The sequence below is a fragment of the Vidua macroura genome, chromosome 1 (genome assembly GCF_024509145.1).
Source record: "Vidua macroura isolate BioBank_ID:100142 chromosome 1, ASM2450914v1, whole genome shotgun sequence".
NCBI classification, from domain to species: domain Eukaryota; kingdom Metazoa; phylum Chordata; class Aves; order Passeriformes; family Viduidae; genus Vidua; species Vidua macroura.
This window is the reverse complement of record NC_071571.1, coordinates 151,751,995-152,005,832: the sequence shown is the minus strand read 5'-3', so window position 1 is coordinate 152,005,832 and position 253,838 is coordinate 151,751,995. Positions and strand designations below refer to the sequence as shown.

General features: G+C 46.8%; 1 protein-coding gene and 1 long non-coding RNA gene across 5 annotated transcripts; one reads left to right on the top strand and one right to left on the bottom strand.

The window, feature by feature from the left end:
• Nucleotides 1–10,763: 10,763 nt before the first annotated feature.
• ADGRB1 (adhesion G protein-coupled receptor B1) lies at nt 10,764–151,080 on the bottom strand. 4 transcript variants are annotated; one of them, XM_053981688.1, is made up of 26 exons: nt 150,934–151,080; nt 148,612–148,776; nt 145,126–145,227; nt 143,332–143,438; nt 142,378–142,572; nt 141,255–141,323; nt 137,882–137,990; nt 136,880–137,023; nt 134,325–134,400; nt 130,379–130,481; nt 129,334–129,377; nt 98,120–98,261; nt 78,371–78,474; nt 77,143–77,238; nt 70,878–70,980; nt 66,452–66,602; nt 61,942–62,011; nt 54,860–54,926; nt 51,223–51,308; nt 37,331–37,502; nt 36,103–36,198; nt 33,423–33,477; nt 29,150–29,826; nt 28,471–28,506; nt 27,755–27,859; nt 10,764–13,277 (listed from the first exon to the last, which is right to left on the bottom strand). In XM_053981688.1, exons 4-26 carry the CDS (start codon nt 143,335–143,337, stop codon nt 13,080–13,082), a joined length of 2,904 nt encoding a protein of 967 aa, XP_053837663.1. In that variant the 5' UTR covers nt 143,338–143,438; nt 145,126–145,227; nt 148,612–148,776; nt 150,934–151,080; the 3' UTR covers nt 10,764–13,079. The 4 variants fall into 4 exon arrangements, with proteins under 4 accessions (XP_053837663.1, XP_053837670.1, XP_053837679.1 ...); XM_053981695.1 differs by having other exon boundaries at nt 33,438–33,477; XM_053981704.1 differs by lacking the exon at nt 77,143–77,238.
• Nucleotides 151,081–182,403: 31,323 nt separating this feature from the next.
• On the top strand, nt 182,404–183,131 carry LOC128809608 (uncharacterized). The gene is made up of 2 exons (XR_008437791.1): nt 182,404–182,643; nt 182,912–183,131. It is a non-coding gene; the product is annotated as an uncharacterized LOC128809608 (long non-coding RNA).
• The last annotated feature ends 70,707 nt before the right edge of the window (nt 183,132–253,838 follow it).

Below are 253,838 nucleotides of genomic sequence, written 5' to 3'. Positions count from 1 at the left end.
TCATTTTGATTGAACCAGAATAGAGATTTGAGCAACCCTGGGATATTTTTATTGTGTGTGCCCTTTAGTGAATTAGAAAACCAGATCTTTTAGTAGATTTTGGGGTCACTGCAGTCAACAGCTTCTTTGTGCTTTCTCTGTTAATCTGGCTCCTAAAAAAAAGGGACTGATCCTTTTGTTTATAAAATCCAAGCAGGCACCACTTGTCTGTCTCCAGGACTAGACACAGGGAGTTGGACCCATTTGATAAAGCAAGGGAAAAGCATCTTTGCCAATAGTCTTGCCAATGTGGAAAAGATGGCTTTAAATCAGGTATTGCAGAGGGTGGTGGTATCAGCTGCTGGTTAATTCAGGGAGCTGGATATTATGGTGGGAAGTACTTAAGGGAAAGCTGAGATAAAGGCCCAGGAAGGATGAAAATAGGGGAGAAAATTATTCTTTTTCCCACGTTTGTGCTCAAATATCTGGAAAAAAAGAGAGAGATCTGCTGCACAGAATTCCTGGAAATGATGGAGATAAAGTGAGACAGAGGTGTGCAATGAATGAAAAGGCAGATAGGTTAGACCAATCTTCCACTTGTTCAGGAATCTGTTTTTCTAGTCAAGAAATTGCTGCTAGGGAGGATTTTTCTCATCCTACTTTGCAGGGTCAAGGAAAGCACCCTTAGAATAGTTTGTTTCAGGGGAGAGTGAGTGTGGAATGTGCATTTTTAGAGTAATTTCCAAGCACAGACAAAGGAATATGACTGGAACTGCACAGGAGAACCAACAATTCCTGCTGTTACTGGAGGTTTTCTTGTTTTCTCATGAGAAAGAGAAAAGAAAGAGGAAGAAAGAGAGAGAGGTGCAGCGGGAAAACAAACAAAAAGACACGGTGTAAAAAAAATTGAGGTCAAGAAAAAAAGGATAAAAGGGGGTGGGACACAAAGACAAAACATCCAGGAAAAAGGAGGAGGAAGATGTGGACTGGTTTTGCCAAATGAGAAATAACCAGGATCTGCAGTGCTGGCTGGGTGTGCAAGAACCTGTCTGCGAGCAAGGGAGAGAAAGGGTGACAGGAAAAGAGAGGGGGGGGGGGTAGAAATTAAAGCAGCAGCAAGCGAAAAATAATCAAAGATAAATAAAGCCGACACAAAAAACGACTTTCATTTTCTCTCGCTGACACTCCAAAGTGAGCCTTAGCAGCAGAGACTTTAATTTGCCTCCTCCCCACAGTCTCAGCCCCGCTGCTTCATCCAAGCCGGGGAGGCTGCGCTGCTCCAAACCTCCAGTACCAATTTATATGCTAATGGCTTTCGTTTGTAAATCAAGGCAGGCTTCGGCAGTGCCTCTCCCCACCCCAAACTCACTGGTGCGAAATGCTGTCCATCTCCACACACAGGGATGGGAATTGCCCGACTCGGAGACACAAAAGACATCAAATCCTAAATAATTGGATCATTGATGGAGCTCATCCCCATGGATTAAGTTGCTGTTTCATCTCAGCCCCTCACCTGCTCAGGAGGAGCCTTTCTAAGAAGTTTTATAATTAGTCAAGCCTGGGAGAGGAAAATAAAGTTCCATTCTTGTTTTCCTCTCTGGCATTCCCTAATTTCCTACTTCAGAGCTCTTCTTGAAAAGACAAGGAAATGGCATCACTTACATTTTCACTTTTGAAAGAGTCTGTGAGCACCTGAACAGGGCAAATTTGCTATGAGCCTGCCCATATCCAGGATGGAATCAAATGGAATTATGAAGGTCCTGGATTTTTCCTGTCTCCTGCTGGAAGACTCCTGAGGGACCAAAGAAAAAAAATCCTGATCTCCCAAAGGAAAAATGCCTCTGAAAGCTTTGAAAGACCAAGAAGCCCGTATTCTAAGCAGAATTAGAATTGTGCTTAATTCAATGCCAGGTTAAAATAAGATATTTTGATCCTTTCTGTTCCCAGGGACAGAATCCCAGGATTATGAATTCAGATAGGCAGAAGGAACATGAATTTGGGTCTTCTCCTCTGGCTGGATTCTCTGCAGAGGACACAAAGGCTCAGTTATTTGAACAGAAAGTCTCTCCCTTGCCAAACAACCTCTGACAATCACTGGCTTCCCACAGGCCAGTGAAAACAGCTTAGTTTGGTACGCCGAGGTTGTTATTTGGAGTAATTAACACCAGTCCTTAACACTCCAGGATTCCTAGACAAATTTCCAGCAATCAATACCAAAAAAAGGGGAAGTCACAGAGCAGTCATGCACTTCTAACTTTAAAGGCAGCCCCAGCTTTAGGGAAGGTTCTTTTTTTTTTTTTTTTCCCCATATATTTTTGCCTAGGATTCTTTCTTGCTGCCGGCTTTTGTGGTTTATGGCATTCAAAGTATTCCCCAGTACGAACTACAGACAGAAGAAACACACTGCTGAGTCCAGGCTGGGCCCACAGGTTCTAAAGATGTCCTTTGGGTGAATTTTCCTCTTTTGAACACAGAAACTTTTAGAAATCCTGCATTAACAGCAATGGATATCAATAACCGAAGACATTCACATTTCCCAGGCTGTAGGTCAGGGCTGCCATGGTCCAGCCCTGCCTCTGATGCCACAGTGTCCTGTCCCTTTATGGGAAGTCATTCCTAATGATTTTCCATGCTGATTTGCATTATTATCTCTATCTTGAGCCTGTGTTAATGCATTTTGCTGCAAATGAGGCTGGCTGGGAGCAGGGTGGGAGATCTGGGGTCACCTGCTAGACCGGGGCCACCATCCTCAGGAGCTCAAGGATCCTGATGCCAAAATGGGGGCAGCTGCTGGATGTACCATGCCCAGCTCCTGGAGAGCCACATTTTGGGTGTGAATATTCCTATTGTTTCAATTCTGGCTGGCTGTGAAGAAGAGGATGGAGCCATCCGTGCTGTGCATGGCTAAGTGAGTGCCGTGTGTGTTGAGGGGGTGTCACGATCCGCTTGTTGTGGGGTGTCGTGATGGTTCTTTTCACCGATCCCGAAAATGCAAAAAGGCAAGCAACAAAGGAGTATCAGTTAATCACAATATAGGCACCTTTATTAGGGGCCAAAACAGTAAATGCGATAGTGGGGATCAGAAATGAGATAAAAGGAGAGAGAGAGAGAGAGAGGGAAGAGGGGGATGGGAATAGCTACCAACACAGGTGAGATCCTCAGTGGTCTGGACGATGGGGATCCGTCCATCATGTCAGGGAAGTCTTCGAAGTTCCGGTCAACTCGGGGGTCCAGTTATAGTCCACAGAGGAAAGAGGGGGGAACATGCAGGACAATGAGAGTCTATTGTGATTGCTGCGGGGGAACAGGTGAGTCCACTGAAACCACCAAGGCAGAACGAACACAATGAAGAATAAGTCCACTGGAATTACTGAAGAAGAACAGGTCATGTCATTGGTGGTTTCCCCTCTCCAGGGGTCTCAGTCTCGATCCTTGGGAAGAGAGTTCTCGATCTCCTTCTGTCACGGTGGTAACGAGGCAGATGAGGGGTCTTCAGTAAGAGACCACTAGAGTCACCCCAAAATTTCACTGGGCTTAAAGGGTGGAGAGTGAGCAAATATGCAGTAGGCCGTTCCTTGCTGGGTCCATGCCAGTTCTTTGCCGATTCCTTGCCAAGTCCTTGCCAACTCCTTGCCAAGTTCTTGCCAGGCCTTGTTCGGAATAGCTAATGTGACAGTACAGCAGTTGCACCTGCACTGTTGTCTTCTCCAAGCCGGAACTGCAGTGGGGGAAGGAGTTTCTCCTTGTGGCAATCAAAAGGCAAAAGGAGAATGAGGGGGGCTTTCAGATGGCCTCTTACAGGGTGCTGCTAAAGGCTCTGCTCTCCAGGCAGTCCATGTCTGTATATTCCTGCTGGCAATACATGATCCCCCCCACTGATTTCCAGACTTGGGAACATGGATCTGGGACAGGAGGAACACCATCAGTGTGGCTGTCTCTACCACCCTTCTATTGAACCAACAAATTCTCCAGATTTTCTCTTGAGCCAACCATGTTTTTGTTTCCCCAGTTCTCCCTCAGATCGGGATTAACACACTTCCAGTTAGGAATCGCATCCTGACTCCCAGTCTTGATTTTTTTCATTTCTATCTTTATAATCAGGCACTCTTTCACCATCAGCATACTTCAGGTTAAAGGATTCAGCCAAGAACCTCTTGACGTGCTTTAAAATTACTAAAGGAGCCAGACTCTCTAAGCCTCACCACGGGGTCTTGGTTCCAAATATTCCTTCCCAGTTGGAATCCCTCTTTTCTGTCCATACTTGTGCTGGTCTCACCATCAAGGAGACATCAGGACTTTAGGCAAACACAGGACTCCTCAGTTCCTGGGGAGCACTCAGTGTTCCAAATGAATTTCACCATGTCCTTGCAAAATATCATCTCCTCTCCTTTGCTGCTACTGGAAAGGCCTTTCCTGGTACACCCCAAGCTTGACATTTTATTTTTCCGTGGTTGGGGATTGCCCTGGATGCATCCAAGCCTCTCTCCCTTGTCGCTCCCATCTGTTGAGCCTCCCAGGCTGCAGCAGCAGCTCCATGCATTTGGTTCTGTGGAATTCTGATCTGTTCCTCTCCCTGCCCTCACCAGGAATCTGCTTCTCCTTGGTGATGTCTCAATCCTTCTCTGTATTGACAGTGTCCTTCAAAGTTTTGCCTCCAAATCTTTTACTGACAAGCAACTTTTTTTTTTTTTATTCCAAGGTTTCATATAAAAAATAAAAATATCAAATAAATCTTCAGCTTAACAGAGACACATTTATATTGATTTGTGTCCTACTCCTATCATAGTTTTTACCGCCTCAGCACTTTTGCTTTATCCACCACGCACATGAATTCCCATTTTCTCCACTAACACCACAACGTTTTGCTGAAAATAGACAAAATATTCTGATTGCAGATCTAATCTCAGGGAAATCAGCTACTTTATTTAGTGAAGATAATTAAATACTAAGGACTCTTTGACTATCTGCGCTGTGTGATCCATTTTCCATTTCCTTTTGTTTTTACTAATTCTTACAATGGGCCCAAAGCCTTGTCTGACACTTAACAGAGATGAGCCTTTGTACACCAAGCTGATTTGCAGTGAGAGCATCAACGAGGCCAATCTTTTAAATAATTTCTTTCTGATAACTAACAATAGGCGCCAGCCCTGAAATCCAACCTTTCCCCATCTCAGGAATCCCTGTCCATGGCAGGGGGAGTTAGATGATCTTTGAGGTCTCTTCCAGCCCAGGCCATTTTTGATTCTATAATTCTCCAATCTTAGGTCAGAAGGGAGTTTAATCTATGGGCAGCAACTGAGACCCAGCAATTCCTTCCTTGCCTTCATCCTTTTCCAGAAAATTTCAGCAGAAGTGGCTGAGAGGATTTTACACCTCAAGGGTAGCAGGGCTTGGCCTGGAGGAGTTTCTGTGGAGGAAGCAGATGGTCAGCATTTAGTCCTTCCCTCCAAGGCTGAATTTTCTGTGTTCAAGTCAAGCTCCTCTGCCTTTCCTCTGTGCTCCCATATTTCCAGCAGGTTGCCAACTCTTTGAAGAGGACATGGCCTCTTATTCCCCATGGAAATGCAAAACACCGACCAGTGATGGAAGCCTGTGTTGGCTGAAGCCTCAAAGCTTCAGTTGCAATGTGAATAATGGCTACACACATGAGATAATGTGAAAAATCTGCCAATTATTTCAGACAATTGATCAAAGCCAAAAAACTCCTGGTATCCATTAAGCAACTCTTTGATTGTCCATCCCCTGAAAACCCTCAGCCCACACAGAGCAGGAGAGGACAACTTCTCTTTTCATTTACTTATTTCTCCTGAAGAGAAACTCCCCTGCACTTCCTTCACTTCCTGCAGAATTTGCCTCCTTCTTTCTCTCCTGCTTTCAAATCACTCCCAATATTTGCATAATTTTCTTTGGTCGTTGCCACACCTTTGCAGAGGTCACTTGTCAAAGTGCTGCTGCGAAGTGTTGTATTTTAATTTTGAATTTCTGTGCCTTTGAAGCTCACATTTTCCATTAGAGAGGAGAAAAAATAGCAGCCTCCATCCTGCTGTGTACTGCATAAATCATAAATCATCACTGAATCATGGAATGGTTTGTGTTGGAACGGACCTTAAAAATCATCTCCTTCCAACCCTCTTCCATGGGCAGGGACATCTTCCACTATCACAGATCCAAACCCTATCCAACCTGGCCTTGGACACTTTAAGGGATGGGGCATCTGCAAATTCTCTGCATAACCTGTGCCAGGGCCTCACTATTCTCATGGGGCGAAATTTCTTCCCAATATCCCATCTAGCTCTGCCCTTCTTCAGTTTAAAACCATTCCCTCATGTCCTGTCACTCCAGGCCCTTGTCTAAATTCCCTCTCCAGCTCTCGGAGCCCCTTTAGGCACTGGAAGGTCTCTCTGACCATCCAGAGCTGACCATCAGGACCATCTGTCCTCTCTTCTCCTCCAAAATCCAACATCTGGCCTTTCTCTCCCAATTTAGAAGTTCAAAGGACTCTCTCAACCTCCTGAGGAGCCAAGAAACATGGCTTTTCAAAGAAACAAACATCTGTGAAGCAGCTGGATGGTGGGGACTTCATTCAGGAGTGTGCTCTTGGGACTTTATCTGCTAAGTAGCCACAGCTCCTGTGGCCCTTGTGGAGGCTGATGGCCTCTTCAGAAGCCATGCTATTCCTTCCTAATCTGCCAAATCTCTTTTTTGTTTGTGCTTTCTGGGACACAGGAGATGAGCAAGGCCCACATCACTGCCCTGGGACTTTTTTGGAAACGATTGAAAATAGATCTCAGTGAACAAGCACCTGGAGATGTTTTCCACAGGGATCCCTTGATGACTCTGACTTCTTCCTGCTACGAGTGGTTTGGGGAAACTGTGAAGGGAAAAAAACAACAACAGTCTTCTTTCTTTATTTCTCTGTTTAGATCTTGTCCCAATAGGAGCTCAGGAAGAGATATTCACCTTAGGCCCTGATTCATCTGGGACACAGACAGGAGCATAGTGAGCCCAAGCACTCCTTGAGTCACAAAAAAGAGAGACTGGAGAGAAAAACCTCCTGTGCTGGTCCTAAATCTCCCTGGAATGTTTTCTTGCTCCACATGGGCCTTTTCCTACATGGGCAGCTGTAGTGAAGGGGTGATTTAGATCACTGAGAGGACCACTGTAAAAAGTATCAGCAAAAGTGGGGTTAATGTGATGTTGTAAAAGCAAGGTTTGCTGTTATTTAATAAATGGAAGAAATGTACAAAGGAAAATTGAGTTGGACTCAAACTAGAAGGATTTACAGAGAGATGTGAGACACAAAAGGGTAAAGGAGACCCTCCCATTGAGTCACAAATTTCAGAGTGCTGTATAAATTCCTGATACAGCCAAGGTGCAGTTAGGTCCAGTCTTAGTCTCAGATTTGGGCAATGGTTTATGTAAAATGGAATTATCCACACAAAGTTTATAATTATTAATGCCAAGTACATGGGTTGGCAATATTACATCATTATTAATTCAGCTTGATATCAGCAACTCACTGAGGATCTGCCACGAGTAAAGATCTCTCCACCTTGGCCAAGGAAGGATCTCTTAGTTAAGGAATCTCAAATGTTGAGGGATGTCCCTGCTCCAGGGGAGACTCTCGTGGCACACAGTCCAGCTGGAATTCAGGGACAACTCAAATGGGACTCATCCAAAGACCCAATACTGGGAAAAGGTCTCTCTACCTTGAGGAGCAACCTTGAGAGGTGTCCCAGCTCCAGGGGAGGAGGTCACTTCCATGGTAGATCACAGAAGGCTCACTTAGGCTGTCCTATTTATGGACCAAAGTGGTGGGCTCAGAGTCAAATTGCATCAAATCGAAATGTATGAATGCAGCTCCTTGTACCCACGAGTTTCTCTGTTCCCTGATAAATGAGCCTTGGAAAAGGCACCTGTTACTCATGCTTTGATCAGTGTTCCAAGCCCACGTGCATCGATGCTCACTATGTCACTCTGCTCCTCTGTGGTTTTCCTGGAGGAGCTCTTGGCTCAGGCTTTGCCTCCTCTGGGTTTTGGGCCAAACTACTGCTGGTTTGGTTAAGGGGTCGAGTGAATCCATCAGAGCAGCCCAGGCAACAGACTTTGCATTTTCTTCCATTTTCAGACTCTTCACAATTTTCCAGCACAGCTGTGTTTTCCCAGTTTAGCAATCAGGACATACAAATTCTTGTGTGTGCAATGTACAATTTATCCACTTCCACAGCATTGCTGTGCTTCATCCATGTGAGATGATGGTGAATTTAGAGAATAGGTTGGGTTGGAAGGGACCTTTGGGATCGTCTCATTCCACCCCCCTGCCATGGCACACCTTCCACTATCCCAGGTTGCTCTAAGCCCCATCCAATCTTTGAACACTTCCAGGGATGGGCCAGCCACAGCTTCTCTGCGTGTCAGGGACTCACCACCCTCACAGAGAAGAATTTCTTCCCAATATTTCCTCTTAATCTCACCTCTTTTAGTTTAAAACCAGTCCCTTTGTCCTTTCATCACCTTTTTACCCATGTAAAAAGTCCTTCTCCCTCATTTTTATAACCATCCTTTAAGTACTGGGAGGCTGCAATGAGGTGTCCCCAGGTGTTCTCTCTTTGCCTCAGGACTAGAGCCTGGGATGGCTGCAAGGCAGGATCACAGGGACACAGGACAGTTCATGGGGACCTCAGGAGTACCTTTCCAAGCTAAACTATTCAGTGACCCTCCCTTGCAGCCCCACCAGTGCAAACCAAAACCACTCTGACCTCCTACACCCACCACCTCTGGCAGTGCTTTCATTTGCAGTCCCACAGTGAGAAGCGCCCCCTCCTTCCAGCCTCCTTTGGTGGGAAGCAGCAGGACCTCCTGAGAGAGCTCTAGGCTAGTGATCCAAGGTTTGGATTCTCCTACTCTCCCAGCCCATCACCTCATGAAGTGCCATGCCCTTCCCTAATGTGACACAATCACTGAATTTTTCAGTTTGGGAAAGATTTTTAAAATCACCAAGTCCAACCCAGCACTGCCAAATCCACGAAGGATCGTGGAATGGCAGATGTAGGATGAGAAACACCTCCATAGGAAGGATGAAGACCTGGGACTCACCATTGAATGCTGCTGTTTGAAGAAATGTTGGATAATGGCTCAGGGAAGGGGGATTGGGCTAAGAGCCTCCAGGCAGCCACACGGCTCTGCAGTCATTCCAGATTTGTCAGGACGTCCACATTATTTCAGCCAGGCCAAGATAAATCATTACATCTGAGGACCTACTGGGCTGTGATGGCTTTGGATGAAGGCTCTGGAGAGCAGCAGTCCTGGAGCCCATTTTCCCAAGATTTAGGCTTCCTGTAGTCCTGGCTATAATCCTAAAATCTAACAGGTGGTGAAGCAGAGTCAGGGAGATAAAGACACAATTTTTTTTTTTTTTTTCTGGAAGATTTCAGCCATTCGAGGATAAGCACCAAGGAAGTGAATAATTTGTTTCTCAATTAATTTTTTTGTCACATTTTGCAAGTGATATCCTCAAACCCCTGTGCACTGAGCCGAGCTCCTGCTCAGACTGTGTCTGGTCCTGCAGGAGGTGCCAGGGAAATCCAGGTGAGGTTGAGTCTTCCAGTACCTGATGGGGGACAACAAAAAACAAAAAAAGAAAAAGAAAAAAAAAAAAAAAAAAAAAAAAAAAAAAAAAAAAAAGGAGAGGTACTTCTTACAAGGGTACTGAGGGATTGGACAAGGGGAATGGCTTTAAGCTGAAGCAGGGTAGAACTAGATTTAGATTAAATATTGGGAAGAAATTCTTCCCTGTGAGGGAAGTGAGGCCCTGGCACAGGTCGTCCAGAGAAGCTGCTCCATCTCTGGAAGTGTTCAAGGCCAGGTTGGACAGGGCTTGGAGCAACCTGGGATAGTGGAAGGTGTCCCTGCCCATGGCAGAGGGGTTGGTACAAGATGATCGTTAAGGTCCCTTCCAACCCAAACCATTCTGGAATTCTGTGATTGGCTTTGCAGGGATGTGGGCAGAGTGGCATCAGAATTACCATGGCCCTGCTGGAAACTTTAACCCCACACTCCTGTCCTGTGGCAGAAATGCTGCAAGATCTGTGTTAAATCTCAGCCCTTCACATACTACGATATTGGGAAGGAGGCATCAGGCTGTGGGTTTGAGAAACCTAAATAAAAGCAAGCTGCACTGCACAGAAAAGGGGATTCCTCATGTCCTGTGAATGTACTTTATAGAGACATGTCTTTTTATAGGAGTGAGAGGATACAAAGCTGAAATTTGGATAAATTCAGCCCTGTGTTGTGACTCTTCCACATTAGAGAGCCCAGGTGGCAGCTGTGGGGCCAGAAGAGGTTTCCCAGCCCCCAGGAGAGATGCAAAGCACACATGGAATGCAGGCAGGAGCACTTTTAAAAAGCAGACAGGGCTGGAGTTTCCACCTCTTTTATTAGAAATAAGACACATTCATTTTGTGCTCTGAAAACTGTACAGAAAAAAAAAAAAAAGTGTTGACGAACAGAGAGAGGAAGGAGGGGAAGGCATGGAAGGAGGGCAGGACGTGGGAAAAACAGGATTAACCGGAGGAGCTGAGCAGAGAAAGTCGAGTATCAACAGTTCTTAAACAAACATTTATCTCTGTAATTACATAACATCGTTAATGTCCTGCACAGGCGGCTGCAGTGAATGGGTGAGCGGGGAAGGTTGGAGTGAAGAGGGCAGGCTTGAGTGGGCAGAAGGGAAGGGAAGAAAAAAAAAAAAAAGAGAAAATAATCAAAACACAGTAGAAAGATACCTGTATGCTAAAATTCATCATGTGTAATTATAATAATTACAATATCATACAACCCAGCATCTGAGGGAGTCCTTTGTGCTTTCCTGTTTCATGAATAAGCTAAAAATTGAACAATAGTATCACAGTTTTATGAGTAACCACTTTCTCTATTTTTTAACTATTTGGATTTATTTAAGTTTTCCTTTCCATCCTTCATATCCTTTGGTTAAGGGCAAGGTAAATGCCACTGTCCTTGGAGATCACCCAGGTGGCCCAAAGGGAAGTCAAGGCAGAGATTTTTCACATCAAGCAACATCTCCCCATGGGGGAAGCACAGCTGGGGGCAGCAATTGCTTGGCATCTTGTACCCATTGGTCATTTTTCCCTAAAAATGTGAGGTTTGGTATTTTTTAATTAAAAGGAGACCCAAGCACAGTAATAATTCAGACCCTGATCAAGCTTTGCTGCTATCTGGTACAATCTGGCCACTCACAACCAGAGATTTGTCTCCATCCACCTCCAAAACTGGGAGAACTGGTCCCAACATCAGACAGACAGTGCTGGGAATGACAAAAATAATAATAATAAAATAAAGTCTGTGTCTAATGCCTCTGGCACATTTTTTAATGATAAAAATATTGCACAACACTTTTTGGGGTGAAATGTAGACACCTCATTTTTTTTGTAAATGACCTTGAGAAATGTTAAATGAAAAAAAATTAAATAGCTTTTTTTTTTTTTTTCATAGTGAAATGAAAATACTGCATTTATATGAGGAGGATTGTCTTGCTGTCCTGATCAGCTCCACCTCTTCCTTCCTGTAGGACCATGAACCTGCTGCTGGCTCTGGGCAGCGGGGTGGGCAGAGAAGAGCCAGCGAGGGGAAAATAACCAAAACCCAAACCGAATAAAGCAAAACAGAACATTGCAAGCCAGCGGTGAAGAGGCTGTATATTCCCACCATCCCAAAATTTCCACGGAGCAACTTGCCTTCCACCTTCAGCAGGTGGCATCCTCACCCCATGCCTGAGCAGTCCTATGGCACAGAAAGGCATTCGAAATGACAAGAGCCAAAGAAAAGAAAGGTCTCGGGTTTCAAGTTCTCTTTTTATTGAAGAAAAGAAAAGAAGAAGGAAAAAAATAGATTATTTTGTTTGTTTTTTTTGTCTGTTTGTTTCCAAGTGGACGTTATTCATGTTGTCAGTTTGTCTCAATGTCCTAAGGCAATGTCTCTGTTTACCAATATCTCCAGGTACAGCGGCAGATCTGTCTTTCCCTTTTTCTCTCTCTGCCTTCCAGGGAGGGGCAGCTTGGAATAGATTTGAGTCCGAAAGCAAGGACAAATAACAGAACAACAAAAAAAAAAAAACAACAAAACAAAAACAAAAACAAAAAAAACAAAAACAAAAAACAAACACAAAAAAAAAAAAAAAAGGATGAGGCCAAGAGGACCTTTGCAAGGCCCATGCTGAGTTTATCTATTTAACAGTCAATGACATGACCTACATTCTTCTTGTTGGTCTTGTTGTCTACCACCTTCCACCCTCTCCCTGGAGACGGGGCGAGCAGGATTTGGAGATTTGGAGCTGGTCCTTTCCTCCGCCGGGGAGGGATGAGAGGAGGAAGCCCCACCTCTCCTTTCCCCCCGAGCCGCGGGTGACGCCACCACGTCCCCCTCCGCGGGGACCCGCTGTGACCGTGGGCCAATGCCAGGTCGTGGCGTGGCACCCAGGAGTGGCAATGTCCTTGTGGCCACTTCTTGGCGCGTCCCATCTCCTTCCTTCTTGGATGAGCTGGCGAGGGAGAGGCGGGGGAGCGAGGGATGTCCCTCCAGGCTGGGTCTGCCCCAGCCAGGCCACATCCCAGCGAGGCTCCTGCAGGTGTCCCCTCTCGGTGTCCCCAGACAATCCTGATCTTCTGGGCCCTCTGTGGTGGCTGCTGGGCATCCTTCCACACCTCCCCATGGCAGAGCAGGAGGGCTCCTGGTGTGCGGCAGCGACCCGAGAGCATCTTGGCAGGGCTTGTCCCCTGCAGCCCCGCCCCACCCTCCTCCTCCTCCTCCTCTTCCTCGCTCTCTTCCAGGCTCACTCCTCCAGTCCTGCCTGGGAAAGCTCGTGTTGTCCTGAACCTACAGCTACTATACTCTATAAAGTAATATTCCCCCTCTCTGCTGAGAACAATACAAAAGTTACTCCATCTTACCAAAGGTTTCAAAAGAAACCAAACACTTTTCTCACTCGGTTCCGATTTAATTTAATCATTTCTTTAAAACGTGGTTTTGTTTTGTTTGTTTCGTTTGTTTTCCGGAAAAAAAAAAAGTCCTTTTTCTTCCCTTTCTGCTCAGACCTCTGTCTGAAGGTCAATAATGTCTTGTCCCACCAAAGGTATGGTGGCCCCTGTTTTCTCCCACTCTACAGTTTTTAGTTCTAGGGGAGACTGTGCCACAGGTTCGATGTCCTTTTTAACCCATGATGGCGGGGACTGGACTTTCCTGATGCCTTCCCAGGGTCTCTTGTTTGGTGTCTGCTGTTTTTCTTGCTGCAGGAGGAGGAAAGTGTGAGAAAGGAGAGAGAAAAAGAAAGAAAAGTTAGTGCAAAATGCAAGAAATACCATGATTTTGCCTCCTCTTTTATCTACAAATTGTTTTTTCCATGCAGCTTCCCATCCAAAATAAAGTGGGATATCAATGAAAATGACACTTAGCGTACAAACTGTCTATTTTCAAGAAGAAAATGTTGCTTTTCTTTCCAATGCCACCTCCATCACTTCATGACTGGATATTTCAGCCTTCAGCTGAGGATTTTGCTACTGAAAAACTGAGTGTGGTTTTGAGAGCATCAGATCTTTTTCAACTTCCACAGATGTAGTGACAAGGCAAGGGGTGATGGCTTTAAGATGAAAGAGGGTAGATTTAGATCGAATATTGGGAAGAAATTCTTCCCTGTGAGGGTGCTGAGGCCCTGGAATGGAATTCCTAGAGAAGCTGAGGCTGCCCCATCCTTGGAAGTGTCCAAGACCAGGTTGGATAGTGCTTGGAGCAACCTGGGATGGTGGAAGGTGTCTCTGCCCATGGCAGGGAGTGGAACTATAGGATCTTTAAGGTCTCTTCCAACCCAGCCCATGCATGAAACCCAGATTACAATGAGGTCCTCCTGAACACCCACTGAATTTGATGCACAGCTGTTTGTAGACTCTTTAATTGCAGCAAAACCTGCTCCCTGCTCCACCAGGGAACCAAATCTGTGCTGCTTGAGGAGCTGGAGCTCAGCTCGGAGGCTGAAAACATTTCCACCAACTCCACACCAAGCCCTGGAGGCTTTGTTAACCCAGTCTCCCCGCAGCACCCCACCATGGATATTGATCCAGAAAATCTTTCCATGTTTTTGCTGACATGCACCGAGACAAGGCTCTGGGGAGGGCTGAGGGGCTGGAAAATGAGTGTATTCCTCAGTGGGTAGAGAAAGGAAAGGTTTTTAATTAGTTACTCCACTCAGATTCTCCCCTCCAAACACCAGTGCTGCTTTTCACAGTTCATTATCTCCACAAAAACACTCCAGCACTGGGCAGGGAAAGGCTTCCCTGGATGTGACAGAACCCTTTTGAGCCACCTGCCAAAGGAGAAGTGGGAAGGACGGGAGGAAAGCGGCTCATGGAGGATGACAACAAGGAGGGAAAACCCTGGAGAGAAGATGAGGAGCCAGATGTGCAGGGGACACGCCACCAGGACGTGGCAAGGCTCGAGGCTGTCACCAAAATCTAATGACTGAGGGGAGATGAAGCCACAAAAGGCTGTGGGGTGACTCCAGGATGCTGCTGAGAGCGTTGTAGCTCCACAGGAAACTTCCATCCCCATCTGCTGCAGGCTCATCCAGCAGCCTCAGCTCCTCAGTTTGTCCTTCCCTAAGACGTTTTTGCCAGGCTCTTGTTTGTCCCAGCTCCACACTGGAGTGCTGACAGGAAAGCTGCTGTGGAATTATCCCTGCAGGGGCAGCTTTCATTGGATCACCCAAGCCAGGAATTCTGCTTGTCCAAACTTTAATGTAAAAATAAGGTGTGCTTGAAGTTGGTCCTGCACCCCACTGCTCCCAGGAGGAAGGCTCTGGTTGAGAGTTTTTGGTGGTTAGAAGGTGGGGAATGCACAAATCAGGTAAATATCTCAAAGTGAAGTGAAAGAAAGCATCCTGAAATTATTTTCATTCAAAGGGAGAAAAAAAAAATAAGTATTTTTAAAGAAAATTGGTTTTGTGGTGTTTTTTTTTTTTTTTTTTTTTTTTTTAATCAGGTTGTAAAAATATTGCTCATATGTAAAACACTCAGTTCTCAATTTCTTGAAATCTGCAGCTGGAGTTTTCATTAAACTCTACAATACAGATCTTTCCTTATGCTGCTGGTGTTATTCTTACTTTATTCCAACCTATAACATGACAGTGAATAATACTCACATGACAGAAGAAGTGATCAAATTCGTGATTTGTTACATTATCTTTTCTGGAACTTATTTTAGAATCACTGCAATTAAAAAGTGGAACCTATTTAACTCTTGTGTGTGCCTTGATGAGACAAGCTGGAAGTTTCCTGAAGGGAAATTGCCACCTACAGTGTTTTTTGGAGACTATCAGTCTGCCTGAAAAGACACAGCAGGGAGGAACACAGAGAAAAAAGCACAAATGGGAACAAAAATTGGAATGAATTTAAGTTTCCCAAAAGGTGAAGAAAAACAGGTCAAGACAGATTTTTTTCAGTGGAAAAAAATATTTTTCTCCCACCACTGCTGCAATGCCACAAGTTTTCAAAGCTGCTGATGTCCACAGCTGTATTAGAGAGCAGCACAAGTGATTTTATGCATGAAGTTCATAAATAATTCGGTTTTTCCCCTCAAACAAGAGACCTTTTTTGATGGCATTATTTATGGCCACCTTCAGCATCAGGTTCTGTTTGCAGCCAATCCCTGTTTTAGCAGTCTCTCTCCATCTGCCACACTCCTGACCTTCATCCTCTCCTTCATGCTGGGAGGATGCTCCCGGATCTGATCATGCACCCTGAACGTGATCAGCAACCCTCAGAGCCCTCCCTGTCATGGGCTAGTGAGCAAGAGGAGCTGCAAAGCCAGGGAGGGAACAGAAACTGAGGGAGGGAAAAAAAAACCAAAAACTGACAAAATGAAAAAATTATGAGCTCACATCTACAGCAGTGGCCTCAGATCAGCCCTGTCACTGGGGAACACCACCTAAGGGTGACAAAATTTATTCAAACCCCAGACATTAAATGTTGTGAGTTGTTGAGAAGAGAAGAATTAAGAAAGGAAGAGAAAACAAAACAGGAAATATTATTCTGGCAGTGAACAGCTCCATTCTGCACCTGCATCTTGAATATTCTGGGCACTCCATGGGCTTCCTGAGAGGAAGATAAAGGGAAAATGATAAATGTGGCCGGTTTCCAGCCATGGATAAAGTTATAGAGAATGTCCTGTGGGAGGAAAGATTGCAAACTCCAACCTTCAGGCCTTAGAAGAGATTATGGTTGGATGTAAAAGAGGTCTGTGAAGCTCTGAGAGTTTGTGGATGACAGGAATGGACCACTGGTGGTGGGGATTGGGATAATCTCTTCCAACAAAGGAACTCCAGAGCACCAAGGAGTGAACCCTGGGAGCTGGGCCTGCCCACAGTGTCCAGCCAACCTCCAGGCCACCTTTCCACAGCTCTCTGTCCATCCTGAAAACTTCTAAACTCATGAAAAGTACACGGAAACACTCACAAAACCAGCATCTATTCGGAGCTATCCAGGGAAGTGACAGCTCTCTGCATCAAGGGGTCTCTGAGCACAAATTCCTGGAGTTTTGGGGATCTTTTTGAAGATGCACCACCACAGGCTGGCCCTTTTATTTCTCCAGGCTCCTTTTCACTCTGCCATGGAGAGGAGGCAGAAACTGCCCTTGGGTCTGACCCCACATGGTGATTTCCATCCTCCTTATCAGTGTGATATCGACCTGTGACTGTGGTGAGCTTAGTGACTCCAAAGGTTTTTATTCACAGTTAGAAGATGAAAAAGAGCTATGGAAAAATGACAAAATGAAGAAGGGAGACTTGCTTTTAGTTCTCCATTTCTCAGGAAGGGATCAGGCTTCTCTGGTGAGGCTGTGAGGGAAGTGCTGGCTCAGGGGTGGCTGCAGGAGGACTCGGTGCCCACGGGGATCTCTGAGCAGGTTAATCAGCCTGGCAGAGCTCTGTGAAGGATGCTGGGAGACAAAAGAAAATCTCCTCTTGGCACAAACCACCCTGGGAATTGGTAGCAGGATGCTGGGAACAGCTCCCCTTTTCTTTCCCTCCATATGGGAAAAAGTTTTTATGGGGTATTGACCACTTGAGCAGCACAGAGAAACAGGCACTGGGCTCATGCTCCAACCCTGGCATTTCCCTCCAGCTTCACTGTGGGGTCTTTGCAATCCTTGCAGACAGGAGGGAAAACTGAGCTATGCATAGAAAAGAAAGAAATCCTGGAGAGAGGGATGTGTAATCTGGCTGGAAAAGACACTGGGGCTGGCCTGGTGCCTCCGAGACAGCCAGGGCTGGCCCCAGACAGGGGCTGAAAGCACCAGGAGCTGCTCTGCCAGGGACAGAGCCATCACTCTGGCCTGACACAGTCCAGGAGCTTCTGGGAAGGAGGAAAATGTTTATCAGTCCCTGTCTGGTGCCAGCATTGTGGAGAAAAAAAAGGGGTGGGAAAGGAGGGAGCACCCACACTCAGAGCTGGGGTAAAACCAACTCCAGACTCGAGGTGTTCATCATCCTGGTGGCACTCGGAGTCTCCTTCATTCAGCCCCGACTTTTGTTTTAGCTGCAGATTTTTAAGGTGGAGGGAGGGGATTTGGGATAAAAGGTGTTTAGGGTGCAGTGCCAACAAAACCCCCCAGCTCTCTGACAAAGACAGAGGTGAAGTGCATTGAGATAATCCACACATCCTTCTGCTGGAGCTGGTCCTGGCAGACTGCAGAGTCACCTGTGCTGGACTCGTGGTGGGTATGGAAAGGTGATGGTGGTGGGTCCTTACCCTTGGTCTTCAGGGAATCATCACAAAATCACAGAATGGTTTGCTTTGGAAGGAACCTTAAAAACCATCTAATTCCAACCCCTGCCCTGGGCAGGGACACCTTCCACTCTCCCAGGTTCCAGTCCCAAACTGGCCTTGGACACTTCCAGGGATGAGGCAGCCACAGCTTCTCTGGGTAACCTGTGCCAAGGCCTCAGCATACTCACGGGAAAGAATTAATTCCCAATATCCCATCTAACCCTGACCTCTGTCAATTTAAAGCCCTTCCCTCTTGTCCTGGCACTCCATCCCTGTTCCCAAGTCCCTCTCCACCTCTCTTGCAGCCCCTTCAGGCACTGGAAGGGGCTCTAAGGTTTCTCTGGAGCCTTCTCTTCCCCAGGCTGGAGAATCCCAATTTTCTCAGCTTTTCCTCACAGCAGAGTTGCTCCACCCCTCTGATCATCTTGGTGCTCCACATCCTTCGTGTGCTGAGACCCCAGAACTGGACAAAAGATTCCAGGTGGAGTTTGACCAGAGCAGATTTGAGGGACAGAATCCCCTCCCTCACCCTCCACACTTTCCTGTGCTGCCTCCAGAAGTCCAGGCTGACTTCATGCCGAGCTCTTTTCCTTAGGAACAACATCCCTGCAGTGCATAAACACAGCCCAAGAGTCTGCTCTGAGGCACAGCTTGGATTTCCCACTTCAGCCAAAGCCCATGAACCGCTCGGGCTGCTCGAGCTGCACCTCCCTGTGTTTGTTTTGTGGGGGTTTTGATTGTTTTTCGTTGGTTTTCATTTTTTAACAGCCAGTTTTTATGGTTACCCTGAATAACTGAGGAGCAACTCAGGGCCTTCTGCTGAGCACTCAGTGATAACTCCCCTGGAACTCCCTCCCATGCTGTTTTCCTTGCCTCTGGTGTCAACTTGAAGGATATTTCATGACCCAAATGGTCTCTCCCCACGACATTGATGACTGCAGGACCAGAATGAAGTTATTCAGGGCATAGAGCAGGGGATTTGAAGGATAAATGTGGCTCACGCTCATCTAATCCATCTTCAGATCAATGTCGATGAAATGTGATTAGAAAATGGGAAAGCTGTCTTGTTTCTTTAGAGAATGATAAATTTTCCTTTCCTTCTCAGAAAGAAGTAGCTGCAGTTCTTTTATTTTATGCTACTGAACTACAAAGATTATGCTTTTTCCTTTTTTTTTTTTCCCTTTTCATTTAGGAGAAAAGCAAAATAAAAGGAAGTGGCGGGCTTTGTTCAGAATTTCATTAAATTAAATTGGGGGAAAAAAATTGTGGTTTTAACTTGGAGATCAGTTAAGAAACTTGAAATACCCAGCATTTGCTGGGCTATAAAAATTTGTCTTCTGCTTCTGAATTCCCTGAAGTTCATCCATCCTGAAGGGGTGGCTGTGAGACAAATTCTAGTGAGGCCAAACAGCTGAAAGTGAACAGGCTCTTGATCAAGGAAGTCTTTTATTGACTCCAGAAAAGCCTAAAAGCTGCACAGAACACCTGTGGTCCCACCAGCATGAGGAACAGGCTGCTTTCCAGAGCATCCTTGCTGTTAATCCAGCTGGGCCAATCCCAACCTTTTTTGGGACAATGCTTATGGTCTGTGAAGAGCCCACCTGGAGGACTAAATTCCCTAAAATGCTGAAAACTCTCAAAGCTGCCTCACGGGGGCAACTGAGGATCCAGGAGGGGACCAAGAGTACTCAAAGCATGATTTTTCATAGAGTCTTCTATTTAGACTCTATAAAGAATTATTCATACTTCAGAGTATAAAAAACCAGGAGTTTCCATGTGCTGGTGGCACTGCCCGGTGCTGGAGCAGAGGATACAGGGAACAGGTTTCTCTGGGATAAATTTTGTCCCCTAAGTGTTGGGACAAAAGGTGCTGGATGATCTGCAGGAGGAGGTGAACTTCTGATTGATGATGTATTTTGACACCTGGGAGCTGGCAGATGGTTTATGGCTGACTGAATTAAGATTTGACGTCATTTTCATAACAGAATTTATTGCGGTAATTATCAGACTTTATGCAGAGCTCCTCCCTATGAAAGCTTCACTAATTGGTCTGTTAAAATTTGCCTTTAAGCAGTGCAGAGAGGATTAAAGTTGTGACACAAAGACACTCTTCCCAAAAGTGGAGCTTCCCTTGCAGAGGGACACCCAGCCAGCAGATTCCCAATGTTCCAATTCCTGCAGCAGGGCACATCAGGGAGACACAGCTCTGCCTGGGGATGAGCTGCAATATCCATCAATATCCATAAAATCATAGAATTATAGAATCAGGGAATGGCCTGGGTTGGAAGGAACATTAAGATCATCTCATCCCACCCCCCAGCCATGGGCAGGGACAGCTTTCACCATCCCAGGTTGCTCCAAGCTCTATCCAAGCTGGCCTTGGACTATTCCAGGGATGGGGCAGCCACAGCTTCCCTGGGCAACCTATGCCAGGGCCTCAGCACCCTCACAGGGAAGAATTTCTTCCTAATATTCAATCTAAACCTGCCCTCTGTCATCTTAAAACCCTTTGACCTTTTGCTGTGACTCCATGGTCCTTTTTTCTCAAAACTCCATTAGGTTGCCAAAGCCAGTGCTGGTGGAATGGGTAAATCTCCAGATGTCCAGAGAGGAAAGCTAAGAAAAATCTCATTGTGAGAAAAGAAAGTGAGGAATCAAGACAGAAACACTGTCCAGAAGGAAATAGGGAAAAGTTAGGCAGAAAAAAACCTTATAGCTTTTTAAAACAGGATTTGGAGCAGGCACTTTTTAGGATCAGTGGAAATTTGGGATGGGATTTGAGAGTTGCATTTTTTCCCAGAGAAGCTGTGGCTGCTCCATCCCTGGAAGTGTCCAAGGCCATGTTGGACAGGGCTTGGAACAACCTGGGATAGTGGAAGGTGTCCCTGCCCATGGCAGTGGAGTGGGATGAGATGATCTTTAACATACTTTCCAATCCAAACCATTCTGTGATTCTATGAATTATAAACAGTCCAGATCCTGCATGTGAGCTGCAGGACAGGAGCCAAAGCAAAAGCCATTCCAGCTGCAGGGAGCTGAATGTGGCAGGGAGCTCATCAACAAGAAGGAGAAAATCCACGGAATTTGCAGAGCTCTGTCCAGCGCTGACCTCGGCACAAGCAAAGAGCTGCTGTTTAAAATGAATGCCAAGCCAGATGCTGGCAGGAAAAGAGGGATATGGATGCGATTCCAGCTTCTCTAATGGAGCTGCATCAAAGGACTCCTGCTGAGGGGGAAGGCAGGAGGGGCACTTCCACTGCTATCAAAGCGTAGGAGAAGCAAAACCTTGGCTTTTTTAAAAGCCTACAAAACCACAGACACCTCTCAATGTCCAGCCCAAACCCTGGAATTTCTTTGGCAATTAACTCCCAGGGAGCAGCAGCGTTGGAGATGTTAAACCCTGAGAACAGAGATCTGCAGAGGAAAAATATTTCCTGTGTAGTACAAAGCAGCTTGAAAATAACCACTACTCTGCTTTAATGTGAAGAGCTCTCAGCTACAAGAATTCAGAGCTGGGTAACTCTGTGTATTTAGGAGGAAAAAGGGGAAGAAATTGCATGGTGGAGCCTGCAGTGTGCCAGTCAAAGGTCAGGCTTTGAAAGGGAGAAACAAACTTGCAGCAAGGCTTTCCAACAATGGGATTTTTTTATTTTTTTGGTAGCAATTGGGGAGGTAAAGAAGGAGTCAAAGTGATGGGAGTGATTAGGAAGGAAGAACTCTGCTGTCTGAGTCAGTCCCAAGCTAACACTCCAATATACATCAAAAATCTCCCTTATAGAACGAGAGATTTATAATCCACGTGGAAGCCACTCACTGCTTATTGCAGCCTTAAAAATGAGGGTTTGGTGCATCCCAGACACCAAGAGAGCTTTAAATTTTCATCAGGATGCCTGGTGGGGGTGGCTGGGTATTTTGATGCAAATCCTGCTGTGGTTGTCTCCAAGTCTTTGGTTACTTTGATGCTTCCTGGTTGCAAATAAGCTGTCAGGGGGATAAATATTCCACACACACAGAGCTCATTCAGTTTTCCTCTCAGGGGCTACATCAGCTTCCAGTTTGGTCTGGGATAAAATGGAAGGGCAACAGTGTGAAACCTCCACAGGTTTGGGAAGAGGGTGAGCACAGCAAACCAGCTGTTCCTGAGGTGCTATTTTTAGATTCTTCCATCTCTTCAGGTGTTCAGAGAACATCTGTCCCAAATTCCAGCAAAACATGAGCAAAGAATTCCTGCCTACAACCCCAAAACTTCCTTCTGAGTTAGGAAAAAAGTCAACTCCACCTCACCTGAAGTTGAAGGCTGCAAGGGAGAAAAAATTTGCCACAGAATATCCAGAGTGGGAAGGGACCTGCCAGGATCATGGTAAGGTCATACAGAGATCCATCAGTGCATTAAAAACCTGACTTTTCAACTTGGATGTCATCAGATCTTGCTGGATGTCATCCTGCTCCAATCTTAATTCCCTAGTATGGAAAAATTAACTCTGGGAAATAGTGATTTAGTGAATAGACATCCCTGATCAGTCCATACAGTCACAAATCACAGAATCCCCGAATGGTTTGGGTTGGAAGGGATCTCAAAGACTGCCTCATTCCACCCCCTGCCATGGGCAGGGACACCTTCCACTATCCCAAGTTGTTCCAAACCCTGCCCAACCTGGCCTTGGACACTTCCAGGGATGAGACATCCCTGGTTGCTCCTCTGGACAACCTGTGTCAGGGCCTCACAGGGATGAAATTTTTCCCAATATCCCATCTAAATGTCCCTCCTTCAGCTCAAAGCTGTTTTGAGTGTGACCACGTTTTTCTGCTGTATGGATGAGGTGGCCAAGGCTTGAACACCACCTGGATGTGTAGTCCTGTGTGCTCTGAACGTGGATCCTGCTGGAAAATGTGATTTTAATCAGGAATAGTTGAGGGTGCTTCCAGTGGGAGCGTTTTAGAGTTGAGGTAAAGACAACAGAAACTATGTGTCACATGGAAGAAATTTTATGCAATACACTGGAAAAGAAAATATGGAAAAATCCATGTTTATTCCCCAAGGAGGGCATTTCTTAATTACTGTACTCTGAGACTCAACTTAGTTCATCATTAGGAATATGCTTTGGTTTCCAGCAAAATAACTGCAGTGAAACAATAACTGTGGCCAGTGCCACATTCCTGGGAATGCCTGGAGTATGAGCAAGATTCAGACCTGACTGGCATTCCAGGAACTATCCTGCTTCCCATAATTCTGACAGATTCTCATTAGGAAGCTGATGGCAGTGGGGACACCCCAATCCCAGTGGGATGTGGATTAGGACTCCTCAACTGCAGCTTGATGGAAAAGCAGAATTCATCCCCAAACCCGTCTCCATTTAAAATTCCTACAATTCAGTCTCTCTTCCCAAGGAATTGGACAAGAGGAAATGCCCTCAAGTTGTGCCAGGGGAGGTTTAGGCTGGATATTAGCAAAAATTTCTTCACTGAGAGGGTGGTCAAGAGAGATGGGATACTGAATATTGGAACAGGTGCCCAGGGAAGTGGTGGAGTCACATACTGGGAGGAATTTTTAGTTGTTGCCCTTCGGAACACAGTTTAGTGGTTTGACTTGATGACTTTAGAGGTCTTTTTCAACCTTTATGATTCTGTGAGTCCCTGATTATGTTCCAGCTCTGCCAGTTACTTCTCTGGGACAGAGAGCAAAGGTACACTTTATCGAGTGTACATGCCACTAACATTTATCCCAAGTTTCCATCTATCAGGATACCTAAAAAGGAGGAATGCATGTGCTTGTATAAACCTTTGTGTCATGGCTGAAAACCCCTCAAAAAGGGGTTCTAAAAATATTTTACTCTTGAAGCTGGAGAAATTCTCAACAATAAATAAAATGTGATGGTTGAATTTTCCACCATTTTTCCTAAGGAGATTGAAAATCTGTTCCTTCATCCCATTCTTCTCTTGGTGTTTCCTTAAAATCTGATAATTTAGGAGTTCATGTGAAAGGAGCTTGTGGTTAGTGTGATATGGTAAGTGCACTGGAGTACTGTGTGGATGGCAATTTACAATAAAATCCCTAAAAAATTGATCCCTAAAAATGGCCAGCACCATTCCTAGGAATCCACAGGATGCCTGTCCTGTACAGACATTTATTTCCAGTTTAATCAGCATTTTTCTGACCTTGGCGTTGAGGGAGGAACAGCAAGATCAGGACAAGCATTGTATCCTGGAAAGGGCTGAGGACAGTGGGACATGCTGCCAGGAGAGTTTGGGAAAATGCCAAGCTTGGAGAGAGACTTGGGAGCTTGACTTTGTGGTTGTTTATTTAAAAGGGAAATCAGAGAGAACAGCAATGCAGGCAGATGGAGCAGACCCAGGAAATATCCCTTCTGCTCTGGGATGAGGAAGGGTTCAGGGGTACTCCAGGATCCTGATGACCTTGCTCATGCCAAGGCACGGAGCTTTCTGCCGGTTAAGGAATGTTTGGATTCATGTCTGTCTTAGGTTGAAATATTTAGCTGAGGGTGTGTATTCTATTGCAATCTGTTAGAGGTGGGGCAGTTATCTTCTGTTCATTGGGCAGTTTTTCTTTATCTCTTCCACAAACCAATCCTCCCTCCAGGAGATCTCTTCTGTTCATGGCCAGTGAGTGTCCCTGCATGGCTGATAAAATTCCGTCATCCCACTGGGAGATGCTCCGCCCAGGGGGAGGAGCCAAGCATTCCTACCTGGATATAATCTGACTTTTTGAACACCACTGCAGCCTTTTCCCACTGGATTCCCAGAGGAGCAGCTTTTTTCTCCACTGCATTCCCAGAAGAAGACCAGGCTCATCTCCAGCACCCCTGGAGCTTCAGAGGAAAACTCCACCCTTCTATAGGATCCCTGCTCCAGCAGAAGCACAGCTGGCACTGCAGGAGGGCTGAGCCACCATGGAATGGGACTGCTGCCACCACCCTGACCCACAGGGTGTCAGGTCGTGTTCTGACTTTGTCAAGGTTTTTTTTTTTGTTGTTGTTTGTACTATTGCATTTGTATTTTTAATTTTCCTAATAAAGAACTGTAATTCCTACTCCCATATCTTTGCCTGAGAGCCCCTTCATTTCAAAATTATAATAATTTGGAGGGATGGGGTTTGCAATTTCCATTTCATGGAAGCCTCCTGCCTTCCTTAGCAGACACCTGTCTTTCAAACCAAGACAATGTCATGGAAGGGGTTGGGATAGGTCCACGATGCTCTGCAGTGCCAATGAAAGCCAGACTTACACTAAGGTTTGTTTTATCACTGCCACCAGAAGAAGAACTCCAACATTTTATAACCTAAACATGCATGAAAGAGAAAACATTCTTTTGTTGTTCCTTTAATCCCTGTTATCTGGTCTTTGCCTTCTCAGGGTGAGCTGAAGATGAGGCCTGAGTTCCAATGGGGTCCTCAGCAGCAAAAGGTAGAAAAAGGGCTGGGGAAAAACCGGTTTATTTTACTTTGTATTGCTTTGGATGCTTTTTAAACCAATACCCTCTCCTGACTTGCCAATCCTGCTCTTCACAAGCTCCCCCTCTCCTGTTACATCCAAGAGAAAATTCCCAGCGTGAAAAAGATACAGTCAATATGCAAAAGCCACCTTCAGAACCTCCTTCAGCAGCTCAAAGCTCTTTGATGCTGACAGCGGCAACTTTAATTCTACATAGATGCATCTCTGAAATGCTAAAACCTTCCCAATCTATAAACCCCTCCTGCAAATAGACCAGAGATTAGCTTTTACACTGGATTTAAGAATTTTTTGGGTTTACAGCTGCGTCATACTAAAATAACAGAAAAAAAAAAAAAAAAAAAACCCTGGAGAGGTGACACTGAGTGAGAAGCATTTGGATTATAGGCCTGGCAGGATTCTTTGATCTGAACCTGTAGACCCACTGCCTCTCACTCTGTGACACTGGGCAGCCCATAATGACACCTTGCCACATGCAATGAAAGCAGGATTTGCTGGGGTAACATCTCTGGAGCTCAGCACAGCAATGCGGGGTCAGAAGACAGACCAAAGGCTCTGTAGTGCTCTGCTTCCCTCCAAAAAAACCCAAACCTCTTGTTCCATCACCCTCTGAGCTCTGCTCTTGCCTCCAAGGGAGTCCCATCAAAATAAGCCCCACCAGTGCCACATCTGCCCCACTGCAGGGGGGTGCTACATCCTGGATCTGTCTCAGGTCATGGAATCATTGAGGTTGGAAAAGACCTCCAAGATCACTGATCCAACTGTCGATCCAGCACTGCCAAGGCCACTACTAGACCGTGTCCCCAGGTGCCACATCTACACGGTTTCTGAACACTTCCAGGGATGGCGATTCCACCACTTCTCTGGGGCAGCCTCCTCCAATGCTTGGCCACCCTTTCACTGCAGAAATTTTTACAAATATCCAACCTGAACTTCCCCTGGTGCAACTGGAGCTGGTTCATCCTGTTCTATCACTTTTTACCTGGGAGAGAAGACTCCCACCTGACTCCAACCTCCTGTCAGGGAGTTCTAGAGAGTAGAAGGTCCCCCCTGGACCTCCTTTTCTCCAGGCTGAGTCCCCTCAGCTCCCTCAAGTGCTCCTCATCAGACCTGTGCTCCAGACCCTTCTCCATCTTTGTTGCCCTTCTCTCCCCAGCCCCTCAATGTCTTTCTTGTCCTGAGGGCCTTTGATTACAAATCACCAAGGATTGTTATAATTAGCCCACCTTGCCTCTCTCCTGAGTGCAGGAAATTTAATTTCTTACTGTCAGCCTGGCTCTGCTGCTTGTTTTTCTCTTCAGCTGGAGCTGTAAGAATTCCTTGCAGCCTTTCAGTCCTTGCCCAGCTGGCTGAGACACGTGGAAGGTGCCATCTGCCTGCTCTTCCTTATTTTATTATTTACAACAAAAATTATTACAAAGGCTCCTGATAATTTTTTCCAGTCCCAGACCTCTGCCCCTAAGAAAGGCTGAAAGGCCTTTCCCTAAGTCTGTCTCCTTTAAAGGTATCCCCTTTTCCCTTGAACTTTGCTCCTGTAAAGGCAAAACATGGATATCACAGGATCACAGAATGATTTGGGTTAGAAAAGGCTATAAAAATCATCTCATTCCAATCCCCTGCCATGGGCAGGGACACCTCCCACCATCCTAGGTTGCTCCAAGTCCCATCCAACCTGGCCTTGGACACTTCCAGAGATGGAGCAGCCACAGCTTCTCTGGGCAACTTGTGACAGAGCTTCAGCACCCCCAGAGGGAAGAATTTCTTCCTAATATCCCATCTAACTCTACTCACTTTCAGGTTAAAGCCCTTGCCCCTTGCTGGTTGTCACAGTCTTGTCACTACCTGACCTTGCCGAAGTCTCTCTCCAGCTCCTGTGGGGACTGAAAGGCCACAATAAGCTCATCTAGGAGTCTTCTCTTCTACAGGCTGAACAATCCAAATTTTCTCAGCCTTTCCCCATAGAAATGCTCCAGCCCTTGGAGAACCTTCCTGGCCTTGTCTGGACCTGCTCATTTCCACATCCTCATATCACAGGTGATCAGCTGTCACAAATAACCTACATTTAATAGTTTCCAGTCCCCAAAATGTGATCCCAACATCCCACCTTAAATCCCACTGCTGTGGCCCTCCTAAATATCCCATGACTGCCACCTTGGCCTCTGCCTCAGCCCCACAAGGGAAGGGAGATGCTTCCCCTCTTTCTGCCCTCTCTACTTTCCACCTAGATTTCCTCATGGTCAACCCAATTTCCAGTTCCTACCCAGGAGTGGATGAATAGGGCACAAAGGGATGACCTGAAAGGGGATGCCAAGGACACACACAGGGAAGACAACACCACAGACAGACACAGGGACAGACATCCTCCTCCTGGGCTGCTGTGTGGTGCATGTGTGTTTTCTGCAAGATGCATGGTAGAAAACCAATTTCCTGCTGGTTCCCATGGTCCTGCTCGTACCAGAGGGCTTCTGGAAGTGTCCGACTAACCTTGCTGTCCGTTGTTGGAGACTCCTTCTCCTTCTCTGCGTGCTGGAGTTTTCTGTTCAGGTCCTGGAACATGTCTTGGTGACGTTTCCTCGTGTGCATGATTTTCTGGAGCAAACACAAAGGGCCACAGGTCAGCAAACCCCATCAGGAACATGTCCTCCCACCAGAGTTGCATCATTTAACCCCAGCTCTATCTCTCTGCAGGTGCCTGAAATACCTTCAGCATTTACTGAGGGCCCACTGCAGCACTGCCTTTATTTTCAAGGTGAGATGGTAGGAGAAAGTGGAAAATACTAATTTTTGACCTAAAAAAAAACCCTTAACATGCAACCATCAAATTTTTATGCTGCAGAATTTGAGCTTGACTGTCAATGTCCTAAGGAAGGTATTCTTTAACTGATATCTGTCCCCATGACCAGCCTTTCCTCAGTTTGTCATCTCTGTAAATGTGTTCAGAGCCCACCCAAACATGTAGAATTGGGGTAATTTCATTAGAAAATATTCTACAATCTCATTTTCTTTTTAATTCGACCTGTCTGCATTTCACTTCTACCTTCTGCTGCTCAGAAGGAGAGGCAGAGCAATTTCTAGAAGGATTTCCCTTTCCAGGTATGAGCAGGCTGAACATGGATTTCCTGTGCTCTGGCAAGAGTGAGATAATTGGAGAGGGTGGCTCAAAAACTTTGGGACCAACATTTAGAAAGGGATGTACTCACCTCAAAATCTAACTCTGCATACCGGGATTTTCGCCTCTGGGTATTCAGGAGAGAAAAAGATGGGTAAAGGTTAGTAAGAGAATAAAACAGGAAAAGTCCTTCTCCTTTCCCTTTTTCTACACCTTTAGCGTGTTTTTCTGGCTCTTCATGATGGGAAGTGCCAAATATTTTGAGTTATTGAATCATTTATGTTGGAAGGGATCTTAAAATCAACCAGTTCCAACCTCCTGCCATGGGCACAGACACTTTCCACTATCCCAGGTTGCTCCAAACCCCATCCATCCTGGATCACTGGGGTGTTCTCATCTGTATCATGCCTGAAACCATCAAAATGGGAAATAGGGTAGAGGATATAAAGGGGAAAATATAAGGCAGGCCATGTGCCTGGCATTAAAATGAATAGTCTTTGATAAATTAACTTTTTTTTTTTTTTTTTTACTTTGTAGCACCTGTAGGGCTAAAAATAGTTGATACAGCAATGGAATGTGCTCTGGAAGTTGTGACATCACTTTCCAAAATATGACCACATGCCAGTGGTCCCTCAGGGTAATATGACACTGGCATTGCATCCTGGGCTACATTTTCCCTAAAGTTCTTCTTTTCAACCCCCTGGAGTGGCCGGGATTGAGGGCAGAACACCACCCTGGGCTGAGAACGACACTGCCATTTCCACGCTCACCTCCAAGGAGCTCATGGAGAGGGTGGAGACGGTCTCGCTCTTGGACACCACACCCGAGTTCCCTGAGTCACCCGCGTCACACAGGCTGTTGGGAATCTGTGACTCGTTGGAGATGTTCTGTGGAGCCAGCTGCTGCTGCTGCTGGATCATGGAGGAACCCTGCACCTCACTGCACGCCACGGTCACCGGCTCCCGCGGGGGACTCTTGACCACGAAGCCGGGGTCGGTGGCCATGCTGAGGTGGATGAGCCGCGTCTGAGGCATCTGGTCGATGTTGATGCTGTATTTGCTCTCATCTTTGGGTTTGGCCCTCAAGGTGGACGTGTTGGTGGGCAGGATCACGTAGCTGGTGTCCAGGGTCTGCTCTTGCGCCCGCGAGAGCTCCGAGTCCAACTTCTTGAAGATGTCCCCGTCGCAGATGTAGATGGATTTCGGCGGCTGGTTCTTGTCCTTCTTCAGGGTGAGGGAGTGGTTGCTGAACTCGTTCAGGTTGATGGCCCCCAGGTAGTGTGGGGAGCCCTGAAGGTGCATCTTGGAGACGTTGGCTGGAAGACTGTTGAAGTTGGATGAGCCTTTCTGGTGGTTGAGTTTCAGTTTCTCCTCGTCGGGCAGCGATGGGCGCTTCAGGGTCCCCGTGATGGTCGAGGTTCTGCACGTGGTGATGTCTTTGTTCAGCACTGGGGAGACAGAGAAGCGTCCTCAGCACCTCACCTGGCGTCTTGTTGACACATCAAGACACCTCCCACAGTCACTTCCCACCAGCACCTCTCCCAAAGAGGCACAACAGTGTTTAACATGATTTATATTTTTAAAATCCAGGATACCAAAGGCAAAATTAAAGCTAGGGAAGAAAAAAACTTTGTTATTTTGGGAGAATTCTCTGTGATGTGAGTTTTCCAACACAATCGTGGCCAGAACTCCCATCTAGGCCGACATATTGATAGCAATACCCTGAAAACCAAAGAGATTTTTAGATATTTAGTATATCTAGTATGTGCATGTATATATGAAATCTATACATTATTAGCCTGTGGAGTAGAATTCTTGAAAATAAAAGGTTGCTTTCGTGTAAAAAAAAATATTTTGATTCAGGAAATAGCTGAAATGCAACATTATCAATTATTCATACAACTATAAAAACATCAAATGGCCTGGGCTGGAAGAGAACTTTTAAGTTCAACGAGTTCCAGCCCCCCTTCAAATTTTAATTTTTATATTAATTCACTAAAATACTTCAGGTTGCTCTTTTCCCTTAATAGTCCCAGTGTTAATAAATTGTTATTTTGAAACACCGTATTTTGTTATGAATTTCAAACTGCTCTCCAAAAAATCTTACATTCCAGTAATCATGGTTAGCCTTTGTGAGAGCTCATTATTTAGGAATTTTCAATTTCCCTTCAGGAAAGCAAGTGGTGACAGGAATATTCCTTAAAAAGAGAGGAAAACTTAAAACTGAGTAGGAAGTGATCATGTCATAAAGGACATTTGGACACATTCCCATGCAACAATGGCCACAAAATAAATATTTTGCTCCTTTTCCAGGCATAATAATCTATTGCTCAGTTGATTTCAGGCTGCAACAAAGATCTTGGGAAAATAATGATGTCAACCTTGATGTCTCCATCAGGTGGAAAATCAGAAAATCATGGAAATCAGACTGTGGGGCAAAGTGTTGTGGGCTACTTACCTAGAATTTCAGCACAGCAAAAGAGAAAGAAATTTATGTTCCCCTTTCACCCATCTCAAGGAGGAAATAAAAATAGGTAAATGGATCTTTTTTAGGACCAGGGAGAAGGATTTTTGGGGTGAGCTGACATTATTCAGCTGCTCCATGTGGGACAGAGGTGGAACGGGCATCCCATGGCACTGAGGACACACTGATTTTCCTACCAGCTCTGAGTGGGAGTGAGGGAAGATCAAAGATCCCTCCCCAAGACTACAGAGCAGGCAAGGCAGGATGAGCAAGGCACAAAGGAGAATAAAAAGCGCTTGTAAAGAGCTTTTAAAGCTGAAAACTCTGGCAGCCATGAGCATCTTGGCATCTCTGGGATAAATCAGAGCAAGTCGAACCCTTCCCTTGGGAGTCCCAGCAAGGTTTATTGATCCAGGCTCTTCTCCATGCTCACATCAGCTGCAGAAAATAGGTTTGGAGAGGTTTCCACTTGGCAATGTCCAAGCAAGGAGCGGACTGAACCTTCAACACCGAGCCCTGGAGCAAATCCTACCAGGGGATCAATGTGAGGGGGTTCTGAGTGGTCTCAGCCACATCTCCAATCCATCACAAGAGGGCAGATGGTGCCTTCAGGAGAAATGATGGCCAGAAACCATTGGACAGGCTCCTGGTTTTTATTATTCAATAAGCAGAATGCATGGGATGATGCACCACTCCAAAAGGTCTCTGAAATGAGGTTTATTATTAACTACTTATCTTGGCACAATCTAATAGCACTTTATGAGAGGAGGAGAATCTCCAGGCAGACAAATACAAATTCTAGAGCTGGATGCTGGCAAAGGAGAGGAAGCTTAGGCTGTTGGCAAGCTGCTGATCCAGGGGCTCCTGCCATGAAATCATGTGAAACAAACAGCTTCTTCCCTTCCTCTGGAAAACTCAATTTGGGATGAAGAGGTGTGGTGGCAGATCCAGAAAGGCTCCTCTAGAGGAGGAATCTGGGGTCTGCAGTGGTTTACACCTGACTCTGTGCCTGGTGAATGTTCCCTGAGCATCCCCTTGATTCAGACATAGCCCCACATATGTTTTTCACACGTGATTTTTTGGGACTGAGATATTTGGTGTCAAAAGAGAAGGAGGGAGGCAAATGAGAAGAGTCTGACAGCTAGAAATTAGATTAGAAAGTGTGAGACAGAAAAACAGAAAGAAAAAACAAATGGAGAGACCCTGAAAAGAGATAAATGGACAGAAAGAGACCATGAAATAAGATATCACAGGGGTAAGTGAGATAAATATACTGTGACTGTGATAAGCACAGGGAGAGGGAGTGAGGCAGAGAGATGGACAGGAAAAGATAAATAAGATATAGATAGATATTAGACAGATAAATGATAGTGACAGTGACAGACAATACACAGAAACACAGTGACAGGGACAAATGTTGACAGACAGAAATACATAAATAACAGGTACAGCAAGACAGAGAGCTGAGGACAGAGATAAATAAGTGATTGCGAGACAGAACGAAAGAGATGAATTATAGATAAATACATTAGAAGCAGATAAATAAATGATAGACGAGATAAAGAAAAGGATAAATGAAAAGGACAGGTAGATGTTTATATACAGAGAGAGAGGAGGGGAGGAAGAAAAAAGGCAGGGCAGGGAAAGGAGAGAAAGAGAGAAGGAAAGAAGACAAGAAAAAAGGAAAGCAAGAAAGAAAGAGTAATAAAAAGAAAGAGAGAGACGCTTTGCCGTAGTGGTGACTGAACACAGAGTGTGCTGTCTTGGGAAGATCCTGGTTTGGAAGATATGAATTATGCAATTTCCAAGCAAGCTGGTATTTCTCTTGCTTGGCAGAGGGGAAAAGTCTGGGAGGGCAAATGAAAGCCTCAGTATCTACAAAGGCTAAGAAAAATAACCTCAGCCAAAAGGTCAGTCATGCCAGGACCAGGAGAGGATGAGACCTTCGGAGAGGAACAGGGAGCCAGGGAGAATCCAGGCAGCACAGACACCCCTGGGATTATTGGGAAAAAGGGCTGTCAACTCATGCATATCCTCAGGATCCAAAGGAACCTGTGTGATGAACACACAGCAGAAAGGAGCAGGCAGAGGAGGAGAGATCCAACCACTTCCAGGTGCACAGAAGAGCCTGGAGCCAGGTGGAGTGGTGGGAAGGCTCTCCAGATTCCAGACTTTCTACAAAGACACCCTTCATGAGCACAGAGCTGCCTGAGGTTGGCATGACCCCAGCAGGGGCTGCTGGAACAAAGAAGAATCACAGTAGGAAGAGATGGATCCCATCTCTTCTTCCTTGATGCTCTTCTCTGCCACTGTGTTACAGGGCAAAAAAACAATCCCTCAGATGCAAGGCTTGATCTCAGTTAAAAGGCCAAAAGAGGTACAGGAAAACAGGAAAAGCAGGGAGAATTGAATAGGAAAATAGGGAAATAGGGAGAATTGAGGGTGTTGCTTTCTTTTGGCCGGGGTTGAAAGGAAGGGCAACTCATGCAAGGCACCAAGACACACACAAAGGAAACAGAAAGGAAAGAAAAAAAAATGGCCTAGTTCAATCCCCAAACCAGGTCACTTGCTGATTCTCACCTGTGATGTGCTCACCTGATCTACAAGCCATGTCCACGTCCTTCTCGAAATCGGTCTGAAAGACAGAGAACACAGAGGATGTGGTCAAAATGGGGTGGTGAAGGACAGGAAAACTTGGAAAAATGTAAAACTCCAACTTTATTAGTGAGGTGGGCACAGCCTTTGCCAGGAGAGTGGAGGGGAGAGGTTTGGCTTGGATTTTCAAACATGGTAAACACACCATGTTTTTCCACCTGTTGGCTTTTGAATTTTATCACTGATAAAATTCAATAGCTGGAACGTCGCTTTTCAACTGGGGTTCATCTGCTCATCCATTCACTTATCCCTGGGCTGCAGATTAAAATATCTTGCTGGAACACATTTATGCACACTCCTAAAAAAACAGGGAACAAGTTCCTGGCCCAAACTGTTTTGAATGTATCACTCCACACATAAATTTAAGTGGATTCCCCACCCTTTATTAAAGAGATCTGGGGATCCTGCTGGGAATGCTCCACCCCCACTGGGCTTTTTTGTGATCTGTCACCAAGTCACATGAAGTGGGAACAAGTCTCCGCTTCTGAAACTCTTAACATATAAAATCAATGTCTCCCACAGGCACAAAGGCTGAATAACTTTTTCAAGTGGTCTGCGCAGCCAAAGGGAACTCCTTTCTTCTCCCAGGAGGAGTTAATCCTTTTTCTGAAGCTTTGAGCAGATAACATTTCAAAGAACTGGATAAACTGAGTCACAGCGGGCCATGAGCTTTCATGGAGTAATGGGGAAGCTGCAGACTGGCAGCAGGTAGAAGAGTTCACTGATTATTTCTGGTATCATTTCAGAAAGACACTTAACATAATTGTATTAATGTGATGAAATGAAATCCATTTGAACACTGAGAAGAATGTGGGAAAAATCCCCATCCCTGTGGGATAAACACTTAAATATTAGCAGGTGGAGAGCCAAGAGTGTTTGAACTATCTCAGCCTTCCTGATGTTAATTTCTCAGTAAATTCTTTGGGATATCAAACAAATCTGAGAAGAACAGAAGAGAAATACGACTGAACTAGCATTCAAATGGGCAAATGGGATGACACAGAAAAATATAATCTCATTTTCATGATAGGAGTTCCAGAAAAATGCAGCTGAACAGCCTACACTAGTTCTGCTGATAAATAAATGAAAGACAGTTTTATATTTAATACCAGTCAACAAAATCTTGTGGGGAAAACAGTTCTACTCAGCTAAATTCCTTTTCACTAGCTGGGCAGATTTGGAGATAAACAGAAAAGGTAACGGCAAAAATGTCATCCTGCAAAAGCTTTTGATTCCTTAGGTGATTTTACAACAAAGTAACATTGTACCCCTCTAAAAATACCCAGTGAGGAGTCATCACTCACAGCTAGATTCCGCAGCTTTTTGTACTGGAATGTGAGGAAAGTGATTGTAAGCTCCCTGCTCCTCCTCACACTCATCAGAAGCACAGGAGGAAATGCAACATTGCTAAAAAACTCGCAGCTGACACAGAATTTCCCAAGGTGGCTGATAATGAATGGAAATGTGGAGTTGTACAGAGATGCAAAACCCTGAAATTGGGATGGTGACAGCAGACTGACAATCACAGGATCCACCTTTTTTTCAGGATGCTGAGAACCTGAAGGGGGTTATATAAATAATTTGAGGGCACGTGATTTACACAGGGAGAATAAGAAAACTCTGGGTGTTAACTTAGGGAAAAGAAGATTGAGACTGGGTGTGATTATGGTGTCTATTACTGAAGAAGCTGAAGCACCAGGCATGCAAGGGGCCCTCTAATTACCCACAATTAGGCAGAGCGAGAACCTGTCTGAAAATGAGAAGACTCCACATTTAAATGAGAAATGAGGCACCTGTTTTTAGTAAACACCACCGAGGTGTGGTGGAATTAAAGCTCTGCTGATGTCCTGGCTACAAGGTTGTGCTGTTTGAAATGAGGCCTCATAGCCTGGCAAAAACTGCTCAGCACAGGAGTGATTGGGAAAAAACATCACTGGATTGTGCTGTAGCTCTAATATTAACCAGGAGCTTTTGGAAGTTGCTCAGATCCTCTGATTCTCCTGATATCTTTATCTTAACCTCAGAAATTAAATGTTTCTTGCATCAACTACATCATGACAGTGGAACAGATGCAGGGCAAAGCCCCACAGACAATTCCTTTACTCTTTGCAAAGGATTTACACAACAGGACCACAATTTACAGAGCTTAAACAATTCCCAGTGAAGCAAAGTGTGCTTTTGAGAGAAAAAAAATCCCTCTGAGACAGCATTTTTCATGGTAGTAACCTAAGAGACTGTGATTAAAACAGTATTAAACTACTACTTCCTAGCTCCAGCCAGGACCAGGCAGCTTGATGGGGATGAAAAGGTCTGGAAGACATAGGAGTTGTATTTTGGTTCTTTATTTTTCTGGGAAAGAAAGGATCTCACCAAGATGTCTGCAAAACCTGATGTGCAAGCTTGAGAACCTTGAAATTACAATGCAACGCCCCAGATTTGTGTGAAAAAGTCCATTTTAAGGGCTGTGTTTGCTCAAGCCAAAGTTTAAAGGAAATAAGAATGGTGAATTAATGATCTGTGGTGGACAGAGCCCTCTACTTATCAGTTATGAGTTAAAAAATCCCCATAAACCCCCTACTAAAGGGGAAGTGGGAGATTTCCCTACCATTAGCTGAGCGTGTCCGTTCTGAAATGACCCCCCTGAGTCTCCATTCCCTTCCTCCTGACGATCCACAACCCGGCACTTCACAGCATCCTGGACCTGCAGGAACAGATTGGCAAAGGTCAGAGTCAGACTGACCAAACCAGGTTAAATTCTGCTGAAATCCAACATAAAAATAGCCCTTGTTAGACCAAAAGGACACGGACCCTGCTTTAGCAGCATCCAGGCAGTTCTTTCACATGGTTTATGTGTTACATATTTCACACACTGAAGAGTAACTCAGAGGTTTTCCAGCAACCCTGGGTCACTGCCTAGGTCACTTCCATTTGCTTGATTTATACAGCCAGGAATAAAAATGTCCTTTATTTTGCAGCTTGCAGTATGTTTAAAATGGATGCTCCTGCATTAATCATTGCATTGGTGTCTACAAAGTCTGATTAGGATCCTGTAATATAAATCTGATCCCAAACTCACTGAAATAATTTGGAAAAAAAAAATCCCGGTGACTGCAATGGGAGTTAAATGCAGACTTATATTTATAATGCAATTAGTGGAAGGAGTCTCAGCCAAGCCAGTGGTGTAATTCCATTGATTTCATTGGCCTGACATAAGAAATTAATCTGTTTTACTGAATTTAAAGGAACTGTAAGAAGATAAAATTAATATTGAAAAAAAAGCCCCTTCCTGTCTCTGTTATTAATAGTCTCTCCACTCTGTAGGATGAAAAGAATAAAAGAAACATAAAAGATTCGTCCTTTTCTTCCTTGATACAATTCACCATTTTAAATCTCCACAGGGAGGCTGAAGAGAATTTCCTCAATTTCCTTGTCTGATTATTGCTGGCTGCACCTCCTAGCTGGAATATCAAGGTGTTAATGCCAGCACAGATTTCATCCTGCAAATCTCAGTGCATCTCGCCTCTCCTGAAATCACACAAATGACTTCTTTAATGTGGCATTTTTGGAGGTGGGGTGTGAACATTCTGGAAATGAGAATTTTGCTGGTCAACAAGCAAAGACTGACATGTTATCCCATCTCACCAAACTCCACCCTGATTCACCCCTCCTTCCCTCTGACCGAAAATGCCAGGGTCATTTTTGGGGTCATGATCTCCCCCCAAAGTGAAATTTGTAGGGTTGGAGAAGTTACCACGCTGGCTGGGCACTTTTCCAGGTGGTTTTTATGGGAAATAACATTAATTATGTAACAGATAACGACTCCTCCCTCTCACCTCCCGCCTGAGGATGCAGTGGACCATGACGATGACAAATCCCTCCAAGGAGTCGAAGACGGCGAAAAGGATCTGGAAAAGCGCCGAGCGCCGGTCGGTGATGGCCAGGACTGCCGACATCCAGGTGAGAGCCAGCAGGGGCAGCACCACACAGGAGCTCCAGAGGGATGCCCTGTCGAGGGAGAGGGAGAGAGAGCTCAGCTCCACCTCACCCACTTCCAGGTGGGGTTCTAATTCAGCCTCCCGATCCCACCGGGCTGCAGAGGATTTCTCCGTGACGGAGACCTTTCCTGAGCCCCTCTCCCAGGAAGGCAGGAAGAGGCTCTGCACACTCATGCCACCCAAACAGGGGGGACAACTTCCCAACTGTGCAGACATGCATAAAACTGGAGGTGGGGAGGAAGGATGCGGATCCCTCCCTCCGCCTTCCACGCCCTTCCCACTCTGCCCCTAATCCACCACCATGGCTTTTCCCAAGGGAAGGAGACAAAATACAATCACTGCAGGTTGCCAAGGGGGAGGGGAACAGTTGCAGCAGAGACTGGTCTGTCACGATGGCTGTCGGTACTCGGGTCACAGACACTTGGACTTCCACAGCACATGGAAGACACCAACACTGGGACGTGTCACGCTTTCGAGTGACTCAAACGGACAGGCAGAGAGCTGATGTGCAGACTGGAATATTTGCATTTCTCCTTTTAATCTACAGGTGATGGTACCCACGACACTGGGGACTAAAATCTGACCTCATTTCCCCATAGTCAGAAAATTTTCAGCTTTCCTGTGAGATCTCCCCAGCTGATGCTTTGGGGGGGAAAAAAGGCTTTTTGTTCCATGTTTGACAATTCTTGTAAGTTTATTCCTGTGTGGACATTAACTTGAGATTCAAGCCACATCTCCATTCACAGGACAGAAAACTGGACAAAACAAGTTTTCTGTGATGCTGCCCCAGGAAACTCCACTTTAGCTGTGCATGGTGGCCCTGCAAATGGGAAAGCAGCTCTTTTCCCAAGGATTCTTTAGGTGTCCATCTCTCCAACAAAAAAAAAAAAAAGATCCCAAACAACTTTAACAGCTGACTAGGGAGATTTTAAGCTGTCACTCATCCCATCTATTTGGCATCAAGAATATGAGGAGAATTTCTCTGTGGCCTTTTAGCTAACAAACCAGAGAAGGCCTCAAATAACAAGAGGAGCTACAAGAAAACCTCCAAATACAAACAAATACAGGCAAGACAAGAAATTACAGGACAAATACCATGAAACACGTTCAGCAGTACTTACATGGGACTTGCTCACCATTTCCTGATCTATGACCAAGGGTTTAATATTTACTTGCTGGTTAGCTCACAGACCTCAGTGAGAGTTTTGCCTGAACAAAGCTGGAGCTTGGATACAGGTTTGGACATCAGGATAGAACGCCCTGGCTTCATTAAGGGTTTTTCAAGGATTGTCACATCAGTTCTGCAATGACCACACACTAAAGTGACAGTTTATTTTTACAGTCAGGATGAGGCCCTGTTTGCAAATATCCCTATGGCCTGTCCACACACGGATCTGTTCATTAATGGTATTATTAAGGAATTTAATTGACCTAAGGGAGCAGGGAAATGAAATTATTTTTCTTTTTAATTAGAACAAGCGTTATGAGACCTCTTTGTAAGGCAAAGGCCATGACATAATCTGATACCTTGTAATTTTATCTTGGATGGCAAATGTTGTCCTTTAATGCCCAAGATGAACTATGATTTCAAAGTATTATTAAAAAATACACAAAAAACCAGCCTGCAACCAAACATCTCCTAAGGAGAAATAACTTATTCCAATTCTCTGAAATCTGCCTCATTACACTAAAATCTCTCTTTGCTGTCATTTGTGGTAGTGCCTTCATAAAGCTGGCTAAGCATCAGGTGCATGAAAGAAAACATCAGAGAGGCAGAAATGCTAAATGGAAAGATAAGATTTAGTTGATAAGGAATCTTTCTAGATGTGTCTTCCATGCAAGTATCAGTCAACACAACATGGCTAAGTAGATGAAATAATTCCAGCAGCAAGGGGAAACCATAAAGTTTACTAAAAGCTGCTGGAAAATGTCTCTAAGAGACAACTCTGCTTCCTGGAATTATCTGGTTTTCCATAACATTCCTGGTACACGCATTCTGTGGATGTCACTGCCACCAGTGAGAAACAGGAAACCTAGCAATGGATCTGACCCAGGTCTGAACCAAATAACTGAATCTGGGTGGGTTTTCCATTCCTGAAAAGAACTGCAGGCTCATAATGACAATGATCTGGATCTGGATCCAAGACTTAGATGTGGATCTGGGTTGTAAAGGATGCTGCTGAGAAGGTAAATTATATGTAAATTATGTTTCTCTTCAGCAAATGGTCAGATTTGAACCCACTGGCTTCAAAACCTGCTTTAAGAATGAATTGTTTGAGTCAATTTGCTCTGCCCTTCCAACCAGATGATGAAAACATCATCTGCCCTTCCAGCTCAGCTGATGACCACATATTCAGCTGGATCAAATCAGGATTTTCCCAAGTTGTGCTGATTTACATCAGTTCAGAGTCCTGGTCTCTCTGTGATTCACCTTCCAGATGCCTTCTCAGCAGCATTCATCCCTTACAAAATTGATGGAAATTCTGCTTGCTACTTAAATGCATCATCTTTATTCTCAGGCAGCAGGTGGCAACAGGTCACAGGAAACAAATCTCACTCTAATTTCACTTGCAGGGCTCTGCTTAGATTTTTGAAATATTAAACTCCAAATTAAAAGCTCCATTAAAGAAATCTGGTACAGGCTGAAATTTCAGGTGAAAACTCACAGGAAGACAAGTGGGTTTTCTGTGAGCCTGCCCTTAATTCTACTTGCTATGAGCTGAATTCGTAGCAGGACTCACACTTCAACCACCTTCCCAGCTGTCCCTTTTTTTAGGAGGCACAGTGAAGCCTTAAAAGATCCCAGAATGACTTATAGGACCTAAGAAATATCACATTAGGGTGCTTATCACGAGATGTGATATGAAATGATCAATTGTTCTACAAAGACATTGTGACCACCTAATGGCTTCTCATGGATTAACCACGATCAATAAATCCATTACTTTTATTGCTTGGGACAAAGGAATTAGCTGGCAGATGCTCTTATTTATCCCATTTATGACAGCCCTCAGGACAAGTGACAGCAGCATCCCATCTGAGGTTGGAAAAGACCTCTAAGATCAAGTCCAAATCTTTTCCCAGCACTGCAAAACCCAGCACTAAACCATGTCCCCAAGTGACACATTTACACAGCTTTTAAATCCTTCTGGGATGGGGACAGTCTGTGACAATGCTTGATGATCCTTTCAGTGAGGTTTTCCCCAATATCCAACCTGAACCTCCCCTGGTGCAACCTGAGGCCATTTCCCTCCATTCTGTCACTTGATAGGAGAAGAGACCAACCCCAGACTGGCTCCAACCTCCCTTCAAGGAGTGATAAGGTCCTCCCAGTCCTCCTTTTCTCCAGGATAAACCTTCCCAGCTCCCTCAGCCACTCCTAATGTGCTCTAAATGTGGGATCTACCATGGGAAACACTCAGCCTTATGAAAGCACACACCAGACCCTGCCCTGGCAGCAAGGATTTGACCAAAATGACAAAATCTATCTTTGTGGTTTTGTCCTTTTCGTAGCTGGAGGCATGGAGAGTCTTTGTCTTTGCAAAAGAAGCAGAATAAATGGATTACACTTAGAGGAAAGCAATGGAAAGAGCAAAAAGAATGGGTTTGGAGATAAAGATCTACATGAAGAAAGATGAAGAGTCCTGCACCCTGAGAAAAGGCAAGTGCAGAGGGACACACAGGACATGCCAATAAAGATGTAAAGGGCCATTAGAAAGGGTAAAGCGATCAATTATTTTCATTACTCAACCCTGACAGAGCAGCAGCAACTTAAGTTAAAGAAGCAGCAGATGAAAAAAAAATCACTTTATAATTCAAAAGCAGCTCCTGGAGAGGAGCTCTGAAAAGGGAATTGGTCGCTGGACTCTACAAATAATGGATGGCTCCTTACACACCAGCAGTTCTGCTGCTGGAAAATCACAGTAAAGGGATGTGCTTTATTTATTCTCTCATGCTTCTCTGCTCTTCTGACCTCTATTCACAGAATTACAGAATCATGGAATGGTTTGGGCTGGAAGGGACCTTAAAAATCATCTAATTCCACCCCACTGCCATGAGCAGGGACACTTTTCACTAGACCAGGCTGCTCACAGCTCCATCCAACCTGGCTTTAAACACTTTTTAAACATTTAAAAACTGCTCCTCCTAAAAGCCAGAGTGTTGTCCCAATTTCAGGGACACTTTCAGAGCAAATCCCTGTAACTCAGTGCCCATATAACCAAGATAGGAAACCTGTAATCAAAAAAGAGGGGAAACTCTGCTTGCTCTTCCCCATGCACAGGTAAAAAAGAAACACCTACTGTCATTTCTGTTCTCCCCTAAAAGATGATTCTACTCCCAGTAGCTGCAATATAAATATTAAAATTAGGGCAACAGGAAATCAAATGCCTCTAAACTGCCCTGAGCAGCCTGGTCTGGTGGAAGGTGTTCATAGTGCGGGGTCTGGAATGAGATGAACTTTAGGGTCCCTCCCAACCCAAACCATTCTGTGATGATTTTATGACACATGAGACAGGCAGGTGATGATGCAGCTGTGACCAGACTGCCTCATCATTCACCTTTAATTAAGGAAGGTGTTCTCTCTGAGAGTCCAAGAAGGACTTGCAGGATCCAGGTATTATCCCCAGGTAAGGATAGGATTTCAAATTCCTTGAACCACGAGGACAACACTCTCCTGAGGAACAGTCTCCTTCCTAGACCAGCCATGCATGGAAGCACTGACTCACATTTATCCTGGAATTACAATACAGGCAGAAAATTTGACATCCAAGACCCCCTAAAAGGATATTGAGCCAAGAAAAAGGGCAAAACCCTTAGATGGGAGATTTGACATGTGAATTCCTAAGGATTTAAGAGGAATGATGATGATAAGGGTCACGAGGAACCCCTGACATTGGCTCTTGGGTGGGGTGCCCGGAAAAATACAATGTTTTAGTGTATTTTAGGGTTTTATTTGGGCCAGTCTCTTCCCACTGGTCAGAGCCTGAGAGTCCAGATTCCAATGAGCTGCTTGGCAAGGATTCATAAAATCATGGAATGGTTTGGGTTGGAAGGGTCCTTAAAGATCATTTAATTTCAACCCCTTGCCACAGGCAGGGACACCTTCCACTATCCTAGGTTGCTCAGAGCTCTGTGCAACCTGGCCTTGGACACTTCCAGGGATGGGATATCAACTTCCATCCATCCATCCATCCATCCATCCATCCATCCATCCATCCATCCATCCATTCCTCAGCACTCCCTGGTATCTGCAGTGGATTCCCTTGTTCACAGCAAGTACCAAGAAAAGTCAAGCCCCTGAGACACGTTTTCCATCTCAGCTAAAATAATTTTCACAGGTAGCAAAGACAAATTAATTCCAAGGCACCGTTTCACAGGCTGAGGGTGCCCTACAGGCAGCGATAAATGGGAGGAAATGTGGCAACAGAAGTCTTCCAATGGCAAAACCTGCCCAAGACCTTCTTCAGCGCAGCCTAAAGGGAAAGATTTATTTAACCCACACCTGTCAAGTCCAGCTAAACCCTAACAGGTCACAGACATCCAATGATTTCCATTTATCATTCCCCACGTTAAGAAATCACACAATTTCCAGTACTTATTTTTCCACTTCTGTCACTTTTCTCTCCCATCACTTCCCTCTGTTTTCCCTCCTTTACACATCCCCTTCTCCGACCACAGATCTCACCACAAAGATTTCCAAAAGCCAAGAGAAATGGTCTAAAGGATCTATTTCTCACTCCATGCTATCCCAGAAATAAACCTCTGGAAGCTATGGGAGGGAAGCTGGGGAGGGACGATCAACCCCAGCAGGAACAAGGCAGGAACAACCTTGATGTGCTCTGCACTAAAAAATTATGGCTCGTTCCAGGTCAGGGAGGAGCTGGGAATCCTCATGGCATTTAATCCACATTCCAAGACTCCAAAACTGAGCCACAAAGCTGCTGCAAGGTCTGGGAGGAGGGAACCCAGCAGAAGGGTGGCAGTGGTGTGAAGAATAATCAGAGTTTTGCATTTTTGGCAACCTCATTTACAAGAAATTTGGAGAAGGAAACAGTAACAGTTCAGCTGCAGGATGAAGTGGATCACAAGGGGAAATGAGTGAAGTTATTTGTGTATTCCTCAGTGTTCCCTTTGCAAGGATAAGAGCACGGGACACTTGAGGACAAACAACAAAATTGATACTGGACACTGTCATCTAAGGTACCCAATCTGCTGGGAAACAAAACAGTAAAAAATCCTCTTACAAGAGCCCTCCAATTTCTGTCAATCCACTTAAATTAGAGAAGCAGGATGAATAGATCTGGCTTTCATATCCCTTTTTTCTCCTGATTTGGAGATGAATCAGAATTTGTGATTTATCACAGACCAATGTCAGACACTATTGGAGAGGGACTTGAGACTGTTTAACTTTTAAAATTAATTTACTATGAACAGAAAGCCTCTCCTATTTAAGAGTCTAATTTATTAATAGTAAATCTACCACTGGTTTAACATTGCTCTGCAGTTACAGGAATCCAAAAAGCAGCGAGTGGCTCACTCCAGACTTGTGGTACACGTGTCTGGACCAATTCCATCTCACCATCTCAGCTGGGCACTGCTGCAAAAGGTGAGTAAACGACCTTAGCAGTGAAAAATAAATCAAGTTTTGTTCAGTTCTTCATTTCACTGAGAAAACCACAGAATCATAAAACGGTTTGGGTAAGAAGAGGCCTTAAAGAACATCTCATTCCAACCCCCTGCCATGAGCAGGGACACCTTCCAGGTGCTCTTGAGTTGATTTTCTTTTATCTTTCTACATCTTGAGATCTGGAAATTTGTTGCCTCTTTTAGTTTAGATTAATTAAAGGTAAGAATTTTCAAACTGCAAATGATCTGAGACTGTTTCCCTCACATGTTTTGCATGCACTAATTTAGACATCAAAACCAAAGTGTAGCATCACTTGGATGTGATACAGATAATAAAATTTCCAAAAGGGAAGGAAGAAAGAAAAACCTTCCCTCATCACTCTCCCTCCAACCTTAACCTTTAGGAAAAAAGCCAACCACATAAATAGCAACAATTTCTCCAGCAGAAAAAAGCTCTGGAATTATTTTTCTTTTTTTTTTTTTTTTTTTAAGCTAACTCCAGATGAATCTAAGAAGAGATTTAACAGCATTTGACTTTTGTGACTCAGAGCTATGAAACGCTTTAAGATTTTGAGAATTAATTCCAAGTGCTTTCAGGGGTCCAAAAGAGGCAGTCAACACTTATCAAATCAGACCTGCAGGCCTACGAGGTATTAAACTTCAGCATAAGAGGAGAAAAAGCCCACTTAGAAGTGATTCACCAACTCACTTAAACCACACTCAGTGCTCTGCAGCCTCTGGAGTTAAACACTCAAGCAGGTGCTCAAGTGGTTGACAAAGCTGGATTTTGGAGTCCTTGTCTACCACCAGAATTACTGGGAATCACAGCTTTAAGTCTGGAACTCCAAGAATGGATCATTAAACAAATTAAACAAATTAAACACAGCTTGCAACAAATGCAGAGTCCCTTTGTCTTCCATGGGCTGGTCACATGCTTAAATCTTAAATCTAGGCATGTCAAAAAAGTGCTTTTCAGGATCCAGCCCATCAGCTCCAGGGGTGTTGCAGGAGCCCTGCTCTACTCATGGCCCACAGAACGAGGTTGGGGAGAGCTGGGGGATGTCAGGGAGGTGGGCAGGGATGTGGGGAGAGGAAACAAACACGGGCTGGTGAGTGCAGGGAAATGGAAGAGGGAAATAAAAAAAGGAACTGAAAAGTGAAAATCAAAGCGAAAAGAAAAAAAAAAAAAAAACAAAAACAAACAAACAAAAAAAGAAGTGGAAAGAAAGAAAGAAAGAAAAGAAGTTGAAATTAGAGGAACTAACATGGCGTTACTGGTGGCTGTGGCCGAAACTTCAGCAGAAGAAACTACTCCACACTTGGAACATTTGAGCGTCATGCCGTAAAGGGGCACTGCCATCTGACTGCAATTAAAACCAAAAGACTGAAACAAAACAAAACACTTCGCTCATGAGCACAAACGTCGAAAGGAAAGGGAAAGAGAAGCCAAAAAGAAAGGAAGGAGAAAAGGGAGCCAACCAACCATACCCAGTTTGGGAAGAGAAATGAAAAGACAGGCAGGAATTAAAACTCTCCCATCTGTACCACTCCAGATGCGGGGAACGGGGGGAAATGGACAACTCAGATTTGTTGGTGCTGCTGGAGAGGGTGGAACTGTGTTGGTGAGAGTCTTGCCAGATTCAGGGTGTCTCTCTCTGGCACCCACGGAAGAGAAAGCAGTACTGCTCTCCCAGTCTCTACCTCCTTCTTTTCATTTGGGATTTTTGGTTTTTTGGGTTTTTTTTTTTTGGGGTTTTTTTTTGAGAAATTGCTCTTTTCCCTCCTGGCCTTTTTGCTCCAAAACAAAAAAGGTGGCAGGGTTGTGCAGTAGAAGGCAAGAAGTACGGCTGTGGGGGCTGTGCCTGCTTATCTTCTGTCCTAGAAGCAATGCAAGGGATAAGTCACTTATTTTCACTGAGTGGGACCTGGTGAGACCAGAGGCCACTCTTTGGTTTTTGGTCAGAGGCCACTTTTTGGTTTTTGGTTCCCTCCCTGATGAAGGATGGGACTCTTTTATGTCCTGAAGTTAATCCTGAGCTTGGGTGTTTCCTCAGCCCCCTAAGCTGCCCTGAAAGGAACCCGACTGGCTGACTGCTTCTGAGACATTCCTTCTCTCACATCCTTTTCTGGAGCCAAAAACATCTTCGGGATGAACCCCGAGAATTATTCCCACCTGCTGCTCCCACTTTGTCTGGATGGGACCAACCACAGGAACAGCCCACTGAGGGCTGCTGGTATGAGGGGATCTGCTAAAGCACATCCTTGGGATTTTTAGCAGCTGATGTGTGGGAACCACCCCCCTCCATTCAGCTCCTCTTCAGGAGCCCAGAAGCCACGTTAGCTTGGCACTGGCCCTGTTTCTTCCCAGAATTTACTGGTTGTGTGCTCTCCCTGGTCTGCACAGATCCACACCCACGTCAGATCTGGTTGGAAAATGGGAAGAAGTCTGCAAAACATCCCCCAGACCTTCCTGCTGTGCCTGGCATCAGAGAAGACATGAAATCACTGCCAGAGGACTGCACAGGGTCTGTCATCCCTGGGTGCGGTGGGGATGCTGCTGAGAGGGGTTTGCCCCAACCTAGGAGGGGTTTTAGGGCCCTGCCCTGCCTGGGAGCGAGATCAGGTGACTCCACAGAGCATTTCTTAGCTTTGGTGGCTCTCTGTTCAGTCTCACTGCAAAAAGACATCCTGATGAGCACCAACACAGCAGCAGCAGTGGGCCCAGTGGCCCCCTTTCAAGTGGCTATTGATTGGTCTTTTCATTAATTACAGTGACATAAATCATCATTCCCATCCAGAATAATGACTAAGGCATCCCACAGAAGCTTTCAGACACAGAGGAAATTAGCTCCTGTGTCCACAGATAAATATCTTCCAGGAAGGATGGTGTCAATCCTGTGAGGACAATGGCTGAATCAAAGATAAAGTGGGTCTGGAGAGGCATTAGGTGCACGACCCTTAAACAATTAAAAAAAAAAAAAATACGACAGCTTATCCCCAAATCTATAAGCCACAAAGAACAGATAAGCAGAGAGACAGAGAGAGGCAGAGATAGGCAGCAAAAAGAAAAAAAGTAGATTGACTTGAGGAATTTGATGGGAAACTGTACCAGAAAAAAGATGAATGACACTGAATCACAGACAACTGGCCAAAAGACCACTGTAAACACACAGCTGTAGCTGCTGTTGGGTGTGTTTATGCAGAAAGTTGCAAGCAGTGGGCACAGATGTGGGTACATTTATCTCCTAATTCCTTCTGGTTGGGGGCATGAGGTTGTTAATAAACTGAATTTCCGTAGCAGGTTTAGATTGGCGCCTGTGCATATGAAAGGGAAGCTAATTAAATAATCACAGTGAATAATGCCTTCATTTAATTTAGCTTCTTCTGCTTCCTAAACACCCACAAACAGCTCATGGGCTCATCTGGTGTGTTCACTGGAGCCTGGACTTTGCTACCTTTTATTGAGCAGGGCTTTCCACCATCCACAGCCCGAAGAGCAGGAGCACTGCTTCCAACAGGAACCATTCCCAGAGAAAGGGCAATCCCAACCCCTTCCTGCCTCAGTGGAGTTATCACCTTCCTACTCACTCTCTCCCCTCTGTGCTCTGACAGCCCAGCTCTGTTCCACCCCATCAGGACACCTGCACAGAGATTGTTTCACACCAGGTTTCGGGGCAAACTCCTCTTGGGTGGTTTCTGTGATCAATAGAGATAAAAGAAGAGATTCTCTAAGGGGGGACAGGAGGTTCTCCTGTCTCTCCTCAGGACTGGCAGAGGAAGCCCAGAGAGATTAAACTCAGCTAAAATTAGCCCTGGTGAATATCCCCGATGGTTTCATTCTTCCTCCCTGCCTGGGTGAGCAAACAAATGTGGAATAAATGCTGGCTGAATACATTTGAAATTAATTTTAAAGGCTCCTGACATGAAAACATTCATTTGTTGGTAGTAATCCCTTCAAGAGAGCTCAAACACTGGTGGTGGAGTTGGCCAACAAGAGACTGTTTTCTGGGATGATTTTCTCCATTCCCAGAAAGATTTTGGCTTTTCTCCAGCTCTCCAGGTATTCACACCCCCTTCTCTACAGCATGGTTTTGTGATCCACCTATAAAATCACTGGCACTAGAAAATCTGCATTTTCTGACAGATGTGACAACAATAATCACAGCTACTTCCACTGCTAAGTACAGGGCAGATTTCTTGTGTCTCAGGTATTGTGAATTTGTGACAACCAATCTGTGGAGTGTGTGCTGGGCTCCTCTTAACATCCAACAGCTCTTTTTTTTCCCTATTTTTGGGGGAATTTTTTTCCTCCACCCTTTTTAAAATTTGTTTTTGCAACACTGAACCATACTTCTTGCCTCTGCTAAAGGAAACACAACGTTTCTTTAGACCATCTCCTCAGGTCCAAACATCTCCAAGGCCATTACTCGTTCTGATTTTCTTCAGATCTACCTTCCAACACGGTTCCCAAGCCCAGGCCAGAAGCACAGAACTAAAGGGAAAGGGGCACCAGGGCTCTCAAAAGTGCTCCCACACTCTCAGCAGGGGCACTTGGGAAGGGAGAACAAAACCACTGAGCACAGATAAGGCTAAAAAGTGCTGCACACACACACACGGACACGAAAGAAGGGGGGGAAAAGAGAAAAGAAAGAAAAAACAAAGAACATCAGAAAAATGACTTTTTTGGTTTTGTTTTTGGTTTTTTTGTTTTGTTTTTTTTTGTTTTGTTGCCTCACAGGTTTTGTTTTTAAAGCCCAACTCTGAGTGTGATCAATAACCAGCTGCTGTGTATTAAATAAGGTCACTCCGTGTGCAGTTTGGATTAGAGAGGGAGGGACTGAGAGGCAGCAACTCGCTGCTTTGCTAATCCAATAAACCATTTATTGCAGCGCTGACTTTCAAGTGCAATTACCCTGCTCCAGACCCTGCCTTGCAGCCTGGGTGGTTTTTTTGAGTTCTCTCTTTGTCACGAAGGCATCATGCAAAATGAAGCACTTGCTTGTTAGCAGTTGCTTGAAGCAATGAACCAAGGTAACTTCTTCACGTATTTTTCAACCCAGCAGCAGCTGGTATCTCTGATCACCCAAAACTCCTCTTGTTTTATGGCCATGGCACTGCTCAGGCACCGAAATTCCCCTTTGCTGCACCCAGGGAGCCCAAGGTTTGGTTTTGTCAACGCTGCTGGTAAACCCTGAGCCTAAACAGGTCCCTGTGTTTTTTTCAAGATCATTAAGGTTGGAAAAGACCTCCAAGATTGAGTCCAACCTTTGACCAAACCCCTCCATGGCCATTAAACTCTATCACAAAGTCCCAGGTCCACTCGTTTCTGGAGCACTTCCCAGGGATGGTGACTCCACCACTTCCCTGGGCAGCCTGTTCCAAAGCCTGATCATCCTTTCAGGGATGAAATTTTTCCAGATATCCAACCTGGACCTCCCCTGGTGCAGCTGGAGACCATTTCCCTTTGTCCTGTCACTTGTTACCTGGGAGTAGATTCCAGCCCTCACCACACCACTCCCTATTTCAGGGAGCTGTAGAGAGTGATGAGGTCTCACCTGAGCCTCCTTTTCTCCAGGCTAAGCATCCTCAGCTGCCTCAGCTGCTCCTGGTGCTCCAGACCCTTCCCCAGCTCTGTTCCCTTCTCTGGACATGCTCCAGCCCCTCAAGGTCTTTCCTGGAGTGAAGGGCCCAAAACCAAACACAGGATTTGAGGTGCTGGATAAGATTTTGCCTCTACCCTGGGTTTTGCTTCCACCACTCAATTAAAAACCACTCAATTAAAAACCACTTTCACCCCAACTACTCAATAGAGCAGTGTAAGAAATACTGAACCTCATCCATATTATCTACCCCTGCCCTCTGAGACTCAGTGGAGACCCTTTCTCCCTCCACTTTGACAGGCAGGATATATCCATGCATCCTGTGTTTTCTCCACCAGCCTCCAAAGGTTTCAAACTCTGCCTCCATGCAGAGGAACCAGAACAGCTTTTGCTCTCCTCATTTCTTTGTGAACAGCTTCTTCCTTCCAGAACACAGCTGTTACCCACAGTGATAAATCAAATTCCTGCAGTGGACAATTGGGAGCACAGATCCCTGCCTTTCCCAGCAGCAGGTAAGGACAGAGCTTCTCTGTCTGCAACACAAAGCCAAAAAGGCAGGGGAAAGTAACACACATCTGACCTGGGCATCTGAGGACACTCAGCCTGCCATTTCTGTCCCTTGCTCAGAGTAGAGCACAGCTCAGGGATAAAACCTGAGCAAACTGCAGGCTCGTTCCTAGAAATGGAGAGGAGAGGGGCTCTCATCCTGCTGGGGGTGTTGGCAATGTCAAAATAGCCACTGCCAAAAGTTTGGGAGTAACCCAAGAGAGAGCTGTACCCGGGAGCTGCTGCCCAGGGCAAAGCCCTGGGAGACACCAGGGTGGGGAGAAATGTGGAGTCAACTCTTGGATTTACACTCCAAAGGAAACCAGGTAACACAAACCCTCTGGATTCAGGAATGGAGGCTGTGGAGAAGATAAAAGAACCTCAGGAGGCAGCAGAACTTTTTCTCGCAGCAGAGGTTCTTAACTCACCTCTCCTGCTGCATCCATCTGCTGCTCTGTTCTCTGCCAGGCCTCCAGAACCCATTCCCTTCCATCACACACCTCTGCTCTTCCTGAGACACCTGCCAGCCTTCAGACACGACCCCTCTGTCACCCAGCTCGTGCCACGTGCCACACTCGGCAGTGCTGAGTCTCTCTCTGCTGTCTCCAGGAGTTAGTGACAAAAGCCACCTTGCTCTCCCTCATTTCTGGGAGGATGTACCAGCCTTGGCTGAAGCCATTTTAACAAAGAGATGAACTTTTATCCTTCCTCCACAGCAACACAGGGCTGTTTCTTGGATTTCTGTGTCCTGCTGCACTGAATGACAGTGCAAAGACATTAAATCAAATGTGTTTTTTTCTTTCCTTTTGTTTAAATCTGTTTTTTTTTTTTTTTTTTTTTTTTTTTTTTTGCATCCACAGTCTCTTTTTTCACCCCTTGCCTGGTTATTGATCACAACCTTGGGTATTTTTGGGTTTTATTTTCACTCTTTTACTTAGATGTATTGATAAGGCATACCCTGCCCGTTCCTTCAGTTTCTTATCTGTTATTCCATCTTTGGATACAAGTTTGTTAAAAACCAGAATGCCAATAACCATGTTCACCTGTCAAAAGAGAAACAACACACAAGTTTTTTTTCTCAAGGGGGTCAGGTCAAGCTCAGTAACACAGAAGGGTTTCTCCCAAAGCCAAGTCACACTTCTGCAGGCCACGACCCCTTGTGTCCCCTGTCCCCCACTGTCCCACCTCCCCTGGCCGTGCATCAGTGAGCTCAGGGCAGTAGAATGCAGCTGGCAGCAGATTGAGGAGGTTGGAGAATTATTAAGATTGGAAAAGACCCCCAAGATCATCAAGTCCAACCCTCAACCAGGGTTGAAGCAGGAGAGACTGGGAATTTCCCAGATTGCTGCAGGGCTGTTTGAACCCCAACACTGCCTGAGGTTCATCAAGGCAAACTCCAGGCACAGCAACAAATTTTTGGGCTAATCTGGAGTCAGAAGCAGCATTAAGAGAATGCAGACAACGTGCCACAGTTCTTTCCTGGTGAAATACCACTACTGCTCTCAAAATAAGAGGTGGAGGGGCACTGGAGCAAGTAGAAACATCATCTGCTCTGGTGGGATGTCTTGGGAGATACTGCAGATGGCAGAGCACAGAGAATTCCCCCAAAATCAGCGGGCAATACAATTCCATGCAGTCCGTTTTCCTCAGGGTGAGAGCAGGGATGCCTGTGTCCATCAGACACAAAAATGCACAGTGAAACACAGGCTGGACAGAGCTGAGATCCTGCAGAGTGACCCCAAACTCCTCGCTGTGCCTTTCCAACTGCATCCACTGCTGCCAGCTGCATCCGCTTTACAAACCCCATCCGAACCTCGGCAACACGTTAGTGACACGCCAGCCCCACCCCTGCGTGGAGGTCATGATGGTGGAAAAAGGAGACATTCTCCTGGCTTTGCTGTCAGTGGAACAGCTGCTGGTGGTAGAAACATGTGGTCGATGCTGTTTTTTTGCATGTGGGGCTTTCAGGGAAATATTTTAAGGCCAAAATCAGAGATAATTTCACGTGGCTTTACATGTTTGTGACTTTAAGAGATCCCAAGAGTCACCTGACCCAAAGGAAAGGACCAAGCCTCTGCCTAATTGCCTAAATCATCCTCAAAACAATGATCAATCTTTCTGCTGGTTTCACCAGCTCACTGATGTGGAGCCCACAGCTGGGAATCCACGGAAAATCTCAGAAATTGCAGGTTTTTTTGTTTGCATCAGCTGCTGCATCAGAGGAGAGCTGAGACCATTTCGAGAGTTCACCATGGTATTGATTTAGAGAAACAACACTGGCAAGCCAGGCACAGTGACACCGCCAAGGATCAGCAGGAAATCAATGCCTGCTTATAAGCCTGGAAAGAGAGGGAGAGCTTTGAAATCACTGATCCTTCACTGTGGAGGATCCAAAAAGGTTTTTCCTTAAGGTGCAGCCAGGCAGGAGGAAAGGTGGGGTTGAAGTGTGGCTGGATCTCTCCTAGGGCTGGCCAAAGTGTGCATCCTCACTCCTAAGGAGCAGGGGAGACAACAAAGAGCAGTTCTGCACTGATTTTAATCAATCAATCAATCAATCAATCAATCAATCCAGTACATTGATCACCACGATCAACGTCCTGCTCTGATCCTGGCTCCACTTCTTTCCTAAGTCAGGGATACAACATGGATATTCTTCCAATAACATGCAGAGTAGTATACTTCTTTGTCTTTGAGGCAACTTCCAGAAGCAAAGCCCCACGTCTGAGATTCCTGGAGATAACCACGACCTGACCACTGCTGACCCTGTCCTCACTTCATTCCATGAGCCTCCCCCTGCCTTCAGCCTGCACACAGCTACCCCCAGGCTGCTCCACGTGAGCTGGGTGAGCAAAACTGCTTCCAACAGCTCTGTGTTTAAGGTAGATCAGGATTTTTAAGAGTAAAGGTCAAGCCTTTATCCTTCAAACCTGCAGCTGTTCAGTGTCAGTGGCCTGACTGTGAGTTATGAACATTGCTGAAGCTGCAAGCCAACCACCTTCAGAGTATTATCAACTTTTAGAGCTCATCTCTTTGCAGGTACACATTTATAAAAAGGCTTTCCATGCTTCTCCCTCTCCAAGCTCTTTGGTGTCTCCACCAGGGCAATATTCATTTGTCACTTTGGCCAGGAATGAGTCAGGGAGTCTAAACGAGGCGTGTGGCCTCTCTCTTGGTGATGATCAGGGCCAGACACCCCCAGAGATGATTCACCACTGCCAAATATCAGCTGTAGGAACCACCACTTGCCTGTGCTGACCCCTCTGTGGGGACATCTCATTTCCTCTGCTTGATGGTGAGGGAAATCTGAGCTGCCAAATGGAAGCAGGCTCCTGTGTTCTCCTCACATTTTAAAAGAGGAAAAAGAGAAAGATCACCTCCCTTGCTGTTGGCACAACAAAAGCGAGGTGGTTTGAGGCAGCAGAGTGACTCTGGGCACTACCAAAGCTTCCTCCCTCTGAATCACTGTGTCACAACCCCACAAAAAAGACCTCAACTCATACCAGTTTTGATTTCTTGCAGAGGAGGGGCCACTGCTGGCTTTTCTCTTTGTCACCGTGATGAAACGATGGCACCAAGGTGGTTTGATGTGCAGTGACAGCGCTGAGAATAGAGGCAGCCCGAGCTTTTGTGGAGTTATTCTCCTGTAAGCTCCTGCTGCGGGGCATTTCATCCCCCAGGCACTGCACGAAACAAAAGCCTGAACTGAAAAAGGAATTGTGAGTGTCAACAACCCCACTCCTGCGGGACTCTCCAGAGCCTCAGAGGGCATAAAGCTCCTCCACTGGATAAAACAGTGGGCTGGAGAAAAACTGCAGAAAGATGTGGGGGCTCAAATGTGGCTTTAAACCCATCTGAAATTGGTGAAGGAGGGATTTCCTGGAGGAGAAGCCATTCTCAGATTCTTTCAGCCCTAAGGTTTCTCATGGACAGTGAGGCCTCAGCAGCAGGGAAGGAATGTCACCTCGAGTGGCACCTTAAACTCAGATAATATCTGGGCAATGTTGGTGTTGGGGCTGTGCTGGAGCCAGGGGTGATGGGACAGAACAGACTCCCCATGCAGGAGCTGGAGTTTAGGAATGCCCACTTTAACCCTGCCATCTCTTTGAATTCAAAGCAAACGTGACATTTTTAGAGTCAGAAGGGATCCCCTCAGCATTGATTTGAATATTTCAATTTCACCTGCAAACAAGGAAATCTGCTCACACGCACTGGGCTGGGATGGACCAGGAATGAAAGCTGGGTGTGAGGGCACAGCCTGGTCTGAAAACCACCAGGAACAGCATTTTCTGAAGGAGACAATGTCAGAGTTTTCCACCATCATCCTGCACTTCCATCCAGATACAGCAAAACCAAGGTAAAGCATTAATCAGATGTTAGGGGGCTCCAGTGAGGAAGAGGGGGAAGGCTGAGCAACATTACATTTCAGAATCAACCCCATCCCAAACTGTTGGCTTTGCTCGTTATTCCTGAAGGAGGAAGCTTTTCAAAACACAAGTGGAAATAAAGAGGGGCATCCTTGGATTGAAAGAACAAGGAAATTGCTATAAGATATAGAGGAGAAAAAAAAAAAAATCTTTCAGACAAGCTTAAATACCAAAACGACAGCAGCCGCCGGTCCCACGAAGGCATAGAGGAGTCCTCCCTCTAATGACAGCCAGCAGCTGGAAAATGAAGAGAGAAGAGAAAGTGACCCAGTGGCAAATGTCCCCAACAGGCACATCTTGGCTTCTTCCCTTTGCCTGCCAGAGTTCAGCCTGGGAGGTGACACCCCACGGCAAAAAGTAGAAACAAAAAAAAAAAAAAATTCTCAGACTTTAAATCAAGCTAGTTTTGTTTCCCATCTCTCCTGAACTTGCATAAAGGCTCCTCTGCCTGGGGACCTGCCCGCAGGATGACATTTGACAGGGGAATTCATGCTCTGTTTCAGACCTGGTCCTGGAAGCAGCTGCAGCATTTGGCTGGCAAGATGATGCTCTTGTCCTGCTTACATGGGAGAAAGAGTGGAAATTTTCCTCTGCTCATTTGCTGGCTTGTGTGTCTTCCAGGGGTGCAGGACATTTCTTCCCTCCCTTTGAGACTGCCTCCATGGGGAAATTCAACAAGAAAGCAGCAAGGTGGGAATTCACAGCATTCCCTGAGTGGAATTTCTTATGGAATAAGCTGAATGTGAGGTGTGTGGTGCCTCTTCTGGAAACCAGCTCATCCCTTCTCCCTCACACCCACATAACCTGAGAGGGACATCTCCCTTCTGCACTGACCAGATGTGGAATTTGGGCTCCTGAACTGCCTGGTGCCTTCTCAAACAGAGGGAGATCTTGTTTCAGACCTGTTGGTTGAGGACCTGGAAGTGTGCAAGGCCAGGTTGGACGGGGCTTGGAGCAACCTGGGACAGTGGAAGGTGTCCCTGCCCATGGCAGGGAGTTGGAATGAGATGACCTTGAAGGTCCCTTCCAACCCAAATCATTTTCTGAGTTTCTGTTTTTCATGTTTGACCGTAAAGTCAGGAAGGAAACTCTTTTTCCCCCGTGAGTGACTGAGCCCTGTCAAAGGATGAGCAGAGCACTCGTGAAATCTCCATCCTTGGAGACATTCAAAAGCCACCTGGGCACAGCCCTGGGTCACCTGGAGGTGACCCTGCTTGAGCAGGTGACCATCCAACCTGGAGGTGACCCTGCTTGAGCAGGGGCTTGGACAAAAAAAACTCCTCAGGGTCTGTGACAGCCATGAACATTCACAACACCACTGGAGCTGAAATTCCCTTTTTTTTTTTTTTTTTTTTTTTTTTTTCTTGTGGGGAATCCAGCAATTCAGGGCATGGACACACAAATTAAGTGCTCCAGGGAAGGAGAGGATGGGAATTTAGAGTGTGTCAGCAGCCCTTGGGAAAGTTTGCACACTTTAACAGGGCAGAACCCTGGAGAAAATGTGGGATGGAGTAATCCTGTTTCAGCAGGAAACGACCGTGCACTCACCACTGGAGAAGAGCAGGAAACCACAATGGAGAGGGAACTTTCTCCAAGCTCTTAACTCAGCTCACCCTGCAGTAATTCACTTGCCCTGCCCTCAGCAAGATGCTTTCATCCTGCATCAGGAGCAAATTGATGTTCCCAGGGAAAAAAAAAGTCTTCCTGGAAACATTTCAGCTTTGTTGATCAGCTTCATATTTTTTTACATTAAATCTAAGTTGCAAAAAATGCCAATTTTTTTTTTCACCCCAAAACAAGGAACATTTCTGAAAAGGCAGCCTGAAAAATGGAAGTATTTCAAACTGAGAATTAAAAGTAGGATATTCTGGTTTTCTCCAAGGTCTGAATCTTGTTTATGTCTAAATTAAATCTGTAATGTGCTAATTTAATCAATTCTGATTTCTTCCTGATAGCAAGTTGCTCTGTCACAAGCTGTCTGAGCAACTGTAAAAATAAAATGCGTATCAGCTGAGGAGGGGGGGGAGTAAAAATGAAGCTCTGGAGCTCTGTAATGACTGGAGGTCTCCAAAATGCAAGAGGAGGGCTCCCAAATCCCAGTCCTTGTCCAAAGCTTTTCATCCAAAGCTCCATCCTGGTTTTTGAGATGTTTTTTCTCAGTGTCTCTTCCAACTGGTGGATCAGATGAAGAAATGTGACAGTCCTGCACTGCAATTAGTGATGAGGACTTGGTGCAAAGAGGGTTCTCATTCCTGCCGGGTCCCTGGCAGCCCCTGGTCCCCCGGGAGCATCAGGAATTTGTGAAGGTGAGTTCACACATCACCAAGCACCAGCCCTGATCCCTTCTGACTGCCTGACCTCCCTGCCACAGCACTTCATCAAAGCATTTCTGAGGCTGTCAGAGGTGCTGGCTGCCAGCAAGGGAAAGGAAAGGGTGAAGGGATATCCGAGAGACAGAACTGACAGCAAACCCCAGCCTAGTGGAGATGCTTTTAGCCTCGTGCCTATGAGGCACAGAAATATTTGCATTTTGCTAAGAGGTTCCCTCATACTTTCCAAATGATCTCTTCAGTGATTTTTAAAATAAAATTATCACTGGAAGGGAGGAAGTGAATGGTTTAACAATTCCTAAGCAGCGTTTCCTTGACTGACAGCAGCTCTTGTGTTCAGCACAAAAAAAAAAAACAAACCCTTTTTTGCAAACCATCTGATCTTTTTGTGACTCTTTTTGTGGCACAGATGGGAGGGAGGTGGTGGCTTTTGTCCTGGTCCTGGGAAGGGCTGGCTTCCACTGAGCCCTTTTTCACACTGTCCAGCCCAGCTCTCACCTCAATCCTGTGTAAGATTAGGCAGCACCAACAGAACATTTTGTAAAACTGAGATTACAGTCAGGAATCAGAGCTGGCCCACCAGTGTTTATCCAGAGATTAACCCAGGAGCTGCTGAGACACCTGTGGGTCACAAAAGCCCTGATGCAGTGACACTCCAGGACCCTGAGAAATTTGCTGTGTGCAGGCTGTGTTCTCAGAAAACTTCTGATGAGCTCTCTTGTGGGGAAGGATGTGAGTTCCCAGCGCCAGTGGCACAACCTCAATTATTCACTTCAAGCTTTAGGAGCTTGTTTGTGAAGCTTTAGAGGTCCAGAGGCAGTCCCTGGAGCACCAGCTAAAAGCAGAGTTATTATTCAGGCACTCAGCCTAATCTAAGGAGGTGATCAGTCCTTTAGACCTCTGGTACCCCTCAGACTTTCTTTGAGACTGGAAGAGGAGCCTCTACCCTGCCCCAGCATGCTCCAAACAACAGCAAAATGTCCTTTCCAATGCAGTTCAGACAAGAGAAAGGAAAAATCCCCTTGTTGGAATGTCCTGAGTAATAAAGGTTGAGAGAACGGCTGCTGGGAATCACCACTTACAGAACAACAGACACACTCCAAATCCTGCAGCACATATTCAATTTTTAATCTGAACCTCTCTCTCCCTCCTCAGCTCATGACTCAGTGCAGTCTGGCCAGCCAAACGGTAAATATTAAACATACTAAAAGCTCCCTAAACTTACCACAGGCTCTGATCTCTCTGCATTAGAGCTTGGAGACGCTGCCAAGCCTTTGATGGGACAATTCTTGGTGGGACAGACCCCGACAACTGCTGCTCACTCGTGTTTTCATTGTTAGAGAAAAGCTTCATCCCATGTACAATAAAAAAACCAGGACCAAACTGAGTGATATCCTCCTAAGGAGTCCTGGTGGAGTTTGTTCCAGTGTGGTTGGGCCACCTTTGGCACATCCTGAAGATCCAGCTGGACTGGCAGATCCAGCCTCAAGACACATCACACATTTCACACCCTGCCCCTTCCACCAGCTTTGCCCTGAGAGTCTTTAACATCAAGATTAATTCTGCAGTGCCTTCAACACTTGCAGCTGTCCCCAAAATGCCCTCATGACCATGTCCTGTAGTTGGATGTCAGGTTTTTTTTTTTTTTTTTTACCACTGTGTCATGGAAAAAACAAAAAAACCTGCTGTTGAGTGTTAAATTCTATGCTCACCTAATTATCAGAGCCCTGCTTTGACTTCATGTCCACCACAGGAGCTCATGCACTGCTCTTGGGACCAGAAATTGTGGGGTTGGAAGATGCTTTAAAAGGCTCTGTGTGGTTTTTAAAAGTCCCTTGTGGTTTATCTTGTCAGCTCTTGTCCCCTCCTTCTCAGGGAGGAATGTGCTGTGATCAAAGCTTTTCATTTCCTTCTGCAAGCTGGAAATATTGGGCCTTGAAAGTCTGCAGTGCCCACCTGAAATGCCCCATGAGTGCCCACTGGAGACAAAACTGGGCTGAAAGGACCTTCAAGATCACCTGGTTCCAACCCCCTGCCACGGACAGGGACACCTTCCACTATCCCAGGTTGCTCCAAACCCTGTCCAAGCTGGCCTTGGACACTTCCAGGGATGGGGCAGCCACAGCTTCTCCAGGCACCCTCCCTCTCAGGGTGGGTTCCAGGGCCTCCCCCCCCTCACAGGGAACAATTTCTTCCCAATATCCAAGCTAAACCTCAAGTTTTGGGGTTCAGCTCTGAAATTGCTGCTGTGCAGTGCTGACTTTGCTCTGGAGGAGAGGAAAAACCAAGGGCCTCCCCACACAGCAGTGCAACAGAGCTTTTAAGCCTTTTTGAGCGGGAAGAGAGGGCGAAGTGTGAATGCACTCCAGTCTGTCGGGGCGCCTTGCCCGGCTGGGCCCACAGCAATATTTGTTCCGTGTTTTAAAATGCACAAAAGTGTGAATGCAACTCTCATGACAGAGATGCTCCATTTTATTCAGCATCAGGGCTCGTGAACCCACCGCTCAGTGCAAGAGAGCTCTGTTTAACTCTGGCTCTTGGTAAAGCCGATTCCAGCAGGAATTCAGAGAACCATGGAGTGGTTTGGGTTGGAAGAGACCTCAAAGATTGTCTTGTCCAATCTCCCTGTCATGGGCAGGGACATCTTCCACTATCCCAGGTTGCTCCAGGCTCTCTCCAAGCTGGCCTTGGACACTTCCAGGGTTGGGGCAGCCACAGTTTCTCTGGGCAACCTGTGCCAGGGCCTCAGCACCCTCAGAGGGAAGAATTTCTTCCCAATATCCAATCTAAATCTATCCTCCTTCAGCTCAAAGCCATTTTCCCTTGTTCTGTCACTACATGCCCTTGGAAAAAGTCCCTCTCCAGCCTCCTTGTATGTCTTTTAGGTACTGGAAGGTACCAAAGTGTGGAATTACAACAGGATGGCAGCGTTGGGGATGTCTGATGGGATCTCTGAGCTTGAGAGGAACTGTTGTTCTTCTCATGACTTCGGTGGGACTCACCAGCTTCACCCCGCATTGGGAAATGTGGAAAGGAGGCACAGGAGGGACCACAGAACCATGGAATACCCCAGAAAAGGACCCACAAGGATCATTGAAAGCAAACTCATCAAACTGGACTTGCTGGGGTGTGAAAGCTCCACCACCACAATTCTGGTGACAAACATCCTGACAGCAGAGCTGGGAGCACGGGATCCCCTTCCATCCCCTGGCTGGATATCCAGCCCTTGGATGCAAGGAGTGACAGAGTCTTTAGGGCTGAAAGGAGTCAGAGCATTGGCAGCAAAAGGAGGAGAGCTGGAGTGACCAGGCAACCCCTGGGAACGCTGGAGAGTCAGCACAGCCTCTTGGACACCTCACCCTGTGCCAACAGGAGAGCAAAGCAGGAGCCCAGCAGGTTTTGTCTCATGCTGACACCCTCCTGGCTGCAGTTTGCAGGGTGGGAGATGCTGGCACAGTGGTCCAGCACAGAAAACAGGGAGTGCTTTCCTGCACATTCCTGCCTTCCCTGCCCAGGCACTTTGTGTGGTCAACGTTGACCAAAAAACCCTTTAACATTTTTGACAGAGCCACAAAGCTCGTTGCACCAATTCCCACCAGCCCATAAACAAAAAAAAAGAGAAGCAGAAATATCCAGGACCTCCCTCCCATCTCCCCCAGGCTTGTTCATTATTAATTATTCTCACGGATGTGCCTGGAGCAAAGTGCCAGAAGCAGCTGACCCAGGGAAAATCCAAAGGGAATTAATTTGGGATATTGGTGATGTTTCTGCAGAACAGGCCGTGTTTTGTCCTCTTCTGAGTCAGACAACAACCACTGGGTCCCTCTCCACCAGAACACATTGAAGGTGGGATGGCCAATGCATCCCGATGCCAGCACAGACTTCAGGAATTCTGTCTATGGATTTGTACTTGAGAAATCCACAATCCTGAGCCCTCTGCCTTACACGAATTCAGGTTGCAAAGCAAACAGAAAGCGCTGCTGTGCTGCTTTAATACTCCCCTGCAATTAAAATGCAAACCCTGGACCATTTGGCCGTGGGTGTGCAGGATGTGGTGGGAATTGAGGGAGAGCAGGAGGTTCCACATGACATTTCCTCAGTGGGACGAGCGGAGCCTCATCTGCTGCCGGCCACATCAACAGCTCCAGTCCCAAACATTGCCCGTGTGGGCTGCAAATCCCTGCCCAGGAAGACTCTGGAAAATGATGGGATGAAGTAGGGAAGAGCCTGACTTGTTGTTACATAAAATATTATCCCTGAACTGTCACTATCCATGAAATTTCTAAGGTTTTTCACAACAGAGGGAGAAAATATTTTCTCTTTTTTCCTTTTTCATTTAAAGTCGTACCAATGCTCAGCTCTGAGTGATGCATTTTTTACCTCTTTCATTGTTTCTTTTCTGTTTTCCTTCCCCCATTATGAGCACATAAATGCTTCCTAAAGACAAAATCTGTCAAATTTGCAAAAGAGGCAAACACAGGCTGCTGTCAAAATCTTGGTTTGCACAAGTCAGGCTCATTCTGAAGCCTAAAACTGAGCTGAGCGATTTTGAAAATGTGGGGCCAATCAAGCACAAAAATGGATTTAGAAAAAAAGCTGGTTTTAATTTTTAAACATCCTAAACTTTAAATATTCCACATTTTTCCCCTTAAAAAATACATTAAAAAGCTCTAAGTAAAAGGTATTTAGATCAAAGTGATGTCACAAATACAACAGTTAAAACTAATTAGTTCCTATGAACTTGTTCTTAAAGGAACAAGCTTTGTCAGCTTGGTCAGATGATGGATTGAGGAGGCAGGGATGCAGGAATTGTCCTGCATGTGGAAATTTAGCTTCCAGACTGCCTCCCGTGGGTCAGTGGCTGGGTTTTGACAAAAAGGATGGAGGATAAAACAAGGGGAAAAAATGAATCCTTTACTCACTAGTTCACGGTGCCGTATCCCTTGGCTTTAGTAAATCCCACAGAAATGGCAACCACCAAGGCAGGGAGTCCTGTGGAAATGAAACAGGAGGAAATCAGTAATTTCATCACATGTGCAGCCCTTCTCCCACTCAATATTCCCCATTTTCCCCAGAGTTATTCCAGCACCATCCATTTCAGCCTGGCTCTGGGGCAGAGACTGAGCTCAGGACCCTCAGAACTAAAAGCAAGAACTTTAATTACCTCTGTTATTTAAATAAATACCATGAGCTGCAATCAGCTCCTGCCCTGCTGTGGTCTCAACAGTTGGGGGGGGGGGGGGGGATTTCAGTAGATTCAGATGCATAAAATTGATTTATTTTATTCTTAGGGTCTTCATGGTGTCTCTGAAGTTGGAATATTCAGCCACAACCCAACTCCAACAGCCCAAAGATTAAGAACTTTGCACTCAGTGTAGGATGCACAACCTAGGTTCAAACGTGCCCCAAATGAGACAGAAAAGGAAATTAAAACAGAGTTTCCCTATCCCAAACAGGTCCCCCAAGATCTGTAATGGAGCAGATTTCTCTGAACAACAATGAGAAAGAGTTTCAGGTCTCTTCCAGGATCTATGAAGGTTCAAAGTCCAGCTCTCCCCTTTCCCTAAAGAAATGTCTGGAGATCAGCTCATAACATCGGGTTCTTCAGCCCTGGAGGTCTCCACGTGGCTTTTTATAGCCCTCCTCCCTGTGGCAGGAGGAATTAAGCTGTCTCAACACTAAAGATGGGAAAATCCCATTAAGAATCAGCAGGATCAGTGGCCAGCTGGGATTAGTGCCCCTTGACAAGGCCCTAATTCGTGAGCTGTGGAGGTCACGGCAGGTGACTGCAGGAGATCCAAGGAATGTGCAGGCACAGCTTCCAAACAACATTCCTCTGGGAAGGGGGTCCCTCAGCAACACAAATCATTCCAAGGCTGATTAACAGTGAGGCTCTGCAGCAGCTGGGAGCCACAGGGCCAAGCTGGCTGGAATATGGAGCACCCTGAGGGTTTTCCTGAAGGGAAGTGCTTCTCTTCCCATGTGAGATCTCCAGGCACAGGTCACGTTTCAACAGTCCAAACCCAACATGCAGTGGTTTAAAACGTGTCTCTTTTAATATTCATTTTCCTTTCCTTTCCTTTCCTTTCCTTTCCTTTCCTTTCCTTTCCTTTCCTTTCCTTTCCTTTCCTTTCCTTTCCTTTCCTTTCCTTTCCTTTCCTTTCCTTTCCTTTCCTTTCCTTTCCTTTCCTTTCCTTTCCTTTCCTTTCCTTTCCTTTCCATTCCTCTTTTTCTCATTTTTTTCCTCACCAACTCTCCCTTAGCCTCCTTCACACCTTATCTGGATAAATCCTGGCTGCTGCATTTCCTACTGTGCCATCAATACAGCATCCCATGGGAAGAAGCCACACAGGAAAGGACATTTTCAGGAACACAGTTTGGTGCAGGAAACCCTGGGAAAGAGGGAATTTGGCAAAGACTCCGCCAAAAATAGCAACTTGTTCTTCGCAAAGTGCTTCTCTCTGACGTGGTAATTATGCAGAAATCCAGAGTGGGGCTGTGAACTTGGCAGCTCCAGGGACTGGCTCATTCCAGAAGCCTCAGTTTGGGCTGGGAATGGGTCTGGACAAGGAACAGCTACTACAGGTGGCAGCTATGTCGTGGAAGTTAATCCAAAGAGCATCATAATGACAGGTGCAGCCCTGGGAGAGTTGTCAGTGGTCTAAGCAAAGTTAGATGGGATTAGATTGAAAAAATCCCCACCAAAAAACAGGTTTTAATCTAATTTTTTTTTATTATTATTATCAAGACATTTATTCCTAATCGGCCTGTTCCATACACCTGGTGTGGTACAGGCAGTGCCAGCAAGGCTTTTGGGGGCTTTCTGCACAAAGGGAATTTAACACTCACAATTCCAAGTAAAGCCATTCAAAACCTCTTTCAAAGAATTTTGTACTTCCAGGTCACAGGAGAATCAGGCCATGTGTTAATCATGTTCCACTACAGAAGATGTTTGCTAATAATTCCCAAGAGCCATTCTTGTTATAAACAGCCGAAGACCCACTCAGAGGCTGAGCTATGGCAGCATTAAAAATCCAGCTGTGGAAACTATAACAGGGTCATAAAAATCCTGACAAAAAATATTTCTTCTTTATTGGGGCTAAATATGATGACTGAGTTGTTCCCAGGGAACAATTTATCTGTCTGCTCTAAATCAAAGAATATCCTGAATTGGAAGGATCCACAAGGATCATCAAGTCCAGCTCCTGACCCTGCACAGGATCACCCAAAGAGTCACATCATGAACTTGGGAGCATTGTCCAAGCATGGACAAGAATCATTAATAATATTTATTACTAAGAATAATTTAAAAATTGAATTGCAAAGTTGCACATCCAAGAGGAGACAAAAGAAATATAAAATAATCCTCCCTGCTACTGACATTCTCTGCAGCTTCAATGAGCTACAGCTGAGAGCAGCTGAGAACTTGGCAAAGATGTCTCCAACGACGGCTTAGAGAAATGCAAATGTGCAAAGAGGGGAAAGGGGGGAGAACCAGCCCATGACAAAGTGAATTGCGCTAATTATTTCAGATTATGCTCTTTAAAACATATTTTCGGCTTCTTTCCTCTTACAAGTGCCATTAATCCCAGCTCTACAGCTGAAGTCTAGCAGGATGCTAAATATCCAAAATTCCCTTGCCGCCTTAATAGGCAAGAGTGTTCTTCATTTCTTGTCCTAACCTACTCCAAATGGTTATTATGCATCATTTATCAGCAGTGCATCCTAGCTCAGAGCTGACTACATTTTACTAGTGGTGCAAATTATGCTTCTACACATGTAGGGGGACTTTTTTTTTTGTTGTTTTTTTTTTTTTTTTTAATCTGCACAGACTACAAATGTGAATGTTGCTCATCCAAAATTCCCTTGGCTAACACGCCCATCTGTCCCAGCTTTTACAAATCGGGGGGGGGGGGGGGGAATCTCTTTTTATTACCTAGGAAAGCTATTAGTCTGTTACATTTGATATCCCTGATGTTGCTGGAGTCACCAAGGAGGTATAAACATATGCATGAGCACACCCAGGCTCCTGCAGCCTGTACGCTGCAGGTACTGTGGTTCTGCTCCTGCTAACATGCAAACCCTGGATTTTAATAACACAATTTATTCTCTATTGTAAGCAAAAGCTTAGGAGGGAAAACTTAAAGGGATGAAGGCGCTGCAATGAGGATGGCTCTTGATGTGCCAGAATAAATCACATCAGGGTGCTTGGTAAGCACCAGAAATCTCTTGCCTGGGGTGAATTGTGAGACTTCAGTAGTAAAATGAGGCATTAATAGAGCTCAGCCACACTCCTTTCTTTCCTTTGCCTCCTCACTTCTCAGCAACTTTTTGTGCCGCTGCTCCTTTCAAACACACCCTTGTTATCGCTTTGAAAGCCCAGGTTTATGGGTTTGTATTTGTTTTCTACTACAGAATGCATCATTTAAGGCTAATAAATTAAACATACGGCAGAGGCAGAGGGAGAAAAATTAGTTACAAGCATCTGCAGCAGTCTCGCAGTTTATTTGTCTCCAAAAGGCGCTGCTGCCATGGAGACAGGATTTCAGAGTTTGCTTCACACCAGGTTGCTCTGCAGAATCTTAGAACCATAAAATCATTAAGGTTGAAAAGACCTCGAGTCCAACCAGGTCCACTACTGAAGCATGACCCTAAATGTCACTTTCTTCATGGGTTTTTGAGTGCTTCCAGGGATGGTGATTCCACCACTTCCCTGGGAAGCCTGTTCCAGTGCTTCGCCATCCTTTCAGTGATGAAATTTTCCCTCATATACCATATAAATGTCCCCTGGTGCAACTGAAGCTGCTTCCTCTTGCTCTATTACTTTTACCTAGGAGCAGAGCCTCGCCCCCTCTGGCTGCACCCTCCTGTCAGGGAGCTGTGCAGAGTCAGAAGGTCCCTTCTGAGCCTCCTTTTCTCCAGGCTGAGCCCCTGCAGCTCCCTCAACCACCCCTGGTGCTCCAGACCCTTCCCCAGCTCCACTGCCATCTCTGGACACTTCCCAGCACCTCAATGTTTTTCTTGTAGGAAGGAGTCCAAAACAGACCCCACAACTGGAGGTGTGGCCTCAGCAGTGCCCAGCACAGAGGGACAATCCCTGCCCTGGTCCTGCTGATCCAGGCCAGGATTCCCCTGGCTGGTATCATGTCCCAACAGAACACATCCAACACGGAGGGAGACAGAGAGAGAAAAGTAGAAAGCAAGAAACAGACTCAACCCCAGGAGAAACCACTCCCGGAGCACCCTCTGAAACTTGAATTCGACTCCTCTATTTTCAGGTGCACCGGACAGGAGGTTCAACTTATGGATCTCTATTTTTAACCATTTCAGCCCTTCTTGAAACCCCTGGAAGGGTTCCAAGCACCCTCTGCCAAGCCTCCTGAGGAGCACCAGCCTCTCCTGCAGCCTGCTCCGCAGCCCCCGGATCCTCACCCCATCCGAGACACAAGAAGCGCTTGCGGATGATGCGGTTCCGTAACCGGCCCGTCACGGCCATGTAGGACTGCCAGGCCTCGGTCAGCACCCAGCAGAAAGAGGAGAGGAAGAAGAAGTGCAAGAAAGCCGCCACCAGTGTGCAGATCACCTGGAGAGAGGAGGAAAGGAGGACATGTGAGAGGAGCGGCAGGCGGAGAGAGCAGCAGGGAGCAGAGAGGAGGAAGGTGCGGGGAGACGCTTCCAAACCAGGCTCTGGAAGGAAAAGTCATGGAGATCAGGACATGGAAATACCGTTTAAGAGGGGGAAGGCTCCTCCACAAGCTTTGACTTAGCAAAGACCAAAGCTTTAAATTGAGGTACTACGTGGAAATCATCTGCTCTTAAGCATGTGCTTTAGGACAAGGCCATGGTTAACACTTTAGAAGAATTGTGGAATTATAGAATTGTTTGAATGGGGAGGGATCTTAAAGATCATTTAATTACAACCTCCCCAAAACAGGCAAGGACACCTTCCACTAGAAGTCTGAGCACACATCCCATCCTGGTGCTTTCCTGGCTTCAGCAGGATATATTTAATTTCCAAAACATCCAAACTATTGCCATGATCCTTACAAGGCAGAGGGGGATGGAGTAGTTAGTAAATAGTGCAGGTTTGCAAAGCACCACACCCCTGGCAGCCCAGGCATGGAAATGAAATCCGAGGAAGGTAATTTGGATGGTGCCCCTGCCAGAAAACCAGGGCTGAGTGAAAGAGTTAAGTCGTGAGATCTGGGTGAAACCACGGCTGCCAGGGGCTGGGAAAGGACTGCAAACATGAAGGCACAGTTGTCCAAGAGCACATAACTACCAGCAGACAGGAGGAAAAAAAAAAAAAAAACCAAAAAAACAAAACCCTAGATTAGAAAGAATTTCATAATGGCGAGCTCTACTACTTGGTGGGGAAGTCTCACAAGGGAAATGCAGGCAGCTTAAGCCATTTAAAATTAAACTGGGGAAAGAACTGGCAAATGCATTATGAAGAACAATCCTGGGGTGCCAGGGAGATGGACTGGAAAGCTGACAAGCTCGTCTTTGTTTTAACTCAGCAAGGCCAAATCTTTCACTGGTGCAAATTGGTGCCGCTCTGTTTCACTCAGCCAGTTTTCCCCCCATCTGGGGCCTGAAAACTGTGAATCAATGTACTTGAGAAGAAAGTGATGGGAAGAAACTCCAGTGGCTCCTGAGGAGAAGGGAGAGCAAATAGATCTTAAAAGTGACTACGGATGGAAAAAAAAAAAAGCTTCAGGCATTTGGGGGAGGGGGAGGTTTATAATCAAGAATTTCTTTTCTTTGAGTTATATGGGGAAATGTGGACTTGGCTTTACGGTCAATGAACCTTTCTCTTTTTTCTCTTTTTTTCAAACCACCAGCATCTTTCAAGCCAGAGCTCTCATGCACAGAGTGGCTTTTATCATGATTTTATCGGATTGCTCTCGATTCATCCACTGGCACCACCCGACGTTATCAGAGGCTGTGAATAAAAGCAAGACCGTGTGTTCTCTGAGATAGGAACTGTCTTTTTTTGTTCCAGATTTGCATTTGACACCAAATCCCTCCGTATTCTGTTTAAAAGTGGATTTGGGATGTCAGTTCAGTATAAATAACACAGCTCAATATGATAATGTCCAGTAATTTTCACATTTTACAAGAATCCTAAAAAAAGATGGTTCCTATTCATCAGCTTACAAACCCTATTTGAAACAGCTATAAACAGAGGATGCTTTCTGGAATGGATTTTAAGAGATTGCTATTTTATAACCCTTTTATTTTTTTGACTGGCATCAGGTACAACACTGCTCACATTGCCTTTTTGTTTCAAACTAACACAGTTCTTCCTTGTAACGGGAAGAGAAAAGCTTTGCTTTACAATTTTACACCACAATTTTACAAACATTTGGGTTTGGTTTTTTTGTGTGTTTTGTTTTTTTTTTTTTTTTTTTTTTTTTTGTTTTTGTTTTTTTTTTTTTTTTTTTTTTTTCCAATGAGTAGCTTTGACAGAAAGGGCAGAAGAGGGGAGGGGAAGACAAGAGAAATATGCACATCTCAGCTGGACCAGGATGAACTCATCGCCTCAAATGAACTTGGCCAACTGATAGGCAGGCAAATATTTGCTTCTGCAACCTCTGCTGCATGTTTTCCCTTCCTTGTGGGGAAAACCAAACATCCCCATGAAGGGCTAAGCACAGGGATATGATGTCCCAAGATCCAGCAGAGCCTGTCAGTCTGTCAAGGCCATTAGCCCTTGTTTTCTTTTAAGAAGAGAAATCTGTTCCCTTCCAGCACAAGCCTCGGAGACATGGCCTCTTCCTGCAGCATCCCTTTCTTTTGTATCCCTGGATTGCTGACTGTAATTTTTTTTTAGCCTTTTCCCAGGCCTTTCATCTTCAAAAAGCTTAGCAAATCCAGGCGTGGAATCTCGCCTTTGAGGTTACACGGATGGAAATCCAGGGAGAATTTGACATTTCCAGGGAAGCCGATACAGAAATGTCCTGGAGAAGCCACAATTATAAATCACCAACATTTTAAGGCACTCTATTATCGATAATTGAATGTGAATAAAATCTTAATTTACACTCCTTCGTCTCTCCTCTGCATAGTTTTCTTTCTCTGTTGCCTGCCAGAGACTGTTTACTAGATGGCTGAGAGGAAATCCAAGAATAACCTTTCTATTTCTGGGGTTTCATGCATATGGATGTGTAAAGATCTAATCTGCCTCCTGCCATTGCTGCCAGGAGCTTCGAATCCCCACCAACAGCTCCAACAGTGAACTCCCAGAGTCACAGGACAAAAAATCCACCAGGGAGAACCTGGGTTCATAACTCTGCTCTGGAGGAGGTGAGAGAGGAGGAACACATCCAGCTCCTGTCCTGAGGTGAAGAAGAACCACCAAAGAGGAAGTCCAGCTGTGGTTTGTCCTGTTGAGCATCCCTCAGTGCTTCATCCCATGGAAAGAAGCTCCCAGCACACGTTTGGTGTGGCATAAAACACAACCAAGGAAAGCAGGGGCTTGGCTCTCCCTCTCTCCACCTCTTGCCAACCACGTTGGCAATGGAAGACAACTCTGCTTTGGGAAGGGAGCTTCTGAAGGGCACTTTGTAGCAGGAGAAGAGCTGGATCCTTGTTTCCACACTTCTCTGCACACACAGGGCTCCAGCAGCTGGAAAGCTTTTCCTAGAACAACCTAACCCTAAACCAAAGGGCCTTCCATAGAAATGAGTCCCTGATTCACGAAATCCTTCAGCTTCTTTGCAGGAATCATAAAATGGGTTGAGTTTTGGGAGGGACCTTAAAAACCATCTCATTCCAAACCCTTTCCATGGGCAGGAAGATTTTCTCTTTGCTCAAAGTTCTGTCCAACCTTGCCTTGAACACTTCCAGTGTTGGAGCACACACAGTTTTTCTGGGCAACCTGTTCCAGTGCCTCACCACCCTCACAGGAAAGATTTTATTCCTGATATGCTTCTAACAGTGACACCATGCTCATGCTGCCAAAGCAGGGGCTCAAAAAAACCAGCTGGTCACTGGTTTCTGTTAAGCAATAACTAATTTTTTACTTCTGATTGTGATTTTGGCAGCAGTAAGAGTGGAGGAGGCGTCTTGACTCACGTTTTTTAGCTCAACAGAGTTATGATGGTCAGAGCATTCTGGAAGAGGGGGAAATTTACAAGAGGAAAATACTAATGGTGAGCAGTGATTTGTCATGCCAGACGTCAACAGGGAACCTGAAAGTGCTTGAGCTGGAAAAAAGTCATGGAGGCAAGACACACCTCTCCAGCTGGATCTGTGGGAAGAGAGCAACCAGTGCTCATGGCTTGGAAAACCACGCTGGGTCTTGCCTGAACTGCTGGAGTCACTCTGAGATCTGCTCCGAGTCCCTCGAGGCCCTGCAGTGCTCACGGTACATCTGGCAATGCTTCCCATCCCCAAAAAAGGTTGGACAGTTTTGTGCCTGTGTTCATTAACATCTGCCAAGTACTTTCAGCTCAGAGTATAAAAACTGCCAGAGAAATAAATGTAAAGCTGAGAGGTTGTTTGTTTGGGTTTTTTTTTAAAGCCTTTTCTCAATCTGTCTTTGTAATTTTTTTGAAAATAAAATGGTTAAAGCCTCGCAAATCACCACGCTTCTTCACCATGCCATGTGCCAGCTACTCTAGGCAGATATTCAAAAATATCACATTGGTTTTAATCAAAGCCCTGAGGATGCTGACAAATTATCAAAGAGAGAGCGAGAGAGAAAATTGAAATCTGCCATTTAGCCGTGTCTTTGACATGTCGCTAATTAACAGATGGAGGAAAAATGAGGAAGTGCTGCCTGAATGGATCATTTCAGTGCTAAATCAGGGGGAAAGCAAACAAATAAACAAAGCCCCAGTGGATCCCTTACCTTATTCCGGGTCTGGGTCTGTCCGATGAGGATGAGAGCATTGGAGGAAATGATGGAGAGGCAGAAGTTGATGAGGATGACGGAGCGCTCCGAGCGGATGTACCTGCAGTGAGAGAAGAGGGGAGGGAGACCCACCCTGTCACAGCCTGCCCTGGGTGACCTCTGGAAAGCAGCAATCCAGGCCAGGCTCTACAGAATTGCCAATTTCCTGAAGATTTTATATTCTAGACAGACAAGAACAGGTGGGAAGGGAGGGGGAGAAGATGTCTCCATCACCCCCATCAATGCTGGAGTTAGGAGCCAACAAACGAGGGGCCAGCCTAGTCTGAGCCCCTCCTAAAACAGTAGAGTGCTGCAAATCTTCTTCAGCTCTGCCTACTTGAAACGGGGGCTTGAAAAGGAGCTTGAAAGAAAACAAACAGGCAACACACGGAAAAGATTCCCAACCAAGAGCCACAGGCATGCTGGCGATGGAAGCAGATTACAAACACATGCACCTTGACAACAAAGTGTGTGTGATTCAGCATTCCACTTCCTTCAGCCTAACAACCCCTCCTGGGGTGAGAAGCATTGAGAAGCATTTCTGGCTCTTATATATATATATATATTTTTTTTTTTTTTTTTTTTTTTTTTTTTGTACCTCTTCTCTCAAAACTAGGGCAAATACGTAACTGCAGCTGTGGGTTTGGGACATCAGGGACAGCAGTTAGGGAGCTGTTGCCTTCAGCACCTTGCAGGAGCCAGCTATTTGTCATTTCTGATTTGCAGCACAGCACCAGGCTCGCTGCCGAGGTAAGTGCACCACAATTAATTCAAACCACTAGCTAGGGAGGGAAATTTCTTTGAAGGCACTTTTATGTACCCGATAAAACGAAAGGGGAACTGCAAAGGTGCAAGTCCTCAAGGACTGACTCAAGATCTGACCACACCAATGTTCACACACGTGAATTATCTCAAAGATGCTGCAAGTGCCTTGCCTGAATGCCAGATGAGTGAAGAGGAGATGCTGATGCTTATATAAATTAGAAACAGATGTATTAATCAACCAGCTCATCCCTGGAGGCTAATGCAGGATTATTTCCTATATTCCAGCACATCAACTATTTATGTTGGGAATTTAATTTCATTAATTAATTTTAGCAAGAGTTGAGTTGGTCGTGCCTTGGCAGCGGAGTTTTTAGTTTCTGATGAGGAAGGCAGGATGGGTTTACTGCATGTGTGTTTTCTGCCAAGGGTAAATCTGTGCTTTAGACCTAATGAAGGCTGTAAAACTTTGATTTTTTTAACTTCCCCTTGAGCAGTACCTTCAGACAAACATGTATGGTGAAGATATGTTTTCCTGGATGCAAAAAAAAAAAAAAAAAAAAAAAAAAGGTAGCATGAACTCCTACTTAATCTGTTGGAAATCTGGTTTAGAGGAAGTTCTCCCTGAAACACTCCCAGCCCCAGAACAGGTCGCAAAATGAAGGAACCCTCCACAAACTGGGGTGACAGGCTGCAAAATGAGCTTCTGGTTCCTTCCACAGCCAAGATGAGCCCAAATTTCCTGATTTCACTGGGCTCCATACAATGCTGGGCATCACCTGGACCCTGCTCCATTTGTGACTGGAGGGTACTGAGACCTTTGAATGCTTTGATTGTGTGAAGTAAAACTCAAGTCTCCAGTCAGTAGCTGCTATGGGGCAGAAACAGATTTGGATTCTGTCCTGGTGGGAAGGAGATGTAATAAATCAGTGTAGCAACACTAGGATCCCACTGCTATTAGCACAAACTTCTGAAGTCTCCACTGGTCAGAAAAAGGTAAGAAATGAGTTCATAAATCTGCATTTTAATGTAAGGGGAGATAATCCAGCTGTCAAAAGACTTTTTCACCCCTAAACCCCCTTAAACTAACTCTCCTTTTTCCCTGCTTCCTTTCACACCCTGAGAATTTATCTTGTTCTCCAGATCCCTGAACCTCCAAAGAACAAGATGTGGGTTGGCAATGAGAAGAATCAGAATAATTTAGGTTGGGAAAAAAAAAAAAAAAAGCCTTCTCAAGTTGCCAGTCCAATCCTATGCCCAAAAAAGACTGATTTTGAAGTCAGATCAGGTTTCTCAGGGTCTCGTCTGATTGAGATTTGAAAATCACCAGGAACAGAAACGCCACCACCTCTCTTGGCTGACTTATTACAGCACTAAACTGCTTAACTTAACTGCTCTCCTGGTGAAGGATTATTTTGCTTTAGATCCAGCTGGGTCTTTTCCTGCTGCAGCTGGTGCCTCTAGACCTTTCCCTGCCTACCTCTGCAAGTTGTTTGGCTTCTCCATGACTGCTCTTTAACAGCCTCCTCTTCCCCAAGTTGCTTCCCTTTGCCTCCTTTGACATTGATCAGCTCCCTCAGCATCCACTGGACTTGCTGGGATGTGCTGATATCTCTGCTATTGGGGGGGATCCAATACTGGGCACCTTTTCCAGCTGTGGCCTCAGGAGTGTCAAACATCATTCAGTTTGTTAAAGAAGACATTAAACAATGTTGGCCACTCTTACCAACCCTGACCAGTTCTTGATTAGGCCTTAAACCTTTGACCACTACCCTCAAATCCTGCAGGAATTTCATCCAGATATAAAGCCACCAATCCAGTGCATAATTCCATGACCTGGATACAAAAATGCATTTGGAGACTGTGTTAATGGCCTTGGTAATGTCAAAATCCACACCAGCTGCTTCTCCCCACTGTCCATGTAAGCAGTCACCTCATCCCAAAAGGAAAACAGGGCAGCCAGGCACAACCTGTCCTCCATAAATCCTCACTGTCTATTCCCAATCTCTTCCCTGTCCATCATTTTGCCTGGAAATAACCTTTAGAGCTACTTGCTCTTTAATCATCCCAGGGGCTGTGTAGGCTGACCGGTCAGTTGTTCTTTGGATCCTCCTCCTTGCCCTTTTTAAACATTTGCCTTCTTCCAGCCTTCAGGAAGCTCCCCAGGTGACAGAGAGTGGCTCGACAGTCACACCAAACACCTCCCTCAATGCATGCCATGGATCTGCAAACACCCAGAGAACTTAAACAGTCCTTGTCTCTCTTTTCCTTGGCAGTGGGGAGCATTTTCTCCCCTGGATTCTGCCTCTGTGGAGGAATTTGGGTGCCTGGGAGCCAGCCTTGCCAGCAGAACATGGCAAAAGGCACTGGGTCCCTTCACCTTTTCAACTTCCTTATCCACTAGGCTGCTTGTCCCACTCAACACCATTTCCTAGGAAATCCTTTGGGGCTGATGAACCTCCAGAACCCGTTCTTGATGCCTTTCACATCCCTGGCCAGTTTCAAACGCAGCTGAGCTCTGACCATTCTAATTCAATCCTGCATTCCTGGGCAATTCTTCCAGAGTCCTCCTTGGTAGCCTGACCTGGATTCCAAACATTTCCTTGTTAAGTTTCTGTTCAGTCAGAATGCTAAGACCTCCCGCCACGCTTGTTTTTTCCTTCCGTTTCCTCTTCTCCAGCACAGGATGCTCCACGGAAAGAAATCACCATTCCTCTCCAGACCCTCTGGCCAAAGAAGTCAGGAATTTGCATCAGAGGGAGAACAAAACCCATAGAACTTGATGGGTTTTGCCCAAAAACACATCTGCAGCAAAGAGAGAGCTACTCCAGGGTGCTGCCTTGCTACCCCTCTACTGATACATTGATTCTGTCTACGTATCAAAATATGCTGTACTCAGCCACAAAACTGGGGAAAACTCACTGCTAATTTGGGGAACTTCTGCTTCAGCCTGTGTCCTACAATCACTGAATATCCTGAGTTGGAAGGGACCCACAAGGATCAGCAAGTCCAACTCCTGGCCCTGCACAATCCCACCCCGTGTCTGAGTGTGTGTCCAAACACTCCTTGAGCTCTGGCATATTTGGTGCTGTGACCATTCCCAGGAGAGCCTGTTTAGTGCTAAACCACCCTCTGAATTAAGAAATATTTCCTGATACCCAACCCAACCCTCCTGACACAGCTCCAGCCATGCCCTCAGGTCCTGTCACTGGTCACCAGTGAGGCTCCCCACAGGCTGCAGGAAGCCCTGCACCAGCTGAGACAGATGGGAAAGGTGGGAAAAGCCCACAGTCTGTTTCTCTGCCCCCATTAGACTCCTCTCCTCTCCACAAACACTGAGTCACCGCTGCTTTCTCACCGTGTGTACACACATCCCTCTCCACACAGCCACTTACTCATCCCTGCCACCTCCCACCAGGGCCAGGAGTGCCTCAGCATCCCCAGCACAGGCAGAGCTCCTGGGTTTAAAGCAAGAGAGCTCATTGACAGCCACTCAATCAATCCTCAGGAGTGAGAAAAGCCAGGGCTGTTCTCTTGCAGTGATGCAGCACTCACCCAGCTGCTGCCAGGGACAGAGCTCTGCCCTGCCCCACACGCTGGATGGGCTGGTGGAGGAGCTGCTCGATAGCAGGGATCGATCCCCGTGCTATGGAAAGGTCACTGACTCCAGAGGCTGTTGAGCTGCAGTGAGTTCAGGGATGGAAAACACATCGAGGCACTCCTGAAATGCCAGTGTGTCAAGGAGCTGCTTGAAAAGAGGTGTCATTTCGCCTGTTCTGACCCCTGAGTGGTTGGGTTTTCCCCCCAGTTTTTCATTTCCACGCCAGTTTTCAATCTTTTCTCGCAATTCCCCCTCTTTTCCAACAGGGGTGGTGGAGCACGTGGCCCACACACAGATTGTGCCTCCAGCTGTGACCCAGGACAGTCAGTGCAGAGATGGAACAAGGTCACTCCACTTCTGTGGCCCACTGTGTCACTGACCCCTCTGTCGAGCCTGCTAATAAGACCAGAGATGCACCATCTGCAGCAGGGATTTTTGTAGCCATCTGTCTACTGGGGACTGGAGTGAGGCCACCAACAGGCCACCAACAGCCGTCGAACAGAAACAACTTCCAGTTTCCAACGGGGCCGTGCCAAGTTGGCCGTGTCTGAAGTGATCACTTGCCTCAAAAAGCTCGTGCCATTCATGGCAGTGGCTGAGTAGGTGCCACCACGGAGCAGCCTTTATTTGGAGGTTTTGAATGGGGAGTGGAGGGGAAATTCATTTCCTCCCTGATATGTAGCCCAAAGCTGGGATCACCTCCCTGTTACTCTGCCCCTCTTTTCTTCACCGTGTTCCTCTCCCTTTTTCTCACCCCCCCACCACTTTTCTTTTCTGGTTCCCATATACACAAACAAACCCTAGCTGGGCAAAATTCTGGGAAAGCTTCCAGATTGTCAGCCTCAGCGAGCTTATTCATCAGAAGTGTTTCATACTCAAGCTGGGTCTATGGATGCATGCTCCAGATGCCTTTGTCCAGAGTTCTGAATGGGAAATTTTCCGGCCAAAGCTCCACGAAACAGCTGAGCTCTGGTGAGTGCTCTCCACACAAGATCAGACAGCCAGGACAAGAGGAGTTTTCTCTCCAGCATGGTGGAAAAGAACCACTTTGATGCTGCTCCTGTGTTTTAGAGACAATAATACTGCTGATTCCATTTCTAAGCACTCCTCCAGCTGCTGTCTACCAGAATATACAACATTTAGGGCAAAACAAAGTGGGAGCCAGGAGATAATGTTGAATACAAAGTTCCTGAGACCATTAATAGGAAAGCACATTCACGTCCAGCAGCTATGCCTAAAATAAAAAGGACACACAGAGCGCTCAGGGCTCAGCCACAGGAATGCTGTGAAGTTTGGAAAACATGAAAACATGATCTACAGAGAAGAAATGGAACAAACTCAGCGCACCAAAGAGAAATTCTAGAGATCACTTTATCATGCTTTACAAATATTTACACAGAGAGACTCAGGATAGAGAGCCCTTTAATCAAGATATAGCTGGTCTCAGGATCACTTGGAAATGCATGTCCATCCTTGGCTAGCTCAGAAATACCCATTCAAGCCTCCCTTAAACGTGTCCTCCCATTCCTGCTGATCGTTTTGGGCATAGGCATAAGGCAAAGAGTGGAATGAGAAATTAAACAGAACATATTTGAAACAGGTCAGGCAATTTACTGTCTTCAATAACAGTAAATATTGGAGGGGCGGGGGGAGCACAGTCCTGGAAAAAAATACATCATGTTATTCCAAATGACTCTGGCATGCTCCAAACTGATTCAGCCTCATGTCTGAGCCTGGGCTTCAGATCCTGACCCTGTTTCTGATAGGAAAGAGAGGGTGAGGCTCGAACACTTGCTCTTTAATCTTCTATCCTAACTTTCCACTTGATCCTGACACCAGTGACCCCAGTAAGTCACCTACCGGCGCTGCTCAGTGCCGCCCAGCCTGAGGAAAAGCAGGAGAGGACAAGGACTTGAGCACATCCAATGATACCCCAGGCACGGAAAAACCTGAGTTCTAGATAAACGTTATCATGATCAGTCTTCAGCTGCCAAAATTAACCAGCCACTATGCACTGTCACAGTATCAACAGAAAAAAAAGATGCATTTTTGCTCAGTGTTTACTCTCTTGTTTCTTTCCTCTATCAAAGTGCAGAAAAAGTTATCTCAGTTCAATCTCTAAGTGGAATTTACCCTTTCCTTCCTGCTGAGAAGAAGCACTGCACAAAATAAGAGCCTCACACTGATCCCTTCTCCCAAAAGGATCACCAATAATACCCAACTGTACTCCCTGCAGCCACTCCATTTGGGTTTCACAGACATTCACCTGGTTCTGATTTGTCTTTGCTTGGCCTCGAGCCATGAAGGTCTCAGCGTGTTTGCCATGGATTTAGGAGAGACGTGGATCCCGTAGGATAAACTCAGACCTTGTTGAAGGCATTACAGGGAGAAAATCCCTTGCACACCTCGGGTCCTCCAGCTTAGAGTCACCAGAATGTATCTAACAGGGGCACGGGCCAATTGTTCATCAAAGCTTTGGTTCAAAACCCCTTCAGCCTCCATAAATGGCACAATTTTAGTTTCCACCCGACCTGTGTACAGGAGCTGTCAGCAATGGGATGTACTGAGGGAATCCCATATGCATCTGAAGCTGAAGGCAAAAAGTAGCTAAAAGGTTGGGGAGTTATTTAGATGATTTAAGGCTTAACATCCTTAAGCTCCTGAAAAGTTCTGTCAGTTCTTCAGGCCAGATGTTTTCATGGCAGATCACAGAGGTTTGGATGTTCCCAAAGAATTACCTTGCAGCAGCATCTGCCTGCCAAGAGGCCATGCGTGTCCACCTCGCCTCTGACAAGGTTTCCTGGGGTACACAAAGGCATCAAAACCAGCACGAGGCTTTTGGAAATGGAACAATGTCCCTACATGAGGGCATGGCACTAATTTCACTCTGCTAATTTCTCTGGCACTGAAAGGAGAGAATAATGCCAGCTAAGCCACCAGGATGACTTTCTGCAGGGCCCACTCATTCCCAAACAGTTCCTCCTCAAGCACCAGACACCCAAAACCACAGAGCAAACATTCCAGGATCCATGTAGGTCAAAAGACAGTTACTTTCCCCAAAAACAAGAGAAGAGAATGAAAGCCATACCTCCAAACAGAGACATAAATGATAATCAACAGCAAAAGTGTCAGCGAGGATACTCCACAGCCTACAATTAATGTGACAGAAGGGACCAGCACCTTTTCCATGTTCTGAAAGAGAGAAAGTGAGACATTAAAAAATAAGTTCAGCCAGTTCTACCATGAAAATTCCATGGCAAGAACTTCCCTGTTTGTTGGTGTGTCCACTCAGCTGACCTTCACATCACACTGTGCATACAAACAAGCAGGGAAGGAGATCAGGATCTGTTTCTCCTTGACCCAGACTTTTTTTTTTTTGTTGTTGTTTTGGACCTGATTCTGCCCCCACAAACCAGTGTCAAGCCTGGGTAACAATTTTGACATCCATGGAAGGCAGGCATGTGAAAGGTGTTATGAGAGGAGGATCAGGCTCTTCATATCCAGTGTGAAAGTGGGAAGATAATTAATGAAGCAATAACAGAACAATTACAAACGAGCTCTTCTGGGACAGCGGTGATGAAGAGTGGAGGATGAAAAGAAGGTGAAAATTTTCCACCAACCACAAACATTCATCTGGAAAAGGATGAAATGAAGCAAGGGAAGGAAAAACAAGATGTGTATCCTCCCCAGGGATCCACCATCCATCAATTCACTGCTCCTACACCATTACACAAGGCATTTTTCTCATAGAAGGGGATCACTCAGGATGGAAAACCTGGTGTGGAATGGTTCTTTTTTTCTGGCTGAATACAAAAGAACATCAGCTCTTGCAATATCAAGAGCACACACACACTGTAACCTCTCTAATGGAGCTCTCTGCATCCTGTAACTACCCAACATCTGCCACACTGATATCACTGAACTCGCCCTGTCCTCAGCTCAGAGCGAGGAGCTCAATCCCACTTGGCTTTCTCTGCTGCAGGCATTTTTTTTTCCCCTGCACGTTCCTTATTTCCACATCAGTGATCTCTGCTGGCAGGAAGGCAGAGAGAGGCAGAGCCCCACACAGAAAAGACACCCAAGAACCCCTTTTTTAGGGCTGAACCATTTGCAGAGGACAGGGAGCCCAGTCAAGGCTGTCATTAGATTGGCACAGCACCAGCACCTCGCACTTCACTCATGGAGATGGGATGGTTTCTGACACAGCAAGGGCTTAGCACAGGAGATAAAATAAAAAAAGGAAAGTAAATTATGCATGATTTTGGGAATGAAACAGGCAGTCCTCTAAGGACTTGACTACATTGGTTTTTTTTGCAGGCATGAGGCTGCTCAGCCTGAACCTCCAGTCAGAGGGATGCCATGGAGCTGAGGCTACAGCAGCTCTGTTCCAGGCTACTGAGCCTTCTGTGAAGCGAAACACATCAGGCAGGGCTCAGTGCTAGGTTTAAATGGAGCCTGGCCAGCTCAGCACATGGCCAAACCAAACCTATGCCCACTTACTCAAGGCCCACAGTCACTACAGGATTACTCCACAAAAAAAAGATTAATAACTCTGATACACAAAGGTCAGAGCTGAAGTGTCCCTGAATTTTTGAGGGCTTGGGAAAATCCTCCTTATTTGCTTATTTTGAACAAGGACACTTCTCACAGCTGAGGGGAATTAAAGAGGAATAAAGCTTTCACCACGCCACTGCAAGGAACCCTGCAGCAGCTGTCGGGAAGGATGGAACAAGAACTTCCAAAATTTAGTGACACACTGTAGAAGCTTAGAAAATAAGGGGATTAATGTGAATGTCTCAAACATGGGTGGTCATGAAGGCAACCAAGGATTGTTGGTAATAACACACTGAAGAACAAGGCATGGTTGGAAAAGGGGCCATGCACAGGTAGGGCAGCACTTTTCTGGGAAAAAAAATCTTTGTTCTGGCACCTGGAGATCAGCACAACACAGGACAGTGCAGGCACAGGAATAAGGTTAAGAATTGGGCATGGACTATAGGGTGGATCAAGACCACCCAAGATCCCTGAAGGCTTCAACCCACTTCCAGAAAGGTCTAGAAGAACAGGCTGTGCATGACAACTGATTTGCATGAAAAGAGAGAGACTTATCTCCAAAGCAGAGAAAACTGATCTATAAAAAGGTACTCCCTGGGCTCATGGGCACCCCAGGACCCTGGACACCCCATCAGCTAGATCAGTACTGGAGCCAGCACTGGTGATTTCTCTTTCTCCCTTTCCTTGTTTCTCCGCTGTTTCTGTCTCCCTCTCTTTAATCAATCTCCCTTTCCCCTTCCACTTTACCCCTTTATCCAAAACCCACTGCCATGTGCTGGCACCAGATCAGGGACTAACATAACCATTTCCACCTGCAATTCACTTATAAAACTTGGGACTCCTCTGACTTCTGCCATTCTTTTTGACCAAAAATTTTGGGTGCTTCCGTCCCCTTAAGGGTGGGATGTCTCACACACTCAATGGCTTGAGCACCCAGCTGGCACCAAAAGGAGTACAGGTGGTCTGAGGGATCTTCACTGGGTGCAGACCAGCTACAGACAAGAAACCTGAGCCTCACCAGTCCCTCTTGCATCTCCCTCTGCCTTTAGATTCCCAGAATGCTCATGAAAGAGATGTTTCAGCTCACCTGTGGATTCTTTCCCTAAACTTTTACAGAGACTTGGGTCACTGTGACTTTTTACATCAACTCCTATGACTGTGCTCCCACCCTGAGAATTTACTCCTGCCAAATATTCATGCAAGGTTAGAAGCATTTTTTGGGGGGGGAACAAGGTAAACATAAATTTCAATGAAAATATCAACGCTTTGATTTTGTCTTCCATCAAACAAAATTGGATTTGGACATCATCCAGGCAGGGCGAGTGCTGATACCGCATATTTTGCTCCTTGTAAACTGAAATGTGGGAAGGACTCTGATTTAGTCAGGTAGGGTGTGGCAGAGATGGACGCAACATCCTGTAGGAAGCCACAGCTTTTTTTCTCCCCCCTGCAGAATCCTGGTGGGCAACAGCCCTGGTGCATGGTTGTGACAAAAGCACCGTGGAACACAAGACACTCGGCTACGGACGGTTCCTTGCTCGCTCTCTCCAAACTCCTTCCCAAGCCTTTCCCTCTCCCTGCTCCCCCCTTAGGGCAATTTGAGTTCACATCGCACAAATGGTGGCCTGGGATGAGCATCGATTGTGACATTTGATTTAAGTAGGTCTCATTTCACTGACTTTTCATGGGTAACTGGACAAAATGGGGGAGGAGCTCCATTAAAGCAAAGAAAGCCTGACATGTAACTCAATCCTGAACCATCGAGGCTCACCAAGGGAATGGAGTTTGGTTTTTAAGAGATGAGCAGGCTGCATCCCTAAATCCCAACACTGCAACCCCATCTGTCCTCCCTTCCACATCCTCCCCGAGATCCCACCAGCCCAAAAGAGCTCAGGTTCTCTCACAGCCTTCCCCATCCACTGTCCCACATCATCCATAACCCTCTCCCAGATCCTGAAGCTAATTAAGGATCTTCCACATGTACTGGATCATTCCTAGCTCAGATGTTTGCTCCTAGACAAGGCATTAAACAAATGATGACTGGCCAAGCTTAAGCCAGGCTTTAGGGTAATAACTGATGTCCATCTGCAGCCCATCCCCCAGGAAAGATTCTGATCTGCACCTCCTTCTTCATCCTACAAATTTTCACAAACCCCATGTCTAGAAGAAAGACAGATGAAGAGATGCCATGAAGCTCATCCCTCCACCCTACAGGAAAGGAAGGATTGGTCCAGCCCTGATGGGGTTTTTCTTGGCATCAGGAAGGGGGATAACCACAAAAATCACTGGCTGCAGGAAGAAGAGGAGCTTGCTCCTTCGGGAATATTCAGATAATTAAGGTTGGAAAAGACCTTTAAGATCAGCAAGTCCAAACATCAACCCAGCACCACCACCATGTTCACCACTACACCATGTCCTCTCTCAAGTGCCACATCCACATTTTTTGATCACTTCCAGGGATAGTGACTCTGCTATTTCCTTGTTTCAATTCTTTAACACCTTTTCCATTAAGATATTTTTTCCTAATATCCAATCTAAACGTCCCCTGCTGCAACTCGAGGCCATTTACAGTTATCTTAAGCAAGTCCTAAAGGCTTAGGCCCCAATATCTTAAGATTCTGCTTTCTTCCTTCATTAAGGTTTCTTTGTCCTTCCCACATTCTTTCTCTATCCACCACATATTTTGTTCAGCAAACGAATAATAATTTGTTTATTTTTTCTGACTAATTAAACCCCCTGACAGAAGGTGGTCAGATGCTGCAGGATCTGAGTCTTGTGAGGGAAATTTCCTTAAAGAAGGAAAAATGGGGAAATCAAGGTTGGTTTAAAAAATAAAGATGCTACCAACAGAAAAATGTCAAGGTAAGAGAAGGAACATCCCTATGGGATTTTCCCAGCACCACAGCTGAGGAAAAAATTGGTTGTTTGCAGAAGACAGGCCAGGAATAGGATTCCTACCTGCCTGGATTGGAGGTGGTCCCAGAGAGGAACTGCTGAGAGGGGCCATCCAAAAACCCCCTGAAATACAGAAAAAGCTGTGGCTGTTTAGAGCTGGAAGTAAAACTTTTCCCTGGGCCAGTCGGGAACAGAGCAGGTCATTCTGAGTCGCAAGGGCTGCGATTCTGTCACCAGGCATGACAGGGGAGGAGAGAGGCAATCAATGACATCAGCCAGGATGGAAATAACGAGCGCTGCTGCCTGGGGCCACTCGCTGTCCTGCCACCTCATCGCTCTGCCCGGCAGGGCAGAAGGACGCTCCTCCTTTCCTTTATAATTTCACCTTGCTTCCTTCTTTTTCCTTCTCCTCCTTTCTCCCTAATTTTTGCTCTCCTTTGTCTTCTCTGCCTCCTTTCCTTTGGCTATTTCCCACGGCATAATCTGCCTTTTCTTCTTGCTCTTAATGCATTTTTCCGGCTCTCCCCCTTTCAAATTCTCTGCATTTCTCCCTTTCCTTCTCTGGCTTTCTGCAGAACGCTGTGAAAAGCGACTCGATTTGAGTTGTGCTTTTTCCATTACCCTGCTCTGGCTCCAGGGTCAAACAGGCTCCAATTAGAACAAAGTATTTCTTAATGCTGTGCAGTTTGCCCCAGACCTTACAACCAAGCTGTTCTTTCTGCTTTTTCCATTCTTTATTCCAAGAAAGGCTTGAACAAAGTCTTTATAGGCACAACATCACACCAACAGAATCACCGAAAAATTAAACCGTTTATTCTCCTCTGAAATTAAACACAGGCACACGAGTTTGGAATTGGGGAGGGGCTGGGCTTTGTTTGGTTTTAGAAATTTGTTTGCTATTCATAATAGTTGCCTTGAGCCTGACTTCCTGAACATTTGAAATTAAAGATTCATGAAGTCAGAGCTTCGGTTGCAAGGGACATCTCCAGCTTTACAACCCAATTTGCTGCTTGGAGCAAGACCAGCACTAACATCAGGTGAGGCTGGTGATGGCTTTGTCTGGATTTGGGAATTCTCCAAGATGGAGAGCTCCCATCCCACAGGTGCCCATTCCAGAGACACAACTCTTTATTGGCGACAGGGTTTTTCCTGAGGTCACATAAGGGGAGGTTTAGATTGGCTATCAGGAAGAATTTTTTTCACTGAAAAGCATTGGAACAGGCTGCTCAGGGCAGTGGTGGAACCTGCATCCCAGGAAGTGTTAAGGAAATGTCTGGATATTGCACTCAGGGGCGTGGTTTAGCCGTGAACGTGGCGTTACCAGGTTAATGCTTGGACTCGACTGTCTCGGAGATTTTTTCTCAACCTAAATTATTCCACACACTTCCCAAGCTACAATTTTGTCTTTTCCCTCTTGTTAAACCACCAGGCACAAACCAGAGGAATTTGGTTTTATGATTTTTGTAACTGTCCCACAGGCTGTGACCAGAGTGCCCTTTACATCTTTGCAACACCAAGCAAGTCCCTCTCCCTTCCCTCACAGGTCAGGGGCTCAAAGCAACCAAGCTCATTCCACTCTCCCGACACAGAACTGGACCAGCTGGGTGGGATTTACTCCAAGAATTGCACAGGAATGGTTCTGCTGTGCCACTGGCCCAAAGGCTTTTTATGACTCCTGTGAAGTTTTATTTAAGCCACACTGTATCGATTTCACTGCTGGTTGGACAACTCTTGTCAAAGCAGGGAGAGAGGTATCAAAATTGCTGGAAAATAATGCTTTTAGCAGGGCTTACAGAAGCAAACAGCTTCCAGAACAAAAGGTGTGTGTCAGTGCTGGAGAAAACAACACAGGAGGGTTGAGTGTCCAGCAGGTGAATGTGCTCTTTTCAGCTGCCAAAAAAACACTGATTTTTTTAATACTCAATTTGGTCAGATTCAGGATTTCTCATCCGGGCCCAGGCCCTGTGGATATCACATTTATACTTCGTTGGGATGGGAAATTTCCACGTACCCCGGGCGTGCTCAAGGGAAGGCTCAGTTTTCTCTCCCTGGCCAGCAATTTCATGCAGTGATTGTAAGACAGGGAGAGAGGGAGAGCAGGACACAAGCACTTCCTGGTGGATGTCAGGATTGGGCCAGGGCTGAAAGGAGATTTTTTGGTGGGTCAGCCCTGTCAGAGGTCTACAGGGTTCACTCAACTCAAAGCAGATGAGCACTGAGAAAGGACTAAGATATTCCTTTTTTCCCATAGACTCACAGAATAGCTTGGGTTGGAAGGGACCTTTGAAATCATCTAATTCCAACTCCCTGCCATGGGCAGGGACACCCTCCACTATCCCAGGGTGCTCCAAGCCCCATCCAGCCTGGCCTTGGAAGCTTCCAGGGATGGGGCAACCACAGCTTCTCTGGGCAACATGTGCCAGGACCCCAGCACTCTCACAGGAAAAAGGTCTTTCCCAATATTTAATATAACTCTACCCTCTTTCAGTTTAAGCCATTCCTCCTCATCCTCTCACTCCATGGCAGCAATGGCAGTGTCCAACAACCCAAAATACAGTCCCATACTGGCTGCTAAAATTAACTCTATCCTGAATTAAACCTGTAAAAAAGTCTTTCTCCAGCTTTCTTCTAACACTTCACATATTGAAAAATCAAAATAAGGTCTCCCCAGAGCCTTCTCCTCTCCATCATTTAATCTCTGAGAAGGGCTTTGAGGTCCCTGCATGAAGATCACTTAGAGGCATCATTAATAAATCATCCTTTCACACCTTCTTTCTGGTAGATGTGACACCTTCCCAGCTCAGCCCCTGCCACTGCAAGCCAGGTCCAGAGGATTTCCACCTTGCTTTGCATCCCTCCTATCAAAACCACAGCCTTCCCATGTCAAAGCTAATAGTCACCCATTATCAGGAACACAGTTGTGGAGCTCAGGGCTCCTTTTATGTTATTTGGCCAGTCTAACAGGCAATTCTGTGTAATTACAGCACACAAAAATCACCCAGAGAGACGTCTTAACACGCTACTATTTATTAACTATCACTAACTCTTCAGTGCGTATTGAGTCCTCTCACAAGATACAACATGACAATTTGCTTTTCGTCAACAGCTTTGGTGAAGTTTTCAGGGCAGAGGAGTGGTCACTCAGCCTCTCCTTAATGGGAATTGTCAGGATAATTTCCTCCAGGCTAGCAGGGGATTAAACAGTGGGCATTATGTACCTGCCAGTCAGCAATGCTCACTGCCAGGCTGGAACTCCCAGGCTGCTCTCCCAGTGCTTCAATGTCCAGTCCTGATGTCAAGGATGGATGGATCAGGCCCATATTGATGCTGAAGACTGCTCTCCACCTCACCAGACAGCTGTTCCCAAATGTTTTCACCGTCATTCTTTAAAACACTCGAAGCTTTATTTGCTTTATTTGTCCCTTTCTGACTGCACCCCGCTCAGCCAAGCTACTGAAATCCCAGTTTTATGGAGCTCTGACGAAGATCCTTGAGCCACCCTGCATCCCTCTGCCAGCTGTGGGTTGGGAATCAGCGTGAGGAGCCAGGGGATGCCAAGGAGGAGGGTGGGGTCTACTCCCAGCTCACCCACAGGTCAGCTGTGGACACACAGCACCATCACTTAAGCCAATCTTTTCAAAGGCCTCTCAGCTGATCTGATTTAGGTGGCAAACACTGGCTTTATCTTCCTGGGGGCCTATTTTGATCCCCTGGACATGAAGGGAATAATACTGCCTCTCCATCTCACTTCCAAAGCTTAATTCAGCTTAGATTCCTGCTGTGTGCAAATGCCTTGGGGGGGTTCCTAGGGCTGTGTCACAACAATCAAGCACCAGCACCTTATTCTCTGCTGCTCAAGACCTTTGGGAAGGATGGAGAAGAAACAGGAGACAGCTTTTGGCTTAACTGTTTGTGAGCTGGTCAGATGGCATGGCTGGTTTTTAAACCTTTGCTCTTCATGCATATGGAAAAATCATCCTGTTCCAGTCTTTTCCTTTAAAGCACAAAGAAAAAAAAAAAAACATTTTCCACAATTAAGCTGGCAATAATCAAAATGGCCAATTCCTCCATGGGCAGGAGCTCTTTGCCTCTGAGAAAACAGGGGCAGAAGTGAACTTTAATCACGTTGTGCAGCAGCACTGACACTGGCACTGCGGGAAACAGCAAACCTCAATCTCCCCGTGTCAGTCCTGGAAAATCAAATGCTCTAGGATCCACTCCAGTGCCCTAAGATGAAGTGGTACAATGCAGGTATTCATACAAACATTCAAAGCAGAGGGGACTTGTCCATACTGCTCAGTGCAACATTAATTCTGTAAAACTCTTTGAAATGAAGTTGTGCTGAGGTGAGGGTCAGCTGCTTCTCCCAGGCAAATAATGATAAGGCAAGGGGAAATGGTCTCAAGATGCACCAGGAGAAGTTCAGTTTGGGTATTAGGAAAAACTTCTCTGTTGAAAGGGTGGTTAAGCATTGGGACAGGCTCCCCAGGGAAGTGGTGGAGTCATCATCCCTGGAAATATTAAAAAAAAAAAAAAAAAAAAAAATAAAAACAGGAGTAGATGTGGCACTCTGAGATATGTTTAGGGGGTGTGGTGGGATTCAGTTAAAGGTTGGACTTGATGATCTTGGAAGTCTTTTCTAACCTGAACACTTCTATGATCAATGTCCTGAACATTGCTGGTTGCCACAAGTTAAGACACATCCAGGGATCATTATAAAAATTAAATATTAGGGACAATTACAGGAGCTGCTAGAGCTGCTCCTGTTCTGGAGCTGCCTCTGCCATGGAACTTACAATTATTATCATTATCATAATAATCATTGTTACTACTACCACTATTACCATTACTGGCATTATTTTACCATAGGGACATATGCTCTGTAACTACTTTAAAAATGAGTCTTCTTTCCTGCACCCTCCTGCTTGGAATTGCCCTTTCCTTGAGCTACACAGAGAACAACCAGCTCAAATTCCATAACTGACTTGGAAGATCGCTGCCCTCATCCCTTGCAGCTTCCCAGCTGAGCACCTTGCAGGGAAATGTGGTAAGATTTACACATAGCTAAAATAAAATAACTCCATAGCAGACTGGGAATGGAAAATGAGAGTAGAATCCAGACTGTGTTTATCCTGATTTAAGCAGTATTTTGGTTCCATGCCAGGTGACAGCATTTCACCAAATTACTCTAAACTAGCCCGCTGTTTGTTTTACACTTCCAGTGGCGTGCTGAAGAGTGGTGCCAGAGCAGCAGCTCTCCCCATGGCATGGGCGAAACGTTCCTTCCCCATTCCCCTGCATCCTGCCCTTCGGAGAGACCCACCTGAGGAGTGGGGAACACCTGAGGTCTCGGTGTCTGCAGGATGGCTCCTGCCCAAGATGCTCAGATCACCCATCTGCCGACCATCACGGAGAGCAAATACCCATTTCCCTTTCCCCCTGACTGCTGAAGAGCAGTCCTTAAGAAAAACCTTCCTCCAAAGCACAAGAAATGAACATTTGTGCAAAGACTGCACAAGCCACGCCTGAAGCATCTCTTAAAACCTGCCTTTATCCAGGACCCTTTAATTCAGAGAATCATAGAATGTCCTGAGTTGGAAGGGACCCGGTGGGATCATCAGGTCCAACTCCTGGCCCTGCACAGGACACCCCAACAATCCCACTTGGTGCCTGTCCAGATGCATTGTTCAAACACTCCTTGAGCTCTGTAAGTCTCGGGGCCATGACCATTCCCTGGGGAGCCTCTCCCAGTGCCCAACAACCCCCTGGATGCAGAATCTTTTCCTGATATCCAGCCTAACCCTCCCCTGACACAGCTCCAGCCATTCCCTCAGGTCCTACCACTGTCACAGAGAGAAGAAATTGGTGCTGCTCCTCTGCTTCCCCTCATGAGGAGGCTGCAGACCCTGATGAGGTCTCCCCTCAGTCTCCTCTTGTCCAGGCTGAACAAACCTTAATTATGACCTGCAGATGCTCCCATCCCTCACTATTTCATCACTGAAGATCCCTGCTCTGACAATGGCTCCTGACCCAAACTAAGGCTGAACCAACAAACTTGGAGTAAAACATCCCCAGCTCACTGCCAGTCCTCAGAGGCTTTCAGGGCCTTCTCGGCTAAGAAAAGAAGATGAAGGGATTTCAGCCATTTGGATTATTCTGCTGTTATGAGGATCATGGCAGTTTTATTCCCACTGCAATCTGAGGAGCCCCTGGGATCCAGCATGTTTCCATCCCCAGCTGGTCACTGGGGAATCACTGGTGCAAATTCGTGGAGCAGAGACCTCCAAGCAGCCCTCGAGGAATCAGCTTCCAACCCCAACCCCCAACTCATTCACAGCTGAGTGATTGGAAAGCGAAGCTGTAACAGCCCCTGGATTTACAGCTGTGCTGAGCTGATATAAACAAAATCAAAAGTGGCCCCAGCAGTCGGATATTCCCCACCTGGGGAGATGCTGGCATGATTGCCATGTTTAAAAAGAGGAAAAAGAACCATTCGTCATGGAAAATGAAAGCATTGTCCCACTTGTGGGAAAAGAGCAGAGTCATTTTGCTTTCACGGGTTTATTGAATATATTCTGTATATTCTTGTGGTGAGCAGGGCAGGTAGGCAGCGAGCAATGGAACTGCAGGCTGAGTTTTGGCTGGCTGTTATCACACCCAGCACAGTATCAGTTGCTTGATAAGACACTCCTCACATTTAGAGGGACGTTTTGAGCTCACATACTCCCAATTACAACTCTGACATTATTTTTCCATATATATTGCCCATTTTTACTTAAAGATTACCAAAATCGTGCCAGCAGGTTTATCCACTCAGCTATTACTTGATAGCAAAAGTATGAAGGGCACAAACCTTTCATAAACTGCTTCAATTTGGGCTTAAATGAACATAATAATAATGACTTACCCATTTCCTACCGCATGGCAATTTAAGGGCAACCTCAGCCTTTCTGCAGGGCATAAAGGGCTCAGAGGTGAAGCAGATTGTCAAATTTACCTAAAGAATTGCTTTTCCAGGCCAAAGTACAACAGAGATGGGTGCAGAATAATAGAAGAAAGACAAGCAACACTCAACAGTTCGCCTGACTCTTCGAATGCACCGTGCTCAGCCCCTGAAGTGCTTTGAAAAGGAAGATAATCTCATTTAGCACTAATTCTGACTCCCACCCCACGAGCCCATGAAACCCAGCCTCCAGCACCCACTCGTTACCATTTTCAAACAAGCCCCTTTGTGATGCTCCCACGCCATCCTCCTGCCTTGGTAGAAGCTCCCCGAGCACCCAGAGCTTCAAACCTCCCCTGTGGAGCCCGGCCTGGTGCAGTGCCCACAGCCCAACCCTGGCAGATGTGACCACCTCACCATGACTAATAACCTTGTGCTGTTTACACGGGCCCCCACGCCCGCCCCCGTCCCAGCATCCTGGGGTTCCAGATGGAAAATTCAGCTGAATTTCCCACACTGCTGGGTCAGGGTGGCTTTGTGGCTCAGCGCTGAGCAGGCTGAAGTGGTGCTCTCACAGCTGAAGCCTCCCGAGTAGCACAAACTGCAGGTTGTAAATAGGAGATGACAAGTGGATCGACAGCTACAGGTGGAAGTGGGAAGTTGTGGACAGACTCAGTGATTTTTGGCTTTCCCACCTGCTTCCAGCCCACTCCTCCCCCTCCCACCAATGTGCTGTCCCCTCTGCCATATTCCTCTCTTTATACACAGCAAGGCACAGACACCAAGGGGATCTACATCGCAGAATTCCAGGTAAGAGAGTGGAAAAGACCTGACAAACTCAGCTTACACCTCAGCCTCATGAAAAACCATCCAAACCACCCCCAGCCTCTTCAAGAAAACCTTTGCTGATGGAGTCTGGGCTTTTGACTATCCCTGCAGTCAGAAGTTTTTCCCTTGTGCCTGAATTAAATCTCTCACTCTGCAATTTGAGCCCAATCCCCAGCAGACACAGAAAGCAGATTATTCCCTCTCCACAGCCACCTTCAACCCATTTGAAGATTATCATCCTCTTTCCCCTCAGCCTTTTTTCTTTGAGGGAAGAGCCAAAATGTCTCACAGAGCTCAGCCGCCGGTGTGGAGGCACCACACCAAACATCTCTGACACATTGTCCTCTCCCACGCACCCTCCCACACTCTGGGCCGTGCCAGTCATCCTGCCTGGACCCAGAGCAGAGTTAATCCCAGGCAGGTAACACTCACGCACTTGGTTCACATTTCTGGCCCTCAAATCTGCTCACAAGCAAGGCTAAGCGCTGCTTTCCGAGCTCTTAGGAAAGGGGAAAGTGGGAACTGGGAAGACCCTGGTGTCCTGGCTTAAATCCACACCTCCTTAGCAGAGCAGTAAGCTGTGGCAGGGTAACAGGGCAGCTGTCACACTTGCTGAGCTGCCTTCATGGCAACAAGCCATTAAGCACTGCAGCTCAGAGTAAGCACTAAACCCCTCAGGAATGCCTGGACATGCAGCATCCCAGGCATTCTCCGCGAGGCTCTAATCTGAGCTGAAGACAGGGGACCAACCCCAGCCCTGCTCTGCTCCTGGGGTCACTTGGTTAATGCCAGCGCCGCTCTCGCCTTTCCACCGCAGGGTGAATTTGGCTCGGCATTACTCACGCTCCAGCACTGAATCCCACAACGGCTTTAAGCTCCCAGCCACTTGATCCTGCTCCTCTCCCACGTCCCCTTCAGATGGAGAGATACGGGAGGGTGATGCAGCATTTGCCTGCAGAAGAGTCCCTGCCAGGGCTGCGCCGAGCTTGCCGGCTCCGGCTGGCGGGGGCCGAGCCGCAGCCCCACGCTGCTGCAATCCCACCAGCTGGAGTTTTGTCAGGAGTTAAAGACCTGGGTGAATCCACCAGTGCCGAGCAGGAGCTCGGGGAGGGAAGCTGTCAGCTGGGAATATCTCCCCAAGTACCCAACGGATCGACAGACAGCGAAATCTGCAGACAGCCGCCACGGAGGTGGGATGCTGGATGACTGCTTATTATGCTGAGCCAAATCCTCCTATTATTACCTCCTGTGCTACCTGTCTTCCTGTAATATATTCAAGTGTTGTCTCTGCTAGAAGCACAGCACAGCGCTGAGAGGGAATTCCTATCCCACTCGTCTCTCATGCCTTGCCTGTGTATGTTCCAATATAAATCACTTATTTGCTAATGGGATCTTTTATTAGATATCTGTGTACGGCACACAGCAGTGGCAATCTCCAGTCAATTCTCCCAGCAGAACAACAAACCCAGGCTGCCTCTGGCACCTGGAGCACACCACAAGCTCTGTCAGTGATCCCTTCCTCTTAAAACCCAACATAAATCACGTGGACATCAACTCTGGGTCCTCTCCAAACTCAAATGAGATTTAGCCCAAATTTACTCTGCAACACAAACTGACAGACCCCACGTCAGTGACAGAGCAATCCTTTAAAACCAGGTGATTTCCAGCAAAGCAAAAATGTAGGGACACAGTCCAGTACTTTCTGTTAAGAGGGCACTTTGGAAAAATAATGGACTTCTTTCAGGAGGGGTTAGACCGTGGGTTGGCCCATTTGGCCCCCTAAGAGCATCACACATCCTGTCTCCTCCTTAATCACATTATGAGAGAGAGTAGGAGGGGAAAACTGTCCAGCTGGTTTCTACTTTGTCTTCTCCATTCTATCCACGCCTGCTGAAACTCAGGAGGGCTAAACTGGATTTAGTGAAAAGAGCCTCCCTGCTGAGCACAGCAAAGAGCAGCCCGTGATTTACAGAATCACCAGCTTGCTCCTACAGGCTGCCACGGACCTCGGGGAAAAGCACCCCAGAGAAAACACAGCAGCTGTTCCTGCTGTGGAGCAGGAGATGGGCAAAGCCCAGAAATCCCCAGCAGCACTTAGACCACATCCTTCCCCAGTCCCAGCACGGAGCTCTCCTGGGATGAGCAGGAGTCCAGCTGGAGCGGCCCTTCGCCACTCCCACCTTGGCATCTCCGCACCCAGGGAGAGTTCAGTGGCAACAGAACAAATCCCCAGGAAATCTTAGGCAACATTTCCAGCTCAAGAGGCATAATCAGCTCCTAAGAGACACTCTACACACAGCAGCATCCTGGAGAGGACGGGGTGATTGCAGGAAGAGGTGCCAGCAGCGCGAGCGCGGGAGCTCGCAGAGGATTTGGACCTCTAAAGCCCAAATGTTCGTGGCTCAGCAATGTTCACCCTGGCACAGCTCCTGCCAAGCAGGCAGGAGGAGGCTCCTAATGCTCTGTCAGGGAAATGACAGCACTTGGTGCTTCCTGGAGCACCCTTCAGGCTCGGGGCACTGTGCAAATGTGGATGCACAGAGCCCGGGATGTCACCTGCAAGGGTGCTGCAGCTGGAGAAAGGGAAGCAGAAAGCAAGGAAGTGTTCAGCTCAAGGTCACAATTTCACTGACAGCACAGAAGAGCTCTGGCTGTAGCCTCAACAACACAGCCAAATACATCAAGCTCTTCCCTAAACCCCTGTACAACCTGACCAGAGTTTGATGTCTCAAAGCCTGGCAAAACCGAAAACTTCCCTTCCTCAGAAAAGTCCAATTTTTGAATGAAAGAGTTAATGTTGCAGAAAAAGCAGAACCAATATTAACTAAGCCTGGAAACTGTTGTGAACATGAGAACTGTCAGTTCTCAAAGTATGCAAAAGGCTTTGTTCTCATCCAGACTCCAAATTTCACGTGATAAATGATGGAAGAATATAAATGTTAAAATGTTCACCTCCAAATGAAGTTCTCCAGTCTTATCTAAATAAAACTGCTATAATTTTCCATCAAAATGTTGTCAGAATTGCTACACCCTTACAAAATATTTGATTCGTAACATCAACTTTTTTTTTTCTTTTTTTCTGCTAGGAAACCTGGATCTCCTCTCTGTGGAAGAGAGGCCCTACAGAATTTAAGGAGCTTAAAATAACCCACCTTGTGTGTGTGCACTGCCCATGAAGTACAGAGAGCTCCTTCAGCACAGGACAATCTTTTCAGGGGGAAGGTCCTCGGGACACAAGAAGATCTTTAAAGGTCCCTTCCATCCCAAAATGGGAGGTTTTGAGAGACAAAAAAAGAAGTGTTGTGAGTTTAGAGAGGAGCTTTATCCCTGTGGCTAAGAAGCACACCAGGAAAGGTGCTTCCCATTCCCAAACTGGAGATAACGCTGAACAAAGCCTCTTGCAAGATCTTGGGATATAAATTGTGGAATCATGAAGGTTAGAAAATATCTCTGAGATCATCAAGTCCAACCATCAAGCCAGCACCCAAGTGCCACATCCACATGTTTCTTGAACACTTTCCAGGGATGGCAACTCCACTGATTCCTTGGGCAGCCTGTTCCAATGCTTGACAACCCCTTTCCTTGAAGAAATTCTTTCCTAATATCCAATCTAAACCCCCACTGGCACAACTTGAGGCTGTTTCATCTCATCTCATCTCAAAGGTCAGCTCACTGCCTGGCCAGCACTTACCCAGGCCAGCTCTGCTACAAAAAAAACCCAAAACTCTACAGCTGCTGGTTTTGCCTGTCAGAAAACACCAATAGGGAAGAGAGATGTCCCAAAAATTCAGTGCAGACATAACAAACTCAGCACACCTACAAGTTCTTGCCACCAGCTCCAAATCTTCATCAAGCCTAGGAATGAGAGGAGAGCTCAGATGCCTCCCTCTCATCAGTTTTCTGCAGGCAGGACCAGTAAGGAGGGGGAGACACAACAGAGATGTGTTTGTCAAGTTTTACTCCAGCCCTAAAGGCTGCACAGATCACAGAACCATCAGTTTGGGTTGGAAGAGACTTCAAAGATCATCCAATTCCAACCCCCTGCCACGGACAGAGACACTTTGCACCAGACCAGCTTTCCCCAAACCGCATCCAAGCTCTGCTTAACCAAGCTTTAAAGCTTGATTGACTTTACAAAGGCCAAGCAAAAGGTGGAAGGCAGCAAAGACAACATGAGCCAAACTCAGGTGAGACAACCATAGAGAGAAAGGTTTTGCTGCTCATCCTCAGGCTCCTGCTCTACCTCCAAAAATTGCCAAAATACATTGAAAAAAACATCACCGCAAGCCTCACATGCAGCTCTGTGCTTTCCTTTTGCCCTCATTCTCTGTTAGCACAGCTACTGTGCAGGTGTAGCAGCACAGGCATTGCCCTTCCAAGACAGGCAGGGTATAAAGCTAAAACAAAAAGACAGTCCCAAAATGATTGCCTGTGTTCCTTAATTTAAGTGGTTTTAATCTTTCACGATGGTCAAACAGCAGTTGTGCCAAAGCAGGGCATGAGGTTGCCTCTGTCGAGTAGAAGTAGCAGGGGAAATCAAACACAAATCTGAACTCCAGCTTTTGAGCTGGATCCAAACAGCTCCATCACGGTTTAGGGATGTCTGTCTCCCAAATCGACTCAAAACACAGCACTTTCAGCCTCCAGCCTCACTGAAATCAAGGAAAACTGCTCCCTTTCCCCACTACAGGAGCAACTCTCAGGTCCCAGCCCAGACAAACTGTCCTTGGCCAGTCCAAATCAGCAGCAACACTCGTCCCAAAAGCCTTTTTTCACTGCAAAGGAGCTGTGCCCATACTAGGGTTACAAATATTTCAAGCTGCCAGGGCCAAAGGCTCCAGAAGGGAGATTTATAGCAATAAATAATATTAATGACACAGGCGGACGGAGCTTCTTGTCCTGAGAGCTCCAAAGGCACATGAAAAACTGCACCATAAATGTCACCACCGCAGACACCAACGATGACGAGATGCCACCTCTGGGGACAGAAGGCAACGTGGGCTTGTTCAAAATGAGATGTGGGGAGAAAAGCGAGGGAATGAGGAGCTGGACGAGCACAGCCATGCTGGCTCACAGGGCAGGCACAGGCAAGAGATGGGTCCCAGCTGGTTCAGCCAGGGTGGTGCTCCCCATCATCATCAAACCCTGGCTCAGCTGGGAGATTCTGGAGATATCCAAGCCCCAGTTCTGCCCCCAGTACAGCCAAAGGACTCATCTTGATGCTCTTGAGTGGACTCAAGGCTGGGAAAAAAAATGAGCTGGGAAACCATAACCCAACCAGCAGCCAGAGGAGTTGGAAGGAGGGAAAAAGAAGCAATTTTAGGCTTAAACCCCAAAGGAGCGCTGTGAGTTTAGTTGCAGATATAATAAAACATACCTGGGCGAAGGAAGCTGTATCCTCCCGCAGCCAAGCCCACTCTCAAATGCAACAATACTTGCAGGGATGATAAAAGGCTGACACCCATCCTGTGTTACCAAGATAACACCCAAACACCTGGAGCTGATGGAGCAACAGCATCTGGCCACATCAAATTAACCATTTTTTCCCCAGGCTGCTTAATTAAATAATACCAAGTAGTGTGTGATCATAAAATCTACATAAGAGAAACTTCTGCTTTAGCCAAGGCAAAGATTCCCTTTGCTTCTCCCACAGTCTCTGATCCTCTGCCCACTTCCAGAAGATGGATCAGCAGAGGACCTTCACCAGCAGCTCAGCTGCACATCTGGGCTTGCTTCATTCCAGGCTTTGCCTTAGAAGCCTCCCTACAGCAGAAATCCCAATTTATTTTCCCCAGCCATACAACCCCCCAAAACTTTGTCAGGATATCTTGGAGTCCTTCCCATGCAGGGCAAGGCTCACTCATCGATCACAACCTCTGGCACCAGACCCTAAAGCTGCTGGAGCTTGGGGTGAAGGGTGAAGCCCTGCTGCTGGCAGGACACAGCCCTGCAAGCTCCCAGGGCAGGTGACAAATCCCACCTGGCTCACCTGAGATCACCCTGTCCACCTTGAGGAGGCTGGAAACACTCCTGGAGAGCACCAGCCCAGCAGCTGCTTCCCTGCCTGCTTGGTTTATGGTGGCAGGACAAGGAAACAACAACCCACGGAAGAAGACTGGGAGCAGGGATGCCAGCATTGATGCAGCCAGCTGCTTCCAGAGCCCTTCCAAGCGGGAACACGCTCCCAGTCCTACCCCCGAGCATCCTTCAGTCAGAATATCTCTACCTGAGACCACAGAGCTGGTGCCTCTGTCCAAAGGACCTCAAAAGCTTCTCTGCCCAAGAGCCCAGAGCCCATTTCCCAGCCCCGTGGTGGCTGGGCCTGCTCGGGGCCCAGGCAAACACAACCAACACTGTGTCTTTAAAACCACTTCAGTGCAGATGTTGTTTCCATGGTAACTAGTGGACCAAATACATTAGTGTTTCTAATAATAAACCAAACCTTCATCTTGGAAAATGTGATCCCCCCTCTCCCTTTACCACGCTCACCCTTCCTTTCCTCCTTTCCCCTCCCCTTTTGCCGAATTAAGCCAGCATTTAACAAGCAAGCCATAATTAGTAAATAATTGCAAGGGCCCCGTAACTCCCAGTGCCCAGGCAGATGGAGAAGCTTTAGGTGGAGGAGGGGGTGGCTTCGCTCTGTGAACCTGGGAACTGTCCAAAAAGGGATGAACTACTTAAAAAAAAAAAAAAAAAAAAAAAAAAAAGAAGGAAAAAAAAAAAAACAAAAAAAAAAAACAAATTCAAAAGCACAAGGTGAAAGAGAGGAGCCTGCGAAGCGTCTTTTGACCACCCCAGCGCCGTCTTTAGTGCCCTGGCACCCTCCCCGTGCTCCGACTCAGGGTGCAGCCGCCCAGCGATAATTTCTAGGAATCTCGCACTTTTTTTTTTTTTTTTTTTTTTTTCCGGAGGCTCCGTCCGAGACGCGGCACCGACTTCGTGTCCCCGACAAGCGGCCAAAACTTCACAACTCCTCCCCTCCACGCTCCCCGATTCCAGAGTGGGAACCCCGCCACACACACACACACGCCCCAAAACTGCGTGGGGTAGCGGGAAGGACGCCGAGGCGGGGATGGAGACAGGTGGGGAGGGAGGCGGAGCGGGGCGATTCCGCCCCCCCAAAAGAAGCCACGTGCGAAGATTCCGTGCGTGGGGAGCTCACGGGAGTGAAGACGCCTGCGGGGGCCGGTGGATCCCCACATTTGGCGGGATTCACGTCCCAAGGCACAGCGCAGGGATGGAAGGATGGATGGGGAGGACGAGGGGAGCAGCGCGGCAGCACCCCCGATGTCCGTGCGTGTGTGTCCCCAAGGCTGCGGTCAGGGTCGGGGGGAAGGGGAGAGGAAGGACGGCGGGGAAGGAAGGGGGGAGGGTTATGCAAAGCCTCACGCTGTGTCGCCACGGTCCCGGTGACACCGGACTGCAGCAGCAGCGGCAGCGCTCGGGGCTGTCCCCGCCGCGCCTCCGCGGTACCCGAGAGCGGCGCGCCGAGGATGCTCCGCTGCATCCCGGGCGCGTCCCCTTCCCTCCCGCTTCATTCCGCCCTGTCCCCCGCGTGTCCCCACGCCTCCCCGGCCCCTCCGCTCCTCCCTCCGCGGTGCCGCCGGCGGGACTCACCATGTCGGGGCTGAGCTGGGCTAAGATGGCGAAGGCGGAGAGTCGGTCACACAGGCACTTGGTCCGGGAGGCGTCGAGCGGGACCGTTCGGCAGCCGCGCCAGGACCAGGCGCCGGGCGGAGAGGCGGAGGCGGAGGCTCTGCTGGAGGGAGGAGAGCAGGGAGGGAGGGACGGGGCGGTGGAGCGGGGAGAGAGGGAGAGCGGCCGTCAGGGCGGGCGGGGAGCGGGCACCGCGCCCCCCGCCGCCCCCATCCCACCAACCCCCCAGCGGACCTGCGTCTCCATCCTGGTCCTGCTGCTGGTCCGTCCGCGGCTCCCCCGCCCCGCTGTGACCTCTCCATCAACCCCACACATGTGAACGGTCCCCTGCAGCCCCCGGGCTGCCCGGTCTCACGATCGCCCTAACCCGATAGCCCTGCCCCACATATCCCATATACACTCCCCTAACCCCATAGCCCACCTATCCCACGTGTGCACGCGTAACTGCACAGCCTCATCCCACACAGCCACCACACGGATGCATACCCTATATCCCTGCCCCACATATCCCATATACACCGTCCTGACCCTATATCCCTGCCCCACATATCCCATATACACCGTCCTGACCCTATATCCCTGCCCCACAAATCCCATATACACCTTCCTGACCCTATATCTCTGTCCCACGTATCCCATATGCACCTCCCTAACCCTGTAGCCCTGTCCCACATATCCCATATACACCCTTCTAACCCTATAGCCCTGTCCCATATACACCCTTTTGCCCCTATAACCCTGTCCTACTTATCCCACATGGACCTTAACCCTGCCCCACATACCCCACATACACCTTCTTAACCCTATATCCCTTTCCCACTTATCCCATACACAATTTCTTAGCCCTAAGCCCAGTCCCACATGTGCCATATACATTTCCTTAAGCCTATAGCCCTGTCCCACTTGTTCCATACACACACCCTTAACCCCACAGCTCTGCCTCATTTATCCCATATACTATGCACAACTTCCCACCCAACATGTGCATGCACAACCCTAAAGCCCCGTGGCACCCACCATATTGATCCACACGTGGGACACATGGATAAATAATCCTACAGCCCTGTCCCTACACAACCTGAACACACCTCCCCATCCCTATAGCCCTGTCTCACATATCTCATTTATGGATGCAACCCTATAGACCTAAAATACACCTCAGTCCCCCACAGCCCCATCTCTCACCCCATACACCCCCAACCCCTGTTCCACACCCCATATGGATGTGTATAGACCTCCCTCAGCCACAGGAACCCCAATTCACAGTTTCACCCCTGCCTTGCTCCTTCTCCAAAGGCCAGGCCAGGACCCTCCTGAGCCCTTCCCCACATTCCCAGAGCTCTGGGCATGGTAGGGATGTTCCTGCCTCACAGCCAGAGAGACCTGAAGACATCAAAGGGACAGATCCCTGCTTTCTCCTGGCATCCTTTCAGCCTGGGGAAAAGCAGCAGAATGGGGAAAGGGCCATAGATGGAGAAGTATCCATGGTCTTCGTCCCACAGGTGGAGTGGTTCCGTGGGGAAAAATTATTGCAGCCCCATCTCTGTGCGAGCACAAGGGGCTAAGCCAGGGAAAACAGGAATCTGCTGCTCTGCCTCGTGTGCTGAGACAGTGGGAACCTGAAAGCTGCTGTCATTTTCCACCCATTGCTTCTGTGTCTTGTCCAGTCCTGTCTCCTGGGATATGGTCACTCAGGGAGTGCAGATGCAGAGAGCAAGTGGAGAAATTCAGTAAATGGGGAGAAAGTCAGCAACCCTGTGTATAATCTGGGCTTCACAGGAGCCTGAGACAGGATGTGGAGGCAGAGCAAAAGGGCCATCTGCCTCCACTGAAGGGACATGGGGAAAGATGTCCCATCTCCCCAGCTGACCATCCTCAGAGGAGGGGATCTCGGCAGCAATGCCAGCAGCGAGCCCACGGCAGCTCCAGATGGAGCCAAGCTGCTCAGCAGCCTTGGGTGCACCACAGATGGCCTGGACAGCTCTGTGCTGCTGGCTCCAGAGACCTGCCCTGAGTCACAGACAAGTTCTTTGCAGGTCTCGACCCGGTGCAGGCTCTGACCTGCTCCTCACACAACGATTCCAAGCCTCCGTCCACGTCCCTTTGCCATCATGGCCTGGGTGACAGAGCAGCAGCATGTCCTGCTCTCAGTGTCCACTCAGATCCTGTTCAGCATGTGACACTGAGCCTCCCTGAATTATTTCTGGTTTGGTTTAGAGCACTGTCATAGTTTAAAAAAAAAAAAAAATCATAAAAAAAACCCTAAATTAATTTTACTGTAGAAGTTTGTAGGCAATTCACAGAACATTTTTTTTTTTTTTTCCTGGTGCTCATCCACATTTCTAAATGTCTGAACCCTATTAAATGTCTGAATGTCCCATCCCTGGGAGTGCCCAAGACCAGGCTGGATGGGGTTTGGAGCAACCTGGTTTAGTGGAAGGTGTCCCTGCCCATGGCAGGGGGTTGGAACTAAATAATCTTTAAGGTCCCTTCCAACCCAAACCATTCTGTGAGCCCGTGGTTCTCTGTCCATCCATCTCACGGGACATAAATCTGTCTTCTCTGGATCAGCAGCTCTTCACATGATTTTCTCTGAGCTGTCACATCATCTCTTGGAGCCTTTCAGACCCTAACATTGTTCTTTGCTCTCTTTCATGCACCTTCTGACATCTCCCAACACCCTTTTTGGAAGGGACCAAGAGATCCAAGACCAGTCTCGTGGGAAATCTGAATTCTGTATTCTCCCCTCCACGTCCTGCTCATATTTCCAAGATCTGCATTATTGAGTTGTTCTGTTTATCCACTGTCACCAAGAAAAATGCCTTATTTATGATGTGTACAAATAATGACAAATTCCCAGACTCCAACAATGAGTTCTGCATTCTCCTAGAAAGTATTAATTTAGCTTGACAAAATCTATTTTCCATAAGTTGATTGCTATTAATGCCTCTGTTTTAATGAGTGTGCTATTATTCAATCATAACCATAATATTACCCACAATCCCTAAATTTTTGGATCCCGTTTCAGATGGATACTGTGCCTAAGACAGATGTGAGGCTGCTGTGCCTACACACACACACATGCTCCTCTCTCCAGATTTAGGGAACTTTACCTAAAGAGCAATGATCCCAAATTAGTCTTAACCTGCTCTTTTAAAACCCTAGCGTTCCAAATTGCCCTGTCTTGTTACTCTTGCACACATCTCACTTTGTTGGATGATGTATAGCAGGTTTTCCAGCTGCTGGGGTAATGAAAAGTATTTCATTAGGCTGGGATGTGGATTAAGGAACCAGGCTCTCTTCCAATTACAGAATACAGGCGTTTATTGAAATTCCTGCATTATTATAAATAAATCTGTCATTTCGAGCTAGTAACAAACCGATACCATCAGGATTTATTATGGGTTTAGTAGACTCTGAATTTTGCTTTTTATTCATCTCTGCTGGTCTGAAGAAAAAAAATTCCTACAGTTTTCTTTTTTTTTTCTCTTGTATTTTTCAAGCTTTTAATTTGCATTGCTTGCTGTCAATTTATCCTTTGTCCAGATTTCCGCAGCAGCTTTTACTTTCCCTCTGTAACAGACTGTTGTGGTTTTTTTGTTTTTTTTTTTTTTTTAAGAGATTGGTGCATTTGGCTTGTGATGGGGTTTTTTGTTAGCTGAGGGTTTTTTAGTGCTCTTTTCCATTTATGGGTGTGACAATATCTAGAAAACTGCTTTTAAAAGGCTCCTAATGATAGAATTTTGGAATCATACAATGGTTTTGGAAGGGACCTTAAAGATCATCTTTTTCCAACCTCCTGCCATGGGCAGGGACACGCTCTACTAGACCAGTCTGCTCAATGTCCCAACCAATCTGGCCTTGGACAATTCCATGGATGGGGCACCCACAATTTCTCTGGAAAACTTGTGTCAGCACCTCTCTGCTCTCACAGGGAAGAATTTCTTCCCAATATCCCATCTCACCCTGCTCTCTGGCAGTTTAAAGCCATTCCCTGTGTCCTGACACTCCATCCCTTATCCAAATTCCGTCTCCAGCTCTCCTGGAGCTCCCTCGAGCACTGGAAAGGGCTCTGAGATCTCCCTGGAGCCTTCTCTTCTCCAGACTAAACAACCCCAGGTCTTCCAGCTTGTCCTTTCATCCTTAACTCTACCTCAGCTTTTTTTCTGTTTAAGCAGCCTTTCCAACAAATAGCAATGCTTAAATATCCCATTTTTAGAGTATCAAATTTGTCTACATTGCCACACACAGACACCCCCTGCCCCAAGGAACCTATGTGGGAATACATTTGCCCTCACATCACTTCCAATCCCAAAGCCCAGCTTTACTAATTTAGCAGCTTTCAAACTAGACTAGGACAGATGTGGGCCATACATCAACAGAAGTAACCTCATCCAAGAGGAGGAAAAAAAAAAAAGAAACAAAACAAAAAGGAAAATAAATCAGAAAACCAACAAGAACAGGAAACCCCAGGGAAGGTATCAGAAAACAAATAACACTCCCCAGATGCTGTGCCTGGTCTCACACTCCCATGGCAGAAAAGCTGACAGTACAGCACTGAATGCAATATCAGGATAAAATCTATCCAGGGCCAAAGCCACACTTGGCACAGCCTGAAATCCATTTCTAGATGCACACAGAAAGTGCACAGCGATATTGAGGCAAGAAAAAAATTAAAAATTGAAACAACCAACTTTTGCTCTTCAAAGACCTGGTCTGGTGCCTGCTTATTTATCCTGTTGGACTCAAAGAAAGCAACTGGATCAAAGCCATCCAGTTCTTGCTTTAAAAGCTGCTATAAATCACATAAAGGATGGGTGATGTGGATGTGCTGAGTCAGGAACTTGGTGTAAATCACCTCAGAATAAGTCCAGCTACACCTTTTAATTGAAAATGAAAATCTGGCCTTCATTACTACCAGTGATTATTAATTAATTAGTCATTACCAGTCATTAAACCACTCAAATGCTCCAAAGAGCATGTCCATTCCTCTGGTTTTAATATCCTCAGAAGAATAACTTTTCTTTCATCCTTTCCTTCCTCGCTGCAGATCTCCCTAATTACTTCTTCTTGTTGCCCTGCAACCCTTTGGACACGAACATCTCTGCACCCTTTGGGGATGGAGCTTGGAGATGGGTTGGGAAAACCTATTTGGAGGCAGGAGGATGTGGCAGAAGAGCCATGAGCCTCTTCTCACTGATTCCCAGTGTGGATGTAGAATCCTGGAATGGTTTGGGTTGGAAGGGATCTTAAAGATCACCTCGTTCCAGCCCCCTGCCATGGGCAGGGACACCTTCCACTATCCCAGGGTGCTCCAAGCCCTGTCCAACCTGGCCTTGGATAATTCCAGGAATAAGGCAACTTCTCTGGGCAACCTGTGCCAGGGCCTGGTGAATTTCTTCCTTGTATGTGGTCTGAATCTCCCCTCTTTTAGATTTAAATCATTTCCCCTTATCCTGTCACTCCATGCCCTTATCCCAAATCCCTCTCCAGCTCTCCTGGAGCCTCTTCAGGCACTGGGGCTCCAGCCCTGGGAGCATTTCCATGGCCTCCTCTGGACTCATCCAGCAGCTCCACATCTGATGTTGGAAGTCCCAGAGTCGCATTTGTTGTTCCAGGTGAGATCTCACAATACTTCCTTGTGATTTTGGGTTGTCCCATTCATGGTTTGTGACGGTTTGAGCCTGTCCAGCATCACCTGCTGCAGATCCCACACTCAGTATCACTAAGAAAGATCTAATGGGATTTCTCCAAGGTCCAGGAAACACATCTGAGGGAGTTTGGGTCTTGCTGGTTGCAGATACCTGCTCAGTTAGTGTTTGGTTCAACCATCAATTATTTCCAAAAGCCTCATAGTTCAGTGCAGACTTGAAATCCTTAAACTCAAATTTCAAAATTCAATCACTGGATTTTGCCATCTAAAGATTATTTCACTGGCAGCAGTTCAAATTACAAAGCAGATAGATTGAAAAAAGGCATCTTTCACATTTGAATGCAAAATTCATTCACTGTGGGCCTGATGAAAAGCTCTGGAAGACAATGGGCTATTAATGAACAGGTCCATAAGGGAAGGAACATTTGTGTGTTCATGTGTGCCTGCCTGTAGGTTCAGGTTTCATTTGTAAAGCAGTAGAAAAAACTTTGATTCTGCCAAAAAAAAAAAAAAAAATACACTGGGTTTGTACTCGGAAATCCATGCTCAAAGCTCAGAGGCAAAGAAAAAGAGCAGAATTTGAGTTCTTCACAAATATTGAATCCAGGTACGCTAATAAAGGAGCAGAATTATTTCCAGAAGGTCTCCAGAGTGGAGGCAAGAAAGAGGAAACTCTACTAAAGGGAAAACGTGGGCAGAATATTAAAGGAGACTGTAGTCAGAGTGATTACAACCCAGTCAAAAAGGAATTGTAGAAATCCCCAAACCAGACTGGCGTAAAAAACGTCGTATGGGGAGGGTGAGCAGGGAACCTGACAAGTTGGTTCTGTCTCTAACGTCCGTGGTCAGATTTATCTCCGGTGTAATTCCAATGATGCTGCACAGGAAGATGTCTCACCATATGTTACAACATGACTCTGAACATCATTTGAGCACTTGATGGGGAAAAGCAATTAAGCACTGTCTTGTAGATTTAAACAGGAGCTAAGCACACGCTTAAGGACTTGCTCAAACAGAAATGCTGCTCTGAACAGGAATTTGCGCAAATGGAGAGCTTTTATTGTGGGAAGAGCCACGGGGAAGAGAGAGTTTTTAAAATTGGAGTAGATATTTGAGATCTGAGAAATACAAGGAATCTCCAGTCGTTTTTTCCAACCCAAACAACCCTGTGGTTCTCTGACTGTTCTTGTTTCACACGGGCCATTCCCCCTTCTCCAACCAGGAGAGTGCTTGGCATGGGTCCAGCTGGCAGATTGATTATTAATTTGGAGAACAAACCAGAGATGAAGTCAAAGTTAATCCTTTTTGTGGGATTCCCAAAAGCAATTTTCATTTCCAGCTAAAGGCTGCCCCAAAGAGCCTTTCAGACACTTTGGCTCTGCACAATAGCCCGGGACACAAAGAAAAACCCTGCAATCATATTTCTGCAAAAAGTGTGTCAGAGTCACTGTTTGTGCAGGACCTCGGGGCTGAATTAAAGAGTGGATAGTTCCTAAGAGAAAGGGACATGAAAAGGTTTGCAGCTCTGGAAAAAAATAGGCTGATTAAAAATAAAATAAAATAAAATAAATCTTTGATTGGCTGCTACAGCAGTTACAAAGAATCTCATGCCAGAGAGGTAAATGTTGAAATTCATTAAACACTAAGCTAAATATGGGTTTAAATCAATCTTTAACACTGCAGCTGCTTGGAATGTTTTGGACACCCTCAGTGCCAATGCAGTGATCGTGCTTTGCTTAGTTGAGACCTTCCTAAGAACTTAATAAAACCAGCAAAACTCTTTCACAGGGGTCATTCTGTTATCCAAGAGATAATTTTCCTTTTCTGTGATCAATCCACTGGTTCAAAGATGGGCTGAGCTCTCATTTATGCTGCTGAAAATCCTGAGAGACATCTCACACATCCAGCAAGGCAGTGCAGGCTTACTGGAGCAAAACCAAACCTCCTGGAAAAATCCTGCACTTCTGAGCCTCTGAATTAGAAATGTACCACAAGTTTGGTAAATCCATGTAGCTCAAAAATGAAATCTGAAGTTCCAACGAAAAAAAGGAGGGCACAGCAATTTCCCTACATTCATTTAAGGAAATCAAGGATCATCAACCTTATTTAGCTCAAAGCCAAGAAAGCCAAATGTGTCCTGGGCTCCTGGGCTGGATCCTCATGGTGTGGGCAGGTCAAGGGAGAGCAAAACCAGTTTGAACCTCTACTCTGGTGAGACCCAACCTGCAGTGCTGAATTCAGTTCTGGAATCCTCAGCACAGGAAAGATGTAGACCTGTTGGAATAAGTCCAGACAAGGCCATGGAAATGCTCCAGGGGCTGGAGCCCCTCTGCTCTGGAGCCAAGCTGGGAGAGGTGGGAATGCCCAACTCCAGGGAGAGCTTAGAGCCCCTTCAGGGGCTCCAGGAGAGCTGGAGAGGGAATTTGGATGAGGGAATGGAGTGACAGGGCAAAGGGAATGACTTAAAACTAAAAGAGGAGAGATTCAGACTAAATAGAAGGAGGAAATTCTTCCTTGTGAGGGTGGTGATGCCCTGGCACAGGGTGCACAGAGAAGCTGTGGCTGCCCCATCTCTGGAATTATGCAAGGCCAGGTTGGATGGGGCTTGGAGCAACCCGGGATAGTGGAAGGTTGCCCTGCCCATGGAATGAGATGACTTTGAAGGTCCCTTCCAACACAACCCATTCTATGAGAAGGAAACTGAGGCACACAGAGGAGATGGGAATGGATACAGACCTATAAGAAGGCACTCACAGAGCTCTGATATCTGGAATAAGCAGTCAATAAATACATCCACACATCCCTTAGCTGTGTTTCCTGGCTTCTTAACAGAAATTAAAAACAAAAGCACTATAAAACTTCCTGCTCAGCTACTCAGATTACTCACTTTCCTTACAAGTTTTGCTTGGCTCTGATGCCCTTTTTCTCACCTCTACCCCAGGAGCACAGGCCTGGAACTGAACAGAACAATATTCTGTCAGTCTGAAAGGATCAATAATCAGAGTAGCAGCTATTATTAAATTAGCTCTTTAGGAAAAAAAAAAACAAAAAAACAATGAAAATGGAAAATGTGGAAAAGGAAGAAAAAGCACACTCTTGATCCAGTTGTTTGGTGCAAGGAAATGAAACCAGAGCAGGAATATTAATTTTATTTTCTTTCTCAGAGACCCCTATTTCAAGGTGTTTAGGGTGATTTCCTTCAGAACTGACAGAAGCAGAATTAAGACAACAGTTATTTAAGAAAAGATCCGTGATCTATGGGAAATTAGGAATATTTGGGATTTACTTTTGATGTACGTGTGGGAGAGAGGGACAGGAAAAGATATGAGGAGGTGACAAGCAAGCTCTTTGCCCAGCTGTGAATTCATGAGCACAGCAAGAAAAAAAAAAAGGGAACAGCCCATATGCAGCCTCTAGTTTGAAGCCTTAATTAACATAAACAATGTTCAAATGCACAAAGAAATAGATATTACCATTGAAATAAAGCATATGGCTGGCTAAATACCCCGAAGATATCTGGAGATAATCTTTTCAGGCACCAGAAGTGCAGCTGACGCTGAGCTCTAATGATTCTCATCACAAGGCCAGGCCATCCCACCAGAGAGGAAGCTCAGCACTTCCCACCATCATCAGCCTCCTGGGTTTGCCTCCTGCCTTTCAAATCCAGAGCTTGTGGTGGAGAATTAATGAGCACTTTCCCTCTTTACAGCCCCGCTGCACTGCTTCAGAAGAAGGCCTGAAATGCAGGAATCATCTCGTGAAGGAGAAACTTGTGCCATGGGTTGGTCTCCAAGAAGCTGCTTCAGTCAGAGTTGTGTTGGATGAGGATTGGAGCAGCTTGGTTTAGTGGAAGGTGTCCCTGCCCGTGGCAGGGGATTGGAATTGAGTGATCTTTAAGATCCCTCCCAACCCAAACCATCCTGTGGCTTTATGGAAGGGTGAGGCGGGGGAGAAATTTGCCACTGGGCCCACAGCTAAATTCCTTGTGCTCCCCTGCCGAAGTTCTTTCCCACAGGACAGATATTTTGTTGGGATGAGCCCCCAAAAAGGATTCCTCTGTCCCACCCAATATTCCACTGAACAATCCTGAACGTGTCAGAATTTTCATACAGAAAATGTGACACCATGGCCTAGGCAGAGGAGGAACGGAGAAACCAAAGGCACTCAGCCTTTTGCCCTCGGTCTCTAAATCAGAAATTAATGTGGAAATCCCTGTGAGGTGTCACGATTTTCCAAACCAGTTCAAAAGCCCCTGATCACAAACTCAGGGGAGTATTCCTTCCTGCCCCATCCCTGTAATATCCAAGGCCAGGTTGGATGGGGCTTGGAGCAACCTGGGATAGTGGAAGGTTCTGTCCCATGGCAGGGGCTTGGAACTCGGTGGTCCTTAAGAACTCTTCCAACCCAAACCATTGTGATTGAATTACCCCAATTCTAGTGGTTGTTTAATAATTACAAATCTGGTGGCTCCCGCAGCACCTAGTAAGGATCAGAACTTGAAGTATCAAGTTTTTTTGGGGGGGGGGATTTTTTTGGTTTTTTTTTTTTTTTTTGAGGTTTTTTTGTTTTTTTTTTTTGGTTGGTTTTTGGTTTTTTATTTTTTATTTTTTTTGGTTTTTCTTGTAAGGCATATTTGAAGTCTTTTTTTCCTGCATATTTTTTTTTTTCCTTTAAAAGGATGACATTTTCCAGCTCCTTTACAGAACCCTGTGAAACAGAAACAGAAAAGCCGACAGCTCCCTATAATCCCTTGGCTTCATGGCTTTAAGAAGAAAAAAGGAAAATAATTCTCATATTTAGCCACACTGCAAACTGTGCTATCATCAGGTCAGCTCATGGCTGTGGCTGTAGAAGATGACCTTGGACTGATTCCATGGAATCATCAAATCATGGAATTGTTAAGGTTGGAAAAGATCCTTAAAATCATCAAAACCAACCATCAACCAGCACCATGTACACTACTAAACCACGTCCTCAAGTGCCACATCCACACATTTTTTGATCTCTCTGAGTGATGGTGTCTCCACCACTTCCCTGGGCAGCCTTTTCCAATGCTTGACCACCCTTTCCATGAAGAAATTTTTCCAAATATCCAACCTAAATCTCCACTGGTGCAACTTGAGGCTGTTTCTTCTCATCCTGTCATTTGTTACCCTGGAGAAATATCTGACACCCACCTCGCTACAATCTCCTTTCAGTCTATTTCCACAACAGATCAACAATTTATTCATCCAAGTCTTACCCTCTGCTCTTAAATTTCTTATTGCTATTCAAAGCCAAAACCACCTTTGCAGTATTTCTGGAATCCCTTCAGTCTAAGAAGTCCAGGCCATAACTCCTAGATTAGGAACTATGAGTAAGATTGCAAATAAGATTTATAAATAAAATAAAAAATGCATATTATTCTAAAATAAATGTGTAATCATTCTAATAATGTGTAATATTCTAAATAAATTTTATAAATAAGATATATTTTGGGGTGAAACTGCTTCATTTGATCTTCTCTGCTACCAGAGTATCAGAACAATAAAAATTATAGAATCATCAAATAGTTTGGGTCGAAAAAGATGTTTAAGTCCCACTGATAACACAGGACTGCAAAACCTATCACTAAACTGTGTCCCCAAGTGCCACATCTACACATCTTTTAAATCCCTCCAGTGCTGGTAACTCAACCAATTCCCTGTCTTGCCTAAACTCATTGGGTATCAAGATCACCTTGGGAAAAAGGCAAAAACGGGAGCTACTGTGAACATATTGTAAGCAGAAGTTGGGACTTTTTCAAGCCGACTTTTCCAAGTGGAGGGAAGTGTATCAGTGGGACAAAAGGGGGATGGAAAGACGAGCAGGAGGACGGCTGCTCTCATTATCATACAGGGCTGCTTTCCAGCAGAGGACAAGGTGAGAGCAGCGAGTGATGGATCTGCCTCCCTCCCACCCCTACGTGACATTCACAGCTGCTTATCCAGGCCTTGCAGGATGCTTCTCTCCAGGGGCAGCTGCTCGGGTGTCCTTGAGCTTGCATGGAAATGTTTTGGAAGGTCCTGCATGGCAAGAACCGGAGACAGGGCTGGGCTGTTGTCCCCTCGTTGTACCACCCTGCAGGACCCTCCTGAAACTGCCTGTCTGAGCAAACACTGCGTGTTGTGTGCATGTTCCAGCTGGACACACAGATGTTCTGCTCGCTCCCTCAGCTTCCATGTCAGCTTTCCTGCTATGATTTCCTAATCACCACGAGATGCCAGAGACTTGGGGCTGGTTTTGCAGTTATTCCCTCTCCAACTAGGAAGGATCAAACTGGATCATGGCCCAAAAGATGGGATGTTGGGGAAGATGAAATAGGAAAGCCTTATAAATATGATCGCTCTCTACAATGGTCGCTCTCTGCATCCTTTTCTGTTTAGAAAAGGATGCAGCTCCACATCAGTAATTAACCTGTAGCTAGTCCAGGCAATCCTCTTTCTCTGCCCTGAATAACAGCCCGTCATCCTAGAATCACTCCTGAGAAACTGGGAAATTTCCCTGTTTTCACAGAAAACAACAATCAATGCACTCAAGGGATGAGCAGCAGCCTTGCCACATGTGCCGAAAATATTCCAGGGAAAATCCTCCAAGGAATTGAATGCATTAGCAGGATCCACCATCTCCTGCACCTGGACATCGTGGTCCCACACTCAAGCCTCACGGGAAAGATGGGAAGAATGGAAAAATAAGGTAGGGAATGATTTTGCTGAGCGTAGCAGGTGCCAATAGAAATGTAGGACATTGCAGCCAGCAGTGAGTGAGCTGGAAATGCTCCCTTTGGCTGCTCGAGGATGTACAAATGCACTTGGATTAAAGGCTGGGAGAGCAATGAAAGCACCTGGGAGGAGATGTCTCAGTCACATCCTCTGTTCTCACATGTCCTGTTTGCTGCTCAGCACTTCCAACTCTGTGGATGGCCCCAGCTGAGCCTAAAATCCCTCACAGCCCTCAGCCAGAGCTCAGGGGAGCAGAAGGATTGACATGACCACAACCATCACCCCATGCTTGCTCACACCAAACCCTGGCAATGGTTTGGGGATTTTGGAATTGTCCACTTGGGGATTTTGAACCCAAAATTTCTGGTGCATGGGACTGAAAGGAGAGAGGGAGATGAAAGTTTGTTGCTAGCTCTGAACAGAGAGCTGGAAAGTCCCAGCTCCGGTCCAGATCTCCTGTCCCTTGTGCCTTCTGTTTTTCAGCCTCCCCCTCTCTGAAATATCCATCTTGATGTTCTTCCCAGTTTTCCATGGCAAAGCCAGGGATGGAGACAGGCAGTTTGCCTCCTGTCTACCTCTAAACAGCACTTCCCAAAAGAGCAAACAAACAGTGCTGCCGACATCCCAGCCCTGTCTCTGAGAGCAGAGGAGGCCCCTGGGCCAGGTTGGGAAGAAGGATGGCTCTCCTGCTACCAAAACCCCAGCTCCAGGGGATGCTGCTTCTCAGAAACCTAAATCAGAACATTTTAATGGCTGAGCACAGGGCTAGAGGATAAAGAGACAAAGAAAAATAAATCAGGCGGATGACAGAGGGGCTGGGAATGGGAGGAGGTAGCAGACGGTAAAAGAAATTAAATCAAGAAGCAAAATTAAGGTGCTGCAGGCAAAGATGAAGATGCTGGATTAAAGATTAACTGTAACCAAGATGGAAATGTGGCCCTTTAAAGGTACAAATTGCTTCAATGCATTTCACAAAACCTACACAAATCTCTTAAGAATAAAGTTTTCACAGATGCAGCTGGATCACAGTAACAGAGATATCTGGACCTAAGAATTCTGAATGGCTTCACACTCTGGTGTTTCCAGCTGAGAAGGGGAATTAAAAGCAAAGGGAAGGCAATCACCCTAAAAAGCTGAAAGCCCTGCACTGAAGTAAAGGAGAGGGGATGCAAGCAGTCATTAGAGAAGGGTTTGGCACTGTACAGATAAATTCTGGGGGTATTTTCAAATCACTCTGAATCCAGGGGAGCTGCTAAGCCCTTTGGGGCTGTCTGCTCACCAAGCATTTTCTAATTTATCTCCTGCCAGCCAGCTCCAAAGGAATGGTGGGTGAGCTCGACGTGGGAGTGCACCTTTCACACCTGCTCCTTCACAGCCCAAAGGAAGAGACAGCTCAGACAACATTCCCATCAAATTGGAGCAGGTGGAGCAGGTTCACCCCTGGGCTCCAGCCTGGGGAGCAGAGGATCCTCATCCCTTCACAGCACATCAGGTTTTTGCACTGCTGCACATTCCCATCCCGGGATCGCCGGGAGAAAGGTCTCTCATGGATTGCCACCTCCTTTTAGCACCAGCAACTCACATTTTCCACTGGAGCACCTAGACTCTGTTCCTGGCAGAGTGAGGGGGGTGGAGGAACTGGATGAGGTCATGAGGGTTTTTTAAAACCCTGAGGTGTTTTTCTTAGACATTCTAATGAAAGTTTCCTGGGTGATACAGACCTAGGGGCACCCACAAAAGAAGCATGGAATGGTTTGTGTTGGAAGGGACATTTCAAGCTCATTGTAATGAGCAATGACCAACTTAGACCAGGTTGCTCAAAGCTGCATCCAACCTGACCTTGGACACTCCCAGGGATGTGGAAGCCACCACCTGGCTGTGTGAACCTGTCCCTTGTGGCACAACCCTTCTCCTGGGACAAACACAGCCTTGAGCCTTGCTGCTCTTGGAAGGATTCTCATGAGCAGAACCTCAGGGAAACATCAAAATTAAACTCAACGTGCACTTCAAGCCTCCAGCAGGACATCAGAGAGATCTGAGCCAGGTGAGAGTAGGACAACACAGGTACACAACCACACATGGACAAGGGGATGCTGCTCTGAAGATGAGAAGGTTTAGTCAGTGTGAGCTCAGCTCACCATGCTTTTTTCCCTGCCACTGCTTTCCTTTGGACCTTCCTTTCCCTTTGGCCCTTCCTTTCCCTTTGGCCTCCTTTTCCTCTGCACACCACGAAATGAGCATTTCATGGGAGTGGAACAGCCAAGTGAAGCTGAGCTGGCAGCTCCTTGAACGCGTGGAATGCCTCCCTCGTTCCCAGCTCAAATTTCGGAAAGCAACATCTGCCTGCTCCTGAAGGTCATTTGGATCCTGGATCAGGGATGCTGCACCACCTCCTCATTGCTATGCTGTGCCTGGAGCAGCCATAAATGTCCTGTCACATGAAATGCTGCCTCATTACAAGTTTTGGGAGGGAGGGGGCAAATAAAATGCAAAGCAAACGGCAAAAAACCCCACTCTGACGGGACCAGTGTGACTCCTGCCCTTACTTTCGTGGGTGTAGAAAGGAATCCAGAGGTTTTGCTTTGGACTTGCACTTGCACAAGGGGAGGAAACCCGTGGGAAATCGAGATGATGCTAATGCAGTGAGGGGGCTGGTGCAGCCACGGCTAAATAAACGCTAATAAATAAATAAATGCTGATGTTTAAGATCGCGCTGCCCCCTCTCCTTGAACACGCCGTTCCCAGCCCTCCTGGGGGCTTATCTGATGTTATCTCACCAGGGGGGTCGATGTAAACATCTCCCTGGTGGGCAGGGCCCGGATGGATCAGAGGGAAGAGGGTGAGATCCCTCGGGAGGAGTGGGAACACAGCAGCAGTGAGGCAGCTGGATTCAGGCTGCCAGGCTGCCAGGAACGGTACCTTGGCACAGCTTAGCAGCTGTGAGGATGCAGGGATGCAGGGATGCAGGGATTCAGGGATGCAGGGAGCCACTGGCAGCAAAGCAGAGGATTGTAGTGAAGCTAGAAAACAGCAGAGCAAACTTCCCTTCTCCAGCCCGCATGGGCAGCAGCTGCAAACACAAATCAAGCTCCAGACCTGCAAAGCTGGCAGAGGTTTTCCTGCAGGAAGATTTCCCCTGCCATGCAATCCCAGTGGTTTTAAGTGGACTGCATGACAGTGGTCGGGTCTGCTCAATTCCTGCCTTTTTGCCATGGATGTCTGGGAGGAAAGGCGTGGAGCCACAGCACCCCAGCAATTTTGCAAGGAGCAGGAATAAGGAGCAGGTGCTGAGCAGAGCAACACGGATCTGCTTGTGCTTTTCTCAGGAAAGCAGGTCACGGGGGAGGAGGGGGAGTCCTTTCCCAGCCTTGCTACTTCAAATGTGTTTAACCAAAGCCATGCTGGTACCCAAACGCTCAGCCAGCCCCTCTGGAGCTCATGCAAAGAGGGATTGCTATCAAAACGTTTTAAAGCCACTTTCTGCTAACAAAAAGGGCTTGCAGAGATACAAGCTGGTGGAAACCTCTCTACTCCCAGCAATATTTCTTCATTAGGCTTTCTTCTCTCTCCTCCCCATCCTGCTGTATCTCTGTACAACTGGAAGCAGAAAGGACAGAGAGTTCCCCAAAAAACCCAGGCTTTTGTTCTATTCTATTCTATTCTATTCTATTCTATTCTATTCTATTCTATTCTATTCTATTCTATTCTATTCTATTCTATTCTATTCTATTCCATTCCACTCCACTCCATTCCACTCCACTCCATTCCACTCCACTCCATTCCCACTTTCAGTGACACCCCTACCTTCAGCCACCCACCTTTCCCAAACTGGACAGATGTTGCAGCATCTGTGCAAGCTCGCACTCAACTGTCTGCCGTGCTTTATGTGCTGAGGTTCAGCTGAGGTGCAGTGACAGGTTTGGGAGAGCATTCATCCCAAAGGGAGTTTCTGACTACCCACTTAGTGAGAAGATGTGGAATATTCCTCAGCTAATTAAATACTTGCCAATTATAAGGCAGCACTGATGATGACTGTGCTGGCTAAAGCAATTTTTACTGAAAAACATCTCCGCTCTCCTGTCTGGGCTTTGCAGCACCGGGAGTGGCCTTTCTTGCAGGAATTGCTGATGGTGCAGCAGCAGGCACAGTCCTAGGGGTGAAATGTCCTTTATTTCCTGCCCATCCACCCCCCCCACAACCTGCCCGGCACTAAAATGCACATAAACCAGTGCCAAACACATCTATCTCTGCCTCCTCCCTTGGCAGGGTGATCATTTCAGCCCTTCCTCTGCACCTCCTGCAGACCTGAACAGATTCCCTGGGCTCAGCTTCCACACTGGAACATCCTTCCAGAGGGAAAACCAGCTCCTGCTGCTCAAAGGCTTGTGGTGCAGGGATCAGGATGGGGTCTATAGCTCCCAAGCTGGGAAATTCAGAAGTCCCCCTGAGCCTCACTGATATATCATGGATTAAGCAAATAACAGCTGAATGCACTCAACCCTCCTGGCACTCTCTTAGCCAGGGCCCAGGGGAGGCAGGGAGCACAGGGATAAAGCCAGGCAGTATCACCATCACAGATGAAATGCAGATGAAATCCCAGCAGGAAGCTTTTATCCTCTGGCTCAGGACTGCTCATTGCCAGGGTGCTTTCTCTGAAAGCCAAGCTGGCACCTGGAGCCAGGAATCTCCAAAGGAGGAGCTCAGATTACAGAGGGTGGGAAAAGGGAGATTCCTGGTGTTGCAGCTCCTTCCATCCCAGCCAGGAAGGTGGGCAGAGGGGAATGTCCAGAGGAGAGAAGCACATAAGCATCAGAATAAGGAATAAAGGAATAAACAGTGAAGATTTTGCAGAGAAGAAAGTTTCTGGAGCCACCAAGGAAGCAGAACAAGTCGGGGAGAGAGACAGAGAGTCTGAAAAGAGGGTCTGAGTGTGTGGAGAAAGTTGATCACAACATTTAGTTTGACACTCAGGAGTCCTGAAAGGAAAAAAGGTTGGAAGCTGCAGTGCTAAGGTGTAAATCTGGCAGTTTCCTCCCCAGCCCACCCGAAATGTCCCTGCCAGCACTGCTGGCTCGTGAATCAAGGTCATCCACACAGACTGAGCAGCAAGCAGACAGGTAGGTTAGGACCAAAGGGATGGAGCTGCTGGTCCCAGCCTTCATCTGCCCAAGGGTAACAGAACTGAGCAGGAAAAGTACAGTGGATGTGACAGCTCCCACTCCATCCTCCTGTTTGATCTTCCTTTCTTTCCTGAGATGACAGGAGGTGTCAGAGTGAAGGAGCACCGCTCACAAGCTGGGGGCTCCCAGGCCACCTCTTCTGAAAGCTTTTCTGGGGAGGAGGGGGAGGCCAGGAGGACAAAAATAAATGCTCCTTGTTCAGGGGACCTGAGAGTGGGTCCCCACGTCGCTCTTGCTTCAGAGCAGCAGAAAATGTTCTGAGAGTTCCTGTCAGTTCTGCTGCATTTTGAAGCCGTCTCACCCCTGCAAGCCTCCAAAGCAAAGTGACACTTGTCATTGGACCAACACTGCTCCCTCCTAAACCCTCCAAAAACACTAATCTGGGTAAAGGCAAATGTAAAAGAAAATTCAGAGCTGTAAGTGACCTAGAAAAGGAGACTTTTTTTCTTTTTTCTTTTTTTTTTTGTTCAGCTCCAGTTGCAGTAACAGCACACTGAAAGCTGTGAAATGCTGGGGCATGACAGTAATAGGAGTCATGTAAGTCCTGGTCCACAGACTTCAGCAGCAGCTCTTTGCTGGAGAGGGAACAGGCAGGACAACCTCAGCTGCCTCCCAGATCCTAGGAGGAGCTGGCAGAGCTGGCAATTACCAAAAGCTTCTTTTGCATTTGTAAACTGAGCGAGTTGGGTAGAAATGAGCTGGGAAATGCCCGGTGCTGTGATACCGTTTCTAACAACACTTGGGAGGTGCTGATGCCTGAGTGGAGACAAACACAGCAGCCCAGAAGCGGGGGTGGAGAAGGGGAGTTATTTTTATAGCTACCTGGAAAAAAAAAATCAAAACATTTTTGTCCCACAGACAGGATATTCCTGGGAACACTGTGTTGGAATGCACCTCACTATCACTTCAAACTGAATTTTAGGGAGCATTTCTTTACACAGAGGGTTGTCAAACACTGGAACAGGCTTCCCAGAGAGGTGGTCAATGTCTCAAGCCTGTCAGTGTTTGAGAGGGATTTAGAAAACCCTCTTAATAACTTTTAGATAGCCCTGAACTGGTCGGGCAGTTGGAGCTGATGATTGCTTTAAGTCCCTTTTAACAGAAAATTCTATTCTATTCTATTCTATTCTATTCTATTCTATTCTATTCTATTCTATTCTATTCTATTCTATTCTATTCTATTCTATTCCATTCCATTCCATTCCATTCCATTCCAATGGCAATTCTGAGATTCTTCCCCTGCCCTGTTCCACGTGTCTCATGCAAAACATCTTCATTCTCCCTCCTCACCCTGAGCTGTTTCTCCTGGGGATAAGCAGCGGATTCTCTCCTGGCACTCATCAGTGCAACTTTAATGACTGAAAAAATCCTTGGACTGCAACACAGCCACGGCCACGTGTGTGCTTTCCTCATCCCTGCATTCACACTGGATCTCCATGTCTTGGGCATGTTTAAATTACACTTTAGGCATCCAAAATCTCTTCCCTCCAGGTACCTTTGTAGCTGAAGGATGAGTTTCTCAGCCAGGACCTAGATCCTGCAGTAATGCCGGACACAGGGAGCTCCCTCCACTCTCCTTGTGTTGTTCCACGTGCAGCAGCTCTGGAGACACCTTTTTCTTGGATTTTAGGCATTTGCATCACAGAGTTCTGCCTCCCTCATCAACACCAGTAACCAATCAGTCCCTTGGAACCTATTTTAAATCTCCAGCACTGTTTTGACCAATACTTGGGATACCAGTACTGGAAAAGATCTGTCTGAACACAATTCCCAGCAGCAGTGATACATTACTGCAGCTTCAGTTTGGGCTCGCATGGAAGATTAAAGGTAAAGATATCCCAGCTGACAGCCAAAAAAAAAACCTGCAACAGCCCTTTGCCCAGGCCCCAGCCTAGGATTATGGGTGAAAAAAAGTCACTGGCATATTGATTATCCCTGGGATAATCCTGTGTCAGGAGCCTTGCTGAGGTTTGAAGATTCCTTCCTTAAGATTTGACACATGAGCTCTATGCACCATTAAATAAATAATAACCACAGCTAAAAGGGAATAGCATTCTCTTGGATCCCAGCTCCTCTGGGCTCCTTTTCTCCCAATACAAGCCACAGTTAACTTTTATTAAGAGACACCAGCAGAGTCGTGAGAGAGGGCAGGAGAGCTGAGTTGTGGCTCTGCTCTGCTCCTCCTGGGTGACAGAGGAGAAAGCACTCCCTGGTTTTCTCCTTCCCCACCTGAAAATGACATCGTTCTGGTTCAGGGGACAGACAATCACTCATCAGTGCAAATTGTGACCCTTTTCATTTTTATCTCCTTGGCTGGTTGGTGGTGGATTGGATCCGTCACCCAAAAATGAGGGGGACTGATGTGCTTCCCACCTATTTTTGCTGTGTGTGATGCCTCAGGTTTTATCTTTTATATTTTTCAGATTCTGTGCTGCTTTAGTGTGTGGGTCTGGGCTTCATATTAGGGGATGGTGAGCTTTCTTCACAGACTAGGTACACAAAACAATTCCTTCTCTAGCTGGAGACCAAGGACGAATGATCCAAATTTCAGGCCCAAGAGCACAAAAAACAGTGGACTGAAGAGGGAAAAAAAAAGAAGGATGGGACTTCATGGACTAAAGCTATAACTGGACAATTAACTCCAATATGCAAATAATCCAGAATTTAGAAAACTGTGAGACCCCATGACTGGTTGTGCATTTTGTGACCATTTTGGGTTCATCTTGTGTGTAGCCCTGGCTGGGCTCTGGTGCTGCCCAGGATGTATCCATTGAAGCTTTCTAATAAATCCCTACTTTATTCTTTAGCTCTGTCCAGCCTCTGTTCTAGGTCAGCCTTCACAAGGCATCACCTGCACTTCCATTCTCAGTAGCAAGAAAGGCTCTCCTCAAACCTGAGAAGATCAAGGCTCTTGCTGGGTCAGGCTTCAGGCCACCACCATGAAATCACAGAGTGGTTTGGGTTGGAAGGAACCTGAAAGATCATCTCATTCCAACCCCTTTCCACAGGCAGAGACACCTTCCACTGCCCCAGGTTGCTCCAGACCCTGTCCAAGCTGGCCTTGGACACTTCCAGGGATGGGGCAGCCACAGCTTCTCTGGGCATCCTGTGCCACGGCCTCCCCACCCTCAACCTGCCATGCACCAGGCTCTGGCAGAGGGTGAATTTATTCCTTCAGAGACAGTCAGCAAACCCCCTCCTGACATCCCACCAACATTCCACATGTCCATTAAACCCCCTGGAGATGCTGCTCTGGCCTGAAGCAGAAGGGAGCTCTGGGAGATGAACACTCATCTTCCAACTGGTCGGCGCTGTAATTGAATTAAAGGATTTGCAAAGCCCTGGAAAGAGCCTTGACAAGTCTGAAAATCATTCTATTCCGTGAAATTGGGCTTTCTGACCTCACTGCATCAGTTATTTTTCTGACTGGGGGTTAAAGTGCATCCAAATAAATCTGATGGACAGGACACAGAGGATTTGTCCTCTCCGGGAGTTTTGCTCATTGCCTTTCAGGACGGCCACTGGGAGAATCTGTCGAGCTCCACATCGAGTTGGCTGTCAGAGCAGGCTGGATATTCCATGTTTTTGCTAATCCTCTCTGCCAGGGGGCTGAGAGGCCACGGAGAGCTCAGGTGGGATGCACAGGTTGGTGTCTCATGCCCTCATGTGAGTAATCTCACAATGATGGCCCTGAGTCTCCTCATTCTACCTCATGAAGACCAAAACTCACGTGGTGACACTCCCTGCTGCCCACACAAAACAAAAACCACAATGGGAGCTCCTCTGGGTGGCCTGTCTGACCATCAAACTCACCTTTAGATAACCAGTTCTCAGTGATTAATAGGAATACTTATTTTTGCTCACTAACAAGAGCTCCTCACTCCCAGATTTCCTGACATTTCGGGGAGCTGTCTGATGTTATTTAGCACAGCAGGCTCAGGGAAAACTGAGGCACAAAGCTTACACTGATTTGCCCAGACACACAGAAAGTTCATCATTAGACAAGGGCTGCATCCTGGGCACTGTGGCCTCTTTTTGCTGCTGTTTTAGCAGAACATTTCATCTTCTAGCACAAGCAGAAGTGCATCTAGTGCACAAGCAGTCAGGTGAAAATGAACACGAGACCTTTTCTCCTCTTTAAAATGGGGGCAAACTTTCCCCATCCTTATTCACAGTGTGCCAGTTCTGGAGCCTTTTCCACCACATCCATCAGCCCTACCTTGTCCATCCTGCCACTCTATCACCTTTGAGCAATGGCATGGATTCAAGAGCCTGCACTCTGACCATTTCCCATGGAATTCCATCATGAGAATGAGGTGTCTGGGACTGGAATGGACAAAATAGATAAAATTAGATATTAGGGAGAAATTCTTCCCTGGGAGGGTGGTGAGGCCCTGGCACAGATTGCCCAGAGAAGCTGTGGCTGCCCCTGGATCCCTGGAAGTGTCCAAGGCCAGGTTGGATGGGGCTTGGAGCAACCTGGAGTTGTGGAAGGTGACCCTGCCCATGGAATAGGGTTGGAATAGGATGATCTTGAAGGTCCCTCTCTACTCAAACCATTCTCTGAATCTGTGATGAAGTTTTAGAAATACAAAATTTATTTTGGTTGTGGTGGATACTGCTGTTTCTGGCTTGCAGTTCAAGGATTCATTAAAAAATGAGGCATTTTAAGAAGTTCATCTGAACTTGCCTCAGTCTTGCAAGGAAGTTGAACAAATAAGCCTGATGGGCAAACTTCTTCTTGTGTCCTTAGCAAAGATAAAACATAAAACATCACCTGCTCAAACATCTACCTAGTGCTGATGGTCTGGGCTTTGTCCAGCCCTGGACCTGAGGCACTTGTGGTCATAACCCACCTTCCTCAAATCATGCACAGGCTGCTCTGGAGCCCTCAGCTCCCAGCAAAGACAGTGTTCCAGAGGACAGAGACAGAACCATTTGGAAAGTGGTGCTCTGTACTCAGACAGAATTTCTTGTGCCCATGAAGGCAGAGTAAATCAATCTAGAAAAGAAGGACATGGAGATAAAGCGAGTCCACTCTGATTTTCACACACAGAGGGTGTAGAGCATTCTGCTGGTGCAGCTCTTTGTGTCTTCTCCGTGCACCTGAGCCTGCCTTGAAGCTGGTTCAAAACTGCACCCTGCCGAGTCCCTGGAGTTAGAGCACACCAAAATCAGGCAGCAGATTTCCCCAAATTGCCTTTTTCCCCACACCTCCAAGGCTTGGAGCTGTGACCCAAAGCTCTCCACCAGCACACACAGATGCCTGGCCTGTGTTGTTACAGCCTGGAGTCTCCTCAGGCAACCTGGGAAGTCAAGTTGGATTTCCACCACAAGCCACCCTCAGCAGCCTGGCATGTCCACGAAGATGGCTCCAGGAGAGCTGGCAGGGATGCAGGGATGGCGAGAGAGGGATGCAGCCACAGAATCTTGGAATTGTTGGTTGGAAAAGATCCTCAAACCCAACTCTGGACCCAGCACTGCCATGTTCACCACTAAACCTCAACCCCAAGTGCCACATCTACGCATCTTTTAAATCCCTCTGGGGATGGTGACTCAGACACCAGCCTGGGCTGCCTGTTCCAGGGCTTGACAACTCTTTCCATGAAGTAATTTTCCTTAATATCTGATCTAAACCTTCCCTGGTGTGACTTGAGGCTGTTTCCTCCTGTCCTGTTGCTTGTTAACTGGGAAAAGAGATTGACCCTCACCTGGCTGCCTCCTCCTCCCCTGTCAGGGACTCATGGAGAGCCAGAAGGTTCCCCCTGAGCCTCCTTTTCTCCAGGCTGAGCCCTCCCAGCTCCCTCAGCTGCTCCTGGTTCTTGTTTGTTTGGTTTTTTTCCCAGAACACACAGCACAAACACATGTGAACACAGAAACCATCCCGAACCTCACGAGGCTCCAGCTCTCACCCTCAGCACTGAGCTGAGGTTGGGAATCACATCAATGAACCCAAAGCCCCTTCCCAGTGGGAGCATCCTCCAGGTGTCAGTGTCTGGCTTCTGCCAGGTCTGTAGAGAGCATTCATTTGTTCCACCCATATTCCTGACCTGGCTGGGGAAGCAAGGGAACATTTGATTCAGGGCCTCTGAATCCTCTGTCCTCTCCCCTTTTCCCTTCTGTCAAAAGGCATTAAACCCTGCTCTGCTGGCAGGCAGCAAAGGCCTTGTGCTCTCCTGCTCAGCTTCTCCTGCATGCTGTACTGTGAAAGGCACTGGAGAACAATCCAGCACCTGCTTTCCCAGTTCCATGAGCAATTCTGACCACTGGGAAGCAGCTCAGCAAAGGCCAAAGGAGTTTAACTCCTGTCCCAAACAGGGATGGACACAGCCCTGTGCTCTGCTGCTTTTTGCTGACAGAATTGGCCACCTCTTTCCTGAAACACCTGGAATGCAGGTAAAAACTCCCAGGAAAAGGTGTCCTTGTAACAAAGGAGGTGTCTGGCAGAACAGCCCCCTGAAATCTGCCCTTTGTGCTCCCAGCAGCCCCAGAGCCCAGGCTGAGCAGGGATAAATCCTCAGGCTCTGGAGGTGTGACTGGGTTTCACTGCATTGCCCTGTTTTGTCTGCTCTCACCCAGGGCTAGAAAAAGAGAAAAAGCTTCCTGGGACCACAATTCCATCTGCCTGGTTGCACACTGTGAGTGCAGTCAGACAGGCTGAATTAAGGGATCCTTCTAACTGGGTTTAACACAGGGGAACTAATGGGAATATTCAGATTAACCTCCCTGCGTGCCCCTGTGTAGCCAGCACGAGGCTTTCTTCCCTCACTGACATCCCCTCAACACATCCACAGGAACAGGAGGGAAAGGCAGGATTTGCAGCTGAAGATGTGGGGAATTGAACTGATTAAGGGCAATGGAGCTGGAACAGGACTGGCGAACACCAGAACGTGTTTGGGATCACATGAAGGGCAGTGTTGCTCCTTCACAGCTGGGTTGTTGCAGTAAAATATAGATATAATATATAATTTGTATAAAATTAATATGCAATAGGTAATTAATAGATCCAAAGGGGAAAGCAGCACACTGATTTCTCACAGGGTTTTAGGGTTTTAACAGACCACCAGGTCAAGGGAGGTGACCTCTGCTCTGCTCCTGTGAGACCCCTCCTGGACTGTGTCCAACTCTGAGGCCTCCAGCATCCAGTGGAACTGCTGGAGAGATTCCAGAGGAGACCACAAAGATGATCAAGGATGGAGCCCTTCTTCTCTGGAGCCCAGCTGGGAGAGCTGGGGGTGTTCAGTGTGGAAAAAAGAAAGTGTCAAGGACACCCTAGAGCCCCTTCCACTGCCTAAAGGAGCTCCAAGAGAGCTGGAGAGGGACTTTGGACAAGGGATGGAGAGCCAGAACAAGGGGAATGACTTAAAGCTGATAAAGGGTGGATTTAGCTTGGATATTAGGGAGAAATTGAGGGTGGTAAGGCCCTGGCACAGGTTGCCCAGAGAAGCTGTGGCTGCCCCATCCCTGGAAGTGTCCAAGGCCAGCTTGGACAGGGCTTGGAGCAACCTGGGACAGTGGAAGGTGTCCCTGGCGATGGCAGGGGGGTGGAACTCGAGGACCTCTGAGGTCCTTTCAAGCCAAACCATTCTGTGACTCTGTGAAGTGTCTGTACCTGGGGGAATCACTCATCCCTGTCAGCACAGACAGGCTATGACTGCCTGATCTACAGCTCTGGCAGGGTCATTAATGCTTTGCATGACAGACAGGGTGAAAGAGAAGCTGTTTCTTGACTTTGGAAAGCTTTTCTTCAAAAGATGGGCAGTGGGAGATGGATTAACTGATGTGATGAGCAAAAATATTTCTGTGGGATGTTAGAGATAAGACAATCCCTGCATGACATGTTTCTGGTGGTGGGGAGTAGAGAAATCAAGAGAGCTGTAAATGCCCTCCAAAGGGAATCAGACCAGTTGGAATCCGAAAAAGCCCCAAAAAGCACAGGAAAGGAAAGTGAATGCCTTTCTCTTTCAACAAGTGGTGTGGAGCACATGGAACTCACACTGCATCCTGCTCCTTGTGCTGCCTTGCAAGGACTTTCCTTTTATCCTGTAGGACGTGCAGTCAGGAATTCAGACAGCTTGGGATTCTGCAGATTAGACACTGGATATCCCACCCAAAAAACGGGAATTTCAGGCAAAGCAGCTGCACTTCAAGATTCATGGGGTATCCAAACCACAAACACCAAAGAGTACAATTACCCTATGAAAAGATTATACAGTTCCTCCTATCCTAGGATATCTTGGGGGCTCCTCTGAGTTGTTCCAGACAAAGCAAACAAACAAAAACACCCCAAAAAAACTTGCTCTGACACTTCAAAACTCTCCCTGTGGTTTGTGTCTCTGGCACCTCCAGGACCGACCCACACCTTACCCCTCAAGCAGTTCCTGTCTGAAAAAGTCCCATGAGCAGGACTGTCCTCAGCCTCTGGAGCTGTATTTTAGGATACCACGAGTTCCCAGGTGATTTCGCCTCACCCCAGAGCTGAGGCAGTGTTTGTTTTGTTCTCCAAGCCTAACCTTGCTCGCACAGGTCACCTTCGTAAACAGTGAGGTTTGCATTTCCTAAGTCAGGTAGGTGAAAGACTTTAATTACTGCAACAATCTTTCCCAAGGGAAGCCGAGGGTGTCCTTGAATTAAAACCACAGATTCCCGAGGCATTTTCTCTTCCAGGAGCAGAAAAGCTTTTATGCAAATATTTTGGAAGGTTTGGAAAGGCCTCTTAAGATCAGTTATTGTAATGCCTGCTTATTATAATGCTAAGTTATTAAAATGAGACAGAGGAGCAGAGGAACTGCTCTTTGGAGACAGGTGTTCCCTGTGGGATGAGGGTTCCCCTAGCAATGCAGACCTGCTGGATCTCACTCTTTGTGTGTCTGGGGTTGGGTTTCACACCTGCATGGCCTGATTTTGTCTCCTGCACCAGGGGCTAAAATACAAGCCCTCAGCTGGCTTGGACCCTGCTGTCACCAAGGAGGAGACAAGTTGTGCTCACCTGTTGCAGCCTGATCCCATATTGCCTCTCCAGACCCTTCAGAGGATTTTGGGATGGAAGGGACTTTAAATATCTTCTCATTCCAACGCCCTGCCATGGGCAGGCATACCTCCCACTATCCCAGGTTGCTCCAAGCCCCATCCATCCTGGCCTTGGACACTTCCAGGGATGGGACTTTCCTGGGAATTCCAATTTCCAGGGTTCCAACACCACCCTCATAGTAAATAGTTTCTCCCTAATATCCAATCTAAACCTACTTTATTTCACTTTAAAGCCATTTCTCCTTGCCCCATCACTCCATGCCCCTGTCAGACATCCCACACTTTGTGGTTTGTGGCTGTCCCTTTCCATCTCACACCAGTTCTCCTCATTTACCTGATCCCGTGCTCAAAGAACACCCAAACACAGCTTCGATGGCCTGAACCCAGATTCATCAGCCCCATGGGGCAGCAGGACAGCCCTGCAACACTAAACAGTCCCACATCTTCCTCTGCAGCCACAGAATCATGGAATTGTTAAGTCTGGAAAAGATCATCGAGCCCAACTCTTGACCCACCATTGCCATGCTCACCACTATACCTCATCCCCAAGTGTCACATCCACACGTTTTCTGGACACTCCCAGGAGTGGTGACTCCACCACTACCCTGGGCAGCTTGTTCCAAAGCCTGACCGCTTTCCCAGTGAAGAATGTTTTCCTAATATCCAATCTAAACCTCCACTCGTGCATCTTGAGGCCATTTCCTCTTGTCCTGTCACTTGTCACCTGGGAGAAGAGACCAACTCCAACCTCATTAAAACGTCCTTTCAGGGAGTTGTAAAGGCAGGTGAAGTGATACTGTCACCACCAGTAACAAACCTTGGCTCTGTCTCCCTGTCCCCATTGCCCGATGAAATCCCTGTTGTGCACCAGGGCAAGGCAGGTGAGAAATGAAACTCACAAGAACATGAGCACCACAACCATGGCTGTATTTATCAACTCCTCCCCTGTCCCAGGAGGAGAAAGAGGGATCAGGAGACCAGATCCTGCCTGGGTTTTCACTTCATCAGGGATAAGCAGCCAATAATTACTCCAGATGAATACCCTTGGAGGAGAGCCAGAGAATCCCAAATCATTCTCTGATTTCAACTTTCAGTTTACCCAGCCCATGCTAAGCTTGTTAATCACACTCGCAGCACCCAACACAACAGAAATTGGTCCCTGATCTTCTCCCCTCTTATTTCATGCCATGAGGAGTTGGGGGCGAGGGAAAGAAAAAAGAGAGGCAGAGGTGCCACCCACAAATCTCGGAGTCACTCAGAGGGGCTGGGATTAATAAATCAAAAATCTATTGTTAATAGTACAAGCTTAAATATCCATCTAAATGCAAATGAATGAACACTCAAGGCTTCTTCCTCTTTTTTTATTTCCAAGTGCTCTCTTCGACAGCTCCATCTTTGAGGAAGCACATGGTCACCAGATAATTGTCTGATTCTAATTGCAATTTTACAGTCCAACCCTTCACAGCCCATGGATTTTAAGTGGCCTTTAAAGGATTTTGGCTCTGGATGGGATTGGAAGCTCAGGTGGCTGCAGGAACAGGAAGGAACTCTGAAGGGAGGATTGCTCCAGGTTTCCAGCCTCTGTACCTGTTCAGTCACAGGAGGCAAGGGGTTAAATCCAGAGGCTGGGTCACTGGAGACAGGTGAATTTGGGTCACCAAGATCTGCAGCCTCAGGTGGGTGGCTGTGAGTGTGGGGAAGCTCCACCTGGCCACCCATCCTTGGAGCAGGAACACGGAGAGGGGCACAATAGGAATTTTGAGGGGGCTCAGCATCTTCTGAGAAAGCAACACCACAACAGGCTGGCTTGGGCTGCACAGGGAATGCAGCAGGGGGAGAACAGGCAAAGAAATGAAGCTGTAAATTCAGTAAATTGGTCAGAACTGGGAAACGGGATTTCACAGAATCACGGAACGGTTCGGCTTGGAAAGGACCTTCAAGAACATTTAATTCCAACCCCTCTGCCATGGACAGGGACACTTTCCCCTAGACCAGGTTACTCAAAGCCCCATCCAACCCGATCCTGAACACTTCCAGGGATGGGACATCCTTAGTTTCACCCATTTGCACAACACCTTATGAGACTGATCGGTGGGAAAACCTCCAGGCCACAGGGAGAGGTGGCAGGAAGGAGAAGAAGGGAGCAAAGAGGGGGACCACAAAAGAGTGGCTGAACCATGGAGTTTCCTGGCACAGAGCCACCAATCACGACCTCTACCAGATACCAGGCAACAAGTCCAGGGTGCAAAAGTTCTTGTTCCGAGCAGGAAACAATTACCCAAAATTGTGATTCAAACCCCTCGACAGCTCCAGAGCGCTGTTCAAGTTCGAGGCGAGCAGTCAGGACTGGGGAAGAGGGTTTGCATAATTTGCCTTTCATTAGACTTTCCCAAGAGGCAGCAGCGGTAGCAAATCAGCTTTAAAATGTTGTGCAAATCATCTTTTAAAATACTGCACAAACAGCTTGGCAGCTCCCCTCACGGATCAGCTCTAAGTTTTGAAACATCGTCAGAGCAAAAATCTGCTGACATCAGGATCTGGGTCTTTTCAGCTGCTCAAGATTGTAAATGTTGGTTGCAAACACTTGCAGGTGTGCACACACACCCCCCAAAATCCCAAAACATGGAGAAAGTGGAGGCTTAGCAGCAGCATTTGCACAACCAATCTGCTGGGGAGTTGGAATCCACCCTTGAAAACTGACCCGTGGCCTTGGTGCTAAGCAATTTCCTGCTCAGCTCTTAGCTCCCATTCTTTGGTGCCATGAGGATGCAGGGATGATGAAAGACTGAAAGGAATCCCAGCATCCTGCACTCCCAGAGGGAAAACAGGCAGCCCAAGAAGCTGCTGAGCCTTGGGTGGAAGAGTGTGGAGCAGCCAGAGCTCCCAGGGCAGGCAGTACCTAGTCTAGATGGTTGGAATGAGATGATCTTTAGGATCCCTTCCAACCCAAGCCATTCTCCAGGATGAGGCAGAGCTGATGATGCTGAACTGCCTCCAGTTCAGAAATGCCATCCAAACCTCTCAGTCCATGCTCAGCACTGGGCAAACCTTCATCTGTGTCCTACCAGGCACTTCCCAGCGCCAGCTCTGACAGATTCCCGTACCCACCCTGAATGGCATCCCTGTCCCTCGGCCATGCCCAAACTGGATTTTGCTCGTTTCATGCTCAGACTGCAGCTAATTAAATCCAGGTCTGAGCATGGCAGGGAAACATCTCCATCTTCCTGGACACAACCCTCTCTCTGCTTTTGGAAAGCCAAAAGCAATGGGATGGAGTGCAGAGCAAAAGGGGCAATGGTTCCAGCTCCTGCCTTTACTTGCCAAAAATTGGGTTGTTGTACAAGTGCTTTAATTCCATTCCAGCTTGGAGAAACAACAGATCTAGCAGAGCAGGCCAGCTCCTGAACCTGCCCCCAAATCCAACCCTCTGTGCTGACCCACACACTCTTTGGCACACAGAAAATATTATAAACCCCCCTTATATTAATTTCTTGGAAGTCCACCTGCATCTCAACCATTTTCTAATGCTGGAGCAATTTTCACTAGAAGCCAGAGGGACCAGTTCTGCCCTGGGCTACAATACAGGTGTGATTCCACAGGCAGGGAGAACCTCTGGGTTCTTCAGCTTTGCTTTGGATCCACTCAGAGATGCCAAATTAATCCCATACCAACAGGAACTGAGCTGAGTGTAAATATGTTGCCTGCCTCTGTGTGCATATGCTACTTAATGGAGCATAAAAGGACAAGAATGGAATCATTTTTCAGATGCTGCTGGTAATAATAATAAATAATAATAATAAATGCAGGGGCATGTGCCAAATGTCTGAGATCTCAAGGAGAGGAACTGACTGCAAGCAGAAGAGGAGCCAGGTAGGAGCTCAAACTGAGTTGCAAAAGTCAGTGAAGTAAAACCACCATTAAATCAAACACTTTGTATCCCTGTCAGGTTCACTCAGGATTTAAGACCTCACTTTCAGAGTGGTTGGTGTTTTTGTTTGTTTTTTTTGTTTTTTTTTTTTTTCTTTATATGATGCACATTCTTTGACAACTACTCCACATATGGAATTTATGGTCCCAACTCTTCGTGGTAACTTCAGATTGGTTTTTTTTTTCCCCCGGTAGCCACAAGCACATCACTCAAACCCTCCTGAACAACACCAGCCATCGCTGGAATTCTGGCAAAATCATTTTTCTATATCACAGCAACACAATGTAAAGTTCCTATCACCTGAACTTCACCTCCACAGGCCATATTTGCAACTGATTTTTTGTTACTCTCCTTATGATGAGCACTGCAGAGAGCCAAGCACAGCTGTGCTTAGCTCAATCTGAAAACTTCCACAGTCCTGGGTCCCAGTTCATGCATCCTATATGTGGAAAAATCCAAAACAGTACTAAAAGACAGCTCAAAGAGAAGCAGTGCACGTGTGAAGGAAGAAGCACTCCCCATCAGGGCAAAGAAAATACTGAGTATAGAGAGCAAGAACTGACACATCACTGCTAAAATGGTGACGATTTCACCCAAAAAAGCAAACAGACCTGCAAGAATAAAGAGAAACCCACAGAACTCACCCATCATTTTCATCCCACAGGATGCAGGTCTGGTTGGTGGTTCCCTGCCAGGAGACAAGAAAGGGAAAATGGAAACAAATCAGTGTCTGTGGAGTGTCTGGAGTGGAATAAGGATTTGTGGGGCTTGTAAATCTCCTTCCACTGCCCTAAGGATGGGGGGTGCCTGGGATACACCAGATGAGCTGTCATGGATCTCAAATCCTTGGAATGGCTTTTGCCAGCCTGGGATTGAAAAGGCAGAATAAAATGTTTGGTTTGTTCTGCATCACGAGCACTGCAGAGGGATTTGACTCTGCCTCCCTCCTGACTCAACCCACGGATATTCCTCCTTATCCCTCCTTCTCACACAGAATCCTTTTGCTGCTCCCTTCTGGAAAGTGGATCAAATACAGCCTCTGCTTTTGTGGGACAAAAGCACAGCCCTGCAGGAGGGGGTCAGGTGTGTTTAAAGCCTCCTGGAAGAGGTTTGCCTCTGACTCCAGCTGTCTGAGACAGCTTTGGAAAATCCCTCCAGCAGAGTCCAAAGACACAACAGATCTTAATATTCATGTTGCAGAGCCCCAGGAGGGCATCTAATCTCCACAAGGATGGGTCTTGGGGTATGTAAATGTCCCATAAATCTGCTTAGGGTTGAGCAGAGGAACATGGAGGGAATTTTTGCCTGCCTTGGAAAGCATTGAGGACAACAGTAATATTCCAGAATTAATGAGGATAACCTTTCCCCCTGCCTTTCCCACCTCAAAGAAGACCATTGTTACACCAAGTTATTTTAATGAGTGCACAATTATTCCTGTGTGACGATGCCCACAGTGAAATGGTGTGAACTGGGGACAAGCATGGCCATGTTCCCTGTGCCAGCAGTGGCACCGTCCTGCTGCTCTGGAAATGAAGCTTTATTTTTTTGGGGGGAAGATCGAAGGGTCCTGCACCAGCAAAAAGATGTCAGTAGCCCATCAAAACCACCTCCTTCCTTGCAGCAACACATTCCTGCCCTGCAGAAGCAAACACAGCCATGGGATGGGGCAGGTTCCCAGGAACCACTTACATTGTACAGGTGGGAGAATTCGATTTCCAGAGGGGTGAGGAGAGAGCGAGGGAATGGCTTCACAGTCACAGAGATGACTTTGGAGTTCAGAACAGTGCTGTTCCTGGGGAGGAGAGGGGAAAGAGAGCTTTTAGAGGGATTTTTGTGGAGCAGGGAATCCCGTGGCAGCCATCACTGGTGGTGCAAGGTTTACAGTGCAGAAGGGGTTGACCCCATTATTATAAAATACCCCCAAAGACATTTGCTGCCGATGCACCCCATCCTCTGACCTCTGGGCTCCCCTCACAGCCAATCCACATGTATCCCTCCAAAATCAAACCATTTTATGAACCTTATCAACCCCTAAAGCAACTGGCCTTAGAGTCTGTATCTATCCCAGAAATAAAATATTCCTGGGCTCATTTTCTGTCTCTGCCACGAGGAAACAGGAGCTCATTTGGACTGCAGTGAGCCTTGCAGGTCCCTTCCAACTCAGAATATTCCATGATTTCACATCTTTTCCAAAAAGGAAAATCCCATTTTGCCTCTCCAAGGCTGGCTTAGCCTGCACTGCAGTGAGGCTGAGGCATGGTTGTTTATCCATGGGGCAGCACAGGATCCTGGCTGGAGGCACTGGTGTGTATCTTCATTCCCTGAGGACCAAAAGCAAATGGAAAAAGGCCAAACCTTTCATGTAGATGTCTAAATGTCTGTGCCCAGACAAATATTGTAATAAATCTGGCAGCCCTGGGAGATTTGGCTCTTGGAAGGGGCAACAAGTGAGGAGGTATCTCCCATTCCTGGAAAGTCAAACTCTTTGTAGGCACTTCCCTGGATACTGAAGATCAAAATATACAGAGTTTCCTCATTTTTCTGCATTTTTTTGAAGTTTAACAAACTGCTGCAAAAATCTTTCACTTTTCTCTCTGGATTTTATGTTTATTTTTAAAAAATAATTAGGTGCGAAAGATTTGCACTTGCTTAACAGCAGCTAAAACAAATAATGTTTAAAGAAAAAAAAAAAAAAAGGAGGAAAAAATTATTTAGAATTGTCCACGGATGTGTAAGTGGGTGCTCAAAAAGCTACTGTTCCACCAACACTAGAGGGAACAACAACATTGATTTAACAGTGAAAGAAAAAAACAAAAAATATATCTTTTCCTTTAAAAAAAAAGGAACAACTAAACGAGAAAATGAAGAAAAAAAGAATGAAGCGACAAAGCCCAACTATCAACCTACAGAGGAAAAGCAAAGGAGTAAATAAGGGGAGCAGGCAGCTGTAAGAAGCTAAAAATGGGATGTGCTGAAAGGTAACCACCAGTGCATGTCTTCATTAGAGGCTGTGTCTGTAAGGGTCAGTCCTTGGGTCAGTGCTGCTGAATATTCGCAGGAGCAGCAGGGATGACACCCAAACCTCCTTGTGGAGGCTGAGGAGCAGGTGAGAATCGGTGCAGCCAACACAGACAGAATGAGAATTTGATTTTCCAGCGTGGCACGTTGCTGGAACACAGAAGTCACCGGTGTGCAGACCATGAAGGGTGATCAGTGGCCAAGAAGCTGCAGCTCAACCAGAAGTTGAAGGAGGCTTATAAAAACAACGGAGAGCAACTTTTTACATGGGTAAGTAATGACAGCACAAGGGGGAATGGTTTTAAACTACAAGAGGACAGGTTTTAAATGTAATTAAATGTTGAGAAGAAATTCTTTGCTCAGAGAGTGGTGAGACCCTGGCACAGGTTGCCCAGAGCAGCTGTGGTTGCCCCACCCCTGGAAGTGTCCAAGGCCAGGTTGGATGGGGCTTGGAGCAGCCTGGGACAGTGGAAGGTGTCCCTGCCCATGGCAGGGGGCTGGAATGGGATGATCTTTAAAATCCCTTCCACTGAGATGAAGCAAAGAACGTCTGTCTGTACCCTCCTTGTCTGGATTCCACTGTGCTGTTGGGTTCAATTTCACTTTGAGAGGGGGAAACAGCAAAGGGAGTTCAAAACAGAGACACAAAATCGATCCAGGTGCAGGAAAACAAACAAAATTTCTCTGTTGGAAGGCTTGTCTGATAGTTCCTTGCACATGGTGGGGCTTTTCAGTCACCCACCCAAAGGCCAAATGCCTGGAAGTGAAAGCCAGATAAATTCAGCCTTAAAAAGAGAGGCAGGCTCCTGGCAGAGAAGGTAATTAAGCAGCTGAGCAGCTCGTCGGGGATGGAGAAGGACTCAAGTGTCACGGGGAGTCTTAAAGGAGGAAGATGAGTCGCTTTTCCTACAAGCACTTTGCAGTCCAGCTTCTGGGAAGAAAACAAAACACGCAGAGATTGGGCTTGAGCAGGAGCTCAGAGGAGCTCGGAGGGCTCCTGAGTGGCCACCAAGGGTTGCAAAGGGCTGTGAGCACAGTGCTGGGTGAGCACACAGGGAGGAGCCTGGCTGGTGACTCTCTGCTGTCCGTGTCCCCTGCAGCAGAGTCCAGCTGGGACCAAGCGCCTCTCTCACCTCCCTGGCTTGGAAAATCAGGTTTTGTGTGCAGCCCATCCCAACTGTCACAGCTGCCAAGATCTGCTGGGCTCTCTGGATCCAAGGGGACAGAGTAATGTGTGACTCAGAGACAGAATTGCTGCTTGGGGGGAGGTAAATTGGGACAATTAGGAACAGCTCAGCTGGTGATGTTTGCTGAGTTAAATCCACTTTTTTTTTTTTTTTTTTTTTTTTCCTCCTTCTTGGAAGAAACCCTCTGCATTGAATCAGAGTGGTCCAGTCCAGGGTCTGGGTCCATATTTCTTACGTGTACCCAGGAATAGCTGCTCTCCTCCATTGTCAGAAATATTTCTGACCCGTAGGCAGCTATGTTGTTATTTAACAACATTCTCCTTTTTAATGCTGTGTCCATTTGCACAGCACTGAAGTAAGAGGTGTTTTACTGCTGCTTTCATTTATCTTTTTTTTTTTTTTTTTTTTTTTTTTTATTTGACTCTCCACAGGTGATTCAAGACTCGAGAGTTTTTTAAAGAGGGACTGTCCTTTAATTAAGGAACATCTTAAATCAGCTGTCCCCTGGGAAAGCTGTTCGGAGGCTGTGGCTGCCGCAGCTGCTGGTTATCAGAGCTCATTCCCTGCTTGGCCAGAGGAAGCTGAAATACCACTGGATCATTTGAGCCAATGATGTTTATTGCCCTTCTGATCTAATTCCCACTGCTGTAATGGAAGATATTACAGAATACAGTTGGCTGACTTGCTAATTCCTCTCTGCACTCACTCGGAGCTCTTTTGCCATTGCCAGCGCTAAATCTGGAGGTATTTAAATGATTATCGGTGAGGAGAGATGCCCTGGTGTTTATGGTAAATGGGCTCACGCTAATCAGTGCAGAACAGATTTAGAAGGTGCCTTAGGATGCTTAATTTACTGCCTCAGTACCAGTCATTGGGGAGAAAAAAAAGCAAGAGTGAGAGGAAAAGGAAGAGGAGCGAAGAAAAGGGGACGGAGTGCTGAACACAAAAGCTTTGGTGCCCGAGGCGGACGCGCAGCCAGGCGTGCTCTGCTCCCCTCTCTCCTCCCCAGCCTGATTTCTGCCTTGCTGCTCTCCAGGGCTCAGTGTGGCTGGCAGCTCAGGAAGATCAGGGCAGCTGAGCATCCCCCATCTGTCAGGGCTGCCAAAATCCTGCGTGACCAGGAGGGCAGGGCGAGGTTCCATTCCTGGAAGGCAAAGGGTGGCAGGGAAGAGGGAGACAGCAGCACTGATCTTCCTCCCCTCGTGTCTGGGGTGCTGCACGTGGATGAGGAAAACATTCCTGCACCTCCAACCTGTGACACGAGCCTGGCCCTACCTGAACATGGGGTGAAAATATTCCCACTGCAGGTCAAAATCTGTCTCGTTGCACCCAGTGATCTCTACTTTTCCCTGGAGGACCAGTGCTCAGCAGCCAGAGGGATCATCCTGGTGATTCCCAGCTGCTCCCCATCCCCAGGCAGCCCCTCTTACCTCTGCAGGGAGAGGATGTTGCCCACGTTGCGGTACAGCACGGTCCCAACCACGAAGACAGAGGAGTCGTCTGACACTGCAGGACACCAGAGGAGAGGGAAGAAGACAACAGCACTGAGACAATCAGGGTGGCAGCTGTCCCCATGGAACACCCCAGGGCAGGATTTGGCTTCTGGAGGAGCATGGCCAGTACCGACATCACTGGAGTGGGATGCAGTGGCTGCTGTCACTATAGGGAGGGCTCAGCACCTTTGGGGTGACCCAGTATCCCAGATTTCTGCCTTCACCAAGGCTCACCCCTCCCAAATGGTGCTCCCCCGTTCAGAAACCCCCAAATTCCTCTGACAGCACCACAGCAGACAAATCTGCTGTGGTGGAAAGGTCTCTTGCAGCCACCTTGAGGCCTTTGGAGCCGTCCACAGCTATCAGGCCATCAGAGAGAAGAGCTACGCTCGGGCTGACAAGGCCAGCGGGAAGGGGAGAGGTCCCACTGCGCCTGCTCTGACCCCAAAACTCATGTGCTGCCTCTGGGGGCTGCAGCAGATCCAGATGAGCCTCTGAATCATCCGTGTGACCTTTGGGCACGTCACTTGACCTCCTCCTTCTCCTCTTATTTATCCTCCTCTTCCTCCACTACCTCACGGTGCCCCAGCTGCAAAAAAAGCCAGAACTTCCCCTGGTAAACCACAAGCAGCAGAGGCAGCCCTGGGGCTGGATTTTCAGGGGAAGAAAAAGCAAGTGGCTGTGTGGAAAGCAATGCTGAAGAAGCCTGGGAAAGCACCAGGTGGGGCTTCTCTGATATCTTGTACTGAGGCTGAGCTGACAGTGTGTCTGCTCCATCACTGCAGGACAGACACAGCTCGGCATGTCTGTCTTTCTTATCATCAAATTGGGATATCTGGTGAGCACATAACTGAGAGAGACTGACAGACTGGCTTGTAGAGCTATTTTGTCACCCAGCTGCATAAATCAGTGTTGGCCCATCGAAATCAACTGTTCAAAGTCAGCTCCCAGCAGTGAGGGGGTTTGGATTTGGTCTCGTGAAGCTGCCTGTCCTTGCACTTTGCTCAGGATAGCTACTCTTGTTCCCAGAGAAAAGTGAGGATCAAAACTAACAGAGGTGGATTTCTGCTGGAATCACTGAGTAACCCCTCAAAGCCTACACCACCAGCATAAGATATTGAATAAAACAGAGGCAGAAGAGCCCTGGGTGCTATTCAGGAAACCATGGAGAGGTGAGCAGTCATTGGAAGTTGTTTCCTCAGGGTGGATGTTATGTTTGTTTGCTCAGTCACGACAGCTCAGGGGCCCTGGAGCAGCTCTGTGTGAGGATGCTTCCAACAGAAATCTAGAAAACATCTCCATGGGGAGCTGGATACTTTTGGGACAGCCCTCAGCCTCAGAGCAGGATCAGCTTCATCTAGGTCTGGTCCAGCAATTTGCCCAACAGTTAATTAAAGATATCAAAAGGTGAAGGCACCACAGCTTCCACAAACAAACTGGGATAACGCTCCCAACGTGCTCCAGCTTCTCCCAAGAAGCTCATGCTGTCTGCAAGGCACAGCCAAGCACAAGGAGTACTCGACAAGGTCCTTGCTCTGCCAGTGACTCACTGTTTACCCTTGGGGGTGTCACTTAACTGTTCTTGGCCTCAGATTTCCCAAGCTGAAGTGATGGCTGATGCCATCCCCAGCAGGGAGGCCCATGACAAAAGGTCCTCGAGGCCAAAGGACTTTTGTAGCAACAATTCAGTCTCCAGCCTCCATCCCAAGGAAAGGGAAGCCAGCAGGTCTCAAAGCCATGAGTGCCAAAAGTAAATCCCATCATCAATCAACTCAATTTAGGGTCCTGCTTTCGAGAACTCAGGGCTCAATCCTGCCAAATGTTGTCTCTGCCTAAAGATGAGCACCTTGAGTGTGCTGGTTCCTGGGACTCTCATCCATCAGACCATCCCAGAAACCTCAATTTTTTTTTTTTTTAATAAATAGTTTTGGGTTATCCTAGCGTGCAGTGAGAGATTTCCAGATCTGGCAGTGAGGCCAGCTTCGTTGAGGCACCACCTCCATGCTGGGGCTCCTATCCATGCCCTGATGTGGAGCCTCAGTGATAAATACCTCTGAATTTCATTTCTGGGGGCAGGAAATTTCACAAAAGGGCCATAAATCCCTGGATCTATCAAAGCTTGTCCCAGCAGCAGACTCAGCTGCTCAGCCTGACCTGCTGACTCCCAGCTACTCACCCTCAGATGGCTCCATCAGGTCTGGATCCAGGCTTGCAGGGCACCTAAAGCATTGTCTGCCAATTTTTCCTGCTTCTTTAGGGAAAGATAAACATCCACACCCAGGCACTAAACCTGCCCTGAACTTCTGTGAGGAGTTTAATTCGAACTCTTAGGACATATTTGAAAGCCTTATTGGCACTCATCAATGCTGTGATGTCCAAACATTTGTGAGCAAATCCAGCTGATCTGGAAGAGGATTTGAAGACAAAGCAAACGGAAGGCACCACTCTTAGAAAATGAAGGGAAAAAATATTATCTTAGCTGTGTTGCCTACCTGAGAGCCCTGAAGACAGGATGCTCTTGGAGACAGTGACCTTGTCCTCCGAGTTCTTGGCCCAGTCCACCATTCCCCTCCAGCCTTTCATGGGGAAGGTGATGTCGGTTGCTGCGTTTGCAGGCAGTTTGTGAATACCGAGGACTGGGGAGAAGCAAGAAATGAAACCAGTAAGTGAAACCAGCTTCAGTAAATTCCATGTGTGCTCAAGAAAGCATGGGAAGAATTAGTGGGAAATCAGAGAGATTGGATCTTGAGAGCATAAGAGTGATGCTCTCTTGAGGAAATATCTCTTGAGGAAATGCATGAAAGAAGATAAAAGCAGGGCTTGTGCTTTGCTGAAAGGGTCCTGCCTGCATTAAATCTGGCAGAGGAGAGTCTGCTCCAGCACCTTATCTCCAGGAGTGGCCAGCAGCCGCTGATAAGAAGTGTGAGCAAGAACAAGACATCTCTTGGTTTGTCCTCCCAGCAATCAGCAGGACTTCCTCAGCTCTCGGCTGCATCCAGATCATCAACTTTAACAGCCACCAATGGACCTCTCTTTTATGCACTTTTCTAATCCCATCATGAACCCATCTGTACTTTTTGGCTTCTGCAACTTCCTCTGGCAACAAGTTCCACGCTGAGATTGTGCACACAGCATCAATCAAACACTGCCTGCTGTTTGCTCACTGCTTCTGTTGGCTGCTGGGCTGGTTTTGTGTTCAAGAAATAAAAAGAAAGAGTCTAATTCTGCCCAGTTCATCATCTGTTCTCCATTTGGTAGACATCTCTCAGATCTCTCTGTGGATCTCTCTTCTTCCTTATGAAATCCCAACTTCTTTGGAGAAAGGCCACCCCTGTATTTATGCCCATCCATGTCTTCCTCCAGACCTTTTAATATCCCACCACCTGCTGCCTCCCCTCCCTCCTTCTCTCCCCACAGCCCAGGTTATCCATATTGCACAGTAATTAACAGCTTTTGGGGTCTCTCCCCGACGTGGGGAGTGCCAATGAACTCACCCAGGTTGTCCGTGACTTGGTAGGAATCCCGGAAATCTTTCATGCGGAAGCCGATGACATCAATGAAATCCTCCACGAGCCTGAACAGCTCCTTGGCATTTGGCCCTATCTGCAAAGAGAGGCAGAATTTGGAGTAGATCAGATCCTAATGAGAACAGCAGGAGCTTCTCTGCAGGCAAAGGTTTCTGCCCTCACGCGTGAACTGGGAGCATATGCTGGGTATAATGGACTGTTATGGAGCTGTGGAGAAGGAGGACTGGGAAATCCTAAGAGGAAGCCAAGAAAAAGGAAAAAAGAAGAAAAAAGAAAAAGAAAAAGAAAAAGAAAAAGAAAAAGAAAAAGAAAAAGAAAAAGAAAAAGAAAAAGAAAAAGAAAAAGAAAAAAGAAAAGAGAAAAAGAAAGAAAAGCAAAATAATTATAAAGTGACACTCAGATTGATAGAACTTAGGGTGGAGGGCAAGATTTTAAACAAAAGGAAATATTGGAGACCCTCTGGAGAAGAGAATAACCTACCCATCTCCTTTCATAAAATCATAGAAATACAGAATGGTGTGGGTTGGAAGGGACCTTAAAGATCATCTCATTCCAATTCCCTCTATTGAAAGCAACCACACCAAAGGACAGTTGTAGTCTAATGTTGAATCCCAGGCAGCCTGATTTTCTCCTTTCCTGTTTTGCTGCCAGGATCTCACTCTCTGAATCATCAGGCTCTTTCTCCCAGGCTGTCCTGGAGTTTCTCTGCCTCATTTCTTCCCTATTTTTTCCCCATTGATAAAGACATTGGCAGTGACTCTTCTTTACCTGTACTTTGCCAACTTAAGACAGAGCTGTTAAACAATAACCAGTTTTCCAGTGACAGATTCCATAAACTCTAATCCATTTGAAACAAGCTCTGCTGACTACTTGTCTTCTCCTCAAAGCACGTTTGCCCACAGGGGCTTAGCAAATGCCACGAGAGGCTGAAGAAAAGCAGCTCAGCTCCTCTCCTTTTCCTTTTCCACCACTTCCACAGCGTTTTCAGTTCCTCACCATAATCCAGACATTCCAGCTTGTCCCCAGCTGGGGACAAGCAGAATGGGAAGGAGGCAGGAGGAAGGCTGAGCCATAGAGAGTGTGGGCAAAGAGGACAGGGGTGGCCATGCGCGTCTCTGTGTCTCTCTGTCTGTCCAAGGAACCTTGGTAAGACTAAAACTGTCTCAGGGTGAGATTAAAAAGTCCTGCCAGTACAGCAGGTGTGCACAGAAGGAGGAGAACTGAGTGAGGATGCTATTTTTAGCTGCACACTTTTATATTCCATTACAGATTGAAATCACAAGGTCAAACCAAATCCAGTCTACCCTGGATGCTGTATTTTAGGTTTTATCATATAATGGTCGACAAAGGCTCTTTAAAAATCATTGTAGCCCTTTTCTGAATACCTTTATGGGTTGTTTTAGTTTTTATTTTCCTAGAACAATATCTTTCTGCCTGGGGGGGGGCACAGGGCATTGGAATGTGTGACTGCAATGAAGTTGGGTTTATTTTTAATGAGCAAATTGGGAGCCAAAAGCTTTGTTTTAAAATAATTGTTCGATCTCATGAAATGCAAGATGTGATTTTGGTCCAGCAGCTTTAAGGGAGAAGCACAGAGACTGCTAAAACCTCTGCTGGCATCCTGCTCATGGAGATTTCTGTGTCCTAAAGTCATGGTGCTGGGCTGTCATCTCAATTCCCACTAAAACACACACCAGGAAAAGGTTCTCCCTGTGATGTTCCCAATCCATGCGTAGGTCATGGTGACCCTGGGCAGTGCCTGCCTGGAAGTGCGGAGAGCAGATTGCACAGGGAAAGCCACTGGGAACCAAGTGCCACACAGAGCGAGCTGTTTTTAAGTTGATCAACAGGGTTTCCCTGTTGTCATGACAACTTGACAGTCTCCTCTGCTCAGTGCTGAAATACCTACATGCACCTGGAGGCTTGACACCAAGTATTTGGGCATAGAATCACAGATCAGGGTATAGTTTTGTTTGGAAGGAGCCTCTGAGGCCATCTGGCCCAACCCACTTGCTCAAGCAGGGCCACCTTGCCCAGGACCATGTCCAGATTCTTTATCCCAACCAGAGCCAGACCATGTCACCCTCATCCAAATTCAACAGGAAAGCACAAGATATCAGGAAGAGAAGAGAAGAGAAGAGAAGAGAAGAGAAGAGAAGAGAAGAGAAGAGAAGAGAAGAGAAGAGAAGAGAAGAGAAGAGAAGAGAAGAGAAGAGAAGAGAAGAGAAGAGAAGAGAAGAGAAGAGAAGAGAAGAGAAGAGAAGAGAAGAGAAGAGAAGAGAAGAGAAGAGAAGAGAAGAGAAGAGAAGAGAAGAGAAGAGAAGAGAGAAGGTTGGTCAGCTCCTGACAGTTGCTGTTGCATGATGGAAATGTTTTTGAGTCCCTGTCTCATGTTCTGGACTTTCAACAATTGTCTTTTTAACAATTGCCAGCACTTGTTAAAAAGTTTTCCCCAGAGGACTTCCTCATTTGGTATGAAGATAACTGGGCTCTGGTGTTGCTTTGTGTGTTGGGTAATTTTTTTTCTTGATTATTTGCTGTTTCCAGATCTTTTGGAGCAATTTTGCAACAGCAACAGCTCACAAAAGGAATGGTAAAGAGACACAGGAATAGGTGTGACACAGCTCCACAACAGAGAGCTCAAATGGGACACACAAGTCAAGTGCCAAATAATACACAGAAAGAAAAACCAACAACACCAGCCCCTAACACTTGAGAATTCAGCTACAGAATTGTTCATAGAATCTCAGAATGGCCTGGGTTGGAAGGGACTTTAAAGTTCACCTAATTCCAAGCTCCTGCCATGGGCAAGGACACTTTCCACATCTTGCTCAAAGCCCCATCCAACCTGGCTTTGAACACTTCCAGGAATGGGGAGTTCAGGACTGAGCAGGATCCCTAACCTTGACAGGAGAGAAATAAAGCAGAAGATAACTGAACCCAGAAGCTCAGCCGAGCAGACCCCAGCTCTGAAAATTCCTCCAGTCCTGCATCTTTTCAGCTAGGAACTCAAAGCTACATGATCCCGCTTCTTTATCCTGGCAAGAGGAAAGAGTGGAATTACAGAAAGACATCAGGATTATCAACTCCTAACTAAGTCCGACCCTTGAAACCCATGCCAAATTTGGTTTACACCACCAGCATTTCACTGTTCTTCACGCAGAGAGTCTGGCTCAGATCTGAGATCCTGTGGCTCCCTGAGTTACTCCTTTAATGTGACTCAGCCTGGAACTAAGCTCTTCTTAGGAGGTCATGTAGATGCTTGGAAATTCCCCTCCTCATGGCTGAACCTTGTGCTGAAAGCCTCTTTATTCCCAGGGAAGGTGCTGAAGGTTCATACCAGCTGAGCTTCCTCCCATTTTTCCCGGTTTTCCTCTGACAAAATGTTGCTGATGATCTGGACAAAGTTCTGGAGAAGGGAGACAAGAGAGGACAGAAGAGGTTGTTATGCAAATGTAGCCCAGGAAGGGCTGGGAAGGTCACAACGGTGTGGGAGGGACACGTGAGATTTAAAGATGCTCCAAAAGCCTTCTCATGATCCCATTCCCAAAAGCATTTCACAGAGCATTTCACAAGTCCCCAAGGATGTTAATGGCAAAGCAGGTTTTAATAAGACCTTTTTCCCAAGGATTGCACTTTAACTACTATATATTCTAAGGCATTGGATTGGGAATAGGTCTTGTATCCATTACTGATGATTTTTAAGGACAGATACGGTAGATATTTGTCAGAAACTGGTTAAAACCAGATGATCTTCCATTGCATAAATCTTTTCATATATTTTTTTTTTCTATTATTTCTGTTGTTTCCAATATATGGAAACCTCAGGATCCCCTTTAGCTTGTGACCAGGCAGGAGATGCAGAGATGGAACACAAGGGTGCTGTCCATGGTAGGACCTTTATAGCACACCATGAGAAGGAAGGAGACAGGAAATTTAAAACTATTGATTTTTTTTTTCTCCAGTTTTACCACCCTCTGCAGAACCTGCAGGATCAGTTTAATGTTTCAAGTCATGAGGTGATGATCTATCCCAAGGGTGTATCCTGTAGCTGCTCTGCAGCTGCTGGAAGTAAAACCCTGGGATAAGAAACCACAATGATATTCCCCTACATCAACACCCAGGTACCCAATGCCACGGAATCATTTTACCTCGAGTCATTAGCCTGAAATCCCTACCAAATAATGTTCTCATATCAATTAGGTTTTGCAGTGAAGTGCTATCATGTTGAAATAGTTCAGAATGACCTTGGCTTTCAAGTTCTCAGTTTATAAACCAAGGAAGAACCACCTCAAAAGGAGAGTTTGTTAGTACAGAAAGACATTTATGTCGGGAAAAATAATAATCTGATTTTCATCAGCACTGTATCAGCTACGATCAGTATCAGTAATCAAACCTGGAGTCCTGAGCATGGGCACCTCTCTAAGCCAGCCTTGGGCTCCGGGAAATGCACCTGGGCTCACCTGCACATCCCCAGAAGTCGGGCTGTGATAAGCCCTGCGGAAGATCTCTGTCACGTTCCTGAGTACATCCATGGTGGACAGCAGGTCCCCACTGTAGCTGGTCCCATCCTGGGAGATTTCCACAAGGTTCTGGAGCACGTCTGACAGCCCATCTCCCATCAACCCACGCTGAGCTTTGGCAAGGTGTTCCCTGGTCTGAGAAACAGAAAAGAAACGCGAGAAACACTTTTAGGGACAGTCAAAGTCGAGTTAATGAACTCGGTGAAGGAATCGCCGGGGAAGGTTTTTGACCTCCTTCAAAATTCAGAGTGCAGATCAGTTGAATCTGACAATCTTTGCTGGCCTGAGAGCCTCTGATATTTTTAAAATGATAGAAAAGAGTGATATATTCTAAATTATCTTCCAAGTGGCTCTAAAATGACTGAGAATTGAAATGTTCTGTTTTGCACACAAAGAAGAAATTGTCCTGCTACAAAGTTTGTTCTGTTCATAGCCCAAAAGAATATTTTTGCCCCAAAATCTTGTTTTCTTTCAATCAATTTGGAACTATTTTAGGACAGACTGTACCTTACCATGAACAGGAGAGGTCAGTTCTCCTAAAGGTGGCAGGAGATCAGCAGAAATTCCTCGTAACAATGAACTTAAGATTAACAAAAAATAAGATGCTTATTTAAAAGTGATACAGTCATAGCTATACTTAATGATAACGTGATATGAAAGGGCTGGAAGAACCCAGATTCTGCCAAGCTGGATATTAAAATATCCTGAAAGGAACCATCCCTTGTCCATGGAGTGCCCGTGCATCACGAGGTAAGCAGAAAAAAAAACAGTAAGAGAAAATCAGGGCAGAGCTGGAAACTCCTTTTTTTCCCCTTCTTTTGTGTAACTGTAGCCATGTAACAATCATTAGGGAGGATCCCAAATCTGCTGAGCTGAGCAGTGGGGCTGCCTTACCATCATCTGTATGTTCCTGTAATCAATAGAAACACACTTGATGTACGTTGGAGGCTCCCAGTAAGCGATGCCTTCTTCATCTAAGATGCATCTTCGAAGGATCAGCCCTGGAAGAATGAAAGAAACAAATATGGCAGTGAGGACAGGATGGAAAGTCAAGCATTCGTGGGTACTGGTCTTTTGTCATGAGTAGGAAGTCATGGGACAAGAGGACACAGCTTCAAGTTGTGCCAGGGAAGATTTGGGAAGGATATTAAGGAAAAGTTCTTCACTGAAAGGGTGGTCAAGCTTCAGAACAAGCTGACCAGAGAAGTGATGGAATCACCATTCATGAAAGTGTTCAAAATATGTGTAGATGTGCCACTTGAGGACATGGTTTAGTGGTGGGCCTGGAAGGGCTGGGGTAATGGTTGGACCTGAGGATCTCAGAGGTCTTTTCCAACCCGCATGATTTGATGGAGATCACCCAGAACTGGTCAATGCACCAATTCAGACTCAGCTACCAGCACAAAGGGCACCAGAGGCACCTGCAGATGCCTGAACAAGCCTTTAGTGGGGATTATCTTTATTTCCTTCTCCTGTCTTTTACTATTGCAGACCAGCAGAAGGAACGGGGCAGGAAAACAAGAATTAACAAACTGGACATGGCCAGTCAGGGTGAAGAGAAGCTTTCTCCTGCCATGGTGACAGCATTTTTCCTGGTTTGGGAAAGCCCCACGAGCCTCCCCAGGTGGTTTGGTCTGGTGCTTGCAACTAAAGCAGGGCTTGTGCTGCCCACGCAGCCTGGAGGGGAATAAACACCCGACAGCACCAGTTTTGCATCAGCTGAAAGTCTCTGAAAGCTGCTTCCAGTCCTCCCCTCAGCTCCAATCCACAGAAGGGTTTGCAGTGATAATCACATGCCTTGTGATGTGGAGGAGCAGGCACATCAGAGAGGAGGAAAGGGAGAGGAATCACCCTGTCCCAGCCATCATGATGCCATTTGGGAAGTCTCTGAGGATCAGGTTTGCTGGGTCTGCAGTCCTGTTGGTGCTGCCAAGTGATTCAGTGACCTTTCTCTGGATACAGCCTTCTAGGACGGCACTGAGGATGACACTGACTGTCCCAGCTGAGCCAAAGAGAGCTGTCTGTATCCAACCCTCTCCCAAAAACGAAATAAAACCTTTACACATATTGACACTGCTGCCATTATTTCTGTTCCTGTCTGGCAGTGAGGAACATCCAGCTGAGGACAAATCCCAGGACCAGCATCGCTCCTGGAGCCTTCTCTGCACCACCTTCCACTCCTGTGGCCACAACAGGTAACACCTGGATGCCCATATCCTTTTCCTTTACACTAGAACAATCAGACCATCAACTTGACTGTTCAAAGAAATTTTTAGACAGGTGCTGATGTTTCAAAGTGTAAGTGGATAACAGAATTCAGATTTCCTGCTCTCATACAGCAGCTGCTTTTATGGGCACTGGAGTGAACTACAACACCCCAGTCCAGAGCCCTACCTGCTCTGCAAAGCTTTTTGTAGATAATACAGGGAACATATACCTGTGCTCCTTAATTTCAAACTTTCCACAGGATGGATGGAAACCACCTCAGATTATACAGTAGAAATTAAGATGTTTATGCTTAACAGCGAAAACAGAAACCCAGAGTTAATTTAGCCATGGACAAAGGGAGGGAAGTCCATGTGCCTGTCCTCTTGTCCACAGCCAGGCTCTCCTCATCTAGTACACAAAGGATGAAGGATCACACACAAAGGATGAGGGAGCACCTCCCCACCATGCAGTCACCCTTACCAGTGGCATTGCGGGGACACCGGACGGCGGCAGCATCCCCAGCTGGCGTCTCCTTCCAAACCACAGGGCCAAGACTCTCCTCGTCACAGATTTCGTGGGGTTCTGCCAGGAGAGAAAAACTCCATTGGTAAAGCTTCCTCCTCAGCATGGACGAGGAAAAGGGAAGTATGGGAGCGTGGTCTGTGAGCCAGGAGGCTGGAGCTGCACTCCCAGTTCTGCCGGTGCTTAGTCCCTCACAAAGTCACTTCACCTCTCCGGAATTTGCTCTGCCCGTCTGAAAACTGGGCATTCATCCATTCTGAGGATTAGCTCACTAGAATCCATCCACTCACATCCTCGCCTTGCCTTGGGGCAGCTCTTTGCAAGAAAACTGCTGTTGCTACCCTCTACTAAAGAGTTTTATTTCTTAATTTTTAATGGGCAGATCTTTTGTGGGTGAGCTCCATAGCTCCAGACTCCACCTCTGCCATCCCTCAGGGTCACCATCTTCAGTGCTGGATGTATCTAAAATGAGGCTTGGCATGAATCAATGGATTAAGTCTGAAGAAAAGAACAAGCAAATGAAAAGACAAGATGGACACATCCCCTGGGTGGTCTTCATTCTGCCTGCTTCCATCTTGTGCACAAAACAGAGCAGATCTGAGCCCCAACAACTTGGAACTGCATCAGCAGCTCATTTCCAAACACCGCTGCAGAGCCCAGAAGCCTGCAAAAATGTGTTTTGAGACATCACAGAAAAAAAAAAAAATCATTGGAAGGATGGTTTTGGAAGCTTCTGTCTGTCGGTGGAGCTGAGTCGGTCCTGGAGTTGGTGGGATCTGGGAGAAAAACATTCACCACAGGAGGTCTTTGTGCTGAGAAACTCATTATTTACAACATGTAAAGTGGAGGGAGCCATGAGGATGGTGTTAAAGCTATTTGTCACTCCTGAGGGAGGGAAGGAGAAAAAACTTGATTTAATAGTTTCTGATTACAGTTTTTATTCATTGTGCATGTAAAATTTCCAACACAAAGGAAGCTGAGTTTGTGCCTGCAGCTGGTCAGGACATGTCCCACTGCTGCTCTGGGACTACCCAGGGACCAACCTGGCTGTGAGAAGGGCTCAAACCTAAATTATGGGCATGGCAAGTCCTGCTTCTTTGAAGAACTCTTATAGGACCCAAAAAGCTGTCTGCATGTCACTGCTCCTGCAGGCAGGCTCCAAGACTGGCCCCAGCCCCAGCTGCAGTTCAAAGATGGATTCTTCCCCAGTAGATACTGGGAATGAATAAGCTGAATTCTCTGCCTGGAAACAGATGCTCCTTCCCCTGGTTTAAAGTCCCCTTGTGGGTAATCGCTATTGTGATGGAACTTTGGAGGGCAGCAGGACCCCAGCTGTGCTCTGCACATGAGCAGGGCTCATCCCTGAGCCAACAGCTCGTGGCTTCTGCAGATAAGCCAGATCAGGGGTGGAAAAGAGGCAATTTAATTTCCAGCCTGCTGACATGGAGCTGTGGGGCAGAGAGATTGAATAACCCAGTTGTGACAGCACTTGGTCACCCACAGAGCCTGTCCCAGAGGCGGGGACTGATTTCCAAACTCTTGTCTCCGTGCTTTGACCACAGTCACAGATTGTCCCATGGTTCACAGGAGGGTTCTGAGGTGTGGAAGTTTCCAGAACCCTCAGCTACAAAGCAACAGAGCACAGGGAAAAGCAGAGAGGGAAAATGTTCACATCTCTCCTCCCCTTTCTCCCCCGCTGGCCTGTCAAAACTTCCTGGTCTTGTCACCCCTGCAGTGTCCCTGGGGACCGCTGAGGGATGCTGTGGATCAGAGATGCTCTTTAAAAATACACTGACTGGAGTTGTCTTGCCAGTGAGTGCAGGAGCAATTCCCAGACCAGGAGAGAATCCTTTCCTTTTTTCTTCTTTTTTTTTTCCTTTTTGATGTTGCTTCACAACAAAATCCCTTTTACCAGAGTAACCTATTTGCACTGGGAGATTTTAATAACTAACCCAATTAAGTTCAATTCTTCTGCTCAAATCAAATCATGCCAGCATGTGATACTTTCTGGAGAACAAATTGAGCGGGTTTATTTTTAGCCTCTGATGTTTCCCCACCTTTTCCTTCCCTTGAAAATTAACAACTGCAGCGAGACCCTTCTGGCTGTGAACCCTGGCAGGCCCCAGTGCCTGAGACTTGCCTTTTCCTTTTGAGCACTGCACAGGCATCAACCCCTGCGGAAAGAGAAGAAAAGATCGGGCTTGTTCTGCCAGGGCCCCAGCTGGCACACACTAAAGCTGAACTAAATCTGCCTCACTCTGTAGACACCACCAGACAACCTGGTGCTAAGATTTTCTGTGGCGAGGGAGAGCTTTGTGGCAGAGTTAGAAGAGATTCTCACACGCCACTGCTAATTGAGAGGCACAGCTTGTAAGGAGAGGTGATGCCTTTCATTAAGAGCGTAGCTGGAAAGAGTGACAGGGCTGTCACACAGCCTCTTTCTCTGTCATTTCTGAGCTGAACGTGCTGGAACTTCCATGCTGAAGTCCTCTGGCTTTCATCTCTTTGTCTTCAGCACTCTGTGAGGGAGTCTGAGGGGCTGGCTTGGTCTCCACGTGGAAGAGCTGCCCCCTGTTACTCCTGCATCAAAACTGCTGCCTCCTGTCCTTTAGGGAGATGGCCCTTTCCAGTAGGAATGCTGGGGTACTGCCATGAGAATCTGTCCTGTCTCTCACTGAGCTGCTCTGACAATTAATTACCCTTTCAGTCAAAGCTCATGGCCTGTTACAATCGATGCACTCTGACTGCAAATATCACAAAGGCCATTGATTCCCCACCAGCAATTTCACCAGGCCCTTCAACTCAGACTGAGGAAGAAAGCAGAAATGGTGGACAGGCCTTTTTTTTTTTGGTCTCTGTATAGTCTGAGAGGCAGACAGAAACTTTCCCACTTGGATGTGTTCACTCCAGCTTATTTTTCACATTCAAACCCAGATTTTCATCTGCCCTACAGCTCACTCACCCTCCATTCAGCTTTTACACTCTGCAGGAGGGTAAGATTTGGGTAAAGCTCTTACAGATGCAGACACTTTTTTTTTTTTTTTTAATTTCCAGTGGTATGCAGGCTCTCCAGAGGTAAAGGGTGGGAAACCTGTGCAGCATCCTTAGTACTCAAAAACTTCATGGACTTGAGACTCTGATACCAATTTTTGCTACCAAACAGTTTCCTCTTTCCCTCTTGTAAGTCTACAGCAATGAAAAGATGAAACCACCAAGGCAGGGCTGGTGGGATTGACCAAATATTCACTGAAACCAACATGGTCGCACTGGATTCTCCAACAGTTAAATCAAGACCTGGTACCTTGTACCTGGGTCATGGGTAGGTTTTTATTAGATTACAACCCTTTGTAGCCTTCAGATCTCTGACAAAGGATGTAGAAGCAATTCCAAAATCCAAAATTCCGCCTCATTCAAAGGAAAGCACGAGGGGTCTGGGGTACATACCAGGACACTTTCTGTCATTGCACTGCTTGTACTCCTCCTTGGGACCCTGGCAAGTCTCTCCACCAAAGAAGGGGCCGTAGCACACCCGGTCACGTCTCTGAGTGCCACCTCCACACGTGGCGGTGCAGCTGCCCCACACTCCCCAGGCCTGCCACTTCCCATCCACTGGAAACAAAAAAAAAAAGGAGGAAAATTAGGAGAAACAGCCTGTTATGTCCCAAACATCATCTGTAACAGAAGGAATCAAGACCCAAAGGCGAGCAGAGGAACATAGGGAGAGTAGGATAGGGTTTGGTAGGAAGGGAGGTCTCCTGCTTTGGATCTTGGTTTGATCCTTAACAGACATTAAATCAGAGTGTTCCCATTCCCATCCCATCAGTCCAAGGGTGCTTTTGTACTCTTCCTCAGCACGTCCATGCTCTGCAAAAGCAGCCCTATCTCTTTCCTCAGGCTGAGATTTAGGGCTGTGCTCCAGAACACTCTTCCCATGGCAGGGATTCAACCTGGCAGCCACATCTGCCAGGCCGGTTCCACATCTGGAGTTCACTGGGAATGTGCAATGCATGTGTGAAAATAGAGCTTCCTGGAGAAGGTCTGGCTCAGGGATTTAGAGAGACCAGGAGAGCCCTTGGGCAAAAAAAACATGAGAAGACCTCAAATAAACCTCCCTCCAGCTGTTTCCATTGCACTGATGCTTCACGTGCCTTGGAAAAAGGTTTGGGATGTTGTCTCATTCCATAGTGTTTTCTCCCAGCATCTTTCCAGATCCAGTGGAAATGTGACTTCTTTTACGTTAACAATGACATTTATCAAAATTCTGCTCCTTTTACATTAACAATGGCATTTATCAAAGCACCATAAAAATGTTAATTAGCCCTCACAACAAGCCTGCAAGGTAGGGAAACATTCTCCTCTGCTGTACCACAACAACTCAGTGACAGAACTAGAACAGGGCCTAAGTGTGCTCTTTACTACTTGGGCTTTTAATTTTGAGTTACCATATCATCTTGGGTTGAATAATTCCTTTTGGGAGGGTGGGACATCCATGCCTTCTCCAAAAAGTAGTCAATAATTACCAAATAAGAGAGGCAGCACCAAATCCTGGTACTTTATTTAGTGATATTTTATGCAGTGGAAAGTATGACCTGAGTTGCTTTGACAGATAACTCTGAAATCAGTGGGACAAGGTTGTCTTAAAATGGGGTTCTGAAGCCTCTTTTCATCTTTAAAGATCTCCCTAAGTTGCAAAGAAAGAGTGAGATTCCTAAACATCAAAATCTACTTGAGACCATGTAGGAAAAGCCAACACCTCTGTTAAATACTGCAGATAATGAGATCCCCTGAAGAAACAGGTAGACCACAATGAATTCCAGTAGGAATTATTATTATTATTATTATTATTATTATTATTAGTGTTGTTATTACTATTATTGCTGTCATCATTATTAGGTCACAGATGACTGAAGTGAGTAACAAATCTTACACAGACATGAACAAAGGCTTTATTGTGACAGACCTTCTCACTGATAAGGTTTAAAGCTGAAATACAATGGAGGATCCCCCATTTGCTTGAAATATGACTGGGAATGTTGAAATGGTGGGAGGAGAGGAACAAAACAAAAAGAGGAGGGAAGCTGAAGCCCTGTGGAGGCAAGGGAAGGGTTTCATTGATATTTTCTTGGGGTTTTTTCAAGCTCATGCTGAAAAGCTGATATCTAAGGTTAGAAAGACACATTTCCTGTGGGCAATCACTCACCTCTCTGGGGTCTCCTGAAACATTTGCTAGCAGTGGATTTTGGCTGGCATACGTTGGAACTTTGGATAATAAGAGTTTTTTGTGTTGAGGGGCACAGATTACTGCTTTAGAGCAGTAGCTAATCCTTCTTCTTCACCTTCTTCTTCATGGGTTTGGGTGGTATTTTGTAATTAGTTAGAAAAGTCCACATTGCAGACTTCAGGTAATTAGTTATTGGTTAAAAGTGAAAATAATTTAAGTATAATTTCTTAATTAGATAGTTTAACCTTAAAAAACCTTATAGAAATAGATAGACATTTTATAGCTTGTTAGTAGAATGCTGTAAAACTCACAACTTGTAAGACTGTAATATAGATAAATAATAAACATTTAAATCTGAATACGAAATATCGTCTCAAACACTTTCAATCCCAACCTTAACAAAAAGCAAACCAAAAACCAACAGGCATGGTCTGTTGGAATGGTCCGGATGCACCAGAAAGGGCGCGAGTCTTCCCCAAATAAACATTTTACTGGGACTGCAGAGGAAGGTGGGCCAAGAGAAAGAAGAAGGCATTGTCACCGACCTGGGCACTGGCGCAGGAAGCAGTCCCGGGTCTCCACCCAGTGTCCCTGGCACTCGGCTCCGCCGTAGGAGGGCCCGTTGCACTCCCGCGTCCGCTGCTGGGTCCCGTTGGAGCAGGAAGCGGAGCACGAGCTCCAGCTCGACCACTCGTTCCAGTTGCCGTCCACTGAGTGGCCCAAAGAAGGAAAACGAGCGGAATGTGAAAATCTTTCCCTCTGGGAGGAGCTGCGTGGTGAGAGACTCTGGCCTTTGCCGACCAGGGACCAAGGTGGGGAGATGAAACCAGAGCCACAGAGCTTCAAAGAGGGCAGAGATTATCAAAAAAAGTTTGGACAGCTGTAGCAACAGGGGCTTTTGGGACCCTCTGAAGCCTCCAACAGTCTCACAGGATGCAAATAACATTTTAATGTACGGTAACATTTTAATTTTTATGTTCCACACTCTGCCTAATACTATTAAAGTTGAAATTGTTGGTATTCCACATTCCAACATGAAAGTCCAAACTAATAACATTGCCAATCACAGCATAACACCACACCAGAGGGCGTGGCTCATGTTTTCACTGAACACTTTGAAGGAATCACCACATTTTTTTTCACATTTCCCATTTGGGGCCATCAGCACTTTTTTAAGGGACTCATTTTTCAGCAGAGCAGTGCAGTGGAGAGTGAACTTTGTCAAGCATGCAAATGCTCTGTTCTTCATTAAAGCACAGCCAAAAACTTGGACCACAGTGTTATTGAGAGGAATCCACGATTCCAGGGCTGGGAAATGTGGGAGCAAAGGTGTGCTCCAACAGAAGACTGGGAACAGGGTGAGTGTGTGTGGTCAATGTACTTCTCTCACAGCTGAATTAAATCTGACAGGCTGGAGATGTTTTACCCAGCAGTGTCTTTGATAATTAAATAGAGGAGGGAGGGACAAGGGAGATTATGATAGGGACGGGGTTGGAGAGAAACAGGAATACATCTTATTATCATGGTATGGACTGGAGCATTCCCCAGTGTGGTGGTTACACCTTAATTGGTCCCTGATCAGCAGATCCATCACCCAGTCTGCTCTTCCTGGAGCATTTTTCTCATTAACAGTGGTCATCATGCTCTGTTTAGATCTAATTAGCTGCTAGCTCTCACTCGGGAAAAACAACCTGAATCTCTGAAAAGTCTGAATTCTGGCTCAAATCACATTGCAGCTCCTTTTTTTTTTTTTTTTGGCTTTACTTGTCTGTCCAAGAAAAATAAATTCCAACTGGTCCCCTGTGTAATCTGCAAGGAATTGATCAGCCCTGTGTAATCCCCATTGCAATGGAGAAGCTTTTTGTTTGCAAACTCAGTTAAAAAAAATGTTAAAAGCATCCAAATGAGCAACTGTTAACTCAAAAGGGATCCCAAGGTGTGCAAAATCAGGCAGGCATAAAGGTACCTCCAAAAGCTGCTTGCTTTTAACAATCCAAAAAATTATGTTTTTATTGTGCATAAATTCAAGGCTTCATGACAGTGCCTATCAATCCCAACAAGGAAAAATGTGAAACACAGTGTTTGACAGGTGATTATCCTTTGGAAATGATCCAAAACTCCACAAAGTAGGTCCTACCAAGTATAAATTAGTGTGGCTTTTCTGACTGAAGGCTGTGCTGCTAAGTTTCTATGGACTGATCATAAAATCATGGAATCACAGGATGGTTTGGGTTGGGAAGGTAAAGATCATTTAATTCTACCCCCCCTGCCATGGGCAGGGACACCTTCCACTATCCCAGCTTGCTCCAAGCCCTGTCCAACCTGGCCCTGAATACTTCCAGGGATGGGGCAGCCACAGCTTCTCTGGCCTCCTCACCCTCGCAGGGAAGAATTTCTTCCTAATAATGATGGTGTCTGCCCCCCGTTAACATTTCCCTGTGTTGGAAAAGTGAGACTGCATTCACCACATTAAATGTGACATTTACCAGAAAACGGCATTTATCAAAAGGAAGTTGAATTTTCCCAACACCCTCCCTGCTGCTGGTGATTGGCAGCTTATCAGGAGTGCAAGCATTTGGAGATGGCAAAATAAAGGAGCCAAATCCATAATTTGGTCGTTCAGTGGGGGATTGGGAGCAGGTAATTTCCTTGTAGTTATTCACAGGCTGTAATTTCAGAAATGTTTTTAAAAAAGGAGAAGAAATGTTGGCTGTGTTGCCCCTCCAGCCACCTGACACTGATGCAAAGATGCTTCTTCGTCAGGATGCTGAGGGGTTCCCATCACAGCCACTGCCAAGGACTGTTTGGCGCCATGGTCACGCCACAGTGGGAGTCTCTCAAAAATGTTCATTGTGTGGTGAAGCCATTGTCTTCCTTCATTTTCCCATTTCCAAGGACTTGGGGCCTAGCCTGCGGCCTAGGACGTGGGGCCTAGCCTGTTCCCCCAGAGCCCAGGAGGAACAAAGGCCCCGTTGTCCCTTCAGCAGAGCATTTTTATCAGCTGCAGCCATAAATCCTCAGAGTAGGGTAGTAATAAACACTGAGAGTGTCTGGGGTGTCAAACACCCATTGTTGTGCTTCAATGATTCCCTCAACACCGCTCTCATTTGGCACTGCCAAGCCGCTGATTGCCTTTGTGGCACTAATTAGAGCTGAAGCCTTGCAGTTGGGCTGCTTGTCTTTTCCACCGCTGTTTCGGTCGCGTATTTATTTGTATTTAAATTAATTATGGATCAATGTTAACTCAGGGTATGCTTTATTGCCCAAGCAATGCCAGCTCTGACTTCTTAAATTTGTCTTTTTATGACAGAGTCAATTTGGTGTCTGGGAGGTTCTTATTCCAAGTTGAGTCTTCTGGACAGCGGCCAAATATCCAAGGATAGTTACTTGGAGTGAAAACTCGATGGGAAATGCCAGGAGGCTTCTCACTGTTTTCACAAAGTTCTCATCCCTCCCACAATCCCTCTCCTCCTCCAGGGACATTATAATGTCTCATAATGATTCTCATTAAACTGGAAAAATGTCAGTTGACATTATCCAGGGTAGGGAGGGAGTTTTGGGGAGCTCGCACGTGTACAGATTGTGTCCACCCGGACACCCAGAGTTAAATTAAAGAGGACTCTGCTGTAAACCCAGGGCCTGTCAGAGGAAAGAAGCCTCTGGAGCATAAGTGGATTTCCAGGTGGTAAAAGTAATATCATCTTGAGGTTCTTTCTGATGTTTCAAAGCAAAACTCGAGGAGAGGCATTTGGAAGTAAAGTTCAGGGGCAGAGAAAAGATAAAAAGATTAAATTTGGCATGGGAGGCCATTAGGAATCTCTTAGGTTATCTCACCACCCAGAGCAGGATCAGCCACAGAGAAAACTTGCATTTACATTGAATTAATGCATAAGCAAGTAAAAATATTAATTAATTCCAGCACAACAAACCCAGTCAGGCAAAATAACTTTAAACCATTCAGTGGGGAGTACAGGTGAGAAGCTTAAGATGGTCTTGGAAATAGGAGTGGCAGCCAGATCGAACCCATGTAAGGCGTCCTCTGCAAGAGATCACACAGGGCAAACCTGAACCTGAGACATCTCTGAGCTGAACAACCCCAGAAAGCACCTCTGGGTTGCTTCTTGAATGAATCCTTTCCTCAGGATCCTCCTTGGGGTAGTTCAGAATTTCACTGGAGTCAGCTACAGACCTTGATGAGCCATGTGAGGGAAACTGAGCTCGGGAGACCTGCTGGAGGGGAGGTTTCAGATCTGTAACTGTCCCTACCTGGGCAGAGAGCGATGTTGCAGAACTTGGTTTGCTTCTCCGGGCCCTCGCAGGGGTTCCCACCGAACTGGGGGGGTTTGCAGGTGCGGGTCCGATCCCTGTAGCCTCTCCCACAAGTGGAAGAGCACAGGCTCCATGGAGACCACTCGTCCCAGGTGCCGTGCACTGCAAGGGAAGCAGAAGAAGTGACTTTTCTTTTCCATAAGAGGCCCGAGGAAGTGAAGGAGCCCACAGGGCACAGCTTCTTCCCACCCGGAATGAGCAGCGTGTGGGAAGTTGGAGAACAAACCAACCCAAAATGTGCAAGAGGAACATCAAGTAATTTTTATGCTTTGCTATCAACACCAAGTGTCTGCTGCTTTCCAGTCTTTGAGATAAACCACGATGGACTTTTAGCTGACCTTAATTTTTCACATTTTTGAGCCAACAGGGCATTTTTAAGCAAAGATGGATTTAGCTAGAAAGGAATAAAACCCCACTACCCTTAGGGAAGCATCATCACCATAGTTTTGTCTTTTCTTGCCCTTTTTTTCCTCCCTCCCAACACTTTCTCATCAAATCCTCAAAGACTACAACATTTTAAGGCTTTCAGAAAAGCTGCGGTCTGTCTACTGATTATTATCACAGGTTAGTAACACCTCAGAGGCAAAGTTAGGGAGACTTGGAAGGGTAAAATGGAAGGGGCAACATCCTCCAACAGTGCTCAAGACATCACTGGTAGCTCCTGGAATTTGACATCTAATTGATTTTAATCTAATCTAATTAGCCTTCTAATCTATATTAATCTAATCTTCTCCAATCTAATCTAATCTAATCTGGCCAAGTTATTTATGGAATTTTAGTCACTATAATCTCCAGAGGCCAAATGTTATAAGAATGCACTGATCTCTCTTAAGGGACTTCATCCCTTCCAGCTTTACTAGAGAAGCTAATGCCAAATCAATAATCCTTCAGAAAAAGAAGAAAAACAAATAAACAGGGACTTTTCCAGTCCTTCATCAGTTGTTAACAGCAACTGGTGCCCCAGTGTCAGGATAGGGGCTTAAAAACTAATTCTCACCAGGCATCTCGCATTATAAGAGATAACCAGGGGAGGAAACACAGGGAAGAACACGGATGGTGATTTCACCATGGATGGTGGTTTCACCATCATAGAATTGTTTCTGAACAACGATGTTGCTGGTCAGGAGAAATGAATAACATGCTTGGCTTAACAGCAAAATTATTCTAAATAATTATAGAAACATAGAGTGGTTTGGGTTGGAGGTGACCTCAAAAATCATCTCCTTCCAAATCCCTGACATGAGCAGGGACACCTTCCACTATCCCAGGCTGCCCCAAGTCCTGTCCAAGCTGGCCTTGGATACTTCCAGGTATGGGGCAGCCACAGCTTCTCTGGGCACCCTATGCCAGGGCCTCACCACCCTCACAGGGAAGGATTTCTTCCCAATATTCAACCTAAACCTACTCTCTTTCAATTTGAAGCCATTCCCCCTTGTCCTGTCACTCCATGTTCTTGTAAAAACTCCCTCTCCATCTTTCTCATAGGCTCCAGTCTCCTCAGAATTTGCTTTTTCACCAAAATTGTTCCCAACCTGGAAACACCCCCAAGAGCACCTGCCTGCAGGTGTATTGACTTCAGACAGCATGGAATTGTCCACACCATGCAAAGCAGGTGCCCATCTTGTGATGCCTGGTTTAGCAAGAGTCTCTGTATGATGCTTTAAGGTGTAAAGAGAAGGAACAAGGAACAAAAACCATCTCCCTCCAAGAATTACAGAATCGTAGAACAGTTTGGAATGGAATGGAACTGACAGATCATCTAGTTCCGACCACTTCCCCCTATCCCAGGTTGCTCCAAGCCCCATCCAAGCTGGCCCGTCCAGGGATGGAGAAGCCACAGCTTCTCTGGGTAACTTATGCCAGGGCCTCCCTGAAATATCACAGTGGAGACAGCACAGGTAGCCAATCGCCCTCCCCTGCTGGCCACCAATACCTGGGCACACGGCAGAGTTGTTGCACTGTCTCTGCTCCCGGAGAGGGCCACTGCACTGGGTGCTGTAGGAAGACGAAACGCAGAACCTGGTCCTGGTCTGCCAGCCCTCCCCGCAGGTGGTCGAGCACACGCTCCATGGGGACCACTCCTCTGCTGCAGGGTCACCTGTGGGGGTTGGAACACAAGGTGAGGATGAGGCATCCTTGCATCTCCAGGGAAGAAGTTTCCAAGTTACGCTTGGCCAGTCGTGAGAGCTGTGAGGCTGCAATGTGTCCTGCAGGTGGGGTGAAGGATGGCTGGGAGGGTGTGAGGGCATTGGGGAGAAAATGTGAGATTGAGAATGGGCTAAAGGGGGTTTTGGGGGTACTGTGTAGAGCTGTAGGACACACACATTATGAAAAAAAGAAAAAAAAAAGGATGCTATGGAAGCATCAGGTCATTGGGAAGGACAAACTCCACCTCTGAAGGTGGCATAGCCACTCCAGAACCTTGTGAGCTGGGATAGGGAACCTCTATGTAGAGATTGTACCAACAGTGATTATACAGAGTAAATGTATCCATAAATTGTTCACTTTTAAGAGTTCAACCCCTTTCCCTGCCTTCTCACAGCCCCTGCCAGTGCAGACTGGCAGAGGAGGAGCTGACAAAGTAGAAGGTGATGGTGCATAAGAAGGGTCAGCTGATGAAATCCCAGAAAGTTTTCTTGGCATCTCCTCTGCCTGTGGAGATCTGCTGTGAGCACGTGACACGGAACAAGGATGACTCTTCCAGGGTATCACACAGTCCCTATCAACTGCTTATCTGATGGGGCAACATTGGAAAAGCAACTAAAAATATCCCACTGATGGGAGTGAAAAGCACTGAGATGTATTCCCTTTGTCACTAATATTCCTGCTGGGGCTCCTTCAGCAGCCACAACCTCCAAATAAGTCACCCTAAGTGTGAAATGAGCAGGGAAAGGATGGTTTTCCATTAGTTTTCATGGTCAATATTCTACCCCTTAAAGAAAAATGCTTTTCTTCCCTGCACAGAAACAAAAGCTGGCTCTGTTCTGTTTAACTAAGCCATGCATTGTTTGGGTTTTCATGGATTGTTAATAATTACACATAATAAACCTGGAATGTAGCATTTGGTATGTATAGAACACAGGCAGATGGCAAAAAATAAACACCAACATAACAGAGGGGCAACCCCTTCTCGTGACAAATTCTTCAGAACCTCAGACTGCCCCGTGTCTCATCCCAAAAGGATGCATTTGGCAGACTGTGGGTGATAAGAAGGATCACAGCACTGGTAAATATAACTCCAAGGGTCATCCAGGGAGCTTGGATGTGCTATCCCACACCACCCCCCCATTTCCTAAAAAAGCTGGGCAGAGGATGCTGTATTAAACTGTTGGGCTGCAATGTGGAGAAGGAAAGAGACTCTGCAGCTGGAGATCTCAGTGAGGGTTATAAACCATCTGCACAAAAATGTCAGAGCAGGAACTGTGATGGTGACTGTAAAGGTTGGTGACCAACAAATTTCCCAATATTGGCTAAAATTGTTCATGTCTGGGTTTTTCCTTGAGGTGGTATATTTATTTATTTAGTTTTAAATTTATATTTATATTTTTATTTATTTACTACTGTTTGCCACATGCAATGAAATTTCAAGCATTTGTGGCTCTCATCAATCTGCTCTTTGGGATTTTTTTGGTAGTTATCTGTGTTGTTTGGTTTGTGTCATGCTTTTCAGCACATCTGCTTTGAATGTCTCCTGTCATTCCGGCAGCTGGGAATTAAAAATACACCCACTGATTGTAGCCTGTTGAATTAATGTGTTGAGGGGAAAAAGTGTAGAGGAAGACCCGTCTTTGCTGTAAAATTGACAGAATTTCACTCCTTCATTTATTGTCTGGACACAGAAAGAGGAGGTGAGGATCAGTCTTTCCCTACCTCATCTGTGCCATTGCAAGGATTATCATGAGATGCAACTGCTGTTGTTCATTAAGCCAAAGTTGCTCAAAATCGTTTTCTTCTGTGTTTTATTTCATTATTCTGCCTAGTTGGTTCCAGTTGGATGAAAGCTATGGACCACTGGTCTCTCCCTGGGATGTGTAGGAGACATTTTGTGTTTTGAGGCTTTGGGGCTCCAGGAAAACATCAGTCCCATGTCCTGTTTCACAAGTATCAGATCTCCTGGTAGAGAGAGATCTGCATTTCCATGGCAATTTTCCTGCCTTTCCAACATCCAGCTCCATCAGAGCCAGAGTCCTGCCATGCTCCAGCAAATTACAAAAAAGCTCACCTCCAGCAAAATACATTTATGGTACCTTCACTTCATCTTTTGCCATCCAGAGTATCCCAGACTCCAGCAGATCCCTCTCAGGCCCACAGATCCCAACCATTCCTGCTCCCTTGCCTGCCTGGATGCTCCATGAACCGCTGGTGCCTTTGCATTTCTCCATGCACCTCGAGCAACCTCCCCAGTTGTGCACCCAGCAGCACCCATTCCCTCAGGAGCAGGCAGCTGGGGGTTTTGGTAGTTAAACACGCCAAGTTTGGGTCCCAAAATCTTTCTGGGAGGACAGAGGTGGGAGAGGGGAAGCCTGCAGAGACACAGGAGCCTCCTCCATCAGCACCTCGTGGCGTGGAAAACCCACCACGCCACCAACCTCCCCCTCAGACCTGGCTGGGGTTTTGCAGTCTCCATATTCGGAAGAGTTACTGTGTCACTGGATGAATGAATGGCATCTCTGAACCAAATCCCACCTCCTGCCTCTTTCCTCTTTATTATTTTTGGCTTTTGCCCTTTCACAGCAGGAATAGCTGTGCTTAGAGGTAAATCTCCTCAATTATCGTCCCTCACATTGCACGAATCCCTGGCTTTTAAACCCATAATACAGTTTATTTTCTAAGTGCTGGTGACTCCCTTGGGCTTGGTGTCATTCTGAACCAAGCAATTTATCTCAGTCCACTGGGACATTACACCCAGCCTAGTCTCAAACTTTGCACAAATTTAACTAATTTTCAAACCAAGCAAGACCCAGTTCTGAGACATTCTCAGGCATGGGACAAATTCACTCTCTACTTGAGAGAAACGTAATAGTGCCCATCATCAAAACTATGAGTGAGAAGAATTTCTGCACTCCTGTGGGCCAAGTGGCAGCAAATGCAAATTACTGAGTGAAGCATATTGCAATTATTCATCCCAGAAATGGATTCTGACTCTGGTTTTTGATATAATGGCAAGATGTCTACCGTGCTCATTGGGTTTGAAAGCTGCCTAGCCCAGCTCAGTGCTGCTTTGTAATTCAACCTGCCAGAGATTATAGAATCATGGAATGGTTTGGGCTGCAAGGAACCTTAGAGGTAACTTATTTCAACCCCGTGCCATGGGCAAGGACACCACCCACTATCCCAGGTTTCTCCAAACCCCGTCCAACCTGGCATTGAACACTTCCAGGGATTGGGCATTCATAGCTTCTGTGGACAACCTCTGCCAGGGTCTCACCACCCTCATAATGAAGATTTTTGTTCTAATACCGAATTTAAATCTACCCTCCTTCAGCTTAAATCCATTGCCCCTGTCACTCCATGCCCTTGTCCAAAGTCCCTCTCCAGTTCTCTTGGAGAATCTTTAGGCACTGGAAGAGGCTCTAAATTCTCCCCAGAGCCTTTGCTTCTCCAGGCTGAACACACCAAAGACTTTCAGCCTGTGTTCATAGCAGAGTGGCTCCAGCCAAATTTGTATTCATCCCTAGAGGAGAAGGGGCCAAACCATGCTCTGCATCATCACCCAGAGCCTGCAGGCAGCTATCTCAGCAGGACTGACTTCTGATCAGTCCTGTGATGCCCCAGAGTAGCTTGGGGATTAACAGGAATGTCCCAAAGGATTTTTTCAGGGCTCTCTACCCCACTTGAAGTGGGAAGATGGCCCTTGCTGCTCCCACAGATCCAGGTGCAGCAGATGAAGAGGGTCCAGCAGGTGCTGCAGAATGAGACAGGCTGGGTGTTAATCCATTGGGGATGTAGCACTGTAATCCAGGATCATTCCAGCTCCTGGTTGCAGTGTCCCCATCAGTGCCTGCAGCTGCTCTGTGACTCTTCTTCCCTCAGCACTAATGGAGCAGCACATTCCTGCTGTCCCTCTGCCAGAAGCCCTTTCAGTTTGGGGGTCTGTCAGTCTGACTTCTCCCCATGTGCCTCTCTGCTCACATCCTGCTGGCAGAGTCCTCCTGAGCCAGGAGGGCCCATGCCAGGGACCTGCTGGGCTGGATCTGGCTCCTGTGCTGCTGCTGGGAGAAGCACGTGGGCAGGCAGCAGCACCCTGGCTGAGAGCACAGCCCTGCCACAGCCCGGGGGCCAACAGGACCTGGACACCAGGCATGTGAAGGGCTGGCAGGAGAAAATGCTGCTCTTCAGCTAGCCAAGGCTGTCCCCTCATCCACAGTCCTTATGGATGGTATCAGCTGATTTCTGTATTTCATTTTTTTCCAGGTCTTGAGTAGCTGTGAAATGTCTTGTTCCCTACAATCTGTGCCCAAAGGAAAGCTGTGGGCTTTGCTTCGCATCCTCAGCTAAAAATTCCCTCTAATCCCTTTCTGGACTGTACCCTCTGCGTCTACATCTCCTCCATGCTGATTTCCTTCCAACCTGGGACAGCGACAGGGATGTGGGAAGCTTGCAGCAGAACAATGCACATCTCCCAGCCCATGCTTCCCTCAAGGATGCCACAGCCCAAGCCAGCCATGCTACAGCAGTGGGAGGGAGGTGACAGAGACGTCACTGAGCCCAGCTCCAGCACCCAGCTGCACAGCAGGAAGAAAGGCCAAGCTATAAACCTGATGGCTGAGTTACAGGCTGGAACAGGAGCTCTGGAGAAGCACCTGGGACCAGGCAGAGTAGGAACAACAGGGGCCTGCCTTGAAGTGCCTTCCTTTCCTCTGCATTTGGACAGAGAGATTAAGCTCAGCTTTTCCACGTTGTAGCAGTGCAAAAGTCCTCCCTCCCCTGCAGGTTCTACCAGACTCCAGGGATCCATCCTGCAGGCAGTGGAGCTGCTCTCAGTGGAGAGAGCAGAGTCTGTGCAGGGTAGAGAGGAAATTGAGGCTGTCCCCTGCTTTGTGTTGAAAACCACACCCCCAACAAGTCACCCCCAGATACTCCACACCACAGAGACTCCTGATGCTGCACAGTGGCAAAGTCCTCCTGGGCTGGGTGGAGCACAGGTAACCCACACCAGAATATGACCCTCTCTCACTTCTTAATCAAATCACCTCTTTGAAGCCTTTCTAGAGCATGAAATGCTGCCATGGTCACTGGACAGTGATTTTTAACCTGTGGCCAGGTGCTGAAGCACACTGTGCTTTGCCTGACACCCCTGATGTGTGTTGAGATCCTGCCACAACACAAAGGCACGAAGGGAGAGCACAGAACCTTTCCAGACTGAATCACAGGATGGTTTGGGTTGGAAGGAACCTTAAAGATCATCTACTTCCAACACCCCTTCCATGGGCAGGGACACCTTCCACTAGATGAGGTTGCCCAAACCCCCATCCAACCTGGCCTTGAACACTTCCAGGGATGGGGCAGATCAGATCTGGCAGAGATTTAGGTCGAATTCATCCCCATCTTCCCAGATCATGCTGTCTGATATTACTACACATCATTCCCCTTCTGTGGCAGAAGGGTGGAAGGTCCTGCTGCGGAACCTACTGGAGACAACTCCTCGCACAGCACTAAAGACCCAGGGACAGAGGAAACCAATCCTGCTCTGTCCCCACCAAGCCCTGCTCACCCTCTCTCACAGCCAATGGGAAGGCATGACATGGACATCAGCAAAGGGGCTGCATTGCACCAAGGTCAGCTTTGGCTTCATGAACCACGTGTGGTTGGATAATTCAGACAAAGCAGTGACTCAGAAGTAGGCAGGGTGATGGAAAAACATTCTGTGGGATGGATGGTCTTGTCAGGGCTTTGTGTCTGTCCCTTTTTGCCTTCTCTGGCCGATGGTGACGACACAAAACCCCGTGGGGTGATGGAATGGGAACACAGGGGGCGATGACCATTGGTTCAGCGCGTGACAACACGGGGGCAGCGTCCCCCACACTGACCTGGGGGGAAGGAGATGGTTGGGGAGGGGTCATTGAAACAGTGCAGAGAGCCCAGCCCAGCTGGGCAGTGCTGTGAGCAGTGTCCCAGCTCCAGAGGCCGCTGTGGGAGGTCAGAGCTTACCTATTTGAGGTGCAGGGTACCCGTAGTGCTGCAGTTCGTCAGGGTCCTCTCGCTTTCTGTTATCTGTGGACCTCAGCGATTGGCTTCTGGAATTATAGCGTCCATTGGCTATGGCAAGGTAATGGGTCATGTAAATACACCTCGGTTCACTCTGCAAGATCTTTCACTACAAAGGTTACACGCGTTAACAACAGCGACCTGCGACGTTCCCCTGACATGACCACCTGCTTTCCAACCCCAGCACCCCTGGCCACCAGTTTTCCCTGAGGTTTCAGCACCAACCAGCCTGAAAGGCTTGGGCTGGTTGGTGGTTCAACCCCTTCTTCTTGAGTGAGGTTTGGGACCATGCCGATTATGATCCCTTATGTCTGGTCTTTAATTCATTTCAGTGTTTTTCTAGGGTGTCTGCACTCCTTGCTGCACTTGTGGAGGATTCATCCTCTTCAGACGTGCTGGCACTGAATCCCACCATCCCTAGTGGTGTTCTGAGATTTATGGTGGTAACTGGCAGGATGGTTTTGGTGGGAAATTCTGCCTTGCAACCAGCACCTGCCTAGAAATGCCCTGTAGAGGAGCCAGAAAACACTCAGTGGAGCAGGCAGGCGAGGGCAGGTGAAAAGGAAAGAGATATCTCAATAGAATGTCTCCTTCACAGACTTTACCTGGCCACCAGCAACAAGGAGAGATGAAAGTCTAGTCTCAGCAGAGTACCAACAGGGCTATAACTGGGAACTTTTCCTTCTCAGCGAGAGACAAGCTCCTGACCCTTGTGTCCTACTGAAAATTTCCCAGTGAAGCCCATGGTGTGGAGTTCAGAAGGCAAATAATACATCCACACTAAATCAAAGGCATTTAACTGTTTCTTCTGAGCCCATGCTCCACCAGTTTTTCATTTTCATCCCGTGAAATTGGCTGGAGGGAAAACTAAAATTTCTGTTGTCTGTATTACAGGACATGCTGTAAACCCTGACACATTCCCTTCCTAGCAAAGAGAGAAACAACCCAGCAAAAACAACCAAATTCCATCCACCAGGAGCGCCTGCTGTAAATTAGGAGAGCTCAGCTGACTCCACAGAGTCACACAGAATAGCAGAGAGCAGAGCTGAGCCCGAGTAATCTGTGATCTGGCAGCCAATTTGTTTCCAAACAGCAAGTACCAGACAGAAGATCTTTTCCCCCAAGGAGGCAAAACAGTCAGACATCTTTTCAAGAAGTATGAACTGCCAAGGGTTGAAATGGTGACAAATTTGATCCTGGAACCCTGAGAAAATTAATAAAGGTTAATGAAGCTTCAGTGTGGTGGCAGGAGTCTTTATTGCCATCCAAAAAGGGAAAGCAGAGGAGGCAGAGGAATGATTCAGAGAGTCCCTGCCAGGAGCCAGGCTTTATATTCAGCAGTTTGGATCATGGGAGAGTTTGTGAAATTGCATTATTTACCATCACTGTTGCCTGAAAGCAGAACTTGAGGAGTCTAGGAATTGTCACATGGACTCCTCCAAACGTTCCCAGCACCAGCTGGCTGCTGGCTGGAGGGGATGGGATGGGGCAGTCACCCACCTGCCATCCTCAAGGGAAAGATACCCACAGCCTGACATCAGGACCACAAACATCCTGAAATCTGCAAACACCTTGTTTTTGTCTGCTCTTTCCTGGAATAGAAAGGTCTCAAACCTTTTGCTTTTAATAACTAAAAATCATGGGACTTTCCTGTGGGAGATTCAGTTCAAAAAAGACAAACTCTAAGTAGTTTTCCAATAGTCATTTTTTTGAGTTGTTAGGAGACAACTTATTCCCATATTTGGGACTTCTCACATCCCCACCACCCATTCCTGGTTATACCCACACACTTTCATCTGCTCCAATTTAAGTCCTCTCCATGAAATCTCACAAACCACAAGAACACACAAAATCTCCATCTGCATCACATCCCATGGGCTTCCCACAGACTTATTTAGGATGGGAGGAGAAAGTGGGGCTGGGCATCAAGGAGGAGATGTGGAGCTTGGATGGCTTTGTGACCTGCCCAGAGCAAGGAAGGTGACAGGGAAAACCTGGGATTGAATATCCCAGAAGCAGTCAGTGTTCACAGATGGACAGAGACACAGGAGGCAGCACAGAGGGAAGGAAAGATAAAACAGCAAAATAGAAGTTTTAATTGCAAGCCTAACACCCTGAACCTCCTCTCACCAATTATTTGGGCCCGGTGTCGCTGACATCTCCTAATGACTTATCCCGGTCTTGAAGGACTGAATGATTTCCTTTGCTCCTTGACAGGAATGTCAAGTCTGCACTGTTATTTCTCATGCTAATTAAAGCCAATCAGGCCTAGTGGCTGAATGAGCGACCCTTCCAGCTTCTCTCAAGCTCCCCCCCTTGCCAGGGTTGCCCCACTGCTGCAGGAAGCCTTCCTCCCCTTTGGAAAAGGATGTGCAGAGAAGCCAGTTTGTCTCCATTTAACACAGAGCACAGCTGAGATTTAACCTGGACCATTTCCCTGGAGAGATGCACAAATAGATCCTGGCTCCAAACAAAGCAGGGAGACATCAGGTTCCTCCAGATCATGGGGAAGTTGGTGCAAGTGCTGCTTTGCTGTGGGCACCTGAACTTTATGGGGTGGAGGTCAAAAACTAAAGGCAGTAGGGACATGGCTGGATTTCAGCAGCCTTTTTCCCACAGCAGGGTCAGTGGAGAGGACTAATTCCAGGATTAAGGGAAGACCCAGACCAAATTTATATCCCAGCTGGGTAAATGCAGTGAAAATGGCACGGAAAATCCAAGCACCTTTCCAATGCCAGCAGGAGGAATAGAGGGAAAATGCTCTTGGAACCAGTCAGGGATGTTTCGATTGCAAGCAGAGGCAAGTACATGAGATTTTGAAAAAAACACAGCTCAAGTGTGGATGTGGAGGATGATCAGTGCTGGCAGGAGTGGGAATAGGAAGCAGGTGACCAACACTTCTAATGAGAACATGCAATGTGTCAGACAGCACCTTGCAACACAACCAAGGGAAAAATAAAATAAAGGCAGAGACTTTGAAGTGCTGTGGGCCAAGGTTTTAACATCCAAACATGTCTCACCGCAGCTACACACTCTACTCATCCCCCAAACAGGAGAGGCAAAGCAAATAGCAGGATCATGAAAATTATTCAGGCAAGGTGGGATTGTGGGAATGAAGGGATGAACCAGAGCAAAAATTGGAATGGGATTATTAAAAAAAACATCCAAAACATTCAAAAGAATCTCTGTGCAGTAAAACTGAAAGGAAATGTGGTGGCTATGGAGTTTTTGGGGCAATCTATCAGCTGCTAAAGAGTAAAACTGAAAAGTACAGAATTACTTACAACCCCTAAACCCCAAAATCTCAGTGGATGGAGAAGAGGCACATTTTGGAGGCCACTGGGTATACTGCAATTACGGCACCCAAAGCATTTCAATTTGAACATCTGAAATTTGTGAAAGCATCACTGGGGGATATCTGTGACTCTCAGATGTGAAATGCCTGAACCACCAGTAAAAAAGAGAGCAGGGCAAAGTCTCTGCAGCAGCAGCAGGTACCTAGAGGAGCTCCTCCAGCTTGCAGTGAGTTCTAGCCTGGCCTGCAGGGAATGAAGATGCTCCTACACATGCCCAGGATATTTCAGCTCTGTGGTTGCAGCAAAAAAAAAAAAAAAAAAAAAAAAAAGATGAGAATCAGGGGTGGCAGAGACTGAGACTGAGGCTCAGCCTTGGGAATGTCATGTGGAACATGCATTACTTCACAGCACTAACAGCTGAAGGACTACATCCTGAATCTGCTGGAAGCTGAAAATCCAGCCTGGAACGACAGGATCAGTGTCACCCTCCTGCACCTGACATCAGGATGTGGTCACCCCTTTCCCAGCAGTGGGGAGCTGTGGCTTCCCAATCTGCAGATCCATAAATGTCAGGGACGGTTCTGCAGCCTCTGCCAGATGGGATGGCAGGATTTCAGCTGGCTCCTCTGCTGGTTCTCCTTCCCCAAGAATAAATGCAGGCTGCATTTATTTGATTGTTCTTACATCTCTCCAGCAGCACTGCTGAATTCGGACGCTGGGGTCAGTCAGGGCTGTGAGATTTCCCCTCTGGTTTGGATGTTGTCCATCCTTGTGAGGACCCTCTGCCTGCCAGGTTGTGAGCAAACTCAGCTTCAAGAACCTCGCAGCCAAAAAGAGCCACTGGAGCAGGTCCCTTTCCATCCACAGTGGGTGGACCTGGGAAGTTCCCCTGCAAGCTCCCACCACACTTGGACTGGCATTTTTTTCCTTCTCTCTACAAAACAGCAGCTTCTGCACAAATCCAAGAGAGGGAGGAAATCTCCTCTGTCTGTGCTGCAGAGGGGGATATCGCCAAGTCCTTTACCAAGGCAAAATCAGAATTACAACAAAAACTTTGTGTTTTCCTTTAGCCACAAATAAACTTTGTGTTTTCCTTGAGCTGCCACAAATAAAGGCTCTGCCTAAGCCAAGCTGTTGTTACCAGACAAAGTTTCCTTCCCAGTCTGACATGAGTCTTCAATACAGTTTTTCCACAGCATTTCACAGCTTTTGGTTTTGCCCATGGAAAACTTACCTGGCTTTCTTCCTGTTGGGCTTGGGTGTGTATCCCTGGGGAAATTTAGCCAGAAGATCATCAAGCAAGAGACACTATCACATGAAACAGCAGATATGGTGGCCCAAACGAGTGGGAAAACACAAAGACCACATAAAAATGGTACCTGTGGAGTCATTCAGCCACCGCTGTGCACTGATTTTAACCTCTGTGGCCTCCAGACAACGTGTTCAGACTCAGCTCTGGGGCCCAGGCGTCTGCACCCACATTTTGGTGACCAGGCTGGCACAAGTCACAGCTCTTGGAAAAACTGAGAGGTTTCTCCCACCATTCCCACTCCTGCATGCTAAGACTTGCTGAAGGCCCACCTGGGAGCAGCTCTGGAAGGTCCCACCTGGGCAAGGTCCACCTGGGGGAGGAGCTGTGCGACAAGACAGCTCTGGAACATTTGCCATGGCCTGGCAAAATAAAACAACCAACTAAACCCTCAAAGATCTTCCACAAAAGTTCCTCTCAGCAGCTCCAGGGAGCTGAGTGTCAGCACTCTGAGAACCTGCCCCAGAGGCTGGAGATCCAGTTAAACAGCTGAAACACGCCTGCTAATCACTCACCAGCTTCTGAGCCACTTTGGCAGAAGTAGGAAAGGAGAAGTTAAAGAAAACAGATGGGTTTATCCTTGTTTTGAAGGTGGTGGGGATGTCTGTGTTATTCTAATCCGACTTGCTTGGCCAGCAGTTTCTCAGTGGACAAGTTTCAATTTACCTCCACAGCAAAGAGGAAAATATCAGGGCACTCATCCCTGTTTTGTTCTGCTGACTTATCAGAATTACAGATGGCCCTTTGTTCAACGAAAATATATTTTTCCTACTTTTTTTTCCTACTAGAAAATTAAGATCTCAGCTATTCTACAATACCTGGTGAGCTGGTCAGGTATTATTACAAGCTGCTTAAATGCTGAACAAATTAAGATAAAGTTATTCTCCTGACCAGTTGCTCTTTTTCTTTATTTTTCTTTCATTTTTTTCATTTTTTTTAAATTAAAAAATAAATACTTAGAATATGTTTAACTGAAGCTTATAATGAACACTTAGAATAATAACAGTTCCAGGGAAAGAATGAACATTCTACTCATCCCTAACAAATCTATGAGCAAAAGTCAATATAAAAATAACAGTGACACATTTAAAACAGTATTTCCATTCTACTTTTAAATCCTCTTAGGTTTTGGTGCAGATCAAAGTAAAGAGAAGGAAAAGATATGTGCAAGAAAATAAAAAACCCTTCTGGGGTCAAAAGTGCATCTCCCTGGGCAAAGGCAACAGGGAACGGATTTACTGAGAGGCAAGTTCAGAGCCAAGTGAACAGTTCTGATATGAAGAGACACAGGTTTATCTTGAAGTAGGACACAGACCTCAAGATGTGTATGGAGAACTCTTCTGAAAAGATTTATTGCTCACATATCCCCTCAAATCCTTTCCAGCACAAAAACATCAAAATGCAGCTCAGCAGTTTGTCTGCAGAGAGAGTCTTGGGACAATTAATTAATTTATTTCAGTGGAATAAATCAGTTTGTGCTGCCCGACTCTGTGTGTGTATTCTCCTTCCAAACTAGGACTTTCTGCTGATCTTAAAATTCCTTCTTCCCAAATAATCTGAAATTAACTAATCCCATCACAGTTTGGAGGAAGAATTGACTGGGAATGCAATGGGAAAAGGACAGGAAGACAAGTGAAATAATTTATTGAATCATAGCCCCTTCAGGTTTTTTTGCACTTAGGATTGGCTTTGCTGATTGTTGTGTTCTGGAAAAAGTGAAGTAAATAATGAATAAAAACTGATTAATTCTTCACTGATGCACTCCATGCCATGGAAATCCAACACAGTCTCCATGGCTCTCCACCCCATCCCACTCCTTGCCACCACAACCTCAGGAGATCTAACATGAAGAAGAACCAAAGTTTTGCCCCTGGGGAAGACCAAGGGAAGATGTTACGCCCCCTGCTCAGTGCTGATGAGGCTGGCCCTGGACAACAGGATCTTCCCCCTCTCACCACTTCAAGAGGCCTGCAGAAGAATCAAACATATCTCATGGACAGCTTGGAAGAGGGTTAGGGATGAGGAAGGATGTCCTGCAAAGAAAATCTGGGGAACTGGGTCCCCCCTAGTTTATCCAGCATAGGAGGGACACATTAAGGAGGTTTTTTTGCTTGTTGTTCCATGTGTTCCCATGGCCAAAGAGTGACCAGCACTGCAGATCCCCCCCCTCCCACTCCCATCTCTTCCTTCACACATTGTTCACCAAGACTGGTGTGGCCCTTCCTCCAACTCCACTCAGGCACACCCCAATCCCACAGCTGGACTTCTTTTCAGGACCAACTTCCAGGTCCTTGCACTCCTACTCTCCCTGCCACAAGCCAAAGCTGAATCATGACTACAAAGTCACCACCAAGTATGGGAGACACAAATTAAATATCCCTGGTGTGGGCAAACCTCAGAGGGAATTTAGCAATTCTGAGTCAAGGAGATGCAATTCAATATACCATGTTTCATTAAAAAAAAAAAAAAAAAAAGTCTAAGCCTAATTGCAACATATTTTAAATTTATGGAAATGTTAAAAAATGCATGAAATCATTTTAGCCCTTATTAGGGGAATATATTTATGTCCCTTTATTTGAACTTCCCCCTTATCAGGAGATACTTCCCAGCCTTTGAAGACAGTTGAACTTTCCTTACTTATTTGACTAGTCAGAGGAGTTATTAAAACATTCTCTACTCTGAATTTGAAATAAAAAGAAGGGAATAATTACAGCCAGCCATTTGCTTTCATTTGTTGAGCTGAGCTGTGTCTGCAGTTGGCTTTTCCTCTTCATTCCCCTCTCAACGCAGCTTAAAGCAATAGAAGAACTGGGGATGAAGGTGCTGGAGGTTCACCAGCTCAACCCATCAATATCCGACTGGTGTGTGCCCTGTTCCCTGGAGAAGAGGACCTGGAAGGAGGATGCATTACAGGGGAGAGTGGAGCACACACCAAAGCCTTTGCATCACTCAATCCCTGTCTAACAGCCAGATCTTTTTCTCTGCATCTTATCACCAGGGGCTTCCATTTGTAAAAGAAAGGGGCAGTGTCACTGCTTTTCAACTAAATCAAGAAGAAGCAAGATTACCATCTCTCTCAGCTTTAATTATTTGGGAGAACTGAAAAAAAAAAAAAAAATGCCTGTAAGGATGTGGCAGATTTACCACCAGCGTATGAAAACCTGATGTAAGCCTGCTTTTGGATTCCTATAGGTTCTTTGGGCTGAAGGCCTGGAAGGTGCAGGAAGACTGTGCCAGCACGTGTGTGCGTGCATGCGAGACAGGCAGGGATGGGCAGGGCCATGCACAGCCGAATCCACACATTCCCCTGGGCTCCCTGCTCCAACACAGCCTCTGCAGCACCCTCCATCCTCCATGGGGATGAAGCCATCCTCCTCCTCCTCCTCCCGGGAAGGGCTCCCCGGCCCCGCGCGTGCAAGGGAACATGCCTCCACTTACTATTGCAAGCCTTCCTATTGCACAGCCGTCCTTCCTCCAGGACTCCCTCGCAGGCCAGGCCCTCGTTGGGAAGGGGCTTGCAGGAGCGCATGCGGGTCTGCAGGCCGCCCCCGCAGTCCTTGGTGCAGTCGCCCCAAGCCGACCAGGAGTTCCAACCACCTGGGCAAGATCCAGAAAAGCCCCGTCAGCCTCCGTGAGAGCCCGGCGCCCAGGGGAGACGAGGCAGCACAGGATCCTGCCACGTGGCAGCTGCCAAGACTCAAAACTGGGGCGTCTTTAAAAGTGGTGGGACTGGACACTGCAGGGTAGCCCAGAAAGTCAAGAAGGGGAAGGCAGAAGCATTGCCTGACTTTACATTGACTTCTCTTCAGTTATTCCTATTTCTAGAGTTTAAGAAGTGTTTGGACAACGCCTTCAGGCACATGGTGGGGTTCTTGGGGCTGTCCTGTGCAGAGCCAGAAGTTGGACTTCAGTGATCCTTGCGGGGTCCCTTCCACCTCAGGATATTCTATGATTCCAACTAGTCCTGATCTTCCTGTGCTTAATGTGGCAAAGAGCTCCCCTCTGACAAGACCCTCTGTCCATTTTTGTGTCCTGTTGGCTTCCAACCCCAGAAGACACGAGCAAAATCCACTTCAAGGTACAAATCCACCATCAGTGAGGTTGTGCCTCCTCCTTCTGCCACCACACAAACACATGATGTGACAACATGGAAGGTGAGAGGGGATAAGGGTTCTATCACTCATATTCCCCAAAAAAAGACATTTCCTTTCCCCACACTGCAGACCCCACCAGCCACAGAGAGGCACCACTCTCAAGGTCAGCTTTGGTGGGGGAATAACATGGGAATGACATTCTCCTCCAGCACCCTTTGTAGAACCCACAGGGAGCAACCTGTGAGCACCATAAGATGAAGGTGCATTTTTGGCTCCTCTCCCAGGCCATGCTCAGTGCAGATGTCAGCAACACTCAGCTTTCCCCTTTGTACCACAATCTACAGCTCTGAAAACTGATGGATCCACCAAACCACCTGGCTGCAGGGATGATCCTGCTACTTAAGGGAAATTCTGAGCCTCTGCAGCCTTCTCCACCCTGTGTCTTTCCAGCTTCCTGCCAAGAGCAACTGGCCCGGGCGGAACGTCCATAAATGCTGATGGCAGGATGGACTGTGAAGACCATTTGAATCTGGCTGGCCTCCTACAGTCCAAACACCTGCAGGGAGCACAGCAAGGCTGAGTTTTGGGTTGTAAAAGACAGCAGGGGATTATCCAGTCCTTTCAGGTGATGGATAAGCTGTCACATCCCTCAGTGGTCAGTTCGCTCCTCATCGGCCTCATGCAGCAATCTAAAATCTGCTGAAATAAACCTCAACTTCACTGTTCTGCTCCATCGTTTGTCCACCTCACGGGGAGGAGCAGAGGTGGCCCTTCAGCCCAGAGGTGGCCACTTTCACATGGCTGCTTTTCCTGCTGTGAATTCTCTCATTACCCACAGCTACCCTTGGAGATGTTTCAGGTCCAGGAAATTCAGCACTGTGCTGTGCTCAGGCACAGATAAGGATAATGAGCTAAAGATGCAGGGTTTTTGAAGACAGGAAACACTGGGAAAATTCTTGCTTTTAAAATAAAAATGAAATAACCACTCCCCCCACCCCTTTTTTTTTCCCCCTTGTCAACAGCCAGAGAATTCAGAGATGCAGATGATGCATTTCAGCTGACTCAGCCTCCCTGAATTGCTATTTATGAGATTGTGGCTGTACTCTGAGCTCTGGGCTCTGCTGGTCCCTACACACCCTAGACAGGACACCAGCCCTGTCTGGAAAAACGAGCCCAACTAGGTGCCAGATCGGTATTTAGGGACATTATCAGCACCCTCTTGCACAAGGATGTACAAATATTCATCCACCTCCACAGCAAAAACCCACCAGTTCATACTCGGCTTCCTCCAGCCTGGTGTGGTTTAACTTTTCCCTCCAAGATAAAGTGAAAATAAACACAGGCTCAGCAACATTCCCTCTGCTGATGGCCATGGAAGCTGCTCAGATACTTAATCATGAGAATAGCATGGAAAAATGGAGCAGGAAGGAACTGGAGGGCAGTGAACTTGCCAGCAAAATGCCCAGAGATCCTGGCAGCAGCGTGGAGGATGGAGTTGTTACTGGCACAAAACAACTACTTGACCTTGAAGAAGACTGACTTTCTCTCAGAAGTCACTTTCTGTGCTGGTCATTTTTCTAAAGAGCACGGGAACACAGGCTTGTCTTCCATTTCCTTATGGAAGACAGATTGTGTTTCCTTTGTAAGAGAAACCATCGGTGTAATGGGAGGTATCTTGATGCCAGGCTCCAGCTGATCAATAGGATATCTGTAACCAGACACGTTTAGGAGTTAATCAGCTCCTGGCTTGCCCTATTCAGGATGTCTTTCTTTCATCTTATTCCCTTGCAGATTAAGAGTGAGGCTGGGGAAGGGAGAAAGCAGCTTCATGCAAGCCTTGGCTTGGATTGTGATTTATTTGGGATGCTTTTTGTTGAGACAAAATACATAATTGCTCCAGTGTCTTTAGAAGTTATTTTATATTGTGTTTGTAAGCAAAATATGGGCCCAGACTCCTGGCTGTCGTGGTGTTCCCAGTTTGATGATGGATTATTCAAAGAGTTCTGCATTTTGGGATATGAGCTATTATGGCACTGATCCCCTAAAATACACAGAGAAATTAATGTTGCCTGGTCTCACTACAGGGAGGGATAATGAAGGTGCCAGTGTTTGATTTCTTAAACCATAGAATCACAGAATCATGGAATGGCTTGAGCTGGAAGGGACCTCAGAGGTCACATTGTTTCACCACCCTGCCATGGGCAGGGACACCTTCCACTATCCCAGGCTGCTCCAAGCCCCATCCAACCTGGCCTTGGACACTTCCAGGGATGGGGCAGCCACAGCTTCTCTGAAAAACCTTTGTCAGGACCTCACCACCCTCACAAGGAAGAATTTCTTCCTTATATCCAAGGCAAACCTCCTTTCTTTCAGTTTGAAGCCATTCCCCCTTGTCCTGTCACTCCAGGCCTTTGTAAATATTCTCTCTCCATGTTTCTTGTAAGCTCCCTTCAGGTACTAGAAAGCCACAATTAGGCAACCCTAAAGCTTCTTTTCTCCAGGTTGAACAATCCCAATTCTCTCAGCCCTTCCTAACAGCAGAGCTGCTCCATCCCTCTGATCATCCTGGTGCCTCCTCGGGACTCTCTCCAGGAGCTCCATGTCCTTCCTGTGCTGGGCCCCAGGGCTGGGGGCAGCTCTGCTGGTGGGGTCTCACCTGAGCAGAGCAGAGGAGGTAACTCTTACTCTGTTTATCCTCAGCAATGGGAGAACCAGGGAAAATAAGATAAAAACTGTCATGATCTCATATCCTTAACTGGAATGAGATCAGTTTATGAGGTTGAGTTCAGCTAACTTCCTTCCTCTCCCTACTCCTCAGTTTCCATCCCATTTGTGAGTGATAAAGAGGAGCTAGAGAAGTACCAGGGCACTTAGTAAATCAACCCAGGCATTTACAGCCAAGACAAAGGTATTCCCCACTTTATGGAGCGGTCCTTTTTTATCATCAGGTTGTACCATGGTCCTGACAAATTAAATGCTGCATGTTATTTATCTTGTTTATTGGCTGTCAGATAAACCTTTTGAAATCCTCCTTCTTTTCCTGGGTCTAGTCCTTCACTGCTTCAAGTGATTTGTCTTTTTTTAGTGGAGCTGTAAACAAGTGGTTAAGGGTCTATTATATGAAGTTATTCCTATTCCCCCCTATTTCAGGGGGGAAGATGCTGTGCCATGAGGAAAACACGGGGTTCTTGTGCCCACTGCTGCATCTGGGTTCTGGAAAGGAGCGGCTGAGGGAGCTGGAGGGGCCTCAGCCTGGAGAAAAAGGCTGAAGGGAGACCTCACCTCTCCCTACAACTCCCTGACAGGAGCTTGTAGTGAGGTGGGTGTCAGTCTCTTCTCCCAAGTAACAAGTGACAGGATGGAACAGCCTCAAGATGTGCCAGGGGGAGTTTTAGATTATTTATTTGGAAAAATTCCTTCACAGAAAGGGTTGTTAAGCACTGTAACAGGCTGCTCAGGGAAGAGGTGGGCTCATCACCCCCGTGAGTGTTCAAACAAGGTGTGGATGTGGCATTTGAGGACGTGGTGGTGGTGAACAAGGTGGGGGGGCTACATTGGTGGTTGGGCTTGGTGATCTTTTTCAACCTTAAGGATTCCATGGTTCTGTGAAAAGAATGACCTATGATGGCTAATGTGGAATGATCTACAATGGCTGTGGTGTCACACAGATGCTTTCAACCTAATGCAGAAGCTGCAGAAGGGATGCAAGTGTGATGTGGCCCTGCACAGCTGCCCCATCCCTCAGTCCATCACTCAGTCTCTGCTGGTTGAGCTGACACAGCCCCCACAGACTCCCCACCCTCTAGGAAACGTTCATCCCCACTTGCCCACCACACAATCCCTTGCTCTGCCCCTTCTTCCATTTCAAGCATGGGGTTGGATGGGTTTTTTTGATGCTGGAAAGTGAGGAATCCACATGAAATGCAGTGCAGACTCGCTCTGAAGTTAATGGGACCCTTTGCAGACAGTCCCTGCTACCCCTGGAGTCCAGTTCCACGAGCTCTCAGCAAACTGCTGCTCCCGCTGATCGATGCAGGTTGAGATGCCATCTGTCCTTAATCCACAAATAATGAGGCTGCTGCAACTGCTCTAGACAGGATTTTGCTTTTCAAAGGCACTGAATCATCCGAAGGTCACATACCCAACCCGTTCCCACTTTGTGAAGTTTTTCTCCGCTGTGGCCTCATAGAACCACGGAGTTCTCTCCCTTTGCCCTTTATCCCCCTAAACTGGAGGAGCTGTGGCTCATGCCTCTGGCTCCAGAGGTTCCCATCACAACCAGCAGCTGTCACCTTGATCACAGAGCCAGGTTTAACCTGTATTTTTTATTTTTGGAGGGCAGCCCAAGCTCCTAGACTGTGCTTTAAGGAAGGTGGCTGTTGCATCTGAGGCTCGTGGCTGGTCTGAGTGCCTGTCATTCAGGGAGGCCTTTAATCCAGTTTCTAAAGAGTTTTTTGATCCTCCTGAGTCAGTCTTTATCATGACCCTGGACTAAAACAAATTACTTTTCATGCAAGGCTGACCCAATGCATTTTAATTCTCCGGTTAAACGGAGAAAATTCTGAGCTGGTTTACGTCAACCAGCAAGCTCATATTTGGCATTTCTCATTCTGAATCTTAAGCAGAGATTCCAAAAGAATGGGTCTTTCCTACTGCAAATTAAGTGAGAGGGCTCCACTTAGACACCTCATCCAAACACCCTTGATCTTCGGGAAGATGTGCATCCTGATCCGGAGTTTATCTTCACAGCTGACAGCTGCAATGTCTCAGATGCCAGTCAGCCAATCATGCCTTTTAATTTAACAGCAATCCCTTAAATTAGATGGCAGTGACAACAGTAAAAACTAAAGAATCTACACGAGACAATCAATAGAGCACAGCAAAAGGGGATTTGCTGATACTCCACATTCACCTCTGATTCTGATTTTTTTTTTATTTAGCCTCTCACTGACCCAGCTGAAGACACGTCTCGTTGGCAGCTGTCTCCAACTCGGCAGGTCAGGGCATTTTGTGTCTGAAAAACATGTCCAGACTGCAAAAAGCCCACCACAGCTCTGTGTGCTACCACAGGGAATATTTGTAGTGGAATTTATATCACAGTTTCTGAATCATCTCAATTAGCAAACGAGGGGAAAAAATGTAATTTCTTATGTAAATAGTGGGGAAGGATACTGAAGGGAGATCAAGAGTGAGATTGTCTTATACCATCTGAATCCTAAATTTGTTACACAGTGGGGTAAGTTGGGGAGCTGCTCCTTTATTACTCTCCTTTCTACTGTGCTGGAGAAGAGCAAGTCCAAAAGGGGTTATTCTGAAGACATCCTTCTATTACACCAATCAGTGATTGTTCCCTGGAAAGTCATACATTCAGTTTGTTCCCTCTTTGGGGAAAAAAAGGAGAGAAATCTTTCAGGGGGATGTCCCCTCCTTGTGCCCCATGTGATGAAAGTCTAGAGCAGCACAAGTGAGTTGCTCCAGTGGTTCCTTCTCTGCCCTTTCCAATATAAATCCCATGCAACACTTTGCTGTGTTGCAGATTGTGCACATTAATATAAAATCCAAGGCCCTAAAAAACCCAAGATCCCTAAAAAGCAAAATCATTCATTGCAAGGACATGCAGTGATAGGACAAGGGGGAATGGTTTTAGGCTGAAAGAGGGTAGCCTTAGATTAGATAACAGGAAGGAATTCTTCACTGTGAGGGGAGTGAGGCCCTGGCACAGATTTTCCAGAGAAGTTGTGGCTGCCCCATCCCTGGAAGTTTTCAAGTACAGGTTGGACAGGGCTTGGAGCAACTTGGGATGGTGGAAGACGGCCCTGAACAAGAAAGGAGCCTTGGAATGAGGTGATCTTCAAGACCCCTTGCAAACCAAACCATTCCATGATTGTTTGACTTTTCTCCATGGAAAGGAGATGGATGAGGGGATGAAAAATATAAACAGGCATTAAAAGTTCATGAGCTGCAGGGCAAGGTAACCAGGGACTGACTTCTCCTTGAGTTTTCCAGTACTGGAATTGAGGGGTGTCAAATGAAACGGGCAGGGCGCAGGTGCAAAACCAGTGAAGGACATAATTTACAGACACAGAGCGGTGTCAAACGGTGCAATGCTTTCACAGCAGGAAAAGGCACCAAAGTTCCCATGAATATAAAACACAGCTGGGAAAATGCACGACAGACAAACCCATAAATGGTAATAGATACAAACCCAGCAGCTCTTGTCCAGAAACTCCCTGGGCTTCAAGCTGCTGAGTTGTACAAAGCTGGAAAGGACCTTCAGGATCATTGAGTCCAGCCTCTGACCTTGCTGACCAAATCACAGCACTGAGTGCACAGCAAATCATTTCTTGAACACCTCCAGGGATGGTGATTCCATCACCTCCCTTGGCAGCCCATTCTGATGTCTGACAAGCCTTTCAGTGAAGAAATTCCTCCTGATGTCCAGCATGAATCTCTCCTGGCACATTCTCTCTTGTCCTGTTGCTGCTTGCCTGGGAGAAGTTGTCGAGCTCCACTTGGCCACAACCTCCTGTCAGGCTGTTTGGATATTGTATGTTTGTCTTGTTCCGCTGTTTTCCCTTGGTAGCCACTGCTAATGAGAAGATATTGGGCCAAAAAAAAACCTGATCTGGCCAACAAAATGGTTCCTGGTACTTTCTCAGTTGCTTGGCCTCTTCCTACCTTGACTTTAATCCTGTAACTCTCCTTCATGGAGATGTGGTCAGGGCACAGCCAGCTCAAGGTCAGGTCAGTATTTCCCACCACCAAAATTGCCAAAATCTGCTCAGGTCACTCACTTTTGGGCACCCAAATAAATGACATGATTTTTTCAAAGCTGCTGAGTGGGCAAAGCTGCCACTGATTCCCACAGCATTCCCCAGTCCCTGCAAGTGAAGGTAACGAGGTCAAATCTGGACAATCATTTAGGATCAGCTTCAATCTCCCTCTGCTCTACAAATCACTTAAGGAAGATGGAAATGAGGCCAGTGTACAGCTTTCAAGGAAACCCAGCATAAAGCTGTGCTTATTACATGAATCCCTGCAAATGAAACACTAGGGATAAAGAGAGATTATTTATGTGGAAATGGTGGGGGAGGTGGGCAGGGAAATGAGAAAGGGAATGTTTAGTCTGGAATAAGAGATCAAATAAAACCATGGAAGTATCTTCCCATAAGAAGGCCATAGAGGCCTAATCACTTAACTCATTTCAAAGCAGAGCAGGCAAAATATCAGAGAACAGACTTGTGAAGAGAAATCCAGCCTGCATCACCAGGGAGGAATGAAATGCTTCTCCGCCCTGAACCTCTCTGAATTTGTATAAATCACACCACAGCTGGGTTCATGCACTGTTTGCTTCATCATGTTGCGGCAGACCCCAAAGCACAGAGGGGACAGACTAGCTCAGCCACACGTGTGTCTCCCCATGGTGAGGAATATATGATCCCATTCAAATCTAGCTGTGCAGCACAAGCTGAGTGGAACCTTCCCTAATACCAGGATCACTATCTATTTTCATAAAAGGCAATCAAAGGAGAGCATTTGTGAAATTTCCTTTCACGCCTTTACATGATCTGTAGGGGACGTGGTTTAGTGGTGGGCTTGGCAGTGCTGGGTTAATGGCTGGACTCAATGATCTTAGACTGAGTTGGCTTTTCCAACTTAAACATTTCAGTGATTCTCTGTTCCATCTCTCCTGGCTTGAAGGGCCACGGTTTTCACCTATAAAACACTTGCAGAACACTGCATAAACCCATAAATGCTGTGAAATGTTGTAACACCCAGAGCTCAGCAAGCCCGTGCAATTCCATCTTGTTTCCTGGACAGCATTTCCAGCTGAAGGATTCCTGTGGTCCCCAAGACTGCAGTTTCTCACTCCTCCACGAGCTGTGACATATTTATCATCGCAAGAGCACTGCAAGGCAGGGCTGTGCCACTACTGTTTCTGCAGGATGAACTGAGTGGGTGTTGTAAAGATAAAAGACTTGCCCATGGTATCTTTACAACACTGAGAGAAGTCAAAGTGTCTTCAGCTGAACATCTTCCAGGAGGACAGAGAGAAAATCACCTGGGGGGACAATCCAGGAGCCAAGTGTTCCCTCTCAGAGCAGTTTTGATGAGGACACCACACAATTTGTGTCACCCAGCACTCCTGGCTCCACAAACAACTCCCAAAACAGAGCCAGAAAGGCAAACTCCAGCTGAGGCAGCACCTTTGCACTATTAAACCAAATATTTAATGCAAAAACTCAGTAGGTTTTGATAAGCACAGGCAATCCCTCTTCAAACAAAGATGTGGATTTTGCCTGGAAGGGGAACAGAGGCGGTTGAAAACCACATGGAAGTATTTTTTATGAGGTCACCTCTGAGGCAGGCTGGGGAACAAGCAGGTTGTCAGCAGGCTTTTCTCCTGCTGGGGTCCTCTCCTTTTCCAAGCTGTCGGATGCACTCACCCTGCACAGGAAGAGGTGAATCCAGGCTGCCTCTGTCATTCCCAGCTCTGCCCTTGACACCTTGTTCGTATTTTCCACTGAAGAAGGGAGCAGGTTTCAGGCTTGCCTCTGTGCCCCTGCCTCCTTCCAAGTCCCCTCATTAAGAGGGGGACAGGCAGAATGCCTGGCTCGTCTAACACTTGGGTGAGGTAAGGGAGAATTTGGGGGAAGTTAAATCATAGAATAACAGAACATTCTGGTTTGAAGGAACCTTAAAGATCACTGAGCTCTAACCCTCCTGCCATGGCCAGGGACACTTTCCACTATCCCACGTTGCTCAGAGCCCCATCCAACCTGGATTTGAACACTTCCAGAGATGGGACAGCCACAAATTCTCTGGGCATCCTATGCCAGGGCCTCACCACTCTCTGAGTAGAGAATATCATCCTAAATTCTCCAATTTCTTCAGTCCAAGGAAAAGGCAGGGATATGCTCAATCCATTGGAGGCACCCAAATGAGAAGCTCCTTTCAGGCTGCTTAATGAGACTTTTAGGAGGCAGCAGCTGCAGTTCTGCATCTGGGATAATCACCACGTGGTATCCAACATGCCTTGGCACCAAGGACAAGAAATCAATATCATCCACCTTTACCAGCATTATAATGACAAGGTTAATATTGATCTTTTGACATTAAGGTGTGGTATGTGAGTCCTTAGCATCATTGCTGGGAATCTGAAGCTGGGGCACTATAAAACAGACTGCAGGCACAGCAATTTGCTCACAGATCCCTCAGAGACCCTGGATTAGAATGAATAAAGCAATTCTCAGCCTGATTTGTAATTGACCGTTCCCAAAGTCGTCGCCTTTTCTATCAGTGGTGAGAGGGGATTATTCACACGTGTCTGTTATGTCCCTTCAAAGTCCCAGAGGGGCACAAGGAAATGCCAATGGAATTTGTGTGGTCCTGCAGGCAGCAGAGTTGTGTTCTCAGCCTGTGTTTTTAGTCTGAGAACTAAATAGGAGTTAAGCTCTTGTTCTTTATAATGTCAGGATGTAGAATAGACATTGCCTTGCTACAGGTGAGGTCTCCCTCTGATTTCTCCTGTAATCACCACTAAAAGAGAACCTTTCCCCAATGAAAGCATCTGCACGAGAATTTCTTAACCCTGAGTCTGCTGATCCAGTCCCCCATACTGATAATCTTCAGCTCTGAGAGATCAAGGTCTTAAAGGCTTAAGCCCCTTTGTTCCTAGAGACAAATCTGATGTGAAATTCCCTTGGTCTGAGGTGCTGCTTAAGAAAAGAAAAGCAGCGATTAAATCATCACAGATGAGGAGATGCCACCAAGGCTCAGCATTTACCCAGGAATTTGTAAATGACTTTTCCCGTTTGCCATTTATATTGCAGCAGTGTTAAGAGGCCTTGAGTAAAATGAGACTTGCTCTGGGATTGGCACTCCATAGGCAAAACAGTCACAGACAGTCCTTGATCCTGAGAGCCTCCACTAGGCAGTGCCTAATCACTGCTGTGATTGGAGCTCCAGAGCGAGGGAGGTGAGTGTGTGTGGAGAGGGAAGAGAGGAGTGGGTTTAGTCACAGATATACAGGGATTCAGACCACTTTACAAATTATTGACCCTACCTAATTGCTAATCATCATGTGCATTAGCTATTTTTTTTTTTTTCTATGAGGGAAGGCAGACAAATATCCCTGTGCTACAAGATTGTCTGAGCAAATAGGCGGGTTCTGGGCGGACCAAGGGAGGTGTTTTCCTCCCAGCACATTCCCCAGATTGACTGGAAATTAATCTATATGAGAATAGAGGATGGAGGCAGATGGTGGAAGATTTCCCTGCCTCCTTTTTCCCTTTTGGCACCCCTGGTGCTCAGAGGAGTCAGGAGTGGCTGGGTTATGCTGGATTGCCAGGACTGTTCAGAATGGAGAGCCAGTGGACCAGGTGACTGCCTTTCCTACAACACTCCATGAAAAGAGGAACATGGCTAAATCCCTTTTGGATAACCTCATTGCAGCCTTCCAGTAGTTAAAGAGGGTTTAAAAAGGAGGGAGAGTGAATTCTTACATGGACAGATAATGACAAGACAACCAGGAGCAGTTTTAAAATAACAGAGGAGAGATTTAGGTGAGATATTAAGAAGAAATTCTTCACTCAAGAGTGTGGTGAGACACTGGCAAATGTTGTCCAGAGAAGCTGTGGCTGCCCCATCCCTGGAAGTGTCCAAGGCCAGGTTGGATGGGGCTTGGAGCAACCTGGGATAGTGGAAGGATCTGTCCCATGGCAGGGGGTGGAACTGGGTGATCTTTAAGGCCCCTTCCAACCCAAACCATTCTGTGATTCTATGAATGCAACCTTCCCTAGAGATACCGACTGACTGGCCAGCAATTCTCACTCCCCACAAGGCAAACAACCTCTAATAATTGTGTCTACTAATTACCACTGACTGCTGTCTGAGGAGTTGTCTCACATTTTATTTTTCTCTGGGGTCATCTGGGATGGCCCATGAAGGCCAAGAGCAGGAAGGTGGTGAAGGATGGATCTGCACTGCCTGGCTTCAGAGGCTTCCCAAATGTCTCAGGTTGGATGCATCTTTTTTTTTTTTTTTTTTTTTGAGCACATCAGTATGAGCCAAGAGCAACATCTACTGGCCGAGCTGTTTAGCAAGACCAAGTGTAGATTGGGCACAATCCATGGGTTTTACACATCTGTGAGATATTTTTAGGCATTACCCAAGCACCAGGATTAGCTCCAGCACTTCCCAGCTGTTGCCACCAAAGCAAATATCTCAGCCCTGCACACCTGGTCTTGGCTTTTACCCATCCCTAATGTGAAAATTGCTTTTTCAGCCAGCTGTGTCCTGGGTAGCACATCTCAATAGATGCAAGTATCAGTGTATCTCCATTCCTTCTTAGCAAAGTGCTCCTTGCACTTCCTGTTGAGGTTTCCTGGGATAAACCAGAGGAGTAGCAACACATTTATTGCCACCAAAACTGCAAGAAACTTTCCATGGGGGGTATTCAAGTGATCCAGCTTTATAGATCAAAAAATAAAGGGTTCAAATTTGGAGGCTGAGCCTTTTCTGGTGTCTCCTGGTGGGAGCTAAGAGAATGTGTGGACTTCAAAACAGGAGCTCAGCATAAGAAATGGTCCTGGCAAAGCTGGGTTATGAAGAAAGATTATGGGAAGTGGCTTCACCTCCCAAAACTCTCCAAATGTGTCAAATTCAATGTTATCAGCCTTTGTTTTGTTGTTTTTTTTTTTTTTTTGTTTTTTTTTTTTTTTTTGTTTGTTTTTTTTCACAATCTGTCTTAAAAGGCAGCATGGGAATGAGAGTGAGGTATCAGTAAAGCTACACCCAAAAATGTTAGTGATAAAAGAAAGGAAATTGAGAGACTGTGAGTTCATCTTATTAGGAAGAGTGAGAAGAAGCCCCATGAATAACAGGCATAGCTCATGTCTCCACCTCTGCAGCCTGCAGCTCTCAGCTCTTCAGGCACTGACAGGAGAACAGAGCTCTGAGGAACTCCAAATCAATTACACATAAAACACAATTTCCTCCCCTCACGAGGGTCATTTCTCCCAGCAGAGCAGGATTTAAAGGGGAGTAATACAAAAGCAGCCTGATCTGTATTCCGAGCTCACTGCAAGATCCCAGACCCCCCTCTAGGGCACTGCCAGGTGAGCAACCCAGGAGGTTTTAGAGCTCTGTGGTGCACATCTGGCCACTTGGTCAGTTCATAAATAAAGGAGGAAAATAAGAACTCTGAAAATACAGACTTTATATTTGGCCATGTTGCTAGAAACACCCATTCCTCTCTGATGATTATAGAAGGAGACCAAATGACCTCCTCAGACACTGAGGATGTTTTTTGGTCAGAGAAATCCTTCTCTCATCAGGGAAGAGAGAAGGCAGAGAACCACAAGTGGTTAAAATGAGCAGGACCCACAAGCCAAAGCTGTACGAAAGGAGAAGGAACAGCCCTGCCTGCTGCAGGCAGGTGGTGAACTCGCTCTATCCAGGCACCTCACCTGCTCCTGCTGACTCACAGCCACATCCAGATGTCCCTTTGGCAGTCGCCTCTCAGGACAGGACCTGCAGGTGGTTCTGTGCAGACCAAACTGGAACCAGGGCACCTGAGGTGCGCAGGGAGCTGTGCCCTCTGAAGGGGCAGCACCAGCAGCATCACAGGACGCTGGATGTCTGCTCAGGCTTGTCAGAAATCTCATGCATGACCCGAAAAGAGTCATCTTCCCTCTGCCTGGTTTGCAAGATGGAAGAGTCTCTGATAATGATGGAAAACAGGATGATGTAGGAAGGTGCTGAAACTGGGAGAGGAAAGGCAAATTTTGCTCTTTGTGGCCATGATCTATGGACATAGATCCCAGCTGGAAACAACCCTGTGGTTTTTACTAAGCCTGTTGTAGCCCAAAAACCCCACCAGATCCCACAGTCACAACCTCAAACAGAAAAGGATTGTAACCAAACCCACTTCTTCAGACAGGTGTGGTGCCTGCCCACATAAAACAGACAAGACAGGTAAGGAAGGTTTTTGTTCTGCTTGATTCTGGTCCATAGATGATGGAGTAGCTGAGCCTATGTAGGGCATTTGTAGGATCTCCTTTGTGGGGAGGACAGGAAGGTTCTCACAGGGGAATGAATCACCCAGCTCCTCCAAACTGCAGCACAGACTGGGGTTTGAGCCAGTGCCAACAGGACCAGGATTAAGATTTTACCTCTTCTTGAGGATGCCTGGCCTTGTCCAGTGTTTTGTGGGGATCTCCATAACTTCCACCTGGTTTCATGTACATGTTTCTGGACATGGTTTCAGTGCAGCACTTGTGGGAGGAAAGGGAAAGGCCACGGGGAGTTTGAGTCTTCCTCCATTCTCTGCCAGAATAATCTTCTGGTTACAGCAACTGGTGCATGGAAAGTTATGACAAGTGCTTGGGAAAAAGGAGTTGTCTTAAACCCAAGAAAAAAAGATAACTCCAGGCTACAGAAGCCCAGGGGTCTGGTTTCAGCCTGATGCCTCCTGGAAATTATCTATTTCTAGATAAAAAAGTGGAATCAAAAAGCTGCATCCAAGCAGATGGGCTGGTTCTGATCCCTGGCTGAGCAGGCACACAAGGATCCACGCAGGTAATGCGTGAGCAGAGACCAAATAAAGAACAGAACAGCAACCTAAGACAGGAGGGGCACAAGCCTGAAGGGAAAGGTTGAGCTCTGGTGTCTCCCTGAATAATACAAGGCACAAAATATCCTGTTACCAGCCTGGGGAGCAGACAATTAAAACACTACTTGAAGCAAATGTCTCCTGACTCTGGCTCAGAATTTCAATTAGGCTGGGAAGGCTTATTGCACTTAAGTGCAGGTTAGTGACATTTCAGGAAGGAGAGATTGATTGGGAGCTGGGTCACAGCTCAGCAGTGGGGATCATGTCTAGGGGCCTGTCCTTAAAAACAATGTGTGATCTCTGCGTGGCATTTTCCTTGTTTAGCTCGTTTATGTTTCCTTTGAGAATGAATAATCCCAGTAGCCAGAGCTGTGTCCCCTCCTTTCAAACACTGCCTTCTTTTCTTACTCATTTCCTTTTTCAAAGTTCTTTAAGCATCCTTAGGTGTCCAAGCAGTATCTCCTCTGGCTCTTCTCTTCCTCCTAAGGTAATTAACCTTTTCTTGTCTCAAGAATCAGGTTCTGACTTGCAGGAAACTTTTTTTCCTTACTTGTTCACCAGCTTTGCAGAGCCAAGAAAAACAGGGGAGTGTCTGCTACTACAAACTGCAGGTACAAACAACCTCACTCCAGCATTTCTCTCTGGAAAACAAAGTGGGGAAATTTCCTCAACCAGCTCAAAAAATTAAAAGAATTATTGGAAGACACCAAATGTGCACCAAGAAAAGTCGAATAAGTGATAAACCCAGGCAGGACAATGCACCAGGTTCTTTGGTCTGATTAGTGGTGACTGAGAGAGCAACAGCTTTTGGGAGATGTGCATGAGAAAGGATTTTTTCCCCCATAAAACATCCCAAAATTCATTAATTCCTCACCATTGCCACACATCTATACTGCTGTAACCACACAACTGCACGGACTAATAAAAAACATCACACAAAATGAAACCTTCCCAGAAGGAAACACTCTGGTCTAGCACTTAAACTCCAGCACAGACAAAAACCCTGCTAGGGACACACACTGGTGAGATGAGGAGTAAAACAAATAATCAGGTACAATTAAATCAGCCAGGAGAGGTTTCGACTGGATTTTAGGGATTTCTTCCCTGGAAGGGTGGTCATATTGGTTCCAATAGGAACAGAAATACTAAGAACTGTGTAACTTGGGACCAATGAACATTGAACCAGTGAATTTCTCTGGGTTTTGACTATGCAAGCATGTGAAAAATATAGTAAAATTGTGTGATTGAAGGATTTTCTCCGCACAACCCGGGCAATGTGTAGATGAAATTATTTCTGTTGCACATCCTGGCCAGAATAAAGTAATGCCTTGATTCTCCAACACTAAAAAATGTTGGAGAATTTCTGTTTTTCCTGCAGTTTCAGTGACACAACCATTAACCCAGTGCTGCCTGGTCCATCATGTCCCAGGCACTCAGAAAAGAGGTGACAGCATCTTTCCTCTTAGGAACCAGCCAGCTCCCATCCTGACTTTTCCATTATGATCCCAAACATTGCTCCTGTGGAGTTCACAGGTCCTTCTCACCCCTTATCCACACTCCACCTCTAACCTCAAACAGAGCCAGCCTGCACTCAGCAGACTTAGAAAAAACCTTTCCTAAAAGCCAGGCTTTTCCATTGGAAAGGGATTTGGTTGTGCTGAAAGGCAAATATTTGCCAGAGAAATATGGCAATATATGCCAGGAGAATTTGGTGGGTCCTTCAGGGATCTCTGCACATGAAGGGCAAATGACTGGTGCTCGCTGCTTGGAGAACAGTAGTAAAACACGATTTTTTAATTTTTTTTTTTCCTTCATCAAAGGGTGTTTTTTTTTCCCTTGGTCAGCTATGAGAAAGGTTTTATTATCAGAGGAAAGTCCATTTTGTGCCATCACTGGTCATTCCCTACGGAGCCATTCATGGCCCAGAGCCCCTCAGAAACCACCCCGGCCCCTTGAAAGCACCGTGGAGGTTTTCCAACACCCTTCCAACAGATTATTCCTCCCTGCATCCGTGGAGTGAGATGAATCAATGGGGGACCCAGGAGGGTTATTTTGCCCATGAATTATTTACACCCACTGGGTAATACTTCATTTTAGACTGGCCTTGTTTTACGCTTGTAATTTTTAATTCTTATAATTCCACCTCCAGCAAGCAGAGGCTCCTGAGAGCAGTAGATTATATCTCAGCGGGCACATTCTGGGATGCATAAATAACCTCTCCTCTGCTGACAGCACATGGGAAATGGGCTGGGCTTTCACTGAGGTTAAGATTTCCCCCCCCCCTCTCTCTGTCTTAAAGGAATCTTTATCTCCGTGCAGCTATTCTGTAACACGCCTGTGTTTGGTAGCAAAAGAACTATTTAAATGCAAATGTTGACTTTTTGCCAGGGGCTGGAGGGAAAATACTTGTCTAATGATGTCCTTCCAAAAGTACAACTGGTGCTGTTTGTAAAGGAATTTCATCAGAAGGAGTGGTACTTTGGTTCCTTGCACTTCTAAATGCCTTTGCCCATACTGACTTCTACCCCTTGAAGTAATCGCCAGGAAAAAAAAAAATAAAATAACCCAAATATATGAATATTTATAAAAAATATACTAAAAGCAAAGCAGTATTTTGAAGAGATTTCCTTTTCTTCTGCCCAGCCTTCTGAAGATGGAAGAATTGTGATCACTGCATGCTCACTCAAGTTTGAGATGTTTGGGTTTTGGTTTTTTCCTCCTCTGTCTTGGGTCTGAGTTTTCAGACACTGAATATCAGGGTGACAGGGTCTGCAAGGTGACTTTTGGGCTGGGGTCCACTTGGAAGGGAAAGAGGAGATTTAGACTCTGAAGGTGAATGAGAGGGAAAGAAGACCTGGAGGGAAGAAGAAATGGAAAAGATGCCTGGAGCAGAGTGATTAATTTTGGCAGGGGTAAACCAATCTTCACTGTTTTGTACCATTTTCCTCTGCTGTTTCTGATTTAAAGCCAAAATTAGCCAGACCTTCCAGACTTGCTGGCAAATTAAACAGCGCAGGGATATTGAAAGAAGACCAAAGTTACACTGAACAGGGGAAGGGAAGAGAACCAAAATGAGAAAGAAAACCCAACAACATCCCCACAGAAGCACTTTCACCCACAGCCAGAGGGGAGAATTAAACACATACTGTGGGTTTAACTTTGGGCCATGTCCCCTGCTCCCCATAATCAAGTTTAGTGCAGGAGCAAGAAGGGCTCAAAACAATTGGAGACAGATTGGTGGGATCCATCGGGAGTGGATGGGGCAGTGCCTGAAGACACCAAAGTTTTCCTCAGAGAATGTAGGGAAGGGATGGGTGAGCTGTTAGACCTGTCACAAACGGGAGCTGCAGCAAGAGCTGGAAGCTGGGAAAAATCCCAGTGGGATTTAGTGGGTCTGCCTGTGAGATGCTCCTCATAAGCCAGACCAAAGCTTCCCCCATCCTTCCCCATCCTTCCCCCTCCTTCCCCTCTCACAGCTCGGGCTCCGCAGGCTGATGAGCTCCAGCCCGTTGCGATTTGATGTAGTTCAGTTACCAAGGAGACAAGGATCTGCAAAGGGGAACCTTTGTGGCATCCGGGGGAGGAGAATCGATGCAGATCATTCAGGGCTTGAGGATGGCCCCAGGCCTGGAGCTCAGGAGCAGGGAAGCAATTGTCCCAGTCCTCGTGAGATATCCCGGGCAGGCTGCAGCCTAGGGGAAGTCCAAAATACCATTTTGAATGAGATCAGTTTGTCTGTGGGATGAGGAAGGGTCAGTCTGTCCTTACAGCCTGTTCTTTGCCCCAGCTGAACGGTCTGGGGCACTGGAGATGAGAAATGGTCACTTTGTTTAGCATCACCCTACATCTCAATTAACCTGATGGGAAAATAAGGATCACCTAAAACTCCTTCAGCTGAGAGGAGCTGGAATTGAGGTTTCAGTCATTCTGCTTACATCAGGGCTAGTTTTTTAGAGTGGAGTAGAAAAGTTTGGCAACCTCCTGCCAGTGTCCTGGCCTTCCTTTTTCCTTACCTTCCCCAAACCAAGGGGTTGTCACCCTGCCCTGACATTTGCCCAAACTCAGGTGGACTTTACAGGTACAGCAGGAAGAGTGCATTGCTTTGGAAGTCAGAAGAGACACATCTCTAAAAAACAAGGATTGTGAAGGATAATAAATGCCCTTGGCTGGAGCAGTGCAGCTCTGGCTGGTCCTGAGCAATCACTTCAAGTACTGACCCAGCATCATCCCAGCTGGGACTGGGAAGGACTCCTTCCAAAAGGGATTTCCCCCCAGTCCCCACCTGATGATCAAGCCATGACCATGAAGGATGAGTGCTGAGGGACCTCACTAATTACTGAGCGGTTGTTAACAGGTTACAACCCAGGAACTCAGGGGATGATCCTTCCTCCAGCAGCTGGGGAAGAGGGAAAATAGAATTCAGTTCTGTACATTCTCCTCGCCTGGGGAAGGCTCCGTAGCTGAGTTGTCAGGTTTAATCTCTTCCCAACACGTATCCTGCAAATAACTCCTTTGTTCCTTTTTCAGTTCAGCAGCTCAAACTCCGAGGCAGTGACAGTCTCCTGCAAGGATTTCATGGGAGAGAAGGGAGGCTCCTTCTGTGTCAGCTCTGAGATGATCTCGGCATGAAGGAGGCTGTGAAAAAAGCACTCGAGATGTGGTGACCCCACAGCGAGCACCTGGGTTGGGAGGGACCTTAAAGACCATCTAATTCCATTTAAAGACCATGGAATTCATGGACAGGAGCACCTTCCACCAGCCCAGGTTGCTCAGAGCCCCATCCAACCTGGGGAAATTTTTTGTAATCGCAAACGCCCACAAAACACAGGAATAAACCTGGATGTGGTAGCTCCTTCACTGCTTTTGGAGAACAGATTATTAGGACTGGACTGGGTAAGGATTAGGGGTGGGTTGAGTAGTTCCTGCCTAGGGATGGATGAGCCAGTCCAAAGGTGGTTCTGGCTCTTGAGTCTTGATACAGCAAATTTTAAAAGTTGATCATCAGTGTTACAGAACATTTCAGACTGGTCTGGGGACAGATTTTTCAGCCAGATCTTTCCATCCCCACCCTGTCTGGGCAACAGCAGGAGCTAATTTTGGAGGGGGAAGAGGAAACATGGAAAGCAGACCTGCAGTTGTCATGACAGGAATCTGTGGGAATGATGCACATTTTCAGCTGTTACTGGTGCTGTTTCTCTGTGCATCAGTTTACAGGAACATCGTTCAGGCTGGGGACAAGTGGGAAGGATAAGTCATTCCTTGTCTAGCGAGCCCTCCAACTCACCCAGCCTGGAACACCCACAGGCCCTCTCCAGGCTACCCTGGGCTCCATCTGGACTGTGCTTTTCAGGTAGAAGTTCTAAAGCACTTCCCAAGTCCCCAACCAGCAGAGAATCATGGAATCCTAGCATGGTTTGGGTTGGAAGAGATGTTAATCTTGTTCCAACCCACCTTCTACTATCCCAGGCTGCTCCAAGCTCTGTTCAACCTGGCCTTGGATAGGGATAGGGCAGTCCCAGCTTCTCTGGGTAACCTGTGCCAAGGCCTCACCACCCTCACGGGGAAGAATTTCTTCCCAATATCCAATTTAAACCTGTCCTCCTTCATCTTAAGGCCATTCCCCCTTGTCCTGTCACTATATGCCCTTAAACAAACAAATAAATATCCTAAAACAACACTGTTGGTGGGGCTTAAAAATCTACAAATGGAAGAGCTACCAAGTCCTCAGAAGATGAACAAGAGTTTCATAAGTAATGAATAACATGAATTATTTTTCCTGAACTTCATCTTCCCATGGCTCGCAGAGCAGCCACACAACACAGCTGTGCTGGAAGAAGGAATATAAAGGTTATTTTACCCAGCACCAAAGTGCAGCTGATTCTGATGTGGAACACCCCAGTTTCCAATTTACAGTGGTTTTGGGAAAGCCACGCTCCAGCTGTCATTGTTCCAGAACTTTCATACCCCAGGCAAGCAGATCTCCAGGATGAAGATGCTTTTCCAGCACCTCTGTGATAGGATCTTGCTCAGGAGCAAGAAAAATGAAACAAAACAAATCCACAAAAACCCCTCACAAAATCCAGTGACAGCAGAGCAGCAGAACCAAGACCTCAGCACAGAGCAGAGCAAAGAGGTTTCATCCGGGCATTTGATGGTAAGAGTTCCCTAAAACTCTTTTTCTTTGAATATCTAAGTTGTTTCCTGACCTAAAGACAAATTTTTCATGGAAGTATCTGGGGTTTTTTTCTGTATTTTTAAACAGAAGAGGGAAACTCTTTTAACAGAACTCGATGTTCTGTGTGGGACATTCCTGCTAGACCCATTTTGAAGGGGAGCAGGAAGACAAGAACTGGAAGTGTGTCACTGCTGGGGGAGTTAGGAGGAGATTTTTAAAGGGTTTGGAGAAATAAAAGGGCAGGAAATTTAAGACAAAACTTTTCAAGTGGGTGGGAATATCCTCCCATGTCTAATTAGGAATTAGAAGAAGGTTCAAAAGGAAATGAAAGATCTGTGATGTGAATCATAGAATCAAAGTCCTGTGATGTGAATCATAGAATCATGGAATGGCTTGGGCTGAAAGGGACCTTAAAGATCATCTCATTTGGGTTGGAAGGGATCTTGATTATCCTAATTCCAACCTAATTCCAACCCTCCTGCCATGGGCAGGGACACCTGCCACTGTCCCAGGTTTCTCCAAGGCCTGTCCAACCTGGTTTTGGACACTTCCAGGGATGAAGCAGTCACAGATTCTCTGGGCAACCTGTGCCAGGGCCTCAGCATTCTCACAGGGAACAATTTCTTCCAAATATCCATCTGAGGCTCTGGAAAGAAGAGAAACATTTCTGTTCTTGGACTCCTGGGAATGGGTCAGTAAAAACTCCAGCTTGTGGTACACCCCAAGGCAGAGTGGCAGCAGAATTCTACCCTTGTCCTCCTGCCCTCTGCAGGTTTAGAGGATACTTCCACTAGTCCTGGATGGGAGTAGGCATTTCTGGATAGGTGGGAATTGCAAGGAAAAAAAAAAAAAGAAAGAAAAGAAAGGGAGGAAAACAGCCCTGACAACAAGTGATAGAACAAAACAAAATGGCCTCCAGTTGAACTAGGGAAGGTTCCGGTTGGGTAACGGGAAAAAATTCTTGACTGAAAGAGTGGCTAAACATTGGAACAGACTGCCCAGGGGAATGGTGGAGTAACCGTCTCTGGGAGTGTTTAAAAACTGAGCACTTTGCCATATGGTTTAGTAGGCAAGGTGGTGATCGGTTGAAGGTTGGATTTGATGACCTTGGAGTCTTTTCTAGCCTTAATGATTCAATGATGGAGAAAAAGAGAAAGAAAATAAAAGAGAGAGGGAAAGAGAGGAAGGGAAGGGAAGGGAAGGGAAGGGAAGGGAAGGGAAGGGAAGGGAAGGGAAGGGAAGGGAAGGGAAGGGAAGGGAAGGGAAGGGAAGGGAAGGGAAGGGAAGGGAAGGGAAGGGAAGGGAAGGGAAGGGAAGGGAAGGGAAGGGAAGGGAAGGGAAGGGAAGGGAAGGGAAGGGAAGGGAAGGGAAGGGAAGGGAAGGGAAGGGAAGGGAAGGGAAGGGAAGGGAAGGGAAGGGAAGGGAAGGGAAGGGAAGGGAGAAAGAAAGAGAGAAAGAGAGAAAGAAAGAGAGAAAGAAAGAAAGAGAGAAAGAAAGAGAGAAAGAAAGAGAGAAAGAAAGAGAGAAAGAGAGAAAGAGAGAAAGAGAGAGAGAAAGAGAGAAAGAGAGAAAGAGAGAAAGAGAGAAAGAGAGAAAGAGAGAGAAGAAAGAGAGAAAGAGAGAAAGAGAGAGAGAAAGAGAGAAAGAGAGAAAGAGAGAGAAAGAGAGAAAGAGAGAGAAAGAAAGAGAGAAAGAAAGAAGAAGAAAGAAAGAAAGAAAGAAAGAAAGAAAGAAAGAAAGAAAGAAAGAAAGAAAGAAAGAAAGAAAGAAAGAAAGAAATTGCTTTTTCCTACTAACCTCTTTCTGAAAGCTTTAAAGATATTTAAATCCTTTATTCACCTGGGGAAACTGAGGCACAAAGACATTAAATTTCTTGTCCAAAGACATGCTGGGCACCCACGAGCAGAGACCAGAAGTCCCTTTCCTCTATTATGTGAGACCAGGGAGAGTCACTTGAGGGGTATAAAATCCATTCAGTCCTCCTCACAGAAGGGCTTGGACACCACATCCCACCAGCAGTGGCCTCGGAGAGGCTGCATTTGCAGAGCCCTGGCTCCAGAGCTCAGCTCCTGGTGGCTGAGTGTCTCCCGGACTGAGAGCAGCATCTGCTTGTAGGAGCAGGGCACAGCCGAGCAGAAAAAAAGGTCAACTGCTTCCTCCCCCCGCTCCCCTCCAGGTTGGAAGCAGGGAGAGCTCTCCACGGCACCGTGGATCTTCCCTGGGCTCCTCATCCCCCTGATAATTATCCCACCAGGCCATGCAAGAGCAGCAAAGCCCCCCTGGGGCCAGCACGTCGCGGGAGGAAGCAAAGCGGAGGAAAAGCCGCGCGCTCGCGGCCGCCCTGGATCCTGGAGAGGTAGAAACCCATCAAGCCAGTCCCTTCCCCATGACCTGAGCTCACCCCTGGGTCCAGGGAACCTGATGGGCTGTGACACAGGACCAGGCTCGCAGGAGGGGATTGCGGCTTCCCGGGATGCGCAGCGCTGAAGGGGACACGGCGTAGGTTCAGAGTCATCGCGGGGGTCTGGGAATTCTTCCTGCTGCCTTGATTCAATGTGACAAACTCATTTCTTCTGCAGCGTGGCTGCGTTTAACCAAATGGCAACTTCTGTCCTTGGCTGAGATGTGGCATTTGGGAGGGCAGAGCTGTGGCATTTTGGAGGGCACAGTTGTCTCTCCCAGGGAGGTCCCACAACCACATTGACCTAAGCTGGTTGTGGTAAATGTTCCATCCCTTCCTGCTGCCCCCAAACTTTATGGAGTGGCCCCAAAGATGAACACACAGCTTCAGACATGGCTTTAATCCTCTAAACCAGCATGCCAGACCCTTTTTGTCCCCCTGGCTTCATGCACCCACTGGAAATCACCTGGATCTGCAGAACCCTTCTGTGCATGCATCACCTGCCCTTCCCCTGCATCCTCCATGCTTTGGGGAACTGTGCCCACAGGAACATGGAATGGTTTGGGTTGGAAAAGACCTTAAAGATCATCTCATTCCACCCCCTTCTGCTCGATCAGGTTGCTCCAAGCTCTGTCTAACCTGGCCTTGGACACTTCTAAGGATGCTCAGCTTCTCTGGGCACCCTGTGCCAGAGCCTCAACACCTTCACAGTGAAGAAATTCATCCTCTGGAGCACTTATAATGACAGAAAGCCAGGTGTTCATCCCTAAATGGCCCCTAAATCCCAACTTCTTCCAGAAAGCTGATCCAGCTGGTCACAGACCGAGCATCCAGCTGCCAAGCTCAACTCCTTGAAGTCCACTAAAGTTTGGGGCCAGGTCACTCTTGCTCATTCAGAATATCTGCTGAGCCTCAGAAAGACATCCTGGACAAACACCCCACTCCACCCATCCCCCCAACCCCTGCTTCCAGCAGGATCCAGAGCATCCAACACTGATCAGCAACAGGAGCAAAACCCTTTCCTTTAATGCCCCAAGCTAGCCAAGAGCAGCACACCAGGGACAGATTTGAGCCCTGCAGGGAAGAAAACATCGCTTTACCCCCTGAGAGAAGGGAGAGCTTTGCTTTCAGAGGAGCAAATGCCATCTGTTCCCATCGCCCACAGATCCGGCCACGCTGCGCGGCTGCGTCACCGCTCCGCCGAGCACAAGGCTCAGAGACAGGCTCCAGCAGCAAGGAATGCTTAACCCTCCTCCATCCTGGCCAGTAGGATGCTGCCAGGACAAAACCAGGCCGTGAACACCATCACACCCGAGCTGGCACAATGTAGGGCTGGCAGTAGCCAAAAGGTGCCCCAAGAAGTTGCTCCAAACCTCCCTGGTGATGCTGCATCCAAGCAGGGAAATCTGGAAAACTCAGGAGGGAGGACTAGGGAACACAGTAGACTGCAAACAGAGGGAAGACAGCCAGGTTTGGCTCATTGCTGCTGGCCTTGGAGTACCCCGCAGTCACCACGAAATCCCTTTCCCACCCACAGGAGGAGGCCTTCAGCAGCAAAAGAGCAGGGAAGCTCCTTTGGGATGGAAACACCTCTACCAGAGAGACCTGGAGTAAACGGGGCAGAGGAAAACCTGATTCCTGTGCTTCCTCCTCCAGCTGAAACCTGCTTTGTTCAGAGGGCTCCTGTATGCCCGCTTAATGATCCACTCTGCATTTACATTTAATTAGAGGAATGAAAGAGCCAATTAACAAGATCTACACTGAATGCAAACAAAAGGGATGGCTGGTGACTCAGCTGCAGGGGCAGAGCCAAGGGCTGGAGCTTTGCAGGCAGCTTATCCAGACCTCAGGGCAGGCTGTGGCCAGGAGACACCATCCTTGTGCCTCCTTTCTGACAGTTCAGGGGTTGCTCCATGCTTCGGGCCCCCTCAAGGATCCAAATTCAAGCTCATCCCCGTTTTTCTCCCTTGCAGTTGGTTTTCATCGGGATAATGAGCAGAGTCACTCACCACACATTGCAATATTGCTGGTGCTGATGTCGGGAGGCCAAGACCTTGCTCAGAGAAAGGAGGGGAGGCCAAAGCACCCCCCTCAGGGCCAGCCCAGAATGATTTTTGCTCACTAGGGTCTCAGAAATTCCCCAAAGGATACAACTCCCTGTGTACAGCTGCTGTGGAGGCTTTAATTTGCACCCCTGGCATTTATTCTGCATCACCCCTCCTGTGACAGCATAGCTGCCTGTGGGTCCTCACAACCAATCAGAACAAGTAAATGACTAAAAAAAACCCTTATTTTTTTTATTTTTTAAGTTACACCAGTTCCCCATCCAATGTTGCTGAGGAAGGAAGGAGAGGCTTGGTGCACTGGGCTGTGTGAGCTGGTCCCAGCCCTTCCTGCAGTGTGAAAATCACGTGCAATGAGGCTGAAAATGCTGTCAGTGCTGGTCCAAACTGAGCATGAACAGAACCAGGTGTGTCAGCACAAGCTCCACCCTTCTCACAGGGTTGGATCTCCTTAATCCCAGATGAAGAAACATCTCCTCTGTCCTGCTGTGAGCCAGAGCTCATTGCTGAGCCCAGCTCCAAATTAGGCACGGAAAGGTGTGGGTAAGGAAGATTCCAGATGGAATCCTTGCAATAAGAGGTCAGGCTTGAAAGGAAGGGAGCAACAAGAAGGTGGGAAACACAACCTCCAGGCAGGGCCTGAGGATGCTCAGGAAGAGAGGGCAAGCAGGAGGATAACCTGAAGATTTGCTGAGGGTGATGTGAGAGCAAATCTCAGCAACCATGAAAGGGGAAACCTCTCAAAGGTTTAGATTTACTGAGAGCCTGTTTTCAATTTTAATCATTGATTTCTTTGTTGCCTTTAGTGCTGTGGAAAGATAGGCCTCAGCAGTGGAGGAATACTGTGGGATGCACAGGCTTCAGTAACATTCTGCCTGCAGTGCTCTTGGGCTCCAGCCCTTAGGGATAGATCCCACAGGAAAACCTCTCTTGGAAAGGGGATGGAGAGGAGCCAGCAAGGTCAGGTGGTACCCCATTTCATCCCAAAGATAATAATTTCAGTTAGAGCCAGTGCAAAGCTGTGCTCCAACTGTGACATGAACAGTCATGTCCTCCTCCTGTTCTCCTGTCAAAGGATAAGCATCACATTGCTTTTCTTTTCAATCTAGTAAAGCTGGATTCCAACTCTTGAGCTAACACTGCAAGGCCTAACTTTGCAATAAACCGAAGATATAATTGTAATAGTCAATTTTCCAGGTACAGCTGAAGTACTGGTATGTAATAGTAGCATGACAGTTATGCTTGTTCTCTCATAAAAGAAATACTGCAGAGGGTGAAAAGGGATGAAAATACAAAAAACCCCCCCGCACAAATAACTAAAACAATGTCACCCATAACCACTCCTCATCCTCCTCCACTATCCAGTTTCCTTGCTAAAAGATCCTGACTCCTTCCCTCTGAAGCCTATTTTGGGATAGGTCAGGGCCTGCCCTCACACCCACCACCCACCTCCTGGAGCAGCTCTTTGTTGGCTCAGAGGGGAGCTCAGGGTGACTTGCTGAGGAGTGAACGTCTCCACTGGGGCCAGCTGGAGTTACTCACTGCCTCACACGGGCTGTGAGAGCTGAGTTCCTCTGCTGCTCAGTCAGTCAGCTCAAATCAGAGCTGAGAGACAGAGCTCGTGGCACAAAGAGATCAGCAAACCATTTACTGCAGTGGATGTCCCAGATACAGTAATGAGGGTTATGATCAAACTGAGCTTGGAGAATGGCACGTCCTAGGACACATGTGCTGGCAAATGAATGCCTGTCATTACCTGATCTGCCCAAATCTGAGCTTCCCTGCCTCCTCACACTGTTGTCAGTAAAGATTTTGAGCAGTGAGCAAGAATTTTCAGTCTGGACTCACTCCTCTTAATGGTCTCTCCAGCTCCTTTGTTGAAGCACCTCCAGCTGTGCTGATGCACAAGTGAGGAGTGTGGATCCATTATCAGAGAATAATCTTGACTTGCCCACCCTTGGCTCACATCCAGAACAGCAGCAGATGCCCCAGCCATGACCAGAGCACAAACAAGAACAGCCCAGTGTTTTCACCTCCACAAATGGAGCATCACAGAGGCGACAGCACCTTCAGAAGATGGAATGGAGACTTTTTCCATTAGACAAATTATTATTAAGACCAATTAACTTCTGTCCCTGCTCGCCCTGGTGTAAAATCAGAGCCCTTCAGGTCAGCTGAGGAGTGACCCCACCTTTGCACCTCAGCAGCAAAGAATGAACTCTGGTTCTTTCTTGATTTAGGTTGAAAAAATTCAGCATTAGGCAGGCAGCAAATGGAGTAATCAGTGTGATGGATAGAGGCATCCTCAGGGCACAACATATTTTATCACTGAAGCACTGAAAACCTACACTGGGCCACCAGAGATATTTTCTCTGTACCACCCACCTGCCTCCTTCAATGCTGGACATTCCCTCTCTTTCTACAGTAAATGCCAGGGTGTCATCATTTGTGAGATGATTCTTTTCCTAAAAGAGAAGCAACTCCATAACCAGACTTTAATCATACCAACCACTGGAGTATTTATTGACTATTACAACTATTTCCATCCAGATTTGCTAAGAGCCATCATCACAGCTCAGGGAGTGCTGGTGCTCAGCATTGTGCATCTGTTTCCTAAAAGATGCCAATTGCTCTCAAGATCTGAGTCAGAATAAAGGAAGAAAAGAATAGGAGGGTGAAAACCATGTGCAAAAATGCCTCGACTTCTTCAAGGTCATGGGCAGATGAAGGATGAGAGCTTTGGCTCTCCTACAAGGTTCTGGACCAGCATCTTTAGACCCCTCCCATCACAAGACTAAGCTAAATTGAGTGCTGAGCCCATGTCACGCAGTACAGATGACACACTCCCAATATAAAACTAATTTCAGCATGCTGCACCATAAGAAAACACCCACATGGAATGAAGTTTAAACTAACATTATTTTTCTTCTTTTTTTGGCAAGAATGCATAAGTGGCAAGACCAGATGTTTCATGAATTCATGCATTCTATCAGCTTGTTTGCCTTCGATAAAAGCAAAAATCCAGAGCAGAAATGTGCAATCAATATTTGGGTTTTTCAGCCCAGAAGTATTGGGCGAGGTGGCTGGTCCAGGTTCTCCCTCTGTTTTATTTTTTCAAAAACAACATCTAAAACAAAAACAACAAATTCACTTTCCAGGTGCAGCCAATGATTTTCTTCAGCTTCAAACACTCACAGCCCTGAAGGGCCCTGGATCATGGGAATGGTTTGACCTGGGAGGGACCTTAAAAATCACCCAGTTCCAACCCCCTGCCATGGGCAGGGACACCCTCCACTATCCTAGGTTGCTCCAAGCCCTGTCCAACATGGCCTTGGACACTTCCAGGGATGGGGAGTCCACAACCTCTTGGGGCAACTTGTGCCCGGTCCTCACCACCCTTAAAGCAAAGAATTTCTTCCCAATATCTAATCTAAGTCCACCCTCCTCCAGCTTAAGGCCATTCCTCCTTGTCCTATCACTACAAGCCCTTGTGAAAAATCCCTCTCCAGCTTTCCTGACAGCTGGATAATTCCAGGTCTGCCTCCATGCCCTCCTGTGCATCTCTAGATGCAGCCCCCTGACATGTGCCCGTGGCAGAACCTGAAGGGATCAATCCCTCCAAGATTCCCATTTATTTACATCCTGCTCCACAACCCTAAGGAGCCCATGGGTTGGGGAGGCCCCATTGGCTAAATGACCAATGGCTGTCGTTTCTGTGTATCTTTCTAATGTTTGTTAAAGAAACATATTAAGCTTTTTATTTCTTAGCTCCCTTCAAGAACAAACAATAGGAAAAAAAATGTGTTGTGCCTCAGGCAGTCTTTTTTTATTACCTTATATAGAGTTCATGCAATAAAGTCCATTAATTAAAACATGAATATTTAAAACTGCTTTCAAGAATGGCTGCCTTATCTCACCAGAGGGAAGAAGAAAGAAGGAGGGGGGGAAAGAAGGGGAAAAAAAAAGTGGTAAAACACAAGAAAGGCAGAAGATAGTTCATTTTGCCAGAGGAGCATTCAATTATTTAATTGCTGAATTAATGCTTTGTCCCCAGGTGACACTGGATGTTCATTTGCAGCAGGAGGATCTGGATGGAAAAAGGTGGGGAGGGAAGGAGCGGGGGCGAAGGCGAATACTTGGAGTTTTAATTAAAATGTAAGGTAGACAAAGTTGTCATTTCTGTGAGTGCTGCCTTTCGAAGCGAGGACTTCCTCTGTGGAACGGTCCTCGAAAGCAGAACAGCCACAATTACCCACTGCACTGAGCACTGGACAGGGAGAGGCAGCTCAGCATCACAGCACCCGCCTGGGAGGGACTCTGCTCCTCAAAAACACACCTGAGGGTCTTGGTGTAATGGGAAACAGCCCCCAGGGTGGAAAATGGAGAGAGAGGAATGGGAAATATGGGAGCCAGGAGTGTATTTCAAACCCTGCACGGGGTTTGTGCACAGGTACCACACCTGAGCTGGGATGTGGGGAAGGAAGGAGTTGAGGAGCAGCCAAAAGTCTCCAAAACCATAACTCTCCAGTAAAAGCCCCCCCAGAAAAGTGTGGATGCTGAAGGGGAAGATGCTGCATGATAAGCCTCACAACAGAGAGTGGAGAGAGCATTGAGGAAGAGCTGGGGGTCCCTAGGAGGGGTTCAAACCACCAGTCAAGCACAAACTGGACTTAAAGCATATCAGAAGCATTGTATGGAGTAGGAGAAGTCTGTGCTGTGGAGGGTGGGGCAGAGGGATGCATGTCCCGCATTCTTTTGGGGTTTGGAGACAGCTTTGACTGAGTGCAACCTCAGAGCAAGACCTTTCTTTGTCCCCTCAGAGCCCCAAACCACGCAGGTTTGTCCTTTCCCACCAAGCTCTCAAGGCACTCTGGGGAATCCCTCAGTGTGCTTTGGCTCTGGGCGGAGTAACAGCAATTTTACTTTTGTGGGAAGGATCCCACAAGTATAAACAAAGCCATCTCCTCCTGAAGTGCACCAGGAGGCACAGAGAGGCCTCATGGCACATTTTGGGAGAAGCAGGGAAAGGCTGAAGGATGAGTCAGCCTCTTTCTTGTTCCTGCAGTGAGTTTGCACACTGAAGGTCTCCATGGTCGCCCTCCCTTGAGCAGGAAGCAGCACATCCTGGGTCTGTGTGTGGGGAGGTTCTGGGGCTTCCCATGGGAGTCTCAGCACTGGGATTTGTTCATGCGTGGGTTGGAAGAGACCTTAAAAATAATTTAGTCCCAACCCCCTGACACGGGCAGGGACACCTTCCCCTATCCCAGGTTGCTCCAAGCCCTGTCCAACCTGACCTTGAACTCTTCCATGGATGGAGTAGTCACAGCTTCTCTGGAAAATTTGAGCCAGGGCCTCAACACCTTCACAGGGAACAATTCCTTCCTAATATCCAATCTAAACGTGCCCTGCTTAAACTTAGGACCATTCCTCCTTGTCCTATCACTACACGTTCTTGCAAAAAGTCCCTCTCCAGGTCTCTTGGAGCCCCTTTAGGCACTGGAAGGGGCTCTAAGGTCTCCCTGGAGCCTTCTCTTCTCCAGATTGGACATTCCCAGCTCTCCCAGCCTCGCTCCACATTGCCCTGTGTGTGCACATCCACACACCAGACCCAGCTGTGTGCCCGTGCCTCTGGCTCTCTGGACATGCATGAATGGAGACGTGCCCCAGGACAGCTCTGTGCTTCATCCATTCCTTCCTCCACCACCTCTTCATTTATTTTATTTTCCTTCTCTGGTAATTAAAAGCATTTCCTGCCCTGGCTCACTGAGAAGAATTCTGATCCAGAGAGAGAAGATGCAAGACAAACACTCCTCCATACCTATTTATGGCATTTCTCCAAGGCCTTCTGCTCATCCAGCCCCTCTCCAGAGAGCATCCACCACTCCTGCTGGGTGACACAGGTCACCCAGTACATATTGGAAACCCCAGATGGCCTCTTGCTCTGCTCCTGGGATTTTTTGTTTACTTGTCATAGGTCCCTTTGCCTCCTGCACCCAGCACAGGAGCATGCCCAGCCCCAGGAGTGGAAGTGCAACCCCAAAGCCAGAATAAGCATGAGGGAGGGGTACCAGGACACCTCATAAAATGCTGGCCTGGGTTTTCCTTCCAGGTAGAACCTCAAGGAAAGGACATTTCTGGGTTTATCTGTCTGATTTATACTCCTTCACTATTGGAGGCCAGTCTCACCCCAAGGAAGCTCAGCCTATGAAATTTCTGGTGAGTGTAAGCTCAGCCTGAGTGATCCCATTCACCAAAAAAATATCTAATACAGTTAACTCATTTGTCTGACCCACCACCCCATCCAGGCCAGAAATGCTCCAGATATCTTATGTTATGCCCAAAAAAAGCCCCAGGACAATCCCAAAGACATTGCTGGAAAATGAGGGTCATGAGGGATTTGGATATGAGCAGCACTGAGAGGAGTTGAGATTATCACAGGAGATTTCACATGGTAGGAAATTTCATCCTTCCCAGTAATCACAGAGCTCTGTTTTTCAGAAGGGACAGTATAGTGCCAAGCTGGGGGCCAATCCAGCAGGCTCACGAGTGGGGATGGTTGGTCATGGTGTCTAAAGGCTTGGAAAAGCTTCAGCTTTTCCCTTCCTCTGCCACAAAGCAAGAAAAAGCCAACAGATTGCGCCAAGACAAAACCCACACCCAACACTCCACCAGCTCCAGTGAAAACAGGCTCAAACATGACACTGCTGAGCTGGGACAGGACACCAGGGCTGGTGGGAGGAAAGGGATGGCACAGAGGGGAACACTGCAGGTGAATCTGCTGAGCCAGGAAAGCCATCCCTGCCCTGGCAGCGGGTGGGATCCATCGTGGCTCTCCCACAAGGTCTGTTTTCTCCTTGATGATTCCTCAGCTGCGGTGGGTCCATGGAGGCAGCTGGCTGAATTCCCCAAAGAGGCCTCCTGAGCTCCTCCGTGTCCCAAAAGCACAGAAGCATGACAAGCAATCTCCTTAATGACTTCTCTGTGGTCACCTGGGGACTCTCCTGGTCCCTGAATCTTTTCTCCTTCATCAAGTGCCCCCCCAGCATCCCTGGCATCCTCCCGAGCAGCTCCTTTGCTGCCTTCTATCGGCCTTCCTCTTACAGACATCGCTGATCTCAAGTCACAGCATCACTCGTTGATCTTGGCTGACCCTGATGAGGATGCTCAGAGGGCTGGAGCACCTCTCCTATGAAAACAGGCTGGGAGAGTTGGGGTTTTCCAGCCTAGAGAAGAGAAAGCTCCAGGGAGACCTGGCACAGGTTGCCCAGAGAACTGGTGGATGCCTCGCCCCCTGGAGGTGTCCAAGGTCACGTTGGATGGAACTCTGAGAAATCTGGTCTGGTGGAAGGTGTCCCTGCCCGTGGCAGGGGGTTGAAATGTGATGATGATGTTTAAGGTCCCTTCCAAACCAGACCATTCCGTGATTCTATGAATTCCTGCCAAGCAGGACATTAAAATGAAAAACAAACAACTAAACCCAGCAAACGAAACAAAGGAGAAAGAAGGGGCGTGAAAAAGGAGAGGATTTTGTGGACAGAAATTGTCATCAGTCAATTCTTTAGCTGACCCCCACTAACAGGGAAGAGGACAAGTGTTGAATAAATCCAGCTGTGAACAGCAGTCCTTGCACTTCTTCCTGAGTGTTCTTCTCCTGGGAATGGCCAGTAGCATCTTTCTAAGCACATCCAAAACTGGACTTCTGGTGCAAAAAACCCTCTAATCCAGGTCTGTAGAGATTATTTAGGCACAGTCCCAGGTTAATGGGCATCAAGAGCAAGCTGGTACCATCCAGTAGTACTTCCACCAAGCACAACTGCCCAGAGAATTGGTGGCTGCCCCATCCCTGGAAGTGTTCAAAGCCAGACTGGATGGGGCTTGGAACAACCTGGGATAGTGGAAAGTCCCTGTCCATGGCAGAGGGTTGGAAGGAGATATGTTGAAAGTCCTCTCCAACCCAACCCAGTCTGTCATTCCGTGATCTCCATGGACTGGAACTGTTCACGGAGACTGGAGTGGCATCTCCCTACAACAGGACAATCTTGCCTGTGGATATATTCACATGCACATCACCCCTGACTTTTAGCCTGGCTGGCCAAAGACTTTTGCGGTTGCCTCACAGGGCACTAAGTTTAAAGCCATGAAGCTCAGAGCACACCTGAGCTGCTTCCTTGCCCACCTGAGCTCCACTTATGGAGGTCTAATGGCCAACCTGAACCTGTCCTCGTCATCCCCACGGCACATGCCTTGAAGTGCCTTTCTTCTATACCTCTACTTCTGACCAGTGCTGGTAGGAATGGGACTCTGGTGACTGTCTTGGTCACAAGTTTAGTCAAGTTATGGGACGGAGATACCAAAACTAACCCCCAATTTCATCCAGCAGGCACTTGGGACACAGAGATGCATAGGAAGTGCACACAGATCATTGAATGAAGCCTTTCATGTGGATGGGTTTAGCCTGGGAGAGCACACGAAACAGGGAAATGTTATGGAATCACCGTTCCCCTTGTCCTGTCCCAGCCTCCAGTAGATCCTGAAGCAGAATCTCTGTGTAGGTCCTTTTCTCCTCAGTCTTGGGTCTCAGAAAAGCTGAGGGGCCAAAACCCTACATCTTGGTCCTTCAGACTTCAGATTCAGGATATGAACCATAAAAAAAGTGACAGCACCCCTGCTCCCAGCCATTTCTCCTGTTTTCAGTACCATACACTGAATTTCCTCATCTTTCTCTGGTTTGGGCACCTTCAACTCAAATACACCCAAACTCCTGACCCAAAACTAATGAGCAGGGAAGTGCCAGCTTCCAAATCCCAAAATTCAAACTGGCAGAGACTAGGGCATTCTCCTCTACATCCAAGCAAGGCAAAAAAAAAAAAAAAAAAAACAGGGACTTGCACCAGTTCCTGCGTTCCTGCCTCAGGGCACAGGGAAAGATCAGACTCCTCAAAGTGCCCTGGAAGCAGCGGGGCAAAGCAGCCACCCTGCCAGGGCAGCCCAATTTCTTCAGGAAGCTGGAGTTGCAGCTTTCACAGCCTCCAGGTCCCTTCTTTACAGCTTCTAAACACCATGCAGATCCCAAGCCAGTAACTGTTTGTTTAATGACATGGACCACTCAAGACCTATTGAGAGCATTCAGCTTAATGAGGTGTGTGGCAATTATCGCTCTATTGAAACTCGAGCCAGGGAACACAAAGAAATATATTTAAACTCAACAGATCTGCAATTCTGATGTGCTAAAGGACGTCCTTTCCCAGCCTGGCTGTCTCATCGTGCTGAAGGATAAAATATGGGATTTCAGTATCAGATTGTTGTCTGCAAGAAGAGAGTGTGCCAAAAGGGAATTCAGCGGCTGGAGGTGACATTGGCAGCGCCACCCCAGAGACACAGAGTTGCTGAGTCCTCCCCAGGATGCTTGCTGAGAATCCCAAACCAGGTTTCTAATCTCATTATCCCAAGCTTGCTCCAACACTGTCCTGGGGAATGTGGTACTTGCAGGAGACAGAATCAACACCCATAGATGTTAAAATTTCACTGATTGTAAGAATGGGAAGATATGGGAAAAGAGATGAGTTACAGAGGTGCTGGTGATGCTCTGGAAGTGTCACTGAACCTGCAGTAAAAACACAAACTTCTCCAACAAATTTTTAATGTTAGAGAATCAAGGCATTACTTTATTCTGGCCAGGATGTGCAACAGAAATAATTTCATCCACACATTGCCCGGGTTGTGCAGAGAAAATCATTCCATCACACATGACCTTTACTAGATTTTTCACATATTTTATACAGTCAAAATCCAGAGAAATTCATTGGTTCAGTGTTCATTGGTCCCAAGTAGGGCAGTTCTTAGTATTTGGGTTCTAGGGAGTTGAGGCACCAAACAGGTGAATCAAACATCTAAAAATCTCTACGGACCCACTTCCTCTCAAAAAAAAAAAAAAAAAAAAAAAAAAAAAAAAAAAAAAAATCAATCCATTTTTCAGCTTGCTCCTATTACCTAAATACATCAGATATTCATGGTGGGTGGCAAGAAGAGCCAAATATTTAGGCTAAGGGTGAAAATGGGCAGGAATGCCTCTGTGCACTCTTCCTTTGAGGTGTCAGCACCATCATCCCCATTTCCTGCAGTCATAGATGGAAAACTACTCCGGAGAAGTGATGATTTTTACTCTGGTGTCAGTGTTTCCCTGTGCTCTAATCTCACCTTGTACTCCCAAGCAAAACATTTTGCGGTGACTGCTATGGAACCTGAATACGAGAGGATGCTAAAAATTGAAAATAAAACAAAACAAAAAAAAAAACCAAAACAAACAAACAAACAAACAAACAAACAAAAAAAAAAGAAAAAAAGAAAAAAGGGAACAGAAAAGCTGAACCTTTCACTAGGCCGCCACTCATTAAATTACCCGTAAAAGTCCCCGTCGCAATAATGGGAGTAGTTGCCTGTGAAACTCCCTCAGCAACTGGATGTAAATTCCACCTTTACTCTCCCTGCGACAGCGACGGCGCATTGAGCCGGTAATTGCTGATGTTTCTGCATTGTGATCATGTCCACAAGCTGTTGGGTTCACAATGGAACTGATCGCTTTACTTCGCTCGTTTTTCTCCACGCCATCTCTGTTGGGATGGATCTGCAGGGATGGATTTAGTGCTGAGAGCAGCCGGGATATGGAATTTCTGCCCTGTCACTTCACGGTGGTGCTGTGTGGTCATGCTGCATTCTCCCTGGGATCCCGTGAAGCACCAGGCGAGGTGTGGGCTGGACATTAGGAAGGGATTGTTTGCTGAGAGAGCGGTCAAAAATCAGAACAGGCTTTTTAGAGAGGTGGTTGATGTCCCACCCCTGCCAGTGCTTAAGAAGTATTTGGACGATGCCTTTAATTAAATGTTTGGTCAGGCAGTGGGACTAGATAATCATTGCAGGTTTTTTCCAACTGAAAATTATTATTCTACTCTATTCTATTCTATTCTATTCTATTCTATTCTATTCTATTCTATTCGTAAGGTCTTTGATGATCCCAGAGGAGAACAGTGGGGCAGGCAGGCCTTGCACAGCTCTGTAGAGATCCTAGTGTTTAAACCGAGCCAGAACCCTCTTTCCAGACCCCAGGGAGGAGTTCTCCACATTTGCCATAAAACATCCTGACCACAGGCAAGAGGGGCATTCCCAGCAGGAGCTGCCCGTACGGGTCCAGTGGGGATTCCCTGCAGGTGACAACCTCTTTGCCACGTGCCAGGCTCTAACCAACCTCCTCCTCCAGGAGCTGGGAAGAAGTATCAGGTCTTGATGTCAGCTGCTGAGATTTAGACTTAAGCTTGGCGGGGGGACATCAGGTAAAATCCCCAATGATTTCAGCAGCTCACACAGGAAAGCTCTACACGTGAGGAGGAATCAGTTCTTCCTTGCCTTGTTTTCCTGCCCATCTCTCACCACATCCAACCTCTGCTCTCAGGGATGTCCAGCTCAGACAGCAGGGACAGACACAGGTGGAGAAGCGAGGAGCTGGAATGCAGCACACCTTCCTGAGAGGCAGTGAAAATGCACTCACCCAAATCCCTTTGCCATTTGACTGGCAAATCCAGCACCGAGGCAAAACCAAAACCAAACACCTTGTCTGCAACCTCGGCTGCAGGGGGATTCTTGCTGAAGGAACAGTGTGTGTGTCATAAGGAGCTGAAGATGTCAAGGAGAGGTTTGAGGTCTACCCCTGGGCAATTACTCACAGCTCTTTATCAATCTCTGGAGCTTTCATGGCCACTAAAGCTCATCTCAAACATAGGAAATGACTTATCAAGTTATTCCTGCCCTGAGTGAGGTTGGAGATTCGAGGGGAGGGGAGCTGTGCCACACAAGATGATTCCTGCAGCAGGGAAGGTGGGAATTGATTCATTTCTGTGCCTCTGGCTCCTCTTCCACATCATGGACTCCACTCAGGAGCCACTAAGCCACAAATCCAGGCAGAAGCTCAGCCCTGCTGAGGAGACCAAAGCATGTTTTGACCAAAAAACACGCCAAGCAAAACAACATGAAGCAAAACAACAAGAGACATTTGGAGGGTGTGTCCTCCAAATTTATGGAATCCAGCCTACTTAATGCAGCAGAGGTTGAGAAGGAACTTGTTCATGGGCCTCTCCAAACACAGATCACTCTGAGACATCTTAATCAAGGTGACAGAGGCAGAAAAGCACCTAAAAGTGGAAGATGAAACACCACTAACAAAACAGAAGTGATGAGCACGTGTGAGGAACGGGGATTTGATTTTGTTCAGAGCAATGGGGACAGCAAGAGAACAGAAATATTCAGCAGGAAAGGCAGGAAAATCCCCAGAACTTCAGTCTAGCATCACTGTGTTTCAGTTATCCATTCATTATAAAAACCCTTCCAGCCCTGGAGCCACCTGATTTATCAAGAAGCAAATAATATATTTTGAGGGACACTTTTAGCCTTGTTTTGCAGTCAGCATCCTGGATCCCTCCAAGGTGGGGACATGAAGAGCAGAAGGACCAGAGAATGATGTTTATCTTTTTGGGCCACCAAAATGTGACAGCAGTGCAATGGTCTTCCAGGAACGCTCACATGGAGACAAGACTAATTAGACATTCATTAAGTGCCTAACTCAGCACAGCACTTAAGCACACATTTAACCTTCTCTCATTACAGGGTCACATCAACATCCCTGTTAAAGCTCCAGCTCAAGTTACAGAATCCAGCTCACATTTGGGAGGGTCACCAGCACTTTCAGACCGTGAAGAACCAATGCCTAAAATTTCAGGAGGTTTTCCCTTCTTCACTCTCCTGTCCTTGCCCTCCAAGCCTATTCCAAGAATGCCATTTTGCATCCCAAAAAAGTGAGTTTATATCTAAACATCAGGACCTACAAACAAACCTCTGCTTTCTTTCCCACATTTCCTGAATTAGCCAAGGGAGATCTGATAATAGCCAAAAATGGTTTCCATGTTGAATTGTCTTCTCAGAGAAAACATTTCCAGTTCAAGCTGCCCAAGATTTCGAAGCATGTCTTGCTGATCATCAGGACAAGCTCCATGTGCAGCAAGACCAAAATATCTGAGGGATAACCTGAGGGATCCTTCTGCAGCCCACCACTGCCTGCTGTACCCTCTGCAACGTCTGTGTGGGACAGTGAGTGCAAAGAGACTCTCACTAAACCTGGGAAGGAAATGTGGAGCAGTTTCTCATCCCTCCAGACAACGAAGAACAGATGCTCTACATAAGACAGGGTCACTTTGGCAGAGTTTCTTTGTGAAGTTCCTCAGTAAATGATCATAAACCTCCCTGCGCACCTGAGCCAGGTGTAAAATCACTGGCCATGACTGAAAACAGGCTGTCAGTTGTGTTTTCTTGAGAGTCCCTGTAGTTCTGGAGCAATGGGATCTTCTTGGAGTGAAGCTTTTAACAGGGATCTCACCCACAGACCGTGAGCCAAAGCTGTGTCCACTGCAATGTCTCATTGTAGAGTTGCACCCATCCATTTGCTTTGGAAACACCCAAGGAATAAAAAGGCACATTAGGGAAAGTCAGGTTTCCTATTTCAGAATTGTATCTGGGTACCTGGCAATTCATAGAACGGTTTGAGTTGGAAGGGACCACAAGGATCATCTCATTCCAACCCCATGCCACGGGCAGGGAACATTCCACATTCCTTCTTGTGCCTTTAAAGTCATCAGAGTAGATTAGTACAACTCACACATCTCTACTTGTTCCAAGATGAAAGCGTTAAGACAGGCCCAGAAACAACAAATGACTCAGAAAGCAGCAGGGAGGGAAAAATAGCAATGATAATAATAAAAAGAAAAAAAAAATTAAAAGCTTGTTGGGAAAAAAACGCTACAAATACAATTGGAACAGCAATGATTGCAATAACCAGCATCAGCACTTGGAAATCAGAAACCCTATCAAAATATTCCACCCACAAGATGCTGTTAAGGGATTGCTGACTCCCTGTCCAAATTGGATCTCGCCTCCATCTTCCTGATCAAGCCTCTGCATAAATCAAAACAGACACAGTGACAGACAGAGCAGCACATGGAGAGCCCGGGCACCCTGCAAGCATCGTTTCTGTGTGGATGGCATCCCACCAGCCAAGATGATAATTCCCTGTCTCCAGTATGGAGCAGATGTGAGCAGCCAACAGAAAAATTATCTCCACTCTACAAATATTTGACACCCAAAAAGGATTTTGATTCAGCCACCCTTGAGCCTCTTTCATATTTACTTTGTGGGAACATTCAGGCACTCGAGCTGGGCTAGGAGAGATCCCTACAAAAGCCAATATTAAGCTTGAATGCTTCAGGATTTGCTGAAAATCTTATTTCAAATTTCACCTTTGGTTGCAGTGAGAAAGGTCACACTGCTTGGGTGGAACGCATAAATCACCCAATCAGCAAATTCCAGGCGTGACACATGACTGAACTCCGAGAGGCTCCTCAGAGCTGTTCACACAGGAGAAAAGGGCAATGCAAGAAAAAAAACCAACCCAAATCTGGAGAGTCTTGTGCTTACGGCCAGGGAGGGAGGCACGAGTGAAGAACTAATTTGCAGGATTTATGGCTCGGCTGTGCCTTCATGTATTGATTCACAGACCAGTGAGAAAAAAAATCTCCCCCAAAATACACTGACGAAAGCACGAGTACCTGATCATACCCTAATCTCTCAGCTAATGCCAGGCTGCAGTCTGCAGGAAAATCACTCTGCACAGCCTGAATCTGTGCCTGGTCACCTCCTGCCTACTGCAAAAGCAAATCTGGCCTCTTCCCCTCAACCCTGAGAAATCCCACTCTCAACAGGGGTGGAAAAGCCAGGAGGGATCCTCAAATTCCTGACCCAGACAGATGTTAAGTTTCTGCTGGTGGCAGAGGACATTTCAGTCCAGCACCTGAAGAAGATGAGACCATGATGAGGGTCAGGTGGGAGTCTGAGACTTGCTGAACTGGAGGCTCCATTCCCTGCCACCTGCATTGCTGTTTAGCATCACACCTCTGCTTTACATAACCTGCATGCTGGGGTAGGAGCTGAGAATAAACACCCCGGAGCAGACCTGACACAGGCAGTAAGAAAAAGGCTCCACTTTCAGACCCCGCCGCATTCCTTCTGCTGGGCAGGTTGTGTCAGGTCTCTGGAAGGAGCATTTCCCTCCCCAGAACATGATCAGACTTCAGGACCATCTCACCTTGACTCACAGCCCTTTCTCTCAGGGCTTTCCCACCTCCCCTGTCCCTTTCCAGCCCGCACCATACTCAAGACCACAATCAAAACCCAGTGAAATATCTGAGGAATGAGCCCAAGTAACCCCATGCAAGCAGCGTGGTGAGGTCTCTTTCTGAAAGCCTCCAGAAGGAAAACGAAGCAGAGAACAAGGCGAGAGTGCCTTCTGTTGCCATCCCCTTGAACCAGACCCAAGAATTAAGTTTTCCCTAGAATTAAAAGTGGTTGATACGCCTCGGGAGGTAGCTTGGATCTTATTTTTTCTAGGACATCTGTAATTACTTTGGAAAACTGCTCACCCTCAGGTAAGAAGCTCCCTCTCAACAGCTCAGAGGCTGCAGGAGTAAAACAAGCAATGAACAAGCCCCGAGAACGAATTGCAACAACTTGGGGAATATTTAGGGGCAGCTGATTTGCAATTCCAGTCGCAGGCTCATAAAGAGCCTTGTGGGTTACCTGACCTGCCTGTCGATTGGGAAATGAGGTTTCTCATGCCAGGCATCCACAGATACGGACACAGAGGTGACGGGGACAGTGTGAGACCCGTGAGAGCAGAGCCCAAGCAGCCCTCCCTCCCCAACACCCCCACACCACCCTCCACTCACCCAGGAACTCCGCTCCGTTGCTGTCCTTGGGGCTGCTCACGCAGTTCTCCAGGTAAATTCCATCCTTGTAGCAATCCTCCTTCTTCCTGGTGAACCCCAGGATCTCGCTGGCCTGATCCAGGACCTCCCCTCCCGAGCAGGAGCATGGGGTCTGCATGATGCCACACGGGTGGGAGCTGCTGCTGATGGCCAGGCAGGCGTCCAGCCACTTGCAGAGCATCTGGCAGGCAGCTTTGCTCGGGTTCCTGTTGCCCACCACCAGGTACTCCACCGAGAAGTCCCTCTCCTGAGCCTTGGTGGGCTTCCACCGCATGGGCCAGGTGTCCACGCCCGGCGGGGCCGTCTGCTTCATCTGCAGGAATTGTTTGTTGGACTGGAGGAAGGCAAAGCGGGTGGAGCCATCGCAGAGCTTCAACACGTCGTCGAAGCTCTCCATGCCCAGGTAGGTGCGGGTGGACTCCAGGAAGGAGTCGAACTGGTAGGTGCGGATGTGCTGGTGGTCACATACGCCGGAGGGTTTGAGGATCTTCATGTACAAAGTGTACCTGCGAGGGTCGGGGTTCTGGATAATCCAAGAGCAGAGAGAGGAGTTCAACGGGAAGACGGCGAAGGAGGAGAAATACCCAAAGAATTTCCCTTGGACCAAAGTGGTGCAGGGAGTTTGTGCCAGGTCCAGAGCGACCACGGTCCACACAAAGTAGAGTGGCGATACCAAAAGCAGGTTCAGGGCGGATCCAATGCTCCTCATCCTAGGTCTCTGGTCCTCTGGAACTCAAAGTAAATGTCAAGCAGGTGCCAGATCCTGGACATAACAGGGACCAGCTTAGAGGAAAAGCAGAGTTTAAGAGGCTCTGGATCTGAAATCAAGCCGATCCTCCCATGTCTGGATTTGAGCTCCCTCCTGTGGCCATAAACAACACCTGGAAAAAACAGGGAAGGGAAGGAGGAGGGGAGAGAAAGAGAAGAGATTTGGGATTTGGTCGTTTTTGGCGGTACTTTGTTGTTTGTTGTTGTTTTTAGTAACCCTTCACACGGCTGAGAACCCACAGAGCTGCACCAGTCCCGGCACTTCTCACGGTGGGGGGGAGATGCAGCCCTACATCACCATCCCCAGGCTTGGTTTGGGGTGTCCCCATCCCCAGGCTTGGTTTGGGGAATCCCGACCCCCAGGAGGGGCCCAACTGTGACTCACCCGGGGGTGAGCACAGCTGTGACCTGCTTTCTTTCCCTATGCCCCCCGCCCATGCAGATCCCTCTGCTGAGCTGAGCAGAGCCTTGACTGTGAATCTGAACCATCTCCCCAAAGAAAACAGGGTTGATATCTGGGTTAGGGAGTCCCCAGCTCTCTCCATCCCAAGGGAGCTGGTTCAACACAGACTTCAGGCTGCACCTGGGGAGGGTGGGCTGGAGGTCAGCATGGCCAGCTGGGCTCTGCCTCCTCTCTTCTTTCTGCCAGCACTTGCTTTTTAGCCTCTTAATGTCCCTCCTTTTCTCTCTCCCTTCCACCAAAACCGTGCAAGGAAGGGAGTTGTTGTTCAGGAACCCAGCTCTGGTGTAACCCTGAGGCCAGACAGGAAAATGGATGGAGCTGTACACGCCGTAGAGGAGCAAAAAAGGACAACAGAGACAGATTTCACGCCTTCCCACATCAGGCACCCACCTCTCCTTTCACCCCTGAGTGCAGGACACCCCAAATCCTGTGGTGCTGTAGCCAGGCTTAGAGCATCTTCAGAGTGAGAGCCCTCTGTACCAGTGCCAGGACCTCCCTCAGCCCCCAAAACCCTTCATCCAAAGTAGAATCCAGCCTGCAATGCCCTAAGGATGCATTCCCTGCAACCTTCTGTGGCACAGATTCCTCCTTCAGCCCAGCTGCCCAGAGCCCTGCTCCCCGCCCATGCCAAAGAGGCACTCGTGTAAATCTCCCTCTTTCTTACTCCAACGAAAGACTCTCCTATGATCCCTTCCCTCCATCTCCTCTCTTTCCAGGACGAGAGAAAGGGAAATAAGATGAGTAGCAGGATTTTCCTTATCTTGTACTCCCTCCCACAACTGTCCACCCCCAAATCTGGGGAGGGGCTCTGTTAACAGCTGCAGGAGTGGCAGACCCTCAGAGTGTGGGGGCAGGACTTCTGCACTGCTGATCACACAGCCGTGGCACCTTTTCCCTCCCACCTTTCCAGCTTTTTCCCCTCTGAGCTCACCCCAGGTAGAGAAAATTGGGCGTTTCCCCTTGGGTGAGGCTCCTCCTGATCCTGCAGCACTTGCTGCCTCCAAAACAGATCTCCTGCCCCATTTCCAAAGCACAAAGGGGAACCTGCGAGGAAGATTTCCCCCTATCAAATCAGATAACTGCCATCATTTCTGGAGACTTTGCAGTTCATAGTGAAAGCAATGCTCAGGACCTCTGCACTGACATGCAAACAGCCCAATTCCGGAGGGGCGAACCCTCCAAATAATCCAGATAATCTGGGATGTGTTTACCATGATCAGGGTGGCACTGCCGGGAAGGAATTAGGGTGAGAGGCGGTGGAGGGGGGCATGTGCATCCAGGCAGGAGGGAAAACTCGTTTTCATTGCAGCCACTGATCCAGCTCCAGCCCCACTGCTTTCCCAGTGCTGCCATCTCCCACCTCATGCCAGGCTCTGCCTTCCCAGACTGCAAACAGAGGGAGCTTCCACCTCAGACATACAAATTCCCAGCAAATCCACAGCTCAGGCAGCTAATCCCAGCCCCAGGAGAGACAGAAAAAACAAGAGATGAGAAGCCCACAGACCATCCTGTGAATATGGGAAGAGATGAGAAGCTAAATGCACCTCCACGTTCACTCAGTTTCTCTTCCTGTTCTATGTCCAAGACTTGTCTGCATCTCCCTTCTTCTGCCAGAACCTTTTCTTTTGGGCAGGAAAGGGTTAGGGAGCTGGAAAGTCAGACCTGCTATTTGCAAACCGTGTTTCATCCCAGCTTCAAATCACTGCAGGCCCTGCCACCACATTCCTGAGTGTGTGTTAGACCTGACACTAATCAGCGTGGAGTCCAAATGCATTTGGACTTAAATTTTTTACAAGTCAGATCCCCACTCCTGGCTGGTTTGCAGTCTACAAAGCTCGACAGTGCAAATCTCCCCTTGCCAGGCTCCTGCCTGCCTCTGGGGCCAGAATCCAGGGGTGAAAAGGGGATGAAAACCTGGTCTTGCTTGCAAAGAAAATAACAGGCATCTACCAAACATCTTATAAATTTCCTGGAGGGGTTGCCTAAATAGGACTGTGAATACGTTAAATATCAGATTTGGGAGCTGAAAGGCTCTTGCTTCATCTGAGACTCTGAGAGAGGCCACTGGCTCTCTTAGGGCAGTGCTGGAAAAGCTCATTCTGTTTGCAAATCCAAACTCTACCTGACCTTCACCCTGATGAGCCAGCCAGGGACCACAGAATTATGGAATATATTGAGTCAGAAGGGATCACAGAATCACAGAGCGGGTTGGTTTGGAAGGGACCTTAAAGATCATTTTGTCCAACTTTCTCTCATGGGCAGGGACACCTTCCACTATCCCAGGCTGCTCCAAGCCCTGTCCAAACTGGCCATTCCTTCCAGGGATGGGGAATCTGGAATCTCTCTGGGCAGTGTGTGCAGGGCCTCAGCACCCTCTGAGTAAAGAATTTCTTCCCAACATCCAATCTAAACCTGCCCTCTGGCAGTGGGAAGCCAATCCCCCTTGCTCTGTCCCTCCATGCTCTTGTAAATAGTATGTCCATCTTTCTTGTCATCTTAACCTCTGGTCCAGACCAGAAACCTGCCTTTCCTGGTTGGAAGCAGGAGCCAGCAGTGCCTCCATAGCAACCAGATGATGAGGAGACAGGGTTTGTTTTGAAATCCAGTCCCCTAATGGTGACTTCAGCGCCTGGGATTCAGCCCAGGCCTCCTGCTCGCCACAAACTCAATTTTTCTCACGCTGACCACAGACCTGCTTCTGTCTGAGGATGTGGTGAGCACAAAACAAATCCCCCCTCACCGCCCCTGTCTGGGAAAAGCACCATAAAAGCCAACAAACTTTAACCAGACCTGTTATGGTTGTTAAGGCTCACAATTGATTTCCCCTCAGTGCAGTCCCATCTGGAAGGTTTCACCATAAGGAGCATAAAAATATTTTCCCCCCCTCTTTTAACTAATCCCTGCTGAAGTGGGAATCTTTACTCAGAGCAGGAATGGATGGGCAAAACCCTCTCCAGACCTGGATCACTGGCTCAACAGGTGTTGGATTTGGCAGGGAGGAAAGAAGCAACAGGCACCTGAGTGGCTGATGAATGTCAGCAGAGATCCATCTCCTACATTTCCATCCCAAAGAAACCCCAAGGGGGGCATATAACCACAGGCTACAGCCTGCAGCTGGGGAAGTGATATTAAATGAGTGAAAAACAGATTATTGCAGTGGTGGAGGTCACGTTTCTATGGCACACAGTCAAATTTTTTTGTGCACACAAAAATTTCCATGCACACACAAAAAAAAAAAAAAAAACACATTCCCATGGTTTTTGCCACAGTCAGTGTCTAGATAGCCTGGCTGTTTCTGGAATTTTGAGTGATGGAAGACATCTCTGCCTAGTCCCATCCTTTGGCTCCAACTTGGAGCACACACCACCTCCCCAAACCTTTCCTTCCATCTCTGCCTGGGAGATGGGTCTGGCAGAGCAAAGCCTGGGGACAGCAGGTGACATTGGAGCACCTTGGGCTGTCCTTTGCCTGCGTTTCCTCAAGGACAAACCAAAATATTGTTGCCTTTGTGCGTGTGTCCCTGGCAAAAATGTTTTTTCATCCCAAGAAATGCACAGAAAGCAGCTGAAAAGCTTGGTCTGAATGGTCCTTCTGCCGTGGTTACCTTGTGCAGGTGTCAGGGGTGACAAAGAAGGAGAATATGAAGAGCTGTGAGCCACCAGTGAGGCTCCTGCACCCTCACACAGCTGGGCACAGACCTGATCAAGTTTTTCTACCTCTTTGCTGAGCATTTGCCATCCCACTCTGGCACCCACTGGATCAGAAATCCACTGGGACAGACTTTCACAGCTCAAATCAAAACCAGGCAAGGACTAAACCACAGGTTACACCTGGGCTGCCCAGGGGGTTTAGGCATCCAGTTTTCACTGGTCCCAGTGAATTTTGGAACCCAAGGGGTTTAGGCATCCAGTCTGTGCTGGTCCCAGTGAATTTTGGAGCCCAAGGGGTTTAGGCATCCAGTTTGTGCTGGTCCCAGTAAATTTTGGAACCCAACGGGTTTAGGCATCCAGTCTGTGCTGGTCCCAGTGAATTTTGGAGCCCAAGGGGTTTAGGCATCCAGTTTGTGCTGGTCCCAGTGAATTTTGGAACCCAACGGGTTTAGGCATCCAGTTTGTGCTGGTCCCAGTGAATTTTGGAACCCAAGGGGTTTAGGTATCCAGTCTGTGCTGGTCCCAGTGAATTCTGGAGCCTGCAAGCCACAGAATCATCAAATGATTAAGGTTGGAAGAGATCTCCAAGGTCATCAAGTCCAAGCTTTGACCACACAGCACCATGGTGGGCCCTGTCTTCCTGCAGGAATGATCCAGGTCTGAGGCTGGATTTTGCCACCACCCTCGTGTTCCTGCTTGATTCCTGCACAAGTTCTGCACACCCACAGCCAGCCTGGGGAGTCAGGCAGGGTGGGATGTGTGAGCAGGTATCAGGGCATCCCTGATTTTACCCACAGCAGCCTTCACCCTCTGCCTGAATAGCCCGATTCACCCCATCCCACCAAGATGGGCACCCCCAAACTGGCGTGTCCAGTTCTGCAGCTCATCCCAGAGATTTCAGCTCTGCCTGGGCAGGAGGAGCCTGCAGGATGCTGGCGTGTCCTGCTTTCCAAAGTCCCTGCATGGCACGGTCCTCTCATGAGGTGACATCCCTGGTGGAGCACCCAGCACCTTCCCTGCCTGTGCTGGCGACACTCCTGGAGCAGCAGCCTGGATGTGGCCAATGGAGGGCACTCTTAGCCATGCACACAAACCCACAGGCACACAAACACTCCGTGGAGAAAAAAAAAAAAAAAAAAGAAAAAAAAGAAAAAGAAAGGGGAAAAAATTCAAGATGACTGCAGGAAGGGCATCTTTCCTCACTGCTGCCTGTAGGAGCATTCCCAACACCCTCTCCTGATCTGTCCCTACTGGTTCAGCAGTTCCAGCTCCCCTTTCTCTGTCCACTGGCTCCAGATGTGCCACTGGCCAAGATTTACTCCCCTCTGCTTTTCCTTCTCCTGACCTTGGTGCATGGCTGACATCCCAGCAGGGTGAAAACCACTCTCACCAAGCTAATCCTCCTTTCCTGGGGCTTCCCATTTCCCTGTAAGAAGGTCCCCAGATATCACACTAAATATCCCTTTTGCCTGAGGCAGAAAAATGCCTGGCCCTGAAAAGTCCCTTGCCACTCTGAGAAAACACAGGAAAGGAATTTGTTCTGTCCTTATTCACAAGGAACTGTGAGCAGAGAGAGAGACAAAAAAAAGAAAAAAAAAAAAAAGCTGCAACAGCTTGGAAATTTTAGGGTTTTTTGTGAGGGAGCAAAGCAGAGAGGAAATGCCTGGAAAAACACAATGGCATCTGTGAGCTGACAGCACAGAGAGGAGTCAAGAAGGGCTCAGACCTGAGTGTTGTTTGGCTGCAGTGGCTCTGCTGGGCTGCAGGGAGTTAACCCTGCAAGGCACCCAGAGAGCTTGGACAGCTCCTGGACCAGCACCTCTTGCATAAAATCAGTGCTCAAAATCAAGGTTTTTCCTTAGTATTGCTTTTTCATGGTCCATTTTCCATCCCTGGAAGTGTTCAAGGCTAGGTCTGAGGGATTTGAGCAGGGGAAAGGTGTCCCTGCCCATGGCAGAGGGGTGTGGGATTAGATTATATTTAAGGTCTCTTCCAACCCAAACAACTCCATCACTTTCAAACCACAGATTTCTGCATGGCCCCTTCACACCCTGGAATATTTGCTCCATCTCTGCAGAGACAGATGTGCTACTCCCTGCCTCTCTCTGAGTCTTCTGAGTGCAGAAAAATCCAAAATCCCACCTGTCTGCCATGTTAATAAATTCTATATATACACACACACACCAGCATCCTTCATCCCAAATTTTCCCAGGTCCAAGCAGGAAAGGCACCTGCAGGGTAGACCCCAGCAGATATGGGACAGCCTGCAGAACAGCATGAACAGGGTGGGAAATGTTTGATTCTGATGGAAATTGGCTTGTGGGTCAGGATCCCGATCCTATTTCAACTTTCAAAGGCTGGAAGAGGGGATTTGGGGAAAGGGAGGGCTGGGAAATGGGAAATATCTAGAAACTGATCATCCTGGGGTTCCCCAAGGGGCTTTCAACCACAATGAGGAAACTCCAAAGCCCCCGAGCTTTGGTTGAAGCCTCCCATCTGTGATCTCCTTCAGCACTGGCCAGATGGGGAGACACAATCAAGGGGAGCCAGATTTGAATCCTGGCTCCAGGATTTGTGCACTCTGTCACTGAAGCATCTCTGCCAGTCCTTTCCCACCTGAAAAGGTGGATGTGAGAAGCATCCTCTGCTTTCCTTTGGGGCTCCACGATATGAAGAATTCCAGCAGAGTGCTGGAGATGATGATTCATTGCCAACCAACCAGGATTTAATCCCAAAAGGAGATTAATTTGAAGACCAAAGTGTCTGTTACAGACGATGTTAGCTATAGATGGGCTCATAACTAAAGCTCTCAGGGTTTGCAAAGTCAGGCTCAGTTCCTTGCTCTGGATGATTTTTTTTCAGTGGGTGGGATCAGGGGACAGCTGAGCACAAAGACTGGACCTCGAAATCTAGGATCCAGTCAAAATTCTGTAGGGAAAATCCTGGCCAAGCAGGAGGGCCAGCTGTGCTCCAGATGTGGCTGCCTGAGGAGAGGGGGCTCGGGGCTCTGTTGGCTCCAGCACGGCCTCAGCCAGGTGTTGTCTGTACTCTTGGTGTCACCTCATCCCAATCCACATCTATTTTTGTCCCCAGCTTTCCTCTACATGGGTGCAAATCTCTTGGGATTGCCTGTTGGGAGCCCTGGCAGGACTTGGAGTTTCTCAAGAATTTTGTGGTGGTGGCTTTGGTGTCCTGGCACGGCAAAGTCAAGGAGCATGTGGGGGTTCTTGGCAGAAGGTTCTTGATGGAGGTCATAATGTGACATCTCACCCTGCCTCAGTTTACCTCAGTCTAAGGAAAGCAGACTGAAATCCCAATTAGGAATAGGATTACAGCAAGCCTGCTGTGAGTTCCCAGGCATTTCCTCACTCCCAGGGGAATACACAATCCCTCTGATCCTGGTAAAATCAGCTTTTCCTCCATGCCAGCATCACCCATACTCCCTGCCTGGCCTAACTCCCACCCATCCCCATCAGTGGTACCAAGAAATACCACAGATTCTGCACCAGCAAATCCTAGACAAATCCCTTTTTTCCCATTCCCTTACTCTTGCCTGCCAGTGCTTACAGCCAACCCTTGGGGGCTTTTTCCCTACGTTACCACCCTGCTCCTGAGTGTGAGGGTTACACAAGAGGGCCTGTGAGGGCAAGGTCACCCCAAGGAGTGAACAGAAACGCTTCCATCACTGCTCATTGGAGCTGGGAACCAGGATGGGATTGATTGGGAATTCAGCTGGAGGTTAAAAGCACTGGCATTAGCTGGGGAGCTAAGTGGGAACCCCCGGGGATAGGAGGTATTCAGGGAGGGGCTGTGTGTGCATGAGGCTCAGGCTTGCGAGGGGACATGTGCACTGGCAAAGCTGAAACTGGGCTTTGGGATTCCTGGGGTGCACGTCCTGACACTGCTGACTTCTGCATCCCACATAAATCCCATCCCCAAGCTCCTTTTCTGGCCCCTGAGGACAAGAGCCTTGACACAGCTCCTGTTCCTGTGGCTAAACTGCCTATTCCCAAAGCAGAACAGCCTTCCACAGGGTCTAATGCTCTCTCCTGAGCTGTGCCCTGGCATGGTCCGGGGTGGGGATTATTGGCTGGGGCAAAAACCTCATCAGGAAGTGTCCTGAGATGTGTGGGCAGTGATGTGTCAGTGTTTCAGGCCAAAATTTTGGAAGAAGTTCTTCCCTGGGAGGGTGCTGAGGCCCTGGCACAGGTTGGCCAGAGAAGCTGTGGCTGCCCCACCCCTGGAAGTGTCCAAGGCCAGGCTGGATGGGGCTTGGAGCAACCTGGGATAGAGGAAGGTGTCCCTGCCCATAGCAGGGAGTTGGAACTGGATGATTTTTATGGTCCCTTCCAACCCAAACTTTTCCTGCCTCATGGCACCTCAGAGCTGGGCTGCCCAAGGGAAACCAAAGGAGACAAAGAGCCAAACAGCTGATTTTGCAACCAGCTTGGGGCTAGGATCTGCACAAGCCCAAGTCCTAGTGCTTCTCCCAGCACCAGGAAAGGAGATTTCCACTTTCCTGCTCTCCAGCTCATACCTGGCTGGGGATACAGCAGCAGGAGATGACCAGAGGCCTCTGACCAGCCCCTCTGTATGGAAAATGTAATGTGGGCTCTTCTTTTGGCTCCTTCCATGGCTTTGAATGACCGTGCCTCAGTTTCCCCCTACCAGACAAACAATGTTGACACTCCCCCAGTGATGGGGATGAATTTCCTAGGAGGCAGCTGGGAAAAGATGGAAAGACTGAATCAGAGTCCAATTTTACATCAACCCTGAAGGTGCACCATGCTGTTTTTGAATGCTGCTGTCTCAGCAAAGTTAAAACTGGATTGGGAACATTTCCCCTTCTGACAACAGGAATTCAGCTTGTAATTTTAGGCATTCAGTTTCCAATGCCCAGTGAGGACGTCATTAAATTGCACACAGAAGTACCGTGAGATCCTATTGCTCAGATTTGCAATTTTCCAGCAATAGGAAGATGGAGATTCAGGCTGTGTCTTACAAAAGACACTTAGAATTCAGGTCCTTTTAGTAAAACCAGAACTGTGACCATCTTTCACTGGCCTTACTTACACTGTCCATAGAGTCAGGACCACAAAAGAACTTGAATTCCAGGACTGCTTTAGTGATGGGAGAGATACCATCTGCTTCCACAAGGCCTGAAATGAGGGGCTTTGGAATCTCTGGTACCACATTAAAGTAGGTAAATGGGAACTTCCCAGAGTCATGGAGGTGGCAGAAATATCTGTGCTTGAGCAGGGCATGCAACCTTTCTACCAAGTTGAGCACAGCCCCTGAAGGTGGAGAGAAACAGAGACAAAGCAAATCCTTTTTGGAACCCCAGGTTTCCATGGTTTTGGATCCAGCCATGACCTTGGAGCAGCAGAAGTCTGCAGCCTGCACTTACAAAGCAGAAGAATGATAAATATGTGTGTTCCTGCAGCACCTTCTCCCCGAGGTCCTCGAGGGACATGGGGAGCAGCAGTGAATTAGGGCTGGTGACGCAGGGAGCCATCCTCACTGACCCCAAAGCCTGAGCACAAACCAAAGGAAGTAGTTTTTCACACAGCTCATAATTCAATCGGGAACCTCATTGCCACAGGATGCTGTGGAGGCTAAAGGCATAAAAGGGTGACAAAATGGATTAGGGAATGTGTGGAGGAGAGGCAAATCCATTGCTCTTGAGCAGGATGGTCTGGGAGCAACTGCCAGTCTCAGGGTGGCTCTTTCTGTGCTTTTCCTTCAGCCTTTCATGGGTTATCCAGATGGATTTGGGTAGCCCTGGGTTGGGACAATCCCCAGTTTCAATATAGACTGGGGTATGATGGATGAAGAGTAGCCCTCAGGAGGAGGATTTGAGGATACTGGTGGATGAGAGGATGGACACAAGCTGGCAGTGTGAGATTGCAGCCCAGAAAATCAACCAGATCCTGGGATGCTTCAAAAGAAGACTGGCCAGCAGGGTGAGGAAGGTGATTCTGCCCCTCTGGTGAGACCTCAGTGCTGGATAACTCAGCACAAGGAAGGCATGGAGCTGGTGGATGCAGAGGAGGGCATCCAAAAAATTATTTGAGGGCTGGAGCCCCTCTGCTGTGCTGGGAGAGCTGGAGTTGTTCAGCCTGCAGAAGAGAAGGCTCCAGGCAGACCTCGTTGCAGCCTTTCAAAATGTACAGAAGGCTTGTAAGAAAGAGGGAGAGATGCTTCCTACCAAGGCCTGTGGAAACAGGACAGGAGACAGTGGCTTTAAACTGAAGGAGGGCAGGTACAGGTTGGATATGAGGAAGGAATTTTTTATAATGAGGGTGGTGAGGCTCTGGCAGAGGTTGCTCAGAGAAGCTGTGGCTGCCCCAAACCTGGAAATGTTTAAGGCCAGGTTGGATGGGACTTTGAACAACCTGGTCTTGTGGAAGGTGTCCCTGCCCATGGCAGAGGTTTTGCAGCCAGATGACCTTCAGGGTCCCTTTCAAACCAAGCCCCACTATGCTGCTGCCCATGGAAGCAGGGGAGTGGAATAGATGATCTTTAAAAATCCCTTCCAAAATCAGTCCACCCTATGATTCCATGATTCTATGATTCTATGTCTCTTGCTACTTCCCTAAATAACCATTATTTCATCTACTGTAGAAAGGTGCAGGGATATTATTTAAGCCACAAAAATTATGTCCACACTGCCAAACCATCTACAGAGCCTGAAACTAAAAACAGTGCCACAAATCACATCCACGTTGTTAAAATCCCCTCCCAAAATGGGTTGGCCTGATCCATCCTCCCACTCCACTCTGTGGGAAAGCAGCCCTTGGGATGGATGGTGATCTGCCCTGACCCAAATCCCTCTGGCATGTCATGCTCATCCCCACGCAGGGCCATGCCTGAGCTAGCCCTGCTGGACAACAAAGAATCCTGCCTGCTGTGCTCCCTGGAGCCTCCCTTTTTCCTCACAGGCTCCTCGGGGCAGAAACTGCCTTCTAGGCTGCCCTGTAACAAGCCCTAGGATGCTGGAATGCAGAGAGGCTGGCAGAGGGATGCAATCACAGCACAGGCGTTAACAAGCTGGATTATTCCTCGCATCTCATCCATCAGTCTCATGACAAGCAGTTCAGGATTTGCATAAACGAGACAGATGTACTCTGTTCCCCTTTCCAGTCCTCTCTCCAGGAACCCTTGAGCAATGTGACGTGGGAGAGAAGATTACTGGTGAGGGGCAGGCAGGGGGGTTATTGGGAAGCAAAGTTCCTCCTTGGTTCTCACTTTCTTTGGCTTTGTTCAGTCGTAGGAGATGATGGAGGACATTATGGAGTGATTTGTGCAGCGCTGAGGATGTGCTGGTTCGGGGCTGGGGTTAGTGAGCTGTCTCTGTGCAGCCTTGATGAAGATGAAGGGCTGAAGGAGAACGGTTTATATTTATTCAGAGGAGGGCTTGGGTCATGCTTCATCACAGGGATGACAGCAGAATCTGGGATTTTTACACGCTCCTTTATTTGTGTGAGTATTTACTTCTGGCTCAGAGGACCGGAAGACAGAACTGAAGAGCTGGAGGGCAGCTGGAGGTCTGCAGGCAAGAGGGCTTAAATTTAGGTTACTACACAAGACCCAAGACCTTGGAGGGGAATTCAGCTACAAAGCCATGTGCTGGCAATTCTTCTTGCCCCATTTCCTCCAGAGAAAGATTTTGAGACTCTTCTTCCTGCTTCCAACCCAGCAGTATTTAGGGAAACCTCAGCCCCAGGTGTTCCCGAGCAGCCCTGCAATGACAAACTCACCTGTGCAGCACAGGAACCTGCCTCAGTGAGCCAGGAAATGTAGGAATGATGAGGAAGGTGCCAGGAGGGGAGGACTGGTGCCTTTTCTGCCCACAGGATAGACTGACCCAGCACAGTGGAAGTCTCCAGTCTCCCAGGACAACCCCTGGAGGGGCAGGGGCATCTCCACAGGCTGGAATCCAGCACAGCGTGGTTGGGAATGCAAGCCCCCACCTCATGCCAGACACAATGAGCAGATGGCCCTCCTTTAGTTCCTGAAGAACAGGAATCCACATGCCAAATCAATGCTAATTTGCCCTTTTGCTGTCTGTCTCCACAGGCTACAGTCCCTGCTGCTGAAGGATACGGAGCAGGGGCTGTGTTTTGGCTCTGGGATCAGGCATGGCACAGCTCGCGGACACACCCCAGCCCTCCTTCCCTCTGAGAGGGGCTGGCCTCATCCCAGAGAGCTGCAGGAGAGAGTCCCTTGGCTCAGCCATCTGCCACCGTGTGTCCTGGCACCGCCTCGGGCCAAAGCTTCACCAGGGAGCATGGGAATAATTAAATGGTCTGGATGATCACGGGACCACTTTCGTGCTTGCCTGTAATCCCCCAGTTATTCCTGAGGAGAGGTGGAGCCTCAGAGGGAGTGCATGGACATGAACAGCAAAAGGGGGTGTTCCTCAGGTGTCACTGCAGGAACTGAGGGGTGGGGGAGATCAGAAAATCATAAACTCATGGAATGGTTTGGGTTGGAAGGGGCCTTAAAGACCATCCAGTTCCTACCTCCTGCCATCAGTCCAACCCTCCACTAGGCCAGGTTAATGAGATCCCTGTTCAGCTGCTCTGGAATCCCTACAGGAATGGGGAGTCCACAGCCCCTCAGGGCAGCCTCAGCTCTCTAATCTCCCTCTGGGGAGCAAATCCAGGTGTCACCTCTGTGGGATCAGATAGACTTTTGCATTGGAGCCACATCAACAGGGGGCCTTTTCCCTGTCTTACCCTTTCCTGCACATCAACTTTTTGAGTAGATTGTGACTCTTGCCAGTGCCAGCAGCAGATCAGAGCACTCCCCTCAACCCTCAGCAATCCTGACCCAAAGACCAAGGTGAGGAAAAGCATGAATCCGAATTTTTTTTTGTCAGCGCTGCCCTTTGGTAACTCACAAAAAGCCAGTAAACATGGGTAGAGCAGGTAGATCCTGGTTAGAGGAGCAGAAGCATTAAGTTTGCTGCCAGTGCTTCTCATGAGAACTGGATCAGTGATTTTTTTTCCCCTCTCCCTCCTTCCCTCCTTCTCCTTTGCCTTTGCAAAGTGCGACAGCGTGGGGATGAATCGCCTGATTGTGTGCTCCTCTTTCCCCCACCACGCCGCTCCAACAGCAGGGCTGGGGGATGGAAAAGGAGCCCAGCTGCCTCTTGTGGGTTGTTCTCTCTCCACCCACCAAGCACTTTAAATCAGACACAAATTAACACCAACTCCCGGCATCCTTTATTAGCCAGGATTGGCTCAGCCTTAGTTTGCTTTGCTTCTATCTTCTATTTTAGTATTTTTTATCTTTTTCCCCCAGCCCCACCTTCCTAAAGAGCGCACCTAACAATACCAGCAATGCACTGGAGAGCAGGGATGGCCCTTCAGCTCTTACAAGTTGTGTTGGTACCTGGTTTCTCGAGCTTTAAACCACACATTGTGCCCCAGTAGGGGACAGCAATCCCTCAAATGTCTCATATTTCTGGGATTTTTTTCACCCAAACTGCTCTCAAAGCATCGTTCAGGGAGAAACGCCATGCACAGAGTCACGAACATGATGAACGTCACCTTTAGGGTGCAGAGTATTTGTCATTTGCCATCTGAGGAGGAAATTACGCAAGATCTCTTCTCCAGCACAGGGAATTGAGGTAGCTGAAATTTGACTGCCTAATGTGGGACAGGGTGCAGGTCAAAACCTGACTCCTCTGTAGCTCCAAGGGATCACTGTCTCCAAAGACTGCACAGTGGATTAAACATAAGGAGATGTCTCCACACTCTGGGAAAGGTGGCACCAACATGGTCACTGATCCTCATCATGATGGGGCCCCAGGACCAGAGTCTAGAAAAGAGCCACCACTGGTGGAGACACACAAATGTCTTCATGAAGGGCCACAAAGATGGTCAGAGGGCAGCAGTACCTCTCCTCAAAGACAGGCTGAGAGCTGGGGTTGTTCAGACCAGTCAGAGAAGACAAGACTCTGGAGATAACACAGCCTCCCAGTGCCTTAAGGGAGATTATAAAAAGGAGGGAGAGGGACTTTTTACATGAGCAGACAGGGACATGACAAGGGGCTGTGGTTTTAAACTGGAAAAGGACAGATTTACATTAGAGATTAGGAAGAAATCTCATTTGCTGGTGAGGGTGCTGAGGCCCTGGCACAGGTTGCCCAGAGAAGCTGTGGCTGCCCCATCCCTGAAAGTGTTCAAAGCCAGGTTGGATGGGGCTTGGAGCAACCTGGGATAGTGGAAGGTGTCCCTGCCCATGGCAGGGTGTTGGGACTGGATGATTTTGAAGGTCCCTCCCAACCCAAACAGTTCCACAATTCTGTGTTCGCAGGGCCCTGTCCCTCTTATCCTCCTGTTTTTTAAGTCTCCTTCAGGAACATGCTTGATGGAGACAAGATGAGAAGAACAAATAATGGGTTTCCTGCTGGAAGCACCATGGAATTGTCTGTCTCCTCCTGGCTGGCTGCTTGGCCACGTTTGCCAAGCCGCGCACCATTCGGCAACTGTCAAACCTTTTGTGGATTTCCATCTCTGCGATATTCGTTTCTTAGCAACTATGTTTGCTTTTAGCAAAAACAAAATGTCTCTGCCTGTGGTGTGCTATTTCGGGCAGAAATGGTGCTGTTTCAGGTCCATACCAGTCAGAAGGACCCTGGTGAAAATGGTCCTGTCTGCCCACTCACTCTTAAGGGGACTGAGTGAAATTCTTATTTGTTTCCTGCATTCCACCTGCCGCAGGGAAAGCGCAGCAATCCTGGGCACGGGCTGTGGCAAACAGCTCCTACTGCTACACTGCTGTTCCACAGTCCCTGCCGTTCCTGGATCCTGGAGTAGATTGTATAACCCAGGTAATGAAGGTACAAGTCAGCAGCAAATTTGACAGCAGAGCGAAGTTCCAGGGAGAAAACGCAGTTTGTGACCCCTGTGTACTTTATTGGAAATTACCTTGGGCTTGCAAACTATGATTGGATCCAGCTCTACCAGAAGCTTTGCCAGCACATCCTTTTTGAGAGAAAGACCAATGAACTTGGAGGGCTGACCTTGTAAAAACGCTCAACAGCAATTTCTCCCATGGACCAAGAGTGAGCAGCACAACGTGAGGGTCACTGTGTCATTGCAGGATCCATGTTTTTCATTTCTTTATTTTCACGTCATCCCAGAATGGTTTGGGTTGGAAGGGACCTTCACGATCATCTCATTCCACTCCCTGCCATGGGCAGGAACACTTTCCACTAGACCAGATTGCTGAGAGTCCTGTCCAACCTGCCCTTCAACACTTCCAGGGATGGGGAGTCCATCCAATTGTTACAAATTGTCCCACCAAAATGTTACAAATCCAGTCTCGGTCTAGTGGAAACTGGAATGAATGGCCAGCTCCTCTGCAACATAAGTTTTATCCTCCTTCCTGAGTTCCCAGTAAGGGTAAAGACATACAAACTGACATTAAACAGCATCAGCACCTCTTGAGATTATGATTTAGGAGATCTGATCGATTGGAAACTAATTCAAATTAAAAACCAACCAGGCAGAAATGCTGCCTCACTTCACAGGCTCAGAAAGGAGCTGAATTAAATAAGAGCCCAGAAAAACAAATGGGACTTGAAGGCATTTAGCATCAGTGTGGGGAAACAGATGAATGGAAATGGGACTTTTAGAAGGTGGAAGATCAGCTGCGCTTTAAATATAACTGCAGACATCAACTCTCCCACCCATCACAATCCCTCTATTTTATATTCCCAGTTTGAGACAAGTTGAGTTGAGCACATCACCCTGAACATACCCCACACCTATGAATTCCTCAGAATATTTAGTGTAGGATAGAGATCTCACCAACTCAGTCTGCCTCTGGCATAAGGCTCCTTTACTTTTCCATTGCTCTGTGCCCACGGGAACTGCTGACCCCCTGATGTCTGATTTGTGGCATTTTATACACTTTGCAAATGGCTCAAATGGTGATGATTCTCAGTATGAATCCAAAAATCCCCAAAAGCTGGTTAAAAACCAGGCTAGACAAAGAGGGAAAAAAATAAGACTTGAATTTTAAAGATCTGTCACTGGCGAAACAATAGGTGCAGGATGAGAATAAAGGGAAGGAACTCAGCAACTCCAGAGTTAAAATCTTGAGACCTCAGCATGTCTCTGAGAATCAGTGAAGTTGGACATGGAACTCAAGTGGTGTGGGAACTTGTACAGTTTGTAGCCGTTTTCTCTGGAAATAAGGACCATCCGTCTTTGATATAGATCCAAAGTTATTCACTGACTCCAAGAAGCCTCAGTGACGTCAGCGGGGCCAGGAATCCATCTCTTTATTCCTGAGCTGAATGCCTACATATTGTTTTCATGCAGCTGTAAAGACCTCTTTTATGCATCTTCTTGATTTTTCTCTGGCTCATTCATCCTGATTCATCCTCCTCTGCTCAGAGCTCCTTGAATATCCTGCAAGAAGCCCACACACTCAGACACATTCTTGCCCGAGCCTACATCACAGTGTATTTGTCCAAATAATTTTTACTGAAATAAAGTTCCTGCCTTGCAAGATTGCCAAGAGCAATTGTTTTGGTGAATCATAAATACTGCAGAAAGTAAATGTTGGTTCAGGTTGTTTGTTTCCACCCTTGGCAGACCAAGCCCTAAGGGTGCACACATTCCTCAGGAAACTGAGATTTCAGTTCAGCAAATAAACAATGATGGCAATGGATATTCATTAGGAGAGTCCTACATTTGACTCTGGGAGGTGAATCTGCAGAAAATTATGAACTTCTCCCTGCCAAGGATCACCAAACAGCAGCAGAAGTGTGGAAGTAAATATTTGTGTACATCCTCACCTCTCTGCTCAGCATCCCCACCTTGCCTCCAAACCACCCTCTCCAGGCTAAGGAATGACCCAGGAAGATCCCAGGGCCAGAAAGAGAAGATCAAGTAGATTTAGCCACTGTAACTTGTGGGTTGAACCGCAGTGGAGACAGTGCATTTGATCTGAAGCTTTTTCAAGGGACACAGGTTTCCCAAGACTTGAGAAAATGGGGATTTTCTTCACTCCCACTTTAACTACTGGGTTGTGATGTTTAAGACGTAGGCAGGACCACCTGGAAGATGAAAAAGTCATGGATGGTTTGAATTGGAAAGGACCTTCAAGATCATCTCACTCCAACCCCCTGCCATGGACAGGAACACCTTGCATTAAATACTCAGAATAAGTGATTTAATCCATCCTTGGATGCCTAAAAGACAGAGATGTAAATCTGAGCTGTCCCCTCAAGATTCCTTGGTCTTTCTATGGGAAGAAATGGGAATCTGCAGCAGGGAGTGATTTTGGACAAAGCTGCTATGGTGCAAAGTGTCTCAGGCAGTCCTGCCCTGACAGAGGAGCTTCCAGGGGCACATTTTTGGATCACTGCTGTCCCCATGTCTTTGGGAAGAGCATAAGTTTCCATGGACAAATTTATCCATGGGCAAATTCCTCAGCAGCACTGCTCAGTGAAGACAATTCATGGGGAGACAGAAACTGGACCTCAAAATAGGGATCCAGATGCCACTTCAGGACTAATGCCAAAAATGTTGTTGAGCCAGGGTCCTTTTCTAGAGCTCACTCTGGATCTGTTTTCTGATATTGATGGAAGATCCTTATCTTCTTCAGCAGATACTGATTACAAGGCCCTCTAAATTTTACTTTAGCACAAATAATATATAAAGATAACACTGTCATATTTCATAATATGGTGACTGTAATTCCACTCCTGTTAAAGAGCAATTGCAGTGTAATTATGGTAAGTGTGTTCTCTGACACGCTTTAATACCACAAATACAAATGCAATGTAATTATACTCCATTACGATATATATTAATATTGCAATTGAATTTTGCGATAATGCAATAATATAATTGGTAATTATGGGATGTATTGCATGTATCAGTGCTTCACATATGAGCACACACATGCACACACCCCCTCGTGTCTCGGGGAGGAAGTGACTGAGTGTGGCTGAGAAGAAATACTGTAAATGTCACTGCAGTGCTGTATATTCAATTCAGGTAGCACAGGGACACCAGAGAGCCAACACAAACCACTCACTCATGAAGTTAATGTTCTTATTATATCAACAGAAATAATTATTGATTGAGGAAAAAACCAAACCACAGTATAATTACATTTTAATTGCAATATAATTCTGCTGTAATTACACTTTTTCTGTTATTTGGCTTGGCCAATAACAATCAGGTTAGTGAGACATTGTTCTCATAATTTTAAAAGATTGTATTATTGTGTGATACTGTACAGCATCCCAAGAGAAGAGGTTTCATCACTGATCAATTATTTCAGCATAAGCCTGGATTAGTGTTGGAAAATTAACAATAAAGAGCAACACTGCTGAGTGGCCCTCCTGAACCCTTCATGGCTCTGGTATCACCAAATCACTGGCACTCAAAAAATCTGAAAAAAATATTACATGGAAAGGTGAGATGCCAGAAGATGGGTCCTTACCCTCAGTTTAGAACCCTCTGTCAGCTTTTAAGGAGTCTGTTTGAAAAAGCCAAAGTGTTTGGAGTGGAAAAGGAGCATTATTCTATCCAATTCTACATTCTCTCCCCAAAATATCACTTGATTCAAGAATACCCAGGAAATATGAGAAAGAAGGTTATGGATGCTGATTCCACTTTTCTCAAGATGCAATGCCATGAACACCCCTGGCTCCCTCCAAAGTAATTGATGATGGAAGACGTTGTTCCAGAGAAGCTCTAAAGAGAATTTTGTTACTTGTCTCAGAAACCAGAAAGGTCTGGGAGACCTCACAAGTTACAAGAGACAATTATCTCATCATCAGCCTTGGAACATTTTTGTGCTCAAAGCATTGGCAAGAACAATTAGTGTCCTCCCTGCCTGCATTCCCCCTTTTATTTCCTATTCATTAAAAAAATAATAAAAAATCAAACTGAATGAAAAAAGTTGAAGAAGGAACAAAATCCTGTGTGCCTCCTGGATACTCTGGATGATACAGTAGCCATGGCAACAAGAAGTACAACAGAACTCCTTTACCTTTGATTTTTCCTTTTTTGTCTTAATGTTTACAAGAAAAAAAAAAAAGGAATTTTTGTTCCCAGTTCATCTCCTGTGTAGGCCAAGCAAAACACTTTGCACAGTTTCTCAGGAGGTTCTCCCTCTTTTTCATCACTTACACGTGGACATGACCAAGCCCCATCTGAAATCATGTTATCCATGAAGTTTTCATCCCCCGTTATTAAACCCCCTCCCAAAAACAAAACAAAACAAAACAAAACAAAACAAAACAAAACAAAACAAAACAAAAAAAAAAAAAAAAAAAAAAAACAAAAAAAAAACACCCCAAAAACAACAGGAGAGGAAGGTGGGAGGTGAGCTGGAGACATCCTGAGCAGCACAACAGTTTAACACTGACTCATTCCCACAGAAAACCCTGGAGACAAAAGGTTCTGGAGGGTCCCAGGAGGGATTAAACAGATTCACAGAGGCACAATCGATCCATGGTTATAGAACAGGTTTTTTTCAGACACAGCTCCAAATCAGAGAAAAATAATCATCCCTCAGTCAGTCAGTAACTGCTGGATGGAAGCAGTCAGCATCACAGATGGGATTACTTTATACTCACTCCTTTCTGCTTTATTCTTCCCATTGGCATCTGCCCAGGAAAGAGGTGGAACCACCATCCCTGGAAGGGTTTAAAAAATGCATAAATGTGGTGCTTAGGAATGGTTTAGTGGTGACCTGGCAGTGTTGGGTTAATGGTCAGAATCAATGATCTTAGAGGCCTTTTCCAACCTGAATAATTCCACGATTCTGCACTATTTTTTACAAGCTCCACTGATCATTGGTCTCACCCAGCATGGCTGTTACAGATTTTGTGTTCAAAGTCACACCCAGCCTTCAAACTTCCCACCTGTCCTGGAGAACAGAGGTGTTGGAAGTGAGGGGTGATCCCAAGAGAGGATCTGAGCCAGTGAACCTGGATCAGCATTTGACAAAGGCTCTGGCATGGTCCCCAAGCTCAGGAAGGATCTCTGGTGAGACCCCTTGTCTGACAAATGCCAAATGGTGCAGTGAACCACAGATCATGGGCTGCTCGTCTGAGCTGTGTCTCCAGGGCTGGGAATGGTTTGTGAATTTTCGTGGCATTCCAGGGAAACCTGAAGCGAGCACAGTGGCACAGGAGATGAGCTCAGAGCCATGGCCCAGTGCCTGCCACTGCAGAGGTATTCAAGCCTGGTGTCTTGCATGGGTTTCTTTTTTTAAAATGAGCTGATCGCAGGCCAAGGCTCCAAGCAAAAGTTCAGGGTGGTGAGGCCATACCCCACAGACATCAGATTCACCCAGATCCTCTGAGAAAACAGGATTCCTCTTGACTACTAGGAAAAGAACTGGAGGGGTTTGGGTTTTTTTTTTTTTTTGTTAGTTTTTGGTTGTTTTGTGGTGGATTTTTTTTCCAACAACCCCCACAGGAGACACTGACTGGAGCCTGGGTTTGACTTTTGCTCTTTCTCACCTTGCCCAGCAATAACACCATGGACAGACAGAGCAAAGGAATCTTTACCCCTCCTTGCAGCTCCAGCCCTTCCTTCTCTCCTGGAGCAGGCAGGCAGACTGCAGCAGCTCCGAGAGGGGCCAAGTGTTCTCATGCTGCTCCCCTGAGCCAGGAGACTGTGGCAGAGTCAGGCTCTGTGCTAGGGCTTGGGCTTGCAACCAACGCTGACACTGCATTGCAGCACTAGGAAAAGTGGGGAGGGAGGAAAACTGATGCACACCCTGCAGGGAAAACAGCAGAGGTGGGATCATCCTCCCCATCTCTGGCGGGAATCCTTTGTCCAACGAGGCTGTGCTCCCATGGCACTTCATCACAGAAATGCACAGAGGGAAACCTAGCACTGACAGGTGAAAAAATAAAAAGAAATTAAAAGAAAAACCAAACTCCCAAATGTGTAAAGCATAAGCCTAGCTGAGCTGGCACTTCTGCTTCCTTCCACAGCCTAACTCATTACTTTATTGAGTGCTCTGGGACACTTGGAGTGTGAGGCTGTGCTCTTAAAAAATACACCACTGTCCTACAGTCAATTCCATTCGTGTTCAATAGAAAGCAGATCAGGCTGTTACAGAGCAAACCCTGCCAGAACCAATAACTGTACAAGCCATGGTGTTATGCTAAGATGCTGCTTCAATAAATTATCAGCTAGGAAAAGTCTGGATCCTTTAATACTCCAGAGATTTGTGACTGCGCAAACCTGTGTATGGATACAGATAAATGCAGTTAAAGAGATTCACCGGATGCTATTGGCTGAGGATTTTCTGGGTAACAAGGAAGGACACATTTAAAACCCTAGATTAAAACTGGGACTTGCTGGCCCATCTCCAGAGATGAAAAAAGTCCATATTTTAAGGACACAGTAACTAAAGAAGGGGAAATCCTGCATGTCAACCCCCAAACCACTGTGGTTATGCAGGGAAAGATCTGTAAAGGGTGATCCCAGTGGATCCCTGGGACTCATTTATGCTGCCAGGTCATGGTAAACACTGATAACAATTTCCAGAAGAGGAAATCAAAGACTGGCTGGTGGGAGTGAGGAGATCTGGGAGGACCACCAACAAAATCTGGGGAAAATTTTCCTTTTTTGGGGGGGAAAGCCATTCAGTTGAATCCACTTGAAGAAGAACTGGAGGAATGAATGGAGAATCAGTCCACTGAGAAATAACACTGTGACTCCTGTCCCCTCAGCACATGGTTAATGCTGAGGACTCAATGCCATTCCTGGAGCCTTCCTGGAGGTCTTGAGGAGTCCCTCGACATGGAGAGAGCTTTTTCCAAGAGTTTGGGTGGTTTGTTTCAGAAATCATAGCAAGGCTGCTCCTGAAAGATGCCACCTTATCTCTTCCTCAGGGCCACACCCTTCTAAGTGTCCTGAGTTGTGTCTTCTCATGAGCAGAGTTTCTGTTATGGAGTTATCCCTGAGCCTCTGACAACATTAAAAGTGGTCAGGTGGAATCTATGAGGTAATTTGCTACTAATCTGCAGGGATCCAACTTTCTTCTCAAAACTGGGGCAAAAAATCGATTAAGAACTTCCTGTAAGATCTCAAGAGTTCTGAAATGGGCTACAGCATCCATTGTGTCCACCCACTATTCACCCCTTTTGAAACATCTAGCACATCTTTAGTGACCAAAGGATAACGCATTTTACTATTACATAACAAAAATACTCAAACAAGGCAGGGAATGAGGATGGGGGAGAGCAGCTACAAACAATAGACTGAATTTTAAGTCGAGATAAAAAACCAAAAGAAGTCCCCTGCCCAAACATCAGCCCCACTTTTCTCCCTCCCTCAGTGGGAGCCCAGCTGAACCACAGCCTCGCCTCATTGCCTGGCTGATGAACTCTGAAAGACTGCAGCCCCAAGCAGTTCTCTTCCAGGGAGTTTCCTTGCATTTCTCTTTGCAGTCTGTAATCAGATATGAAGCTTTTTTGGGAGGCATTAGCACAGATGACACTCTGCAGAGAGGAATTGTGTTGCAGCGTCTGCTGTGTGCGGACGTTAAGTCCTCCTTCCCTCCCCAGCTGATGTTACTATTATTGTTCTGCAGTTCATAACAACATGACTCGGAGCATTTCCAGTTTGTCCTCTAGACACAAAGCTCCAAAAATGATCTTTTCTTCCTTCTCATGTCTCTCTTGCCAGATTGAATTCCTGGGGTGGCAGCAGAAAGGGGAGCAGGTAGTGGGTCCAGTGCGGCAGAGAAAGATCTACTCCACCTCCAGGCCAAGCCTATCTGGAGAGGGATTTTTGACAATTGAATTCCCAGATCTTGAGCTGGGAACAGAATTTTCCATTGGTAGAGTTTGAAAAATGAAACAGTGCTGCCACTTCTAATAGTGGAGCTTGCATGAATTCTATTTAATTTTGCTTGTTGACTGGTTTCCTCCCAAGAACCCAGATTTACCAAAAATAAAGGCAGTTGCTTTTGCAGTGCTGGAAAGATTCAGGTTTTCCTTCCAGGAGAACCTATTTACAGCAAGATCTGCTTTCTTGGGAAAGCTGAGATGGTACAACTCAACTTCCCCGTGTCCTGGAGGAATGCCATGATGGAAGTTGGCTTTGGGCAATTTGGAATGAGGAATGGTGAATTTCATTTTTAGAGGACTGGCTTGATTCCTGTCTGGACCAATGAGGGAAAAAAAAGTAAGTTTCTGTTTGGATCAATCATGAAAAAACTCATCTCCTTTTCACGGCTCCCTGCTGAATTTTGTGGTCCTTCCTGCATTTTTAACCAGGTTGGTGCTTGCACCTATGAAAATGCAAAGCAAACAAATACTAACAACCATACTGATTATATTTTTCAGTGAAACTGAGAGATTTCTCCTCTGCCACCTGAGATCTGGTCTGAGAGACCCTGCTAGGGAAAGATGGATGGAGTCCAGTTTCTTTTTGCTTTCACTGTGTATTTTAATCTCCGCAGTTTTCAGTCCCACACCTTTTACAGGAATGAAAATAAGCTTCCAAGCGAAGATCTTCTGCTGGTATGAACCAGAAAAACTCAATCCTACCAAGCAAGAAATGTCATTTCAAACTGACTCATTATTTTTTAACAAGGGACCAGAGAAAGTTTCCTTTCTTGCAGTCAAATGATGCCTCTCCTTAGCAATTCAAAGGAGTGAGGCTGGGTAAGTGTCTGGAGCACAAGTTCTATCAGGAGTGTTTGAGGGAGCTGGGATTGTTTAGTTTGGAGAAAAGGAAGCTCAGGCTTCTTGCTCTTCACCTGACAGGAGGGTGAAGCCAAGTGGGGGGTCAGTCCTTTCTCCCAGGTAACAAGTGACAGAAAGAGAAGAAATGGCTTCAAGTTGCTCCAGGGAAGGTTTAGATTGGCTATTAGGACAAATTTCTTCACAGAAAGGGTTGTCAAGCCCTGGAAGAGGCTGACAGGGCAAGTGCTTGAGTCACCATCCCTGGAGGGATTGAAAAGACTTTGTAGATGTGGGATTTAGGGACATTGTTTAGTGCTGGCCGTGGCAGTGCTGGGTTAATGGTCAGACTCCATGATTCTAAAGGTGTTTTCCAACCTAAAATGCCTTTTGTTCTGCTGAAGGAACTAAAAAACCACCGTGCTCCAGCATCCTAGATAGCTTTTGATCTCTGAAAAAGAAACAGCCTGGCTTGATGTTCTCACACCACCAATGAACCAGGCAAACAGTGCTCTGGAGGGTCCTGTCTCACACCCTCTGGGACTGAACAGCAAGTGATTGCTCAGTGCAATAATCCTAAAAAAAGCACTGGTCATTTTCCAAAAGCTAATGACAAGTTTGTTAGTTAATGGCCCAGATCAGAGCCAAGGGCGATTAATGATCTAACAAACCAGTCGATGAACTGGCAATGAAGACCAATTATGATCTGTATCATCACCCCCCCCACCAAAGAATCCCCTCTATCAGTCTTTTCTTCCCTCTGTAGAGGGTCTTGGACAAGCCAGGGGCTATTTCAGGAAATTGCTGGCTCCGTGGAAATCAATAACCAATCAACACCTGGAGCTCGTGCTGAAAAAATGCGTATGCCAGAAAACAAACCCTGCAAGAAACATTTTACCTAGAAAATTAATGAACCCAACATGTAATGTGATTTGCCTTAGATTCAGCTGTTCAACAGCTTGTTCAAGGGACTGTTTTTTCTTTGTTTAAATCCCTTGCTAAAATTTATGATGTACGAGAAAAGCACATGAAAGTGGAAAACCATTTTCTAAGTTATGATGCCAACTGAGTGACCAGAATGAGCTCCTTTGCTGTGATAGTCAGGAAAGCAGAGTAAAGGTTTGTACAAAAGGAGCACCTGTAATGTAGGGATGTTATTTTAGGAACTGGAGAGTTCACAACAAACTTCCCAGGTCCTTAAGCAACCCTGGGTGGTTGGGAGAACATTGAATCATAGACAGAAAAAAAAAAAAAATATTTATTCTTCAGCATTAGTTGTAGCCTAATCTAAACTTTGAACTCACCTGGTCATTAAATGCTGATTAAAAAGATACTCTACCATGGAATCTTAATACTTTTGTTTCCAGCAGTACCAATAAGAGACATTATTTGGGGTGAACACATCTCTAGGACCTAGAACTGCTGATTCAGAGGCATTGGAGGAGACTCTTCCTTTCAGTATCTACCCAATTTCATCACCAGATAGCTTCTTTTGAGGACATCATATGGCAGCAGTGACAGACTCTGCTCAAAAGGGAGTCAAAATATCATTCAGGAGATTTGGGAATTCTTGGAGCCAAGGGCTAGGGACCCCAGAGCTGGATACTGTCCCAGGATAAGACATCTTCATTCTCCTAAATCTTCTGTGGTAAAAGAATGAAGAGCTTTAACTCCAACAAGCAGCACTTACACAAGATTTACTGCTGGTTTTAGTATTGACAGTGCTGGAGGCTCAGAGGAAGGAAGAGTGGTACAAGCATGGGAGCCCTCAAGCAGTTAAGAGAGAATGGCAGCATCCTCCTCCAAGTGATTTATCCCACCAAAGAGCTGAATCACTTCTAGGAGCAGAGGATGGTGGTGGTTTCAAGGTCTGGGTGTGATTCCATGCCTGGTTCTGCCACAAGGCTCTGGCTTTGGGGGGGAGCAGTGGGAACAGTGCATTGGTGCAGTCTGCATTGATGGCAGCAGCCCAGCCCAGCTCTGATCGCTTGAGCTGCACTGGTGTAAATCATCTCTCATCCCCCCACGATAATGTGAGTCACTGATCCTGGCACTTGGCTGTCTTGGCAGGTCTCCCAGAATCTGTTGCATGGCTCTCAGCAGCCAGGGGATGCTTTCAAAGGGATTTGTGGGTAGAGGGATATTGACTTCTCTATGCCTTGGTTTCCCCGTTGGTGGAACAAAGCTAATAACCCTTACCCACTCCTTCAAATAAGAAAGGAAAACCTTATCAAAAAACTTAGCCAACTGTGGTTTATGTAATGCTTTTTGATCCTGTGGCAGAGAGAACTCTAGGAGAGAAAAGTCTAGTTATTCTGAATAGTTTTAAAAGTCTCTCCTCCACACTCTGTCGATTGGCTCATGCTGACTTAATCTCTGAACTCGGCTGAGCATCTGCTCGCCCAGAATTTGCCCCGGGGATGGGAAACCCAATTCACATTCCACTTGTAGCCTGCAAGGTGAGGCCCTGATCTTTTTCAACAGCTGGAGCTGGTTAGAGGGTATTGTCTTGTTTCCCTTTTTAAACACTGAGCTGTCCTGCTAAGTCTGTCCCTACTTGTCTTGCTCCTTTGTTCCCTGGTGATCAATTTGATCCAATTCACTCTTCTTTTTCTACACATTTACAAGTTCTTAATAACACAGCACCTACTACAGCTGCCAAACTTTTTTTTAATTTCAAGTCCTTCTCCCCCTCCACTTCATCTAATCTTTATTAATTAACTAGTTAATAACCATCAATTAGTCTATAAATAAACAAGTGGCTGAGCAGCCTCTGTGCAGTGCTTTCCTCCTTCTGAGCAGCATGGTACCAAATTCTCCAATTCATACTCTTTGCAGCAGCTATTTTGATAGAACAAAATTTGTACCCTGGGACAAACTTTGCTGTTGCCCAATAACAGAATATTTCAAATGCTTTGAGTACTAGAGAGCAGTATTAGGACTGCCATCAGTCTTCTGAGCTTCAGGAAAGTTAAAAAGGCACCTTTCTAACACCCCAGCTTTTGGAGGAGGCCTGAAGAAATGCAGCCATCCATGCTAGGCCACTAAAGTTAGGATAGGGGCCATCAGCTTTTCTATTTTGGACCCATGCAAACCCAGCGGGTCAAAAACTGGTCTTACTTCTACCAGAAGAAACAGGAAGGCCAAAGAAATGTGAATGGGATTTATATTTCTCTTCAAAACAAGATAATGGATTGGGAACTGTGTTGACTCAACGCCCAGGTTTGTGACTTCCTGGGTGCTCTCAGGTTAAGTCACTTGGTTCTGTGCCTTGGCTGCTCTACTAAAAATGCACCGTGGGGTACCTTAGCCTTCCTTAGAGCATCTCAAAAAATGCTTTGGAGTCTCCCCTGAAAGGCTCTGCAGCAGGGACCAGCAGGATCACACCAGATTCATGCAGATGTGAGTGCTGATGTGAGTGCAAAATCACAAATCACAGAATGGGTCGGGCTGGAAGGGACCATGGTGGAGTCATCTGGTCCCACATCCCAGCTCCAGCAGGGCCATCCCAGAGCACAGGCCCAGGATTGTGTCCAGACAGTTCTGGAATATCTGCAGAGAGGGAGACTCCACACCCTCTCTGGGCAATCTGTTCCAGTGAGTTGTCACCTGCACAATAAAGAAGTTCTTCCTCATGTGCAGGTGGAACTTCTGTGCATCAATTTCTGCCCCTTCCTCTCACACCATGGAGCAGAGTCTGGGCCCTGCTCTGAGCCCTCCCTGCAGACACTGCCAGACATTGATCAAGTCCCCTCCCAGCCATCTCCTCAAGGCTGAACAGGCCCAACCATCTCAGAATTGGCCCAACTCTCTCAGAAAATCCCAGTGTTTTCTGTTATTGCCCTCTCCGTAACAACATTACAGTGCCCTTCTGCTCTGTCACATAAACAGGGAGCTGGGGTTGTTCAGCCTGGAGAAAAGGAGACTCAGAGGTGACCTTATCACTCTCTACAGCTCCCTGAAAGGTGGCTGTAGTCAGGTGAGGGTTGGTCTCTTTCTCCAGGCAGCACTGACAGAACCAGAGGACACAGGCTGCATCAAGGGAAATATGGGATGGATACTACAAAAAACTTTTTCACAGAAAGAGTGAAAAAGTTCTGGAATGGCCTGCTCGGGGAGGTGGTGGAGTCACCATCCCTGGATGTGTTTAAAACAAGACTGGATGTGGTACTCGGTGCCATGGTTTAGTTGATTGGATTGGACTTGATGATCTTGAAAGTCTCGTCCAACCCAGTCATTCTGTGATTCTGTGAAACCCAGAGGTTCCCAATTTCACCAAGACCAGACCCATTACAGTCTGTACAAGAGGGGAGCAGGGCAACTTTACAGATGAGACGATGGGCATAGCAAAAGTTTGAGGATTACATTGTTGACGTGGGCTCCAGATGAGCCAATGTTTGGCCCTGTTGACTGAGACTTGGCTCATCCTCTTGTACCTATGGCTGAGGAACTCCCCAGTCTCAGTTTTGGATACTCTTCCCTGCGACTTCCCCAGAAAAGAGCGTTATCCTTTCCATCATAAAAGATCAGCCCCGTTGTGCCCAGGACTCAGTCCTCCCCCAACAAGCTCCTGAAATTAACAGCAACATTCTCACTGATTTTAGGAAAGAACATGTCAGGGCATTAATTTCTTGATCTTCCTCCTCAGAAGGAACCACTTACTTTTCTCTCCCCTGAAACAGTGGAGAAATTTTTCACCACTGCACTGATGGAAGAAACTACTCTGCTTAATAGAAGCAGATAGAAAAAATATGAGGACATTTGGTCACAAATGAAAAACTTGCCTAGTCTCATAGTTTAGTGCTGAGTTTGCCTGGCCCCTTTTATGATTAGATTATTACTTATTCACTTATTCGTCTATTTAATCATATCAAGGAAGAGTGCCCTGCATGACCCTTCTGGGTACTTGCTGATTCCTTTGTTCTTTTATTCTGCTTTTAACTGAGATTATTGCCATACAGGTTCCTTTCATAATGAGCCTTGAATTATCGTACTTTATCATCCATAAGGTGCTTCTCTGGTTTGCTGGTGTATCCCTTTCTATCTGAGCTATTCCTGCAGGACACATTACTCTTAAATGACTCACAAGGATCAGACATCCACAGAGTCCTGGATTTTAAGGATGGCTGGGCCCTTCTCTTACTTAACCTCCTGAAAGGTGATGGCCTTAGACATTACATTGTTCCTGAACTTCCTGGCTGTCAGAGTGTGTCTTTCAAAACCAATACAAACTAAATCAAAAGGTACAAAATGAATACAAACTAAATCAAAAGGTACAAAGCTTGTCAGGGAACTAAGCACCAGCAGAATGTGTGAATTAATTATAATTTAGATATCTTTTTTCTTGTTTGTTTCTTTTTTTTTTTAACTTTACCTCAGCTTCCTTAGCCAGAAATTTGGGGGTTTGTTGGTGTGGTATATTTTAAAGTAAAGATGAAACAGGTTGTGTAAGAGAGGAGGCAATATGAAATTCTACATAGACATGATGTTTACAGATTTCTTGTGAAGTTGTCCCTGTGAACATCTATAATTTGTTTAAAAATTGACCTTGTGCTTTCTGGTTGCATCTACCTGGTTTAACTAAGAGTAATTTCATACAGGAAGGCTTCTTCTATCCCAACACATCAATGAGACAGTAATATTATCCCTATCTCACATTAAGGGACATGTAGGGAACAAGACGACTTGTTTATGGCTGTATTTCTTTGTTAGTAGCAGAGATAGAAGGAAAATTATTGGGTGCAGATTCTCAGTTTTATTGTTCAGTCATTAGACCACATCCAATAGCTGCCCCAAAATGTGTTACCATTTATTTCTATTTTTGCTTATCTTTCCTTAGTGATGGAACTCCATTGGGTGACTTCTTGGGTTCCTTCTTAACCTCACCCCCCCACCATGTATCAAGCTTGAAATTGAACTCTGCTTGTAAAATCAGAGAATCCTTTTGAAACAGCGAAAAATGTAAGAGACAAATTGTGAATCTGCAATAGCACCAGTGCATCTCTTGCTAAGAAAAGATGCAGTAGTAGTCAAAATTTCATCTTGATTTCATCTAACTGACCAGTCAGAAGTACCCACTTTAATCCAAGCAATAGAAGGACAAAGCTCAGAAAGATGACTCACATCCTGAGCCAAGGAAAATACAAAATTTGCATGTTCAGCTTTGGTCCAGAGCACAGAAGTTTGGACTGACACTCTTTCACATGACTGGCAGCTGAAAGCTGTGCCCTGGGAGACAACCTGGGAAGAAAACACGATCCAAGAAATTCCAGGGAAGCAGTAAGGCTCTCGAAATGCAGCTGTCCTGCCTCATCTTGCGGGCCAAAGGTTACAACCACGAAGATTTCATCCAGCACAGGAGCTGTGACCTGCAGCAATCTGTGCACAGCCTTGGAAGGGACAATACTGACTGTGGGAGGAAAGAGCTGGAAAATGTGCCAGGCATCTAACTGGCACTCATGGTGCTCAACTGCTGCAGGACTGGCCTTGGAAAAGTTCACAGAATCACTGAGTGGTTTGAGTTTGGAAGTGCCTTTAAAATAATTTTATTCCAACCCCTTGCCATGGGCAGGGACACCTTCCACTAGACCAGGTTGCTCCAAGCCCCATCCAACCTGTCCTTGAGCACTTCCAAGTGATTCCCATAAATCCATGGCTTTCATGGCATTTCATGAAACATGTGAGTCCCACACCACCAAAATATTCTGGTGTGAGAATGTCAGAGGCAGAGCAGTGTTTGTTGGCACATGATGAGTCAACACATAAAGTGTGTGTGTGTGCAGCCATGTTTTCAATTCCTCCACCTACAGTGATCCCTTCAACCTACTTGGAGAAGATTCCTGAGCCCAGTCTCTACAGAATTTGAAGAGGAGTTCCAGGCCTTTTTTAGTTGTTTCAGTAAATTGAACCAGGATGGACCAAACTTCTCCAGCAGATATTCACTTAAGTCCCTCAAACAAGGTTTACTTCCAAATACAGGATCTGAAACCAATGGATATAGACAGTAGGCACCCTCTTTCCTAGTTTTATCTGTTTTCAAGGTGGATACTTCCACAAAAACAAGTTTTAATGCTCTCCAAGTAGGCAGAAGTAATCTAGAAAATGCAATCAGTGAAGAGTCACCACATGTGACTGACTCTCCAGATGGGCCACAGCAATGACTACTCTGTCATTGTCCAATTGTGTGATTTCTGGACGTTTGAGACGTACAAGAACTCCAGAAAGAATTGGTGCTGCAATTCCAACTCTGGCATTTTACTGGAAAACAAGCAGTGTATGCTCACTGGTGTTTGAGCAATGCAGAAGACTGGCCAGCATGTTAGACTGAACTATTCATCAGAGTTTGTTCTGCTGTGACCAAAAACTCCAAGAACCAAAGTAGTGAGGAAGTGGAGGAGCTGCCATAGGGAGATTACAGACAGAGCCTTCAAATACAGCTAAAAGTTGAAAAAAGAACTCCCATGGATAGGTGCCTGGTAGGAGAAAAAAACCCTGTCCTTTATTGGCCAGACTCACAGTGTGCAGGAAGATGTGATCGGGGACAGTGCTTCCCCTGAAAAAATGCAATTTTAATTCCTTCAAGAGGGTGAGGAATGAACTTGACTCTTTGAATTACGTTCACTCACAACACAGAATCAGAAACACCTTTACAAATAACATGCCTGCCATGCTGTGTTGTTGTTAAAGCCTGTGGGTTTTGGAGGGACCAGGAGCCTGGCAGTGGTTTAGACAAAAGCTGATCGGGATTCTGAGCAGCGATTAAAGGACAAGTTTATAAAAGAAGCTGGCAGATGATGAAAGGAATTTGTCAGGTGATGGAGTCACGAAAGGCAAACAAATAAAAACAAATTCAGGAAGTAGTGATTTCTTTCTGAAGGCAGAAGAATCAACATGTCTAAAAGGAAAGGGAAGGGAGCGTGGAGATGAAGGAGAAGACACAAGATTGTACTTCCATTCTGAGCAGAGAAAAACCAAGTTTCAGACTTGACAACCCAGTGAAATAGTTTATTACTTCAGCTTTCTGCTATTTGTTGCTGTCTATTTATCTTATTTTATTAAAGTACTGAATCCATCTCTTTTGTGAAGTGTCCATTATACAGAGTTAAAAATAACTTTTTAGGCCTCCTGTGATACAGATTACAGATTACTCTCTTTTTGAGTCAAAAAGAGAGCTATTTCTCATCTGCTGCTCCTATTTCCAAAAACCAATCACATGGATGTGCTAAGATGGACTTAATAGGATCAGAGCAGTGATTGGGATCCTGGAAGGAAATGGGGTCACAAGCTTTCCAAAAACCGAGGCCTAAAATTATGTGTTTTACAAGGCCATGTACAAGGTCCTGCAGTGGGTTGGAGCAACACCTGGTATCAATAGAGGCTGGGGGAGGAAGGGATTGGGAAGAACACAGGGATCCTGGTGGATGAAAAGTGGGATATGATCCAGCATCGTGTGCTTGCAGCCCAGAATGTCCACAATATCCTGAGTTTCTGGGATTATCCTCCTCAGCACCACTCTGGTGAGAGGAGAAGGCTCCAAGGAGCCCCTATTGCAGCCTTTCAGTACCTAAAAGGCGTTTGTAAGAAATATGGGGAGAGACCTTTTATCAGGGCCTGTAGTGATAAGACAAGGAATAAAGATTTTAAGCTAAAAGAGGGAAGATTCAGGCTAAATATAAGGAAGCAATTTCTTACCACGAGGATAGTGAAATGCTGGGACAGGTTGCTCAGAGGTTGCTGGTAGATTCCACATCCCTGGAAACATTTGAGAGGAGGTTGGATGGGGCTCTGAACAACCTGGTCTACCTGAAGATGTCCTTTTTCACGACCCTCAAAGGACATCTGGTCCAATCCAAGCTATTCTAGGATACCATGGTTCTAGGCTGGGTGAACAGGTTTATGTTATCACCATGAACCAACACACCAAGGTGGGAAAATGTCCTGGTTGGTTTCCTGATATTACCCCTAAATACTGATACCTTCCCAGCTCACCTACTCAGCCTCTTCAAACATGGCAGAAGAAGGAAAAAAAAAAAAAAAACAGAAAAAAATAGGACATCACATACCCAGTGATACTAAATTTAATCAGTGTGGGGGATACCAAACATCTCATCTCAGGTTTCTCTTGCTGGGAAGTAAGAAGTGTGAAAAGAAAAACCCAGCATAGAGGGATTTATGATGACGTAGCTTAGAAAATGACAAGGAATTGGTCAGAGGAGAATTAGCTTCTAGAATTAGATTATAGAATAATTAGGATATAGTAGAATTGGAATAACTCTGAATTAGATTCCGGAATAATTCTAGAATTAGAATGATTTTCACAGTTCTGGTGGTACTCACACTAACCTGGCACTTAGCTGTCCTCACAACAGGGCAAGTCCTAAGAGATGGGCTTAGGATCAAGCAGGACCAGCCTTTCCCTGGAGTTTAAGCATCATTGGCTGCTGTTCTCTGGGAGAAGAGTGAAGATCTCCTACCTATTTCAGCTCTGAAGAAGCCCTTATAAGTCAAAAATTAATGTCCACCACCTCTTCAAGAAAGGACTCAGAGATGTTTTGTCCATGTTGCAGACTTGGACTTCAGGCAGAGACATGGAACCATTTTTTCAGGGTCCCACAGGGCTCCTAAAGTAAATTTTAGTTTCCTGCTGATAAAACCAACCCTTCTTTGGAGGATTTGTCTCTCTTTGCAAGCTCAAAGAATGAAAGAGTCTGAATGGAAATGGCTGGGAATACAGAGGAAACAGGGAATACATCTCCAGGCTCCTTTTGCACTGGAAATATTCACTTCACTGGCATCTCATGGAATTATAGAATTGCAGAACATCCTGAGTTGAAGGGGACCACAAGAATCATCCAGGTCTGACTTCTGGCCCTGAACAGGACAGCCCCAAGAATCTCACCATGCATCTATAGTTACTTAGACAATTACTGCAACAACCAAAGAACTTAAATACATTGTAATATAAATATATGTACATATAAACGCATATATAAATATAGCTACATATATAAATGCATGAATGAATATGCATTATATGCAAATATACACATATATATTTATAAAAATACATTTATATATGCATATAAATACATTATATTGGTTTAGGGAAAAAAAGATAAAGGCAACAGCTGCTGCTTCAAAAAGGGAAAATAAAAACCCTGGAACAAATTTCTCAGACTCCTGTAGGGCTCTCTTTTACAGCAGCTCTCCCAGGCATAAAAAGAAATCTCTCCTGCCCTGGGTAGAAGGGCATATCAGCCCTCCAGCTCCACTGTTACGTCATTTAATGCCTATTGCCTGGATTAATAGGCCTCTCAATTGAAAATACTTTTTGGAGCAGAACTTGGCTGCAGCTGTTTTCCTTTCTGGGGATCTCCTACAGTGCTCTATAAAGCAGCAGATTAAATACTGATGGAGCAGTGCTGGGAAACAGCAATTGTAGCTGTGGTGATTGTTCATACTTATGCCTGGACATTAGAGCTCGGTATCTGAGTGAGAGAAGATTACTTGAGATGATGGGGCCGTGCTTTGGTATACCCAGACTCATATTTAGGAGGTATAAATAGAGCAGCAAACACCTTCACAGGGCTAAAGGTACATCAATTATACTTTCGGTGACAGTCTGTAGTCTTGGTAGAGATAGATACACTGGTGATACATCCTAGCCTTGAAAATCCAGGTGCTCACTGGATTTATTAACAGCAGAATGGTTTCTCTTTAAACAAAACCATTTTAGGAGGTTCAATATATAATTGATCCTGTAATATAGAATTTGGATCAGCATCACTGCTTCTCATTCTCCTGAAGATACTTAGCAAAGTCTGATTTGTTTATGAGAGTCCTGGCTGAGAGGGTTTTGGAGAAAGGAATGCAATTCCATCCTTCTTCCCTTGCTCCTCATCCAAAGCCACTGGACGTAGGATCTTTGCAAGTAGGGGAGCATTGGTCAAACACATATTTTTGTGAAGCACAGAACGCCCAGCTGGCAGCAGCTGCTCCCTGAGTGTCCCCACACCCTCCCATCCCAGGAACTGGGTCCAGTGCTGTGTGACCCACAGGCTGATGGGAAGCAACATCATCCTCTTGTGATGCCAAGGCTGAAGTCAGCAGGAGCCATGGCATGGCAGGATGTTTTCCAGAGTGAGTTATGCTGGATGCTGACCCTCCTCTGAGGTGCTGATCTGTGTCATGGTCTGCCCTGCAGAGAGGGCAGGATCATTTTCCCTGGGATTGCTCTGTTGTCTGGGTCTGGGGATAGAGGTGAGCAGATTCCCTTGTTCTCCTCTGCTCACCTTGACCAGGCCCTTTGAATTGTTCATTCATTACCTGTGATGTGGCTGTACCTGGCTATTAATTATCAGCACCATCAGCCTCAAGCAGCTTGAAGTCTCACAGCTATCAGCACAGCATGGATTAGCAGGAACTTCCAGACATCCATCCTTGGTCCAGAAAGCCCTTCCTACTGCCATCCTTTTGTGCAGGTTGCCCAGAGATGTTCCACAACATCCTCCCCATCCCTGGAGGTGTTCAAGGCCAGGTTGGATGGAGCTCTGAGCAGCCTGGCCTAATGGAGGGTGTCCCTGCCCATGGCAGAGGGGTGGAACAGGATGACCTTGAAGGTCCCTTCCAACCCAAACAGTTCCAGGATTCTATCATTGCATTTTCAATCACAGCCCAGAATAGTGCTCCAAAGGGATATCCAGTAAAGATTCTGACAGGCACTGGCCTGACAGAGGTCACTCCTATTTTTTTGCAACCAATATCATGGAGTGCTGCTTAAAATACTGCAGCATCCTGGGCTTGGGCAGTAACCTTATACTCTCTGGGGACAGAAGGCAGCCTCGTGTTTTGCCTCAAGCTGAGAGGGGGCAGAATCACAAGTCAGTGATTTGGGTTGGAAAGGGACCTCAAAGATCATCTCATTCAACCCCCCTGCCATGGGCATGGACACCTTCCACTACACCAGGTTGCTCAGAGTTCCATCCAGCCTGGCCCTAAAGACTTCCAGGAATGGAGCGTCCACAGATTCTCTGGACAATCTCTGGGCAGAGAAGATGTTTTTTATCTCTTCCAAACAACCTCCTGCATGGGAAGGTCAGCAATCCCTATCTGCTGCCATCCTAGAAACAAGCAGTTTGAGAGGAAGTAGCTGTCAAAGAGAGGAGAACAGTAGGAATCTGGGAGCAGATCTAATGCTAAACCCAGGTTTTCTAAAGCCTTATAAATGTCAGCCTTGTTTGTTTTCAAAGTAGGTGGTGGGAATAGAGTAAAGGCTGCTCTGTTACTTCACTCTGACTAATGCTGCCAGAGCCAGGCTGGTGAGCTGCTGATGAAAATGTAACTCAACAGGTCTCTGACACCTTTAAACACCTATCCCTGCTTCCCTAGAGGAAACCTGGATCTGAGGTCCATGGGGATGATGTGAAACGGCAGCAGAGGCATCCCAGAGGGACCTGCAGCCAGAGGCTTGTAAGGGAAAGAAGCAGAGGAAAGTTGTGATGCTGTCTAGAAACATAATTCCCAGGGGTGTAGGAAGCTCGACTAAATAGCTTTTCACTCTCTGTTCACTCCACTGAGGTCACCCTGACACACACCCACAAAAACCAGGAGCTCCTCTTGGTCACCCCCGCGTCAGCAGTGCCAGCCTGCTCCTCCTGGGAGCAGGAGATGTCAGGGTTTGAAGAGCATCATCAGGATAATAGCACGATTGCTGTTTTACTCCTAAATTATGCATCACCCCTCCAGCACACGCTCCCAGCAGGTGTCTGTCTCTGAGCTGTACAAGGCCACTGTCAGCTCCACGCTTGTCACCAACCTGGAGCAGCTGAAGAGGAGATGGTCCCACTTCTCCTGGGTGCTCCCAGGCATTTTAAACATGAAGTGAGGTCAGCAAATCAAGAGCCATCACTGGTGGAGAAGTAGGGACCAGAACTGGTAACAACTGAGGGATGGTGACCTCAGTGTGCTGTGGACAGGGGATGGTCAGAACTTTTTAAATCAATCAGAGCAGTCTCACCTATTTTATATCACCATGTCCACCTGTTTTTTGAGCCAAAAAAAAAAAGGTTTCTTTTTGCATAAGTAGCTTTACTGAGTCTCTGTTGGGTCTAGCTCTGCCAGGATTATATTGGCTTTTCTGCAGCACAATCAATACAATTCTTTCCAGTTTAACTTTTTTTTTTTTTTTTTTTTTTTTTTGGTCAGGTGAGAAAGTAGGGCCATCCAAAAAGAAGCTGAGCAGTGAAGTAGAAGAGTCACAAGGCTTTTGTGCTGGCTGACTGAGCTCCATTTTTCATGTGGATTATGACCTGTGGTCCCCTTACACAGCAGGACTGTGATGGTTCAAAGCATGGTGTGACTTACATGTGCCTCACTAGAAAAAACGTCTTTTCTTATTGTGGTGCATTCACAGCTCTGGCATGAACCCATAAGTGCCCCATAAGTGGTAGAGACAGGGCTGAAGCTGAACTTATCTCCAGGGAGGGAGCAGGACTGGAGGAGGGAATTTAGCAAAGCTCCTTTAATGTGGATGATGAATGCCTGACCTAAGGGGACTGACTGCAGCAAGTGACCTTTCCGACATCAAGACTCCTTCACCACAGCCTGAATTAGCCTGTGATCCTAGCAGAAAGGACCCTGGGATCTGTCATTCTAGATTCAAAATGCCTTTTAAGGCCATCTGCCCCAGTCCTGACCCTGTTTGCTTTCCGATCCCAAATAGGTACCATGGTCATTTCTGGAAGATGGGGAGCACTGCCCTTACATACACAGCCCATACAAAACCTCTTTCCAGACATCTAATCCACGTTCATTTTTTTCCTTCTTGGACTCTCCTTTGAGTTGATCTTTCCAAAACACTGACCCAGTGACCCCATTCCCTCCCCCACCCCCCAGCCCTGCCCCCAGTAGGTCTCCAATTAAATCCAAAATTGCCTCTGCACAAAAGCAGCTCTGTCAGCTCCATTCAGAGAGGAACAAGTGGCCTGAATAGCTTTGGGCACACTGGAAACTGAGAAACAGTGTGGTCTTGTGTTAAAGTTGAATGGTGGCGAGGGGGGCGGTTGGAGGTTGAGGGGGAGCCTTGAATCAGTAAAAGTAATTATTGAGTCATTCAGGAGGCTGGGGATGGGGCAGGATTCTTCTCCAACAAAGCCCTGCAATAGACACATGAGGCATTTCACCTCTTCAGGACATCTTGGGCAGGAAAGGAAAGTATCAGGTATAAAGCAGCAATTTGTACAAGTCAGAGCTATTGTGATGCTCTGGCCTCTTGTTCCTCTTTCCAGATGGTTGATCTTGGACCTCACTCTTCTTCGCTTCTCTCTTCAATCCAGGGAGTCCAAAGGTCTAATTCAGTTCTTGTGGTGCAGGGGGGAACAGCTGAGGGTGTTTACGTTCATGGTGCAGACAAGGGATTCGATTGCTTTGTGTGTCCTGGAGTCATCTCAGCAGTGACAGCTGGGGAAAGGCTGTCAGGATCATTTCACAGAGAGCTCTGTCATTTATCTGACAGTTCATACCAACCTGACAGCCTCCTGAGCAAAGTACTCTGGGTGTAACCCAAACCCTAAAAACTGTCACCCATCAACTCAGCAGGAAGACCACATCCATGGACGTGTCAGGGCCATCCATCAAAAACCAACCCACAGGCACAGGGACAGAGGATACAGCGATTTAAAAGACCAGGAGAGGAACTGTCCAGCAGGAAGATGAGGCAGCAGTCCAAAAACAGCAGTGGCTTTCTACAGAGGTTCCTCTGCTGCTGCAGGGCATGTGCGTCTCTCCCAAAGCAAGCTGTGATTCAGGGGCAGGAAAACGGGCTCTGTTACTCTGTCACAGACAGTGTTAGCCCAGTAGCGTTGCATCCACTGCAGGCTGCCTGTCCCTCCTCTCAGAATATCTCAAGACATTTTTGAGCAAACTTTTAGTCAAGAGACTCATGTTGATGCTATACATGTCAGACCATATCTTGCTTATCAATCAGAGAACACTGAAAGGACAAGATTTATAGCAACAACTTAGTTCCACTACTCATTCCAGGTCAGGGAAGACTGTTTAAATGTTCTTTTTTTGATGTTTTGACTATCACACTGAAATGTGAATAGCCCATCTCAGGTAATGATCCAATAAAATTTGTTTTTTTTTCCCTACAGAGAGATTAGGATTTCAATATATTTATTAGTTATTTTCACTCCTTCACTTGTTTTTTTTCCCTTGGTCAACGTAATTATTTTTTTCAATGTCACAAAGGCAAGGAGAGCCATTTGGATGCCATGCTGGTTCTTGATATCAGCCAGAGCAGTCACAGATTGCTGCTCCTGCTCCTTCTTGGGCAGTGTGTGACAGTCTTCTGTCAGAAACACTCCTGTGTGAGGGTAAAAACCACTGCATATTAACTCTCCTCCCTCTCAGAATCTGTTTTCCCTGCCAATGAAATATTCACTGTGTTTGTTACTATTTGTTCATACTTCAGCAGTTTCCACAAGTGTGGGCCACTCAACAGAAACAATTAATCTCCCATGCACTGAGAATGTCTAGTATGGAAGAGGTTAATGAGAGAGATTAAGAAACCAGAATAATTTGATATTTGCTGGAGGTTCTTAAAAAAATGTGAGCAAATATTTATACAAGACCAGAGATTTTTAGCGTTTTGACAGGAATACCTCTTTCTCTCCCTTTGGGCTATAAAACCACAACTTTGCAGAGCTTTTCACTGACAAATATCCTAAATACAAAGTGCATGCTTTTCCCCCTAATTACCAGAGCTGATAATAACCCCACTAAAATTCAGCATAAGGTGCCATAGAATGGTTTGGGTTGGAAGGGACTTTCAAAATCACCCAGTGTGGGTCCCATGGGCAGGGACACCTTCCACCAGACGAGGTTGTTCCAAGCCCCATCCAACCTGGCCTTGAATCTGATGTATCCATGCACACAGTCCTAGCAGGGAATTGTTGAAATCCAGGAATATTTCATCAGTTTATTTCTGCTTAGGTAGGCCATGCTCACATGTCTAAGATGCTTCCAAAGTGTGACAAGATATAGAAAGCACTTACCCAGGTTTCATTACAGCTGTGTGCTGTGCCAGTGAGGAAATTTTCTTAGATAATTCTGAAATTGTTTTCACTCCTGGAAACTCCCTCTTGCTCCCTGACGCAATCTTGGGGTCCTTCTCCTGCTCGACCTTTTGCTTTTCGCATCTCTCTGCTCCTCAGGCTCGTCTCAGCAGCTGGGGGTTGATTCCTCCCCTCTCACAATAATTAAATGTGCTACTACAACCTGCTGAGTCACGACTTGGCACAGCCCATGGCGGTGTCATCCCTCAGAAGATGCTCACGGGATCCTTGCACGTGTGAATCTGTGACAGCAAGCACGTGCAAAGGCTGCCAGGGGACTTTTCACATCTCATGCCACACCTTCCTCACCACAGCAAAACCAGGTTTTTAAGCAGAGCATTTCCTGGCTCATCCTGTGACCAGTATTGCCACGAAAGACAGCACCAAGAGAGCAGATAAATCCCCGCTAAATCCACCAAAACCTGCAGCAGGACTCCAGCTGAGCTCATCTGAAAGCAAAGGTGCTTCATGCCATTCTTACAGCAGGCAATTAGCCATAGGCTGTTAATGACTTGGCTGGCCTTTGTGGGAACTGCTCCCAGGTGGAATCAGAGTCACTGGAGCCTGACTCATCCACGCTGTCCTGACAGAAATATTTTGTACTTCAAGCCCAGAAAAGGCCCATTACCTTGGAGCTGAGTTTGCAGTCACTGCAGCTCTGGAAGCTCTGCTTCACTGCTACTGCGAGATCCTGCAGGCGCTTAAGCAGCTGTGAAAGAAGTGTCACCTCCTGCTTGTGCCACCAAGCTGGAATGAGAAAGTCTGAGCGTGTTCTGCCCTAAAAAGCCTCGATCGCTTTGTTCATTGCTTGTTTTTGGCACAGTAGGGGCAAGTCTCATCAGCTCAACGATTTTAGGGAGCTTGTTGCTCTAAATGAATCATGGGTGTGGCCCTGTGTGTTTGTTAAGTACCTGATGGAACGAGGTAGAGTTTTAGCCGCAGCTTTTAAGCCCTTCCATTACGCTTTAAAAGTCCTTCCTTTTACAGTCCTCTCCTCCATCCTCTATAAAGAGAAGGGCAGGTTTACAACATCCATCACAGTTAACAGGGTGAAATAGGGCAGGGGAGTTGATACTTCCAATTGTGCAGGAGCCAATTAAGGTTTTTAAGCAGAACATTCAAGTCATAAGACACTTATCACCCTTTTGGAACCCATCCTGGAGCAGTTACCTTCTATTTTCCCAGCTTTACCTCTCTCCCTGCTTGGCTCCAGATCCATTTGCCTCTAGGCTATTCCTTCTCTCCTATGAGCTTGATATGAATTTAAAAGATCGTGTTCAAGGTTTGGAGAGTAATCACAGAATCATTACTTAGGAAAAGACTTCTGAGATCATTGAGTCCAGTATTTGACTGATCCCCACCTTTTCAACCAGCCCAGAGCACTGAGTGCCACATCCAGTTGTCCCTTGAA

Coding starts and splice junctions, on each gene's coding strand:
- ADGRB1 (XM_053981688.1), bottom strand. Junction 137,024..137,881: donor CCAAGTCACGGACAACCTGG/GTGAGTTCATTG, acceptor GCTTCTCCCCAG/TCCTCGGTATTCACAAACTG. Junction 66,603..70,877: donor AGACCCAGACCCGGAATAAG/GTAAGGGATCCA, acceptor TCCTCTCTCCAG/GTGATCTGCACACTGGTGGC.